This window comes from Chiloscyllium plagiosum, unplaced genomic scaffold (assembly GCF_037043375.1).
Source record: "Chiloscyllium plagiosum isolate Xiang-an unplaced genomic scaffold, Cpla_swu_hap1 HiC_scaffold_22, whole genome shotgun sequence".
Taxonomy (NCBI): domain Eukaryota; kingdom Metazoa; phylum Chordata; class Chondrichthyes; order Orectolobiformes; family Hemiscylliidae; genus Chiloscyllium; species Chiloscyllium plagiosum.
Window position 1 is genome coordinate 18,020,051 of NW_028270160.1, and position 288,358 is coordinate 18,308,408.

The 288,358-nt window shown below is 42.2% G+C and overlaps 3 protein-coding genes across 8 annotated transcripts in view; 1 reads left to right on the forward strand and 2 right to left on the reverse strand.

Moving 5' to 3' along the window:
- Positions 1-308: 308 nt before the first annotated feature.
- On the reverse strand, positions 309-86,831 carry pcgf6 (polycomb group ring finger 6). 4 transcript variants are annotated; one of them, XM_087998820.1, is made up of 10 exons: positions 86,640-86,831; positions 74,378-74,474; positions 73,483-73,579; positions 72,961-73,016; positions 71,669-71,728; positions 68,718-68,850; positions 49,187-49,214; positions 43,581-43,683; positions 30,184-30,266; positions 309-1,161 (listed from the first exon to the last, which is right to left on the reverse strand). In XM_087998820.1, exons 1-10 carry the CDS (start codon positions 86,814-86,816, stop codon positions 1,114-1,116), a joined length of 882 nt encoding a protein of 293 aa, XP_087854946.1. In that variant the 5' UTR covers positions 86,817-86,831; the 3' UTR covers positions 309-1,113. The 4 variants fall into 4 exon arrangements, with proteins under 4 accessions (XP_087854946.1, XP_087854945.1, XP_087854947.1 ...); XM_087998819.1 differs by having other exon boundaries at positions 74,378-74,477; XM_087998822.1 differs by lacking the exon at positions 309-1,161 and adding an exon at positions 20,976-23,569 and having other exon boundaries at positions 30,178-30,266; positions 74,378-74,477.
- Positions 86,832-90,681: 3,850 nt separating this feature from the next.
- On the reverse strand, positions 90,682-151,690 carry aldh18a1 (aldehyde dehydrogenase 18 family, member A1). 3 transcript variants are annotated; one of them, XR_006314957.2, is made up of 19 exons: positions 151,534-151,690; positions 150,733-150,833; positions 147,376-147,599; positions 137,993-138,142; positions 135,640-135,744; positions 135,332-135,484; positions 130,493-130,586; positions 128,290-128,414; positions 125,860-126,004; positions 125,278-125,351; positions 124,594-124,693; positions 122,519-122,739; positions 119,644-119,781; positions 114,843-115,038; positions 112,282-112,403; positions 111,657-111,843; positions 110,760-110,855; positions 105,122-105,379; positions 90,682-91,222 (listed from the first exon to the last, which is right to left on the reverse strand). XR_006314957.2 is itself a non-coding variant. In XM_043712873.2 (18 exons), the coding sequence occupies exons 2-18, from the start codon at positions 150,803-150,805 to the stop codon at positions 105,204-105,206; spliced, it is 2,376 nt and encodes a 791-aa protein (XP_043568808.1). In that variant the 5' UTR covers positions 150,806-150,833; positions 151,534-151,690; the 3' UTR covers positions 102,869-105,203. The 3 variants fall into 3 exon arrangements, 2 of the variants coding, with proteins under 2 accessions (XP_043568808.1, XP_043568807.1); XM_043712873.2 differs by lacking the exon at positions 90,682-91,222 and having other exon boundaries at positions 102,869-105,379; positions 130,493-130,583; XM_043712872.2 differs by lacking the exon at positions 90,682-91,222 and having other exon boundaries at positions 102,869-105,379.
- A 114,081-nt stretch (positions 151,691-265,771) lies between these two features.
- entpd1 (ectonucleoside triphosphate diphosphohydrolase 1) overlaps positions 265,772-288,358 on the forward strand; it is a 120,608-nt gene continuing 98,021 nt past the window's right edge. Inside the window, exon 1 of the mRNA XM_043712869.2 lies at positions 265,772-265,841. Within this exon, the coding sequence (XP_043568804.1) occupies positions 265,823-265,841 (19 nt within the window). The 5' untranslated portion in view covers positions 265,772-265,822. The remainder of the gene's footprint in view (positions 265,842-288,358) is intronic.

Consider the following 288,358-nt stretch of genomic DNA (forward strand, 5'->3'; position numbering starts at 1 on the left):
TGTTTGATGGAATCTTTGGTAACACTGAACCAGATTTTAACTGCATCTTGGCAGTGTTCATGCCTTCAACTGCCAAGCTGAGATCTGAAATTCCCTTGCTCAACCACTCTGCATTCTCCATCAATTTCCTCTTTTAAGACATTGCTCCCACTTTGATGTAGCTTTTGGTCATCTGCCCTAATTTCGCTTTGTGATATTCCTGTGAAGCACCTTGGTGCGTTCATTTCATAAAAGAAATGTTCAGGTCATTAAGAACTGGAACAATATCTGAAATTCTTAATTACACCAGAACACGTCAAAGCTTTCATTTAAAAATATATTTTTTTCATTTTTCTTATAGTAAACAACTTCATTCCATTTTTATTATTCAGCAAAAGATTTAACAAACTGGTGAAAAATATCTAAAAACTTTTCTGAACAGTTCAAAAAATGCAGAAGGTTCTCTAAACAAAGGCAAAAGGCCCTAGTGTTGATATCAGCTCCAGTCACTGCAAATAACTTGTGTTACTGCAGTCTCATTATCACCAATCTGTATCAGATGTGACATCACAGCAGGCAGTAAAAAGATATGACATCACAGTGGTCAATACTAGAACATCCCAGCAGTCAGTGATAACATGTGACATTATAATGGTCAGCAGTACTGTGTCACAGTTGGTCAAGAGGTGACATTACTATGGTTCTAAGTTAGTAGTGGTCAGTGCCAGGATCTAATATCACAGCTCGTTTCAATGAACAATGACACTGTGTGCAGTTAAAAGCTGTCTGATAATATTGGTGTCACATACAAATATTTTAAGTAACCTACAGTAGTGCAAGCTCAGCAGGATGCAAAACTACAGGCACATAAACAGCTGCAGAGTATGAACAGGAATACAAGGCTCAGCGAATAAGATTAAGGTAACCAACAGGATGTAATGTTTTGCCAAATTACAGTAGTGATCCCCAAGTGCCATTCTTTCAAAGCTGGCCCTGCAGACTCTAACCCCAGTGACTCTGGAACTGATCAGTGCAAATTCCAAGTAGACCACAGAACATGTGTTCCTTCCATTATGTTTGATGCCAAATCAACACCAGTCACATTACTGTTTGATAATGGGAGAGAATCCACCATCATTTCTGAGATCGCACGAGTCCATAGTGTAGAATGAGTAAACCATCCTGAAACATAGTAAAGACAAAAGGGTTATCCATTAAAAGGCTTTGTCCCGATTTCCCCTCCCCCATAGCAATGCCAATGAGCAATATTATAAAGATGCTTATCCTATCAGCTTGCAGCCCCTAGCCAGAAACAATCCCCTCACAGAAATCTACAATCAACAGAGCAAATATTATCTGTGCTAAAGTTAAAACAAATTCTCAATTAGTGCCTATATCTCTTTACATTGAAGAATAAGATGCAAAGGGGCAAGAATGTGTTGAGTCTCCAAATGATTACCATAAACTATAAATTAGAACAAAGAAGTTAACTATATCTTGGATAACAACTTGCATTTATAGATTGCCTTCACCTTAATAAATGCATTTAATACACTTCACAAGAGCAATGACCAATTTCTGACATGGTGCCATATTAGGACCAATGGTTAAAGAGGTAGGTTGTAAGGAATGTATTAAAGAAGGAAAGTGAGGTTGAGAGGACGGAATTCCAGAGCCAACGGAAATGGCAGTTGAAGGCATCACTATCAATGTTGAAAAAAAATTCAGGGATTCTCAGGATTAGAGAACTGCAGAGATTTCAGAGGATTGTGGGTGTAGAGTTCAGTGGTAGGAAGCTTAAAGCTAGGGAAAGATTTGAGAAGAAGGATGAACATTTTAAAATTGGAGTTGTTGTTTAACCATGTTCAGTGCAGGTCAGGAACGCAGAGGAGATGTGCACGTTGGGACATGGGCAGCACAAGTCCAGAAAACTTCAAAAGTTATGGCCACAGAATACAGGAAATCAGCAAAGGGCACTAGCATCATCAAGTCTAGTAATAATGATTGGGAGTTTCAGTCTTGACGATGGACTGAGGCAGAGTGAAGCTAGAGATGTGGAAAATGGCAATTTCAATGATGTCCCAGATATGTAGCTGGAAGTTCACCTTGTGGTTAAATCCCTTCCGTGTTGGACATCTCTATGATTCTAAGACATACACAGAGAGTGCAAACAGTCTGGTTCAGCCTCCAACAATTGCCAGGAAAAGGTAGTTTTTAGTGGTGAGAGAACAGAGAGAACAGAATTTCTATCTTCCCAAAGCTTAGCACAAGAAAGGATAGTTTTTAATCCACTGCAAAATGTAGAAGTTTCCAATATCGGGGGTTAAATCAGGTAAATATGACACTATTTTACACAAGCTCATGCTCAAAGTCTGAGAAGACAAGAGGTCGATTGAAACAATCTAACTAAACATTAGAGAAGATTCTGTAGTGATCTTAAGTGGAAGTCACACTGAAGAGTGAAAGCAAGAAATGAAAGGATTGGTGACAATCCAAAGGTGAGGAAATTTAGAACAGGACGAGAGAAACTGACACTCTCAAACACCAGATTCCTGTGGGGAATACTGGGACTCTGAGCAGAGCCAATAATGGCCTCAACCAATAAAAAAATGGTTAGAAAGGAGACACAATAGAGACAGAGACAGACAGAAATGCAGCAATGAGAGAGGATTCAATAATTAGTGAGGCTAATACTATCACAGTCCAGACCAGAAATCCCAAAGGCTTTGTTACATCCCAGGACAATATCAAATAAACATTGTGCAAGGGGAAGGAAAGCAATCAGTGATTGTGGTTCTTATTTACATAATATTCAGTTTAACATTCAGCATAATATGCAACTCCTCAAATACTGAAGCAGTCCAATTCCAATTGCAGCCAGACATGCACAATATTCAAGCTTGGGATGACAAGTGGCAAGTAACATTCATATCATCATAGCGTTAAGCAATGGCCATCTCCAACAAGAAGAATGTAATCATTGCCTCCTGACATTCAATGGCATTACCATCACTAAACACTCCCCCCGACTATCAACCTCCTAAGGGTTACCATTGATCAAGAATTTGATATTCATGAAACTATTGTGGCTACACAAGCAGGTCATAAACTGGGAATTCTGTAATAAATAACTCTCCAATCCTTTTACATTAACTACAGGGCAAAAGTCAGGAGTGTAGTATGACTGCAGTTCCAACAACATTCAGGAAGGGTGACACCATCCAAGATACAGCGGACTGTTTAATTGGCACCACATTCACCTCCTTCCCCTTAATGCACAGTGACAGTAGTTTGTACCTTCAACAAATGCCCTACAGCAACTGGTAAATTATCCTTCAACAGCACCTTCCAAAACTGCGACACCACCCAGAAGTACAAGGATAACAGATGAATGGGATCCCATTCCTGATGAAGGGCTAATGCCCAAAAAGTCAATTCTCCTGCTCCTTGGATGCTGCCTGACCTGCTGTGCTTTTCCAGCACTGTACTCTCACCTCTGATCTCCAGTCTTCACTTCCTCCTGAACGGGAATACTATCCAAGCTGTAAATGATCCTGTCTTGTAATTATATTGACATTCCTTCATTGACACTAGGTCCAAATCCTGAAACTCCCTGTCTAACAGCATTATGGGTATACATATATCACAGAGACAGCAATGGTTTAATGAATAATTAAGTATGAACAACAAATACTGGCCTTGCCTGTGAGACTCACAATCTACGAAAGAATAAATAAAATGTGGGGCAGAAAGGTCTGAAATCTTCTATGATAAGTGTAAGAGATTTAAAAAGGTTTCTGCACCAAAATTCTAATGCTGGAATTTTAGGATTACTTCCACATGTGCTACGTAGGGAAAGACATAGGTTTTGAGATGCCAACCATTGACTAAATGAGTGCTTTCAAGAATAATGATTGTATTTTGTTGAGGCTGACACCAGTTCTGCAAAGATAAATTACATAGTCATACAGTTAGCGAGTTTTGAGAAGATTTGTAGCTTAGGTTGAGGTTTTGGATATAGGTTTGCTCACTGAGCTGGAAGATTCATTTCCAGGCGTTTCGTTACCCTACTAGGTAACATCTTCAGTGGGCCTCAGGCGAAGCAATGCTGAAATAGAAAGCAGGAATTTTCAGCATTGCTTCGCCCGAGGCCCACTGAGGATGTTACCTAGTAGGGTAACAAAACGTCTGGAAATGAAGCTTCCAGCTCAGCGAGCAAACCTACATCCATAGTCATACAGTCATTGAGGTGTAAGCACGGGGACACACCCTTCCGTCCAACTTGTCCATGCTGAGCAGATATCCTAAATTAACCTTAGTTCCATTTGCCAGGATTTAGTCCATTTCCCTCTATTCATATAGCCATCCAGATGCCTTTTAAATGAAGTAATTATACCATCCTCCACCATTTCTTCAGGAAGCTCATTCCATACATGTACCACCCTCTGCGTGAAAAAGTTGCCCTTTAGGTCCCTTTTAAACTTTTCCCCTCGCACCTTAAACCTATGCCCTCTAGTTCTGGACTGCCCCACCCAGGGAAAAGACCTTGTCTATTTACCCTATCCATGCCCCTTGTGGTTTCATATATCTCTATAAGGTTAGCCCTCAGCCTCTGACGCTCCAGGGAAAACAGCCCCAGCCTATTCAGCCTCTCCCCATGGCTCAAACCCTCCAACCCTGGCAACATCCTTGTAAGTCTTTTTTGAACCTTTTTCAGTTTCACAACATCCTTCCAATCTAAAATAGAGCTATTGGCTGAACCCATGCTGTTGGCATCACACTGCATCGCAAATCAGCCAACTGAGCTAACTAATCCTCAGACATCTGACATATAACTGATATATGAGAAAATAATTAAAAATAAGAGGGGATGTGAGGTCTGGGAAAATAAAAGCAGCAGAATCAGCTAACAGACACGGAAACTATAAATGGGGATAATACTTATACAGAAGACCAGTTAACATGAAAAACAGGATATGGTAAAATAAGCTGACATGGATAGTACATGGTAAAAATAATAAAGCAAAGATATTAAAACAGTAGTAAAGGGAAATCGTTAAATAGTCAAAAATAAAAGATTAAAATGCAGTAAAACAACACAGGGTTCAAACATTGACTAGAATTTACAACAAATTTTCCACTTAATGGCATTAACAGAAATCTTCAATTAAGACAGGTTTGTAAAAGAAACATTGGGATAATATATATTTTGAGAGAGAAGGAAGGAGTTACAGTAATTAAACAGGGAGCATATTATGCAGGGAAGTTTACCATAGATAAAGAAAGGAACAGATAAAGTTAGTACGACTGGCACTCCAAAGCTACATTAGTCAGGGATATTAGTCTTCAAATTGGCAAATAATGGGACTGAAATGGAAAAGGAAGTCTTTAGCAGTCATATCAGAGAAATGGCAGCAGTAACAAAATATATTTGAATGATCTACTTATTGATTACAACAGACATGGAGTTAATACAGGAAAAGGGTTGAGGTGGTGTGATATCTACACAACTGAATGCAAGCATAAGAGGTACAGCTAGTAAGTGGGCAGCACGGTGTCACAGTGGTTAGCACTGCTGCCTCACAACGCCAGAGAGCCGGGTTCAATTCCTCAGGCGATTCTGTGTGGAGTTTGCACATTCTCCCCGTGTCTGCGTGGGTTTCCTCCGGGTGCTCCGGTTTCCTCCGAAAATTTCCAAAAATGTGCAGGTTAGGTGAATTGACCATGCTAAATTGCCCGTAGTGTTAGGTGAAGGGGCAAATGTAGGATAATGGGTCTGGGTGGGTTACGCTTCAGCGGGTCGGTGTGGACTTGTTGGCCCGAAGGGCCTGTTTCCACACTGTAAGTCATCTAATCTAATCTAATCTAAGTTTGCAGATGACACTAAAATTGGAGGGGTAGTGGACATCGAAGAAGGTTACCTCAGATTAGGATCTTGATCAGATGGGTCAATGGGCTGAGAAGTGGCAGATGGAGTTTAATTCAGATAAATGTGAGGTGCTGCGTTTTGAGAAAGCAAGTCTTAGCAGGACTTATACACTTAATGGTAAGGTCCAAGGGAGTGTTGCTGAACAAAGAGATCTTGGAGTGCAGGTTCATAGCTCCTCGAAAGTGGAGTCGTGGGTAGATAGGATAGTGAAGAAGGCGTTTGGTATGCTTTCCTTTATTGGTCAGAGTATTGAGTACAGGAGTTGGGACGTCATGTTGCGGCTGTACAGGACATTGCTTAAGCCACTGTTGGAATATTGCATGAAATTCTGGTCTCCTTCCTATGGGAAAGATGTTGTGAAACTTGAAAGGGTTCAGAAAAGATTTACAAGGATGTTGCCAGAGTTGGAGGATTTGAGCTATAGGGAGGGGCTGAACAGTCTAGGGCTGTTTTCCCTGGAGCGTTGGAGGCTGAGGGGTGACCTTATAGAGGTTTACAAAATTATGAGGGACATGGATAGGATAAATAGGCAAAGTCTTTTCCCTGGGGTCAGGGAGTCCAGAACTAGTGGGCATAGGTTTAGGTTGAGAGGGGAAAGATATAAAAGAGACCTAAGGGGCAACCTTTTCATGCAGAAGGTGGTACATGAATGGAATGAGCTGCCAGAGGAAGTGGTGGAGGCTGGTAAAATTGCAACATTTAAAAGGCATTTGGATGGGCATGTGAAAAGGAAGGGTTTGGAGGGATATGGGCCGGGTGCTGGCAGGTGGGACTAGCTTGGGTTGGGATATCTGGTCGGCATGGACAGGTTGGACCGAAGGGTCTGTTTCCATGCTGTACATCTCTATGACTATGACTAATTCCTTCATCAAGCAGTTCTCTACTCAGAATTGTACAGGATAATTAAAGAAAAATGCCTGCAAAAATAGAAAATAGGAGCAGGAGTAGGTCATTCAGCTCTTTGAGGCTGCTCCATCACTCATTATGATCATGGCTGATGTTCCAACTTGATAGTCTGTTCCAGCTTTTTTCCCACATCCTTTAATCCCTTCAGCACCAAGTGCTATATCCAATTCCTTTTGAAATCATACACTGTTTTGGCCTTGACTGCTTTCTGTGGTATCGAATTCTGCAGGCTGACCACTCTCTGGGTGAAGAAATTTCTCCTCACCTCATCCTAAATGGTTTATCTCGTGTTATTAGGCTGTGACCCCTGGGTCTGCACTCTCCTGCCTTTAGGAATATCCTTAGTACATTTATTCTTGCATTTAGTGCGTTCCTATAAGATCTTCCCCCAACCTTCTGAACTCCAGTTCAGAGTATAATCCTAAATGATTCAACCTCTTCTCACATATTAGTTCTGCCAACCCAGGAATCCTTGGCTATACTCCCTCAATAGCAAGAACATTCTTTCTCAGATAAGGAGACAATAACTATTCACAATACACTAGGTGTAGTCTCACCAAGGCCCTGTATAATTGCAGCAAGACAAACAAAGATACAAAGAACTTGTGTATTTAATTAAAAAGGGAAATACAGGTACAGGTACAGGTAATAATGAGTTGAGAAACCAGTTCAGATATGAAGAGCAATATCTTTGAGAGTCAAATATTTCTATTCCATTTGCTCAAACCCTGAAACACGTGTCTGTTACACCAGGTCTGTGTCAGGTGGTGAGCAAACCAACATAAAGAGAAAACATACGTGACCTCGCCTTTGCCAATCTACTAGTGTCCATGAGAGTATTAATAGACAATAACACGGGATAGCCTTGGTAGAGATAAACTCCCAGCTTCACACTGACAATACTGTTCATTTTGCTAAATTGGATAGATTCAGAACTGATCTAGCAGCTCAATCCAAGCATCCATTAGGCACAGTAGACCATCAGCAGTAGCAGAATTGAAAACCCCACGAGTTCTTGAATTTAGGAGGACAAGGGCAGCAGATGCATGGGAACACCACCACTTGCAAGTTCCCCTCTGTAAGGACTGCTTATATTTGAAAGACCCAAAATAGCCGAAGAAGTAACTAAAACAGAATTAAATGCCTGCTAATGCATTTAAGTGAAACATAATGGTACTTTTGAACAGGGCTACTCCAAGGTGAACAGGACGCCCTGTACAAATAACAAGCAGAGACAGTTCGATCAGGGCATATTCAAGGGCGGACAGTTTGAAAATCTGTAACAAACATTGAAGATGATAAAATTTTTGCAATGACAAACACAAATGCATTAAGGAGATTGTGGCTTGTAAAAATTTGAAGGATCAAACAAGTTCAGTAAACTACAACAAGTAATTGATTCCAGCCTTATTAATGAAAGGATGTTGTCAGACTAGGTGAACAGCGAGGTGAGAACAAGAGGTGTAAATCTCAGTCCATAAAACAATCAGCCTAACTCATCGTGCAGCTATGAAAATAATGGCTAAAGTTATTTTGTAGCAATCAGTTGTGACCTTGAAATTATTCACAATAAAAAGTGCTCACAATTCATAGAAGATAGAACAGTACAGCACAGTACAAGCCCTTTGGCCCCTGATGTCGTGCCAGCCTTTTATCCTACCCTAAGATCAGACTAACCTGCATAATCTTCATTTTACTATCATCCATGAGTCTATCCAAGATTCGCTTAAATGTCCCTAATGTAGCTGACTCTACTACCACCACTGGCAGTGCATTCCACGCACCCACCACCCTGCGTAAAGAACCTACCTCTGACATCTCCCTTAAACTTTGCTCCAATTACCTTAAAATTATGCCCCTTCGTGATAGACATTCTGCTCTTAGAAAAAGTCTCTGGCTATCCACTCTATTTATGCCTCTCAACATCTTGTAGACCTCAATCAAGTCACCTCTCATCCTTCTTCGCTCCAATGAGAAGTGCCCTCACTGCTTCAACCTTTCTTCATAAGTCATGCCCTTCAGTCCAGACAGCATTCTGGTAAGACTCTTCTGCACCCTTTCTAAAGCTTATCCATACTTCCTATAATGAGGTGACCAGAACTGAACACAATATTCCAAGTGTGGTCTAACCAGGGCTCTACAGAGTTACAGCATAACCTCGCAGCTCGTAAACTCAACCCCCCTGCTAAAGAAAGCCAACGCACAATATACTGCTTAACAAGCCTATCAACTTCGGTGGCAACTTTGAGGGATGTGTGGACATGGACCACAAGATCCCTCTGATCCTCCACACTGCCAAGAATCCTGTCTTTAACCCTGTATTCTGCATTCAAATTTGACCTTCTAAAGTGAATCACTTCATATTTTTCCAGGTTGAACTCCACCTTCCACTTTATCAACTTACTAACCCACCCTTCCACTTCCTCATCCAAGTCATTTATAAAAGTCACAAAGAGCAGAGGTCCCAAAATTGATCCCTGTGGAATAGCAGTAGTCACCGAGCTTCAGGCTGAATACTTTCCATCTACCACCACCCTCTGTCTTCTATCTAGACTTTCTGAATGAGCCTACCATGGGAAACCTTATCAAATGCCTTGCCAAAATCCATGTACACCATATCCACTGCTCTATCTTCATCAATGTATTTTGTCACATCCTCAAAAGAATCAAATAAGGTTTGTGAAGCATGACCTTCTCCTCACAAAGCCATGCTGACTATCTCTAATTAAAGTATGGTTTTTCAAGTAATCATAAATCCTGCCTCTCAGAATCCTCTCCAATATTTTGCCCACACTGACAAAAGACTGACTAGTCTGTAATTCCCAGGATTAGCCCCATTCCCTTTCCTTAACAATGGAATAACATTTGTCATCCTCCAATCATCTAGCACTACTCCATTAGACAGTGTGGACGCAAAGATCATCGCTAAAGGCGCAGCAATCGGACTCGGCAAGATGGCGGCGATTCTGTAGAACTGCTGTGGACAGCTCTGTCTAACAGCCAAGGCATACTGGTGTTTTTTGCCAAACCTGGCCAACCTATGTGGTGGAATTATTAGTTTAAAACCTTACAGAACACATATTTGTTAATATTTGAGAGGGGGAAGGATGCCAAAGGGAAAAAAGAGTGAGCAAGCAGCAGCAGGGAGAACACTCCCCTGTAGCACCTACCACACCAGAGACTGCAGCAGCAGCAGCAACCTCTCCTGAACCTCCTGGGGACCTGAGAGACTCACAGGAATTGGCTGCAGCGATGGAGAGACGTACTTTGAAAGTTGGGGCTGCAAATGAGGAGATCCGTGGGGAGATTCGGGCCCAGGTCCAACCTATTGCATCCACACTGCAAAAGCATGAGCAGGAGATCCAGGGCCTTGGGGAGAGGCTGGAGGAGGTGGAGGGTTGAACTAAGGCCTCAGAAGCTGTGATGGAGTCCTCATCCAGTCGGATCCAGGGGTGGAGCGAGAGGCACGGGCCTTGCGAGGCCATATCGACGATCTCGAAAATGGAGGTCGGAGGATAAATCTCCGAATTGTCGGGCTCCCTGAAGTTGAGGAAGGTGAGCAGCCAGTCAGCTTCTTTGAAAGCTGGCTGCCGAAGATTTTGGGCCTTCACATCGAGTCCAGCAAGCTGCAGATTGAAAGTGCTTATTGGGTTACAGTGCACAGGTCAGGGCGGGTGCAGCTGCCCCGCTCGGTCCTAGTGCACTTCCACTCATATAAGGACAGGTAAAAAGTCATCAAAGCTTCCAGATCACTGGGAAAAGATCCACGGGCACTGCTGCACAAGGGGTCAAAAATCATGTTTTTCCAGGATTTCTCTGCAGCTGTAATCCGAAAGAGGAAGTCCTTCGATGAAGTTAAAAAGAGGCTGAGGAACCTGGGCGTCCAGTACTCCATGAGATACCCCGCAGTGCTCCATTTCAGCCACGAGGACTCAGTTTATGCATTTGACTCAGTGGATAAAGCTAAAAACTTTGTACACATTTTAAAATAGATGGATTGGCCTGAAGAATACGGTTAATGCTTGTTCTCTTTTCTATCTTTCCCCATGTTTTCCCTTCCTTTTTTTAATTCCTTTCTTTCTCCCTAATAATTTCCTTTTTGGAAAGGGGGGAAAAGACCTTGGAATAACTTGTTCCTTTTTTTTTAATAACTGGATTTTCTGATGGGAAATTTTGTGGATGTTCTTTGTTGTCTCTCCCCTTTTTTTTGTATGTTCTGTTTCTCTTTTAGTCACAAGTAGGGGTGACATGAAGCCAGGGATGGGTGGAGTGCTCATCCTGACTTTGTCTTTTTTCTGTTGATTTAAGGATCATCTCCTTGTTTTTTTTTCTGGCCTAAGGCTGGGGCACAGTCCGGGTTTGAAAGAGCTGTGAAGAAGGGGATGGGTAGGGTGAATGCCCCCTATGGGCAGAAGGAAGAGGCTTCCATTCAAGGTTTTATAGTTGGTTTTCTTTGTAGTTTTTTGGTAGTAATAGTTGCTTATAGTTATGATAGAGTAGTTTTTGTATATATAGTTCTTCGACCCAAGAGTCTTTATTTACTTATGCTCGGTGCTTTGTAAGCAGGGTTCTCCCTCCGAGGGGTATGGCTAAGTGTCTTATTAAATGGTGCACATGGAACATTAAGGGAAGCCATTCGCCTGTTAAAAGGAAAAAGGGCTTTCTAGTCTTAAGAGGGAAAGGGTTGATGTCACTTTGTTGCAGGAAACCCATCTTGATGAAATTACATCAGGGTGGTTTTGACCAGGTATTCTTTTCATCCTTTACTACTAAAAGTAGGGGAGTGGTGGTACTTATCCAGAAAAATCTTCCGTTTACATTATTAGAGCAGGTGAAAGATGAGCAGGGATGGTTTGTGATATGCAAAGCCCTGATACATGGGGAGGAATATGGCATTTTAAATGTCTACTGTCCTCCGGCGCATCCCCTCAACTTTTTGATTAGTGTTTTCTCTAAGTTGAGTGCTTTTGGAACATGGCACATTATTATAGGGGGGATTTTAATTGTCTTTTGGATCTGAGAGTGGACAGGATGCCTTGTGGGCCCCCAAATATTTCTTCGCAGGCCAAGCAGGTGGTTGACTTATGCGAGGAGTTGGGTTGGTGGATATTTGGAGATGTCTTCACCCTACCAGCAGGGACTTCACCTTTTTTTCAAACCCACATAAATGTCACACGAGGATTGACCTCTTTCTGGCTCCCTCGGCCCTTCTGGATTCGATTATGGGTTGTAAAACTGGGAATATAGCTATCTCTGATCATGTGGCAGTATATTTGGAGGTTAAGGCCAATAATGAAGGGCTAGGTTTGTGGCACAGGCATTTGGACCCTCTTCTCCTTCAGGATTCCAAATTTGTGGAATACGTTTTGAAGGAATTTCAGGAATTCTCGACTATCAACTCAGGCATGGCTAGTAGTCCATCTATGCTATGGGAGACTGCTAAGGTCTTTGCTAGGGGATTGGCTATTTCCTATTCGGCTAGCCAGAAATGACAAAAGGAGGAACAGCAGCGTCTACTTGAGGCGCGGTTGAAAGCCGCGGAGGCGGCACATTTTGTGCGGCCTTTGGTGACTAAGCTACAGCGGATCATGGATCTCTGGGCTGCCTTGAATTCAATACTGACACAAAACGCAAAGAAAGAACTTGCTTTTGCTAGACAAAGGCTGTTCAAATATGGGGATAGGCCAGGGAAGTATTTAGCGTACCTGACTAGGAGAAAGTGTGCTCCCCAATCCATTACTGCAATCAGAGACAGCGACGGGGTCCTTACATATGATGCTAAAAAGATTAATGAGGCTTTTCGGAGCTTTTACTCCGAATTGTATCGGTCTGAATGTTGCGAGGACAAGAGGGCTAAAATGGAGATCTTTTTAAAGAACTTGGACCTCCCAGGGGTAACCTTGGAACAGGCCTCTCTCCTTAATGCCCCCTTGACAGTTCAGGAAATACAGGAGGCAGCTAGGCAGCTTCAGAGTGAGAAAGCGCCTGGCCAAGATGCTCTCCCGGGTGAGTTTTATAAGGAGTTTATAGGGATTCTGTCAGAGCCGATGTTGGAGATGTACAATCACTCCCATATGCATGAATGCCTACCACCATCTTTGAGAGAAGCTAATATTTCCTAAATTCTTAAGAAGGGGAAGATTCCTGAGGACTGTTCCTCATACAGGCCCATTTCTCTATTAAATTCAGATTTCAAGATTCTGTCCAAGATCCTGATACTGAGATTGGAAAAGGTGTTGCTCCATATTATTAAAGAGGGCCAGACAGGCTTTATAAGGGGCCTTAGGTCCTCTAATAATATTAGAAGGTTACTGAATAAGGTCCAAATTTGTCAGCAACGATCGATTCAGGGGTTGGTGATTTCCTTAGATACAGAGAAAGCATTTGACCGGCTGGAATGGCCGTATCTTTTTTATGTCCTAGAACAGTTTGGGTTTGGTGGAGTCTTTGCTAGGTGGGTGGTGGTTTTATATCACCACCCTCTGGCCGTGGTCATCACCAACGGGGTGAAGTCTGGGAATTTTAGGATTGGTAGGGGTAGTTGGCAAGGCTGCCCCCTCTCACTGTTATTGTTTATGTTGGTAATAGAGCCGCTGGCAGAGGCCATTGGTCAGAATGTCCACATAGCCGCTCAGAAGTGGGATCGCGGGCACACAAGATTACATTGTATGCGATGACGTCCTTTTGTTTTTGCCTCCGTACCCCATTTGATACAATGTATCATTTGGGGCTATTTCAGGATATAAGATTAACTTTGCTAAATCGGAGGCTATGCCTTTGGGGAACCTTAAGGATGTGCCAGAAGTTGAAGGTGGCCCTAAGTTCCCTTTGAAGTGGTCACAGGCAGGGTTCCGATACCTAGGCATTTTACCCCCAAGTTTGATCTGTTATTTCGGACTAACTTTGCTCACTTGCTCAACAATATTAGGCAAGATCTCCAGGGATGGGAGGTTCTTCCAATTTCATGACTGGGCCGAATATCTCTTATTTAGACGAATGTTCTTCCTCGTTTGCTTTATCCCATACGTATGCTCCCTATAATGTTTCCCAGGTCAATGCTGTGAAGCTTATCGGTGGTTTGGTTCCTTTGTCTGGCATCGTGAGCGGCCCCTCATCAAACTTACTAAATTGCAGTTGCCTCAAGGAGGGGGAGGAGTTGATTTCCCAGACATCCGGAAGTGTCAATTGAGTTCCCTGCTGTCCTTTGTCTGTGATTGGGTAGGTAACGATCCAAACTCAATATGGCTGGATATTGAGGCCTCCCTGGCAAAATGCCCTCTTATTAACCTGTTGTTCATGGATAAGATGAGGACAGTTATGGACCATTGCCGAAACCCCATTGTCATTAGTACAGTCAAGGCATGGAGGGCGATGTGTCAGAGTGAGGGTTGTTTATCCAAGACTTCACCACTTACACCAATAGTTGGCATGCCAGGGTTCCGACCAGGGATGATGGACTCAGGGTTCAAACTATGGGCAGCGAGAGGAGTTTCTAGTTTGGGAGACTTGTTTGAGGGGGAGGTTATGATGTCTTTTGAGCAACTGAGCCGCAAATACGGGCTGCCTAGCAGAGATCTTTTCCGTTTTTTTTCAGGTTGGGGATTTCATCCAAAAGAAGACTATGCTTCTCACTAAGCCCTATAAGCCCGATACAGAGAGGTTATTGCTGCGTTCCAAAAGCACCCTTTTGGTTAGTGCCCTCTATTGCCTGCTGGGTGGCAGGGCCTGGTAGGATATTAACCGGTTATGTGAGGTCTGGGAGCTAAAGCTAGGAGTGGAGATCTCTTCTGAAACATGAGAGAACATATGGGAGAATATTCAAAAGGCCTTAATCTGCAATAGGACATGCGCTACACAGTTAAATTTCTGCACAGGGCTCATCTGGCACCAAATCGTCTGGCGAAGTTTAAAAAAGGGGCATCTTCAGTGTGCCCCAAATGTAAACTAAGAGAAGGTACTCTTACCTATTGCTTCTGGACATACCACAGGCTTCGTGTTTATTGGAACGCTGTGGCAGGAGAGATTGGGAGGGTATTGAGGACTGAAGTCAAAGTAGACCCGATATCTTTCCTCTCAGATCTACCAAACTTACCATCTTTAGACGGGCATGGGAAGAAACTATTTAACAATCTTGCATACTGTGCACAGAAGAATATTCTGATGAATTGGGTGCCTGAGAACCCAGCAGCCTTGCTGGGAGGGCAGAAATTAATTATGGAGCACATTCCCTTGGACTTTTTTACAAACATGGTGCACCACACAACAGACCATTTTTATAAGACATGGCAGCCCTATGGAGTTTTTTGGATATAGATTTGTCAGTTATCTTAACTAGGGCGTTTGTTTAAACAGGATGGTTAGATTTGTCAAGCTCTGGGCCCTGGAGGGGTCTCCTGAGTTAATACAGGTATATATACAATGCTCCAGTTCCTTTGTTTGGGAGTTTTGCGCCAAGCATAGATGTTCTTTATTTTATGTTTTTTTTTGCTTTTCTTTCTTCTTTTGGTGTCACTTTGCACAGTGTTAGGGTTTGTTTTGTATTATAGGGTAGGTTAGTAGTCAGTAGACAGTGTTTTTTTCCTTTTTATTATACTGATATTTGTTATTGATTGTATTTTTCAATAATTTTATATGTTTGTAAAGTTAAAAAAAATTGCTAATAAATATATTTACAAAGAAAAGCGCAGCAATTTCTTCCCTCGCTTTCTGTAGTAACCTAGGGTATATCCTGTCTGGCCCAGGGGATTTATCTATCCTTATGATTTTCAAACTTTTCAGCACATCCTCCTTCCTAACATCAATCTATTCTAGCATATCAGTCTGTTTCATGCTATCCTCGAAATGTCAAGGTCCCTCTCAGTAGTGAATACTGAAACAAAATATTTATAGAGGACCTCCCCTACTTCTTCTGACTCCAGGAGCAAGTTCCCTCTACTATCCCTGATTGGCCCTACTCTCACTCTGGCCATCCTCTTGTTCAAAGTTTGTGAGAAGATTTGTAGCTCGGGTGCTAGTTGTTGTGGTTGTGTTCGCCGAGCTGGGAATTGGTGTTGCAGACATTTCGTCCCCTGTCTAGGTGACATCCTCAGTGCTTGGGAGCCTCCTGAGAAGCGCTTCTGTGCTCTTTCCTCCGGCATTTGTAGTGGTTTGAATCTGCCGCTTCTGGTTGTCAGTTCCAGCTGTCCGCTGCAGTGGTCGGTATAAGCACATCGACCTGGACCCAATATACCGACCACTGCAGCGGACAGCTGGAACTGACAACCGGAAGTGGCAGATTCAAACCACTACAAATCCGGAGGAAAGACCACAGATGCGCTTCACAGGAGGCTCCCAAGCACTGAGGATGTCACCTAGACAGGGGACGAAATGTCTGCAACACCAATTCCCAGCTCGGCGAACACAACCACAACATCCTCTTGTTCCACACATAAGTGTAGAATGCCTTCGGATTTTCCTTAATCCAACCCGCTTAAGCTTTTTAAGGCACCTTCCAGCTCTCTTAAGTTCATTCTTCAGCTCTTTCCTGGCTACCTTGTAACCCTCTAAAGCTCTGTCTCACCCTTACCTCCTCAACGTTAAGTAAACTTCCTTCTTCCTCTTGACTAGATGTTCCACATCCCTCTTCAACCTACCATCGCTTCCTTGCCTCAGTGGGACAACCTGTCCAGCATTATCAGCAAATGCTTCCTAACAACCTCCACATTTCTGTCAAGCAATTCTCTGAGAACATCTGCTCCTACTTTAGGCACCACAGTTCCTGCTTAATAGCACTGTAATTTCACCTCCCCCAATTAAATACTTTCCCATACTTTCTGCTCCTATCCCTCTCCACAAGTATAGTAAAGGTCAAGGAGTTGTGATCACTATCACTGAAATGTTCTCCCACTGAGCTCTGACACCTGACATGATTCGCTGCCGAGCACCAAATCCAATATGGCCTCACCTTTAGTCGGCCTATCTGCATATTGAGTCAGGAATCCTTCCTGGACACACATGACAAAAACTGCTCCATCTAAACTATTTGAAGTAAGAAGGTTTCAATCAATGTTAGGGAAGTTAAAGTCACCCATGACAACAATCCTGTTCCTTGTGCACCTTTTCAAAATCTGCCTCCAAATATTCTCCTCCATATCTGTGTTGCTATTAGAGGAGGATTGTGTAGAAAACTCCCAATAAAGTGACTGCAACTTTCCTGTTTCTGACTTCCACCCAGACTGACTCTGTCGACAAACCCTCCTCAACAACCTTCCTTTGTGCAGCTGTGAGACTATCCCTGATTAGCAATGCCACTCTTCCACCTCTTTTACCTCCTCCCCTATTCCTGTTGAAACATCTAAACCCTGGAACATCCAGCAACAATTTCTGCCCCTGTGATATCCAAGTCTCTACAATGGCCACAACATCATAATTCCAAGTACTGATCTAAGCTCTGAGTTCGCCACTGTTATTCCTAATACTCCTTGCATTAAAAAAACACTCCAACCCATCACACTAACTGCACCTTTGCCCTATCAAATGCCTATTCCTCCTCACAGACTCTCTGCATGTTGTATCTGGCTGTTCACTACCTACTCCATCCTCTGACCTGTTGCTCAGGTTCCCATCCCGCTGCCAATCTAGTTTAATCCCTCCCTAAGAGCTCGAGCAAAACTCAGGATATGGGTGCCCCTCCAGTTCAGGTGCAACCCGTCCTTCTTGTACAGGTCCCAGCTTCCCCATTAGCGAAAGAGTGCTAACAGCAGAAGTAGCAGTAAAATTTTAATCTTCTAGCAGGTCAAACCAACTATCTTTTGTATCTTTCACATATAATTAGAGAAAATATAACAGGAGTAATACAATTTGATAGAGATAGCAAAGGAGTACAAGGGGCAACAGAATTCAAGCAGTCCTTAGAGATAAGCAAGTCTGGGAATTATAGCCAGACCACTTTGATGTGTTCATCAGCAAACTGATTCTAAGCTGTATATTTTCAGAGGGTTAAACTTCTGTTTTTGTACATTCGCATGGAGATTCCTAAGCTTTGTCCTTGCTAAATAATGCCCAACCTGTCTCAAATGAGTTGTGTCTCTATGAGGCGGGCACTCCATTCTACACAATACAAAGCTCCTGTGAGGTTTACTCATTGTTTTGTTCATATAAGATGTGTTTGTGTATCTGTCAGATACATGTTTTAGCAGATCAACACCGTACTGCAAGATGTAACTTTTGCAGGATTGCAAATATCAAATATGATCTAAAAGTATTCAGTAAAGTTTTTCAAATCAGATAGTGACATTAGTTTACCGAATCTCCTGGCTAAATAAGAAAATAAGTTTACATTGCTTCATAGCTTGCATTGTTAGCCCCTAGGGCCTCTGATCTTTTCTCTCTCTGAGTTGTGTATTCAGAGCCTGAAAATTATCTCTCAGTTACTGTCTTGAGAAGTAAATGGATTACAGGAATGGGGAAAGAATCTGAACATTTCCTTAAAGCTGTTTTAATTCCATGTCACAACACCACCAAATGTTCAGTGGAATACCCAGTTTGCACATTTAAATAGCCAAAGATCAAGAAAAATAATCAGTCAGAGAGACAGAGAGAGACACACACACACACACATAGAGTGAGGAAGAGAAGTAGAGGAAAGAAGGTAAGATATAGGAGCAGAAATAGGTCATTCGGCCCATTGAGTCTGTTCCACCGTTCAATGAAATCATGGCTAATCCTCAACTTCGCTTTTCTGCCTTTCCCCAATTCTCGATTCGCACACATTAAAAAAAACTGTATACCTCAGCCCTGAATATATTTAACTACTTAGCCTCTACAGCCCTCTGCTCTAATGAATTCCACGGATTCCCTCTCCTCAAAGAAAACAATTCTTCTCAGCTCTGTATTAAACAAATGATGTTTTACTTTGAGATTATGCCCTCCGGTTCTAGACTTTCTAACAAGGGGAAGTAGCCTTTCAGCATCAACTTGTCATGTCTACTAATAATCTTATATGTTTCAATGAGGTTGCCTTTCACTCATCTAATCACTTGCTTTACCTGCATATTAACCTTTTGTGATACATCTATCGAGACAATCAGATTAGTCAGAGTTCTTCAATCTCTCTCCACTTAAATAAGATACTGCTTTCCTATTCTTCCTGCCAAAATGGAGAATTTCACATTTTCCCACATTACATTCCAATTGCCAAATTTTTGCATACTTACCTATCTGTATCTCTTTTCAGCTTCCTTATGTCTTCTTGACATTCTATCTTCCTACCTATCTTTATGCCATCAGCAAATTTAGCAATCCCATATTTGATCCCTTCATCCAAGCCATTGATATAAATTGTAAATAGATGCGGTCTCAGTATTGATCCCCGTGGCACCCTCCTCATTGTATCTTGCAAACCTAAATGGTGAATTCTTCTTAAATTTCTGTTTACTGCTAGCTATCAAATCCATACCAAAATATATGCCACAAGCTTTTATGCTGTGCAGTAACCTTTTATGTGGCACATTATCAAAGAGCTTCAGGAAATCTAATTACATCATGTCCCCAGGTTCCACTTTGTCCGTATGGTTTGTTACTTCCTCAAATAAATTAGTCAAGCACGAGTTCCCTTCACAAAACTTTGTTGACGCTACTGATTTCTTAAATGCCTCACGATTGTCTCTTTAATACCAGATTCCAACAATTTCCCTCAGACTGATATTAAACCAAACTGACCTATATTCTTCAGCTTTCTTCCTCCTTTCTTTCTTGAATATATTTTTCAATCTATTGGGAATCTCCAGTATTTAGGAAATTTTGGAAAAGGAGACAGAAGTTAGGAGTGTCAATATGAGAGAAAAATAACGCAAAGCTCAGCATTGTTTAGCAGCTGCCTGGTCTATCAGCCTTTCCTGATGCAAGTCAGCAGCGATTATGGTGTGATCTAAACTGAACTGTCACTACTGGCACTGAGTGACTCTTCTGCTGCTGCCAGTTCCCTGTCTGTTTATTCTCTAGGGTACAATTTTTTTCCAGAAGGAATCTTTCCTTAATGAGATTTTAACAAAATAAAGCCTCAGATGGAAAACAGGACTTATTATTGATTCATGTAATTGCGCCCTGACACTGAATTGATCAATAAGGTGACTGTGAATATGGGTATAATATGTGGCATGAAATCAGAAAATGGTGAGGGCTTGTGTTATCACTGATTACAGTGAAAACATCCAGAGACAGTGCAAGGTTTAAGCAGGGAGCAGACTAAGGGCCAAAGAACAAAATTGAGTAAATGTACCACTTGAGTGGAAGTTTCCATAGCAAATGAAAATCTAGGTTCCAGCATGTTTTGTCAGGGTATAACATACTAACCCAGTGTGGGCATGTTTGCCTCAGATAAAAACATGACCAATATTAGGTTAAGCTGTGTTTACTTCCATTGCAAAAACCAACAATATTTCCTTTATAGTTCAATAGCTTCAACGGTACAAATACACTACATGGGCCTGGCATAAGTTTAGCCATGTAAAATACCACATCCACCTTGGCTTTGTGACAAGATCAGAAAGGTTTTGAATCCAGCTGGATGTTGCTAACAGCAGGAGTTGGCAGTGAAGCACTCAATGAGCAGGTGGCTTTTATTTCACATTGTCAGGTTTGTCTGAACTCAGCCGTGGACTCCACGACAGTTGAGTACGTTGATCACTGATCAATTTTCTCCTAATGCAAGCCCATATTGAGAACTTGCCACTTCAAAACCAAACATATGCTTTTTGGCATTTTTTGTTCCATGGCAACACATTTATCAGAAAGCTAGTTTCTGTTCACACTGAAGATTAACACCATCCTGGAATACAGAAATCTTGGGCACTCACGGTCACTGGGGTACAGGTTCCACACACACACACACTGACTCTCACTGGGTGGGAGTCCTACATATACTGCTGGAAAAGCGCAGCAGGTCAGGCAGCATCCAAGGAACAGGAGAATCGACGTTTCGGGCACAAGCCCTTCTTCAGGAACCTGAAGAAGGGCTTATGCCCGAAATGTCGATTCTCCTGTTCCTTGGAAGCTGCCTGACCTGCTGCGCTTTTCCAGCAACACATTTTCAGCTCTGATCTCCAGCCCTCACTTTGTCCTACATATACTGACTATCAATGGAGTACGGGTCCCACACACGCACTGATTCGCACTGAGGGTACAGGTCATACACATACTGACTGACTTCTGAGGAGGGGTCACCAGACACGAAACGTTAACTCTGATTTCTCTTCACATATGTTGCCAGACCTGCTGAGCTTTTCCAGCAACTTCTGTTTTTGTTTCTGATTTACAGCATCTGCCATTCTTTCAGTTTTTACATACTGACTCTCACTAGGATACAGGTCCATACACACTGATTCTCAGTTGGGTACAGTTCCACCATACACAGGGTACCCCACTAGGGTATAGGTCGCACATAAACATACTGTAGCGATGGTCCCAAACACATACACTGAATCTTTCCAGTGTAAGGGTCCTAACACAGACAATGAGTTAAACTGGGGTCTAGGTTACACACAGAGTGACACTCATTGAGACATGAATCCAATACTACAAAGATCATATTTTGTTATTTTACTTTATTTTGATCTGTGGACTAAAATAGGAAAAGGATTGTTTTCAACCAAGTACTGTGAAACAAGTCCTGGACTTTTAAAAACAAATTATTGTAAATGATTGTGAGACATTAGCACAAAGTCAACAGGGATTTGCCTATCAGCTGCTTAAACTTCTGGGCAACTATGAGCAATTCCTGCAGGAACTTCCAAGTGGTTCTGCTGTTCATCTTTGGGAGTTCATCAATTCTCTGACTAAGTAGAAACTGGAAGATCTCTGCATTATTTCTACCAGTGTACTCTCACTGAATGTCGCTACTTTTTGGAGGCCTGTAAGCTACTCCCACAAGTGACTTCTTATTTTTGATATTTGCTATCTTTACCCCAACTAATTTTACATCTTGCTTTTCTGAACTAATATCATCCTTAATTAACAGAGCCATTCCAACACTAGCTCCTCGTCCTTACAGAATGCAATATTTACGAATATTCAGGCTCCCAATCTTGATAACCTTGCAAACATGTCTCTGAAATGGATATCAGGTTATGTATTTTTATTCAAGCTGACAATTCATTTCTTTAAGTCTGGTTTAACATGAAACAGTTGCCAGGGACAGGGGTAACAGCAATGTAAAAGGGACAAAGTTTGTTATGAGGTCTGGAGATGCTGCCCTTGGTCAGACAAGGAGTCTGACAAGATCTCAGTTTTCCTGCTCCAGTCATGACTCATTTGAGCAAAATACTTGCAGTATTTTCTAAGGTGGAAAATTAAATATTGATGAAAACAGCTCTGTCTGTGTAACTACACATAAATCCACAAGCCATAAAAGAAATCAGTCATGTGTTGAGACTAAGCTTCTTCTGTCTCCAGGGCTGGTATAATTTATGGAAGGTTCGATTCTCATTTCTGTACAGCCAATGTAATTCCACTATCTGAATACTATATATAAAGCTGTTATAAAATCCTATATCCAAATATTCGCTAACATAAATTCCTTTTCTCGGAAACCTGTGTGTGGGCATATGAAAAGACAGGAGCTGAGTATGTATTAGTGTGAAAGCATGCATGAGAGACTCACAGATGTAAGTGAGACAGAAAGTGACTGTCAGAAGCATCTAGGGGCAAACGAGAACATGAATTCAATTTCGTTAGCATACTGGCACAGAACAGCACACAGAAAGTCAACATGCATTTATATAATTGTGGAATAATTATCTTAAGCAAAGACTTGATTAAAATCAACGGATCCAAGTAAAGGGTGAGAGTATTAGAAAAAGTGACCAAACACTTTGTAAAGATAGATGGCTTTTGAGGGGAATCTCCAAGCTGAATAGGAAGATAGAGAGATGGAAAAGTTTAGGGAAACAAGTTTAGAGCTTAGATGGCTGAAGACATGGGTGCCAATTTTGAGCTAATGATTTGAGGTTGTAAAACAAGCCAGAATTGAAGGAATGTAGAGATGAGGGTTACAAAACTGTTAAAAATCATAAAGGTAAGAAAGGACAAAGCAATGAAAGGTTTAAATGAGGAAGAGTATTTAAATTTGAGGCACTGGGGAGCTTATATCTATCTAAGTCAACAAGCTCAGCGCAATGAGTGATGACACTTGGTTGCACATAGGATATGGGGAGCAGAGTTTTGTATAAAGTGAGGTTGGTCAGGAAATCACACAAATAAATGAGTCTGCCAAGGGCTGAAGTACAGTTGAAATGATTTATTACAATACTAAACGTAGGTGGCCTTTGTGATGGAGAAGGAATCAGTAGCTTAGCTTGCAATCAAGTAACATGTCATAACCATGAACAATTTGACACTGGCCAGGGAGTGAAAGGAGTAAATGGAAGTAAATCGGCTAAGTTTGGCCACCGCTGGGGGCAGATTATTATTTACCTATTGATATGTTGCCATGGCTTGCATATTATAGAAACATGATGTCTCTTGTAGGAAGAATCCTGATAGAAAAAAACAGGGGTGGAGGTGATCTTCACTGGACCATATACAATGTTTTGTCTATACCAGAGAATAGTTAGTGGTAAATGGCACTGTCTAAACTCTACTGATAGGCAGCAAACATTTGAAAATTGACTTTAACTATATGTAGCTTTGAGGGGAAATGATGATGATGTAAATGTGCCTTCTTATTTCCTCCTTTTCTCCCACAGCCATCATACCTTGAGATTCTAGAGGAGCCCCTTGCTGACAATGTGAGAAGTGTGAGAAACAGGTGAAAACTACAGGCTAAATGAATCACGGTAATGTTTCAACATCAGAATAAGAAATGCTTGTGACAAACTTGTAAATGGAAAGTAACGTTCCATTTTAAAATGAAGCTCTCGCTGTCTGTTCTTTTTACATTCAATGCTCCTGGATGCCTCTCCTCAACAGGCATTCAGGTTAACAACTATATAATAACAACCTGCATTTCTAGTAAAGCTCCAAGGTGCTTCACAGGCACATAAATCATACAAAGTCCAACACTTAAGCCATTTAAGGAGATATTATGACAGGTGATTAGGAGCTTAGTTAAAGAGGTAGGCCTTACAAAATGAAGGGAAAAGTCGAGCACTTTAGGGAGAAAATTCCACAGTTTAGGGTCCAGATGGCTGAAGGTCTGGCCTCCAATTAATGAATGGTATAAATGGAGATTTGAAAAAGGTCAGAATTGCTATTAGCCAGTGTTCTTTTGAGATGGTGGAGTGAAACAGTTTTTTTGCCTATAATAGTGACCTAGAACACAGGATCTTTCCCCAGTATATCCTGCAATAATTATTTTATTGTGAGGATGGGATTGCTGACAGGTTCCAGGCTTTACGTTTGCATCAATAAGCTTCTAAATAATATCCTATGTATAAATATATTCAAACATTGTCTGAAAGAGCTTTAATCACACAAGATAAGAAGCTATACAAAACACAGCCTCCTCCCACCTTTCTTCTGTGATGAAATGAGTTAAGTAGCCTCTGACCTTGCCGCAATGCTGCAAAAGCAGTGTCCTCCAGGGAGCAGTCAGTCTTTTCCCCCCCTTCATTTATCTTCCACCTCCCCCTGCAACTAACCCCACCTGTCTCTGAGTATGCAGTATTTTACTCATTTTATCATTGCACTAGCACTCCAGGGAAATGCTGACACAGCTTTCAGATTTTTCAGATGCATTCAAATAATCATTGCACCAGTGCTACTACAGGAGCAAAAGGAACAACTTTGATTATCTGAAGGAGGGGTTGCTACCTTTAAGTGTCACCCTTCTCTTAGTATGAACCACAACAACACCAATGACATGCATTTATAAAGCACCTTGAAAGCAACAGAATGATCCAAGATGCTTCAAGGGGTTTTTAATTTTGTTTTTTAGGGACACGGGCTTCACTGGCTGGGTTAACATTAATTGCACAGCCCTAATTATCCTTGAGAAGGTCGTTGTGAGCAGCATTATTGAAGCGATGCAATTTGTCTGATGTAGGAACAGCCACAGTGCTATTAAGGTAAGGAGTTCTAGGTTTCTGAACTAACGATAAAGAAGGTACGGTGATGTAGTTCCATTTCAGGAAGATGTATGATTTGGAGGGGAACTCACAGCTCTCATGCAATCTGCTGCCCCTGTCTTCGTAGAAATCACATGTTTAGAAGGTGCTGTTAAAGGAACATTCACGAGTTGTCACAGCGGATCTTACAGATTGTACAAACTGTTGCCACTGTGCACCAGTGTGAAGGAACAGAATGTTTAGAATGATAGATAGGGTATCTCTCAAACTGGCTGCTTTGTCCTGCACTCTCCCAGGGATGTGGAGAGTATTCTATCTCACTCCTGACTTGTATAATTGGTGGACAAGCTTTAGGGAGGTAGGAGGTGTATCAGTTGTCACGGAATTCCCAGCCACTGACTTGCTTTTGTAGCTAGCTACATTAGTTATACAGCTGGTCCAGTTCAATTTATGGTCACACCCAGGTTGTTGATAGTGGGGGATTCAACAATGATAAAGTCATTGAAGTTTAAGAGAAGATAGATTTTCTCTTGGATCTAGTAATTGATGGATGATACCAGGGACAAGGGGCTACAATCTCTGAAAAGGCTGAAGAAGTTGGAATAATTAATTATTTTGATAGACTAAATAAGGAAAAACTGTTCTTCCTGGCAGGAGGATATTCAAAAAAGAATGAGGGTGACATTAAGGAATTTTCTTTTTCTACAGCAACTTCTTCTGTTTTGGACTGTGCTGCTTGGAAGTGGAAAGAGAGTTAACACTACCATTCAAATGAGAATTGGATATAATTTTATAAATACTAAAAAGAGGAAAAATGCACAGGGCTGTGGGGAAAGGACAAGGCACTATACATAATTAGATAGCCCTTTCAAACAGTGGCACAGGCACAATGGTCCAAAATAGCTTATCGCAGGAGTGTTATCTAAGCAAAAATATATTGGCTTTGGAGGGAGTCAAAAGAAGGTTCAACAGGCTGATCCAGGGTAGGAAGGGAGTGTCATGCAGAAAGGTTAAAAAGGTTGGGCCTGTACTCATTGGATTTCAGAGAGAATGAGGTTCTTAGTGGACTTAGCGAGTAGACGTGGAAAGATTGTTTCCCCTCATTGTCGAGTCTGGGAGCAGTGGGCATTGAGGAAGGGGAACATTCAATGACACCTGGGTGTCCTTGTGCACCAGTTGCTGAAAGTAAGCATACAGGTGCAGTAGACAGTAAAGAAGGCGAACAGTATGCTGGCCTTTATAGTAAGAGGATTCAAGAAAAGGAATAAATATGTTTTGCTGCAATTATACATGGCATTGGTGAGGCTACATCAGGAAATACTGTGTGCAGTTTTGATCCCCTTATCTGAGGAAGAATGTTCTTTTGACAGAGATAGTGCAACAAAGGTTTAACAAATTGATTCCTAGGATGGCAGGACTGACATAACAGGACAGATTGTGTTGGTTAGGATTGTATTCACTGGAGTTTAGAAGAATAAAGGGGATTTCATAGAACCTATAAAATTCTAATGGGACTGATGGTTAGATTCAAGAAGGAGGTAGATATAGCTCTTAAGGATAAAGGGATCAAGGGATATTGGTGGGGGGAAGAAGGGGGTAAGGATGGGATGAGAGTACTGAGCTCAATAATCAGCCATGATTATATTAAATGGTGGAGCAGTCTCGATTATATTAAATGGTGGAAGAGCCTCCTCCTCCTCATAGCGTCTAGTGTCTATAATCTCAGAGCGAAGAGTGGCCCATTTAAGACAGAGATGAAGAGGAATTTCTTCTCTCAGAAGGTAGTGAATCTATGGAATTCTTAACCACAGAGCGCTATCAAAGCTGGGTCATTAAGTAGTTTATTCAAGGCTGAGATTGATTTTTTTTAAATCAGTAAGGGAATCAAGGGTTGTGCAGAAAAGGCAGAAAAGTGAAGTTGATGATTATCAGATCAACCACAAACTCATTAAATAGCGGAAAAGACTCAATGGACTGAATGACTGACTTATACTTCTATGTCTTAAAATCTTATGTTATTATTCTGTAATTCCAATCAAGATGAATTCTGACTTTACAAAACTGCACATAATTCAGTGGTACAGTCTAAAGAATAAGAATATAGCTCCAGTGTAAATAAGCAGCATATATGATTTCTCAGTTTAAACTGAGAGGTCACAGCCACACATAAACATAAAGCTAATTCTGTAAACTGACTATTGCCTCTACCCATCATGCAGGCACAGCAGAGCACTGACCGCTCACTAATCAGTGGAAAATACATTAAATACATTTTAAATTTATTAGGACCTGATACCTCAAGAGGCTGTTTCCTTGGTTACTGCACATGTGCAGCTGAGCTTTGGTGAGATCAGTCACAGGTCACACAGCAGGAGCATTCACTTAGTTACAGCATGACATTCACTGCCTACTCAGAATATATCCATCAAACTTACAATATCCCTTGAGAAGAAAGGAGCAGCAAATTGTAGCAAATGAAATTCTCCTTGGCAGCAACTAGTTGAAACCTCAAAGTTGGTTGTGCAATAGCTATCCAATGGGAAATAGATACCAATGGGGCTCCAAGCTAGCCTTCCTTGTAAAATTGCAATATAGACATTTTTGGCAGGGTACTAAAGGGGCCTTTTAGTTACAGTGAGTAAATTAATTATCTGACAATACAAGGTGACCTGACTACAGTCAGTTATTGACCATTGAATGGGATGTCAGCTGTGGCTTAGTGGATAGCATTCTCACCTGTGAATCAGGAGATTATGATCCAAATCCCACTCCAGAGGCCTGAGCATTAAAATCGAGGCTGATGTTTCATTACAGCATTAAAGGAGTCTTACACTATCAAACATAACATCTTGTCGATGAAACATTAATGTCCAGTCCACCCTCTTTGGCTGAGTTAAAATCTACTGCCACTATTTTGAAGAACAAGGAAGTTCACCCCAGTGATCCAGTCAATACTTATGCCTCGATCAACATCACAATATCAAATGATTTGGATATTATTACTTTGGGTTGAATCTTACCTTATTTGGCCAAGTGAGACTAGTGTTGAGTTTTTTTGGTGGGACTTCTACCATATGGCCTAGCAAACCTTCTTGCTGAACCTTAACAAACTTACCACATTAACTGCCTGTCACATCAGATTCCAGCCCCAAATTACCACGTGCTATTCCCCGAAGAACTCGCCACTCAGTGGATTGTGGCCAAAGGACTGGAACCCCCGATGCTCACGTCATCTTTGAAAGGCTACTGTGCAGCTGGACAAGCACTGGCATTCCAAAGCTGCTCTGCTCCGTCGAGGGCGGATTGTGAACATGCCGGGGAAGTAGAAGATGGCACATGATTCTCCTTAAGAGTTGTCAATGGAAGAACTGGCCCAGGCTGCTAGCACTCAAACAACTGTCAGAGGCAAGGCACCCGCTCAGCCCCAGGCAGGATCTTGTAGTTTCAGGGAAAGGATGAGCGAGAAATACAAAGCTGCACGGATGGACAAAACAGATAGAAAGTAAGTTGACTCCTGCTCCCAAGTTCCATCCTCCTCTGCCCATTCTGACCAGTGCTGGACACTATGATCAAGAAAAGAAATCCCAAAAGAACTGCAGATGCTGTAAAATCAGAAATAAAAACAGAAATTTCTGGAAAATCTCAGCAGATCTGGCAGCATCTGTGGACAGAAATCGGGTTGAGTGACATTTCCTTAGAACTTACTGCAGCTGGGAAAATAACAGTTTATACACCAAAGATAAAGCTCAAAGAGAGAGAAGAACTTTTGGACAGACAATAGAATGGGTAACAATCAGGTAGGATGGTGAATAGTTGTTAATGGGAACTGTTAATGGCTAACAACAGGCTATATAATGACAAAGCCTGGTGTGTGAGGATTGGAGTAAGGACATGGGAGAGCTCAAGCCCTAAAGTTATTGAACTTGATATCGAGTCTACTATCTGTGACTCCTTTGCCTAACTAGAATCTAACTTTCATCAAAAGTATTAAATGACTTTGCCTGCACTACCTTCTAAAGCAAAATTCCAAAGTTGCCCATCTGTGACAGAAACAAAATGCTCCCCATCTAGGTCCTAAAAGGGCAATCCCTAATTTTAAGACAGTGAACTCTAATTTTGGACTGACCCACTAGGGAAAATAACTTTTCCACATCAACATTGTCAAGATTTCTCAATTAAATCACTTCTCAATCTTCTAAACTCCAATGAAAACAAGTGTAGCCATATTCTTAAGAACAAACTCACTCACTCCAGTCATCAATCTAGCTGACCGCCTTTGAATTGCCTCCAACACATTTACATCCTTCCTTAAATAAGGAGACTAAAACTACACACAGTCTTGGAATTGTGATCTTACCAATGCCCTCAGTAGTGAAAACCGACCAAGGTATTTATATGGAACCCTATCTTCATCCTCTGGCTCCATGCACAAATCACTACTGTAGTCCTTAATGGCCCTACTCTTTCCCTTGTCATCCTTTTACTTTTAATGTACCTGGAAAAAAAATATTTTATTTTGCCTACCAGATGCTTTCATATCTCCTTTAAGCTCCTAATCTTTTTAAGTTTCTTCTAGTACATTTTATACTCCTGTACAGAGGACTGTTTTGAGCCCTCGGTATCTGCTATGAACCTGCCCTGTTAATCCAATGTTGTGTGTCCCTCGATATCCAATGCTCACAACATTTGATGGCCCCAGGCTTTTTCTTTATTAGGACATGTTGGTCTTGAATTCATTCCACTATTCTGAGACAGATTTGCCTGAAATATCTGCTCCCAACTCCCCCCCCCCCCTTAAATCATATCTGCTTTTACTAAAATCAAATCTCCCCCAAATTTCCATCTATCTACAGTAAAATCAAAGTTGGAATTATCTTTGAGCTACATTGTATGTACTCTGAGGAATTAATTGTACACAATATTTATTGTTTTGTGTTTAACCTCAAATTCAAGCCAGTTCTCATCTCATATACACACAGTGTTCCCAATTATATAATTCTCGGTCCTGTGTACACTCACTACCAACTATAATTCCATCCCGGTCTGCTTTCGTTATTGGGTACAATATTCTTCTCATTCACACTAATTGAACTAACTCACAACTAACCACTTTCTACTTACTGTTATAATACAATAAAACCCTCTCCATCGTTTTCTTTTTGCAGTGAATCCGAATACAATTTTTTCTCATGGCCCCAATAATGTTAAATCCCAAATCCCTTCTGATTGATTCACACATATTTGTTTCTGGTGATACGTTTTCACATTTTCTCCCAACTGCACAAACTTTCATTTGATATTCTGCGAAGAGAGGAGCCAAACACTAACCCGTATGCTGCTGTGGGTAACAGTGCTTCGAATGTGCCTCAAGGTCTGGTGATGTTCTAAGATCTTGTTTCCGCAGATGATATCTACCTGTCAAATCACACAAAAGATGACTTGTGGTTAAACATTTACTAACTCAATGTAAACCTGGAGAGGTGTAGTGTCTTTCTATTCAAGGGAATGGTGCACTTTACACAGAAGTAAAGTTTAACAACAGTGAGGAAATGAGAGGAATAAACATCCCAAATCAGCAGCTGCCCACCAAAACAAGTCACCTCACCATTACTGCACTAGCAAAATCAGTGACCATGTGCTTCCAACCCACTGACCCTTTGTACCATTTCAGCAAAACAATTGGACTATTCACCCGCACCAAAACCCATTGGTGTAACTCACTGCGCAGAGAACACTCCCAGAAGAGTTAATATAAATTTTCCCACAGAATATAAGTTCTTTCTGTTCAGCCCCCTTCTCCTCCCAACCGATCCTCTGTAATGCCCTGGGAACTAGATACATTCCGATCCTCCTCAAAATCAGCAGTTCTCTACTAGCTCGTCTACAGAACTGCAGACTACCCATTACTATGTACAGTGTGACCAGATCTTGTAATGGCTTTTGGAACTCAAATCAGATGCTGATCTTTTCTTCTCTATAAACATCACGTGTATTCCTCTTCAAATGTCTTGAAAGGCTCATTCAAGGTAATATTTGGTAAGGGATAGCATTGTGGACTGAGGGAGGATATTCCTGGGAATACATCCAGGGAAGTTATTTGGGTGGAACTGTGAAATAGGAAAGGGATGATCACCTTATTGGGGTTGTATTATAGACTCCCCAATAGTCAGCAGGAAATTGAGAAACAAATTTGTAAGGAGATCTCAGTTATCTGTAAGAATAATAGGGTGGTTATGGTAGGGGATTTTAACTTGCCAAAAGTAGACTGGGACTGCCATAGTGTGAAGGGTTTAGATGGAGAGGAATTTGTTAAGTGTGTACAAGAAAATTTTCTTGTGTGTGATTCAGTATATGGATGTACCTACTGGAGAAGGGGCGAAACTTGACCTACGTTTGGGAAATAAGGCAGGGCAAGTGACTGAGGTGTCAGTGGGGGAGCACTTTATGGCCAGTGACCATAATTCTATTAATTTTAAAATAGTGATGGAAAAGGATAGACTGGATCTAAAAGTTAAAGTTTAAATTGGAGGAAGGTCAATTTTAACGGTATACGGCAAAAGCTTTGAAAGGTTGCTTGGGGGTTTGCAGGTAAAGGATCGGCTTAAAAATGGGAAGCCTTCAAATATGAGATAACAAGAGTATGGAGACAGTATGTTCCTGTTTGGGTGAAAGGAAAAGCTGGTAGATGTAGGGAATGCTGGATGGTTGGAAAAATTGACGAAGAAAATGAACGAAGCATACGTCAGGCATAGACAGAGAGATCGAGTGAATCCTTGGAAGAGTAAAAAGGCAGTAGGAAAATACTTAAGAGGAAAATCAGGAGGGCAAAAAGGTGACATGAGATAGCTTTGGCAAACAGGGTTAAGGAAAATCCAAAAGGATTTTATAAATTTATTAAGGACAAAAGGGTAATCAGGGAGAGAATCGTGCCCCTCAAATATCAGCAAGGCAGCCTATGTGTGGAACCACAGGAGTTGGGAGAGATACTAAATGAGTATTTTGCATCAGTGTTTACTGTGAAGAATGTGGAAGATACAGAATGTGTGGAAATAGATTGTAACATCTTGAAAAATATCCATATTACAGACTAGGAGATACTGGATGTTTTAAAACGCATAAAAGTGGTTAACTTGTCAGGATCTGATCAGGTGTATCCTAGAACTCTGTGGGAAGCCAGGGAAGTGATTGCTGGACCCCTTGCTGAGATATTTATATCATCGATAGTCACAGGTGAGACACTGGAAGTCTGGAGGTTGGCTAACATAGAATATAGAATGTAGAACATTACAGAGCAGTACAGGCCCCCTTTAGCCCTCGATGTTGCATCGACCTGTGAAATTAATCTGATGCCCATCTAACCTTCACCGTTCCATTATTATCCATATTTATGTCCAATGCCCATTGAAATGCCCTTAAATTCAGCGAGTTTACTACGGTTGCAGGCAGGTCGTTCCACACCCCTACTACTGAGTAAAGAAACTACCCCGATATCTGTCCTAAATCTATCACCCCTCAATTTAAAGTTATGGCCCCTAATTTTAGCCTTTACCATCCGAGGAAAAGAGCTCTTACTGTCCATTCTATCTAACCTTCTGATTATCTTATACGTTTCGATTAAGTCACCTCTCAACCACCTTCTCTCCAATGAAAACAACCTCAGTTCCCTCAGCCTTTCCTTGTAACACCTTCCTTCCATATCAGGCAACATCGTAGTAAGTCTTCTCTGAACCCTTTCCAAAGCTTCCACATCCTCCCTATAATGCAGAACTGCAGGCAATACTCCAAAATGTGGCCTTACCAGTGTCTTGTACAGCTGAAGCATGACATTGTGGCTCCGAAACTTAATCCACCTATCAATAAACACCAACACTCCATATGCCTTCTTAACAACCCCATCAATCTGGGTGGCAATTTTCAGGGATTTGTGCACCTGGACACCGAGTTCTCTCTGTTCATCTACACTGCCAAGAATTTTACCATTAGCCCAGTACTCTGCATTCCTATTACTTCTTCTGAAGTGAACTACCTCACACTTTGCTGCATTAAACTCCATTTGCCACTTCTCAGCCCAGCTCTGCATCTTATCTATGTCCCTCTGTAACCAAAACATCCTTTGGCACTATCCACAACTCTTAGTGTCATCTACAAATTTACTAACCATCCTTCTACGCCACATCCAGATCATTTATAAAAATGACAAACAGCAGTGGCCCCAAAACAGATGCTTGCGGCACACCACTGGTAACTGAGATCCAGGATGAACATTTCCCATCAACCACCACCCTCTGCCTTCTTTCAGCGAGCCAATTTCTCATCCAAACCACTAAATCTGCTTCAATCCTGAAACTCCTGAATTTGTGCAATAGCTTACCGTGTGGAACCTTATCAAACGCCTGACTGAAATCCAGAAACACCACATCAACCGCTTTACCTTCATCCACCTGTTTTGTCAACTTCTCGAAGAACTCAATAATATTAGTGAGACACGGCCTACCATTCACAAAACCATGTTGACTATCCCTAATCAAACTATTCCTTTCCCGATAATTATAAAATCTATCTCTTATAACCTTTTCCAACACCTTACCCACAACCGAAGTAAGGTACACTGACCTATAATTACCAGGGTTGTCTTGACTCCCCTTCTTAAACTAGGGAACAACATTTGCTATCTTCCAGTCTTCTGGCACTACACATGTAGACAACGACGACATAAAGAATGAAGTCAAAGGCTCTGCAATCTCCTCCCTAGTTTTCCAGAGAATCCGAGGATAAATCCCATTCAGCTCCGAGGTCTTATCTATTTTTAGATCTTCCAAAATTGCTAAAACCTCCTCTTTGTCAACTTCAATCCCATATAATCTTGTAGCCTTTATCTCCATATTCTCACTAACATTGCCCTTTTCCAATGTGAATACTGACGAAAAGTATTCATTAAGTGCTTCCCCTATGTCCTCAGATTCCACACACAATTTTCCATTACTATCTTTGATTGGCCCTAATCTTACTCTAGTCATTACTTTATTCCTGATGTACCTATAGAAGGCCTTAGGGTTTTCCTTGATCCTATCCGCCAACAACTTCACATGTCCCCTCCTGGCTCTTCTTAGCCCTTTTTTGGCTAACCTATAACTCTCAACATGGTGCCACTATTTAAGAAAGGTGGTAAGAAAAAGCCAGGGAAATATAGATCAGTGAGCCTGACATCGGTGGTGGGCAAGTTGTTGGAGGGAATCCTGAGGAACAGGATTTACATGCATTTGGAAAGGCAAGGATTAGGGATAGACAATATAGCTTTCTGCGTGGGCAATCATGTCTCACAAACTTAACTGAGTTTTTTGAAGAAGTAAAAAGAGGATTGATGAAGTCAGAATGGTGACCGTGATTTATATGGACTTTGACAAGGTTCCTCATAGTAGAACTGGTTAGTAAGAACTCGAGGGCATAGGTTTTGGGTGAGAGGAGAAAGATTTAAAAGGGACCCAAGGGACAGAGGGTGGTGCGTGTATGGAATGAGCTGCCAGAGGAAGTGGTGGAGGCTGGTACAATTACAACATTTAAAAGGCATCTAGATGGGCGTATGAATAGAAGGGGTTTAGAGGGAAATGGCCAAAGTGCTGGTAAATGGGACTAGATTAAGTGAGGTTATCTGGTCGGCATAGATAGTTGGACTGAAGGGCTTGTTTCCATGCTGTACATCACTATCATTCTATCCCGGTTCTGAATTCCACTGGGAAAATGCATTCACAGATTGCAGCCCTGAATTCTGCTTTTTCCGAGGACATCACTTCACTGGTACAATTTGAAACTGCATGTTCAGTCATATCTACCAGAGCAGTCCCTCACAAATGGGGTTGACTTATTTGCAATTCAATTCCATGACCTCTGACATGGCTGATAAGTTTTATACACAATCTGCAGATTCTGTCACGTTTTGGAGATGCTGCTTGAAGGCTTGAGTGAATGGAATATTTGGAAGCTTATGTGCTCCAATCGATACCTCAATTTGTCCTTACATGTTCCCAATGTTCTCTCAACATGTGAAATGCTTTCTCAAATGGATCTTCTACATTTTGGTGAGCCACAGGCCCACAGTAAGCAGAGATTTCTGACCCCTTGAGGAGTGCTTTGAGGACATCACTGAGATGTTTCCTCTATCCTCCTGATGTAAGAACAATAAAACACATGTCCCTGCCTGGTGAAGCTGTATGATTGACATTGCCTGGGAGAGGATACGGTGCCAAATACTGGCTAGGGGCACATGGATTCAATTGAACCAACAGAGGTCTTTGCCGTGAGCAGCAAGTGAGCCAGAGCCGAAAGACTGGCTTTAGAAAAGCAACCCAAAATTGTCAGCTTGAAAGACAACCTATCAGGTCATTTTCAGTGACAGTCGTTGTGTTGCTGCTTCCAATCTTGAGTCAACATTGTGTTTCCAGTTTTTTGGTAAAATCCCACCAAAAAGGCACAAAGTTGCAAAGTTCAGTAGAAGCCGTTCTATTTGTAGCTGGCAGCAATTCTCAGTAGAGTGCTCTGGTGGAAAATCTGATTGAATAAACAATGAGATTCTGGAATCATTTTAAAGCTTTGGTAAATCAATTGATGAATCATAATGGGGAATAAGTAGCACACATAATTAAAGGGGAGGGTTAATAGACAACCGAGAAAAAAGGAGAAGCACTTGGCACATTATCTTGACCCTCGTGATTTAGCATCATTATGTTAAGCATTTTTGGCTTTGGAGAGAGCTCTGCCGTGATCACCTTTCTATCCACCGGGTTTGGAGAATTTTCTAATGCACAGATAACCTACAGCAGCCATCACACAGCACTGTAGAAGTCAGTTAACATACATATTTCGCTAAGCCGCATGGTGATATAGTGAGTACTTATTGTGGACACTTTGGCTCTTTCCGATCATTACAGCAGTATGGAAATGTTGCAAAGAGGAAACAGAAGGCTGATCCTCATTCGAAGGACTGATCTGCAGCAAATCTTGGGCTTTCCAATCTTGATGAAATAAACTGGTTGCATATTAGGTAACATTTGGAAGAATAATTGGGAAGATATACCTGGGACATTTCAAAATTAAATAGTAGAGGAATGTGGAAACAGTTCAAAAAGGAAAAGGCAACTTAACACTGATGTCATTTTACACAACGAAGAAACTTGTGGACCGGAAACATCAATGGAATATCAGAACTATTCAGGTTATCAACAGGGATTGTGAGTGTTACTTGGGTTGGGTCAAATGGTCTTACTCAGCATTCTGGTCATCATGCCATAGGAAGGATGTTATTAAACAGGGAAGGATGCAAAAAAGATTTACAAGGATGTTACCGAGACTGGAAGATTTGAATCATGAGGAAAGGCTGCATAGGCTGGGACTTTTTTCCCTGGAGTGTAGGAGTCTAAGGGGTGATCTTATAGAGATTTACAAAATTATGAGGGGCAAAGATAAGGTGGCTAACGGAGGTATTTTCCTCAGGTCTTTTCCTCAGGAGTCCAAAACTAGAAGGCATAGGTTTAAAGTGACAGGGGCATGATTTAAAAGGGACCTGAGGGTGGTGCATATATGGAATGAATTGTCAGAGGAAGTGGTAGAGGTGGACACAATTAAATCATTACAACATTTAAAAGACATTTGGTCAGGTACATGGATAGGAAAGGTTTAGAGGGATATGGACCAAACGCAGGCAAATGGGAGTAGTTAAGTTTCGGAAACTTGGTCAGCATGGACTGTTTCAGTCTATTATGACTCTATTATAGTGAATTATTTTGTACAACTTTCAGACCATTTCCCAGGACTGTCTATCCTCACCGTGCTTTACTTTCACTCAATTATTGGGTTTAATTTCAAAACAAATGTATTTTCAAGGAAGCTTTTGGTAACTTTAAGGCAGTTCTGAAAAAGCATTGACTCTACTTTCTCACCACAGATATTCCCAAACCTGCTGAGGTTCTCCATCAATTTCTGTTTTTGGTTCAGATTCCCACCATCTGCTTCATTTGCTTGCTCTAGATGGTTAGATAACGAAGTTAAACTTTACAGAGCTTGGTTTATTGTGGCATCTCTGTTTTTATTATTTTAAGGACTCCATTGTGCCCTGTCTAGCATCCAACTCCCAATCAAGGGCAGTGGGTGCACTCAGACTAACAGTCTCAAAGTCTGTCAGTGGGGCCCTCTCATTTGTTACTGTCAATCGAAGATGGCCTCTTCAAAGATCGGTCACTGAGACAGGGTCTTGCAATTTAAAGAGATGCATTGATCTGACATTCAGCAACTCCCTGCAACAGCTCTGTCCTCACCATTGTCTGGAACATTATGGTCAGCAAACAGTACTTCACAGAGTAATGAAATACAAATAAAGTAAAATCACAAAGGTACTAACTTTCCATTCCTAAACTAAAATAAGGAGCTTTTGTTTCTCAGGGTCCTGAGTCTTTGGAACTCTCTTCCTTAAAAGGCAGTCAGAGCAGTTATTTTTGAGGCACAGTTTAATATTTGTAAGCAAGGGGGTGTAATATTATCAGGGTAGGTGGTCATGTGAAATAATTAGATCAGATACTGATTGGCAGAACAGGTATCTCTATTGACCTGAACGAAGCCTGCTCCTTCTGCCAATTTGTATGTTCAAATTTAGGTTTGGAAGATACTGTTGAAGAAATCTTAATGAGTTACTGCAGTTCATTTTGTGGATGATCTACCTTCATGCCTTCACTGCAGGGACTGTCATTCAGTACCTGGATACTTCAGGACTCATTCTGACATGCTGTTAATTTGCATCTTTTTATGTATTAAATGATCATTTTTAAAAATCTTCACCACACTGGCAGATGCGGGAGTCCCTTGAGCATTTGAGTAACCTTCAGATGTGTGATTTATGTAAATAATTGCAAAGCAGCACAAGCCTGCAGATGAGGCAGCACTTAATCACTGAGGAAGATCGAAAGCTAATTATATAAACCAGTACATGTTTACTGGAGAGGCTGCAAATGGCACCTGGAGATTAGGTGGAGAGCTACTGAATAGATGTGGCTCCTGAATTATGTGAAACAAGGAGAGGGAGGCTACCTTCCTGAATTGGACAGAATTTGTCTATAAATAATAGAGGGAGAGAGAGAGGAAATAGACATTAAAATAAATGAGAAAGAGAAGATAAAGGAGAGAGAAAGAAAAAAGGAGAAATAAACAGAAAAATAATGGCAGAGGAAAAAATGACAAGAATGCAAAGAAATATACAGAAAAGGAGAAAGAAGAGAATGAGACAGAACAAGAAAGAAAAAAGAAACGAAAAAGGGCATGAAGAGAAAGATAATGGGGGAAAGATGGAGATGTATCAAAAAGGAGAGAGAAAAGAAATTAGAGAAAGAGAATGGAAAAATATCAAAAAAAATTAAAGTAAAAATGTTTGAAATAAACTGAGAGAGATGGAAGAAAATGTGAGAGAATAGAGAAAGAGAAACATCTAAAATAAATATTGCCTATATCACAACAAAGTCAAAAAGTGTGGCACTGGAAAAGCACAGCCGGTCAGCAGCATCCGAGGAGCAGCAGAGTCGACGTTTCGAGTATAAGCTCTTCATCAGGAATCCCTCTCCTGCTCCTCAGATGCTGCCTGACCAGCTGTGATTTTCCAGTGCCACACTTTTTTGACTCTGATCTCCAGCATCTGCAGTCCTCACTTTCTCCTAGTTGATCTATCACAACAAAGCCAAGTATCTCCTGGAGTGTGTACTCTCTGTATTGGTCTTTTTAAAAGTAGTCTCTTTGTCTGAAGCTCGTGGACCCTGAATAAATTCAAACTCCTGGGCAGCCTTCTCTTCCTCTCAGACCTTCATAAGGGACCCATCTGTCTTGTGTTTAGTGACAGAAGAAATAATGCAAACTGGAAAAGCTTGGTTTTATATGCAATTGCTTTCCAGAGCTGCTCCTCTGTCTTTGGTTTAATATAACTAAGAAAAATGGCACTGGGGTTAAACACACCATCTGATTCCTCTCTGCAACATACAGTAACAGAACAACAGCACTGGGGCATTATACAGCATCTATCCCCTCAGTGACAAAATCAATTGAACATGTAACATGAACCCCGCTTTTTGTTTCATCATATTACCCAACTCTATCACAAAACAAGGAGACTTGATTTTAGTTCTCCACCTTTTCACACTTGATGGAGTGTACCTAAAAAAATCTGAAATATCTTCTATGTACATATCATCCAATGTTCCATTAAGTTTTTTTCCCTATCAATCTTTGCCTAAATCCCTCTTCATCAAATTCAAGTTAGCTCATTTCCAGTTTAGAAGTTCTACTTTAGATTGTCCCTTGCTCATACTCATTACTAATCTAATCCGTTTGGTATGATCATTTCTGCCTCACAGACCCTTGGCTCACATCACTCCCCAGTCCTAGAAACAACAGTATCTTCTTTCTAGTTGGATGAAAAACATAGAATTATAGAATCATAGAATCCCTACTGGGTGAACAGGGCGATTCGGCCCATCAAGTCCACATCAACCCTCCAAACAGCACCCACGCAGACCCACCCCCTGACCCTCCCCATAACCCTTCATTTCTCATGGTTATATCACCTAACCGACACACCCTCTGGATGCCATTGGCAATTTAGCTTGCCCAATTCACCTAACCCGCACATCTTTGGACAATGGGAGGCAACTGGAGCACCCAGAAGAAACCCACACAGACACGAGAAGAACATTCCAACAGGTTTATTTGGAAGAACATTCCAACAGGTTTATTTGGAAGAACATTCTAACAGGTTTATTTGGAAGCACAAGCCTTTGGAGCGCTGCCCCTTTGTCAGGTAGCTAGTGGGGTAGGATCATAGGACACAGAATTTATAGTAAAAGATCAAAGTGTCATACAACTGATGCAATGTATTGAACAAACCTAGATTGCTGTTAAGTCTTCAATCAATTAGCATGGGAATGCAGGTTTCAAGTGATTAATATGTATATCCCTGAACTCCTTTCAAGTCACAGTCCCGTGATAACTTGAAGCTTTATAAAAACAAAGTGACATCTCAGAACTCAGCTCAGACTGCATTGAAGGTGTGAGGTTAGAATCTATCTGCATCCCAACCTTGAGTCAGACTGATTCTATTTCCAAAGTAGGAATTTATAAAATGTCACACGGACTGACTGCCTACAAATTGTATGGTTCTAAACAAAATAGAATGTATCTGCAAATGCATTCAACTTAAAGACTTAACAGCATTCTAAGTTTGTTCAATATATCACATCAGTTGTATGACACTTTGATCTTTTACTACAAATTCTGTGTCCTCTGATCCTGCCCCATAGCTACCTGACGAAGCAGCAGCGCTCCGAAAGATGTACTTCCAAATAAAACTGTTGGACTATAACCTGGTGTTGTTGTGTGATTTTTAACTTTGTCCACCTCAGTCCAAGACCGGCACCTCCTTCTTATACAGTTCACTTCTATCCCAGAAGAGATTCCAATGACCCAAAAATGTGAACCCTTCGCCCCTGCACCAGCTCCTCAGCCATATAAAGAACAAAGAACAAATAACAAAGAAAATTTACACCCAGGAACAGGTCATTCGGCCCTCCAAACCTGAGCCGATCCAAATCCACCATCTAAACCTGCCTGTTTCCACACTGTAAGTAATCTAATCTAACCTAATCTGTATTCCTCTGCTCCCAACCTACTCATACATCTATACAGACGCATCTTAAATGAATCTACCGTGCCTGCCTCTACTACCTCTGCTGGCAACGCGTTCCAGACACGTACCACCCTCTGTGTAAAGTACTTGCAGCGTGTATCCCCCTAAAACTTTTCACTTCTAACTTTGAAAGCGTGACCTCTCGTTATTGAATCCTTCACCCTGGGAAAAAGCTTATCTCTATCTACCTTGCCTATACCCTTCATGATTTTGTAGACCTTAATCAGGTCCCCCCCCTCAATCTCCTTTTTTCTAAAAAAAACAATCCTAACCTACTCAACCTCTCTTCATAGCTCGTACCTTCCATACCAGGCAACAGCCTCGTAAACCTTCTCTGCACCCTCTCCAAAGCGTCCACATCCTTTTGGTAATGTGGCAACCAAAATTGTACATAGTATTCTAAATGTGGTCGAACCAATGTCGTGTACAATTTTAACATGACCTGCCAGCTCTTATACTCAATACCCTGTCCGATGAAGGCAAGCATACCATATGCCTTCTTGATCATTCTATCCACCTGTGCAGCAACCTTCAGAGTACAGTGGACCAGAACTCCCAGATCTCTCTGCTCATCAACTTTTCTCAAGGCTCTTCTGTTTACTGTATAATTTGCTCTAGAATTAGACTTACCAAATGCATCACCTCACATTTGTCTGGACTGAACTCCATCTGCCACTTCTCCGCCCAACTCTCCAGTCTATCTATATTCTCCTGTATTCTTTGACAGTCCCCTATGCTTTTGCTACTCCACCGATCTTCGTGTCATCTACAAACTTGCTGGTCATACCAACAGTGCCCTCTTCCAGATCATTTATGTATATCACAAACAACAATGGCCCCAACACTGACCACTGTGAAACACCACCTTTCTCCATTTCGAGAAACTCCCTTCAACTACTACTCTCTGTCTCCTGTTGCTTAACCAGTTCTTTATCCACCTAGCTAGAACACCCTGCACACCATATAATTTCACTTTCTCCATTAGTTTACCATGGGAACCTTATCAAATACCTTGCTAAAGTCCATGTATATGACATCTACAGCCCCTCCTTCATCTAACAACTTGTTTGCTTCCTGAAAGACCTCCATTAAGTTGGTAAGGCACGATCTCCCCTGCACAAAACCATGTTGCCTATCACTAATAAGCCCATTGTTTTCCAAATATAAATAGATTTTCTCCCTCAGTGCCTTCTCCAGCAGCTTTCCCACCACTGATGTCAGGTTCACTGCTCTGTAGTTACCTGGAATATCCCTACAACATGAGCAACCTCCAGTCCTCCGGCACCTCACCTGTGTTTAAGGATGCTACAAAGATATCTGTCAGGGCCCCAGCTATTTCCTCTCTCGCCTCCCTCAGCAACCCGGGATAGATCCCATCCAGTCCTGGGGATTTGTCCACCTTAATATCCTTTAGCCTACCCAACACATCTTCCCTCCTTATGTCAATGTGATCTAGAGTAAATAAACTTCCATCTCTAATCTCAACATTCATCATGTCCCTCTCCTCAGTGAACACTGATGCAAAGTAATCATTAAGAATCTCACTCATTTTCGCAGGTTCGACACACAACCTTCCTTCCTTATCCTTTAGTGGACCAACCCTTTCTCTAGTTACCCTCTTGCTTTTTATATATGAATGAAAGGCCTTGGGATTCTACTTAATTCTGTTCACTAAAGTTATTTCAAGACCCCTTTTAGACCACTTGATTTCTCGTTTAAGATTGGTCCTGCTCTCCCAATATTCCTCCAAGGCCCGTTTGTTCTTAGCTGCCTGGACTTTATGTACATTTCCCTTGGCTAGTTGCACGATTTCTCCTGCCATCCACAGTTCACGAATCTTGCCTTTCCTATCCCTTGTTTTCAAAGGGACATGCCTATCCTGCACTATCTTTAAATGCCTCCCACATATTAAATGTGGTGTTCCCTTCAAATAGCTATGTCTAATCCACATTTCCCAGCTCTTGCCGAATTTTGATATAATTAGCCTTGGCCCAGTTTAGTACTCTTCCCTTAGGACCATTCTCACCTTTGTCTACAAGTATTCTAAAACTTACAGAATTGTGGTCACTATTCCGAAACAAATCCCCCACTGCAACTTCTACCACCTGGCCTAGCTCATTTCCCAACACCAGGTCCAATATGGCCCCTTCCCTTGTCGGATTACTGACATACTGATACACACACTCATACACACACTCTCTCATATACACACACACATATAGCCCCCCACACTCACATTCACGCACATACCCTCTCACAGGCTTATACTCCATCACACTCACACACAAACACACTTTATCAAGATTGCACACATGCAAACACACGCTCTCTCACGTGCACTCACACATGCATGTGCACACATGTACAAGTCTGTGGGGTAAATTTGAATTTGCAGAATTATATTTGCAGATACATTCTATTTTGCTCAAAAATGCATAATCGCTGCAGACAATCCATGTAATATTTTGTAAATTCCACTTTGGATATAGAACCAGTCTGACTCAAGATTGGGATACACATAGACCCTAAACTCACACCCTTAATGCATTGTCTGAGCTGAGATGTCTTTTTTTTATAAACCTTAAGTTAAATTGAGAATGTGACTGAAAAGAAGTTCTGGGATTTGCATATTAATGCATCGAAACCTGCAACCCATTCTAATGATTAAAGACTTAACAACAATCTAGGTTTATTCAATATATCATTTCAGTTGCATGATACTGTAATCTTTTGCTATAAATTCTGTGTCTTATGGTCCTGCTCCACAACTACCTGATGAAGATGCAGTGCTCCGAAAGCTAAAGCTTCCAAATAAATCTGTTGGACTATAACCTGGTGTTGTGTGATTTTTAATTTTATTTATTATTGTAATTCTTGTGAAGTACAAGAAACTGATCAGTGTTTTCTGTTAACTTTATTCCATCAGACAGGTAAATTGGGGATTTGCTTTTGTGGTGACCTAGGAGTAGTGGAGCTTGAGAACCAGTGCACTTTCCCAAGTTGGTCACAACACCTACCTGACAGATTGGGTCCAATTCCAGCTTCTTTCTAATGAACTTTTCAACATGTCGAATAGTTGCCTCCTCTGACACACGAATGTATTTCTTTTGCAGTGGCTGAATGAGAAACAGGTAATCAGCTTAGAAGTTAAAGGAGGCACAGATTTAAAAGGTAAAATAGCCACCTTCTGTTGGTATATAAATAGATGCCAGAAGCCCTCATTTCATACTTAACACACTGTTCAACACTAGGATTATGTATCCCCTCTAGAAATGCAGTAGCTTCCATGCAGAGCCTGCTGTACACTTGAGGCACATTAATGTATCTTCGTCTTGGACAGTGCTAAGTCAAAGCTAAGTCAAAAGTCACCCAATATACCCCTTACTTTTAGATTTGTGTAACACATAAATCCAACATGCTTCATGTATAGTGTTACCATTAAATGTCACTAGCATTTTGTTAAATTTTGCATATGATTATACTTATAAAACATAACAAAGACATTGAATTATCGAATATAAGAAATAGGAGAAGTAGGCCTTTCTGTCCCTCCAGCCCAATCTGTCATAATAATATAATCGTGGATTCAAATTTTACTGTCCTGTCCTGCCCTGCCCCCACCCATTCGCCATAAGTCTTGACTCCCTTCTGGATAAAAATTTGTCTAACTCAGCTTTCAATATCCTCAATGAACAGATTCCATTAGTCCATGGGAAATGAACGTCAAGGATTAAATCTAACACAGGAACCAGGATGTGGATTTCAGCATCATAATTGAGTGGTGTTGTCAAGGCCTTTCATTCCCCCCATACTTTCATTTTACATCAGGAGCTGAGGAGGACAGAGTTCTCAGTGATCAGCACTCCCCTTCACACTGTTCCTACATTGAGGAAAAGCATCTGGATAATAACTAGTCAGCATGCTGAAGGATTCATAAGTTCATTTTTTTTGGTATTATACAATGATTGGTGAACCCCAGATGCATCCCACATACAAGAATAAATAATCAAGTCATGAAACCATGAGAGTACACACCCTAATCTGCTGCAGTTTTAGAATAAATCTAAAAAGAAGTTACAAAATTGAACACAAGTGGAAATAAATGCACAAATGCATAGCCTTGGGCACGTTTGAAAATTTAACAGTTTTTAGTAAAGCACTTCTGTGAAGTATTGCAGAATTGGTGTCTTTGTCACTATATAGAAGTAGCAGTGAGCAGCAGGGAAGAGGGAGGTAGAAATCAGTGAATAATGAGAGGAAAAGTTAAAGAAAACTCCTTCCACCCACCCCAACCTCACAGTCCAAAGTATCTCTGTACATTGCTGATACTTTTTTATAGCTATTTCAATCCCACAGCCAGATTTTCAGCCTCATTCCTAGATAGTAGACAAATGCAAACAACTAAATAGTGAAAATAATACTGCTGTTTTGAATATCGGTATATTTGTGTCATTTTAAAATTGATGCAGGCAGTTCTGCAGGGTTCAGATTTGCCGCTGATTCAATTTGTTACTGATGAATTTTTCTGGTCAGTTTTTTTAATGATTATTGAACATAATTTCTCAATTCAAACAGACTTCAGCACAGTGAGAACCTACTTCAACATCTAAATTTTCTATTCCCCTCCTGCTCTCAATTACAGTAGAAGAATAAAAATAAAATGTCATTGCAAAATCACCAGCTTTGAGGATGTTACAGTAGGGTAAGGAGTCAGTCTATAATGGGGGAGAGAGATAGTGAGCCTACATGCGCCAGTTTGTCCATGATTTAGGGGCAATGTCATCAGCACATGATCTGCTGGCATATTTTATTTCTCCCAGAAATTCTTGGGATTCACATGACAGCAGCTGGATTACAGCAAGGAGGAACTGCAAGACCAGATTTTAATAACCTAATGGTTGTTTCAGGCATGACTGCAAGTACAGATGTGCGACACCACAAACAAACCTTATAGACAGATTGCAAAGGGCAGTGTGTTCCCCCATTATGATGCTGATTAAATTGACATTCTATCATTTTTGATGAATTAATAATACTGACAGTTCTAAAATTATACAATGGAGATTTAACTGTGTGGCTGTATGTAGACTATGCCCTTTGCACATTTGATCTATTATATAAACACCAAATCACAAAATAAATCCTATGCCTTGCAATGTAAATCCTAATTCGAGGTATAAACTCGCATCTTATGATAAAAACCCAATCTTTATGACATAAACCCCTCCCTGGGATATGAACTTCAAATTGCATTATGTGACAAATTCCCCTTTTGTTGTCTGTATTTGATCTGTGTACGATCCAGCAATCTGTGAATTGAAACATTCAGAGAACTGAGTGTTTCAATGGTTGCTTGCTCAGTACATCAAACCTGTTTAAGAACACTGGGATGGGCCTTGTTGCAAAATTTTCAACATGAATACACAAAACAGTTTAAGGATCACTGAGGAGCAGTCCACAATATACTAGCAGTTGGGGTAAACATTGCAGACATGGTGTGAGACAGAAACATATTAAGTTGAGAGTGGGGTGCTTGAAAAGCACAGGTCAGGCAGCATCCCAGGAGCAGGAGAATCGACATTTCAGGCATAAGCACTTCATCAGGAAGCCCTGAAGGTCTTAGGCCCGAAACGTCGATTCTCCTGCTCCTCGGATGCAGCCTGACCTGCTGTGCTCTTCCAGCATCCCATTCTCAATTCTGATCTCCAGCATCTGCTGTCCTCACTTTCACCTCCATATTAAGTTGCACTGCTATTTAGATGGACTGCCGAGTAGGGAATTAAACCGAGGTAGTTCTGTCTGTTGGGATTCAGGAAGAAGTCCCAGCAATAGGTGAACAGTTCGTGCCATTAATTGAATTGAATTTATTGTCAAGGTACAGTGAAAAGCTTTTCTTGCGAGCAATACAGGCAGATCACAGAGTTAAGTAACATAGATAAGTAAATAATAGATAGGTGGATTCTATAGATGGGAGGTTAGCCTCTGTGACTGTCTGTAACCGTCTCCAAACTTGAATGGTACAGTTGCCATACCAGGTAGAGATACATCCAGACAGAATGCTCTCGATGGCATACCTATAAAGGCTGTACCTTGGCAAGGGTATTTGTCGTCATGCCAAATTTCCTCAGCTGCCTGAGGAAGAAGAGACATTGTTGGGCCTTTGTAAGCAGTGCATTCGCATGAAGAGTCCAAGAAAGCTTGTTGGGAGTGACCACTCCCAGGAGCTTGACACTCTCCACTTGTTCCACCTCTGTGCTGTTAATGTGTAGTGGGCATGAGTAACATCCCGCTGAAAGTCAATAGTGAGTTCCTTAGTTTTGCTGGCATTGAGAGCTAGGAATTTCAGAGTGCACCATTTCTCCAGGCCTTTCACCTCCCATCTGTAGTATGTTTCATTGCCATCTGAGATTCGACCAACTATGGTGGTGTCATCAGTAAACTTGTAAATGGCATTAGTTGGTATTTGGCGATGCAGTCATGAGTATACATTGAGTACAGTAGGGGGCTGAGTATGCACCCTTGGGGGCTCCAGTGTTGAGTGTTAGTGAGGATGAAATATTGTCCCCAATCTTCACTGATTGTGGCCTGTGGTCAGGAAACTGAGGATCCAGTTGCAGAGAGTGGGGCTCAGTCTGAGATCACTAAGTTTAGTAATCAGATTCGAGGGGATAATAGTGTTGAAGGTTGAACTGTGGTCAATGAGTAAGATTCTTACATAGCTGTTATTGGTGTCAAGATGTTCTCGGGACAAGTGAAATGGCATCTGACATGGATCGGTTGGTCTGAAAGGCAAATTGGAGTGGGTCAAGAGGAGTGGGGAGGCTGGAGTTTATTATTGCCATGACCAGTCTTTCAAAGCACTTCATGACCACCGAAGTTAGGGTCACTGGGCGGCAGTCATTGAGACATGCTGCATGAGCCTCCTTAGGCACCTATAGAACTCAGGAAAGGGCACTAGGAGCTGCTGTGGTCACTGGGCAAGATTAGATAAATTGACTTGTTGGTAAAAAGTTGAATTATGCCTATAGGTATGTGCTGGAGAGCAGTTTCCAGATTCCAGGTAAGCACAGTCCCAGGAAAGGAAGAATTGACCAGAATGTAAGCAATCATCAAGGCAATTCTTGATGGAGCACCTATGAGGCAGTTTAAAACCAGATCACCAAAGTGAGGGATTGTAATCCCTTGTGTTCACAAGTTAAATGAGATTTCATGAGCTACCATCTCACTAAAGTCAGGGCTGGGGATTTGGGAGGGGGGGCGGGGAGGGGATGGGGAGGAGGTGGAGTTGCTAAGACAAATCATGGAATTTGTCTTGAGTGCATTTGCTAGTTGATCTGTTCTGTGGCAGTCTTTGAACACAGTCTGTTACCCTTGTTTTCTTCCTGTTTCTTCTGGGTGTTAGAATAGAAGTGATACCTATATTGTCTTCTGTACAGTTGTGGGCACATCATAGAAAAGATGTGAGTGCATTAGAGAGAGTGCAGAGGCAATGTATAAGAATGGTTCTAAGTATAAGAAACTTCAGTTATGAGGATAGATTGAAGAAGTTAGAGTAGATTAGATTCCCTACAGTGTGGAAACAGGCCCATCGGCCCAACAAGTCCACATTGACCCTCTGAAGAGTAACCCACCCAGACGCATTCTCCTACATTCACCCCTGACTAAAGCACCTAACACTACGGGCAATTTAGCATGGCCAATTCACCCAATCTGCACATCTTTGGACTGTGGGAGAAAACCAGAGCACCCGGAGGAAACCCACGCAGACACAGGAAGAATGTGCAAACTCCATATACATAGTTGCCCGAGGCAGGAATTGAACTTGGGTCCCTGGTGCTGTGACGCAGCAGAGCTGTTCTCCATCGAGAAAAGAAGGCTAAGAGGAGATTTGTTAGAGGTTTTCTAAAGCATGTTTGGGCTGAATCGTGTAGGCAGGGAGAATGTGTTCCCATTCATTAAAGGAACAAGAACTAGAAGACAATATAAATATCACTTGTATTCTAACACCCAGAATTAACACGAAGAAAACAAGAATTAGAGGGCATAGATTTGAAGTGATGTGCAAGAGAAGAAAGAGTAATGTTAGAAAAAACGTCTTCACTCATCCAGTAGTACATTCACTTCTGTTATCCAAGTCATTAATATACATTGTAAATAACTGTGGTCCCAGTACTGATCCCTGTGGCACTCCACTAGTAACAGGATGTTATCCTGAAACTGCTCCTTCATTCCACCTCTGATTTTCATCATTTAGTTCATCTACCATCCATGCTAATATACCATCCAAACATTATAGGCTCTTATCTTATTGAGCAGTTTTATGCACGAAGGCTTTTTGGAAATGCAAATATATCACATCTAGTTCCCCTTTATCAAGCCTGCTTGTTATCTCCTGAAAGAACTCTAGTAAATTTGTCAGGAATGATTTCCCCTTTAGGAAGCCAGGTTGACTCTGTTTGATTGTATTATGTATTTCTAAATACTCTGTTATTGTATTGTTTATAACAGAATTGAACGTTTTCCCAATGACTGATGTTAAGGTCTGACCTACAGTTGACTGTTTTTTTCGTCTCCTTCCCTTTAGTTCTGAATGAGTAATTTTGTTTACCACGCACTTACCTTGTAGTCACCAACTCCAAGATCAGCTCTGCAAAACAGAACAGCATCATTAACTTGTGTTGGTCTAGAAATGAGACCAGTATCTTCACCTCAGCTCAATCTAAACATTCCAGAAACTTACAGCAGCCTCAGGTTTCAGGTGGGACCCTTCATTAGTTACAGACTGTTTTCTTTGAGAAACCAAATTGAACATTCAACACTAAAGCTGCAATGGGTGAAAGAGCAGATGAGACAAAGCAGGAATCACTGATAAACAGATTGTCTGATCAATTACAGTGGCATTTTCTTTCTATTTTTTTGTAATTTTTAGGGCTCAGATATTACAGGAGGACAAATGGATTTTCCTTTTGAATTCATTAATGACCACTTATTTATACTTTTGATCGCAGGTTCAGCATCTTCTCCAAGACATTAAAGCTGAGAGTATTGCTGCCTATTTTAGCAGTTGAGGTTACAGGACCACTGAATGTTACAAAATAGAAAAAAAACATCCGTCGCATCAGATTAGTGATGGTGCCACACAGTCTAATCACACTCACCTACTCACTTCCCCATACAACATGGGCAAGTCAGTAGTCTACCCAGCACGTATGAATAAATAATTAAGTGTCAACAGAGCTTGTTAAAAATTTAATTGACCTCAGTAATATCCTGCCCATGCCATAATTTGATTGGTATGAACAGCGGGTTGCATGGAATGAGCCTCCCTTTTTTAAAAAGAATGATAGTAGGAATTGGAGGAGATACTATTTTCAAAGGCGATTCTTGCATATGTTGGCCAGACCCCTCAACCTCACCACCAGCTTCTCACCTACCCTGCAGAGATGAGGTCCACCAATTTCTTCTCCTTTGTCTGAGTAGACTTTAAAACATACCCTTGCACTGACCTCACTAAAGTGGCAAGTCCCTTCCCATCCTTTGCCACCAACCAATTGGTCAGCAGCTCCATAAGGTAGTACTTTCTCCCCAGTGCAATGGCTGCAGGACAGGCGTCTTCTGAGTCAGTTTGCTAGCCACTGAGTTTCTCTCCATGGAGGGGTTAGAGATGTTATGCTCTCAAGGCCACCCCTGTAAAAGTCTGCCCATTAACTCAGTTTCTTCCTCTATAGAACTGTTGAGTATTTACAGCCCACTCCTTTAGTTATAATACCATTGATTCAGTTTGACACTTTATCCCTATGTATTTATGCTGTCCCTTTATTGTCTGAGTATGTGCACACCAATCTGCTCCACTACTCCATCTCACTGCTTAAAGCACTTTTCCATTCCTTATACAGTCGGTTCTGATATAATATGATAGGTCCGTTCTCATGTGACATCGCGTTATAAGATAATCATGCAATAGCCACACCTTTTAAACTAATGGGGCCGGAATTGACTTATATGCAATACAGGTAAGGAAAATTCATATTCTACAAATAATGGTCTAAATTCTTCCATCACATTAAAGCCAATTCGCAGTGAAGAAACATGCATTATAGCAGAACCAACTGTATTGCTTCTGAAATGGTTTTGCACTTGTCTACATTGAAAGGTGCCAACCACACCCCTGGCACACACACCCCCACCCCAATGCAACTCTCTTGGAGAGGGATCTGGGAGTGCTAGTCGAGGATTCTCTAAAGATAAACATGCAGGTTGAGTCCGTGATTAAGAAACGAATGCAATGTTGTCATTTATCTCAAGAGGGTTGGAATATAAAAGCACTGTTGTGCTACTGAGACTTTATAAAGCTCTAGTTAGGCCCCATTTGGAGTACTGTGTCCAGTTTTGGTCCACACACCTCAGGAAGGACATACTGGCACTGGAGCCTGTCCAGCAGAGATTCACACGGATGATCCCTGGAATGGTAGGTCTAACATACGAGGAACGGCTGAGGATCCTGGGATTGTATTCATTGGAGTTTAGAAGATTAAGGGGAGATCTAATAGAAACTTACAAGACAATACATGGCTTGGAAAGGGTGGACGCTAGGAAATTGTTTCCATTAGGTGAGGAGACTAGGACCCGTGGACACAGCCTTAGAATTAGAGGGGGTAAATTCAGAACAGAAATGCGGAGACAGTTCTTCAGCCAGAGAGTGGTGGGCCTGTGGAATTCATTGCCGCAGAGTGCAGTGGAGGCCGGGATGCTAAATGTCTTCAAGGCAGAGATTGATAAATTCTTGATGTCACAAGGAATTAAGGGCTATGGGGAGAATGCAGGTAAGTGGAGTTGAAATGCCCATCAGCCATGATTGAATGGCGGAGTGAACTCGATGGGCCGAATGGCCTTACTTCCACTCCTATGTCTTATGGTCTTATCAATCAATCTTTTTCAACAGTCTTTCAATACTTAAGTTACCATTTGGTCCCAGCAACAGATTCCTTTATTAGCTTCTCAATTCAGAAAACAAGATTTACATAAATGGCTACTGCAATGTAGAATCATGATAATGGTCATATAACATGTGAAATGAAGAGACAGGTAGAAAAATGGGTAACAAGGTGGTTACAAAACAGATAGTAAGGAGTTAAACTCAGATTTATCAACTTGTGGAAAGTGGTGTGCCACCATACAAACCTACAAATTAGAAGCAGAAGTAGGCCACTCAGCCCCTTGAGGCCACAGTGAGGACTGCAGATGCTGGAGATCAGAGTCGAGAGTGTGGTGCTGGAAAAGCACAGCAGATCAAGCAGCACCCGAGGAGCAGGAGAATCGATGTTTCGGGCATAAGCCCTTTATCAGCCCCTTCAGCCTACTTCAGACTTCAATAAGACCTTAGCTGGTTTGATCACCCCACATTCTTGATTATCCTGATCACCTTTTACCTCCGTACTTATCAAAAATTTACCTACCTCTGCATTAAAATATTCAAAGAATCTGCTTTCACCACCTTTTGAGGGAGACTTCTTGAGACTCATGATGCTCTTTGAGAAAGATTTCTCCTTATTTTCGTCTTAAATGGGAAGCAACATATTATTAAGTGGTGACCCCCCCACCCCCACCCCCCCAGTTCTACGTTCTCCCATGAAGAAAAAATAACTTTCCCACATCCATCTGCCAAGATCCCTCAAGAACTGATATGTTTCAGTCATGTTGCCTCTTATTCTTCTAAACTCCAGCAGATACAAACCTAGCCTAGGCAACCTTTCCTCATCAAGACAATCTACCCATTCCAGGTAATAGTCTAGTAAACTCTCCCTAGTTTCTAACATACTTCCAACACATTTATATCCTTTCTTCAATAAGGAGACCGTTAGTGCATTTAGGATTGGCACTGGGACTACTATTGTTCTTTGTTTACACAATTGATTTGGAATCAAAGTATAATTTCAAAATTTGCTGACATTCTAGAGTGGAAGACAAAGGCAGATAATGTTGAAACGATTGGAAATCATCAGTGGAAAATGATAGAATTGACAGGTGAAAGGTCACTGAACTGAAACATGAATGCTGTTTCAAACTCCACAGATGACATCTGGGGTATTGAACATTTAATTTTTCCAGCATCCTCAGTATTTTGCTCTTTTAAGACAGAAGGATACCAGAAGTGTGTTTTTTTTTTAATTACAAAAGGGTTTTTAAAGAGTATGTGCACAAAAGATGTTTCACTTGCAGGCAAGTTAAGAACTAGAGAAACCATAAAGGCAAAATTCTCATCATTTAATTTGATAGGAAATTCAGGAGAAACATATTTATCAGAGGGTGGTGAGAAGGTGAGACTCACTACTTTAAGAAGTAGTTAAGATGAACATATAGATACATTTAACAAGAACATGGATAAACATATGTGGGAGGAAGGAATAACAGGATATGCTGACAGATGGGAGACATAACATTGAGCTGGAGTCCACAGAAGAATTACCACTTTCATGGGTGGTGGGAAAAAAAATTTAGGAGTGAAAAAAAATGCACTAACGATCTGGAATACTGTCTTAACTGGTGACATTCCAAATACAAAAAGAACACAAGACTAATAGAACTAAGGTACAGCTTCCAAATTCTCAACAGAAGAGAATATAAATAGTTACAGCCTGAGGGCTGAGTTAAACATCCTTAAAAACAGGAGCCAGTACCAAACCGTGGCACATTAGACTAGACTCAGCTGCGCCCAGAAGGCTGTGTAGGATTGAGTCACTTAAATCACAAGTCAACTTTAAACATTAAACCTGCAGCATCATCCAGTGTCAGCAAGGATTCTGTACTTGAAGAGCTTCACATCTCCTGACAAAAACTGCAGGCAATGAAAAGTTGTGACTTGCAGAACTACATTATTTGTATTTAAGAAAATCCATGTTGTTACTTGGGATATGGGGGCCAAATGTAATATTTCCAAATTTCTGATTACTGAAAGCTAGAAGAGAATGTCTGATGTAAGGAGTAATGCAAAGAGTCTTTGGGGAGATTTGAACAGACTGAGTGGGTAAGCTACAAAATTGTAGAAAAAATATTATGGGGAAAAGTGTGAGATCATCACACTAGAAAAAGATAGACAGGGAGACAGGGAAGTGTTGTTGTCCAAAAGGATCTAGGTTCCCCTGTACCTGAATGCTAGCATGTAGGGGCCACAAGCAATTAGGAAGGCAAATGATGTATTCGCTTTTATCAGCCAAAGAGTCATAGATCCATGATCATATTGAATGGCAGAGGAGGCTCAGGGGTTTGATTGGCCTAGTCTTCTATGAAAGATAATTTCAGTACAGAAATAAAGATGTCTTGCTCTAACAGCCTTGGTCAGACAGCAGCTGCAGAGTACTATTTACAGTTTTGGTCCCTTACCCTTATGCTTTCCTTAGAGGGAATGCAACAGAGATTCACTAGACTGAATCCTGGAATGGCAGGATTGTCTTATGACGAGAGATTGAGGAGAGTGGGCCTGTATTCTTTGGCATTTAGAAGAATGAGATGTAACTGCAGTGAAACCTTCAAAATTCTTAAAAGGATTGAAAAGGTCAATGCAGAAGGGGTATTTCAGCTGGCTGGGAAATAGTGTGGTCTAAAACAGTCTCAATATGAGAAGCAATCCATTTAGGATTTAGAGGAGAAGGAATTTCTTCATGCAGAAGATAGTGAATCTTTGGAATTTTCTACACCAGAGGGCTTTGGAAGCTCAGTGATTTGAGTGTGTTTAGGATAGTGGAAGATAGATGAATTTATAGGTATGAATGACATGAAAGGATATGTGGAAAACGCAGGAAAATATTAATGAAGTATATGACCTACAGTGGCGGAGAAGACTTGATGAGTTGAATGGCCTACTCCTGATCATATTTACTTTTATTTTCTGTTGCCATCCCTAATTGTCCTCAAACCAAGTGGCTTGCTAGTTTATTTCAGAAAGCAGTTAAGAGTCAACTATGTTGCTTTGTGGCCTGGAATTGTATGTAGGCCAAACCAGGGAATGACATTAGATTTCCTTCTCTGAAGGACATTAGTGAACCTGGCTTAATCACTGACAATTGATACCCATTTTCAACATTACCGAAACCAGCTTTCAAATCTTTTTTCTTAATTGAATTTAAATTCCACCAGTTGCCATGGTGGAAATAGAATCCAAGTCTCCCAGGACATTAGCCTGGGCCTCTGGATTACTAGTTCAGTGATATTACCATCAGATCACCATCGCCTTAGTAATTCTACCTGTACTGCAGAATCATCATTTTAGGCTTACAAACTGCAGAGATCACTAACTTCAGCACAAAACCCTCTCTCACCACCACACTATATACTGACCAACAAACACAAATTGACCAATAGCACAAATCTCCTTTCTCTCTTTCTCACCTCCTCACCAAAAACATTGAAAAAAATCTTTACTTCTGATCTCTCTACTATCACAGATGACAGTCTTCAGCCAACTTGTTTCACTCCACATGACAATAAGGAATAAATGGGCATGCTAGTTACAGTCACATTTCTGGGCTCCAACAATATCCCAACAAACCACTACCATCATATGTTCCAGAACTAATCATGGTCCCAGCTACAAGTTCCTGAGGGAGTGCAGTTAAGGTTTACAAAATTGATTCCTGGGATTGCAGAACTGATGTATGATGAGTGTTTAAGTCATTCAGGATTGTATTGACTGGAGCTTAGGAGAATGAGAAGGGAATTTCATAGAAATCTGCAACATTGTAACAGGACTAGACAGGTTAGAAAGACGTTCCCCATGGTGGGGGAATCTAAAACCAGGATCATAGTTTAAGCATAAAGGATAAACCTTTTAGGTCTGACATGAAGAGAATTTTTTCACCCAGAGTGTTGTGGGCCTGTGAACTCATATCACAGAAAGTGGTTAAGGCCAAAACATTATGTGTTTTCAAGTAGGAGGTAAATATAGCTCTTGTGGCTAAAGGGATCAATGGATATGGGGGAAGGGTGGGAACAGGGCTCAATGATCGGCCATGAGCTTATTGAATGGCGGAGCAGGCTTATGGGTGGAATGGGTATCCCTGCTCCTATCTTCTATGTTTACTAGAAGGGGATTGCAGCTATAAAAATAGGCTGATAAAGCTCAAATAATTCGAGAGAGCAAAAAATACAAAGGAGATTTGAAAACTGGTTCAAAGTTGTGAAGGATTTAGATAGGATTAAGTTAAAAGAAACTTTCCATTGACTATTTGATGGCCAGTGAACATAGATTTAAAGCAATTGGCAAAAGCATCAGTGGCAACATGAGAACATTTTCTGAACCAATTAAATAGTTAGGGTTTGGAGTTCACTGTCTGGCAGGTTGGAAATTTTCAAAAATTGAACGAGTATATGAAGATGTAAAAATGGCTATGGAGATATGGGAAAGCACAGGGTAGTGGGATTGGCTGGCTTGCTCTTTGAAAGAGCTGGTGCAGAGTGGATAGACTGAATGTACATTGATTAAACAAAAGATTTAATGAGGTCTGGAGCTGAGTGACTCCAGTGGGACCCTGGGCATCCAAAGCCTGCACTTTCTTACGAAAATGCGGTGTCAGGAATTGGACATAATTACTCCAGAAACACATAGCTTCAGCATAATTTCCTGAATTATTTACCCTTTTCTTCAACAAAAAGGCCTGTCTGGTTATTAACTGCTTTGTTAAGCAGTCCTGCAATCTTCAAACAATAATACACAAAATGTTCCAGGTCTCTTTTTGCATTCCTTTTGAAACTGTTAAATTGATAATCATAGAATCATAGAATCCCTACAATGTGGAAGCAGGTCATTCAGCCCATTGAGTCAATACTGACCCTCTGAAAAGTATCCCACCCAGATACAACCCCCTACCCTATCTCTGTAACCCTGCATATCTGTGGCTCATCCACCTAGCCTACATATCCTTGGACACCATGGGCAATTTAGCATTGCCACTCCACCTAACTTGCACATCTTTGGACTGTGGGAGGTAACTGGAGCACCCAGAGGAAACCCATGCAGACATGGGGAGAATGTGCAAACTACTGACTGTGAAAGGAAACTGGAGCACCCAGAGGAAACCCATGCAGACACAGTGAAAATTCGTCACCAACAGTTGCCTGAGAGTGGAATCAAACCTGGGTCACTTGCACTGTGAGGCAGCAGTGCTAACCACTGAGCCACCACGCCACCCGTTTGGTTTATGTTATCACTTCTCAATCGTCCCTCTGGAATATATCAGACCATATAAGCAATACCCACTGTGTTTATTTTATCTCAGCTTTAAAAGGCTCCTTCATTTTTTATTAACTCAAACCAAACTGTCTTTAAACCTTCAAGGACACTCTCTCTTCCTAGCACAGTAAAAATTCCTGAATCAAAACTATTACCCCCACTCTATTTATTTCCTTCCCTATATTTCCTAAAAACCTTGAATCCAAGAACATCAATTCTGACTCCACTATAGGTTTTATTGCCACTGCCGACCAGTCTCAGGAGCCGGACATTCACAATCTTAAAAGTTTCTATTCGGTCATCCCTCAACCTCCTGTGTTCCAGTGCAAACAAACCCAGTCTAACCAATCTTTCTTCTTAGCTAAAATCCCTCATAGCAGGCAACATCCTGGTACACCTTTTCTGTACCTGTGCAAAGTATCCACATCCTTCTGGACGTCTGGTGACCAGAACTGTATGCAATATTCCAAGTGTGGCCTAACTGAAGTTCTGTAAAGCTGCAGCATAACTTGTCTATCTTTATACTTTGTGACTGTAAAGCTGCTCCTTTTTTGTGGTATTTTCAGTGTCGCAGCTGATTTACTTGAATTCTAGGAGCAGTAGTTACTGTTTCATAACCTGTTGCATTGTTTTGGAACTTTGGTAAAAAAATCAAAATCATGGCACTTTAAAAAGGAGGAAGGGAGACAATGGCAGAGACCCCATGGGAAGTGATTCAAACCAGAAAGAAACTACACTGCTGTTTGACATGGCATATCTCTCTACCCCCTTGGCTCACAAGCCTCATTCCTGATGAAGGGCTTATGCCCAAAACATCGATTCTCCTGCTCCTTGGATACTGCTTGACCTGCTGTGCTTTTCCAGCACCACACTCTCAACTCTGACCTCCAGCATCTGCACTCCTTACTTTCTTCCTGTAATGAGGGTTACGTCAGGTTCCAAGCGATCGATTGTGTTAGGGGACTCTCTAGTCAAAGGCACAGACATACGTTTCTACAGCCAGCAGAAAAATCAGAATGGTGTGTTGCCTCCCTGGTATCAGGATTAAAGATATCTCAGGGAGGGTGCAGAATGCTCTCAAAGGGGAGAGGGCCCAGCAGGAGGTCATTGTACACAGGAAGGGAAAAGGATGAGATTCTAAAGGGAGAATATAGAAAGTTAGGCAGGAATTTAAAAAGGCAGTCCTCCAGGATGGTAGTATCTCGATTACTCCCAGTGCTACGAGCTAGTGAGGGTAGGAATAGGAGGATAAAGCAGATGAATGCATGGCTGAAGAACTGGTGTAGGGGAGAAGGGTTCACATTTTTGGATTATTGGAATCTCTTTTGGGGTAGAAGTGAACTGTATAAGAAGGATGGATTGCACCTGAATTGGAAGGGGACTAATATTTTGGCAGGGAGATTTGCTATAGGTGCTCGGGAGGATTTAAACTAGTAAGGTGAGATGGTGGGACCCAGGGAGATAGTGAAGAAAGAGATCAATCTGAGACTGGTACAGTTGGAAAAATAAGTGGGTCAAACAGTCAGGGCAGGCAGGAACAAAACAGAGAACAAGGTAGGACTGATAAATTAAACTGCATTTACTTCAATGCAAGAGGCCTTACAGGGAAGGCAGATGAACTCAGGGTATGGCTAGCAACATGGGACTGGGATAATATAGCAATTACAGAAATGTGGCTCAGGGATGGACAGGCCTGGCAGCTTAATGTTCGAGGATACAAATGGGGGGGAGGCGTTTTTGATAAGGGATAGCATTACTGCTGTACTTAGGGAGGATATTCCAGGGAATACATTCAGGGAAGTTACCTGGGTGGAACTGAGAAATAAGAAAAGGATGATCACCTTATTGGGATTGTATTATAGACTCCTAATATTCAACAGGAAATTGAGAAACAATTTGTAAGGAGACTTCATTTATCTGTAAGAATAACAAGGTGGTTATGGTAGGGGATTTTAATTTTCCAAACATAGACTGGGACTACCATAGTGTTGAGGGTTTAAATGGAGAGGAATTTGTTAAGTGTGTACAAGAAACTTTTCTGTTTCAGTATGTGGATGTACCTACTAAAGAAGGTGCAAACCTTGACCTACTCTTGGGAAATAAGGCAGGGTAGATGACTGAGGTGTCAGTGGGGGAGCACTTTGGAGCCAATGACCATAATTCTATTAGATTTAAAATAGTGACAGAAAAGGATAGACTGGATCTAAAAGATGAACTTCTAAACTTGTGGAAGCCTAATTTTAATGCTATTAGGCAAGAACTTTCAAAAGCTGATTTCCACAGGTAAAGGGATGTCTGGAAAATGGGAAGCTTTCAAAAATGAGATAACTAGAGCCCTGAGACAGTATTTTCCTGTTAGGGTAAAAGGAAAGGCTGGTAGTTGGAGGGAAAGCTGGATGACTGGACAAATTGAGGTTTTGGTTAAAAAGAAGGAAGCATATGTCAGGTATAGACAGGAGGGATCAAATGAATCCTTAGAAGAGTATAAAGGTAGTAGGAATATACACAAGAGGGTAAATAGGAGGGCAAAAAAGGGACATGCGATAGCTTTGATAAATACAGTTAAGGAGATTCCAAAGGGATTTTCTAAATACATTAAGGACAAAAGAGGAACTAAAGAGAGAATAGGGCCCCTCAAATACCAACAAGGCAGCCCATGTGTGGAGCCATAGGAAATGGGGCAGATACTAAATGAATATTTTGCATCAGGTTTACTGTGGAAAAGGACATGGAAGATACAGAATGTGGGGAAATAGATGGTGACAGCTTGAAAAAATGTCCATATTACAGAGGAGGTGGTGCTGGATGTCTTTAAATGTATAAAAGTGGATACATCCCCAGGACTGATCAGGTGTACCCTAGAACTCTGTGGGGAGCTAGGGAAGTGATTGCTGGGCCTCTGCTGAGATATTTATATCCGCCAAAAGTCACAGATGAGGTGCCTCAAGACTGGAGGTTGGCTAACATGGTGCCACTATTTAATAAAGGTGGTATGGAAAAGCCAGGGAACTATAGACCGGTAAGCCTGACATCAGTGGTGGGCAAGTTGTTGGACGGAATCCTGAGGGACAGGATGTACATGTATTTGGAAAGGCAAGGACTGATTAGGGATAGTCAACATGACTTTGCGTGTGGGAAATCATCGAGGAGAAAGTGAGGTCTGCAGATGCTGGAGATCAAAGTTGAAACTTTATTGCTGGAACAGCACAGCAGGTCAGGCAGCATCCAGGGAACAGGAGATTCGACGTTTCGGGCACAGGCCCTTCTTCAGGAATCCTGAAGAAGGGCCTGTGCCCGAAACGTCGAATCTCCTGTTTCCTGGATGCTGCCTGACCTGCTGTGCTGTTCCAGCAATAAAGTTTCAACAGTGTGGGAAATCATGTCTCACTAACTGTTTTTTGAAGAAGTAACAAAGAGGATTGATGAGGGCAGAGCGGGAGATGTGATTTATATGGACTTCAGCAAGGCGTTTCACAAGCTTCCTCATGGGAGACTGGTTTGCCATTTGGAAACAGAACTGGCTTAAAGGTAGAAGGCAGAGGGTGGTGGAGGAGGGTTGCTTTTCAGACTGGAGGCCTGTGACCAGTGGTGTGCTGCAAGGCACTGCTTTTTGTCAATTATATAAATGATTTGGATGCGAACATAGGAGGTATAGTTAGTAAGTTTGCAGATGACACCAAAATTGGAGATGAAGTGGACAGCGAAGAAGGGACCTTGAGTAGATGGGCCAATGGGCTGAGAAGTGGCAGATGGAGTCTAATTTAGATAAATGTGAGCTGCTGCACTTTTGAAAAGCAAATCAGAGTCATGGTAAAGTCCTGGGGAGTGTTGCTGAACCAAGAGACCTTGGAGTGCAGGTTCATAGTTCCTTGAAACTATAGTCACAGGTAGATAGGATAGTGAAGGTGTTTGGTATGCTTTCCTTTACTGGTCAGAGCCTTGAGTATAGAAGTTGGGAGGTCATGTTGCAGCTGTACAGGACATTGGTTGGGCCACTTTTGGAATACTGTGTGCACTTCTGGTTTCCTTCCTATCAGCAGGATGTCGTGAATTTGAAAGGGCTCAGAAGCAATTCACAAGGATATTGCCAGGGTTGGAGGATTTGAGCTGCAGGGAAAGATAGAATAGGCTGGGGCTATTTTCCCTGGAGCATCAGAGGCTGAGGAGAGACCCTATAGAGATTTAGAAAATCATGAGAGGCATGGGTAGGATACATTTTCTGAGGTGGGGGGGGTCCAGAACTAGAGGGCATAGATTTAGGGTGAGAGGGGAAAGATATAAAAGAGACCTAATGGATGTAGGCTTGCTCGCGAGGTGGAAGGTTCATTTTCAGACGTTTCATCACCATACTAGGTAACATCTTCAATGAGCTTCCGGACGAAGCACTGCTGGTGTTTCCTGATTTCTATTTATATGTTTTGGTTTCCTAGGGCTGGTGATGCAATTTCCTGTTGTGATGTCATTTCCGGTGGTGATGTCATTTCCTGCTCCTTTTCTCAGGGGGTGGTAAATGGGGTCCAATTCAATGTGTTTGTTGATAGAGTTCCAGTTGGAATGAATGCATCTAGGAATTCTCTTGCATGTCTCTGTCCTAGGATGGATGCGTTGTCCCAGTTGAAGTGGTGTCCTTCCTTATCTGTATGTCAGGATACTAGTGAGAGAGGATCATGTCGTTTTGTGGCTAGTTGATGTTCATGTATCCTGGTGGCTAGTTTTCTGCCTGTTTGTCCAATGTACTGCTTGTTACAGTCCTTGCATGGTATTTTGTAAATGACATTAGTTTTGCCTGTTGTCTGTATAGGTTCTTTCAAGTTCATTAGCTGCTGTTTTAGTGCGTTGTTGGGTTTGTGGGCTACCATGATGCCAAGGAGTCTGAGTAGTCTGGCAGTCATTTCTGAGATGTCTATGATGTAGGGGAGAGTGGCTAGGGTTTCTGGACGTGTTTTGTCTGCTTGTGCTCATTGGATAGTCATTCTTTTTGAATACACTGTATATGTGGATATCCATGATCCTATCACCAGGAAGGTAACACATCATCCTGGATTCTCGTTTGCTGGCACAGAAACGCCTATCTATTCCCCTGACCACTGAATCCCACTACATCATTTCTATGCCTATTTCTCCCTCCCTCTACAACAGAACCAATAATGGTGCCATGAATTTGGCTGCTGCTGTTATCCCCTCAGAGGCAATTACCCTCAACAGTATCCAAAATGGTATCTCTGTTTTGCAGGGGAATAACCACACAAGTTTCTTGCACCGCTGCTTAGCCCCCCTGCTCTGCCTGGTGGTCACCCATTCCATTCCTGCCTGTGGAGTCTGAGTCTGCAATGTGACCACCTCTCTATACATGCTATCCACGACATTCTCCGCCTTGCGAGTGTTCCACAGTATCCTCAGATGCTCTCCAACTCTGAAACTCGGGCTTCCAGAAGTTACAGCTGGAGGTATTTCTTGCACACATGAAGGTCCTAGGCACTGGAAATGTGCTCAGCTTTCCAGATCGAGCGAGAGGAGCAGACTACGATTTGGAGCTCTCCTGCCATGTCTTACCCCCACGGTGGCTCAGTGGCTAGCACTGCTGCCTCACAGCGCCAAGGACCCGGGTTCGATTCTCGCCTCAAGTGACTGTCTGTGTGGAGTTTGCACATTCTCCCCTTGTCTGTGTGTGTTTCCTCTGGGTGCTCCAGATTCCTCCCACAATCCAAAATGTGCAGTCAGGTGAACTAGCCGTGCTAAATTACCCATAGTGTTAGGTGTGTTAGTTAGGGATAAATATAGGGTAGGGGAATGGGTCTAGGTGGGTTACTCTTCAGAGAGTCAGTGTGGACTTGTTTGGCTGAAGGGTCTATTTCCATACTGTAGGGAAACTAATCTAATCTAAAAAAAACTTACAATGTTAAATCCTTTTACTACTAAGTTGAAGCTTCTGATGCTCTCTGCTCCAATAACAATTTCTCAAAAGTTACCTGCTACTCACCAACAAGAGTTTCCAGAAACGGTTTAGGCTCACACAGATGAGAATAAAACTATCTTGCTAAATTGCCTTGCTAAGGGTGTATTTGTGGGATGCTTCCTATGTTGGAATAGATGATGATTAGTAGTTATATCATATATTATCTTGTTAAGTATTTCCTTAGAATTAAGGTTATGTCAATTCTTCTTTTTTCTATATTTTAATTATGCTGTAAGAATAAAAATTGTGTTTTGCTTCAAGCCTAGTGGTGGACTAATCCAATCACACCTGGAACACAGTATCTCACACTTGCCTTTAAATAGATATAAAAGTTAGGGTATAAACTATCTCCTTACTATATTTTGGTGTAGGTTGTCTGAACTGGCCTCCAACAGTGTCGCTTGGTCAAACTCCTGCATTGGGGTCTACCTACAGCACATGGATGGCAACGGTTCAAGAAATTAGCTCACCACTACCTTCTCAAGGGCAACTAGATGAGCAATAAATGCTGGCCAGCCAGCAGCAAGCACATCCCACAAGTTAATTTAAAAAAAGTGAAGTTGAGACCACAACCAGACTAACCACAATCTTGTGGAATGGTGGAGCGGGTCCAAAGGGCTGAACGGCCTACTCCTGCTCCTAAATCACGTATCTCTCCACCACTGTACCAACTCCTGGAACCGTCTCCCTAATAGCGCCATCAATTTACGAACATCAGATGGACTGCCGCACATCAATTAGGGACAGGCAATAAATGTTGAGCTTGCTAGCAACGTGTACATCCAGAGAATAAGTAGCTTTCATGCTCTCCTTTCTTCTCCTCTTACCCTATGTAGTCTGATTGGAGTCTGAATCTAACATTCTATTAATCTTGGCCTCACATGGCTTGCTGTAGAACATCATTGGAGTTGGCTGCTACATTCAGTTCATGAACAACTGAGCAAACTGATTGATCTGTACAGGCAGTGCAATGGAACAACATGCAGCATGTGCACCCCAGGCACTTAAAAGCTGGCCAGCGAACAGTACAGACATGTCTATATCAAGGATGGAAATATTCAACATGATTAAAGGTCAAATCTGAAAGTCTTTTTTGTCAAATCTGAAAGTATTGCAGCGAGGCAATTATCAATAGACAAACACTCAAAACCTGTAGTTAGTGCTGGTTAAATTGAGTTCAAGACACAAACAACTCTCACGCCTTCACTGCCAAAGTAAAACAACTAAACCCTCACCACCTGCCCCCAACACCTCCCCCCTCCACATCCAGGTATAACTAAATTCTCACCCTCCCAAACCCAGGTACAACTAAAGCCTCACCCCCAATCCTGGCTACAATTGTTGCACGCAATAATACAGTCTCAAATCACATGATATGAGAACCTGATGGTGACAATGAAGCAATTACTCCAACATAGATAGTAGCTCATAATTTTGCATCATTCTAGAGTTTAGTCAGTATTGTGGCTACACAGTGTGTAACTAACATCTGTAGTGACTAGCATAAGGTCAGGACATTCAGACAAGACTTGCACCAGGATCCTGATACAGACCTGCAATGAAAAGGCCAACCATGCAAAAAAAAATCATATAATGATCCTGTAATTAACATCACCCAAAGGGTTCAACACATTTCTGTTTTCCAGAAAAATATCTAACTCTCAAAGCCTGTGGTCTCTGCAGCCACCCAGTGGGCACCAAGTATAACAGCACCCCAAAATCTGAACAAGGCATGACAATAAAGTCATCAAAATAATCAAGACATGATAAAGTTAGTACATCCAGATGAAAGAACTATGATCATGAGCTATAATGAATAAAAAAAGACACTTATGATTTTATGGAACATTTAACATGCTTCTAATTTCTGATATTTATTTGTCTTGGAGCAGGAAATCCACTTGCGACAATGTAACATGAATAGTGCCACTCAATATGGCTCCATCAGGAACACTAATTATCCTGAGAAGATCAAGCTGAGGCATCAGGGAGTCTGGTAACATGAGTCCTGATTAGACTCCACCCCCTCTTGAACCAACCCCAATACTACTCTCAAAATCATCCAAAGGACAAGCATTGAGCCAAATAAGAATTTAGAATGTACAATATTGCTGTTAAGGGAATATTATGGTGTAATAATAGTGTCCTGGATTCAGAGGTGTATAATAATATCTCATATGTTCATTTGAAAATATCTACAATATTGCTGTCTAATTTCTCAATGTAATATAAAATTCTGACATTAATATATAATTTTAAAGGAAGTATAGGAAGTCTAAAATCAGATATTAGACAGTGCCAGGTTGGAGGAAAGGCCATTTTGACCTAGTACACATAACCCTTCCAGATTGTTGCATTATCACAATGTAGCATCAAACTGCATTCTGAACAACCTAGATTACTAGCCCTTCTCAATGTTCCTTGCCCCAGGATAAAATAAACTCTCCCTAATATCAATTTGAAATTAAATCTAAATGGAATGTTGTCCGTTACTACAAATCAAACAGGAATATTCTGGGTTTCATGTATCTACTTTTTTGAATGCCCTGCCTTGTTTCTAGGTATTAATTACTGGAGATGCTAAAGAAGGTTGTACTGAGAGTTTTACTTCACAGCATCATACAATACTGTAAGCACAAGGCAGGAGCAGGTGAAATTACCCCTGAAAGCCCCTGTAAAATTCACTGATGGGGTAACTGAATATCAGAAAAGTTGCCCTCATAAGTTGAATGCAAGTGAGCAAAATGTGCCTTCTGACATTCAACTGCATTGAAAAGGCACACCGCAGTTGACTTATTGTACTTGGTAAAGTGTAGCCACTGCGTTCTTTTATTCTTTCATGGGATGTAGGTATCACTGGCAAAGCCAGAATTTTTGCCCATTCCTACCAGCCCTTAAACTAATTGACTTGTTGGGCCATTTCAAAAGGCAACTGAGAGTCAACAACATTGTTGTGGATGTCGAGGTCTCACCAGGTAAGGATAGCAGATTTCCTTCCTGAAAGGACTTTATTGACCCAGATGGGTTCTTTATGACAATCAATGATAGTTGTCACAGACACCATTACTGATGTAGTTAAATGAACTCAAGTTTCTCCAATTGCCACAGTCGTATTTTAACCTGTCTACAAAGCATTAACCTGAATTACTAAGTGAGTGAGATTAACATGATGTCACCATCACCCTCTTTACAGAATACAGTCAATGCCATTTTATGAATGATTTCAGGTGTCAGTAGTCTAAATTGCATGGCACATGGAGAATGACTGATGGAGGAAGGCTGGAGTAGAAGGTGCACAGGCCTAGAATTCAGACTAAGGAAGGCAGCTAACCTGAGAAGAGAGACAGACTTACAGGGAAAGGGTGGACTGAATTTCGAATGTAGAATGTATAATTAAGGAAGTCAGTGATGCCCTGCCTAGAGGAAGGTTGTACAGGATGTTGGTGAGGCCTCTTCTGGAATATTTATGCAGTTCTGGTTGCCCTATTACTGGAAGGATATTATTAAACTTGGGAGAGTTCGGAAAAGATTTGCCAGGATGTTGCCAGGAATGGAGGGTTTGAGTTAAAAAGATTGGCTGGAAAGACTGGGACTTTCTTTTCAGCAGAGTAGGAGTTTGAGGGGTGACCTTATAGACATTTAAAAAATCATTATGGACATACATAATGTGACTAGCATGGGCCTTTTCCCTAGAGTGGGGAAGTTCAATACTATTTTTAAAGTGAGAGGAGCAAGTTTTAAAAAGGTCATGAGGGGCAACTTTTTTTCACATATAGAGTAGTTTGTGCGTGGACTGAACTGCCAGAGGAAATGGTGAATGCAGGTACCGTTGCAACAGTTAAAGCACATTTGGATAAATACATGAATAGGAAACGTTTGGAGAGATTTGGGCCATATGCAGGCAAGTTTAATTTGGGAGTCGAGAGTGTGGTGCTGGAAAAGCACAGCAGGTCATGCTTTTCCAGCGCCACACTCTCAACTCTGATCTCCAGTATCTGCTGTCCTCACTTTCTCCAAGTTTAATTTGGGAACATGGTTAGGATGGCCTACTTGGACTGAAGGGTCTGTTTCCAGGCGGCATGACTCTATGGTTGGCTGGGTGCCTTTTGCTTATGGTGTGAAGATTTTTGACCTCAGACGATACCAAAACCTGGGAGGACTTTTTGCCCACCCTTGCCATAAGATTCACCAGCTACACATGTGTGCGTGTGTAATGAACTGCGAACAGTCCCATCACATGAGAGAAGCTGAATCACCCCCGAGTTCAAATGATGATCGGTTCCACGCGCAAATGCTGAACCTAGACTCCGTAATAAAAGATTCACAGCATGTATCAACAATGGTGACTAGGAGACTGTCTTCAACCGACATAAAAAACCCATTTGGTTCACTTACGTCCTTTCGTGAAAGAAATCCCTTAACCCAGTCTGCCATTACGTGACTCCAGACCTAAACACTGTGGCTGACTCTTAAATGCTCACCAAAATGGCCTAACAAGCACTCAGTTCAAGAACAGAAATGTTATGCTATCAATACCCACATCCCACAAGAGAAACACAACATAAATTTCTAAAACTTTTCAAGATTTCAGGATATTCCAAAGTACTTCACAGTCAATGAGGTATTTTCAAAATGTAGTCACTGGTGGAAATGTGCCAGTTAATTTGTATGCAAAAATGTCCAAAAACAGCATGTGATAATGTCAGGGACATTCATATTGTTGCTACTGAAAGAGAGCTCAATTTTGGCCAACATACTGCATAATCCTGTCCTTCAAATATATATTAATGATCTGGATGAAGGGACTGGGGGCATTCTAGTGAAGTTTGCCGATGATACAAAGTTAGGTGGTCAGGCAGGTAGTACTGAGGAAGTGGGGAGGCTGCAGAAGGATCTAGACAGTTTGGGAGAGTGGTCCAGGAAATGGCTGATGGAATTCAATGTGAGCAAATGCGAGGTCTTGCACTTTGGAAAAAAGAATACCACCATGGACTACTTTCTAAACGGTGAAAAAATTCGTAAAGCCAAAGTACAGAGGGATCTGGGAGTGCTAGTTGAGGATTCTCTAAAGGTAAACATGCAGGTTGAGTCCGTGATTAAGAAAACGAATGCAATGTTGTCATTTATCTCAAGAGGGTTGGAATATAAAAGCTCCGTTGTGCTACTGAGACTTTATAAAGCTCTGGTTAGGCCCCATTTGGAGTACTGTGTCCAGTTTTGGTCCCCACACCTCAGGAAGGACATACTGGCACTGGAGCCTGTCCAGCGGAGATTCACACGGATGATCCCTGGAATGGTAGGTCTAACATATGAGGAACGGCTGAGGATCCTGGGATTGTATTCATTGGAGTGGACGCTAGGAAATTGTTTCCGTTAGGTGAGGAGACTAGGACCCGTAGACACAGCCTTAGAATTAGAGGGGGTAAATTCAGAACAGAAATGTGGAGACATTTCTTCAGCCAGAGTGGTGGGCCTGTGGAATTCATTGCCACAGAGTGCAGTGGAGGCCGGGACGCTAAATGTCTTCAAGGCAGAAATTGATAAATTCTTGATGTCACAAGGAATTAAGGGCTACAGGGAGAATGCGGGTAAGTGGAGTTGAAATGCTCATCAGCCATGATTGAATGGCGGAGTGGACTCGATGGGCCGAATGGCCTTACTTCCGCTCCTATGTCTTATGGTCTTATGTAGTATCACAGCTCGCATATGTTCACCTGAGAGTTTAGACAAGACCAAAATTAGCACGTCAACTGAAACACAGTCACTCTAACAGCACAGTATGCCATTAGTACTGCATCCATCAACAGTATTAATCCTCTGACAGTACAGCTGTCTCTTAGTATCCACATGTTAGCCACTGAACTGAATGACCTGAATTATATATTTGGTTTAAAATGTCACAAGGATTTTCACATGTGAGTCACTTGAAGCTCTGGTTACTGTCTGCAAGTCAAGTTAATGTTACTTACCCAATAAATTCGAGCACCAATGAGATCTCGAGATGAGGCGATGATGGACTGTCCAGGGGAACCATGGGTAATGCCAGCTTCTTATCCAGCGATTGGATACGGCTCACTTTACCATTGCTGGGCACCTGGACAACTGTATAGCCACAGAATGACAGAAACCATCAATGGTTAAAGGTAGCTCATATGTAGAAACAGCCTGCCTTAAGTATAGCCAAAGGAAGGATTTTCAAACTCAATTTAATACTGAGCTGCAAAAGGACATATTAAGCAGATGACCAAAGGCTTCGTCAAAATTATCACTAGGTTTAGAGGAGGAATTCAAGAGGTTAGGGCCAAGGCAGCTGATGGTTGTCAATGACAGAACAATTAAAACTGTTCAAAAGACCAGAATTAGCGAAGCGCAGATATCCCAGAGAGTTGAGAGCTGGAAGAAATTACAGAGATAGCAGGAGTGAGAAAATGGAGAGATTTGAAAACCTGGATGGGAATGATAAAATTGAGGCACTGCTGGGCTGGGGCCAACATATGTCAGTGAGCAAAAATGTGATGAATGAACAGGATCTGGTGCAGAGATCAGCATGAGAACATAGGAAAAGTCAAGTCTCGCGGTAACAAAGGCATGGATCACATGTTGACAGCAGATGAGACAAAAACGATGAAATAGATGGTGTAAGGATGGAACTGAGACTCGTCAGCATACATATTTGTTTTTCAATGATGTTGCAGTGGAGCACCATTAAGGTCGAGGTCAAGATAGATCTTTGGGGAACAATAATGTACCAATGCAGAAGCAAGAAAACAGGCTGATGCAAGAGACCTTCTGGTTAGGTTTGGTTAGATAAGAATGAAATTAGGTAAAGGCATTCTCGATCCAGCAAGACACAGTCACACTGAAATTAACGGAATTAAATGGGGACATCAAGTGGATGCTTATCCTCCAATGAAATATTGTCAGTGTGATTAAAGAAACTTATATTTGTTGGCAACCATGAGCAAAATGTCCTAAGTTATGGAGAAGACATGACTTGGTCAATACTGGTCCCCTGTCCACACTCCCTACTCCAAATGTGGCCAAAGCATCAGTTACAGAATTTAGGAGAGGCACAAAAGCCATGTATTACTGGGTGAGATTCCATTACCTCATTTAAATGATACAGTATTCTTCCAAGCATCTGGCTGAAGGAGGAACATGTGAAAATCAAATATGGACTTGAGAGAAGAAATATAAACTAGAATTTAAGGTTGTCTGGTTTTTTTTAATTCAAACATGGAAATCTTCCTCCCTGTTACAGTCAACATTCAAATTCAGAGAGGTCAGGTTCAACCCTTCACCACACACTGGTTATTCTGGCACTTTCATAGCATCAACACCCATAAATCAATTGGGTTTGTCTGTTTACTAATTAGCGTCAACATGGTGACACAGCACAGAGCTGTACCCCACTGCCAAGCAAACACATACTGTTGTGTTCAAATTCATGCTGAACACCAAATCTTACCTATGATCACAAAAGCAATACATTATATTTCTTCATGGGATTGATGTATGATCTGTTATTTAGGGCATTGTTTGAAGCACAGCAGATTTACAAATATCAGTTACTACTGAAAATCAGATGCAGCCACTAATTTCTGAATAGATTTCATCACTATCACCATTTGGAAAAGATGACAAATTTGAGTCCCAAAGGAGCTCAGTCTTTGAGGGCTCTAGAAACTCTATTACACAGCAGGGTGCAGGGGCTACACCCTTCATAGTACCAACCCCAGCCCAAACAGCTGAGAAATTTGAAAGTCAAAAATAAAGTGTTTATTGCCAATGCAAAAGTGTCCATTGAGGTCCATCTGCACATGTGCAGTTGCACCTGCTCTGGAGGAATGAAATTCTGTTCATAGCATTCTCTGTGATAACACATCTCTAAATTTTCAATCAATGCGAAGTTGCCTCCGAAAATGGAGCTGACTCCTCAAACTGCACATATTCCATCCTGTAATAATTCCATTGTGGGTTGTTATCCTTTGGAGAATTATTATTCACAAAAAGACAAATTAGTTAACATTTCAGGAATCAAGAGAAAGACTGTTCCTGCTCACAGCAACAGCTATTTTCTTTTATATACATTCACAGGATGAGGGCATCGCTGGCTAGGCAGCATTTATTGCCCATCCCTAATTGCCCAGAGGATGGTTAACAGTCAACCACATTGTTGTGCTCTGGAGTCACATGTAGATCAGACCAGGTTAGGATGGCACTTTCCTTCCCTAAAGGACATCAGTGATCCAGATGGAATTTTCTGGCAATTTCCTAGTCATCATTTGTCTCTTAATTCTAGATTTCCTAATTTTTTATATTGAATTCAAATTCCACAATCGGCCATGGCAGAATTCGAACATGGGTCCCCAGAACATTATCTGGGTCTCTAGATTAACAATCCAGCGATAATACCATGAGGCCATTGCCTTCTAATGTGGTTAATTAAGGCCTGTGAAAATAACAAGAACAAATTTCAGTGCATAGCAAAGTCGGATGAGAGTTCTCAGTTTGGATTATAGGCCAGGAGGGACAAACGTAATTGTAGGAGATTTACTATATTGTCAGGTGCAACTCTCTTGCCTTTCATATTCATGGCCTGCAACGCTCATAAAACACAGACAGTGAAAGCTTCAGGTTTCTTTTGATGTACTCAGTGTCTATGCAGATGAAAGACAGAGATGTAGGACTAGGTGAAAGTTACCCGGGCTCTGAAATAATGAATCACTTCAACATGAGATATGTATCCATCAGCAAACAGGTCGCACTCCATATTTAGTGGTTCAGTTCTGGAGTTGTCATTTCACTCAACAATGACCCTGATTCAGCAGATGCCACACACAGAACACAGTACAAAAGTTCCACTCCAGAAGCCATAGAATAAAAATTTAGCACCTGAATCATAATCTTGAGAACTCACCTGGTCTGGGAACCGCAAGCCCTCTTTCTCGGTAGAAATCATGAAGTCGCTTATTTTCACCTGAGTACAAAGAAGTTCACATTACTCAGCAACAAAATATAGAAATGAGAGAATTTAACTTTTAAATAACTAAACCCTTCCAGTGACTGGTAAGGTGAGCAACCCGATTCAAATTATAAGAGTGAAGATTATAGGTTAAAAGCTCTGACTAGAAAATAGAGGGTAACTCACAATGTTCATCACACCCAACAGGAACATATAACTAAATTTAGAAGATTGACAGATCATCATCTTACTGAAATATATAAGATTCTGAGGCAGCCAAGAGTGTGTTTCTCCTCGTAATAGAATACACCGTTAAGGCGGCACAGTTTAAAAATAAGGGATCTCCCATTTAAGACTGATGTGAAGAGAAATTTTTCTCTCACAGAGTTGAAATTTGGAACTCTTTTTTTTCCCCCCAGCAAACTGTGGAGTCATACTCACTGAATGTATTCGACTTTTTTTTAATCTGCAAGGGACTGCAAAGTTATTGAGGTTAGACAAGCAGGAATGAGAAATAAGGTCACAATCAGATTGGCCATGATTTATTAAAAGGTAGTGTGGTTTAGAGGAGCCAAATGGCCTCCATCTGCCCCTATTTCTTATATCCTTATTGCCTTTTTTGTCCATTTCATCTGGATGGGGGTAGTGAGGATTAAAACCCAGTGTTAATTGCATCCAAGCCTGATGTGCATTGTGTGGGAGCAATGTAGAGTTTTCCTGTTTCTCTGTTTTGTGGGCGGCACGGTAGCACTGCTGCCTCACAGCGCCTGAGACCCAGGTTCAATTCCCGCCTCAGGCGACTGACTGTGTGGAGTTTGCACATTCTCCCCGTGTCTGCGTGGGTTTCCTCCGGGTGCTCCGGTTTCCTCCCACAATCCAAAGATGTGCAGGTCAGGTGAATTGACCATGTTAAATTGCCCGTAATGTTAGGTAAGGGGTAAATGTAGGGGTATGGGTGGGTTGCGCTTCGGCGGGTCGGTGTGGACTTGTTGGGCCGAAGGGCCTGTTTCCACACTGTAATGTAATCTAATCTAAAACACCTGTGAACCTCACTAGATACTAGCAAGCATCTTTACTGTTGAGTCAGGATATTTCTGTTTTGAATATGCAGCAAACTTGCTGAACTGGGAAACTGTTGCATCCATATGAACTCAGTAAAGTGGCTGGTAACATTCATTCTGCTGACTTTCAGGGAATAACATGCTAATGTGCTTGAAAACTTATTTAGTGTGATTACCATCACTTACTGCTTTCTAAGTTGGGCACGAGCTTGTAAACGATATCTTGTAGTTTTCTGTCCAGTCTGAAGAAATTAAAGAAAATAAAAAGAATCACACATTAATCAAAAAGGATTAAGTGGGTAAAACTGTAAGTTTGTTTAATGCTAGAATGTGTGAGTTCACCCACTCTAGATTTCAAAGTTAAATCGCATTACTTTCTGATTGGCGAGAATCTAGGAGCTATGGGAATCTTTAAAGACTTTGAATGATCAAGTGCTGAATTGCTAAAAGCTGGTACATAGTTATAAAAATTTATTTGAAAATAAAATAAAATGTTGGCCTTTATTTAAAGCAGCTGGAATAGAAAGGAGAGGAATGAATGCTTTACATATCAACAGCCTCAATCACAGCATAACGAAAATCAGACTGGTCATTATATAGGTAAAATCACTCGATCAATACTGAGGCTAAAAGGGTTACATGATTAGTTTGGATTACATTGGTTAAGTTTATATTCCTTTTCCTGCTCCCTGCCTCTCCCCTGCTCACCTTATGTTATACAACGGTTGTGTCTGATGGACAACAATGTTGCATTTCGGACAGCGGTTGCTGTGCTCAAAATGTTTCACAATACAGCTCTTACAGACTGCAGAAACAGAAGGAAGAAATTTCACAATGAAACAGGGTGCACTGAAAAGATTCTGATAGTCAAACAATCAAGTCAGTGACAGATACTGTCAGAAACATCGAGCACTTCCATTGCAGTTTCTAAATTGTGAAAACTGTTCTTGTCAGTAACCCTGAATTCTACAGGTGAGATAACAGAAACTATTACCATAGAAGGGGAATCATTACAGAGATGAATCATTCCGAAGTGAAGTCAGGGGAATAAAAATTTGGATCTCCCTCCTCCAAAAGGTGTGGATTCTGAGAATCAGTCAGACCATTTAAATGGAGACCAATTATTTCGGAAGAAAGTTGGCTGGACCTGAAACGTTAACTTTGCTTTCTCTCCATAGTTTTCCCAGCAATTTCTGCTTTTGTTTATGATTTCCAGCATCTGAAGATCTTTGTTTTTTTTTGTTATTTTCTTGTTTCGAGATAGATTGTTGTTGGGTAAAGATCAAGGTATGTGGAGTAACAGTGGGGAAATGAATTGAGGTACAGATCAATTATGATTGAACTGAATAACAGAATAGGCTTGTGAGACTAAAAGGCCTCTTGCTGTTCCTATCTGTGATCTTGCAGTGTTTTGGTAATTCATTGCTGCACTACCTATAGTAACTGCACAATATAATCACTCTAGGAAAGTGTTTTAATATGCATTTGAACAATGATACTATCCAACAAAGCAGTTTTATGTTGCACATTATTAGAAGCACAAAAACAGGTAAAACAATCAGTGATTGTTAAGTGACCATTTGTCTCATGCAATTATACTTACATGTGTGCAGACATTCTGTGATGGTGGTTGCATCAATAAAGTAGCCTCCACAGACAGGACACAGAATATATGGATTCACATCAGCTAGACAAATACTCTGCTGGAAAGAGATCAGGTCCTTTCAGTACGTTTCACTGGTAAAGGGATCTGTCATTATAATACATCTGCCCAGAACATCTGTTGCTTGACATAGGAAATAGGAACAGCAGTAGTCTATTCAGCCTGTCATGCCCACTCCACCATTCAAGAAGTTTATGATTGATCTTCTACCCCCAGCGCTGTCTTTAAAATCCAGAAATGTATCACTTTCATTCTTACCAAGCTCACCAGTTTAATCAGAAGAAAAGGAAACAGAAAACTAGAGGTGACACAGTAAGGCTACATGAGGTAGTCATTTATTGTAGTGTAAGCTGCTTTACATAAACTTGTTAATTTTTGAAATGTATATAAATGTCCATACCCATGGAGTACTTGAGAGGCTGAAAATCTATCTACTTTTGCCTTGTGTCATGCTGAATCTTGTTAGTGTTCTACTCAGGACCCAGCTTGTGTCCAGTTCTGGGCATGACACTTCAGGAAGGATGGTTCCAGGGATGACGGGGTGGTTTAGTTAAGAGGTTAAGTTAGAAAGGTTGGAAATAATCTCCTTGGAAGGAGATGAAGGAAATTTTGATAGATGCATATGGATACGATAGGCACAAAATAAATACTAAAATCTCTTCTCATAGCTGATCATAGAATGACTAGTGACTACAGATTTATGATTTTGGGCAAGAATGCAGAAGAAATGTGAGAAGGAACTTTTTATGCATCTTTGATCTTTTCCTTATAAATTCTGTGTCTAAGGTCCTTCTCTCTCACTAGCATCTGATGAAGCAGCAGTGCCCCAAAAGCTAGTGTTTTCAAATAAACCCGTTGGACTATAACCTGGCATCGTGTGAATTTTGACAAAGTATGAGGTTATACATTTTGGTAGCAAGAAAGCGGGCATATTTTCTCAATGGGGAAAGGTATTGGAAATCTGAAGCACAAAGGGACTTAGGAGTCCTGGTTTAGGATTCTCTTAAAGTTAATGAGCCAGTTCAGTAGGTGGTTAGGAAGGCAAATGCAATGTTGGCATTCATTTCAAGAGGGCTAGAAAACAACAGCACAGATGTACTGCTGAGGCCGTATAATGCTCTGGTCAGTCTGCATTTGGAATATTGTGAGCAGTTTTAGTTCCTGTATCTAAGGAAAGGTGTGCTGGTATTGGACGGTGTCCAGAGGAGGTTTACAAGAACGACACTAGGAATGAAAGGCTTGTCCTATGAGGAGAGGTTGAGGACTCTGGGTCTGCATACAATAGAATTTAGAAGGATGAAGGGGAATCTAATTGAAACTTACAGGATACTGAGAGGACTTGACATAGTGGATGTGAGGAAGATGTTTCCACTAGGAGGAGAGATTAGTACCTGGGGGCACAGCAGCCTCAGAGTGAAGGGGCAACCCTTTAGAACTGAGATGAGGAGGAATTTCTTCAGTCAGAGGACGGTGACATTGTGGAACTCATTGCTGCAAAACGTTGTGGAAGCTAAGTCTTTGAGCATAGTTAAGATGGAGATAGATAGGTTCTTGAGGTGCTCAAGGGTTGCAAGGAGAAGACAGGAAAATAGAGTTCAGAAACATATCAGCCATGATCAAATGGCGGAGCAGACTTGCTCAGTCAAATGGCCTAATTCTGCTCCTATTTCATACTGTGTAATCTCATCCATTATATATTTACATCTTCCACATTATATTTCATTGCCATGTTCTTAACCATTTTCTGAGCTTGCTTAAATCCCCTCAAAGCTTCTTTGTATCCTCCTTAAAACTCACATTCCCACTTGGTTTGTGCCAGCAGGAAATTTGAAAATATTATTTTTGGTCTCCATGTTTAAATGCAAATCAGATGCCTCAGTATTCCACTGTTAGGCAGTTTATTACATTAAGAGTGCTATATGACTGCACCTATTCCCAGCACTAGAAGCCTTGAGAACACTGAAATTGCACCAGGAACTGAGACATTTACCCCTTGTTTAGGCAGACCACCTGAATTTTTCTAGTAAACCTGCTCTCACTTCCAGCTGTTCAAGTTGCTAGGAAATCTTGCTGATGTTATCACAGATGCGTAGCTGCATCAGATTCTCCAAAATATGTCATTTAGTAATACAGAGGAACCACGATTATCTGAGTCTCAATTATCTGAAGGAGATCTCAAGGTCCCAATAGAAACATTACATCAAAGAGCTGTTTCAATCCTGATTGTGTCTTTTATTTACAGGTACAATGATTAAAAATGAATTCGGCTCACTGAAATGCTGCCAAGAATAGTCTTGGACAGTCCAGATACTGACTCTAAATGACCGATCTCCACGCCCCCCTCTCTGTACACACACTTTCCCTGCAGTTCTACACAGGGGTGTACCCTAAACCCGTGTGTGTGTGTGTGTGTGTGTGTGTGTGTGTGTGTGTGTGTGTGTGTGTGTGTGTGTGTGTGTGTGTGTGTGAGAGAGAGCGCGCGCTTTGGAGACTTACCCCATAAAGGCAGCAGTAGTCTTACTGTTGGTGTACAGTCCGGCTGCCCTGGTGGGGGTTCTCGCACACATTGTGCTTTTGCCTCGTCTGAACGGGGAGCAGACTTCACATAAAACTCCAATAATCAATTATCTGAATTCCTCTACAAAACACTGCCCCAGGTTAAATTAATAATTATGGCTTATATTTTAAGTTTAATCTAGAGACATATTTCAAAAAACATATAATCAAGGAAGAACCCACTCTACTCACTACTGCAGATTTTCTGTAGGCCACACTTAAAACAATTCACTTATCTGTTCCTGTTCTATGACTTCGCCCAAACAGTTCCTCCAAAATCAGTTGTGAATTTCACTGTTTGTTAATTTTCCCATGTCACATGGACACACTCCCATGTCCAGCGATACATGAATTCAAACAGCAAAGACAGTAATTGTGCAGGTTCACAGTGGTGTCAGTTTCTTTCTCTCTGTCTCCCCTGCACTGACCTCACCATGTGCTTCCTTTGTCTGTTCTCCTCCCTTTTAAAATTGCTGTTGTTTTGACTTTTTTTTTCCAAAGTTCCAAAACAATGCAACAGCACATGAAACAGTAATTGCTGCTCCTGGAATTCGAGGAAATCACCTCCAACACCTTAAATACCTCAAAAAAGGTGCAGCTCTTACAACCAGAAATTTTTTTCCGTTGAACAAAGAGAACTTGGAATGCAGGTTCATAGCTCCTTGAAAGTGGAGTCGCAGGTAGATAGGATAGTAAAGAAGGCGTTTGGTATGCTTTCCTTTATTGGTCAGAGTATTGAGTACAGGGGTTGGGAGGTCATGTTGCAGTTGTACAGGACATTGGTTAGGCCACTGTTGGAATATTGCGTGAAATTCTGGTCTCCTTCCTATCGGAAAGATGTTGTGAAACTTGAGAGGGCTCAGAAAGGATTTACAAGGGTGTTTCCAGGGTTGGAGGATTTGAGCTATAGGGACAAGCTGAACAGGCTGGGGCTGTTTTCCCTGGAGCGTAGGAGGCTGAGGGGTGACCTTACAGAGGTTTACAAAATTATGAGAGGCATGGATACGATAAATAGCCAAAGTCTTTTCCCTGGGTTGGGGAGTCCAGAACTAGGGGACATAGGTTTAGGGTGAGAGGGGAAAGATATAAAAGAGACCTAAGGGCCAACTTTTTCACACAGTGGTTGAAACGTGTATGGAATGAGCTGCCAGAGGAAGTGGTGGAGGCTGGTACAATTGCAACATTTAAAAGGCATTTGGATGGGTAAATGAATAGGAAGCGTTTGGAGGGATATGGGCCGGGTGCTGGCCGGTGGGACTAGATTGGGTTGGGATATCTGGTCGGCATGGATGGGTTGGACCAAAGGATCTGTTTCCGTGCTGTACATCTCTATGACTATGACTCTAACTATTCACAACTCTAAGCTCCCCTTTCTCTTAACAGCTTGTTATCTGCCTCCAAAAAAAAAATACATTGTTGCAATAAAAACCCGTATTAAAGTTACATCAACTTAATTGCACAACCACACAGCGGCTGTTGTCGTCGTCAGTGTCCATCTTCTTTCGGCTGAAGATCTCCCTGGGTTGTCTTATTTATTTTTACTGTGAACATGTTACATATGAAAAAGGTACTTTTGTCAGAGAGTGTTTTGCTGGCAGTTTACTCTGTTGATGGCAGCTGGTCTCTGTCTAACCTTCAAAATGCCTGCTTCTTTATACCCCAAACATCGGATCATCTCATGGGTTCAAGGTTGGGCAAAAACAATAAATTAAAACTCAATTGGGTTTTAGTATCCTGGGGCATAATTTAAACCGATCAGCTAAATTTGAATTGTTAAAACAGCAACCAAAAGTCAGGTATCCATTTCAAAGCTAAATGTTACGTTTAAAGTTTTCCAGTACACTCTGAGACTGCTAGCTAGTTATATGACAGGTGCTTGTAAGCTCTCAATACAAAACAGCATTCATTCTCTCTATAGTACATGCCTTCAACTTCATAACACAATAGAGTCATAAAGATGTACAGCATGGAAACAGACCCTTTGGTTCAACACGTCCATGCCGACCAGATATCCCAACCCAATCTAGTCCCACCGGCCAGCACCTGGCCCATATTCCTCCAAACCCTTCCTATTCAGATACCCATCCAAATTCCTCTTAAATGTTGCAATTATATCAGCCTCCACCACTTCCTCTGGTAGCTCATTCCATACATGCACACACTCTGTGTGAAAAAGTTGGCCCTTAGGTCTCTTTTATATTTTCCCCTCTTACTCTAAACCTATGCCCTCTAGTTCTGGACTCCCACAACCCAGGGAAAAAGACTTTGCTTATTCACCCTATCCATGTCCCTCATAATTTTGTAAACCTCTATAAGGTCACCCCTCAGCCTCCGACGCTCCAGAGAAAACAGCCCCAGCCTGTTCAGCCTCTCCCTCTAGCTCTAATCCTCCAACCCTGGCAACATCCTTGGAAATCTTTTCTGAACCCTTTCAAATTTCACAACATCTTTCCAATAGGAAGGAGACCAGAATTGCACGCAATATTCCAACAGTGGCCTAACCAATGTCCTTTACAGCTGCAACATAACCTCCCAACTCCTGTACTCAATACTCTGACCAATAAAGGAAAGCATATCAAACGCCTTCTTCACTATCCTATCTACCTGCGACTCCACTTTCAAGGAGCTATGAAGCTGCACTCTTTGTTCTCTTTGCTGAACAAAGTTCTCTTTGTTCAGCAACACACCCTCGGACCTTACCATTAAGTGTATAAGTCCTGCTAAGATTTCCCAAAATGCAGCACCTCGCATTTATCTGAATTAAACTCCATCTGCCCATTGGCCCATCTGGTCATGATCCTGTTGCACTCTGAGGTATCCCTCTTCGCTGTCCACTACACCTCCAATTTTGGTGTCATCTGCAAACTTACCAACTGTACCTCTTATGCTCACATCCAAATCATTTATGTAAATGACAAAATGTAGAGGACCCAGCACCGATCCTTGTGGCACTCCACTGGTCACAGGCCTCCAGTCTGTAAAACAACCCTCCACCACCACCCTCTGTCTTCTACCTTTGAGCCAGTTCTGTATCCAAATGGCTAGTTCTCCCTGTATTCCATGAGATCTAACCTTGCTAATCAGTCTCCCATGTGGAACCTTGTCGAACATCTTATTGAAGTCCATATAGATCACATCTACTGCTCTGCCCTCATCAATCTTCTTTGTTACTTCATCAAAAAACTCAATCAAGTTTGTGAGACATGATTTCCCACACACAAAGCCATGTTGGCTATCCTGAATCAGTCCTTGCCTTTCCAAATAAATGTACATCTTGTCCCTCAGGATTCCCTCCAACAACTTGCCCACCACCGAGGTCAGGCTCACTGGTCTACACCTGATCAGGTCCTGGGGATTTATCCATCTTTACCCGTTTCAAGACATCCAGCACTTCCTCCTCTGTAATCTGCATTTTGCAAGATGTCACCATCTATCTCCCTATATCTTCCATATCCTTTTCCACAGTAAATACTGATGCAAAATACTCATTTAGTATCGCCCCCCATTTTCTGCGGCTCCACACAAAGGCCGCCTTGCTGATCTTTGAGGGGCCGTATTCTCTCCCTAGTTACCCTTTTGTACTTAATATATTTGTAAAAACCCTATGGATTCTCCTTAATTCTATTTGCCAAAGCTATCTCATGTCCCCTTTTTGCCCTCCTGATTTCCCTCTTAAGTATACTCCTACTTCCTTTATACTCTAAGGGTTCACTCGATCCATCCTGTCTATACCTTACATATGCTTCCTTCTTTTTCTTAACCAAGCCCTCAATTTCTTTAGTCATCCAGCATTCCTTTACCTACAGCCTTTCCTTTCACCCTAACAGGAATATACTTTCTCTGGATTCTCGTTATCTCATTTCTGAAGGCTTCCCATTTTCCAGCTGTCCCTTTACCTGTGAACATCTGCCCCAAATCAGTTTTCGAAAGTTCTTGTCTAATAGCGTCAAAATTGGACTTTCTCCAATTTAGAACTTCAACTTTTAGATCTGGTCTATCCTTTTCCATCACTATTTTAAATCTAATAGAATTATGGTCGCTGGCCCCAAAGTACTCCCCCACCGACACCTCAGTCACCTGCCCTGTCTTATTTCCCAAGAGTAGGTCAAGTTTTGCACCTTCTCTAGTAGGTACATCCACATACTGAATCAGAAAATTGTCTTGTACACACTTAACAAATTCCTCTTCATCTTAACCTTTAACACTATAATCTGAGTGAAAACCACATCATCTGTTCCAAGGAGCGTAACCTCTGTAAATGTACTTCTTTCTAAGACTCATGGTACTTTCCTGGCCAGAGTGACTCCTCATTACTCTCCAGAGTACTAAATTTTAGAAATACCTATGATTATATTTAGAGTGTGATTATCACCTATTAAAGTCATGTGTCCAAAAAGTAAGTCACATTGATAACTTCTATTATTATTGTTAATAGGAATTCATATATAAACTGTTATGGTGTGATCAGCAAAGGCACGACAGCAGCATCTCACCATGGGTGGGAAAGTCAATCCAAGCAGGTTGGAAGCATGTGATCATTGATGCTGAGGAACTGTTTAAGGAGGGAGGATGTAATTAGTATATTAAAATGTCGTGGTTGTGGGTATGTTCGCTGAGCCAGGAAGTTGATTCGCAGACATTTCGTCTCCTGGCTGGGTGACATCTTCAGTGCTTTGGAGCCGCCTGTGAAGCGCTGCTGTACTGTGTCGTCTGGAATTTATTTGGTTCCAATCCTGCTGTTTCTGGTTGCCATTTTCCGGTAGTTCGTGGTAGTGACCGGTATATTGGGCCTAGATCTCTGTGTTTGTTGATGGAGTCTATGGATGAGTGCCATGCTTCTAGAAATTCTCTGGCTACCCTCTGTTTGGCTTGTCCTATGATTGTTGTGTTGTCCCAGTCGAATTTACGGTCCTCACCATCTGTGTGTATGGCTACAAGGTACAGCTGGTCATTGCATTTAGTGGCTAGTTGGTGTTCATGGATGTGGATTGCTAATTCTCTGCCTGTTCATCCTATACAATGTTGCATGCAGTCTTTGCATGGAATCTTGTAAATTACCTTAGCCTTGTACATGATGGTTATAGGGTCTTTTGTTCTGGTGAGTTGTTGTCTGAGCATGGTTGTCGGTTTATGGGCTGTCATGAATCCCAGTGGTCGGAGAAATCAGGGTGTGATTTCTGAGACATTTTTTATGCAAGGTAGTGTGGCTACTGAGTTGGTTGTGGCATGTCCATGTCGCATTGCTTGCCTGTTTGGCATCTGCGGATGAAATTGTGGGGATATCCTTTCTTGGCGAATACTCATCTTCTTCCCTTTGTAGGTGGGGAGTGCTGCAGTGTGTTGTAGTATCTTTGAACAGGGTCCTAATGCAGTTTCTCTTGTGTGTGTTTGAGGAGTTGCTGTTGTAGTTCAGGACTTGGTCAATATGTGTGGCTTTCCTGTACACTTTTGTGATGCATTCACCATTCTGTGTTCTTTCTACCATCACATCTAAGAATGCAAATTGATTGTTGCTTTCCTCCTGTCTCGTAAACCTGATCCCCGTGAGCATAGTGTTGATAATCCAGTGTGTGTTCATGATAATAAACCTCCCACCACCAAACCATCATCTCCCAGACCATCCATAACCTCATCACCTCAGGGGATACCTCATCCACCGTCTCCAACCTCATAGTCCCACAACCCCGCACCGCCCGTTTCTACCTCCTGCCCAAAATCCACAAACCTGACTGCTTCGGCCGACCCATTGTCTCAGCCTGCTCCTGCCCCACCGAACTCATCTCTGCATACCTCAATACGGTCCTGTCCCCCTTAGTCCAAGAACTCCCCACCTACGTTCGGGAGACCACCCACGCCTTCCACCTCCTCCATGATTTTCGCTTCCCCGGTCCCCAACGTCTTATCTTCACCATAGACATCCAGTCCCTGTACACCTCCATCCCCCATCACGAAGGACTCAAAGCCCTCCGCTTCTTCCTTTCCTGCCGTACCAACCAGTACCCTTCCACTGACACCCTCCTTCGACTGACTGAACTGGTCCTCACCCTGAACAACTGCTCTTTCCACTCCTTCCACTACCTCCAAACCAAAGGAGTAGCCATGGGCACCCGCATGGGCCCCAGCTATGCCTGCCTCTTCGTCGGATATGTGGAACAGTCCATCTTCCGCAGCTACACTGGCACCACCTCCCACCTTTTCCTCTGCTACATCGATTACTGTATCGGCGCTGCCTCGTGCTCCCACGAGGAGGTTCAACAGTTCATCCACTTTACCAACACCTTCCACCCCGACCTCAAATTCACCTGGATCATCTCAGACTCCTCCCTCCCCTTCCTCGACCTTTCCATTTCTATCTCGGACGACCGAATCAACACGGACATTTACTATAAACCGACGGACTCCCACAGCTACCTAGACTATACCTCCTCCCACCCTGCCCCCTGTAAAAACGCCATCCCATATTACCAATTCCTTCGTCTCCACTGCATCTGCTCCCAGGAGGACCAGTTCCAATACCGTACAACCCAGATGGCCTCCTTCTTCAAAGACCGCAATGTCCCCCCAGACGTGATCGTCGATGCCCTCCACCGCATCTCCTCCACTTCCCGCTCCTCCGCCCTTGAGCCCCGCCCCTCCAATCGCCACCAGACAGAACCCCACTGGTCCTCACCTACCACCCGACAAACCTCCATATACATCGTATCATCCGTCGTCATTTCCGCCACCTCCAAATGGACCCCACCACCAGGGATATATTTCCCTCCCCTCCCCTATCAGCGTTCCGAGTAGACCACTCCCTCCGTGACTCCCTCGTCAGGTCCACACCCCCTACCAAACCAACCTCCACTCCCGGCACCTTCCCCTGCAACCGCAAGAAATGCAAAACTTGCGCCCACACCTCCCCCCTTACTTCCCTCCAAGGCCCCAAGGGATCCTTCCATATCCACCACAAATTCACCTGCACCTGCACACACATCATTTACTGCATCCGCTGCACCCGATGTGGCCTCCTCTATATTGGGGAGACAGGCCGCCTACTTGCGGAACGTTTCAGAGAACACCTCTGGGACACCCGGACCAACCAACCCAACCACCCCGTGGCTCAACACTTCAACTCCCCCTCCCACTCCACCAAAGACATGCAGGTCCTTGGACTCCTCCATCGCCAGACCATAGCAACACGACGGTTGGAGGAAGAGCGCCTCATCTTCCGCCTAGGAACCCTCCAACCACAAGGGATGAACTCAGACTTCTCCAGTTTCCTCATTTCCCCTCCCCCCACTTTGTCTCAGTCAAATCCCTCGAACTCAGCACCGCCTTCCTAACCTGCAATCTTCTTCCTGACCTCTCCGCCCCCACCCACACTCCGGCCTACCACCCTCACCTTGATCGCATTTCCAACGCCCCTCCCCCAAGTCCCTCCTCCCTACCTTTTATCTTAGCCTGCTGGACACACTTTCCTCATTCTTGAAGAAGGGTTCATGCCCGAAACGTCGATTCTCCTGCTCCTTGGGTGCTGCCTGACCTGCTGCGCTTTTCCAGCAACACATTTTCAGCTCTGATCTCCAGCATCTGCAGTCCTCACTTTCCCCTCCAAGCCAAACTGTGGTCAGCCAGAGAGTTTCTAGAAGCATGGCACTCATCCACAGACTCCATCAACAAACACATAGACCTCGACCCAATATACCGGACACTATAACAAACGACTGGGATGGGCAACCGGAAGCAGCAGGAACGGAACCAAGTAAATTCTGGAAGACACAGTACAGGATGTTCCAAAGCGCTGAAGATATTACCTAGACAAGTGATGAAAACATCTGCAAATCAACATCCCAGCTCAGCTAACATACCCACACTACAACAACCGGCACCCAAGCTATAAATCTTTATGCAAACCTTGAATATATTAAAATCACATAATTTCCACTCGAAACAGTCATAGGACTTGAAACCAGAAATATAAAAACAAAAAAGACTTTTTTTTTGGCAAATAGAATTTAATCCTAAAAAGTATCAGGTGATTCATTTTGGCTGGACTAATAATATTGAATGGCAGAACCCTAGGAAGGCGAAAGTGGGTACCTCAGATGCTGGAGATTAGAGTCAAGGTTGGAGTAGTGCTGGAAAAGCACAGCAGGTCAAGTAGCATCCAAGGAGCAGGAAAATCAACATTTTGCCCTTCATCAGGAATGAGGCTGGGGACCTTCGGGGTGGAGAGATAAATGGGAGGGGGTGAGCCTGGGGGATGGTAGCTGAGAGGGCAATAGGTGGATGGAGGTGGAGTAAAGGTGATAGATCAGAGAGGAGGGTGGAGCAGATAGGTGGGAAGGAAGATAGACAGGTCATAAGGACTGTGCTGCTGAAGAGCTTCAGGTCAGAGGAGATGACCTGGGAGTTACAGTGAGAGAGACACTCACTGAGATCCTTGTAGAAAGAGGAAAACTTCTGCAAGGTAGGCATCATTGGAAGAGGATTCACAGTTAGGTTAAAATCATTTCGGCAAAAGTGGGTACTGCAGATACTGGAGATTAGAGTCAAGATTAAAGTAGTGCTGGAAAAGCACAGCAGGTCAGACAGCATCCAAGGAGCAGGAAAATTGACGTTTCAGGCAAAAGCCCTTCATCAGGAATGAGGCTGGGAGCCTTCCTTCCTCCCTATCCGCTCCACCCTTCTCTCAGACCTATCACCTTTACCCCACCTCCATCCACTTATCGCACTCACAGCTACCTTTCCCCAGCCCACCTCCCTCCCATTTATCTCTCCACCCCCAAGGCTCCCAGCCTCATTCCTGATGAAGGGCTTTTGCCCGAAACATCGATTTTCCTGCTTTTCGGATGCTGCCTGACCTGCTGTGCTTTTCCAGCACGACTCTAATCAGAACTACAGAGGATCAGGCAGACCTTGTGTGTACATCCATATATCCTTGCAGTCAAAATGACATGTAGATAAGATGATTTAAAAGGCATCTGGGTACTTTCTTTTATTAGTTAGGACACTAAATACAAGAACTAGGAGGTTATTATGGAACTGTGTAAAACCTTAGGTCACTGTCTGCAGTTATGGATAATACAATATAAGAAGGATGTGTTTGCATTAGACAAAGCACAGAAGAGAATCACCAGGACTGCTGACTGGGCTGAGTGAGCTGTGATGAGAGAGTTGACAGGCTGGAGTTATTTTCCATAAAGCAGAGAAGGCTGACAGAGATTTAATTAAGTATAGAGCTCTCTAGGGTCCAGACGGGGTAGACAAGGAGAAACTTTGCTCCTTATTTGAGGTAGTATAAGTCAGAAGTCACATGACACCTGGTTGTCGTCGCATTTGAAATCACAAGCTTCAGAGGCCAATGCAAAGACTGCTCTCCCTATGCCCCACCCCCTTCACCGTGGCCCCACCCACCTGCTGCTCGTGGGTCCTCATGCAGGGATGCGTGAGCGGCCTGCGCGTGCGCACTGCACTAACTCCTCCTGCGTCCCGCCAGCCCCTGCGCTCTTACCAAAACAGAGCCATAGTGGGAAAGTGCGGGAAACGCTAGACGCTGAGCAGAGCTCAATCGCCTGTTGATTCTGTCCACGGGCAGCTCCTTCGGTTCCCGGGACTTAGCCGACCACGCTCCCTCTCACATCCGCTTTTGAGCTCACTTTACCTCATCTTGTGCCACTTCTCCCTCAGATGGTTCATCCTCCTCCTGCCAGGACTCTCGCTCACTGTTTCCGGCTGAGCTACTTGGACTGTCAAATCGAGAGAATCCCCCGAAATCCATCTCTTCCTCATCAGATCTCGACATCGCCCCGCGCGCTACCTTCTCCGCATAGGCAACCATGGGCAGGATCTCTGCAAGTGCGCTTGCGCAAATCTCTTGCCTGCTTGGAGTTGTAGTCCTATCGCGCGGGACAGACTACAGCTCCCAGCAAACCCTAAGACGTAGAATAGTACTGCCCGTGTGTGTAGCTGACCAGAGACTACAATTCCCGGCATCCCTATGGACGAAAGCACCACCTGCTGGCACGTTTGTACATGAGTAGTTGAGTAGTCATTAGGTGCAGATATGCAACCTGCTGCTGCCTTACACATTGCTCCCAAAAATAACCCCAAACATTTATGTTCTGCAGAGAGATAAGATAGCTTGGGTTAATTTTCCTTAAAGAAGAGAAAACGGAGTGGGAAATATAACATGTACAAAGTGATTTCATTTGGACGAAGTTAAAAATCACACACCAGGTCATAGTCCAACAGGTTTAATTGGAAGCACACTAGCTTTCGGAGCGTCGCTCCTTCATCAGGTGATTGTAGAGGACACAATTGTAAGGCACAGAATTTATAGTAAAAGTTTACAGGATGATGTAACTGAAATTATACATTGAAAAATACCTTGCTTGTCTGTTGAGTCTTTCATCTGTTCGAATACCATGATAGTTTCACTTTCGTGTGTAAATCACAAAACTTTTTTTTAAAGTAGCATTTTCAGGTTAACTGTAACAATGGGTGTTAGCTAGACAATATGTTTAAGGTGTTAGCGCCCTGTGTTCTCTGTCTATGCCATGATGTTTAGATTGATTCTAATCCAAAAAGTGAGATAATGGAGTTTTACATTAATTCATACAGTTTTTGAGCAAAGTACAATGTAACACTGCAAGTACAAATTCACCCCACAAACGTATATGTATGCATGTGGGTCTTCGTGTCTATGTGTGAGTGTCTGTCTGGGATGGGGGTTGCGTGTGAGAGAGTGTATATGTGTGTGTATGTGAGTGTAAAGTTTCTTAAGTCTTTGAGTGGCTGCATGTGAGTGTGTGGGAGTGTGTCTCTGTCTGGGGTGGGGGGGGTTGTGAGTGTCTGTGAGAGAGAGTGTATACGTGTGCGTGAGTGTAGAGTGGTCTAAGTCTCTGAGAGGATGCATGTGTGAGTGTGTGTAAGGGTGTGCGTGTAGTGCAATGGTACGATGCTCAATTCATCGACCGCCAGTTCCGACGTGCCACAGCAAGGAACCGTAATGACCTCCTCAGGAGACAGACACGTGCTGCAACCGACAGGGTACCCTTCGTTGTTCAGGACGTCCCAGGAGCCGAAAAACGCCATTTTCTTCGTGACCTGCAACACACCATCAATGAGGATGAGCACCTCGCCAAGACCTTTCCCACAACTCCACTGCTTGCCTTTAAACAACCGCCAAACCTCAAACAGATCAACGTTCATAGCAAGCTGCCCGGCTCTCAGGACAACTCCATACAATCCTGTCACGGTAGGCGCTGCAAGACGTGTCAGAGTGTGGACATGGATACCACCATTACACGTGGGGACACCTCCCACCAAGAATGTGGCAGATACTCATGTGACTCAGCCAACGTTGTCCATCTTATATGTTGCAGGCATGGATGCCCTGAGGCATAGTACATTGGGGAAACCAAGCAAAGACTACGGCAACGGATGAATGGGCACCTCACAACAATCAAGACAGGAGTGTTCCCTTCCAGTTGGGGAACACTTCAACGGTCCAGGACATTCTACCTCGGACCTTCGGGTGACCATCCTCTAAGGTGGACTTCGGGACAGGCAGCAGCGAAAAGTGGTCAAGCAGAGGCTGATGGCTCGGTTCCATACCCATAGGGAGGGCCTCAACCGGGACCTTGGGTTCATGTCACACTACAGGTGACCGCCATTACACTATACACACACATACACATATACACAGACACTTACAGACACACACACTCTTACAGACACACACACTCCCACACTCAGATGCATCCTCTCAGAGACTTAGACCACTCTAACTCATGCACACGTATACACTCTCTCTCACAGACACTCACAACCCCCCCACTCCAGACAGAGACACACTCCCACACTCTCACATGCAGCCACTCACAGACTTAAGACACTCTACACTCACATACATACACATATACACTCTCTCACACTCAACCCCCATCCCAGACAGACACTCACACAGATCACAAAGACCCACATGCATACATATACATATACGTTTGTGGGGTGAATTTGTACTTGCAGCATTATATTGTACTTTGCTCAAAAACTGCATGAATTCATGTAAAACTCTTATCTCACTTTTTAGATTAGAATCAATCTAAACATCATGGCACAGACAGAGAACACAGGGGGCTAACACTTTCAACATATTGTCTAGCTAACACCAATTGTTACAGTTAACCCGAAAATGCAACTTCTAAAAAACAGTTTTGTGATTTACACACGAAAGAAGTGAAACTATCATGGTATTCGAGCAGATGAAAGACTCAACACACAAACAAGGTATTTTTCAATGTATAATTTCAGTTGCATCACCCTGTAAACTTTTACTATAAATTTTGTGCTTTACAATTGTGTCCTCCACAATCACCTGATGAAGAAGCGACGCTCCGAAAGCTAGTGTGCTTCCAATTTAAACCTGTTGGACTATAACTTGGTGTTGTGTGATTTTTAACTTTGTACACCCCAGTCCAACACCGGCATCTCCACATCATTTCATTTGGAGGCAGTTCAAAGAAGGCTCACTTGCAGGATCCCTGATATTGAGGGATTAGTGCGAAGGTTCAAAAGGTTGGGACTCATTGGAATTTAGAAGAATGAGAGGTGACCTAATTTGAGATATTTGGATTCAGAGGCTTGACAGGGGAAATATTGAGAGGGTGGTTCTCCTCATGCAAGAGGCGAAAGTGAGCACTGCAGATGCTGGAGATTAGAGTTGAGAGTGTGGTGCTGGAAGTGCACAGCAGGTCAGGCAGCATCCGAAGAGCAAGAAAATTGATCTTTTGGGCAAAAGCCCTTCAGTGTATTCCTGATGAAGTGCTTTTGCCTGAAATGTTGATTTTCCTGCTCCTCGGATGTTGCCTGACCTACTGTGCTCTTCCAGCACCACATTCTTAACTCCTCATGGAAGAATATAGGACCAGAGGGCACTTAGTCTTAGAATGCAGGGGCATCAATTTAAGAATGAGATGAAGAACAATTTTTTTTCTGAGGTTTGAGAGTCTTTGGTTTCCTTGCTGCAGAGAGCTGTGGGAACAGCAAAGTCATTGTGTATATTTAAGACTGATATAGATGCATAGATTCTTGATCAGTAAGGAAATTAAGCGTTATGGGGAAGATGCAGGAATGTGGACGTGAAGAATGTTGAATCAGCCATGATCGTTTTGAATGGTTGAGCAAACTCAAGGAGCTGAATGGCCTGCTCCTGTTCTTATTTCTTACGGTCTTATGAAGGGAATAGATAAGAAGAATCGTTATCCCCGAGTAGAAGAGCAAATAACCATGGAGTACAGATTTAAGGGTAAGGGGCTGGAGATTTATAGCAGTTTTGAAGAATACGTTTTGCACCCAGAAGAACCCATTGCCTAAAATGGTAATAGAAAAAGGAACTCTCAAGACATTAAAGAGCACTTGAAATGCCATAGTGTACAAGACTATGTGCTAATTGTTTGGAAATTAGATTTAAATAGATTGATGTTTAATGACAGCTGTGATTCAATGGGCAAAAGGGTATTTTTCAATGCTGTAAAAATCTCTGTCAGAATGCTTGCCTTTATTAGTCACAGCATTGAATGGTAGAGGAGTTGGGAGGTCATGTTGTGGCAGTACAGGACATTGGTTCAGCCACTTTTGGAATACTGCATATAATTCTGCTCCCCCATCCTTTGGAAAGGATACTGTGAGACTTGAAATGGTACAGTAAAGATTTTTAATAGAATAGAATAGTCATTGTTGTCACATACACACCTCGGTGCCATCTTAAGTACAGTGTACCGAGGTACAGATATTTTATATGTTGAGTTAAAAAAAAGTATAGGTAAACATGGGAATAGAGTTTAAAATGTCCTGAATAATAATAAAAACTATAAAGTATTTAATTTCTAGAAATTCTAGTCCTTTTCCAACATGGGTCCATGCCTACTGGCTTCTGCACATGAGGCAACACTGTCTCCATGCACTGGTCTCCATCCAGGACTCAGCCCACACTCAATCTGCTCCTGCTTCATTGCTCATCCCATGCATTCTGCTGCTGCTCTTGCTCCGGCCCATACTTGCTGTGCCCTCTGCTCCAGGACTTGACTTGCGACTCAACTTGGCCTGCAAATCAGCCCGCGCTTGCTCAGCTGCTGCTGCAGGACTTGGCCTGAGCACTCTGCTCCCACCTGGGCTCTGGTTGCAACACGTCTCCTTTGACTCCATTCTCTGGTTAAAATTTGCGGCGGGTAGAAAAAAAGACTGCAAAAAGGAGAGAAAAATTAAAAAGGAACTGGCAAACGGAGGACGTCCGACTGGAGCATCCTACTCTGCTTCCATCTTGACTACTATTTAGAAGTATGTTGCCAGAATTAGAGAATTTGAGCTATCGGACAAGTTGAATAGGCTGGGGCTATTTTCACTGGTATGTCAGAGGCTGAGAGGTGACCTTACAGAAGTTTATAAAATCATGAGGGGCATGGATAGGATAAATAGACAAAGTATTTTCCCCAGGGTGGGGAAACTAGAGGGCATAGGTTAAACAAAAAAACTAGAAGCGGGAGTAGGCCATCTGGCTCTTTGGGCTTGCTCCACATTCAATAAGATCATGGCTGATCTTTTCGTGGACTCAGCTCCACTTACCTGCCCTTTCGCCATATCCCTTAAATCCTTTGTTGTTCGTAAAGAAACTCTATCTTCGCTTTAAAAACATTTACTGAAGCAGCATCAATTACTTCACTGGGCAAGGAATTCCACAGATTTACAACCCTCTGGGTGACTGAGTTCCTTTTCAATTCAGTCCTAAATCTCCTCCCTCTAATCTTGAGGCTATGCCCTCTTGTCTCAGTTTCACCTGCCAGTGGAAACATCCTCTCTACTTCTATTTTATCTACTCCCTTCATAATTTTAAATGTTTCTACAAGATCCCACACCATTCTTTTGAATTCCAATGAATATAATCCCAATCTACTCAGTCTCTCCTCAGAAGCCAACCCCCTCAACTCAGAATCAAGCCAGTAAACCTCCTCTGCACCCCTTCCAGTGCCAGTTCGTCCTTTCTCAAGTAAGGAGACCAAAACTGCTCGCAGTACTCCAGGTGTGGCCTCACCAGCACCCTGTACAGCTGCAACATAACCTCCCTGCTTTTAAACTCAATCCCATTAGCAAGTGAACGAGAATTTGGGCGGCATGGTGGCACAGTGGTTAGCACTGCTGCCTCAAAGTGCCAGAGACCCGGGTTCAATTCCCACCTCAGGCGACTGACTGTGTAGAGTTTGCACATTCTCCCTGTATCTGCGTGGGTTTCCTCCCACAGTCCAAAGATGTGCAGGTAAGGTGAATTGGCCATGCTAAATTGCCCGTAGTGTTAGGTAAGGGGTAAATGTATGGGTGGGTTGCGCTTCGGCGGGTTGGTGTGGACTTGTTGGGCCGAAGGGCCTGTTTCCACACTGTAATGTAATGTAATCTAAAAAATCCCATTTGCCTTCCTCATTGTTTGTTGCACCTGCAGACCAACCCTCTGTGGTTTGTGCACAAGGGCACCCAGGTCCCTCTGTATAGCAGCATGCTGCAACTTTTTACTATTCAAATAATAGTCCTTTTTACTGTTATTCATACCAAAATGGATGACTTTATATTTATTAACATTGTATTCCATCTGCCAGACCTTTGCTCACTCACTTTAAGTATCTATGTTCTTCTGCAAAGTTTCGCAGTCCTCTGCACACTTTGCTCTGCCACTCATCTTAGTATCACCTGCAAACTTTGACAAACAACACGTCCCCAACTCCAAATCATCTGTATAAATTGTGAATAATTTTGGTCCCAAAACTGATCCCTGAAGCGCACCACTAGTTACTGATTGCCAGCCAGAATGGCACTCATTTATCCCCACTCTTTGCTTCCTGTTAGTCAACCAATCCTCTACCCATGCTAATATTTTACACGTAACACCATTCATCTTTATCTTGAGCAGCATCTTGTCGAAGGCCTTTTGGAAATCTGGGTACATCACATCCACTGGGTCCCTGTTGTCCGCCTTGCTTGTAATGTCTTCACAGAATTCCAAAAGATTTGTTAAGCATGACCTGCCCTTCATGAAGGAGAAAGTGAGGTCTGCAGATGCTGGAGATCAAAGTTGAAACTTTATTGCTGGAACAGCACAGCAGGTCAGGCAGCATCCAGGGAACAGGAGATTCGACGTTTCGGGCACAGGCCCTTCTTCAGGCTCATTCCTGAAGAAGGGCCTGTGCCCGAAACGTCGAATCTCCTGTTCCTGGATGCTGCCTGACCTGCTGTGCTGTTCCAGCAATAAAGTTTCAACTGCCCTTCATGAACCCATGCTGTGTCTGCCCAACAGGACAGTTTCTAGCAAGATGCCTTGCTTTTTTTTAATGACAGACTCAAGCATCTTCCCCACTACAGAGGTTAAGCTAACCAGTCTATAATTCACCATCTTTTGTCTACCACCCTTTTTAAATAGTGGCATCATATTTACTGGAAAATTACTACCAGTGTACTTGCAATTTCTCCCACCATCTCTTTTCATACCCTGGGATGCATTCCATCAGCGCCATGAGATTTGTCTATTCTTAGCTCCCTTAGCTTGCCAACCCTACTACTTCCATAATTATTATTGTTTCCAGGTCCTCATTTACCTTCGTCTCTTTGTTATTTACTGGCATGATATTTGTGTCCTCCACTGTAAAAACCAATACAAAATACCTGTTCAATGCCTCGGCCATTTCATCATATCCCACAATGAAATACCCCTTTTCATCTTCTAAAGGACCATTTTCTTTAGCCACTCTTTTTCATTTTATATCTTTATAGAAACATTTGCTATCTGTCTTTATATTCTGCGCTAGTTTTTCTCATGTTCTATCGTACTTTTCTTTATAGCTCTTTTTGTGGCTTTCTGTTGACCTTTAAAAGTTTTCCCAATCTTCTAGTTTCATGTGATCTTGGCCACTTTGTCTGCTTTCTCTTTCAATTTGATAGCCTTCCTTATTTCCTCAGACCCCATGGCAGATTACCCCTTTTCTTACGGTTTTTCCTTTTCACTGGAAGATACTTTTGCTGAGCACTTTGAAAAATTGCTTTGAAAGTCCACCACTGCTCGTCAATTGTCCCACATTAAAATCTTTGTTTCCAGTCTACTTTAGCCAAGTCCTCCCTCATTCTATTGTAGTCTCCCTTGTTTAAGCACAGGACCCTAGTATTGGATTTTATCTTCACACTCTCCACCTGTATTCTAAATTCAACCATATTGTGGTCACTCCTTCCAAGAGGATTCCTAACTATGGAGGTCATTAATTATTCCTGTCTCATTACACAGGACCAGATCTAGGATAGCTTGTTGCCTCATTGGTTCCATTACATACTGTTCAAGAAAACTATCATGGATACAGTCAACAAACTCCTCCTCAAGACTACCATGACTGCTAGTTTGACCAATCAACATATAGATTTAAATCCCCCATGATAATTGCCATACCATTTTTACAGACATTAGTTATTTCTTTGTTTATTGCCTGGCCCAAAGTGTTGTTATTAATGTGATGGCCTATAGGCGACGCCTATCAGTGACTTTTTCTTCTTAGAATTTCTAATTTCCACCCAAATGGATTCAACCTTATTCTCCATAGAACCAAATCATCTCTCAGGACCTCCCTGATGTCATCCTTGAATATCAGAGCTACACAACTTCCCTTGCCTTCCTGTCTGTCCTTCCGAATAGTCCGATACCCCTGGATATTTAACTCCTAGTCGTGACCATCCTGTAACCAATTCTCCATAATGGCTACTAAATCACATTCATTTGCGATGATTTGTGCCGTTAACTCATCTATCTTGTTACGAATGCTACAAGCATTCACATAAAGTGCCCTTATGCTAGCTTTCTTACCGTCATGATTTCCAAAATCTCTAACAATACCTCCTGAGTTATTCTTCCTTTTTACTTCTTTTATAGTCTGCCTTGTACTTAAACCTGTTATGGACTAGGCCAGACCACTCAAAACATTCTTAAGCAGGCAGCACAGACCATAACTTTGCAATTTGTTTTGGTAAGTGTACAGTGAAAATTACCCGGAGTATGTTAGCAAAGTTGACTACCAGATTTTAAAACAGACAAAAATTTATTCACAAAATTACACACTGAAACACAACAGAATAAAGAACCCTTATCAGTCTTTCCAATCTAGACTTAATTATGCTGTTTCGAATATACACAACAGTCCCAATAAGCAAACCCCTTAAACATAGTAAAAATGAAACAAAGGCTTACAGGTTAAGTTAGAAGGGCAGATGAAATGAGTTTGGCAGCCTTTCTTCACACAGTCCACAACTGAACTCCCTAACTATTTCTGGACTGAACTGCTCAGCTTACCTTCAGTTTCCATGACTGGACACTCCCCTTTCATTATACAGATCACTTCTAAACATAAATGCTTTGGCCTGAAGTCTCACCTGTTTATGTATAAACAGAATGGCCTGTCAATAACCTTTTATCTCTGAACCAAACTCAGCAGTTTTAGAGCCTGGAGTGGTTTATGACCCTTCTGAAGAAAAAACAATGACACAGTATCCTTGAGAAAAGGAACAGCTTTTAGAAAAAGGACCACTTTGTGACAAACCCTCTTGCACACATGCTATCCTGCTGCTTACCTTTTTATTTACCACTATACTTCCTGTTGTTTTCCCTTCCCCCCCCCCGCCCCCACCAATTCACTAGTTTAAATGCCTAGTGACCATCCTATTTATCCTTTTCGCTAGAACACTCTCTTAGCCACATGTTTACTTCCCTAATTTTCTTATCCCTCAGCCAATTTGCATGTGGCTCAGGTAGTAATTGGGAGATTATGACTCTCGAAGATCTGTTCCTTAAGTTAATTCCCAATGCTTGATAATCCCCAAACAGGTCCTCCATCCTAGCCTTGCCTATGTTGTTTGTCCCAATGTGGACCACAATAACTGGATCCTCCCCCTCCCATTCCAATATCCTTTCAAGTCGGTCAGAGATGTCCTGCACCCTGGCACTGGGCAGACAACACACCATGTGGGACTCCCAATCCGGCTTGCAAAAGATACTATTTATCCCCTTAGTTATAGAATCCCCTATAACTACCATTTGTCTTTTAAAGGTGAGAGGGAAAGGATTTAAAAGAACCTAAGGGGCAACTTTTTCAGGCAGAGTGTGGTACATGTATGGAATGAGCTGCCAGAGGAAGTGGTAGAGGCTGGCACAATTACAACATTTAAAAGGCATCTGGATGGGTATAAGAATAGAAAGGGTTTAAAGAGATATGGGCCAAATGAAGTGCAGGTGCATTGATTTGAAGCCGAAGGTAAATGGTCTTTCTGGAGAAAATATGGGTCAGTAGTTTAACTTTGAGTCAAGTAAACCACACTGCAATCTCCTGGAAATCCTATGTTTAGCAAACTTTAAGAATCTATTGCATTTTTCCAGATGTTGGTTCTCATGTGTTTTGTGCTAAATTATCAGATTCCTGATGTGACATTCAGTACTAGATGTGGAGAAATTTCCCCAATTACATTTCGGTAATTTTGTTCCATCCCTGCCCAAACTCCATGCCTAAATTGTTGACTCCATCATGTCCATCCCTGGCAACAGAGACTAAGTCAATTTGTTCACAACCTTTCTATCATATTTGACTCCAATATAAACTTTCAACGTGTCATTGCGAAGACAACCTTGTAAACTATAGCATTTTAAGTGTTTCCACTTCTGCCTCAGATCATCTGCTACTGATTCCCTTGTTGGTGGCTTTGTTACCTCTGGACTCGATTATTCCAAAACATTCCTGGCTGATTTCCCACATTCTACCCTCTGCAAATTTGGGGTATTCAAAAATTGTATTTTAACTCCCATTCCCCTGTCATCTGTGTTCTCTGACCTAAATTGGCTCCTAAAAAGCAAAATCTTGATTTTAAAATTCTCATACTTGTTTTCAAATCTGTCCATGACCTTGCCCCGAACTCCTTTAACCCTCAATTCCTAGAGATTACTGTGCTTCTCCAATTCTGATCACTTATGAATGCCCAATTATAATCATTCATTCAATTACCTGTCTCCAATTCTTTCCCTAATCAAAGATCACTTCTAGGGCAACAATTATTTAAACACATATTAAAGATTAATGATTTGAATAATGGAATTCAATGTGCTTGTACCAAGTTTGCAAAGGAACAATAAATAGGGATAGCACGGTGGCTCAGTGGTTAGCACAGCTGCCTCACGGTACCAGGGACTTGGGTTTGATTTCAACCTCGGGCGACTGTCTGCGTGAAGTTTGCATATTCTCCCTGTGTCTGCATGGGTTTCCTCCCACAATCCAAAGATATGCATGTTAGGTGAATTGGCGATGCTAAATTGTCCATAGTGTTCAGAAATGTGTAGGTTAGATGCATTAGTCAGGAGTAAATGTAGGATAATAGGGTAGGGGAATCGGTCTGGATGGGTTACCTTTTAGAGGATCAGTGTAGACTTATTGGGCTGAAGGGCCTGTTTCTACACTGTAGTGATTCTAAGTAGTGTGGATGACACATTGGCTCCACAGAGGGACATAGACAGTTAAGTGAGTGGCAAAGCTTGGCTGATGGGATATAATCTGTGACGGAGTTGAAAATTAGGGAGGTTTTGCTAAATTTTTACAAGGCACTGGTCAAACCATACCTGGATTACTGCAATCAGTTTTGGTCCCCTTATCTAGGGAAAGATATACTGGCATTGTAGGCAGTCCAGAGAACGTTCACATGTTCGCATGAGGAAATGTTGAGGAGTTTGGGCTTGTACAAATTGGAGTTTAGATTAGATTAGATTACTTACAGTGTGGAAACAGGCCCTTCGGCCCAACAAGTCCACACCGACCCGCCGAAGCGCAACCCACCCATACCTCTACATGTACCCGTTTTTACCTAACACTACAGACAACTTAGCATGGCCAATTCACCTGACCTGCACATCTTTGGACTGTGGGAGGAAACCGGAGCACCCGGAGAAAACCCACACAGACACGGGGAGAATGTGCAAACTCCACACAGTCAGTCAGTCGCCTGAGTCGGGAATTGAACCCGGGTCTCTGGCGCTGTGAGACAGCAGTGCTAACCACTGTGCCACCGTGCCGCCCACTAGTTTAGAAGAATGAGAAGAGCTTGTTAGGAGGCATAACAGGGCAGGTGCAGAGAGGTTGCTTCCTCTTGTGGGGCAGTCTAGGACTTTAAGGAATAATCTCACAGTTATAGGTTACCCATTTAAGACTTGAGACAAGGATTATTTTCTCTCTCATAGATTGCAATCCGTGGAATTCTTTATCACAGAGTGTAGTTGAGCCTAGATTGTTAAGTATATTCAAGGGGAAGATTAAAAATGTTTATCATTAAAGAAATCAAAGGTAATGAGGATAAAGAAGGAAAGTGGATTTGAGGAATATCAGATCAACCATGATCTCATTGAATAGCTGAGCAGACTCAATAGGGCATATGGCCTACATATGCTCTTACATCTTGTTGACTTACAGTTAATCCCTTCTCCTTCTCCCCCTCCCATTATCTGCCTTGAGAGACTTATTAAAATCTAGCTCTTCAACCAAATATTTCATTATCAGGCTTGGGATCATGTTTTATTTTATAATACTCATGTGAAGCACTTTTGAGATATTTCATTATGTAAAATGTAACATTTAATATTTATATAAGTTGTTGTTGCCAGTTGTCTAGCCAGTTCTTAGTTCACTTTAGGAAAACCTAATGGTTTCAAAATATACCTAATCGAAAGCACTGCCCAATGGTATATTCCAGTTTCATTTTCAAAATGATAACATATTGCAGAATTGTAGACCACTAAAAATGTGCCGATTAATTTTGATGCAATGAGGGCAATTGGATAAGTACTCAACAGAGAACAGAACGGTAGTGATATTTTGAAGACGAGGGAAGTGGGACTAACCAGATTGTTCAACATTGTGTCATTGTAGATTTGATGGGTCAAATGTACATCTACTGTGCTGCTCCATTTTATGAATCCATTTTTGTTAGATCGTGCTACAATTACATTTTAAAACAATGTGAGACATCAGAGACTGAGAATTCTGAGACCAGTAACTCACCTCCTGATTTCCAAAGCCTGACTATCATCTGAAAGTCACAAGTCAAGAGTGTAATGGAATACTTCCCATTTTTCTGGATGAGTGCAGTTCTCATAACACTCAAGAAGCTGAACATCACCCAGACCCATCCCTAAACAGTCATCCCTCTACCACTGACACCCAGTAGCAGCAATTGGTACTACCTTCAAGATGCACTCATCCAGAATTTATAAACTGCACCAAGGATTAGGAAAGTCAATGTTTTAAGCCCAAAATGTCAATTTTCCTGCTCCTCGGATGCTGTCTGACCAGATGTGCTTTTCCAGCTTCAGATCTAATGACTCTGGCTTTCAGCATCTGCAGGCCTTACTGTGTACAAGTTATAAACAGCACTTTTAAACCTGTGACCACTTACAGCTAGGAGGACAAGGGTAGCAAGTACATGGGAACACAGCCAGCTGCAAATTCCCCTTCAAGCCACACACTGTTCTGATCTGGAACTATATTGTCATTTCTTCGTTGTTGCTAGGTCAAATCTTGCAACTCTAATAACACATGGATGTACCTAATAACACCAGAAGGAACAGTTCAAGATATCAGATTACCATCACTTTTTCCAAATCAGTTAGAGACAGGTGTAGACACATCTACATCCTAAGACAGAATAAAAACGTGACCAAGTACGTCAACAATGTGTAAAAACAACATACTCATTATTTCACCATTCTGGAAGGTGACTCAGTGAAAGTAAATCTTTCAGTTTCTCATAAACATGTTTACTGAAAGGAGAACAGAGGAATAGACTGACTGAAGCACAAACAGGTCTTGCAACTTTTATGGATAGAGCTTGCTGCTTCTTCCTACTTTGCCTTCTGTGCAATGGAAAGCCTTGGGATTTCTGCATATAGACATCGATATAATACTTTTCCTATTTTATTCTGATGCCACCATTAAGGGTTGATCTCACTTTGAAGGCAAATTCTGAAAGTGAATGTAATCCATGGGCAATGGAGGCCTATCATAGAACATAGAAAAGTACAGCACAAAACAGGCCCTTTGGCCCACGATGTTGTGCCGAGGGTTAATCCTAATGAAAAATATAGTAACTTAACCTACGCACCCCTCAACTCACTACTCTCCATGTGCATGTCCAGCAGTCGCCTTAAATGTCCCCAATGACTCTGCTAAACTTATCTTTCTGCCACATTGACTCTCCTATCGTATGTGGAAGGCAAATAGACTGTGTTATTTACAGTAAGAGGAATATAAATTCAATGAAGTTTTGAATAGATTAGATCTGTATCCATTGGAGCAGATTTAAAGTAGAGGAGGCACTTTTAATAAAAAGTAAGATTCTGAAGGGGTTTAACAGGTTAGATGCAGTGAGGATATTTGCCTTTGTATGAGAGACTGTAACTAGGGGCAGTTTAAATTTAAGGAGTGTTCCAATTGAGACATAGGAGGAGAAATGATTTCTTCAGAGAATCATGGGTTTGCAGAATCCTCTGAAAAAATCATTTATTTGTGGACCAAAGCATCATTGGAATACAATCAGGGCTGACTTCTCTATTGACAAAGGAGTCAAATAGCAAAGGGGTAGACAGGAAAGTGAAGCTAAGCCACAATAAGACATGGTTTTATCAGATGGTGCAGAATACCAGAAGGATTTAACAGACTACTCCAGCTTCTTAGTCATATTTTGATGGAAATTTATAGTATTGTTTGGGAATTTGGTTCTACACAGAGGTAAATTCTATTGATTTTCAGGTGTGTGCAGGTGACTTGTTTTGCAAGACTCATAAACCAGTACTTCTTTTAGCAAAGTTCAAAACAATTTCAAACAAAGCCTGTGACATAAGTTAAATGATTCACCATCTTGAGATAATTGCTACTTATTGCTGACGTAAATTTTTAATGACCCACAAAAAACAAACAGATGGGCTAGGGTCATAAGTAGGTTGTCATCAGAAGATTGATCCCAGCAGGAGGACATTGTTTAGTTTGTCAAAAGCTTCAGGCCATCAGAGCTGGAAAGAAGTCTTATGTTGTTTCACAAGTTCAAGCAGAGAGGACTGAAACAAAACTGTTTTTTTAATCCCAGGCCAAGACAAAGATTCATCTCATATCAGTAAAGGATGTTGTTGCAAAAAGTTGATTCTTCCTATTTTTCTATTTATAATCAGACCTTAAATTATTTTTTCATATTATATGTGTAAACTTTGTCTTTTTTTCTTCTGTATAATAAACTGATGTTCTTTTGTTAAAATAATTTTGGTAGTCACATGCCAATATGGTCAGCAGCTACCGAAGCAACCAAAGTGCAAAAACAAAATTATAGTCTATCAAACAAAGTTCCATGCTGGAACTTGACTTGTTCAGTATGAGCTACAGCTGGAATCATAACATGATGGCCTCTGGGCTTATTCAAAATATATCTAAAATGTTTTCCTACTTGGTGAATTATTTAAAATATTTTTTTAAAATCAAATTAATTTCTTGATTCGTTTTGAATTTACTTTTTCATGAATTACCATTTATGTCCTTGGTCTAAATATCAGTGGCTTATGTCCTAACTTGGACCAATTCACCCAAGACTCCTGGGCTCTCAGAGTTAAGTTTGCTTCCAGTCTGATGTCTTGATTTAAAAGTAGTCTTAAACATTCATATTCAGGCCTTCCCCATTCGGTTTCAAAGCACACCGACCTAATCCCGACACATTCATTTCTGGTCTCTTCTGCTTCCCTATTCCCTCTGCTCCACCATTGACAACTGTGACATGACCCTTAAACTCAAATCACTTACCTGATTGCTCAGTACCTCTCACCCCTTTAGATAGTATCATAGAATAGGTAAATTAGAAACTATTATACGGGTCTGGAGCAAGTGGGGCTTGAACCCAGGTAGGGACACTACTTCTTGGGAAACCACAGAAATGATACAGCACAAAAGATGACAGTTTGGCCCATCTTATCTGTGCCAACCCAAAGACACTCAGATGCCCTTTCAAATCCTATCTTCCTGCACATGGCACATAACCCTGCTGAAAGCTGCAGGGCTAAGGTGCAGATCATAATTGCAATACAAGGATCCTCTTCCACTCATTATTTTTGTGTTTCTTTTCAAGATTTAAAAGTGGTATCACTCACAACCAAAGGCTTTTTTCACTACCAAATCATCTGTGGCAATTTTCACCCATTAATCATCACCATTAAATCATCCATGTCTCCAAAGCCCATTCAGAGCAACACTCTCCCACCCTTTATCTTTCAAAGTCAGCTTTAAGTTGGAAACCAACTTAAAGATATTGAAGATTTGAACTTAAGATCATATGGGCAGTGCGGTAGCACAGTGGTTAGCACTGCTGCCTCACAGCGCCAGAGACCTGGGTTCAATTCCTGCCTCAGGCAACTGTGTGTGGAGTTTGCACATGCTCCCAATGTCTGCGTGGGTTTCCTCTGGGTGCTCCGGTTTCCTCCCACAGTCCAAAGATGTACAGGTTAGGTGAATTGGCCATCCTAAATTGCCCGTAATGTTAGGTAAAGGGGTAAAATGTAGGGGAATGAGTCTGGGTGGGTTGCTCTTCGGAGACTTGTTGGGCCCAGGGGCCTGTTTCCTAACATTCCTTTAAAACTTTAATAAAAAGCTTTATCTGTCTCAATACCTCCCTCTGATTTGGTGTTAACTTTTGTTTGATGGAGCTCTTATGAGGTACCTTGGGGCATTTTACTACTTTACAAGTGCTATATATAACATATGTTGACTTTGTATTCCAACACTGATTAAACAGGTACAACTGCTCCACATTTATTGAAAACTTTATTCTATAACAAATACAAAATATTTCAAGACAATTTATTGTCTCTGTAAACAGAGTGATAACCACACTATCTGAAACTCTCATAACTATTGCTAAAAGCACCAAAAATCTGTACATGACCAAGAGGGAGAATGCAACAGACTTTAAAGTCACTTTTTTGGGGCTTTTGGCTGGTTTAGCTGGATAATTTATTTGCAATTTGATGGATAGTTCCTTAAAACTGGTGCAGGATCCTTAGTGCCATGTTCTGATGCACTGTAATTGCTCAGGTCGTTATTCAACCCTAAATGCACTTTTACAAAATGAAAACTTGGCAAAAGAAACTATGGTCTCACACCTACAAATTACATAAATCTTCCAAAATCCAGTAAAAAAAAAGTTTCTAAAAACATCCATGAGACACTGGATTGCTAATTCCGCATGTGACACGTGTGACTATAAAAGAATTGATTTTCACTTTGGATCCAATTCAAGAGCAAACTATACAGTAAATAGAAAAGTCCTGGGGAAAATTGATGTACAAAGAGATCTGGGTGTTCAGGTCTATTGGAGGTTTAGAAAGTGAATAGTTCTCCAGGGTCAGTAACTTGGTCACAAAGAAGTTTCACAGCTACAATCTGCACTTGAGTCCGGCTCTAAGGCCATTCATCCTGCAAGTACTTTCCCAGTGCAAGATATGTCTACTGGACCTTAAAGGAATGTGAATTTTGATTAACACCCAAATGTAATGATATCCTGTCCAGAATCCTTCACTACTGTAACACATTTGTCTCCAGTCTATGTTGGAAAAACTGTTTGGATCTTGACTTTTCCCATGTTTTGTTTATTCTCTCCCAAGCCCAGGTTCACTGACTTCTCCTGCCAAATAAATGCATATCCTTACCGATCCCTCATTCACTATTTGCCCTATATTACTTTCTCTCAGTCTAGACAATCTTAAATGAGATTCTGCTCACATCAATTTAGGTGGTCACGACTTGACAGTCTATTCAGTTTCACTGTAATGTGGCATTCTCAGAGCTTTGCACCAAAGTCTTGTCAAAGGGCCTATGTTGTGTTTCCCAAAAGGTAACATGATGATAAGAAATAGCAGAAGTAGGCTCTATAGCTCGAGTGTGCTGCAACATTCAAATCATCATGGATGACTTTGTGCCTCAAGACCATTTTCCCTGCCTATTCCTGATCCATCTTGCTCAAAAATCTATTGATCTGTGCTGAATATGCTTAATGACTTGCAATCTATGAATGCTCAGACAGAACTTTCACCTCATCTTGGTTCTAAATGACCACATCCTTATCCTGAGAATGTGGCATCTAGTTCTGTTTCCGAGTTGGAGACTCCAAATTCTCAGCATCCATGCCTCCATTAATGTGATGACATCTTCATTTATACAGACCAGAGAATATAGATCCATTCTACTCAACCTGTCCTCAAGATAATCCTTAGATGTAGAATCAATCTCCCGTAGCTCTTCTCTAAGGAAGATATTGGTCCTTAGGTAGGGAGCCCTCTAAGAAAGGCAAAATACTGCAACAGCTGTTTTTGTCTCAACATTCCATTCATCTTCCTAACTGCTAGCTATAACAGAATGTTAAGCTTTTTGTGATTTGTGTGCAAGGAGCTGAAACCTTTCTCAACACTACCACTGTTGTAGCAATGCACTTGTAGGCTTGTGCCCCTTCACCATACGGTGTTACATCTGCACTTATTTGACCTCAAAATTCCCAACTTTCTACTGGACTGGGGTCACAAATGAAGCAAAGCCCATTCAAATGATACGACATACCCACCAATGGCAACATTGTCAGGGAAAGTGGACTACATGGAAGCAACTTTAAAAAGTCAAGTGATAACTTATTGACATCAGTGTGATAAGTGAGCCCCATTCACAATGTGTTTGGAAGGCGTGCCTGTAATGACAGCAATCTGATTGATGTTATTTTGTGTTTCTCTTCAATACTCACCTTCACACTTTTGTTGAAGAGTAATTGGGGGTTTGAACTGGTAACATCTGTTTGTTAAGACTTGTCCTGGATATTGTTTCATCAAACAATAATTAATTCACTTGTCACTTCAAAAAAGCTACCTAAGCTAACAAGTACCATTTTAAGCATCAGAATGGAGTATTTAGAGAAAGGGGCAGCAACAGGTACAAAAACAACCTCCGAAATGGACCTCAAATGAAAGAGGTGTATGAAAACTTTGCTACACAGATATTTATAAATATAGCTTACTAATAAAGCTGGAAAGCAATGATGGACAGTCACAGAACATTCCTGAGGATAAATGTCTGTGATACTTTCATTGTGAAAGTGTTTATGTTCTTTGGGGTACAGGTATGTTTTCATGTATGTAGCTCATGCTGCCTTGCTCCGCAAAGTCAGACACTGTCTGGCCCTCTCCACGGAGCAGCCATTTAGTGGTCAGCAGCCCCTCCAATCCTACTGGCCCACGGGCATGGATACGAGACGTACTGATTCCAACCTCTGCACCTGAAAAACAAAAAACATAGTTTTGGACAAGAAGAGTTTGATGTCTTCTGAGTAAGAGCGGATGCTTGGTGGTACAGAAGCTAATGCTGAAAAGCAGATACACGATTGATATTTTTTATTTTAAAACTCATCAAGACCAAGATACAGGGAAGCAGACTTGGAGGAGAAAGACCAATTTATACAGTATGAGAAAATGCAACCGACTGGATGGACCTTCTTAGGCTTGGAAATGCAAGACGTTAACTGTCAACCTTAGTTCTCAGACCAGCAGATAGCCTCTGAATGGCCAGAGTGTTGCTTAGGGAATGCAGCAACGATTGACAGTCTCCATGGTCCCTTTTCCAATGATAAAGGGTGTAAGTATACACAAGTTTTGCCTATAAAACTGGAAACTGTGTTAAGTATACGTACTTTCAAGTATATGTAATGCATTACACAGCAAACCTTACTGACAATCTTAAATTGGTTTCCAAATCATTTGGCAAATGAAGTCTAATAGGAAAATTACATCTAATGCTGGACACAGCATTATGAAGTTTACAAGCACAAGTTGGTTGAAAACAATTTGTACACTGCCTGCTATGGTCAGTTGGGCTCAGAGTGATGCATTTCCACATGCTAGAAACTACCATCATTGAACAGATGTGTTAATGTCAATAAATGGAATTTGTACATTCATTATAGCTACTTTGACTGGGAAGGAAGTCGTGAAGATTGCCAATCTCTGCTACATTCAGCATAGCAACACCAAGACCAATCAGAGGCTATCTGCATGCTTGGAGAACTAAGACTGCTGCATTTCCATACCAATGATGGCCTAACTGATCAGTTCTCTCTTCTCATTGTATAAACTGATCTTCCTTTATCAAGTCTGGTTTCTTGCATCCTAGTCCTGATGAGCGCAAGACAAAAAGCTTTGATTTTGTGCATCCTTTTGGCAAAAACTGAAGTGTTATGTGAACACCGATCCCTTCGAGAAGTTAGTAGTTGTACAATGCACTGCCTGCCTGTACTAAACTGGCCTAAACAGGAGCCTCACAACTGCCTTCCTCATCACTACTTGGTGTTCCTGCTTGCAGGGACAGGAACGGATAGCACTGTGACAGCTCTTATACTCAGATAACCAGTGGGCGTTCACAGCAAGTTCAGTCATGAAGATATTCAGAAACTGGAAGCAAAGCTCAGCAGGGAATCAACTCCTTCAGAAGGAAAGAAAGATAGTGGAAATATGTAGACCTTCTAGTTAGTATCAACTGAGAACATGTTGGGAAGTTTTCCACTCAAATATTATGGAAGGAAACTCTAACATTCTGAAATAATTATCGACAGATATAGTGAGTAAAAAGTACATACCCATTTGTCATTCAACAAAATGAATTGGCAACAAGCTCCAAATGCAACTATTGGCCACATCTGATAGCAATGCATCACAGCAGTTACAAAACGAACAACATGCTCATACTACAGGTGCAGAAATATTGAATGAAAAAAGGAAAGAAAAAAAAAAGGAAGGAGAGGGGAGAAAGGGAAGAAGGAGAGGGGAGAAAGGGAAGAAGGAGAGGGGAGAAAGGGAAGAAGGAGAGGGGAGAAAGGGAAGAAGGAGAGGGGAGAAAGGGAAGAAGGAGAGGGGAGAAAGGGAAGAAGGAGAGGGGAGAAAGGGAAGAAGGAGAGGGGAGAAAGGGAAGAAGGAGAGGGGAGAAAGGGAAGAAGGAGAGGGGAGAAAGGGAAGAAGGAGAGGGGAGAAAGGGAAGAAGGAGAGGGGAGAAAGGGAAGAAGGAGAGGGGAGAAAGGGAAGAAGGAGAGGGGAGAAAGGGAAGAAGGAGAGGGGAGAAAGGGAAGAAGGAGAGGGGAGAAAGGGAAGAAGGAGAGGGGAGAAAGGGAAGAAGGAGAGGGGAGAAAGGGAAGAAGGAGAGGGGAGAAAGGGAAGAAGGAGAGGGGAGAAAGGGAAGAAGGAGAGGGGAGAAAGGGAAGAAGGAGAGGGGAGAAAGGGAAGAAGGAGAGGGGAGAAAGGGAAGAAGGAGAGGGGAGAAAGGGAAGAAGGAGAGGGGAGAAAGGGAAGAAGGAGAGGGGAGAAAGGGAAGAAGGAGAGGGGAGAAAGGGAAGAAGGAGAGGGGAGAAAGGGAAGAAGGAGAGGGGAGAAAGGGAAGAAGGAGAGGGGAGAAAGGGAAGAAGGAGAGGGGAGAAAGGGAAGAAGGAGAGGGGAGAAAGGGAAGAAGGAGAGGGGAGAAAGGGAAGAAGGAGAGGGGAGAAAGGGAAGAAGGAGAGGGGAGAAAGGGAAGAAGGAGAGGGGAGAAAGGGAAGAAGGAGAGGGGAGAAAGGGAAGAAGGAGAGGGGAGAAAGGGAAGAAGGAGAGGGGAGAAAGGGAAGAAGGAGAGGGGAGAAAGGGAAGAAGGAGAGGGGAGAAAGGGAAGAAGGAGAGGGGAGAAAGGGAAGAAGGAGAGGGGAGAAAGGGAAGAAGGAGAGGGGAGAAAGGGAAGAAGGAGAGGGGAGAAAGGGAAGAAGGAGAGGGGAGAAAGGGAAGAAGGAGAGGGGAGAAAGGGAAGAAGGAGAGGGGAGAAAGGGAAGAAGGAGAGGGGAGAAAGGGAAGAAGGAGAGGGGAGAAAGGGAAGAAGGAGAGGGGAGAAAGGGAAGAAGGAGAGGGGAGAAAGGGAAGAAGGAGAGGGGAGAAAGGGAAGAAGGAGAGGGGAGAAAGGGAAGAAGGAGAGGGGAGAAAGGGAAGAAGGAGAGGGGAGAAAGGGAAGAAGGAGAGGGGAGAAAGGGAAGAAGGAGAGGGGAGAAAGGGAAGAAGGAGAGGGGAGAAAGGGAAGAAGGAGAGGGGAGAAAGGGAAGAAGGAGAGGGGAGAAAGGGAAGAAGGAGAGGGGAGAAAGGGAAGAAGGAGAGGGGAGAAAGGGAAGAAGGAGAGGGGAGAAAGGGAAGAAGGAGAGGGGAGAAAGGGAAGAAGGAGAGGGGAGAAAGGGAAGAAGGAGAGGGGAGAAAGGGAAGAAGGAGAGGGGAGAAAGGGAAGAAGGAGAGGGGAGAAAGGGAAGAAGGAGAGGGGAGAAAGGGAAGAAGGAGAGGGGAGAAAGGGAAGAAGGAGAGGGGAGAAAGGGAAGAAGGAGAGGGGAGAAAGGGAAGGAAGAAAGAGAGGGGAGAAAGGGAAGGAAGAAAGAGAAGAGAAGAGGAGAGAGAGGAGAGAAAAAAAGAAAGGAAAGGAAAGGAAAGGAAAAAGGAAAGGAAAGGAAAAGAAAAAAGAAAAGAGAAAGAAAATAAAGAGAAAGAAAAAGAAAGAGAAAGAGAAAGAGAAGAAGAGAGAGAAAGGAGAGAAAAGAGAAAGAAAAAGGTGGCAGCCACTCCAGAGCTCAGATGTCTCCTATAATCAGAAATATAAATACAAAAACAAAAAAAAAAAGGTGTTGGGAAATTCAGAGAAACAGTTAACGCAAGTCCAAAATGAACACTTTAGTTCCAAAGAACAGTTACGTTGAACTTAATGGATGTTTCTCCATAGATGCTACCAAACTTGTTGACTTGTGTGTTTTTATTTCAGATTTACAACATCTAAAATAACTGTCTTACTCCCCTTTATCAGATCAGGTTGCCTCTCACCAATCCTTTGGATTCAGGAATAGTGTTTCAATCACTCCAGGCAAAGTGCATTCTGAGTGTAAAATCTCTTAAAATGGTATGTCTGGAATTGAATTCGTAGTGTTGTGGATGTGTTACTGTTTTAATAATATCATATCCTGCTTGTATAAATTTGATATTTTAAAAGTACTGAAAAAAGATTCAACCAGAAAAGTGATCATTAAGCAGTCAGCTTTTGTACAAATCCAACTGGTTCACCTTTGAACATTAAGGAATTACCTGCTGTCACTACCTTGTTTGGGCCTACATGTTACTACAGTCTCACATTAACATGGATTCAGAAATAAGGCAACTAAGGATGCCTAATAAATTTTATCTTTGCCAGCAATACTGTGGGAAAAGGTCTGCCACCCTGCCTACCTATAGTAGGCCCACACAGAACATAGGAAAGCAAACATGGCCAAACTATACCAGAAACACCCAGAATGTCTCAGCAGTGACCAAGCAGGCTGACTAGTGAAACCAGACAGAACTATAGTCACTCGCAGACAAAGGATGACACTTCCCAAAACACACTAACAATACCTGGTCAACAGAGCTGTGCCAAAGCCCAGAGGGCAGTCTCATAACAGCAATACCAAAGCCACACAAAGAACAGGTCAGACGCAAAAGGCACCAAAAGACAGGAACAATGGAAGCACCTTACTGTTCCAAAAGAGACAGACATTCTCACCTACCTGCCAAGACAGCTGGAATCTTCTGATCCCATCAAGAACTCATTGATACGGTCAGGATGTTACATTGTGTCGACAATCAGGACATACATTCGATAACTTTTTCGTTTATCATTGGTGACTGGATTACTTAATTTCCAAATACATTTTATCTATCCCCATTTTAATTAACCTTATTGTACAAGATTCTTATAAAACCTGGCTTCATCCTCAGCTTGGGGGAAGAGAATTCTCAGCTATCTGGACAGACTGTGCTGTTTCAGCTTAGTCGATTTCTTTTCCGCGATATCGCCATACTAATAAACTGTTTGTTAACTTCACTTCGAACTGTGCTTTGTGATCTCTAATTTGTTGGGCTAATTTCTCCGACAAACACTCATGTTCCAAGAACTAATTTTAAAAAGGATCCCATGAAATAATGATAATAACAAACCACTGTACTGTACCCTTGAAAAAGGAGTTGGGGTATCAACGTGACAATTCAGGACATCCGAGATAGTTATAGACCACAAAAGGTATAAGACAGGCTGATCAAGCACTGTCCATTTCCATGGAAATAAGGCTTGAGAAATTAATACTATGGAAGCACTAAAAAGGAGGGCTTGGATTTCTTTCAGAGTCCTGATCAACATTCTTCATTCTAACACTACATCAAACATGAGAACAAATGATCATTTCATGTATTGCTATTTGTGGAATTTTGTTGTGCAAAATTGCTGTCACTTTGGGACAAAATCCAAAGATCAGAATCTAAATTGCAGAAAGAAAAATATATTTACATTGCAATGTTGAGCTTTCTGTAACATCAATACTATTCTGCAGTTATGCTTCAGCATTATGATTGCATAAACAGTGATAAGTAAATATTGAGTTAACTTATTGTTGATGCTAAAGGAAAATGCTCTCAAAGACCAGGAAAACCCCCTCGTTCAGTGTTATGGATAGGGAGGGTCTTTCTTTAATGTTGGCTCTGTGCTGCTCTAGAACATCTGTTTACATTATGTGTAACACATAGGGGTAACAATAACCTGGCTTCACCCTAATATCCAAACATAAATCTATATAATTTAGTGCAGCTTACCAAGTCCAAATCGATATCCATCAGAGAATCGAGTGCTTGCATTCCAGAAGACACAAGCACTGTCAACATGCTGCATGAAGTATTCAGCTGTCTCCTCTAAAATACAAAAACTTGCAATCATAAATTCAGCTCAGCTCAAAGCCAGCCTATACTGTAAACTGGTCCAAATCTGATTGCAGCTCTAGGAGGGGTTAGAAATGTTCCACTGCTAAATTCATTTCTGTATTATCGTTGGAACACAAAATTAAGCACTATCCAAACATTTCAACATTAAATATATTAAAAAAAAAATTAACTTGAAACCAAGTTATAACATGTATTCAAATCAATCAGATTGGTCAAGGCAGGGGTATGAGCAATTTGGATGGGATGCCATAGGATTGTCAGATTATTGAGTGAATGAAGAGAGTGAAAAGAAGAGAGCTGTTGCTGGAGAGAAAGGTCTGCATCCAGGGTATCAAGTTTGTTTCATTCCACAAGCTATTGATGCTGCCCAGTTTGACTCGCTTCCCCTTACGGTTATATCAGTTCTGGTTTACAGGGTTCCTGCTCCTCCCCTCATCCCAGCAGATAGTAGTCCTCTCATTAGTGAACATTCTTGTATTTTCAATTGCTAGTTCCTCTATGTTCTGATTCTGTTAAAGTGCTCATTTGCTTTTCAAAGTTTCAGTCCTGATGTACAGCTTAGGGTCAGCATGGACAGGTTGGACCAGAGGGTCTGTTTCCATGCTGTACATCTCTATGACTCTACTGATTAACAGTTCTCTCCAAAAGAAGCCATCTGACATGTTGCAACCTTTAATATTATCCAGTTCTCTTTCAAGAATCTAATGCTTGCTGATTTAGTTTTAGGGAAGAGGAACATGGACAATATCAGTATAAAGTGATGACACCTACCATTCTCTGTAATAATTGCATCCGTGTGAGAACTGCTATATTTATGTATGTGTCCAATTGCATCCTGCACATTGTCCACAACTTCAATGCAGCACTCCAGGTCTCCGTACTCTGTGCGAAGGGACTTCACTTCTGAAGGGCTGAAAGTCAAGTATGATGCAAACTTGGGCCCAGCATGAATTTTCACCTGAAAATACAAAACATTGCTAATCGTGACACACTGACATCATTGAGGATCTTATACAGCACAAACCCTGATCAAAGGAAGAAAATTCATTTCCAGGCATAATCAGATTAAGCACAGCAAGTTCAGGATTTGTAACGTAGGGCGTAAAGGGGTATCTCAGCAACTAACGGCTGATTCCTTCTCAGAATTTGTCCTATTTCCTCCAGCTTACCAAATAAATTATCTATGTGTTACAGATCCAGGATTGGCAGTACCTGTTCTAAAGCCAATCTTAGTGACTATTTTTCAGCTAAAACCCATTCATAGCTGACTGAGTTTTGGAGTGCACCGCAGTAGAATCCAGGCCTGTCCTTATTGAATGCCCATGTGAATAGAATGCCTGTCCCTGTCTCATTTCTACAGCTCTGAGGACTTGTAAACGAAACACAATGTCCTTACCTGTTCTACTCTCAGCATGTCAATAATCTGGTCAAAGAATGGTGTCCTCAGCAAGTCTCTATGGATTAACAATGTCTCCATAGCATTACATGCTGCAGGGTAATCACATTTGGAATCTCGAACTGAAAATAGAAACTGGTTTTATTAAATATTTGATACAAAAACAGAGTTAACATTTTGAGTCTAGTATGACTCTTGTACAGAATTGAGCTGACAAAATTTTCAATGTTGAATTAATTTAGCAATTTAAAAAATAGATGCAGCAAAAAAAAAACATCAGCAGTGGAGCTTCCTCAATAGGAGGCAGGTATGGACTCGGATTCTCTAGAGTCTGAATGTCTTACTGACCCGTTATCAATGTTCACACAAGTGAGCAATCTGGACAGACATATGATGCTAATTTGCACAGTCCCATATAATTTGGCATCAGCTATGGCTCAGTGGATACCACTCTCCCTGAGCAAGTTATGGGATCTACTTCTGCTCCAGAGTTAAACACTAGAGCACATAAGGGAATGCAGAGTGTTGGGGTGTTAAGCTAAAGTTCTGTTTGCTTTCAGTTGAAAGAAAGAATACCAAATAACAATTTGGAAGAATAGGGGAGTTACCCCTGGTATTCTGGCCAACAATTATCTCTCAACATAGTTAAAAAGAGACTCTTTGACCATTATCACAATGCTGTTTGTGGAAACTTGCTTGAAGCTGCACATCTAACATCAATATTTACACGTTAAAAGTATTTCATTGGCTATAAATGCTAATCTCTGTCTGTGAAACTCCCCTCCTGCTTCTTCTATCAATTTGAGATAATTGTTAATACCAGCTCTCTTTCCTGACTCCCATATTAGCTGAAATTGGTACTGGTTCTCTGTCCTCTAAATCTGGCAGCATCACCCTTCTGCACACACAAAAAAATGGATTCCCCATCCTTGTAAACCTTATCTCTATCTTCTCTTCTATCTTCTATCTTCTCTATCTTATGGGCGGCACGGTGGCACAGTGGTTAGCACTGCTGCCTCACAGCGCCTGAGACCTGGGTTCAATTCCCGCCTCAGGCGACTGACTGTGTGGAGTTTGCACGTTCTCCCCGTGTCTGCGTGGGTTTCCTCCGGGTGCTCCGGTTTCCTCCCACAGTCTAAAAGATGTGCAGGGTCAGGTGAATTGGCCATGCTAAATTGCCTGTAGTGTTAGGTAAGGGGTAAATGTAGGGGTATGGGTGGGTTTCGCTTCGGCGGGTCGGTGTGGACTTGTTGGGCCGAAGGGCCTGTTTCTACACTGTAATGTAATGTAATCTAATCTAATCTAATCTAATTTCTAAAATTTCTTCAAAATCTTAAAATGTGTTGTCACCTCCCAAATCTCTTCCAGAACTCCAGGTTTGAATTCCTCAAATTAAGTTTCTGCCTTTGCTACAGTGCATATGCAGCTGTTTTCAGATTGACAAACGACATCTTATTTGATTGCAAAAGGTAGCTGCACTCTGCTTGTCTTTCTATACCCTCAGTCTCACAATTCTTGTTCAATGTCACTCCACCACTGTACAACTGGTTGGGAGAGCTCTCATTTCCTTCCATTCTTACCTACCCAGTCATAGCCAGAGACCAACTGAAATGGCTTATCTTCCCGAGCTCTTTCAGTTACCTTTAGTATCTCTCAAGGATTTATCTTGGCCCCCTCCGCTGGCTCTCTTCATGCTGCCAATTGGTGGCATCATCCAAAAGCAGCACTAGTTTTCACAGTAAACTCTGGAAACACTGTTGTACAACACATTCCTCTATCCTCCCACTGGTTCTAAATTATCAGCGTACTTATCTGACATTCAATAGTTGATAAACAGAAACCTCTTCAAATTAAATATTAGGAAGACAAACCACAAGCTCTGCTCCCAGCTCCATTCCTCTCCCTAGTAACTGTTTTGCGGCCGAAACAAACGTCTTGTACCAGGGTGTCATATTTGATCCCTGTGTTAGCTTCCAATTCCTACACTCACCATTATGATTATCATTATTTTCTCTGTAACACCAACTGACTTCTATGCCTCAACTCAAACATTTGCTGAAACCCCAATTATTTTCTTTAACTACTCCAATGCACTCCTAGTCAGCCTCCCATCTTCCACTTTTTGTAAATTTAAAGACATCCAAACTTCCCTATCTGATCCTGAACCATTGAAATTCTCCTCTTTCTCCTCCTTAAATCATACCTCTGTCAAAATGTCTGGTCATCTGCCTTACTATCTCTTGATGTGACTCGGGTCAGATTTTATTTGATAACAATGGGACTTATTAAGTAGGCATAAAAATGAAGTTATTGTAAATATACTGGAATTCTGAAGAACCTTATAAACAGAAGTCTGCCGTTGACTTGCCAGTCTATGTAGCCAACAACCTTCCACCAATGTATTCATAGACTTAGCCTTTGAGCCTCTGGGTGACAAAGTAGACTTCATGTGGAAGCATGGCGGAATGCAGACAAACTCAAATCTGTGTTAATTGACCAGGACTGTCAATATTTAGGATAAGCCAGTTTACCAGCCCGGCTCTATTCCAGTCCAGACTTACCAATCTTGATGGCCTTTTCTATATTAGCATCAGAATCCACATACACATGACAAATCCCCTCACTGTGCCCAAGGACTGGAATGCCTTTGGATGCTTTTTGAATGTCTCGTACCAACTGAGAGGAGCCTCGAGGGATGATTAGATCAATGAGTTTGTTGAGTCTACAGAGATCTTCTACTTCCTCTCGAGTGCTTACCTGAAACATAAAAATCAACCCTTTGAAGAAATGCCAGAAGTCAATAACTAACCTATCGATCTATTAATTACATGGCAATGTTCTGCACAGAAATATTGACACATCAAATATGCTCCAGACCTTCTCTTCATGCGTTATCAGATCTATTCCCACAATTTCCCTCATGCCCTGAATCTTTTGATGTCCCACCTCATCTAATCTCAGTCTCCCCTCACTGCCCACACTCTAATATTCAGCCCAGTCTAATCAGACTTTCCTCTCACAGCACTTTAATATCCCAAGTCAAATACTTAAATTTTCAAGCAACTGTATAATTTTCTTTTAAAACATTCTTAGCCACGGCTTCAATGCTCATGACAGAGTTCTACACAAGAGTCATAGAGATGTACAGCATGGAAACAGACCCTTCGGTCCAACCTGTCCATGCTGACCAGATATCCCAACCCAATCTAGTCCCATCTGCCAGTACCCCTCCAAATCCTTCCTATTCATATACCCATCCAAATGCCTCTTAAAATGTTGCAATTGTACCAGCCTCCACCACATCCTCTGGCAGCTCATTCTATACAGCCTCTGCGTGAAAAGGTTGCCCCTTCGGTCTCTTTCCCCTCTCACCCTAAACCTATGTCCTCTAGTTCTGAACTCCCTGACCCCAGGGAAGAGACTTTGCCTATTTATCCTATCCTTGCCCCTCATAATTTTGTAAACTTCTATAAGGTCACCCCTCAGCCTCCGACGCTCCAGGGAAAACAGCGCTACCCTTTCAACCTCTCCCTATAGCTCAAATCCTCCAACTCTGGCAACATCCTTGGAAATCGTTTCTGAACCCTTTCAAGTTTCACAACATCTTTCCCATAGGAAGGAGACCAGAATTGCACGCAATATTCCAACAGTGGCCTAACCAATGTCCTGTACAGCCGCAACATGACCTAACAACTCCTGTACTCAATATTCTGACCAATAAAGGAAAGCATACCAAACGCCTTCTTCACTATCCTATCTACCTGCGGCTCCACTTTCAAGGAGCTATGAACCTGCACTCCAAGGTCTCTTTGTTCAGCAACACTCCCTAGGACCTTACCATTTAGCAGGACTTATACACCTAAGATTTGCTTTCCCAAAATGCAGCACCTCGCATTTATCTGAATTAAACTCCATCTGCCATTTCTCAGCCCATTGGCCCATCTGGTCAAGATCCTGTTGTAATCTAAAGGTAACCTTCTTTGCTGTCCACTACACCTCCAATTTTGGTGTCATCTGCAAACTTACTAACTGTACCTCTTATGCTCGCATCCAAATCATTTATGTAAATGACAAAAAGCACCGATCCTTGTTGCACTCCACTGGTCACAGGCCTCCAGTCTGTAAAACAACTCTCCACCACCACCCAGTCTTCTACGTTTGAGCCAGTTCTGTATCCAAATGGCTAGTTCTCCCTGTATTCGATGAGATCTAACCTTGCTAATCAATCTCCCATGGGGAACCTTGTCGAACGCCTTACTGAAGTCCATATAGATCACACCTACTGCTCTGCCCTCAATCTTTTGTTACTTCATCAAAAAAACTCAATCAAGTTTGTGAGACATGATTTCCCACATACAAAGCTATGTTGACTATCCCTAATCAGTTCTTGCCTTTCCAAATACATGTACGTCCTGTTCCTCAGGATTCCCTCCAACAACTTGCCCACCACGGGAGGTCAGGCTCACTGGTCTATAGTTCCCTGGCTTGTCTTTACCGCCTTTCTTAAACAGTGGCACCACATTTGCCAACCTCCAGTCTTCCAGCACCTCACCTGTGACTATCGATGGTACAAATATCTCAGCAAGAGGCCCAGCAATCACTGCTTCCCACAGAGTTCTCGGGTACACCTGATCAGGTCCTGGGGAATTATCCACCTTTAACTGTTTCAAGACATCCTGCACTTGCTCCTCTGTAATCTGGATATTTTGCAAGATGTCACCATCTATTTCCCTACAGTCTATCCTTTTCCACAGTAAATTCTGATGCAAAATATTCATTTAGTACCTCCCCCATTTTCTGTGGCTCCACACAAAGGCCGCCTTGCTGATCTTTGAGGGGCCCTATTCTCTCCCTAGTTACCCTTTTGTCCTTAATATATTTGTAAAAGCCCAATGGATTCTCCTTAATTCTATTTGCCAAAGCTATCTCATGTCCCCTTTTCGCCCTCCTGATTTCCCTCTTAAGTATACTCCTACTGCCTTTATACTCTAAGGATTCACTCTATCTATCCTGTCTGTACCTGACATATGCTTCCTTCTTTTTCTTAACCAAACCCTCAATTTCTTTAGTCATCCAGCATTCCCTATACCTACCAGCCTTCCCTTTCACCCTGACAGGAATATACTTTCTCTGGATTCTTGTTATCTCATTTCTGAAGGCTTCCCATTTTCCAGCTGTCCCTTTCCCTGTGAAAATCTGCCTCCAAATCAGCTTTCGAAAGTTCTTGCCTAATACTGTCAAAATTGGCCTTTCTCCAATTTAGAACTTCAACTTTTGGATCTGGTCTATCCTTTTCCATCACTATTTTAAAACGAATAGAATTATGGTCACTGGCCCCAAAGTGCTCCCCCACTGACACCTCAGTCACTTGCCCTGCCTTACTTCCCCAAGAGTAGGTCAAGTTTTGCACCTTCTCTAGTAGGTGCATCCACATACTGAATCAGAAAATTGTCGTATACACACTTAAGAAATTCCTCGCCATCTAAACCTTTAACACTGTGGCAATCCCAGTCGATGTTTGGAAAGTTAAAATCCCCTACCATAACTACTATTATTCTTACAGATAGCGGAGATCTCCTTACAAGTTTGTTTCTCAATTTCCCTCTGACTATTAGGGGGTCTATAATACAATCCCAATAAGGTGATCATCCCTTTCTTATTTCTCAGTTCCACCCAAATAACCTCCCTGGATGTATTTCCGGGAATATCCTCCCTTAGCACAGCTGTATTGCTTTTCCCTCATCAAAAATGCCACTCTCCCTCCTCTCTTGCCTGCCTTTCTATCCTTCCTGTAGCATTTGCATCATGGAACATTAAGCTGCCAGTCCTGCCCACCCCTGAGCCATGTTTCTGTAATTGCCATGATATCCCAGTCCCATGTTCCTAACCATGCCCTGAGTTCATCTGCCTTCCCTGTTAGGCTCCTTGAATTGAAATAAATGCAGTTTAACTTATTAGTCCTACCTTGTCCCTGCCTGCCCTGACTGTTTGACTCACTTCTGTTCTCAGCTGTACCAGTCTTAGATTGATCTTTTTCCTCACTATCTCCTTGGGTCCCACCCTCCCCCACTACTACCTTACTATTTAAATCCTCCCAAGCAATTCTAGCAAATTTCCCTGTCCCCTTCCAATTTAGGTGCATTCCGTCCTTCTTGTACAGGTCACTTCTACCCCAAGAGAGATTCCAATGATCCAAAAATGTGAATCCTTCTCCCATACACCAGCTCCTCAGCCATGCATTCATCTGCTCTATCCTCCAATTCCTGCCTTCACTAGCTCATAGCACCGGGAGTAATCCAGATATTACTACCCTTGAGGACTTCCTTTTTAAATTTCTGCCCAACTCTCTAATCTCCCTTCAGAATCTCAACCTTTTCCCTTCCTATATCGTTGGTTCCAATGTGGACAATGACCTCTTGCTGGGTCCTCTCCCCCATGAGAACATTCTGCATCCTTGAGCCTGGCACCAGGGAAGCAACACACCATTATGCTTTTTCTCTGCTGGCCACAGAAACGTCTGTCTGTACCTCGGACTACAGAATCCCCTAACACAATTGATCTCTTGAAAGCAGACGTACCCCTTGTTGTATTCGAGCCAGTCTCAATACTAGAAACTTGGCTGTACATGCTATGTTCCCCTGAGAATCCATCACCCCCTACATTTTCCAAAACAGCATACCTGTTTGAAATGGTTATATCCACAAAAGACTCCTGCCCTAGGTGCTTACCACTCTTACCCTTCCTGGAGTTAACCCATCTATGACTGTATCGGAGACATTTCCCCCCCCACTTCCTATAACTGCCACCCATCACATACTGTTGCTGTTGCAAATTCTTCATCGCTTCCATCTGTCTCTCCAACCAATCCACTCTGATAAGATTCGCATCCAATACATTCTATAGTCTAACACACAAACATTTCCCCTAAAAGATCCCTATTTTGAGATTATTTTCAATTCATGCTGTACTGTAACCTACAAATCTCAGTCTCCTTCTTGATCTCAATCTGACTTTCAAACCCACATCACAAGACAGACCACGAACTTCCATCTGTATTACTTATCTCAACTGAAACCATTATCCTGCCATTGCTATTTCCAAACACAATATTCCAAAGTCCTCCTGTCTGGTCTTCCATATTGCATTTTCAATACAATTTTAGATTATCTAAAACTCTGCTGCCCAAATCCTAATTTACCCCAGGTTCTGTATCAATTACCTCTGTTCTCACTGATCTATAATGGCCGATAATCAAGCACCATCTCGAACTAAAGTCGGAGTTCCTAAACACAACAGCATGAATCCCTTACTCAGTAACATAGTCAGTTTGTCACTAAACTAAAAACTTGAATCAGCACCTACCAAATGAACTGCGTCCTTGACACCATGCATGGAAAGTGCTTCCTGTGTCAAATGGTGCAGAATGTGGTTGCTGAGAGTCGCTTCTTTCCCTCCTTTCAATAACAGGCCATTTCCACTTGCTATTGCCAGTGCAGAAACCTATAAAATGGAAACAAATAACAGTATTTTTGATTCAATTAGGATTCCATATTCTGCTATACAGAACTTACAAATTAACCGGTTCCCAATAAGAATAAAGCAAATTTGCTCAGTTTATTAAAATGTTTTAATTGGAACCTGTTTATTGTACACTACCCACATTCTAAAAAGGGAAGCAGCCCAGCCCTGTTCTAGTACAGAGTAAGTGGCTTGGAATCAAAATCATTAGGGGTGTGGGTACAGTAGATAAGGAATAACTGTTTCCGCTTGAGAGGATCAAGAACCAGAGGAACAGATTTGAAGTGTTTTACAAAAGAAGGAAATGAGAGATAAGAAAAAAACTTTTTCACACAATAAGTAGTTAAGGTCTGGAATGCATTGCCTGTTAACTATGGTGAAGGCTGATTCAACTGAGGCATTCAAGAGGACATCAGGCAATCATTTAAATAGAAACCATAGTTATGGAGAGAAGGCAGGATCTTGACAGCATGTCAAAATACTCAAAGTCAGCACAGATATGGTGGGTGAATGTCCTCCTTCTGCATCATAACGATTCTTTGATTCTATAAATGTACCACAACTTTAAAATTCCTAAACAATGAAAGCTTTTATGTTCCGTGGCAGCCACAGAACTTAGTGTATTTTCAAAATTTCCTAAATACCATTTGGCTAATTAACAAGCCAACTATATTTCAAAAGTCACTTGCTGGGTGCAAAGGACCCGGAGATATGCTGAGATGCAATATAAATTTAAAGTTTTCTCTTAATTCTTTTATTCTTCAGTATTAAGTTCCAATCATACAGAACAATCCTTGCTGTTCTAATGTACTTCAGATGGCCAGACTGCACATATTTTATCAAATGAAGTCTTATCAATCCCTACCCTACAACCTCTGATCTGTTGTCTATTTCTCCCTATATAAGGCCCCTCAGGCCTGCTCCACTATTCAAGATGATCATGACTGATCTGTTTGTGTTTTACAATCAACATTCCCATCTCTGATAGCCCTTGATTCCCTGCCTAAGAATCTATCCACATCTGTGTTAAAAAAAAATTCAAATATTCTGAGGCAGAAAAATCCAAAAAATTGCACAAATTTTTAAGATAAAAATCTCATCTCTGTCCAGATTCCTAATTTTAAAACAGTGTCCCCTAGTTCTGGACTCACCCACAAGAGAAAACAATGTTACATCCTGCCAAGGATGTATACTCATTAATGTGTACTGCTTTCTGCCAAACAGCCAATCTTCTATCCATGTTCATGTTAATTCTGACAGCATGAGCTTTTGTTTTCTGCAATAACCTTTCAAACTTCTTGAAACCAATTTATCTAATAGTTCTTAGTTATCCACAGCCTGCTATTTGCTACTGGAAAAAATCTTTCAAATACAAAAATTGCAAAGCTAAAGTGTTGTCTAACCATTATTTCTGGGACATCAAAATCTGTCAAGTTTGGATACATCGCACAAGGAGAAAGTGAGGTCTGCAGATGCTGGAGATCAAAGTTGAAACTTTATTGCTGGAACAGCACAGCAGGTCAGGCAGCATCCAGGGAACAGGAGATTCGACGTTTCGGGCACAGGCCCTTCTTCAGGAATCTAAATGACTGAGATGATTCCTGAAGAAGGGCCTGTGCCCGAAACGTCGAATCTCCTGTTCCCTGGATGCTGCCTGACCTGCTGTGCTGTTCCAGCAATAAAGTTTCAACCTGGATACATCGCACAACTTTACAGTTCAATGGATGCCATTCAGCCAGTTTGTGTCTGTGCTATGTAAATACATTACTTCACATTCTCCCCATTTTTCAGGTTCAACGTTAGAAATGCAATGACCTGTATATTTTGACATCCTTGCTCCAATAAACTTACTTGTAAAGGAAACTGGTCATAACCGCTCTCATTTTCAGTGATAATTTTAAAATTATGACCCTTCATCACTCTACCCCTCCACCCTCAGTTCTTCCCTATTTCCATTGCATTATCTTTATAGTTTTTAAAAAACTATGAAGAATCTCCACTGAGCCTTCTCTATTCCAGTGGAAATAGTCTCAATACCTCAGGCCTCTCATCACTATTATCAGTGACCTTTGGAATGGCTGAGTGGCACTCCAGCTCTTAGTTTCTACATTTCTAAATGACTGAGATGAGAAAATATTTCTTCAAAGAGTGGTTAGTGTGGAATTTGTTACCATCAAAAGTTGTGGAGTCCAGGTCACTGAGTGTATTCAAGAAAGAGACTGATAAGCTTTTAGATATTAAAAACATTAAAAGGAGAATGGAGAGAAAAAAAAGAGAGAATATGACATTGAGATAAAGGATCAGCCATGATCATGTGAACAACAAAGCAGGCTTGAAGGGCCAAATGGCCTATGCCTGCTCCAAGGTTCAATGAATCATTCTGGTCAATCTATTGTGTTCACTCTCTATGATGTTAATTTCCATTCTGTAATGGAGTGTCCAGAAACTGCTTAAAGTGGCTGAAATAACCATGCTATGAGAATCACTTAATTTTTCTGACTTGATTTTGGGATGAGGATGATAACAAAAAGATTGGCATTTATCACCTTTGTTTACAAGGTATTGTACACAATCCACCAGTGTAATCTTCCACTTTGGCCCTTTAGGACTTCAACTTTCCTGTTCAATATTCTTTTACCTTAGTTCGACTACTCTATACGATTCTAATCTGAGCCATTTTCTGTCATCCTCATGCATTTCATACAATGTTGCTTTTCACCTGGGGAAGACAGTCTGGACGAGATTCAAAAATCACTAACAGGACACCAATGGGAACAGTTATTTGCTCCAGGTCCAGTCCTTTTGCAACTCTGGTTCTCCTGATTAGCCGGCCCACACTGTCCTGAGTGGATGCTGCAATCTGATGGAGACCGATGGCCAGGCTATTTAACTTTGCTGTTGTGAGGGACAACCGCTTTAACAGTGGTTGTGAAAGTCGACCTGCTCCAGAGAAAGATAAAAGATGCATAGAAATCACTTGTCATTATACTTCCCATCAATATCTCTGACATCCAGTGTTTACAAGCAAAAACAGGAATTGCTGGAAAAGCACAGATCGAGCAGCATCTGTCGAGAGAAATCAGAGCTAACATTTCACATCGAGTAACCCTTCCTCAGAACTGATGGTAGCTAGGAAAATGTTAGTTTGTATGTAGAGGATGGGGTGTGGGAAGGGGGTAAGGAGTAAACAAGAGAGAGAAGAACAGTTGGACAGAAAAGGAGTTGATAACAATCTGGCCAGGAGGGTGAACAGCTATTAATGGGGTCTGTTAGTGGCTGACAATGTGATAAGAAGGCCTGGTGTGAGAGGGTTGGAGTGGGGGCATGGGAGAGCTCAAGCCCTAAAGTTGTTGAACTCGATAGAATCCAGAAGGTTGCAGGGTCCCCAAGCAGAAAACGAGGTGCTGTCCTTCCAGCTTGCGCTGAGCTTCTTTGGAAGCTTTTTGTGGACAGGTTTTCTGTGAAATGGTCACCCAATCTACGTCTTGGTTCCCAATGTTGAGGAGACCACATTGTGAGCAGCAAATGTAGTAGATTAGATTGTGAAGTGCAGACAAAGTGCTGTTTCAGATGGAAGTAGGTGCATTTGAGTCCTTGGAGATGGAAAGGGAGCAATTAAATTCTCCCATGTCCTGAACCCAATCCCCACACACCAAGCCTCGTTATCATGCAATCTGCTATTACACAATCCATTGGGGACTGTCAGTGGCTAACAGTCTCCATTAACAGCTATTCACCCTCCTAGCCAGATCGTTATCCACTTCTTGTCAAACTGTTCTTCTCTTTCTTTGGGTTCAACACCCACTTATCATTTACTCTTTACTCCCTCCCTTCTGCATATCAACGAACATTTTCATAGCTACCATCAGTTCTGAGGAAGGGTCATCGGATCTGAAACATTAACTGATTTCTCTGTATGGATACTGCCAGACCTGCTGAGCATTTCCAGCAATTTCTCTTTTTGCTTGATTTACAGCATCCACAGTTCTTTTGTTTTTTACCCAGTTATTACAAGTTTGGTTTGGCAAGGAATCAATTAGCTGCAACAAGTACTCAGTGTGGTTGTCCTGGTAGCTCTCTGATCATCTGACTATGAAATAATAGCGAATTTGGAGTTTAATGGACTATAAAAACATTGCTATAGATTGGCACAAAATGGAAGCATACATTATAAAGAATGCTTAATTTTATATCATGATTGCATGAGTTAAATATGGCTTTGTACTGAAATAAATGCAATGTTGGAGGTCTGAAATAAAAACAAGTGCTGGAGAAATTCAGCAGGTTTAGCAGCATCTGTGGAGAGAGAAAGAGAATTAATATTTGGAGTTCAATATTCCTCTTCTTTGGGTTTCACCACTTGCTTAACACTTTGTTTTTATTACAGGTTAGTATTGTAATGATCGTAGAATTCAGAAACAAGTGTGGTCACAATGGATTTCATTCTATGAAATGGTCCGAACAATCATTAGGCGTTGGTCTCATGTCACTGCTTACACAGTTGACTAGTTTAGGCAATGCAAACAAAAAGGCCAAGGACAACACAAATGACAATTTTATATGCTAGACAGCATTAGGATGATGAAAACAAATCGCCTGGATTCTTTTTACACCTTGTGATATATAGAATGACAGATATACCAGGGCTGCTTTTGTCCCCTAGCCTTCCACAAAAAACATCTCTCTGGGCATTGGACAGCTCAAACATGTCTGACCTATAAATAAAATTTATAACATGCAACAACCTTTATAAATCACAGATAATAAGGCCAAAAATAAGATCTTTGCTCTGACCCAAGGTCACTGCTTTCTCCATGTCTTTTTCGTTGGCTTTCAGGATTTCATCTCGATGGTCTGTCAGGAGATCAGCCAGCCGGTGAATAATATCAGCCCTCTGCAAAGAGACAAAGACATCAAAACACATACAACATAAAACAAAAAGGCCATTAAGCACAGGATTTTATCTTTGACCATATGCCCCAGCTACCATACATGCATTCCACTACCCACAAGGAAAGGCCCTCAATCTGGTCATACAGTCAAGGTGGGGAGACACAGGAGTCAAATGATTTCAAAATAACACTGTACTCTTTTACTGTATATCTCTACGCACTATCCCGGAGACTGGTGTGAATGGGATCCGTGCCAGATTTAAACCTGTACTCACTCCACACCCTGAAGGAATTATAGCTTTGACTCCCATAACCAGTATTAATTTCTAACCAAAAAAAATTCACTCAGCTGAAGATACAACAGACTTCATATTGTGACATGTTGTGAGACAATGGAAGAGAGAGAATGGAGTAAAATGGTAAGAGGGAATAAAAAAGAAATGCAAAATCCCCAATGGGAACAATTTTAACATAATTAATAGGTTTATAAAAAGCAGAATGTTGACCATAAACTTCAAGAAATCAGAACTTCTACTCTTGATAAGTACCACAGATTGCAAACTAAAGGATTCAATTAGTCACTAACTTGATCTGGCTGTAGCGAAGCCATGACTCGTCCATCAGTCCTTGCCATTTCTGCTTGTTGTTCAATAGTGGGGCCTACCAGAGATCAGAGAGCACATTTACTAATCCTATCTGAAGTTTAATAAATTAAACATCTTATAAGTCAGTAACAGCACAATGTATTACACAGTAGCAAAAAACTGCATCTTAAACCACTATTTGAAAAGCAGCCCAGAGTACTAACAGTGCCCTAGACATATTTATCTCAACAGTATATTTCAACACTAGAACATGGCAATATTTAAAAAAAGTTTACTTCATTAACTTTGGGGATGTCTTGAGGGTGTGAAACGAATAATGGAAATACAAATCCGTTTTTTCCCCCGCAGTAACATTCCTCTTGCCTGTAGCTATGGTTATTAATGTAACATCTACTGTCAGAGTGTGATAATTTTATTACTTAAAGTGTAATGTATATTTGTCTATTTTCTAATTTGTTACTTTCTATATTTATATTCTTTGTTTAAATCTATAATTCAGTAGTCAATCCAGTATTAATACTTGAGAAAGGTGATCTATTTATAACAAATCACTTTGCACCCACCTGCAGGTTTGACCTCAGAGAAGAAAGTTCCAATTTTCTTTCCCTCGACAATGTCATTGATTACATGGCCAGTTACTTTTGGGTGGGTCCCACTTGCTATGACCACAGATGTTCCTCCTTGGAGAGCCCAAAGTGCTGCTTTCACCTATAACACACAGATGTCACATGATGTACAACAGGTACTGTACTTTAGGATGTTCCTGTAAACCATGCAAGCAGGTTACAGATTACAGCTTCTAACCCAAGTTGGTATCAATTATATCAGAGGACAGCTGGATTTTTAAGTATCTTCCAGACTGGCTATCATTCACTCATACATCTATCCCAATCTTGCTTTACATCCCCAGGGGCCAGATCAAAGTAAATCCCTTATACTTTACAGAAAACCTGACTGAGCAGCATCCAGTTTTCAGCCTGCAGACTAACGAGAAAATAAAGGTATAAAAAGGTATACAGTGGAGGAACAAAGATTTTCTTTTAAAAAAAAAATCACAAAATCATTCCCTCAGCTTTCAGACAGTCGGTGATTTCGGAAACAAAGTCAAAATTACGTCCTATCCAATAAGCAAACTGCCCTCTAATTATTCTGAACGTCAATCTACAGCAGTGACAGGTTAGGAGTTTATCTGTAGAGCAGATCCAACAACACTATGCGTACGATCTCCTGAAAAGGAGACTGAACATCCATCTGAAATTAAAGAGCATTTCAAATATCTTGCTTTAAGTTCTGCTGGGGTGCTTGGTTGCAGTCTCCAGCTTCCAGCACTATGCCAGTAATTGCGATCTGTGCTCCAGACAACAGCATATTATGAACTGAGTTTATGATTTTATTATTTCCCAGAACACCTAAATTCACTCGAAATGCATCAAAGGGTATCTCCATGGGCAGCTCTAAAACGCTTCTGTAGATTCCCATCACAGATCCAACGCAAACAATTCGATAGTTCCAAAAAGAAAGAAAATGCTGAATATCATTGCAGTACATTGCAGGCTACAAGATTGAGCACATTATAAACACTGGGGGAAAAAAACTGAAACATTGAATGTTCACCATATGTCTTGACTTCCATTTAAATCATTTATCCGTGTTATAATCCAATGTGACTTTATTACTTAACAACTCAGATTCCAGCAAAAACCTGATTTGATAGATTATATATTGTTTTGTTTTAGTTCTAATAAAAGGGGTCTCTTGCTGACGTGCAAATACAGAATGCTGCAAATTTTGCTTCAATCATAAAACAGATGTTTATTAACAAAAGAAATGAGGATAAAAATTAAACAAACTAAACTTAACTATCTGCTTATAATGAAAATTCAAAGCATTTTAAACTCTCAGTAAAAACAATCATATTAATCTCAAGATACTCCTTTGTAAATACTGTTTTTGTTTGAAGTTTGTACAGTAAGCAAAACACATTCCTCATCCAGTAACAAACCTTGAAGAGTACCTAAAAACACACTTGTATGGTACTCACACTAGAATTTCAGTCTCTAAAATTCAGGAGGTTTAAGTCACTTGTGATGTTAACTCAGACAGAAGCTACAGATAGTTCATCCTGGAGTTATTATTAGAATTAGAATTCCTACTGTGTGGAAACAGGCCCTTCAGCTCAACAAGTCCACAACGACCCTGCGAAGAGTTTCCCACCCAGATCCATTTCCCTGCATTTACTCCTGACTCATGCACCTAACCTACACGTCCCTGAACACACTATGGGCAATTTAGCACGGCCAATTCACCTAACCTGCACATCTTTGTATTGGGAGAGGAAACTGGAGCACCCAGATGAAACCCACGCAGACATGAGGAGAATGTCTGTGTGGAGTTTGCACAGTGGTCAGAGGCTGGAATCGAACCCGGGTACCTGGTGCTGGGAGGCAGCAATGAGCCACTATTCCGCCCCTTATTATACATCAGAGCTTAAATATAATCAGCTTTTAGTGAGCTCTTCAGGGTTTTTATCCCAATACTTCTGATCTGGGACAAATACTCACTCTTTACTCCAAGGTAATCTTGTTTCACTACATTGTTCCCTTCCCAGGAACACTGGTCTGTACACCATCTTCATTCAAGGACGTCACAAGACTGCCAAACACAAAGTAATACTTTCTAAAAACTCTAAGCTATGGGTCTTGACACTTGGGGGAAAAAAAATCCAGAAATCTCAAACAAACCTTGAAGCCTTAATACTTATCCTGCTGGGTTGCAAAACAAACAAAGATAAACAAAAATCCATTAGTGGTGGACATAAACCCATTAATTCTAAAGCTAGGCCACAAAAACAGTTTTAATTAACATCACCATGGCTACAGAAATACTTACAAGTTAATTAACTTCAGACACATAGAAAACCCACATTAAAATTCAAAGTTACAATAAATGTTTTTTTAAAAACAAATCACAAATGGTCACAGCCTTTCTCCAACCTTTGCCTCCATGCCTCCAAGGCCCACCCTGGATTTTGTGCCAAATGTGATAGACTGCTGGTCTCCAGGATAAAATGTATCAATAAGCTTAGCATCATCCAATCCAGGTGGACTATCAAAAAGACCTGAAACAAAGAAACAGTATTTTACTCAAAACATAATTCAGATACAAATGATCCACAACCTAAATAATTACAGAAGCGAGTGAATAGGAGTGTGAAATTTCAACATTCAAATCTTTCCATAATCGTGTTGCTCTCTGGCTATGTAACCTCCTGCTGTTCTACAAGCCAGAGATTTCTGCTTTACTCCATTCGAGACAGCTTTGGATCCCCGATTTTCTTAACTCCATCCTTGGTAATTGGCCCTTTAAGCTACTTAGGCCCTAAGCTTTAAAATTTCTTCCCTAAACTTCTCCAGCTCTCTCCTGCCATTCAACACATTACTTAAATCCTCCAATTCTGACCTAGCCTTTGGTCACCTTCTTCTAATATATTTTTATCTGGCAAGATATCAATTTTATGATGTGTCTTGGACTTTTTGCCACTTTACATGTGCTATATAGTAAACTATTTCCAATCTCTATAACGTCAGTTACTCTGACAGTAACTAACCTCTATCCTTTGAATAAACATACCAGATGGTTACTATATCAACCTCTCGACTCACTAAACATGACCACCACATCAGCAGATTAAAAAACACAACTAAAAAAGACCAAAGACACACCCAGGCTTTGCTAAATTACATAAAATTACAATTTTTAAAACACCCAGCCCTGCTGATCTGACTGTTTGATCTAACAGATCAGCAATTTCATTTCAATCAAACTCCACAATAAAAAAAAGAGTTTGCTGTATGAGTTTCAAGATGCCAATTATAGCAATTTGCAAGTCTCAAAGGCAACTTAAGAAAAAGATGGCCCTTCCAGCTTCCTGATGACTGGACTCCACATCACTCATAACTGTGGCAAGTGATCTCATCCTCTATTCTCATTAATTTCATCCCCTAACTTTTAGGCAGGTACAGTTCTACCACATGAGTAGCTTGCATCCTCTGGCTGTTGTTCAATAGTGAATCTTCATGGGCCATTCTGACAGTCTTCCTGACAACAGAGAATAGGAGAGCACAATATACAATCCAACTTCATCAGTCACCTACAAATAACATTTGGACTAGGAACCCTGACTTATCTTCCCTTCCTAATCAAAATAATTGGAAAGGCTCAGTTCACTAAAATTAAATTCAACCTTTCATTGTGTCACACAGGAGATTACTAAACAAATGATTTGCATTTATGTGATGCCTATCACAACCAATGGATTGCCAAATAACTTTACATCCAATTAAGCATTTTTGGATGTGTCATTACTGTTCTAATTATGTTAATTCATTCATGGGATGAAAGTATTGTTAATTGGGTCACTAATATATGACTCATCCCACGCTTGAGGGGACAGTTAAGCATTAAACATGTTTCAATGGCTCGAGAGTAACATGTAGGCCAGGCCAGATAAGATGACTAATGTCCTTTTGGGAAGGAAATCTGTGAACCAGATGGGTTTATACAACAATCAATGGTTGCCATTAGACAGGCTCGATAGGCAAAATGATCTACTCCTGTTTCTATTACTATGAAATATTATGAAAATTCTAAATTTGAATTAAATTCAAAATTTCAAAAATTCACTAAGATAATAAAAATTCATGTACCAGGATAACTTCCCTGTTCTTCAAAATAGTATCATGGCATTTTTTTTTAAAATGTCTACCTGAGAGGGTAGATATAGTCTAAATTGTTGTCAGTAGTTGCATGGGCTGTTGACACAAGGTTACTTGTAAGAGAGGTAGAGTACAGCCAGGGGAAAAGCCTTCAATTGATTTACAACTTTGAACGAGAGGTTGCTCATACCCTTTGTTCTCAACATTTTATAGTAATCCCATGTATACAGCACCTTTCTTGTAACTCTTTAACCACCAAATATAGTCTGTTTCCAATCCGATGTGTTGTAATGTGAAGGACCTCTTTAAAGTCGCATCCTAATGAGCTAATCCAATATAGATTGTGAACTTCCTGGTCCACTGCTTGCCTGCTGTAGTTACTGAGTCCAATGACAGTGTCCGAGAATGGTATTACTGACAGACTACACAAAATACAGGAAATGCTAAGCTAAACTGAGGTTTTGCTAGAGCTCTCACTCACCTTCCACATCAGAAAGGACAATCAGCATATCTGCTCTCATCTCCACTGCAAGTCTTGCTGCCAGACTATCATTGTCCTTGATACTGATTACCTGCTGGAAATCAAAACACAGAATGAAGAATGCCCTCTATAAAATAAACCAAGCTGAAGCTCACAGAAACAATCTTAAGCTTAAAGAGAAACTTAATTGGATACAAACTTTACTTGAAGGTCAGAGACAGAGGGTGGTGATGGAGGGTTGTTTTTTGGATTGGGCCAGTGGCGTGCCACAAGGATCAGTGCTGGGTGTATTGCTTTTCATCATTTATATAAATGATTTGAATGTGAATATAGGGTGTATGGTAAGTAAGTATGGTATTCCAGATGACACCAGAATAGATGGTACAGTGAGAAAATCTTCTTCACTGTGCAGAGTACAACACGACCTGGGTCTGATGAGAAGTGGCAGATGGAGTTTAATTCAGGTAAATGCAAAGTGTTGCATTTTGTTAAGGCAAACCAGGGCAGGACTTATAGACTTAATGGGAGGGCCTGGAGAGTGTTGCCAAATAAAGAGACCTAGGAGTCCAAGTGCATAGTTCCTTGAAAGTGAAGTCGCCAGCAGACAGGGTGATGCTTCTTTGGTCAGAACATTGAGTATTAGAGTTGAGATGTCATGTTGCATCTATACAGGACATTGGTGAGGCCATTTTTAGAATACTGTAGACAATTCTTGCTGCCCTTCTCTGGGAGGGTGAGTTTTTCTTAACATTAGAATATCATATGTGGCAGCCTCTTCCCAAATTAGATAAATGGTACCCATCTTGCCTTGTCAATTGGTTCCTTTCTTGGGGATATTAATAAGAAGGGCTTATGCCCGAAACGTCGATTCTCCTGTTCCCTGGATGCTGCCTGACCTGCTGCGCTTTTCCAGCAACACATTTTCAGCTCTGATCTCCAGCATCTGCAGTCCTCACTTTCTCCTCCTATTAATAAGAGCCAACTTTGTGTACAATTACCAAACCTCAGCATTTGTAGATTGGTTAGTGGCACCTTGTTCCCAGGTTGAGTTTCCACTCAAAGGGACAAAATAAACTTCCTTCTACATCCCAGCACTTTTCACACACTTCACAAGAAGGACATAGCATTATTGAGGAAGACAGCCAAATTCACTTCATGTCGATGTAGTAGTGAGAATCGGAAATCTGGATTTAGGCTGTTGTCAGGAGCAATCATTTAATGCATGCTTTTACTAAACTACAAAATGGCTTTTTAATGCATGTAACATAAAATAACATAACAAAATGGCTTCTAGGAGAAATGGCATCTAACACTTCTAAAAACTGCCTTCCTGAACTAATTGAAAGAGATTAACAAACAATGCCCTGTTCATAATATGAATTAACTAAGCAAGATAGAACATTATTAAAGTATTCAAATTGGCCTTGGAAACCAGGTGACAAGAGATAAAGACGCAAAAACTGGTTCGTTCCCAGGAGGTATCATTGGCTTAATTTTAGGTCTATTTGTCACAGGGATTGAGATCTTCAGTAGCAGCATCCAGGAAAAACTTACCCAAATATAGCACAGCCTTGGCTGGTAACAACAGTTAAAGGGAATAAGCTGAACAAATTAAGTACATTTGCTGTAATAATCGCCTCATCTCACTGCAGAGTTTCTTGCTCATGCGATGAACAAACGACCAGCTTGACAGGTAGCTGGAGAGCCAGTGAACGTGATATATTTGGATTTCCAGAAGGCCTTGACAAGGTGTCGGACAGAAGGCTGCTAAGAAAGATTAGGACTCCAGGTAACAGGGGCAAGGTACGGCATTTATATAGGATATGGCTGATAGCCAGAAGGCAGAGAGTAAGTATATAGGGACCTTTTTCAGGATGGCAGCAGTGACTATCAGAGTTCTGCAAGGGTCAATGTTAGGACTACTACCATTCATGTTGTACATCAAAAGGTCCAGACAAAGAAACTGATGACATTGTGTCATCTGTAAACCTAATGACAATGATAGCGGGAGGGATGGGTTGTGTTAGGGAAGCGGGGAGGCTGGGGAAAGGATTTGAATAGGCTTAGAGTGGGCAAAGAAGTGGCAGATGGAAAACAAATGTGGCAAACTGTGAGGTTATGCACTTTGATAAAAAAGAACAGGGGTATAGCCTACTTTCTAAACGGGAAAAGGTTTTAGAAATCTGAAGGGCAAAGGGACTTGGTAGTCCTAGTTCAGGATTCTCTTAAGGTTAACATGCAGGTTTCAATGTGCAGTTAGGAAGGAAAATTTAATATTCGAATTTATTTCAGAAGGGCTAGAATACTAGAGACAGATGTACTGCTGAGGCTGTATAACGCTTTGGTCAGATTGCATCTGGAATATCGTGAGCAGTTTTTAAGCCCCGTATCTAAGGAATAACATGCTGGCTTGGTGGGGTGGGGGGAGGGTTCAAAAGAGGTTTACACAAATGATCATGGGATGATGGGCTTGCCATAAGGAGTGGTTCAGGACACTGGCCCTGTACTCTGAGCTTAAAAGGATGAGGGGGAATCTGATTGAAACGGAGAGAGGCCTGGATAAGGTGGACATGGTGAAGAGGTTTCTCCTCGACTCAGGGACACGCTAGAACACTAAAGAATTGAAAACAATATAGCCTTGTTAAAGAAAGATTGTAAGGACAAACCCAGGAATTACAGCTCAGTGAGCTTAACGTCCGAGGTGGGGAAGCTTCTAGAGAAAATTATTCAGGATAGAATTAGTGGTCACATGAAAAAAGTTGGTTTGATTACAGAGAGTCAACATGGATTTCTGAAGAGGAATTTGTACTTGATTAAACTGAGAGGTACAGATAGAGTTAATAACAGATGTCTTTCCTCGAGGATGGGGGATTTCAACACAAGAGACACATTTTAGGGTGAGAGGAGAGAGATTTAAAAAAAAAAGATAATTTTGTTTTACACAGTGGTTCACATGTGGAACGAACTTCCTGAGGAAGTGGTGGATGAGGATGCAAATACTACTTTAAGACATTTGGATAGATCCACGAATAGGAAAGATGGAGGGATATGGGCCAGGAGCAGACAGGTAGAACTAGTTTATTTTGGGCTTATGTTCGGCATGGGCTGGTTGGACTGAAGGGTCTGTTTCCATGCTTTATAACTCTATGCTGCAGTTTCTTTTTAAAGAAGAAGTCAAAGGCTCAGTGAGAATAATACTCTTGATGTGGCACAGACTTCCAGAAGGAATTTCCTACAACACAACACTGAAAACACGTGAGGAACATTATAGGCCATGGAATAAAAGGGACTGTAGCAACATGGATACAAAATTGGTCGAGCGAGAGGAAAGAAAGAGCAATGATCAAAATTTTTTGGGCTGCAGGAAGGTTTGCATGGAGGCTCCCCAGGGATTGGTACTGGAATTCTTGCTTTCTTTAATATATATTAATGATGTAGATCTTGGTATGCAGGGGACAATTTCAAAGTTTGCAAATGACATGGGATTTACAAGAATTGAAGCTGTGAAGGGGACAGTGCAGAACTCCAAAAGAGGACACAGACAAGTTGGTGAAGTGGGCAGACAGATGGCAGATGAGGCTCAATGCAGAGAAAAAAAAAGTGTGGTGTGATACACCTTGGGAGGAACAATATTGAAAGACAATATAAAATAGGTGTAGAAGTCTAAAGGTGGTACAGAAGCATAGGGATCTGGGTACGTAGGTGCACAGATCACTAAAGGTGGCAGGAGAGGTGGAGAGAGAAGTTAATAAAACCAAGTGTACAATGTTACTATATAAATATGGACATAGGGTACAAGACCAAGGAGGAGATGCTGGCTAGAACTTAGCTAGAGTGCTGTGCACAGTTATGGGTGCCACATTATAGAAAGCATGTGAATGTATTGGAGGCAGTCCAGGAGCAATTTATAGAAATGATGAGAAACTTCACTTCTGGAATCAGATTGAAAAATTAGGAACTGTTCTCTTTAGAGAGAATGTGGCTAAGAGGTTTTCAAAATCATAAGTTGGAAGAATTGGTTGAGAATACTCATTTCAGCTTGAGCAAAAAAGGAACATGAATTAGAGGGCACAAGTTTAAAGTGATCTGTAAAAGGAGCAAGTGTGATGCAAGAAAATCTTTTTCACACAGCATGTAGTTAGGGTATTGTGTACACCACCTGGAAGCATGGTGGAGGCAACTTCAAGTGAGACACTGAAGAGAGCATTTGATGATTACGTACAGAAATAATATGCATTTGTATTGGGAAAAGCAGGAGATTAGTTAGTGCCAATGATACACATTTGAAAAAAAATGGTGCAGACACAAATGGGCCAAACAGCCATCTTCAGCACCAAAACACTTGTGATTATGTTAGGTTTTTCTCCTTTTCAACTTAAAAGGAGTATTTTGGGATTAATACAATTATATTTTTAGTGTGAATTTAAAAATCTTGGAATTAGCATCATAGAAAAAAAAAGCTATCAACCTATTTATCTTCATTTTGTTTGTTCATAAACATCTATTTTATTTGCTTAAGCAAAATCTCCAGTATTGTGTGCTTATGTTTCAGCAAAACACTTCATTAAAACCAAAACAAATCAAAATGATCTATCAGGCCCCAGGTTTCAGTCTGGAATCAGTTGTCCAGGACTAATATCAAGTGGGATCATGACAATGCCTCTCTAATCAAGCTTTTGATCACTTTTTCTGATCTTTCTTGATGTAAAGCGCAGTGCCTTGGGACATTTTACTATGTTAAAAGAATCTATATAAATCAAAACAATTATTAGTGTTTTAAGCAGGGCTGCCACCTTAAACTATTCCAATTAGATATTCAGGATTCTGTGATGCACCTACCCCCTGCAAGTCACTGTTTGGTTCAGGAGGGGGAACAACAGCATCATTGGTGTTGATAATTGGAACGATATTCATCCGGAGAAGCTCATGAAGTGTACTGCTTAAGTTTCGTCGCTTTTGCTCATCATGGAAATCCAAGTTTGTTACAAGAATCTGGAAACGAACAGAAGAGCATGTTAATTGCAATTTTTCATATTCAAAACTCAGTCATTTACAAAAGCGAATCCAAATTTACAAACTATTGAAGAGTGACCCAGTTATAACACAAGAACAATTTCAGGAAATGCAGGGACAAATCAGTGACCGACCTGAGCAGCACAAATGCTGTACTGTGTGAACATGGCTTCATACAAAGCCATCAAGCCACTCTGTCCAGCCGCAGCACAGGCACGGGCTTCCAGCACAGGAACTGTCTGTAAAGTGGAAATGAAATCATTCACATACATAATATTAAAGAAATAACATGGAGTAGGCTGTTTGATTCAATTGATGAGTCGGTGTTTTCATTTATTTCCCACACATAGAACATCCTGATCCCATGTACAGTATCCATTTTCCTCGATTTAATTTTGATAGGTCACCCCTCCAAATTCTTAATGCTGACCTTTGTTTGCTTCAAACAGTTCTTCCAGTTATACATTCCAGTCTCAATAATCTTTGTGCAAGAAAAAGTTATCTTCCTGAATCTCTTGTATTTTATCTTAATCTCCTATAATTTTCAATTGGTAGCCTGTTTATACTATATATTTCTATCCTCTAAAACACATTAAACATGAGCATTGCTGAAAAAAAATTTGTTGAAGCTTTTCAGCTTTTACTCATCATGACAATTGCAAGATCATTAACTTAAGGGGAAAACCAAAATTTATACTGTGTCTGAAGAGTCCGCTGCTTGGTTGGTGAGTGGATTCTGAGGGTAGAAAACATTGACCTGGGAAAACTCAAGGAATTCAGGCAAATTATTGATCTTGTTAGGAATCAGGAGACAGAAGAGTCAGGATAATAGACAGGGGGTGTCCCACAAGCATCATTGTTGGTGTCTCAACAATACACTATTAATAACTTAGATACATGGAGAGAACATTATATATCCAAAATTTATCAATGACAAAGATAGGCAGCAGTGTAACCATTGTAGATGAAAGGATAAAATGATTTAAAAGGTTATGGAGGAGTTAAATTAAAGGGCAAACTGTGGCAAAGAGATTTCAATGAAGGCAAAATGAGGTCATCCACGACAGTTTTAAAGTGATCAAGTTGAGTACCGGTACTTTCTAAAAAGAAATGATAAAAACAGTCACGTTCCAAAGACACTTGGAGGTTCAGTTGCACAGATCATTAAAAAGCAGGGACAGAAAATAATGAAAGCAGCCAATAGAATGCTAGCCTTTATATTTAGAATTTGGAATACAAAAGGAGTCGAGATTATGCTTCCTTTTTACAAAACCTTGGTTAAACTCCATCTGGAGTTACTGTATACAGTTCTGGGTACAATTTTAGGAGGGATACATTGGTTTGGGAAGTGGTGCACCATAGAGCTAAAAACTTTTCAGAAAGAATTTCGGAAGCACTTCTTCACATTAATAGTCAAAGCTTGGAATTTCTTTTGAAATAAGAACTGATGCTAGATTAATTGCAATTTCAAAGCAATTAAGATTTTTTTGTTAGCCAATGCATTAAAGTATTGAGCAAAGATAAGCATAGTCATTTGGGAAACAGGTCAACTACAATCTCATTAATAGGCTAAAAGGTCTCTTGCTACTCCAATGTTGGTGATACATTGATAGGACAAATTGTTGCTATCCATACTTAACTTATGAATGACAAGGGCTTAGATTGCAACTAAGTAGACATTCTGGAGGAAAATGCACAGAAGGGAATATATTCACTACCTACAGCATAAATCATCATAATTCTATGATGATACAAAAGGAGACGATTTTAAAAATGTTTTAATTTTCTAAAAAAATTCAAACTGAGTGACATGGAGATGAAGAGACAGCAGAGGAGGGTCTGAAAGGGCTAAGTGCAGAAAAAAATGATATCGAAGAAACTGGCTTGGGTCTAGAGTGGCAGCAAAACTGTACGTGGACAGAAATTTTGAACAGGGTTACACAAGCATGGGAGAGATTTGGTTTGTTGTAAACATAAGACAGTTGCTTACTAACCATCATTCTGTGTCTTGGGCCCAGTTTCCAATCCATGTGGCTCCATACATTTTAACAGGGAACCAGAAATTACTTAGTGAAACACCCCTACCTATTCTCGCCTTGATTTAGCAGGATCCAAATACAATCTCTGGGTTCTCCCGTTTTGATTGTCTCTTTCATTCATCCTGGTGCAGTGATATGAACTCCTTATTTCTTGCCACTCCCAGCTGTGGGACATGGCCTTGTTCTTATTGCTCAATTTCTTTTCAATGCTGACACAAAAGTATGTACATTGTATTTCATGTTCCTCTGGAAGAATAGTAGATACTAGGTGTGTGAGAGACAGTCTAAAGGGAGGCCAGGTTGAATTTTAAGATTCTACTCATGTTTCACAAAACTGTGGTAAGCTGGAGAACAAAATGAAAGCTAAACTGTTTGACAGAAATGAACATAGCTAATAACATTTGCCACATAAAGTTGTTTTGAATTGTAACATTTTCCAGAGGCTCACCATGTCTTTCAGCTGGTTTTGACCTGAGTGCAGGGCCTGTCGCACACTCTGGGAAAGCAAGATTTCATGTCGAAGGCGTTGTTTGCCAAAAGCCACAGCTCCACTTGTTACAATCATCATCTCCCGACCTTGGTTCTGCAGGATTGATACCTTAAAGGAGCAACCCCAAAATTACAAAGTTATTCCTAAATAAGCATATAATTTACTGACATTCTAGTCGCTCACATGATGAGAAGAATGGCAGCTGAGCAAATATAGGCAAGAAGCAAAAGAAATCAGATTCTCGCTGTCAAGTTAAGTTCTCCCCTTCAGGTGACGGGTTGCGTATGTTACCTTAAGCAATTGGCATATATTTGTATCTCATTAATACAACACTCCACTGGAATCAACTTCACCTTCCCAATTAATTTCTACCCAATTGAAAAATTTAATGCATCAGAAACCTGACAGCAAAAAATATGCATCTACCTAGTGAGTTGTATTAATTCTTCCAACCAGGTTAAGTACTTGCTTCTTTGTACTCATAGCAATACAGCTTTAAATGAGGCTCACACTATAGAACTTTTTCAGACCATGTGTTCAAGTGGAGGAAGACAGCACGTCTCCCCTGGGGTATCCCCATGCCTAACTAGCACAGAGCAAATAGATGACTGTGCTCAAGGGCAGGCTTTAATGCACACGATAATTAGGGGCAGCATTTGAGTAAAGTGCATTCAACTCCACAGGCAGTGAAGTGGAAGATAGATAGGCAGGGCAAGGACGTGTGAGTCAGTCTGGAGTGTCGAGAGCTATATCCATGCTGAGTCCCATTCAAGTCTGGGGCTCATTCTGGGGGCAGTGAAGCACAGGGAATGGTTACAGGAATGTGGCGCCATTAAGTGTTGTATTCAGGAATTTGGAAAGGTGAAAGGTAGGGAGCATACAGTCTCACAGGGGAACATCAGGCTGCAGGTGGGTTCAATCGGGGAGCATAAGGCTCACTATGCCAGAAGTACCTCAATGTTTAGGTCCCCAAGGGAAGTTTAGAAACTTCAATGGCAAAAATGATTGGCAGTAAACTGACGATGGGGGATGTTCCAGGGCAACATGGATGGCAAACAGTGACGATGGAACAGAATGAGGGGAAGATGGTGGGTCGAGGAGAAAGTGAGGTCTGCAGATGCTGGAGATCAAAGTTGAAACTTTATTGCTGGAACAGCACAGCAGGTCAGGCAGCATCCAGGGAACAGGAGATTCGACGTTTCGGGCACAGGCCCGTCACCAATCTCTTAATACTGAAACTCTCTGCACAATAATCCAAGTATAAATGCTCTACCCAAAGGGAGAGCAGATTTAATTTGGGACAGCAGAGATACATATTGCATCTTTGGCCAACCAAATGGGTTCCATGCAAATCATAAGTCATGGTTTAGACAATCAGACATAGCTGCCTTCTGGTGAGACATCAGCAATGTTTAACAATATTCATTCCATCAAATTCCAATGAGATGGAAGGTACATTTTCAATTGATCACCACTTCATAATCTCTCAGTATGCAGTAAGCAAACCAACAAGTGAGGAAATGCAATCTAGAAACTGCCCCCATTAATGACAGCCAATCAACATAAGCACTGCATGTTTTGGAAGCCCAGTTGATTTCACTGCCACATAGGGGAAGCGTGGCACGATCCGAGGTCTAGGGAGGGAATATTGCTGGCAGCACCATTATTCAACAGCAGGGTTAGAAGTTTCTTTTCCAATGTCCTTGAAATCTGAAATGCAGCGTCTGGAAGAATAGTGGAGGCTGGTTCAACTGAGACATCAAAGAGGAAACTGGATGCTATTTAAATAGAAACAACATGCAAGGTTAGTGGAAAAAAGCAAAAATTTGGTACGAAGTTAAACTGCTTAGAGAGCTGTTGCAGACAAATAGGTTGAATGGTTCATTCTGTTAATTGAAACATTTTGTGTGTTGCCATTAATCATACTCAGATGCCTCTATTCCTACAGTCTTGTAAAATGTTAGGATCCCACATGGCACCAACTCAATGATTACACATTCTCAAGGAGGTGCAAAAACGCTAATGCTTCTCTATTACCCACTCGACCAAGATCTCGAAAAGGTGTGATTTGCCAATCCTGATGAAGGGCTTTTGCCCAAAATGTCAATTTTCCTGCTCCTCAGACGCTGCCTGACCTGCTGTGCTTTTCCAGCACCACTCTAATCTCGACTGCGGTTTCCAGCATCTGCAGTCCCCACTTTTGCCAACACTCATTGTAAGTCCTTTTCAGTGTTCAAGCTGTGAAGGTTTCTGCCTTCCAACAAATTTGTGATTGGCTCCCAGATTGCTGAACAGTTTGTAGGTGTGAATGTTTGGACAGAAACCATTGGACTTTTTGAAAAGGAAGGAACTGTCAGTTGTACAGCACCCAAACTGACCCTTTGGGCAAACTTGTCTATGCTGACCAGATACCCTGCATTAATTTAGTCCTATTTGCAGCATCCTTTTTCTCTGCAGTAAAAAAAAAACACACCTCAAGCCTGAAGAAAGGCAATTTATTTCCTTTGTCAGTTGTTGTCAATTCTTAACCAATAAGTCAGAAACTTCGTAAGTGTGAACCAGTCATTCTGTGCAAGTAAAAGTACTGAGGAAGGAAGATTAAAGGATCAGCAAGTCCAATCAGGCAAAAGGATTATCTGAGTAAACCTTGTGGACAGGGACTACCAAAGTGCCTTTCCAGTCTTTTCCCTCCGCCTATAATACCCATTTTTTGAGTGTCTGCATAGGTATGCAAAAATAGTATTGTGACCATTAAGAGTTTAGGTTAGTGGTTCATTTTTTTTTTTTAAAACTTGTATTGTATATTAGAAAGTCTAGTTACACATTAAGCAGAGAAACCTGGTCCATGTTGTCCGCCAATCTGTGTCTAAAGGACAGGTAAATTGGAGAACTTTACACAGGTATACTTTTTACATGATTCTGGGAATAGTTTGATTTGCAGTGTGCCAACCCAGTGAGCCCTAAGACAGGGGTGTTATAATCAAAGTTTGTAAATTCTAAGTGGTCTTGACAAGGAGGACAACGGGTGGGGGGTGTAGAACCATTGCCTAATTTTGAAACCGGGCCATTGTCCTTTTAGGACAGAGATAAGGAAAATTGTTTCCTCAGAATTTGAGAGATTTTTCAGAAGAGGCAAAAGGCAGAGTCTAACTATTTTTAAAGGCAGAGATGGATAGATTCTTGTGTGGGAATGGAATCTATGGTTAGACAGTAGATGGGAATGTGGAATTTGAAACACAAACAGATCAATGTGACCTTATTGAATAGTAGATCAGGCTCAAGGGGCTAAACAGCTTATATCTGCTCCTAGTTCATGCATTTATAAACACTTGCTACAGCGAAACATTCAAAGATTGTCCAAGAGAATGGCAATACCTTATTGTAAAAGGAAAGGATGCTGCATTGCTTTTACTTCAGACTACAGTAAACCTTAGAACAGTAAAGGTAAATATATATTTACATGCATAAGGTTTCTATACATTAAGGAAGTACCAATGCAGTGCCCTCAAAAGGATTTCTTCCTCCTTTGCCTGTCACTACCTCTAAGTGAGGGCTGACATCCAGAGCTGGGATGGCCTGATCGCGGTGAAAACTTTAACAGGCATCCTTTGTAGGTTCTGGTGAAAGTCTCCTGCATAGATGTAGGGGCAGCCTCCTTCAGTCTGAACTGCTACAGCCAATGAGGTCAGTAGCACAGGTGACGTGGATGGGGAGGGCACTTTTGAAGTCTCACGAAGGCATTTTTGTTACTCCCCTATTTGGCAACACCAGCCATTCCCTTCAGAAGAAAGGGTCAGCTGGAGTGAAGTCAAGGAGCTGCATTCTTTTCTTGCCTTGCCAGTGATGTTGAGCTCCCATGATGAGTGATAGGAATAAAGATTCAAGCCCATTCACTAGTATGTTCCATTGCAACTGTGCCTAGATGATAGCGACCCTTTCCATGGAGGCAGCCAAGAGCTTACATGCCATAGCCATCACAGTAGACAGGAGATGGATGGACTCTTCCATTTTTTCAATCACAGTCTGGTAGTAAGGGCTTTTGGCATCCTTGCGTAATGTTCCCCTGCCTGTTTTGACATTTTGACCATGTCACTTACAGCTGAGTACAGAGGTACATCTTTTGCAAGGATGTGGAAAGAAGGTAAGCAGGTGTCTGGGTACGGGCAGCTCTGAGTATTGGGAGCTTCTTACATCATTGAGTGCAGACATGTCAGTGATGTACTCACCAGATCATGTCCCAGAGTCTAACCTAGATAGGATACCAGGGAGTGGCAATTTCTGTGCTGGTGGAGGGTGCATGTGAACAGTCTGCTGATGCACACTGAATGGTCAGCCTGTAATCTCTTACATTTTGCTACGTGTTGACAGTTTATAGCCAAAGACAGATTTAGTTGCTGAAGTTGAGAATCAAAGAGAGTAGTTGCATATCTGAGAACAGCAAGGAACAATGTTCTTCACTACCTTCTGCCACACCCATCTCTCCATCTTCGCAGAACTATACTTGGTCCTCACCCACTAGCTGGGCCATGTGTGAAGGCTTAGAGATCAGGAACCCCTGCACCACGGCGGGGGGACACTTACTTTTCCATTTGCACCAACTTATCCTGTAGTGAGAGAAACAGAAGGATTGAGTGATGGAACCCTGCGTGAGCACTTGAAAGTTTACAGACTTGCCAGTGGTGAGCAACATTTTTCTTCCGCACGAATCCCAAAAAAGGTCTACATACAGGAGAAACCTCCAGAACTGAAAAGGTGATGCTGCAAAAGGCATCAGCACATCAATCACCACGCTCAGACTCTTGTAGTAGCTGTGTGCGCAGTATACAGAGCACGTTGGTGGCAAGTAAGAAGGAGGCTCAGTGCCAAAGAGTATTAGAAGGTCCGTAGCATAGATTAGTGTGAGCCCTTCATGCACGTGATGGCGAAGTGGGTATACTTATGTGACACGGCTGTACAGCGATTAAACTGAACAATGCCCCGAGTGTATGAGACTGCAGTGAGAAGATTGTGGCACCTGCACTAGAAGAGCGCAGAAGACTGTTCATGGTCTTCCTGCATTGCGTCCCTCTTCACAGATTCAGCACTTACCTCAGCGCAGACTACAGAGGAACCTTGGTTATCTGAATATTGGATTATCCAAAGGAGCTCTCGTGGTCCCGATAGAAACATTACATCAAAGACGTGATCCAATAGTGATCGTGTCTTTTGTTTACAGTGATTCAAAGGGCACCGTCTCCAAATGACTGACCGTGTGTATGTGTGTGCGCGCTATTTGGAGACATACCCCACAACGGCAGTAGCAGCAGCAGTCTTGTTGTTGGTGTCCAGTCCAGTTGGCTTCGAGAGGGGGCAGAGGGCGGTGTTGGACAGGATTGGGGGGTGGCGGGGGGGGTTGGAGAACTCTCGTGCACGCTGTGTGCTGCCGCAGTCTCCTGAATGGGGAGCAGACTTTAAGAACTCTGAGCCGCAGAGGAAAGACATTTAAAATCGATTAACCGAATAATCGATTATCCGAACAAATTAGTGCCTGCCTATCTTTCTGGCTCTGTTGGTTGGAGCACAGTTTTCAGACAGGAATCCATGAAGCAAGGACCCAACTTCTGACAGTTTACAGACATCTTCCTCAGGAGGCTTAGGAAATTCAGTATGTCCAGAGGGACCCTCAGCAACCTTTACATACATATCATTGAAAGCATTCTATCTGGATGCATAACAACCTGGTACGGCAACTGCTGTGCCCAGCACCGTAAAAAACTTCCTGATCCGCCTGTACGGGGGTAGGGGCAAAACAAAAACTTTTTACTGCACTTAGGTACATGTGACTACAATAAATAAACCAAACCAACCATCGTCAGGAAGGTGGGAGCAATGACCACAGGCTATTGTGGAGCTCTGAGCTTGCAGAAAGTGATAAGACTTGGCAATTTTCAACACTGTCCATTGGATGCCAACGGTGTAGCCATACTATAGATGTAACTGCTTCCAGTAAGATAGATAGTGATGGAGTTGGGCTCCTGAGCCGGAAATTCATCTGTTCCTCTTTTCTTTTACTTACCTCTTGTTGAAGAGCTTGGTTGTGGTGAGTGTATCGGTGGCAAGTGAGCCCAGCGCAGACTTGAAGTGAGCCCAGCATTTTTGTATCAACAAGGCTGTCCTAGCATTGTCTGACACCTGTGGTGGGGAGGCGTGTTTGGGTTTCCTGTGACATCTGCGTCTAGTGCAGGTTTATGGAGTTGGCAGTGGAAGCAAGTTTGGACCCAGTACAAGACATGGCAGCATCTGCTGCATTGGCAAGGTAAGCCTGAAAGCAGACCCATGGTGGCGGAGTCGGTTTTGGATCGATATGATATCCCGCAGCATTGGCGAGGCCCAGCAAGGACGCAGTGGCAGAAGCGGAAGCAAGATGATGCTAAAGACTGGCGACACTTGTTCCAGCAGCAGCAGTGCAGCAAAGGCACCTCATGGCTGGCCACCAGGTCCATGACCCATGATGGAGCAGTTAACAAGAAGGACTATAAAGCTGAAAACTATTTGTTTTAGTTTATTTTTCTGTGTTTTAAGATGGCGCCTGAGTGATGACCTTGCACAACTTTTCACTGTATTTTGTAACAAATAGACATGTCAATAAATAAATGATAAATAAACAAACTACTGGAATAGTTTGGCTTCGAATTCACAAGTTCGGGAGAATGCATCTTCATTATTATTGCTCGAGTGCTGTCAGGGCCCATAGCCTCTGTAGTATCCAGCATCTCTAGCCATTTCTTGGTATTGTACCAAGTGCATTCATCATTCATGCCACCTCAGAGCTTTCCTTGTCCATATTTGACCTCATGCCATGAGACCTGATGGGTTCTGGAATTCAATGCTGAGCCCACCAGAGTAACACTCTCCACACTATATACCACAGAACTGCCACCTCTACTCAGTCTGGCCTGCCCACTGCATAGGATATACCCAGGGATGGTGATGTTGTTGTCTGGGACATCAGAAATTAAGATTCCATGAGTAAGACAGAACCTTAGGAAAAGCAATGGCCTAGTGGTATTATCACTAGACTGTTAATCCAGAGACCCAGATAATGTTCGGAGGACCTGGGTTCAAACTCTGCCTTTGCAGACAGTGGAATTTGAGTTCAATAAATATCTGGAATTAAGAGTCTCATGATGACTATGAATCCATTGCTGATTGTTGGAAAAGAAAAACCCATCTGGCTCAGAAAAGGAAATTGCCATCCTTATAGGGTCTGGCCTACATGCGACTCCACACCTGCAGTAATGTGGTTGACTCTGAACTGCACTCTGGGCAATAAACGCTGGCCTAGTGACACCCTCATTTTGTGAATGAACGTTTTTTAAAAAAAAAGAGACTCAGCGAGCTTTAACTAGTCTGTGAGACAGCTCTCCCAATTTTGGCACTAGATCCAAATGTTAGTAAGGCGGACTGTGCAGAACCTCGGCTGTAGCGAGGTTTGAGAAGATTTGTAGCTCAGGTTGAGGTTTTGGATATAGGTTTGCTCGCTGAACTGGAAGGTTCATTTCCAGACATTTCGTTACCCTACTAGGTAACATCTTCAGTGAGCCTCAGGCGAAGCAATGCTGAAAATTCCTGCTTTCTATTTATATGTTTGGGTTTCTTTGGGCTCGTGATGTCATTCCCGGTGAAGTCACTTACTGTTCCTTTTCTCAGGGGATAGTAGATGGGGTCTAACTTGATGTGTTTGTTGATTAGAGTTCCGGTTGGAATGCCATGCTTCTAGGAATTCTTGTGCGTGTCTTTGTTTGGCTTGTCCTAGGATGGATGAGTTGTCCCAGTCCAAGTGGTGTCCTTCCTCATCCGTCTGTGAGGATATTAGTGAGAGAGGGTCATGTCTTTTTGTGGCTAGTTGGTGTTCATGTATCCTGGTGGCAGGTTTTCTGCCCGTTTGTCCAATGTAGTGTTGTTACAGTTTTTGCATGGTATTTTGTAAATGACATTAGTTTTACTTGTTGTCTGTATAGGGTATTTCAAGTTAATTAGCTGCTGTTTTAGTGTGTTGGTGGGTTTGTGGACTCCCGTAATGCCAAGGGGTCTGCGTAGTCTGGCAGTCATTTCCAAGATGTCTTTGGTGTAGGGGAGAGTGGACGTGTTTTGTCTGCCTGTTTGGGTTTGTTGCTGAGAAATCGGCAGACTGTATTCAAAAAGAATGGGTTCTCAATGAATACCTGGTAAAGGTGATTTTCCTCTGCTCTATGTAGTTCCTCTGTGCTGCAGTGAGTGTTGGCTCGTTGAAATAATGTTCGGATGCAGCTTCGTTTGTGGGTGTTGGGATGATTGCTTCCGTAGTTCAATATTTGGTCTGTGTTATTTTCCTGTAGACTCTGGTTTGAATTTCCCCATTGGCTGTTCGCTCTTCTGTGACAACAAATTGGCTGTTTGTTGTTGTTTCCCACCACTTTAGTGAATTTTATGCCAGTAAGAGTATTATTGATGGTCTTGAAGGTTTCCTCTAATTTGTTTCATCATTTCAACTAGCCAACACACACTGCAGCACAGAGGAACTACACAGAGCAGAGGAAAATCACCTTTACCATGTATTCAAAAAGAACGGGTACCCAATGAACATAGTCCACTGATTTCTCAGCAACAAACCCAAACAAGCAGACAGAACAAACCAGCTCAGAACAAACCTACATCCAAAATCAATAGGGCTGTGTTTGCCATTGTCATTTCCAGTGCTTTAGGCAATGCCAGTTTGCACGTTTGATTTCATTCATTTTTTTGAAGCTTTCTAGTAGTTGATACAACTTAGTAACTTGCTGGTCATCAGAAGATAACTGAAAATTAAACATATCAGTATAGGCCAGACAAAGTAAGGACAAGTAGCTTCCTTCCCTCAAGGAAGTTAGTAAACCAGATGGCTTTTTAACAATATTCCACAATAGTTTCACGATTATCATTAGACTAGAATTCAGCATTTTTATTGAATTCAAACTCTAATATCTGCTGTGGTGGCATTCAAACCCAGGACTCCAGAACACTTTCTGGGTCGCTGGATTAGTAGCCCAGCAACAATTCCAAAATGGCTTCCAAAGAGTAGGTTTTAGGAAGAGTCTTAATTTAAAACAAAACTAGAGAGGTCAAGTTTACCCTCTAAAATGTTATTCTGCAGCATCTGTTACCAATTCCCATACCCTCTGGATAATAGTTAGAGGTACTGGCCCTCAGTCATCTACATAAGCATTGCCTAACCTTGGAACCAGCAGCAAAAGCTTCTCTTTAAGCGTTTTGAAATTAGGAGTTCTCTTACAGAACATTCATAGATTAAACAGAATTCGCTGGTCCTATTAGAGTGATCTCACCTGCTCAACAATGGAAGCAAGCCGACCAAGAGCAAGGCCGCACTCATCACCTCGTGTCACCACTGCACTACCAAGCTTTACCACGATGCGCTTGGCTTGTTTCAGTTCACTCCGGTGGGCAAATGGTTTCCCTGGAGTGCGCCTTGGGGGAACAGTGAGAAATGGAACATTGCTCCAGTGTCGAGCAAGTTGTTTAATGGATGCTGGTCTAGAAATTGGCCAACCTTCAGAAAAGAGAGAGAGAAAACTCAGATCATAACCTGGAAATAGTAATGCAGAAACAAAACCAAAAAAACTTTGAAGAATGAATATTTGTGAAATATTGCGAAGGTTAAGGCTAACTCCTATTGCTATAACATTAGAACTACTATCAGAAATGAATTTTAATAACTAAAAAGAGAAGGGAAACCAAACCTTTTACCTAGGCCTCATTTGGCCTTCGGAGCAAAGAAATTACTCAACTGGAACCATCACAACATTTCCCTTTTCAGAAACTTACTGTATATTTGTAGAAGTTTCTGTTTTTATTAGTTTTATTTCCTTGTTTGAGAACATTTTATTCGTCTGGATGTAGGCTTGCTTACTGAGCTGGAAGGTTTGTTTTCAGACATTTCATCACCAGACTAGGTAACATCATCAGTGAGCCTCCGGATGAAGCACTGGTGACATGGCCCGCTTTCTATTTATATGTTTAGAAAACTAAACACAAACAGAAAGCAGGCCATGCCACCAGCGCTTCATCTGGAGGCTCACTGATGACATTACATAGTCTGGTGACAAAACACCCAAAAATGAACCTTCCAGCTCAGCAAGCAAACCTACATCCAGAACCTCAAATCTGAGCCACAAATCTTCGCAAAACTCAATAATTTTATTAGTCAGCAACTTAGAAAACTATTAATTAATGCATTATGTGCTTCAACTCAAAGTGAAGTTGGAGTACAGGTTAAAAAAAAACTGAAAACAGGGACACAGATTACTGCAGATGATGAGTTCGAGTATACATCACTACCTCTCACTCATTTATCCACAAACGCAAACTTGAAACACAACATATGTGGAGTACTGTGGTTACTGAACAGCAGACTTCAGTTTCAAAAATGATCTGAAAAAGCTTCTTTTAGGAGCTGGATTCAAAATAATAACCATCTGTCAGGTTTACAAAAATGTTTAAGAAGGGGTTGGCATCCTAGGACTTGGGCATTTCATGGCTCAGGAAGTGGCCCTTGAAACATTTTAAAAATGTATTTATTTAAGACCCTGAAGTTAACAGAGAGGGAGGTTTCATACAAATATAAATAAAACAAATAAAAACAAGTAGTTCTAGAAACAGTAGTTATTTCAATTTCTGAAGAAAATAAATGACACCTTATTGTCTTGAATGCAGACTGTCTGTGGGCATTTCAAGATGACTTTCACCCATCGGCTAGACTAGATTTAACAATTGCCTGACCTTATCGTGACCTTTTTGAAAGATGCAAAGTTCTTTTCAGACTTCAAAAGGGGAAAAACATTTGACTGGGAGGGCAGTGGGGAGCATGGGGAGATGATCAGCAATCAATGCACGCAGAGTCTCTCTCTACCCCACAGGGCTGTGGAAGCTCAGTCACTTAGTATGTTCAAGAAAAACATTGATAGATTTCTAAATATTAAAGACAACAAGGGATATGAGAATGCCATTTTCCTGCACTTTTGGATAGAAGATAAACAACTCAACCTCGAGCCCTGTGATCAGTGGTGTGCCACAAGGATCAGTGCTGGGTTTACTGCTTTTCATCATTTATATAAATGATTTAGATGTGAACATAGGATATACAGTTAGTAAGTTTGCAGATAACACCAAAATTGGAGGTGTAGTGGACAATGAAGAAGGTTACCTCAGTAAAACGGGATCTTGATCAGATGGGCCAAGGAGTGTCAGATGGAGTTTAATTTAGATAAATGCAAGGTGCTGCATCTTTGAAAGACAAATCAAGGCAGGACTTAGATATACTCAATGGTAAGATCCTGGGGAGTGTTGCTGAACAAAGAGGCCTTGGAGTGCAGGTTCACAATTCCTTGAAAGTGAAATCACAGGTAAATAAGATAGTGAAGGTGTTTGATATGCTTTCCTTTATTGGTCAGTGCATTCAGTATAGGAGTTGGGGGGTCATGTTACAGCTGTACAGGACATTGGTTGGGCCACTTTTGGAATAGTATGCATGATTCTGGTCTCCCTCCTATAGGAAGATGTGAGAAACCTTAAAAGGGTTCAGAAAAGATTTACAAGGATGTTGCCAGAGTGGGAGGATGAGAGCTATCAGGAGAGGCTGAACAGGCTGGCACGGTTTTCCCTGGAGCATTGGAGGCTGAGGGGTGACCTTCGAGGTTTGTAAAGTCATGAGGAGCATGGACAGGGAAAATAGGCAAGGTCTTTTTCCTGGGGTCCAGGACTAGAGGGCATAGGTCTAGCATGAGGAGGAAAAGTTTAAAAGTGACCTAAGGGGCAATTTTTGCAATAGATGATGGTGCATAAAGAGCTGCCAGAGGAAGTAGAGGAGGCTGGTACAATTCCAAACATTTAAAAATATAGTTATATGAATAGGAAGGGTTTATGAGTCAAGTGCTGGCAAATAGAACTAAATGAATTTGGCATATCTGGCTGGCATGGACGAGTTGGACCGAAGGGTCTGTTTCCATGCTGTACAACTCTATAACACTATGATCTCCTTGAATGACTAAGTAACTCAACAGAGGAACATGAGCAGGCCATTTCGCATGAAGAAATATTGGCATGTTGCTAATTATAAATCCATTCACCAGGTTTTTATTAATATTTCTACATGGTTGCATTGACTTATTTTGTACAGCCAAGCATCACAAATAGGATCAGGCTTCACATTCACTTTGATGAATAACTCAAAGTAAGTAATCTCCATAAAACAAGGTCTACAAGATGCATTGCAGACATTTACCCAGTTTCCTCATGCAGCACTTCCCAAACTCTCAATCACAACCATCTAGAAAGGACAGGGACAACAGATCCATCGGAATATCACCACTTGCAAGTTCTCCTCCAAATCACACATTATCCTGACTTAAGAAATATATTGCTGTTTCTATAGTGTTGTTAATTCAAAGGTCTAGCATCAAAAATTGCTCCTGAACAACATTGTGGGAATACCTATCCCAAATGGACTGCAGCAGTTCAAAAACACCTTCTTCAATGCAAATAGGTATAACCTAGACAGCAACCCTAAAATGTTTAAAAATTCTAATACCACTCAATCTGGATCCTACTGAGCACCAAGTCAAATTGCATTTTCCAAGTATCAGGTCCAAAAACATAACAAAACTTTTAAACTATTAAATGCTTACATTTAGTTGCTCGAGAGCCTATTTTAGGCAGGCCAGAGTTGAAGTGGTGGATCAAACTAGTTTTCCACAGCATGATGAGGAGTGGGCACCAACTTCAATATCTACAATACAATAAAAACAGTGCATAAGCACAAATATTCAACAGTAAAGTGTTCCATACAGTACAATTACAGTAAATGTATTAAACAAACTAAATGCCCAATTTTAATATTTCTAATGACAATAACTTTTCTGCAAATAGTTGTGGTAAATCAAAGACAGAGTATTTAAGGTGAATTTGTAAACAATTGAACCAGCTCCGACTTGCTAAGAGTGGGGAGGGAGATATAAAGATGGACAAAATTTCAAATATCTCAAAGACTTCACTTTAGGAGTATATGAGACATGCAATAAGATTAAGATAGTAAACCTAAATAATACTTTCAGTTACATCATGTTGAAAAGTCTCACGCTCAGAGGTAAATTTTAGTGAGGTATAATAATCAGATAGATGAAGGGTTATTATCTCATCTTACTTAACAATCAGCTAATTGCCATGTTGGTGAGACAGTAGGGTTAATATTTAGTAGTGAGGACATCAAACAGGCCAATCAACATTCCTCATTTTGCAATGTGTACAATGTTTTAAATATTATACAGCTATAACTTTAAAGAACATTATTTCACACAAACATTTATTGAGTTTTAAGGATGAACCTGTGCTCTTTTCCTTCACCTGAAATACATAAGAGTTACTATAAATTAGAAAGGCTTTTAATTGATTGATATCAACATGTTTAAAAGCAATTCTACATCACTTACCACAGTTTTTCTCCAATGGCGATGTGACTAAAATGAACAGAATCCAGCTCACAACTTTCTTACACTGAATTTCACTACAGCTGTTTGATAAAGTGTTTTTTTTTAGACGAATGCTGAACAGGCATTCAATGAAGTAGATACAAAGTGACACCTCCGGGTGTGAGCAGCCTATCAGACTGTGCTTCCTGTGTATCAAGTGGAAGTGATTTCTGAGTCCGCCCACTGCCCAGTCAGCAGCTGATGAAATCGAGAACGGAGTTGCAATAATGGCCACGTGGGCTTCTTTTTTTTTAAAAAAAGGCAGCTAGTAGAGTTCATCAATTGTTGGTTTTAAAGACTTTCATTTCTTCAGTTTCACACTGTGTAAATTGATCTTTTCTCATGTACAAAACACGAGAGAAAAATATCAGGTAATAAGAGTCACAGAAATTGACAGATGTCCACAGATTCAGGAAAGAATGAAATCCTCTGAGTAAAACGACAGCTCGATAAAATATTGTAAGAATTTCCAAACTCCTCACTTAATGAGTGCTAGTTTTTTTTTACATATAAAGCACTTGTAACAATGTTGCTGCAAAGTCCAATCTTTTCCTATTCAAAAAGATCAAAACAGGAAAGTCAGATTAGTATGAGACAAAACTGCAGATGCTTCAGGTCTGAAACATAAACAGAAAGCACTGGAGAAACTCAGCAGGTTCGGCAGCATCTGAACAGAGGAAAATGGCTAACGTACGGTCCAGTGATACTTGGTTGGAACTGAAAGCAGCTGGCTATTGGGAATAAGTAGTAACCCTAAATAGTATTTTCAGATACATCATGGTGAAAAGTCACAGTATCAAAGGTAAGTTTCATAGAGATGTAATCCTCAGATAGGTGAAGTATTATTATCTAACCTTACTTAACATTCAGCTAATTTCCACATTGATGAGATGACAGAGTTAATATTTAGTAGGGACATCAAACAGCATTCCTCATCTTGCAATGTGTACAAAACTGCTTTAACTGGCACCTTATCAATCGGTACACTTGATAAACTGGCAAAAACAGCAATACAGCAATCTACTGTGATGTACAATTAGCAGGCAACTGGAAGTGTGGCATCATTTTCATAGACAGCAGAGATGTTCCGCAAAGTGGTCAACCAGTCAAAGTAGAAAAGAACACAATGTGAGCAGTCAATACAGTGGACTAGATTGAGTGAAAGTCTAGGTAAATTGTTATTTCATCTGGAAGATGCCTTGGATAGTGAGGAGGGAGGAGGTAAGCAGGCAGGTGTTGTACCTTCTGCATTTGCATGCAAATGTGCTGTGGTGATATGAGGGGTTGTTGGAAGTACAGGAGGCGTGGGCCAGGATGTGTCGGAGGGGACAGTTCCTACTGAATGCTGGCAAGAGAGAGGAGGAGAATATGTGTTTGGTGGTGGCATCTTGCTGGAGGTGATGGAAATGGTACTTATGATCTTTTGGCTGCAGAGGCTGGTGGAATGGAAAATGAGGACAAAGTGACCCTATCATTGTTATGGGAGAATAGGGAAGGGGTGAAGGCAGAAGTGTGGGAAATGACTTAAAACTCTTTCAAACAGAATAGTGAGGAATCCCAGGTTGAGGGAAAAGGTAGACATGTCTGAGGCTTCTGCTCTGCAGAGAGTGGTATTGTTAGAACATGTGTGACAGAGAAACAGGGAGAATGGAATGGGGCCCTTTCAGGAAGCAGGGTGTGAGGATATATGGTCAAGATAACTGTGGGAGTTGGTGTGTTTGTAATGGATGTCGGTGGCCTGACTATCCATTCGAAATGGAAACAGAGATGTCAAGTAAAGGGAGAAATCAGAGATGAACCAGGTGAAGGTGAGAGAAGGATGGAAATTAGAAACACAATTGGTAAATTTGTCCAGTTCCAGACGAGGGAAGGAAGCAGCTCCAATTATGTCATTGATGTACCTGTGCAAGTGTCATGGTACCTTGAAGTAGAGTTGTCTCTATCTGGGTGCTATCTCCATGTATTTGCTTCACAGCAATGCTCCCCCTCACCACCACCCGCCACCCCAAAAAAAGCATAAAAACTCCATTGCTGCTTTCAATTCTGACTGGACTCAAAATGTTATCTCTTTTTTCTCTCCACAGATGCTGCCAGAACTGCAGCACTTTCTGTTTTTGTTAAAGATAGATTGATTATTGGTGTGGTTCTTTCTCATTTCAATTACAGATATGAGAAGCAGAATCCGAACCATTCTCAAATTTCTGCTAGATTTTCCCATTTGGTTATTCAATTTACAATCTATGGTTCTGACAAAATTCTGAAAAAGTTAACCTTTTTTTTACAAATACTAACCGACATGCACATTTTCAGCACACATTTTATATTTGTTTCTTTCATATTTGAAATTTACTTCTATTTAAAATCTGTAGATGGCACCCAAGCTCCAATATTCCTTTAAATTGTTGAAATGCTCCACGTACCCATATTCCAGCCCACTGCATTACCAGCTTTCAACTGGAATCTGTTTCATTACCATCTTATAACATGCAGGTTGTGATTTCTCAAAATTTCTTAAATAATTTCATAAAACTCCTTCGGGCATAATAAAACATCCTAAGATCCTGAAAATGAATGTTGGTAAACAAAAGTAATTTGTCAATGAGCTGAAGGAGGAAGGATTAGGACAAACCAAGAGAGAGAGATCTCAATGGGTAATAGAATGGAAGAGTTACAAAGAGGGGAATGTACAGCAAGGAAGCCATGGAGATTTAAACATGAGGATGAGAAGTTTTAAATCAAGAGTTGTAAATGAAGAGCCAATGTAGATCTGCAAGCAGAGGGATAATATGCTTATTGTTTAGGGCATCTAGGATTGAAAGCTGGCCAGATCACAGGAATAGACAAGTCTGGGAATGATAGGTCTTTTTAGCAACAGATGAACTACAGGACACTGGTGACTTATGTTTTCTTAGCTTTGTTGGCAAACCAGCATTTATTGTTCATCTCTAATATACATTGAAAGGGTGTTCATGTGCAATGTTATTGAATCATTGAAGATGGTTTCAAATATTTCAGTCATATCTTTTGCATTGATGTGCTGGAGGCTAACTCAGCATGGAATATTTGTAGACATCCTCTTCCAGTCTGTTATTTAATATTTTCATGCCAGGTGTGGTGGGACAGTAGAGTTTTAATGTCATCCATTTTATGTGGGATTGTTTAGCTCTGTCACATGCTGCTTTCACTGTTTAGAATATAAGAAATAAGAGTATGATTGGGCCATTTGGTTCATCAAACCTGCCCTGCCACACAAGTTCTGTCTGATCTGCACCGAGACTGAACTCCACTTTCCTGCCAGCTCATCATAGCCCTCAATTCCCTGATAATTCAAAAACCCTTTAAATACTTTCAGTGATCTACCATCCACAACTCCTTGGAATAGGGATTTACATACATTCATTGCCCCCTGGAAGAAGAGATTCCTTTACATCTCAATTTTAAAGTGATCGTTCCCTTATTCTTTAACAATGTCGGCTTGGTCGAGTCATAGAGTAACACAGCACAGAAACAAACCCTTCAGTCCAACTTGTCTGCACCAACCAGACACCCTAATCTAACCCATTTGCCAGCATTTGGCCCATTTCCCTCTAAACCCTTTTAAACCGTATACCCAAGGGAAAATTAAACAAGGAAGACAGATGAGAATAGTTAGAATGACAAGTTTAGATTGGGAAAGATGAGTTCAATGACCCTGCCTCCAGAACTTGCTATTTTATTCCTGAACCAGCTTATAAATTCTGATGAGGTCCCAGAGTTGAAAATCAGCCTGAGCGTGAAATGGAGCCTCAGCCTGTCCTAATCCAGGCATCTTCTGTCACAATCTCTGCTGAAGTGACCATCAAACATCATGTACATCCCCACGCTGTCGGCCCACAGTCCATAATTTTGGAACTCCTGCTCTGTAGTGTTTTTACACATAATTTTCCTGTATACTTGCTCCTCTATATTGTTCTTACTAGCTGGTGTCTGGAAAATTCCTGCAATGCACAAAAGTAAGACACTCATCCTTTATGCTGCTGCTGTTTAGGAAGCTATTCAAGTATTCCCACTTGCTGGTGCTTCCCCTTCAAATGCTTATCCAAGTATGACAAGATCACGAGACTTGGGAGTAGAAGTAGGGCCATTCGGCCTATTGAGTTTGCTTGGCCATTCAATGAGATCATGGCTGATCTGATAACCCTCTATCTTCCTGCCTTTTCCCATAAGCCTGGAATATCTGATTAGAAATCTATCTCAACCTTGAATATACCAAATGTCCCAACCTTGATAGCCCTCTGCAGTAAAGAATTCTTCACATTCCATTATCCTCAGAAAGAAAAAAATCCTTGACATTTTTGTCTTGAATGGGCTCAAAGGTATAATGCCTCCTGATCCTAGACTGCCCCACAAGGGAAGACAACGTTTCCATATCCTCCCTGCCAAGCTTCCCAAGAATCAAAACATAGAAATAGCAGTAAGAGGCTGCCATTCAGCCATTTAAGCCTATTCGAGTGAATCGACAATGCACTCCATTCTATCCTTCCTCAGACATGGTGCCCAGAACTGACCATATTTCGTCCAGATAGAGCCTAATTCTCCAATTGTTTCACAGTCTTATGTAAGTAGTGTGGATCTATGGGAATATGTTTGGCTCTAGTTCCTGGAATAATCTTGCAAACAATAAATAGTGAAAAAATACTTCACCACAAAAAGGAGATGCTACTGAGATTTAATTTCGACTATGTAGGCAAATAAGTCATTTCCATAATTTATTTGACCTTTTTAATAACCCAAGTGCACATTGAAGTGAGCGTGGTGTAACTTTTTTTTTGTGTTCATGCTTTGGATGTGGGTGTTAATGGCTAGGCCTTTGTTTGTGGCCTGTCCCTAATTTCCCTGGAAATGGTGGTGGTGAGCTATCTTCATGAATCGCTGTAGTCCAGGTGGTGTAGATACACCCACAGCGCTGCTGAGTAACAAGTTCCAGGAAACTGTGCGGTCATGTACTTTGCTAGGAAGTATGGACACATGGTCTATTTTCTAAATGGGGAGAAAATTCAGAAGCCTAATGTGCAAAGAGACTTGGGAGTTCTAGTCCAGGATTATCTCAAGGTAAGCTTGCAGGTTGAGTCAGTAGTTAGGAAGGCAAATGCAATGATGGCATTTAGTTTGAGAGGATTTGAATATAAAAGCAGGGATATACTTCTGAGGCTCTATAAGTTTCTGATCAGACCATATTTGGAGAATTGTGTGCAGTTTTGGGCCCCATATCTCAGGAAGGGTGTATTGGCCCTGGAGTGTGTTCAGGGAGATTCAAGAGAATGGTCCCAGGAATGAAAATCTTAACATATGACTAATCTGTGAGGACTCTGGCTGTATATTTGATGGGGTTTAGAAGGATAGGGGGTGGGTGGGCTATAATTGAAACTTACAGAAATAGCCTGGACAGAGTAGATGTTGGGAAGATATTTCCATTGGTAGGAAAGACTAGGACGCAAGGGTACAGCCTTAGAATAAAGGGAAGATCTTCTATAATAGAGATAAGGAGAAACTTCTTCAGCCAGAGAGTGGTGATCTGTGGAATTCATTGCCACATAAGGCTGTGGAGGTCAGGTCATTGAGGATATTTAAAACTGAGATAGATAGATTCTTGTGTCTCAAGGGGATCAAGGGTTATGGGGAGAAAGTGGGAGAACGGGATTGAGAAATGTATCAGCAATGATTGGATGGCAGTGCAGACTCACTGGGCTGAATGGCCTAATTTCTGCTCCTATGTCTTATGGTCTGTTTTGACCCTGTGACAGTAAAGAAATGACGAAATATTTCCAAGTCAGGATAGTGAATGGTTTGGAGGGGAACTTGCATTTGTTTGTATTCCCATGTATATCTGCTGCCTTTGTCCTTCTGGATGGCAGAGGTCAAGGGCTTTGACATTGCTATCTAAAGGGCCTTAATGAGTTAATGGAGTCAGTTCTGGTTGCCCTGCTATAGGAAGGATATTATTAAATTGGAGAGGTTTCAGAGAAGATTTACAAGGATGTTGCCGGGACTGAGTTTTAAGGTGAGGCTGGATTGGGTAGGACCTTTTTCACTGAAGCGTAAAACGTTGAGGAGTGACCTTATATATGTTTATACAATCATGAGGGGCAGAGATAAGGTGAATAGCAAAGGTCTTTCCCTAGGGTAGTGAATTTCAAAACTAGAGGGCATATTTTTAAGGGGAGAGGAGAAAGATTTAAAAGGGACTTGAGGGGCAACTTTTGCATATCGAAGGTGCTTTGTATGTGGAATGAACTGTCAGAGGAAGTGGTAGATGCAGTACAGCTACAACATTTAAAAGGCAATTGAGCAGATATATGAATAGGAAAGGTTTAGAGGAACATGGCCCAAATGCAGGCAAATGGGACTAGTTAGTGAAACATAATTGATGGTATAGTGAGCAGTGAAGAAAATTATCTAAAATTACAAAGTGATCTTGATTGAGTCAATGGGCTGAAGGATAGCACATTGAGTAGCACATAGACAGACCTTGGGGTTTGGTACACAATTCTTTGTGTAGACAGGGTGGTTAAGAAGGTTTTTAGCACATTTGCCTTCATTGCTCTGACCTTTCAGTAAAGGAATTGGGACAGCATGTTGAAGTTGTACAGGATGTTGGTGTGTACTGCATCCCATTCTGGTTGCCCTGTTATAGCAAAGGCATTACGTTGGAGTGAGTTCAAAAAGGATATACCAGGATGTTGCCAGGAATGGAAAGTTTGAGTTATAAGGGGAGAGTGGGACTTTTTTCACTGGGGCGAGGTTGAGGGGTGACCTTATAGAGGTTTATAAATTCATGTGGGGTATAGGTAAGGTGAATGGCAGGTGTCTTTTCTCTAGGGTAGGGAATTTAAAGACTAGAGAGCATATGTTTAAGGTGAAAGAAGAAAGATTTTAAAAAGACATGAGATCCAACTTTTTTTTTACACACAATGGTTCATATGTGGATTAACTTCCAGAGGAAATGGTGGATGCATTGATTGGACTGGAGGTCTGATTCCATGCTGTATGACTCTATAAACCTCTTTGTTTCAATAAGGTCACTTTTTATTCCTCTAAACTCCAATGAACACAAGATCAACTGACTCAACTTCTCCTCATGAGAAAATCCGTCCACATCCAGAATCAACCCAATGTTAATATATTTTTCTTTAGATAAGGGAACCAAAACTGTTCAGAGTTCCAGCTGTGATCTGACTAGTATCTGTTATAGTTTTAGCAGGACTTCTCTATTGTTACATTCCATTCCCCCATTATCCATAAATTTGAATGCTAGCCTTTTGTGTCTCATAGCTGAAAATGTGTTGCTGGAAAAGCGCAGCAGGTCAGGCAGCATCCAGGGAACAGGAGAATCGACGTTTCGGGCATAAGCCCTTCTTCAGGAATGAGCCATTCCTGAAGAAGGGCTTATGCCCGAAATGTCGATTCTCCTGTTCCCTGGATGCTGCCTGACCTGCTCCGCTTTTCCAGCAACACATTTTCAGCTCTGATTGCCAGCATCTGCAGACTTCACTTTCTCCTCCTTTTGTGTCTCATATACAGGGACCCCCCAAAATTCCCTATTTTGCAGTCATTCTCCCTTAGTTCTCCTATTCTGCCTATCAAAGTACATTTTCTCAGTTTTCCCACATTATACTTCATTTGCCAATTTTTTACTCACTCAGTTAACCTGTCTACATACTTCTGTGGATTCTCTGTGTCATCCTTGCTGCTCGCCTTCCTATCTATTTTTGTACTGTCTAAAAACTGACGATAGTGCATTCACTGCTCTTATCCAAGTCATTAATTATTGCAAATTATTATGGCCCCAGCAACAATCCCTGTGGCACACTAATTAGAGATTTCCATCTGGAAAAGGTTCCCATTATGTCAACTTTGTCTTCTATATAGCTCCATGCTAACAGATGACCCCCAACAATGAACTCTTACCTTCTTAAGTCACCTGATGTACATTATCAAATGCTTTCTGGACATCCAAATATTTTACATCAAATGGTTCCCTTTTTGTTTGACCTACTAGTTAACTTCTCAAAGAACTGCACTAACTTTGTCAGGCATGACTACCTCAGTGAAGCCATGCTGACTCTGCTTGATTGGTTTTCTTTTGTATTTCTAAATGCTGTTCTATCACATGCTTCATATCAGATTCTAACATTTTCTCAATGATTGATGTTGAACTAACTCAAGTTAGTATTTTATTGCCTCTCTGCCTTTTTGAATAAAAGAGTTACTTTGGCAGTATTCCAATTGTCCTGGGATTCTGATGATTACTAACAGTCCATACACTACATCTTTAGCTACTTCCTTTAAAATCCAAGAATGCAAGCCATCATGTCCAGGGTTTCATTAGCCTTTAGCCCGATTATAAGGTCGTAAGACATAGAAGTAGTAGGGCATTCAGTCCGTTCACTCTGCTGTCATTCAATGAGGTCATGGCTGATCTGATAAACCTCAACTTCACATTACTCCATTTTCTCATAACACTTGATTCCTTTCTGATTAAAAAGCTATCTTAGCCTTGAACATAGATTTTGACTCAGTCTCAAAAGCCCTCTCTGGTAAAGAATTCCAGATTCATAACCTTCAATTTTCCTTACAACCTTGACTTGAATGATAGTTATTATGTTTATTTCCTCCTTCCTTGATTATTTACTAAGATGGAATGCTATTAGTGTCTTGGCCGTGAACTGATGCTAAGTGCTTATTCAAGTCCTCTGTCATTTCTGCAGCTTTGTTCTTGAAAGGGCCTATGTTTAATTTGGCCACTCTTCAATTTTAGAAAGAAGGTCTTATTGTCTGTTTTTATATTACTGGCGAGATTGCCCTTATAGATTATTTTCTCCTTTTTTAGGGTCATCTTTTGTTGGTTTCAAATATTCCCAATCTTCTGGTGTACCACTAATCTTTGCCACTTTGCATTATTTTTCTTTCAAATTGCTACTGTCATTAACTTATTTGGTTAACCACGGTCAGTTTACCCCCTTCCCAGACTCCTTATTCCGAATTCAGATATATCTTTGTTGTAAGCCATGAGCTATTTCATTAAATGTCGACTATTGTTACTCAAACATCCTTTCTGATAAATTCCTTTCCCAGTCTACTCCAGCCACCACTTTGTAAATATCCTTCAGTTAAGTTTAGCAGTTATTTCCAACCCAAGTTTCTCACCTTCAAATTGAGTGCTAATGCTATTTCTATGGTCACTGTCCTCTAGGGGATCAGTTATTCTGAGATCATTTATTAAAGCTGCTGCATTATGCATTATCAGATCCAAAATAGTCTGAACCCATTTTGGATCTACAACATATTGTTCTAGGAAATTGTCCTGAAAATACTCTAAAAACTTTTCATTGTGGCTAGCTTCGGCAATTTGATTTCCCAAACAACATTAAGATTAAAGTCAGTCATCGTTAATGTATTGCCTTTTCTATATACCCTCTTGATTTATTCTGTAGAATTGGAGGATTTTATAGACTATTTGCAGCAGTGACTTCTTCCCTTTGTTAGTTCTTACCTTCATCCATATGGATTCTATGTCATCTAATCATAGATCATTTTTTATTGTCATACCTATTCCATCTCGTAGTAAACAAGCTATCCCAATACTCTTCCCTTCCTGCCTGTCCTTTCAAAAAGTCATGTACCCCTGTTTATTGAGGGACAACTTTGATCTCCTTGTAATCACATCTCCTTAATGGCTGGAAGATTATACCCATTAAACTCTATTTGTGCCATTAATCAATTTATTTTATTCTGAATACAAGGGCATTTAAGTTAACAGCCATTAATTTTGCCTCTTTACCATTTTATCCCCTCCAAAATGGTGGCAGAGTAGAATACTCCAGCCGAAGCTCGTCCACTCCGTCCATTGCTTTTCTTTTTTTATCTCTAAGGCGTCTTTTTTTTTCTCTTCTGTCTTTTTCCTCATCTGCCAGTGGCCTGGAGGGAAGATGGGGCAGCCAACAGCCCGGGCGGCCAGCTGGCATGAAGCAAAGCAGAGATGGTGCCAGCAGGCCCAGAGCTGGGTGGCCAGTGGGCCTGGAGCAAAGCGGGGATGACAGTCAGCAAAGCTGATTGCAGCCAATGTTCCGAAGGAGGGGGGCCAGCAGAGACAGTTGCCAGTGGGCCCAGAATGGGAGAGACCTGAAGCAAAGATGCTCATTGGGAACCGGCGGAGCCCAGTCAGACCACATGGAAGCTCTTATAGAAAGACTGTAATGTCTGTCTTTTTAGCTTTTATTTCTTTTCTTCCTAATTTATTCTATGTCTATCTGTAATGTAGTATAACCTTTTTCTTTACTTTCTCTATTTTTTGTACCCAAGATGGCACAGTGTGTTGGCGATACTGTACACTTTTCACTGTACTCTTTTTTTGTAACTTGAGTGCACGTGACAATAAACCTAATTGACTGTATTTGTTTTTTATATGTTTTTAATAAATTCTACCTATTCCTGTCCCAGTCTCAGTATTATTGTCAAAACAATTGTCCTGGAACACCATTGTACTCTTTTGGTTTCTAAGCCAATATATTCCCCTCCTGAACACGCTCATCCACAATTTTGGATCATTGGGATCTCTTCTGGAGCAGAGGCGACCTGTACAACAAGGACAGGTTGCACCTGAACTGGAGAGGGACTAATATCCTGGTGGGGAAATTTGCTAGAGCTACTCAGGAGAGTTTAAAGTAGACTGGCAGGGGTTGGAACCCTAAACAATCAGACAAAACAGAAATTTGAGGTTAATGCAGATGCTAAAGAGAGCAAGTTAAATAGACCAAGCAGGCAAGAGCAGGACAACGAATGAGGGAAGGCTGATGAACTGGCAGTTAGGGCAGTCATATGTTCCTCCTCGGGATGTGGGGGCTCAAGGAAACTTCTATTGTCCCTGATGACTACACCTGTGGGAACTGCAACCAGCTGCAGCTCCTGGGAGAAAATGTCAGGAAGCTAGAGATGGATGCACTCAGGATCATCAGAGGTGCTGCGTGCTTCATAGATAAGAGTTTTAGTGAGGTGGTCACACCTAAGGTGCAGGCAGAGAGTAGCTGGGTAGCCACCAGGAAAGGCAAAGGGAGTATGCAGAGAGTGCAGGATTCACCTGTGGCCATCCCCTTGAAAACAAGCATACCATTTTGGATACTGTTGAGAGGAAAGCAGCAATAGCCAGGTTGATGGCACTATGACTTGCTGTGTGGCACAGGAGGAAAGGATAAAGGTAAACAGGATCTTAGTGATAGAAGACTCAATAGTTAGGGATACAGATAGGAGATGCTGTGGCTGCAAACGGGAATCCAGGACAGTGTGTTGCCTCCCAGGTGCCAGGGATCAGGATGTCTCAGAGCAGCTGCAAAACGTTCTCAAGTGAGAGGGTGAGCAGCCAGAAATCATTGTGGATGTTGGAACAAATTACATAGGTAGAAATAGGGATGAGGTCCTGCAGTGATTATAGAGAGCTAGGAAAAAGTTAAAAACTAGGACCTTATTGGTGATAATCTTTGGATTATTTCCAAGATTAAGTAGCTTTTCCTTGTAGATATTTTGTTAAACCAGTTGAGGCCTGTGGATAGGTCACTTGGGGAGGTGGAGAGACACGCGGCGGTTGGAAAGGTGGGAATTTCGAAAATTAATGGTCTCGCGGAGGCGGGGGCAAACGCCAGAGCGGGGAGAGTTTCCTAAACGTATCGATGGGTGAGAGAACTTGATAGAGAGGATTCAGATTAGATTTCAGGATGTGAGGGTACCGGGTGAGGGAAGGGGTTGGTTTGATGGTACAGGCTTGCTGGGCTAGTGAGGGATGAGAGTAACCACCTTTTAGAGAGCACCTAGGGATGGGAATGAGTGCTGGCTCAGCTAGTACACTGAATGAATAGAAAAATAATTCATTTCAGTCTGTCAGTTTTACCTTCTGGGTGAAAATATATTTCCTCAATTTCTGGATTTACAGTGCCAGGAACACCCTAGGAAAGGCTACCTTCCTTGACTGAAGCTTGCTGGCAACTATGCCAAGTTTTCTGGCTGTATGTCTATGCTAAACGGCACAGTTCGACAGCAGTAACAGGAGCCTGGTATCCCTGGCAGAGGTAGCACAGCGCAAAAGACAAGGGTGTGGTGATGAGCTGCTTTCTTGAACCACTGCAGCTCATACGCTGTAGGTTGACCCATAAAAGCACTGGGGGGGGGGGGGGGGGGGAGTACCAGAATTTGGACTAAGGACAATGAAGGAACAAGATTATATTTCGAAGTCAGAATGGTGAGTGGTTTGGAAAGAAACATACAAGTTCTCAGATACTTATCGCCCTTGTGCTTGTGGATAGAAGTGGTCATGGGTTTGGAAGTTACTGTCTAAGAATCTTTCATTAATTTCTGCAGTGTATCACATAAATCGTACACATTGCTGCTACTAAGTGTCAGTGGTGGACAGTGTGGATGCTTGTGAATGTGGTGCCAATCAAGTGAGTTGCTTTGTCCTGGATGGTGTCAAGCTTCTTGAATGTTGTTGGAGGTGCACCCATCCAGGCAACTCAGGAGTTTTCCATCACACTCCTGACTTGTGCCTTGTAGATAGTGAATGGGCTTTGGGGAGTCATGAGGTGAATTATTTGCCATAGAATTCCTAGCCTCTGACCTGCCTCTGCTCATGTGGCGAGTCCAGCTGAATGTTTGATCAATGGTAACCCAAAGATGTTGATAATGGGTAATAGTTAGCGATGGTAGCACCATTGAATGTCAAGGGAAAATGGTTAGATTGTCTCTTATTGGAGATGGTCATTGCCTGGCATTTGTATGGCATGAGGTTACTTGCCACATGTAAGCCCAAGTCTGGATATTGTCCAGATCTTGTTGCATTTGAAGATGGACTGCTTCGGTATCTGAGGAGTTGCAAATGGTGCTGAACATTTTTCAGTTATTGGCAAACATCTTACGATGGAGGGAAGGTCATTGATGAAGCAGCTAGGGATGGTTTGGCTGAGATCAAGACCCTGAAGAACTCCTGTAGCGATGTCCTGGGGTTGAGATGTCTGACCTCCAACAACACCTATTATTTTCCTATGTCTGAAGAATGATTTCACCTAGAGAGTTTGCCCCTGATATCCATTGATTCCAGTTTTGTTAGGGCTCCTTGTGCCATGCTAGGTTGAATGCAGCCTTGATATCAAGAGCTATCATTCCAACCCCACCTCTGGAATTTAGTTCTTTTGTCTGTGAATGAACCAAGGCTGTAATGAAGTCAGGAGCTGGGTGGCCCTGATAGAACTCAATCTGTGCATTACTGAGCAGGTTATTAATTAAAGCACTTTGAGAGCACTGTTGATGACACCTTTTAACACTTTACTGATGATCGAGAGGTGGCTGACCGGGTTGGATTTGTCCTGCTTTTTGTGCACAGGTCATACTTGAGCAATCTTCCATGTCGTTGGATAGATGCTAGTGTTGAACTGTACTGGAAGAGTTTGTGTAAAGGAGCAGGAAGTTCTGGAACAGATTGGTAAAGATTTCCTCAGGGAAATGCACCACAGAAAGGTGGAGGTTGTTTAGGGAGAATTTGCTGAGTGCTGGATAAGTGAGTTTGAGAAGATTTGTAGCTAAGGTTGAGGTTCTGGATATAGGTTTGCTCGCTGAGCTGGAAGGTTCGTTTCTAGACATTTCGTCACCCTACTAGGTTTTGTCTTCAGTGGGCCTCAGGCGAAGCACTGTACATGATTCCTGCTTTCTGTTTATATGTTTGTGTTTCTTTGGGTTTGGGCTGTCATTTCCTGTAGTGATGTCATTTCCTGTTTTTTTCTCAGGGGTGGTAGATGGGGTCTAACCCGATGTGTTTGTTGATAGAGTTCTGGTTGGAAAGCCATGCTTCTAGGAATTCTCATGCATGCCTCTGTTTGGCTTGCCCTAAGTTGGATGTGTTGTCTCAGTCAAAGTGGTGTCCTTCCTTACCTTTATGTGAGGATACTAGTGAGCGAGGGTCATGTCCTTTTGTGGCTAGTTGGTATTGGTGTATCCTTGTGGTTAGTTTTCTGCCTGTTTGTCCAATGTAGTGATTGTTACAGTTCTTGCACAATATTTTGTAAAGGACATTAGTTTTGCTTGGTGTCTGTATCGAGTCTTTCAAGTTCATTAGCTGCTGTTTTAGTGTGTTGGTGGGTTTGTGGGCTACCATGATGCCAAGAGGTCTGAGTGGTCTGGCAGTCATTTCCAAGATGTCTTTGATGTAGGGGAGAGTGGCTAGGGCTTCTGGACGTGTTTTGTCTGCTTATTTGGGTTTGTTGCTGAGAAAATGGCGGATTGTGTTCATTGGGTACCCATTCTTTTTGAATACCAGGTATAGGTGATTTTCCTCTGCTCTGCGTAGTTCCTCTGCAGTGTGTGTTGGCTCATTGAAATAATGTTCTGATGCAGCTTCGTTTATGGATGTTGGGATGATTGCTTCTGTAGCAGAAAACTAGCCACCAGGATACCAAGGTTGTGAGCAAACCAACATCCAGTGCTGGATAAGTTTGTCCTACTGAGGCAAGGAAGGGTTGGTAAGGTGAAGGAACCTTGGATGACAAGGGATATGGAACATCTAGTCAAGAGGAAGAAGGAAGCTTACTTAAGGTTGAGGAGGCAAGGATCAGACAGGGGTCTAGAGGATTACAAGGTAGCCAGGAAGGATGTGCAAACTCCACACAGACACCCTAGGCTGGAATCAAACCTGGGACCCTGGTGCTCTGAGGCAGCAGTGCTAACCACTGAGCCACGTGCCACCCCAAAGGGGATAGTCCTGGAAATTACAGACCAGTCAGTGGTGGGCACATTATTGGAGAGGATTCTGAGAGATATGATTTATAATTACTTAGAAAACCATAGTTTGATTAGAGATAGCATGGCTTTGTGAGGGGGAGGTCATGCCTCACAAGCCTTTTGAATTGTTTGAGGATGTAACAAAACACATTGATGAAGGTAGAGCAGTGGATATGGTGTACATGGATTTTAACAAGGCGTTTGATAAGATTTCCATGATAGGCTCATTCAGAAAGTAAGGAGGCATGGGATACAGGGAAATGTGTCCGTCTGGATATAAATTGGCTGGCCCATAGAAGACAGAGGGTGGTAGTTGATGGAAAATATTCAGCCTGGAGCTCTGTTCTGGGTCCTCTGCTTGGACAAGGAAGTGGAAAGGTGGATTAGTAGGTTTGCTGTTGACACAAAGGTTGATGGAGTTATGGATAGTGTGGAGGACTGTTGTAGGTTGCAACGGGCCATTGACAAGGTGCAGAGTTGGGCTGAGAAATGGCAGATGGAGTTCAACCTAGAAAAGTGTGAAGTGATTCATTTTGGAAGGTTGAATTTGAATGCAGAATACTGGGTTAAAGTCAGGATTCTTGGCAGTGTGGAGGAACAGAGGGATCTTGTGGTCCATGTCCATAGATCCCACAAAGTTGTCACCCAAGTTGATAGTTGAAACTTTATTGCTGGAACAGCACAGCAGGTCAGGCAGCATCCAGGGAACAGGAGATTCGACGTTTCGGGCACAGGCCCTTCTTCAGGAATGAGCAGAGAGTGTTCAGCAGGAGAAGATAAAAGGTAGGGAGGAGGGACTTGGAGGAGGGGCGTTGGAAATGTGATAGGTGGAAAGAGGTCAAGGTGAGGGTGATAGGTCGGAGTAGGATGGAGGCGGAGAGGTCAAGAAGAAGACTGCAGGTCAGGAAGGCGGTGCCGGGCTGGAGGGATCCGGCTGAGACAAGGTGGGGGGAGGGGGGATGAAGAAACTGGTGAAGTCCAAGTTCATCCCCTGCGGTTGGAGGGTTCCCAGTCGGAAGATAAGACGCTCCTCCTCCGACCGTCGGGTTGTTGTGGTTTGGCGGTGGATGAGTCCAATGACCTGCATATCCTCGGTGGAGTGGGAGGGGGAGTTGAAATGCTGTGCTACAGGTTGGTTGGGTTGGTTCGTCCGGGTGGCCCAGAGGTGCTCTCTGAATCGCTCCGCAAGTAGGCGGCCTGTCTCCCCAATATACAGGAGGCCACACCGGCTGCAGCGGATGCAGTAGATGATGTGGGTGGAGGTGCAGGTGAATCTGTGGCGGATATGGAAGTTTCCTTTGGGGCCTTGGAGAGAAGTGAGGGGGGAGGTGTGGGCGCAAGTGTTGCACCTCCTGCGGTTGCAAGGGAAGGTGCCGGGAGTGGAGGTTGGGTTGGTGGGGGGTATGGATCTGACAAGGGAGTCGCGGAGGGAGTGGTCTCTGCGGAAAGCTGATAGGGGAGGGGAGGGAAATATATCCTTGGTGCTGGGGTCTGTTTGGAGGTGGCGGAAGTGACGGCGGATGATGCGCTGTACATGGAGATTGGTGGGGTGGTAGGTGAGGACCAGTGGGGTTCTGTCCTGGTGGCGGTTGGAGGGGCGGGGCTCAAGGGCGGAGGAGCGGGAAGTGGAGGAGATGCGGTGGAGGGCACCGTCGACCACGTCGGGGGGGAAATTGCGGTCCTTGAAGAAGGAGGCCATCTGTGTTGTACGTATTTTGAACTGGTCCTCCTGGGAGCAGATGCGGCGGAGACGAAGGAATTGGGAGAATGGGATGGCGTTTTTACAGGTGGCAGGATGGGAGGAGGTGTAGTCCAGGTAGCTGTGGGAGTCGGTTGGTTTGTAGTAGATGTCCGTGTTGATTCGGTCGCCTGAGATAGAAACAGAAAGGTCTAGGAAGGGGAGGGAGGAGTCCGAGACTGTCCAGGTGAATTTGAGGTTGGGGTGGAAGGTGTTAGTGTAGTGGATGAACTGTTCAACCTCCTCGTGGGAGCACGAGGTAGCGCCGATACAGTCATCAATGTAGCGAAGGAAAAGATGGGGGGTGGGGCCAGTGTAGTTGCGGAAGATGGATTGTTCCACATACCCTACGAAGAGGCAGGCATAGCTTGGGCCCATGCGGGTGCCCATGGCTACTCCTTTTGTTTGGAGAAAGTGGGAGGATTGGAAAGAAAAGTTGTTCAGGGTGAGGACCAGCTTCCACCGACACCCTCCTTCGACTGACCGAACTGGTCCTCACCCTGAACAACTTTTCTTTCCAATCCTCCCACTTTCTCCAAACAAAAGGAGTAGCCATGGGCACCTGCATGGGCCCCAGCTATGCCTGCCTCTTCGTAGGGTATGTGGAACAATCCATCTTCCGCAACTACACTGGCCCCACCCCCCATCTTTTCCTTCGCTACATTGATGACTGTATCGGCGCTACCTCGTGCTCCCACGAGGAGGTTGAACAGTTCATCCACTACACTAACACCTTCCACCCCGACCTCAAATTCACCTGGACAGTCTCGGACTCCTCCCTCCCCTTCCTAGACCTTTCTGTTTCTATCTCAGGCGACCGAATCAACACGGACATCTACTACAAACCAACCGACTCCCACAGCTACCTGGACTACACCTCCTCCCATCCTGCCCCCTGTAAAAACGCCATCCCATTCTCCCAATTCCTTCGTCTCCGCCGCATCTGCTCCCAGGAGGACCAGTTCAAAATACGTACAACACAGATGGCCTCCTTCTTCAAGGACCGCAATTTCCCCCCCGACGTGGTCGACGGTGCCCTCCACCGCATCTCCTCCACTTCCCGCTCCTCCGCCCTTGAGCCCCGCCCCTCCAACCGCCACCAGGACAGAACCCCACTGGTCCTCACCTACCACCCCACCAATCTCCATGTACAGCGCATCATCCGCCGTCACTTCCGCCACCTCCAAACAGACCCCAGCACCAAGGATATATTTCCCTCCCCTCCCCTATCAGCTTTCCGTAGAGACCACTCCCTCCGCGACTCCCTTGTCAGATCCACACCCCCCACCGACCCAACCTCCACTCCCGGCACCTTCCCTTGCAACCGCAGGAGGTGCAACACTTGCGCCCACACCTCCCCCCTCACTTCTCTCCAAGGCCCCAAAGGAAACTTCCATATCCGCCACAGATTCACCTGCACCTCCACCCACATCATCTACTGCATCCGCTGCAGCCGGTGTGGCCTCCTGTATATTGGGGAGACAGGCCGCCTACTTGCGGAGCGATTCAGAGAGCACCTCTGGGCCACCCGGACGAACCAACCCAACCAACCTGTAGCACAGCATTTCAACTCCCCCTCCCACTCCACCGAGGATATGCAGGTCATTGGACTCATCCACCGCCAAACCACAACAACCCGACGGTCGGAGGAGGAGCGTCTTATCTTCCGACTGGGAACCCTCCAACCGCAGGGGATGAACTTGGACTTCACCAGTTTCTTCATCCCCCATCCCCCCACCTTGTCTCAGCCGGATCCCTCCAGCCCGGCACCGCCTTCCTGACCTGCAGTCTTCTTCTTGACCTCTCCGCCTCCATCCTACTCCGACCTATTACCCTCACCTTGACCTCTTTCCACCTATCTCATTTCCAACGCCCCTCCTCCAAGTCCCTCCTCCCTACCTTTTATCTTCTCCTGCTGAACACTCTCTGCTCATTCCTGAAGAAGGGCCTGTGCCCGAAACGTCGAATCTCCTGTTCCCTGGATGCTGCCTGACCTGCTGTGCTGTTCCAGCAATAAAGTTTCAACTTTGATCTCCAGCATCTGCAGACCTCACTTTCTCACCCAAGTTGATAGGGTTGTTAAGAAGGTGTATGGTGTGTTGGCTCTCATTAGCAGGGGGATTGAGTTTAAGAGTCACGAGGTTGTGCTGCAGCTGTATATCGCCCTGGTTAGACCACACTTGGAATATTGTGTTCAGTTCTGGTTGCCTAATTATAGGAAGGATGTGGAAACTTTAGAAAGGGTACAGAGTAAATTTACCAGGATGCTACCTGGACTGGAGGGCATGTCTTATGAAGTAGGGTTGAGGGAGCGAGGGCTTTTCTCATTGGAGCAAAGAAGGATGAGAGGTTACTTGATAGAGATGGAGATACAGTGAATAGTCAGAGACTTTTTCCCAAAGCAGAAATGGCTGTCACAAGGGGACATAATTTTAAGGTGTTTGGAGGAAGGTTTAGGGGAAATGTCAGAGATAGGTTCTTTACACAGAGAGTGGTGGGTGCGTGGAATGCACTGCCAGCGTTGGTAGTAGAGTCAGATACATTAGGAACATTTAAGCAACTCTTGGATAGCCACATGGATGATAGTAAACTGAAGGTATGTAGGTTAGTTTGATCTTAGAGTAAGATAAAAGATCGGCACAACATTAAGAGCTGAAGGGCCTGTATTGTGCTGTACTATTCTATCTTCTTTGAGGTAAAGTATGTTTTTCTTGTTGATGGCCTCACCACTTACCACAGATCTTCAGTACAATTGCTGGAATGTTGCCAGGACACGATCCAGTGCGTAAAACCTATTTTTGATATTACATGGTGTGAATCAATTTGGCTGAAGTCTGATATGTTTTATGCTGAGGACCACTAGAAGGGGCCAAGATGGATCATTCTGTTAGTACTCCTGCTGATGATTGCTGCAAATGCTTCAGCCTTATCTTTTGCACTGATTTGTTGGGCTCTTCCATCATTGAGGATGGGGATATTTGTGGAGTTGTCTCCTTCAGTGAGTTGTTTATCTGTCCATCACCATTCAAGTGATGTTATGGCGTGACTGCAGAGCTTAGATCTGATCTATTGTGGGATTGCTTATCTCTGTCTATAACATGCCGTCTGGCATGCAAGGAGTCCTATTTGGTAGCTGCACCAGATAGACACCTCATTTTTAGATATGCCTGTTAATGATCCTTGCATGCCTGCCTCACTCTCCATTCAATCTGGGTTGATCCGCCAACTTGATAGTAACGGTTGAGTGGGCTATGCCAGGCCATTAGGTTGTGCTGGAGTCCAATTCTGCTTTGTTGATGGTCCATCACAACTCATGGATGCCCAGTTTTGAGTTGCTAGATCTGTTTGAAGTCTGTCCCATTTAGCAAACATGGTGGAGGATATTCTCAGTGTGAAGGCAGACTGTGCAGTGGTCACTTTTACCAATGTTGCCATGGTCAGGTGCACCTGCAGCTGGCAGATTGGTAAAAATTAGGTCAAGTATGTTTGTCCTGTGATTCACTCACTACTTGTTACAGAGCCAATCGAGTAGCTATGTCCTTTAGGACCTGATCAGCTTGATTAGTAATTCTGCTGCCATGCCACTGTTGGTGGTGGACATTGAAATTCCCAACCCAAAAATTGGGAGAGCTGTCTTACAGATTAGTCATAATCAATACTTAACAAATTATGCCTTATAGACAATGTCACAGACACTACTATCAGCATCCCTGAATATGTCCTGTCGCAATGGCAGGACAGACCCAACAGTGGTGGCTACACAATGAGTGTGATGCTGGAAAAGCACAGCAGGTCAGGCAGCATCCGAGGAGCATAGGCGTTTCAGGCAAAAGCTCAAATGCCCTGATGAAGGGCTCTTGCCCGAAATGTCAATTCTCCTGCTCCTCGGATGCTGCCTGACCTGCTGTGCTTTTCCAGCAACACACTCTCGGCTCTGTATCTGCCATTGCCTTTTCCAGGGCCTAGGTTGATTCCAGGTGGTCCGTTCAGTTACTTTCCATTGTTGAGAGTCTTTGTAATGATTGATACAATTGAGTGACTTGCTAGGTCACTTTGGCAGGCAGTTGAGAATGACCACAGTGCTGTGGGTCTGGAGTCAGTCATAATAAGCCAGGCTAAGTAAGGTGAGGATAACAGATTTCCTTGCCTGAAAGAAATTAGTGAGCCAGATGAATTTTTTTTCCTGACAAATAGCAATAATTTCAAGGTCATCAGTAGATTCTTAATTCCAGACTTTTCAATTGAATTCAAATTCCACCATCTGCCTTGGCAGGATTCGAACCTGGGTCCCCAGAACATTAGTTGAGTTTCTGGATTATTGCCCAATGATAATACCAGTAGGCTGTTGCCACCCCATTGCTGATCTCTCTCTCTGTCTCCCGCTGAGAGACAGTGGAATTCTGGGACTGGAGATTATTCTGTATTCTGTATACATGATGACATCACTTCCTTCTGATCTGTCATCTGTAGTTAAGTGACATCTCTAGTTGTATGTAGATGTCACAGTTGCAATGATATTCCAGTTCAGTCACATTTACTCTATACAATTGAGATAGTAACTGGTTGACCCAGGTACCATGTTATCATGTGGGCTGACTTTTATTCAGTGCGTTGAATATTTGCCATCTGACACACTCTCCAATGCTTAGTACTAGCAATGACTTGGCAGTATTATCAAAGCAATATTTGGTTTTCCATCATTTCACTTTGCTTTGTCACTCTCACAAATTACTAATTCTAGCTTCAGTAATGTTTTGCTATTGGCAGAGTAATTTGGGCGCAACATGACATTAGTCTTTAGACTTGACTACTTTCTGTGCTTTCAGTAGGTGTGTTTCTGTACTCAAAGATTAATTTGTAGAAGTCTGTGCTGAATTTCTTTATGATTACTTCAGCATTTTTCACTGATGCCGCAACCATTCCATTTGACTGGGGATAGATTAGAGATAATGTATGATATTGAATTTCACAATCTTTTTATGACAAATGCCGAAATAATGCCGAAAGGAGACTCAAAATTGGAACTTTTCTCTTTTTGACATCTGAACTATGGCACAAGAAACATACTGGAAAAAAGAGACACCATTTTATTTGGAATGACTGGTTGGGCTGTTGTAATAACTCAGGAAGTCTGACTGGAAACGAACATCATTTATTGTTTGGCACAAAATAGTGCCACTACTCGTGGCATACAAAGGCTAGTGCAAGCCTGGGACAGACAGTTCTGCAGACTCATCTCTTTATCTTCTTTTATATCTAGATAAACTCTTACACACAACTGCGTAGTTTTTTTACCCTGTCACCAAACCGCCACCAGTAAATCATCTGTGTCTCCAACTGACTAACTTACGTGCAAAACCTGTTAACAGCAATGCAGACTGTCAGAGTTGAGAAAGAGGTGGAGATGTGGGAAGGAACTAAATCAAAATGGAATTAGAAAGGAAGATAAAGTACTGTAGCCCCTGTTGTGCCTACCTCTTTCCTTAAAACTAATATATGATTCATGAATTTCACTGCCCCACAAAGTAAACAGTTGGGTTAGGAATCCGTGAACCACCGCAATCTGTGGTTAAGTGGGACTGCTGCTTGGGAAACAATCCACTCCAGATCTCCAATGGAAAATAAGAGGACTGTGTACAAAGTCCACTCCCACTTGGAATCCCTGCTGGCCAACAGTAAGTAAGCATGCCAAGGGGTGGCTGGATGGCAGATGAAACAATCTTTATCAAGAGCCTGAAGAATGATGTTTCATTTGGGCTGAAGCAGTAGTGCCTACACTGGCAGTGGAGTGACTGATCCCTGCCACACATGGCATTAGTATTGACATCATCATTTCACTTTGAGCCACAGTCTGCCTCTCAGAAATTGATAAAAATAAAACTGAATTGCCCCTTGGCAGCTACACAGTCCTTAGGGCATAATAAGTACCAGTAACAGTCCAAAGGGCCTCCAGGCAGCAACAGCCCAGGGGCCTTCAAGCAGCAACCTCAGCAACAACAGTCTAAGGGGCCTCCAGGCAGCACACAACTCCCACTCAGACCAGCCAACAGCACTAATGTTAGCTTCAGGCTCTGTACTAGCTCTAGACCCACCCTCCTAATGTCCTCCTTCTCCACTCAACAGCAGCTGGAGCAGTGGCCACTGCTGGAATTACAAGCACCAAACCAAGAAACCCTGGGAAAGATGGACTTTTGGAGTGTAATGTCAAAGGAAGCCTGACTAGGAATGAACATCATTTATTGTTGAACACAAAACAGCCACTATTTGTAGCATACAAAGGCTAGTCCCAACCCATGCAAACAGTTTTGGAGACGCATCTCTAGGTCTGCTTTCATTTTTTAATTATCAGAATTTACCACACACAATCAACTGGCTTACCAATTACCAGATTACTGGACTTTTTTGTTTTTAACTATTAATCGCCACCAGTAAATCATTTGTGTAACCAATTAGAAATTTAAATGCAAAGCCCATTATGGACAATACAATTCATCAAAGTGAGGGAGGGGAAGGGAGAGTGGAAAGGGACTAAATCTGAATGGACTTGGAATGGGGAATAAAGCACTGTATCCCCTGCACTGCCCATCTCTCTTGAAAGCTGTCAATACCATTGATGGACACCATATACTCCCTCCCCAACGACACCCAAGCATGAATATAACTACAGAAGAGGAGCAGGTATAACCCTGTCAACAGCCCACTTCCTGTGTCTGTTAAAGGCCAGACCTGGGAGCAGACCCATGAGGAAGTCCTCCCATTTTCCCACACCTCTCTGCCTGAATGCCCTTCAATCAAGAAGTAAGGCTGCAACCAAAAGCACATAAAAGATTTTTCAAATAATTAAAATGCAGGTGCAATTGCCCACAACCAATATACGCATAGTCCACAGACCTCATCTGGATCTGCTTTATTTTTAAAAAATCAACCTTTTAAGAGTTGTTATTACACACCTAAGGAGCAAATGGGACTTGAACCTAGGTCTTTTAGTCCAGACGTAGGTGCACTATCACTGTACCAATGGAGCCCCGTACATCTGCTTTATCTTATTTTTCTTTTTTATACCAGCAGCACTGCTGCCTCACAGTGCCAGGGACCCAGGTTCGATTCCAGCCTCGGGCGACTGTCTGTGTGGAGTTTGCACATTCTCCCTGTGTCTGCATGGGTTTCCTCCAGGTGCTCCGGTTTCCTCCGACAGTCCAAAGATGTGCAGGTCAGCTGAATTGGCCATGCTAAATTGCCAAGTGAGGGGTAAATATAGGGTAGGGAAATGGGTCTGTGCAGGTTACTCTTCGGAGGGTCGGTATGGATTTGTTGGGCTGAAGGACCTGTTTCCATAATTTTTGAAAGATTTCTTAAAGTACTATTATGCACGACTGAGTGGGTCTGCCTGATCTTTTTTTTAATGACACTACCTTTACACTACAAGAACCCTAATTCTGCATTCTTTTGTCAGACAAAAGTAGTAACCAGATATTTTGAGATGACATCCCCAGAGGAGGTGGGACTTGGTTCTGAGCTTCCTGGTTGAGAGGTGGGAACACTACCACAGTGCCACAAGAGCTCTGTGGATCTGCTATATGTTTTTTCTTCTTTTATTGTACCAAGAAGTGCTATCACACACAACTGAGTCGGTCTGCTCCAATTTCTCTTTTTCTACCCCGAAGTGTTTTCACACAACTAAGTGACATTCCCACCATGAAATTCACTGTGACTTCTTGTTTAGCAATTTTTGAAAAACTACTAACCACCACCACCAGTAAAAACACTCATGTAGTGTGTCTGCTTTTTCTAATCAACATGTTCAGAGATGATATCAAACACCTCAAGCAGGTAGGACTTGAACCTAGGCCTCCCGATCTAGGGATACTATCACTGTGCCACAAGACCTTATACTCAATGAACTCCACAGGGAGATTAATTAGTAATTCCCCATAGGCCTTGTAAGCATTATCACAGCTAGAATTGGCATGGAGACCAGAACAATAAACTGTCAATGTTAATTCTTAGACCAAGCAGGGAAGATTATGATTGGTCAAGGTATTGTCATTGGGATGCAGCAGAATTTGGCGTTTTCATTGCGTTTTTTTTTAAATAGTTGCAACATATACAGATTCCTTTCACCTGCATGAAACAAGGTCCTGAATATTTAGACTCCTGTCCTGCATACAGCCTACAATGGTACTGGAATTTATATATCACATGATTTATTTATGTGGTAGGCATAACATTTTGACTTGATAATAACATCCTATTAGTGAAGACAATAATTTGTGGATTTACTGCATAGAAGCAGCATTAGTTAGCTTCACCTGTTCAAAGTTTTGAGATTTCCACAGCAATCTGAGGGTGATTGGATACTGCTCAGGGTCAGAAATGGTAGATATAAGTTATTTTGCGAGTTTTTGCAATGTACGATGAATGATGATTTGAGAATGGTATCCCTATTACATAGGACAGCTTTATAAGCCCATAATACATTGGATCAGAAGTAGGGCCATTCAGCCCATCGAGTCTGCTCTGCCATTCAATGAAGCCGTGACTAATCTGATAATTCTAAACTCCACTTTCCTGTCTTTTCCCTAGAAGGTTTGACTCCTTTACTGATTAAAAATTGATCTATCTCAGCCTGAAAGTACTTAACTCAACTTTAACAGCTCTGTGTTAAGAATTTTACAAATTCACTACCCTGTGAAAGAAAAAATCCCCCCCATTTCTGTCTTAAATATGCAATCCCTCATTCTGAGATTACGTCCTTTGAGACTCTCCCACACGATGAAACTATCTTTCCACGTCTACCCTATCAAGTACATTAATAATCTTGTATGTTTCAATAGGTCATGTTCACTCTTCTGAATTCCAACCTCTCCTCATGATATGGAGTAATCAGCCTAGTGAACTGTCTTTGAACTACCTCCAATGCAGTGTATCTTTCCTTAGATAATGGGCTTAAAATATTCACAGTATTCCAACTGTGGTCTGACTAGTGCCATGTATAGTTTCTGCAAAATCTCCCTACTTTTATTTTTCCATTCCCTTTGAAATGAAGGCCAATATTCACTTTGTCTTCCCTATTATCCATTGAACTTGAATGACAACATTTATGAGTTGAAACTTTATTGCTGGAACAGCACAGCAGGTCAGGCAGCATCCAGGGAACAGGAGATTCGACGTTTCGGGCACAGGCCCTTCTTCAGGAATGAGCAGAGAGTGTTCAGCAGGAGAAGATAAAAGGTAGGGAGGAGGGACTTGGAGGAGGGGAGTTGGAAATGTGATAGGTGGAAAGAGGTCAAGGTGAGGGTGATAGGTCGGAGTAGGATGGAGGCGGAGAGGTCAAGAAGAAGACTGCAGGTCAGGAAGGCGGTGCCGGGCTGGAGGGATCCGGCTGAGACAAGGTGGGGGGAGGGGGGATGAAGAAACTGGTGAAGTCCAAGTTCATCCCCTGCGGTTGGAGGGTTCCCAGTCGGAAGATAAGACGCTCCTCCTCCGACCGTCGGGTTGTTGTGGTTTGGCGGTGGATGAGTCCAATGACCTGCATATCCTCGGTGGAGTGGGAGGGGGAGTTGAAATGCTGTGCCACAGGTTGGTTGGGTTGGTTCGTCCGGGTGGCCCAGAGGTGCTCTCTGAATCGCTCCGCAAGTAGGCGGCCTGTCTCCCCAATATAGAGGAGGCCACACCGGCTGCAGCGGATGCAGTAGATGATGTGGGTGGAGGTGCAGGTGAATCTGTGGCGGATATGGAAGTTTCCCTTGGGGCCTTGGAGAGAAGTGAGGGGGGAGGTGTGGGCGCAAGTGTTGCACCTCCTGCGGTTGCAAGGGAAGGTGCCGGGAGTGGTGGTTGGGTCGGTGGGGGGTGTGGATCTGACAAGGGAGTCGCGGAGGGAGTGGTCTCTACGGAAAGCTAATAGGGGAGGGGAGGGAAATATATCCTTGGTGCTGGGGTCTGTTTGGAGGTGGCGGAAGTGGCGGCGGATGATGCGCTGTACATGGAGATTGGTGGGGTGGTAGGTGAGGACCAGTGGGGTTCTGTCCTGGTGGCGGTTGGAGGGGCGGGGCTCAAGGGCGGAGGAGCGGGAAGTGGAGGAGATGCGGTGGAGGGCACCGTCGACCACGTCGGGGGGGAAATTGCGGTCCTTGAAGAAGTAGGCCATCTGTGTTGTACGTATTTTGAACTGGTCCTCCTGGGAGCAGATGCGGCGGAGACGAAGGAATTGGGAGAATGGGATGGCGTTTTTACAGGGGGCAGGATGGGAGGAGGTGTAGTCCAGGTAGCTGTGGGAGTCGGTAGGTTTGTAGTAGACTACAAACCTACCGACTCCCACAGCTACCTGGACTACACCTCCTCCCATCCTGCCCCCTGTAAAAACGCCATCCCATTCTCCCAATTCCTTCGTCTCCGCCGCATCTGCTCCCAGGAGGACCAGTTCAAAATACGTACAACACAGATGGCCTCCTTCTTCAAGGACCGCAATTTCCCCCCCGACGTGGTCGACGGTGCCCTCCACCGCATCTCCTCCACTTCCCGCTCCTCCGCCCTTGAGCCCCGCCCCTCCAACCGCCACCAGGACAGAACCCCACTGGTCCTCACCTACCACCCCACCAATCTCCATGTACAGCGCATCATCCGCCGCCACTTCCGCCACCTCCAAACAGACCCCAGCACCAAGGATATATTTCCCTCCCCTCCCCTATCAGCTTTCCGTAGAGACCACTCCCTCCGCGACTCCCTTGTCAGATCCACACCCCCCACCGACCCAACCACCACTCCCGGCACCTTCCCTTGCAACCGCAGGAGGTGCAACACTTGCGCCCACACCTCCCCCCTCACTTCTCTCCAAGGCCCCAAGGGAAACTTCCATATCCGCCACAGATTCACCTGCACCTCCACCCACATCATCTACTGCATCCGCTGCAGCCGGTGTGGCCTCCTCTATATTGGGGAGACAGGCCGCCTACTTGCGGAGCGATTCAGAGAGCACCTCTGGGCCACCCGGACGAACCAACCTGTGGCACAGCATTTCAACTCCCCCTCCCACTCCACCGAGGATATGCAGGTCATTGGACTCATCCACCGCCAAACCACAACAACCCGACGGTCAGAGGAGGAGCGTCTTATCTTCCGACTGGGAACCCTCCAACCGCAGGGGATGAACTTGGACTTCACCAGTTTCTTCATCCCCCCTCCCCCCACCTTGTCTCAGCCGGATCCCTCCAGCCCGGCACCGCCTTCCTGACCTGCAGTCTTCTTCTTGACCTCTCCGCCTCCATCCTACTCCGACCTATCACCCTCACCTTGACCTCTTTCCACCTATCACATTTCCAACTCCCCTCCTCCAAGTCCCTCCTCCCTACCTTTTATCTTCTCCTGCTGAACACTCTCTGCTCATTCCTGAAGAAGGGCCTGTGCCCGAAACGTCGAATCTCCTGTTCCCTGGATGCTGCCTGACCTGCTGTGCTGTTCCAGCAATAAAGTTTCAACTTTGATCTCCAGCATCTGCAGACCTCACTTTCTCCTGACAACATTTATGATTCTTGGACAAGGACTCCTAAATCCCTCTGCTCCATGGCTTTCTGCAATCATTCTCCATTGAAATAATATTCAGTTCCTCTATTCTTACTGCCAAAGTGAACTTATATTTTCCACATTATATTCCATCTTCCAATTTTTTTGTTCAATCACTTAACTGTCTGTATCCCTCTGCAGACTCTTTGTGTCAACATCACCACATGCCAATTTTGTGTCATCCACAAACTTGAATGTATATTCAGTTACGTCATCAAAGTCACTCATATATATTGTAAGCAGTTGTGGCCCCTGTGCTGATCCCTGTGCACATTACTTTTGTGTGGCATGTTCTTTCAATGGCACAGGTTGCCATCCTGAAAATGCTTCCCTTATCCTTACACTGTTCTCCATTAGTTAGTCAATTCTCTATTCATAGAGAATTCTCTATTCATGATCGAATACTACTTCCAACACCATGATCTTATTAAGTAGACTAATGTGTCGTCCCTTATCGAATGCAAGTAAAGTAAAATTGATTTTGTGAGGAGAATTAGGACATTCAATCTTTTGAGTCTGCTCTTCCATTTATTGATCAGAAAGCCCTCGACTCCACTTTCCTTCCATTTTTCCATAACCCTTAATTCTCTAAATAATTAAACATCAAATATATTTAACACCTGAGCCTCGACAGCCTTATGTGGTAAAGAATTCCACAGATTCACCACTCTCTGATAGAAGAAATTCCTCAGCATCCCTGTTTTATATGGCTGAACCTTTATTCTGAGATTATACCCTCTGGTCCTGGACTCTCTCAAAAGTGAAAATAATCTCTTACATCTCGTCTGAGTGTAAGAGTTCCAACAGTGAGCATAGGCTTTCTATAGATAGTCATTAATAAACCATCTTCCAATTTCTGAACTAATATATTGACTAAGGGAAACTCATTTGATTACTTCATTTGAATGGTAAATTTGAATGTAGGATGGAGTTTATTAAGATGTATAAAGCAATTCTTCAATGTGGCTGTGGATTGATATACTGCAAATGTGTCATTTTTGTTATTCATTCATAGAATGTGGGTGTTTCTGGTGAGACTTGCATTTATTGCCCATCCCTAATTGCCAGAGAGCAGTTAAGAGTCAACCATATTGCTGTGGGTCTGGAGTCACATGTAGGCCAGACCAGGTAAGGAAAGCAGTTTCTTTCCCTGAAGGACATTAATGAACCTGAAGGATTTTTCCCAACAATTCACATCAGTTTCATGTGGTGATCATTAGACTGTTAATCCCAGAATTTTAATTGAATCCAAATTCTAACATCTGCATGGTAGGATTTGAATCCAGGTTCCCAAATCATTACAAGGGTCTTTAGATTAATAATCTAATGATAGCACTACAAGGCTATTGCATTCCCGATCATCTACACATTGGAAGTCTGCAAGGGTTAGGAGGTAGTGATCTTTCTATTGAAGACACAACTCTGATGGTAACCAATAAAAATATTAGCAAGATCTGGACCTACAAGGGATTCCATGGTTCAAACGTGATAGTTCAAACAATAATTCCAGTGAAGTATTGTTGTTTAATAATATTGGATTTGAATCAATCAGGTTACCCTTTGTGGAAATGGACCTTCATAAAGCAGCTGTGACAAAATCAGCAACTATAGTTGAAGGGAAGTTGTAAGGAAATGCATCTGAAAACAGATGTATGGTAAAATCCTGTCTAGTTTATGCCTTAGGGATTACTTTATTGAAGCAGGAAAGCTAGCGCATTTATGTGAGTTAGAATTGCAGGATGAATTCAATGGCTGTAATCCAAGGTCACTGACCTTGGAGCCAAGCTAAAGGAATTCACTGTGTCACCATATATAGTTGATTTATTTTTAGTTTCAAATGAAGATTTGGATATAGATATTAGTGTGTGATGTGGTCTGTGATTTATATGTATTTTTAATAGCATTCATATCAAGGTTGGATTTTTGAACTTTGAATTAGTAACATGTAGTTCCTGTGTGTGTTTGAAGAATTAATGATTAACTTTTATGTATTGCTGTGGTCATAGAGGCTATTTTTAAAAACATCTTGAGAGAATAGCTTTCAGACTTAATGGATTCTTATTGTATTTGGAGGATTTATGTCAGAGAGAGGTAAACAATTGTCTATCAAGGTTTGTGATAGAAAGTGCTGGAATTTTTTTAACCTTATGGGAAACACTCAGCTTGGGAAAGAAATGTTTTTGGTTTTCAATTTGGAGTAATTCTGCAGAAGCCCTAGGATGAAGATTGATGAATAAAGCAGTGCTCCTGAGAAGTGGAGAAGATGGTAGTCTCAGGCCCTAAAGAACATTTTAACTTTTCCTGGAATTTTCAAACACCTATCAGATTTTTAGATTAGATTGCTTACAGATTAGATTGCTTACAGTGTGGAAACAGGCCCTTCGGCCCAACAAGTCCACACCGACCCGCCAAAGCGCGCCCACCCAGACCCATTCCCCTACATTTACCCCTGCACCTAACACTACAGGCAATTTAGCGTGGCCAATTCACCTAACCTGTACATTTTTGGACTGTGGGAGGAAACCGGAGCACCCGGAGGAAACCCACGCAGACACGGGGAGAATGTGCAAACTCCACACAGTCGGTCGCCTGAGGCGGGAATTGAACCCGGGTCTCTGGCGCTGTGAGGCAGCAGTGCTAACCACTGTGCCACCGTGCCGCCCATTTTCTAGAATGGGAATTGCAGTGATAATTACCTTAAATGTATTGAGGTATTAGAAAGATTTTGTCAAGGGGTGCTTTTGGATACCGTAAAAGGGTGTTTTTGAGATCTGTGAAGGAATGTTTTAGGATTAATGGGATTATGTTTCCTTTTGGATTTTTCAAAATCTTTAAAGACGTAAAGGATGGCATGGTGTCTCTGTGGTTAGCACTGTCTCATGGTGCCAGGGACTTGGGCTCAATTCCAGCCTGTGTGAAGTTTGCACATTCTCCCCATGTCTGCGTGCTTTTTGGCAGAATGCTGGGGTTTCCTCCCACAGTCAAAAGATATGCATGTTATGGATTGGCCATGCTAAATGTGTCTAGGGATCTGCAGGCTACATGGATTGGCTATGGTAAATGTGGGATTACAAGAATAGGTTGAGGGCAGGATCAGGTTGAGATGCTCTTCAGAAGGTCAATGGAAGCTCGACAGGCCGAATGGCCTCTTTTTGCACTGTTGGGCTTCTATGTTTCTAGTGTATTCACCAAAGATCCTTAAATCCACCCCATCATTTCCATCTAGAAAGGCAAGGCCAGCAGATACATGGGAACAGCACCACCTGCAAGTATATCTCCAAACCAGTCACCATCCTGACTTGGAAATATACCACCATTCTTTCACTGTCACTGAATCAAAATCATTGAATTCCCTACCTCAGGGTATGTAGACTGCTGTGGTTCAAATAGCAGCTCACCACATCGTCTCAAGGGCAACTAGGGATGGGCAATAAATGCTGGCTAACCAACAATGCTGACATCCCATGAGTGAAAAAAGAAACGTTTGGTCTATTCTATTTTATCTCATTTTTTAGCTTAATTAACTTTAGTCTTTTTATTAAGACCAAATCTGTAACCTTGCATGCTTATGTTTCAGTGAGAGACCACCTCATTAATATCAAAACAAAGCAAAATATGATCTGTCAAGCCAGGTTTTAGTGTTGAATCTGACATGTCCAATAATAACATCACCAGGTTGCCCAGTTATAGGAAGGATATTATTAAGATGGAGAGGGTTCAGAAGAGATTTACAAGGATGTTGCTGGGTATGGAAGGTTTAGGAGTTGTAAAGAAAGGCTGGATAGGCTGCTACCTTTTTCACTCGAGTGTAGGAGTTGAAAGATGCCCTTATAAAAATTTATAAAATTATTAGGGGTATTGATAGGGTTAATGGTAGGTATCTTTTCCTTAGGATTGGGGATTTCAAGACAAGGGGCACATTTTTAAGGTGAGATGAGGGAGATTTAAAAAAGACATGAGGAGCAAATATTTTAGAGAGTGGTTTGCGTGTGATATGAACTTCCATGAGACATAGGAGCGGCATTTAGGCCATTCAGCCCAGCAAGTCTGCTCCACCATTTAATCATGGCTGATATATTACACAACTCCATTCTCCCGCTTTTTTCCCATAACTCTTGATACTCAAGAGCTTCTATCTGTCTCAGTCTTAAATATATTCAGTGACCTAGTCTCCACAGCCTTCTGTGGCAACGAATTCCATAGATTCACTCTCTTTGACTGAAGAAGTTTCTCCTTACCTCCTTACCTCCTTTCCAAATGGAGGCTGTGCCCTTGGGCCCTCATCTTTCATACCAATGGAAACATCATACCAACAACTACTCTGTTCAGGCCATTAAGTACTCTGTATGTTTCAATTATATCCCTCCTCATCTTCTAAACTCCATCGAGTATAAACCCAGAACCCTCAAATGTTCCTCTTATGTTAAGTTTTTCATTCCTGGGACCATTCTCATGAACTTCTTCTGAACGTACTCCAGGATCAGTACATCCTTCCTGAGATATGGGGCCCAAAACTGCATACAATACTCCAAATATGGTCTGACCAGAGCATTAGGGAGCCTCAGAAGTATATCCTTGCTTTTATGTTCAAGTCCTGTCAAAATAAATACCATCATTGCATTTGCCTTCCTAACTACTGACTCAATCTGCAAGTTTACATTAAGAGAATCCTGGACTAGAACTCCCAAGTCTCTTTGCACTTCAGACTTCTGAGCTTTCTCCCAATTTAGAAAATAGTCTATACTTCTATTCTTCCTCCCAAACTACCCCCCCCCCCTGTGGGGGAGAGGTCACTATACACCCCCCCCTTGTGGGGGAGGGGTCACTATACACCCTCCCCCCCCCCCCCCCCGTGGGGGAGGGGTCACTATACACCCTCCTTGTGAGGGGGGGGGGGTCACTAAACACCCCCCCCCTGTGGGGGAGGGGTCACTGTACACCCCCCCTGTGAGGGAGGGGTCACTACACTCCCCCTGTGGGGGAGGGGTCACTATACACTCCCCCCTGTGGGGGAGGGGTCACTATACACCGCCCCTGTGGGGGAGGGGTTACTATACACCCCCCCTGTGGGGGAGGGGTTACTATACACCCCCCTGTGGGGGAGGGGTCACTATACACCCCCCTGTGGGGGAGGGGTTACTATACACCCTCCTTGTGAGGGGGGGGGTCACTAAACACCCCCCCCCTGTGGGGGAGGGGTCACTATACACCCCCCCTGTGAGGGAGGGGTCACTACACTCCCCCTGTGGGGGAGGGGTCACTATACACTCCCCCCTGTGGGGGAGGGGTCACTATACACCCCCCCTGTGGGGGAGGGGTTACTATACATCCCCCTGTGGGGGAGGGGTCACTATACGCCCCCCCCCTGTGGGGGAGGGGTCACTATACCCCCACCCCCATGGGGGAGGGGTCACTATACCCCCCCCCCATGGGGGAGGGGTCACTATACACCTTCCCACACTGTACTCCAACAGCCACTTCTTTGCCTGCTCTCCTAACCTGTCCAAATCCTTCTGCAGCTTCCCTGTCTCCTCAACGCTACCTGTCCCACCTGGGTACATCTTTGTAACATCTGCAAACCTAGCCAAAATACCCTCAGTTCCTTCATCTAGATCGTTAATGTAAAAAACAAAAGGTTGTGGTCCCAACACTGGGCCTTGTGGAACACCACTTGTCACTGGCTGCCATCCATATAAGGACTCTATTATCCCCATTCTCTGCTTTCTGCCAAAAAGTCAAGCTTTTATCCATGCTAGCATCTTGCCTCAAACACCATGGACCTTAATCTTACTCAGTAGCCTCCTGTGTGACACCTTGTCAAAGGCCTTCATGAAGTCCAGGTGGATAACATCCATTGGCTCTCCTTGGTCTAACCTTTGAGGTTACTTCCTCAAAGAATTCTAGCAAATTTGTCAGGCATGACCTCCTTTTGATTAAACCTTGCTGACTTTGCTGTATTTTACCATACACTTCCAATTATTCAGAAATCTCATCCTTCACAATGGACTCCAGGATCTTACCATGATCAAGGTTATGTTAATCAATCTTTAAGTTTCTGTCTTTTGCCTTACTCCCTTTTTAAATTTCCTGAGGAAGTGTTCAATGTGGGCACAATTACAACATTTAAAAGACACTTAGATAAGTACATGAATAGGAAGGTTTATAGGTATGTGGGCCCGGAGCAGGCAGGTGGGACTTATTTAGTTTGGGATTATGTTCCGCATGGACTGATTAGATGGAAGCATCTGTTTCCATGCTCAATGACTCTATAGTAAGTGTTATTTTCCTGGTTTAATGTTAGTTTTGTTGGAGTAAGAACTTGGATGCATAGGTCTATTAGAATTTCCTGTTTCTGAGAAATACCTTTTGTAAGAAAATTTAAAACTTGCAAATGAGATTGTTTAGATGGCATTTATTAATTCAAACATCCAATCAAAATTTTTTTTAACGCTGCTGGTGAAGGTAGTGTGATAGAAAACATGTTGTCCAAAATGTAAGCATAATGGAGTAAGTTAAACATTTGAGAGAAAAATAATAAAAAATCGATTGAATTTTGTTATGGAATGAATGAGGAAGAATGGATGTAAACCACATGTTTTCTGGTCTATGTGTCATATACCTTGTGATGAAGAAAAGATTTGAAAAGATGTTTCATGTCATATAAGGAGACATGTAAAGCATACTTTTGTTTGGAGTCTTAAGTAAAATGGGAGAACATCTTGCTTTAATCCAAGGATACTGTAAGAAGATGTTTGCAGTTAAAAGCAAGTGACTGGAGTACTTTATGAGTTTTAAGTATCTCGAAGCACTGAGAGTGCGTGTGTGTGTTCTGTGTTCCGCTCCTCTACACTACCCTCGTGACTCAAAATTGACAATATAGTATTTTTCACTATCAAGGGTGTAAAAATGTTTTACAGTCACGAAATTGAGGAGGAACAAATGCACCAGCAAGCCCACAACCATTGGCAACCTCCAACAACTACCAAACAGCCTTCATATGAAGAAACTGCAACACAAGCTCCCCCTCAGAATGCAGAGAAGATACAGGAGGCTCAAAGTCCATTGTCCTTGATGCCACTTCGAAGTATACCACTGCAGGGTAATATTACAATTTCAGGAGATAATATGCTCATGGGCACAAATTTGGTAGTTCCATTTGGGAGTGTGTCTCTTGGAATAGACGTTAAGCCAAAGCCCTACATTTCTTCCCAGATGGATGGATGATATTCAAGGAAATGCAGGATCATTCTCCCCAGTGGTCTGGCAAATGTTTATCAATATTGTAAAATCATGATATATGTCACTTCAAGGGTGGAATTCTCCAAACCCCTAAATGACAGGGCAACAATGATAAGTCCGTTAGGAAAATCAGAAAAATCGATTCTCAACATCAAGGAAAAAAGTTGGAGTTTCCACCTGAGGTTTGAATGGCAAGACAAGGATTTCGCTAGTGAGTGGTGAAAGGCCTGTTTGCGTGTATTTACAAGGTAAAAACAATGACTGCAGATGCTGGAAATCAGATTCTGGATCAGTGGTGCTGGAAGAGCACAGCAATTCAGGCAGCATCCGACGAGCAGCAAAATCGACGTTTCGGGCAAAGACCAAACCACAGCAAGGGTTAACATCACTGGCCACACAGCAATGAAGATGCAGAGAAGTTGAGGAGGAACAAATGCACCAATATCACCTCAGCATGATGAATTAGCGCTGCATCAGAGAAGACTTAATTGACACCCACTTCCAATGGATCTGATTTGGGTGAAGTCTTCATTCATTGTCTGTAAATTTATTGTTGCACAAAAGGTAATCAGTGATGAAGGGCTTTTGCCCAAAACGTCGATTTTGCTGCTCGTCGGATGCTGCCTGAATTGCTGTGCTCTTCCAGCACCAGTGATCCAGAATGCATGTATTTACATTTCATTACTACTTGTTCTCATCTAAATCATATGAAGTTTGCTATTTTCCTAAATGGCAGAGAAAAACTAGATAGCAACAATAGTGACATGAAGGTCAGAGCAAAATCTGGTGGCTCCAACATGCTACTCTGAGTCTCCATTTTGGCCAGCCATCTCCAACACCTTGTGCACACTTCATGGGCAGCGACTGCTGGCATACTCCATCCACGGTGGTTGGCAATGGACATGCAGCGGCCTCATAACACCATTGCTTATCTGCAACTCACTTAGAATATCTTTTAGTGCTGCACTTTGGAACACCCCAACACCTTTCACCATGTCATTTCAAATTGCTGGTAGTCATCTCTGTGATGCAGAAGTAACAATAGGCAACCTTACAAATATCACCTGCAGGCCACAGTTTACAAAGGCCTCATATGTTGTATAGGGCAGGGAGCTGATTTCCTCTCACCTTGAGCTATTTATCAACATGCTGCTATGTGCAATGCTCCCATTCTTGGGTAATGCTGGGGGAGGTGGTGGGGGAGGGGGGGGGAGGGGGCAAGAGTTCGATAATTCTACCACATTTACAATTTCCAACTATATTTGTGTGACATAGCATTTCCAGTATACATCAGAATGATGTCCACAATGCCAAAAGTTCATGTACATTCATTCCATGGTCCTGCTTGGAGGAGTCCTTCATGTTCCACTGTGCTAAGGTCTGTTCTAAACTGTCATTTATGTCTGATGCAAAAGCTGACTGCTTACATTAAAAGAACCTGTCCTGTTTTTGATATTCCCCACACATATTCATTGAAACCCTCACCAACGGACCAAACCACAGCAAGAGTTAACATCACTGGCCACACAGCAATGAAGATGCAGAGAAGTTGAGGAGGAACAAATGCACCAATATCACCTCAGCATGATGAATTAGCGCTGCATCAGAGAAGACTTAATTGACACCCACTTCCAATGGATCTGATTTGGGTGAAGTCTTCATTCATTGTCTGTAAATTTATTGTTGCGCAAAAGGTAATCAGTTCTTAGTTATTCCCAAATGTAAATGCACTTATTTTTGTTTGAGCTACATTTTCCTTGTCACTGAATGACATGGACAATAATGAGACTGTGAAAATATGGCAAGTTTAGAAAAAATTAGATTTGCGATAAAAATTGAATAGAATAGAATTAGATTTGATTTAAAAATGTCTGATTTTGCACGAAAGTTTGAACTGCAACTTGGGAATCTAGCTAGTAAGCAATGAGAGGCCTATTTACACGAATTTACACGTCATTAGTACTTAATCTCACCTCATTAATTTGCAGTTTCCTATTCTCCCTCACGCAGGAAAGAAACGAGATGGTAGTAATTTCCAACATGAAAGTTAGAGGAGCTGTCTAGTTCATCCTAATTGCTGTTTGCTCTTCTGGGCCTCTGTTTTGTACAGCAGTCACCAGCAGTACAGGTTATTTTCCATTGGCAGCGACTACTTTCATCCCTGTTCACGGAGATTGGATTGGACATGCATAAACCTCACCATATCCTAATAATACATGTTCGGTTCACTTATAATAGTGATCTACTTCAACATTGCATTTTGGAGTACACCAGTACCTTTCATTGTAATGCTGCTATAAAACACTTTGCATACAGAGGTATGAACCCATCTCATGGTATGGAGCAGTTTCCATTTCAGTGTTCCTTGCTTGCTATCTTTACATTTGTTCACTTTTTGTCGACTTGGATACTTCCAGCATCTTTGCTTTGCTTTGCCTTACCTTTTTAAACTTTGCTGCTTATTCAGAACTTACAGACTCACAGACCTTCTGTCTTGTTTCTCCTTTTATTGCAGACACAAAGCATGTCATGATTGTCAGCAGTGATCAGTCAAGGGGATGGAAATGTTCCTGTATGGCACTGTGCTACATCAATGTTATACCTATAACATGTGCCAGCAACTTGTGTGACAAACACACTGCATGTGCTCAACCAAATGGCAATATCTAAGGGAGTAGTCCTCAGTTAGGTCAAGGGAGACTGCCTTAAGTCAAGGAGGGGCCCTGGCATAATAAGTAAAGGGCATCATCCAAAATCAACTCAGTGACTTGGACATGTTCAATCAGCTGCTTGGGCAAACCAGGGTCAGAGGGTCTGAGAGGTATGGGCCACAGTTAGATCTACAGGTGCAGGTCTGGGAAGTTGCCGTAGATCAATCAGGGTGGTAAGCAGAGTTCAGTCAGGTCTCTGGTCAGGGATCAGTCGGAGATGTCTGTCCAAGTCAGTAAGGGGGTGAGACACAGTCAGACCAGGTAATCTATTCACTGAAAGTCAAGATCAATCAAGGCCAAAGTCAGTGATAGCCCTACAGACTAAGACAGATTCAGAATCCAACAAAGAAGGACTAAAAAGATGAAGGCGGAGAATATAAACAATGAGGACAAACTAGCGAAGAATATAAAAACTTCTATAAATATATAAAATGGAAGAGAGAGATCAAAGTAAACAAACTCCTTACAAAAGAATCTGGGGTGAGATTTTGGGAAACAAGGAAGTGATAGAGGAGTTAAACAGATATTTTGCATCAGTCTATGGTAGAGGATACTTTGAACATCTCATTAATACTAAAGAATAAAAGAGAAAGAATTAAGTACCATCATCCTCACTAAAGAAGTAGTTTGAGATGAAGTAATGGGGCTAAAGGCAGATAGGTCCTCTGGCCCTGATGGCTTGCATCTTAGAATCCTAAATGAGGTAGCTACAAAGATAGTTGATGTATTGGTAGTCTTTTTCCCAAAAATCACTGGATTGTGGAGAAGTACCAGAAGATTGGAAGACTGCTAAAATGACACCCCTTTTCTAAAATGGAAGGAGGCTAAACGTGGTTAACTGTAGGCTGATTAATCTAACATCTATTATTGGAAAAATTTTGGAATCAATTATTAATGAAGTGATAGCAGAATATTTGGAAAATCATACTCAAATCAAGCAGTCAGCACAGCTTCATGAAAGGGAAATCATGTCTGACTAATTTATTAGAGATTTTTGAGAAAGACACAACCAGAATGGAGAGAGGGGAGCCAGTACATATGTTATATTTGGACCTCCAGAAGACATCCAACAAGGTACCAAACAAAAGGTTAAGTCATAAGCACCCACAGGTTGAAAGTTGTATATTGGCACGAATTGAGACTTGGCTCATGGGGAGGAAACAGTGAGTCGGGATAGGTGCTCTTTTTCAGGTTGATGAACTGTCACTAGTTGGGTTTCATAAGGATCAGTACTGGGACCACAACTGTTAACAGTATATATGAATAACTTGGAGGTAGGAAGTGAAATATAGTCAAATTTGCAGACGACACAAAAAATGATGGAAAGGCAGATTGTGAGAGGGATACAAATAGATAGGTTAAGAAGGGAATAAAAAGTTGGCAAATGGAATATAATGTGGGAAAATGCAAAGTTGTTCATATTTGGAAGGGAGAACAAAATAACAGTTTGTTTTTAATGGAGAAAAACTGCAGAAAGCAACACAAAGAGACTTCAGGGATCTTGTGCATGAAGCACAGAAAGCTAGCACACAGATGCATTCGGTGAGTAGGAAAGCAAATGGAATGTTGATCCTTATTTCTAGAATGTTGGAATATAAGAGTAGGGATATCTTACTGCAACAGTATGAAGTGCTAGTACTGGTGAAACCACATCTGGAGTACTGTGAGCAGTTTTGATCCCTTTGTTTAAAGAAAGATGTTTCATTGGAGACAGTTCAAAGCAGGTTCCCTCGGGTGATCCCTGTTATGGAGGAGTTGTCTTTTGAACAAAAGCTCAACCAGTTGGGACTCTACTCGTTGAAGTTTAGAAGAAAGAAACCTGATCTCACTGAAACATACAGGATTCTTAAGAGGCTTGACAGAATAAATGCTGAAAAAATGTTTCTCCTCATGGGACAGTAAGACTAGAGGATATGGACTCAGAATAAAGGGGCCAGTTTAAGACTGAGATGATGATGAATATCTTGTCTTGAAGGGTTGTGAGTTTTTGGAACTCCTTGCGACAGGGAGGCAGAGTCCTTGTATATATTTAAGGTTAAAATAGATAAATTCTTAATCAGTAGGGGAGTCAAAATTATTGGCAAAGGGCAGGAAAGTGGGCATGAGGAATGTCAGATCATCCATGATCTAATTGAATGGTGGAGCAGATGGAAGGGACTAAATGGCTTACTCTTGTTCCTATTTCTTATGGTTTTCAGGGGCCACTTGTTGTGGTGGGGCACAGGGAAAGTCAAGTGTGGGGATTGGAGGCAGCATGCTGGACAGCAAATGGTAAATAATTGTGAAAGAGAGGGCAACTCAACATATGGAGATGGGAGTCAAAGCACAGCAGGGCAAGGGGACCTATGGGAGTCATTGGTGTACACTACCACCTTCACTTTGATGGAGAGCACAGCATGCCTGGCATAGCTAAGCTGTATGCCTACGTCTCAGAATAAAGTAGGAAGATGAGCAGTTAAACAGACTGGTTGGGTGAGAAGGTGGGGAACATTAGGCCATTTATGTTGTCAAGGAGTGCAAGGAAAATGGGAACATGAGGTTTTGGGATTTACCTAGGCCGAAAGACCAAGCCTGTGACATAATCCATGAAGCACATTTGTGTTACCTTCCATTCATATCCAAATTGCAAATAGAGTCATAGAGTCATAGAGATGTACAGCATGGAAACACACCCTGTGGTCCAACCCGTCCATGCCAACCAGATATCCCAACCCAATCTAGTTCCACCTGCCAGCACCCGGCCCATATCCCTCCAAACCCTTTCTATTCATATACCCATCCAAATGCCTCTTAAATGTTGCAATTGTACCAGCCTCCACCACATCCTCTGGCAGCTCATTCCATACACGTACCACCCTCTGCGTGAAAAAGTTGCCCCTTAGGTCTCTTTTATATCTTTCCCCTCTCACCCTAAACCTATGCTCTCTAGTTCTGAACTCTCCAACCCCAGGGAAAAGACTTTGCTATTTATCCTATCCATGCCCCTCATAATTTTGTAAACCTCTATAAGGTCACCCCTCAGCCTCCGACGCTCCAGGGAAAACAGCCCCAGCCTGTTCAGCCTCTCCCTGTAGCTCAGATCCTCCAACCTTAGCAACATCCTTGTAAATCTTTTCTGAACCCTTTCAAGTTTCACAACATCTTTCCCATAGGAAGGAGACCAGAATTGCACGCAATATTCCAACAGTGGCCTAACCAATGTCCTGTACAGCCGCAACATGACCTCCCAACTCCTGTACTCAGTACTCTGACCAATAAAGGAAAGCATACTAAACGCCTTCTTCGCTATCCTATGTACCTGCGACTCCACTTTCAAGGAGCTATGAACCTGCACTCCAAGGTCTCTTTGTTCAGCAACACTCCCTAGGACCTTACCATTAAGGTGTATAAGTCCTGCTAAGATTTGCTTTCCCAAAATGCAGCACCTCTCAGTTATCTGAATTAAACTCCATCTGCCACTTCTCAGCCCATTGACCCATCTGGTCAAGATCCTGTTGTAAACTGAGGTAACCCTTTTCACTGTCCACTACACCTCCAATTTTGGTGTCATCTGCAAACTTACTAACTGTACCTCTTATGCTCGCATCCAAATCGTTTATGTAAATGACAAAAAGTAGAGGGCCCAGCACCTATCCTTGTGGCACTCCACTGGTCACAGGCCTCCAGTCTGAAAAACAACCCTCCACCACCACCCTCTGTCTTCTACCTTTGAGCCAGTTCTGTATCCAAATGGCTAGTTCTCCCTGTATTCCATGAGATCTAACTTTGCTCATCAGTCTCCCATGGGGAACCTTGTCGAACGCCTTACTGAAGTCCATATAGATCACATCTACTGATCTGCCCTCATCAATCTTCTTTGTTACTTCTTCAAAAAACTCAATCAAGTTTGTGAGACATGATTTCCCACGCACAAAGCCATGTTGACTATCCCGAATCAGTCCTTGCCTTTCCAAATACATGTACATCCTGTCCCTCAGGATTCCCTCCAACAACTTGCCCACCACCGAGGTCAGGCTCACTGGTCTATAGTTCCCTGGCTTGTCCTTACCACCCTTCTTAAACAGTGGCACCACGTTTGCCAACCTCCAGTCTTCCGGCACCTCACCTGTGACTATCGATGATACAAATATCTCAGCAAGAGGCCCAGCAATCACTTCTCTAGTTTCCCACAGAGTTCTCGGGTACACCTGATCAGGTCCTGGGGATTTATCCACCTTTAACCATTTCAAAACATCCAGCACTTCCTCCTCCGTAACCTGGACATTTTGCAAGAATTCACCATCTATTTTGCAAGATGTCACAGTCTATATCTTCCATATCCTTTTCCACAGTAAATACTGATGCAAAATATTCATTTAGTATCTCCCCCCTTTTCTGTGGCTCCGCACAAAGGCCGCCTTGCTGATCTTTGAGGGGCCCTATTCTCTCCCTAGTTACCCTTTTGTACTTAATATATTTATAAAAACCCTTTGAATTTTCCTTAATTCTATTTGCCAAAGCTATCTAATGTCCCCGTTTTGCCCTCCTGATTTCCCCCTTAAGTATACCCCTACTTTCTTTATACTCTTCTAAGGATTCACTCCATCTATCCTGTCTGTACCTGACATATGCTTCCTTCTTTTTCTTAACTAAACCCTCAATTTCTTTAGTCATCCAGCATTCCCTATACCTACCAGCCTTCGCTTTCACCCTGACAGGAATATACTTTCTCTGGATTCTTGTTATCTCATTTCTGAAGGCTTCCCATTTTCTAGCCGTCCCTTTCCCTGCGAACATCTGCCTCCAAATCAGCTTTTGAAAGTTCTTGCCTAATACCATCAAAATTGGCCTTTCTCCAATTTAGAAATTCAACTTTTAGATCTGGTCTATCCTTTTCCATCACTATTTTAAAACGAATAGAATTATGGTCACTGGCCCCAAAGTATTCCCCCACTGACAGCTTAGTCACCTGCCCTGCCTTATTTCCCAAGAGTAAGTCAAGTTTTGCACCTTCTCTAGTAGGTACATCCACATACTGAATCAGAAAATTGTCTTGTACACATTTAAGAAATTCCTCTCCATCTAAACTTTTAACAGTATGGCAGTCCCAGTTGATGTTTGGAAAGTTAAAATCCCCTACCATAACCACCCTATTATTCTTACAGATAGCTGAGACCTCCTTACAAGTTTGTTTCTCAATTTCCCTCTGACTATTGGGGGGTCTATAATACATTCCCAATAATGTGATCATCCCTTTCTTATTTCTCAGTTCCACCCAAATAACTTCCCTGGATGTATTTCCGGGAATATCCTCCCTTAGCACAGCTGTAATGCTATCCCTTATCAAAAATGCCACTCCCCCTCCTCTTTTGCCTCCCTTTCTATCCTTCCTGTAGCATTTGTATCCTGGAACATTCAGCTGCCAGTTCTGCCCATCCCTGAGCCATGTTTCTGTAATTGCTATGATATCCTAGTCCCATGTTCCTAACCATGCCCTGAGTTCATCTGCCTTCCCTGTTAGGCCCCTTGAATTGAAATAAATGCAGTTTAACTTATAAGTCCTACCTTGTCCCTGCCTGCCCTGACTGTTTGACTCATTTCTGTTCTCAGCTGTACCCGTCTCAAATCGATCTCTTTCCTTACTATCTCCCTGGGTCCCACCGCGCCCCCCCCCCTCCCCCCCACCTTACTAGTGTAAATGCTCCCAAGCAGTTCTAGCAAATTTCCCTGCCAGTTTATTAGTCCCCTTCCAATTTAGGTGCAATCTGTCCTTCTTGTACAGGTCATTTCTACCCCAAAAGAGATTCCAGTGATCCAAAAATGTGAATCCTTCTCCCATACACCAGCTCCTCAGCCATGCATTCATCTGCTCTATCCTCCTATTCCTGCCCTCACTAGCTTGAAGCACCGGGAGTAATCCAGATATTACTACCCTTGAGGACCTCCTGTTTAAAATTCTACCTAACTCTCTGTAACCTCCCTTCAGAGTCTCAACCTTTTCCCTTCCTATGTCGTTGGTTCCAATGTGTACAATGACCTCTTGCTGACCCCTCTCCCCCGTGAGAACATTCTGCACCCTCTCTGAGACATCCTTGATCCTGGCACCAGGGAAACAACACACCATTCTGCTTTTTCTCTGCTGGCCACAGAAATGTCTGTCTGTACCTTGGATTACAGAATCCCCTAACACAATTGATCTCTTGGAAGCCGACATACCCCTCATTGCATTAGAGCCAGTCTCCATACCAGAAACTTGGCTGTTCGTGCTCCATTCCCCTGAGAATCCATCACCCCCTACATTTTCCAAAACAGCATACCTGTTTGAAATGGGTATATCCACAAAAGACCCCTGCTCTAGCTGCCTACCTCTCTTACCCTTCCTGGAGTTAACCCATCTATGTGACTGTATCTGAGACTTTCCCCCCTTCCTATGACTGCCATCCATCACACACTGTTGCTGTTGCAAATTCCTCATCGCTTCTATTTGTCTGTCCAACCGATCCACTCGATCTGATAAGATTTGCATCCAACAGCATTTTTGGCAGATATAATCCGCAGTAACCCTTAAACTCTCTTTAAACTCCCACATCTGACAAGAAGTACAAAGCACTGCAAAGGCCATTTTTGTTCCTTCACAATCTACAGACTCAGAAAATAACACCATCTTATTCCTCTACAAACACTGCACCAGGTTAAATTAATAGCTATGGCTTATATTTTAAGTTTAATCAAGAGACTTATCTCCAAAAACATATAATCAAGAAAGAATCCACTGTACCCACCACTGCAGCCTTTCTATTGGACAGACTTAAAAATGTGCAATTAAAATGAAAATTGCTGTCACCACACCCAGATTTGAATACTTTTTTTCTCTGAGGGTAGGAACTCCACTTTGGTGCAATGTTAGGCCTGTCAAAGGACAATAGAATTAAATGGACACCAACAAATACATGGAAGGACATTTCATATCACAAAATATAGTGTGTGGACATTAAGTATTGACCTAGGATCATAGAATCCCCACAGTGTGGAAACAGGCCATTCGGTCCAAAAAGTCCACACTGAATCACTGAAGAGCATTCTGTCCAGACTCCTCCCCCTACCCTATCCCTGTAACCCTGCAATTCCCATAGCTAATGCACCTAATCTTATACATCCCTGGAGGCTATAGGCAGTTTAGCATGGCCAATCCACCTAACCTGCATATCTTTGGACTGTGGGAGAAAACTGAACACCCAGAGGAAACAAACCCATGCAGAAGCAGGGAGAATGTACATACTCCACACAGACAGTTGCTTGAGGCTGGAATGGAACCTGGGTTGATTAAAATTCTTGGCTGCAAACATATCTCATCAGAATGACTACATCATTCGTCATTACAAATGAATCCTATTCATGACAGTGAGGCACAAACAATGTCTTGCAGCGTGGAAAGATTCCCACTAGTTGCCAAGTCACCTTACAAGGCCGCATATCCTGCATATGATGCAGATGTTATTTACTTCACCTTGAATCATAAAACATCCACACAATTATCCTTTATGAAATGTTGACTTTCTTAGGTACTGCAGGGTTGAAGCTGGTAGGAGAGGTCAGCCTTGTTTCTGTCATATTGACAAATTACTAGTGTATGTGTGTCAAAAGATTTGAGCAAAAGACATCTGAATCAGAACAGCGATGTGCAACATCAATGTACAGGCAACACAATGACCTCTTTGTGAGGGATTTTATGTCCTAATATTTGAAGGTAAGATATTATTTGTGTGTTGCAACTGCTGAATGATCACATTACTGAGGAGCTGCCTTGTTTCTGATATTGCCCACATAGACACAATGGAATGATCACCAATGGATCCAGCTACAAAAGCAAATGTCTCTATAGCAAGTGCTGTACTAAGTGCTGCTACATGAATGAATAAGGAACATGTGTACTACAAGCCAAGGGCTAACATAAACTTCAAAAGGATGTGGAGCCAATCTGTACTGCAGAGCTTGCAGCCATAGATGCCCTCATGCTGTGGAGAAGAGACAGGAGAGCTGTAAGTCCTTGCCTTTCTTGGAATCCTGTGGCGTGGTGACACTATGTCTGTAGATGACGGAAACAATATCGTTTAAGTGCAATGCAACACCTTCCACTGGGAGCACTGAAGGCCGTATGATAGCTCTTCCACATCATGTTTCCATGCATGCTTTGTATTAGTACTGTCCAGACAGAGGATGCCACATGATCCTCAGAATCTCTGTTCAGGACAACTGAATGCATCAAGGCTGTGGAATGGATAATGAAAATCTGTGAGAGCTGTAATATTGTAAGAACATAAAGAAATTCTTCAGACAGAACAATTCCTTCAGTAGTGTTGCAACACAGGTAGGACTTCTTTGTGATCTTCATTCAATGGATCTGTGTTACGTGAAGCCATCTTTCACTGACTGAAAATGCTTTGATCCTGTTGAATCAGCATTCTCTATATTATCCTAATTTCAAGTGTAGCTTAACAGTTGACCTTTCTATGCTGTTTATGTTTAATAAAAAGTAAGCTTCAAATGGATGGAAGCCTTCACAACATCCAGTGCTCTCTCATTCAATCATGACAAAGTTTCATTTTGTATGGGTGCTATGGAAAGAATAATTATCTCTTACGTAGGTCCGAACATTGTGTGGTACTAAGGATGACTAGCCTCTGTACCTTTATTCTTATAGTTGCAGCTAAAATGACATTTGCTCACCTAACTAATGATGAAAAGTGAGCATATATTTACAAATGTATTAGTGTTTTACAATGAAGAGTCACCCATGTCACCCATGTACCCTCACGAGGTCTTTTTTTTCTTTCCACGACATTTAGGTGTATCCCAGTCTGGAGTTGGGAACCTGCCCTATAATGGAACTTGTTGGCCTTGGAGTTTTGTGCATATGCAGTTTATAGCTGAGTGTCTGGCCCAGAAGTAGGTTCATCTCTTGATCTCGAACTCCCAATTTTCTCTACTTCAACCACTCCAGCTTTTCCAGTGATGCTACTTTTCATTTCAAAAGCATACTTTATTCATAAAAGTCCACTTATAAGTATGTACAAATATTCCAAATCCGTTCCATGCAGTCTTTACAGAGAAAAGGAAACTGAAACTGAACAAAACATTGGAATTTTGACATTTCTCACAGTTTCTCTACAATTTTAAAAAAACAAAGATGTTTTCCACTTGTTCTGGAAACTATTTATGTTCATTTTGAGGCACCAAGAGGGACTGACAATTGAATGGACCCTCATCACACTTTGTTGTCATTCTTTGTTTCTTCCCACCAAGCAGGGCACCCTTCCCTGAATGCTTCACCATGACGTTGACTGCAAGGACACTCTTCCCAGACTGCTGCAAAGTGATACTGACTGGAAAGGCACCCTTCCTAAAGGTACAGAGGCTAGTCACCCTTAGTGCCACACAATGTTCGAACCACATGAGAGATAGATATCCTTTCCATTGCACCCATACAAAATGAAACATTGTCATGATTGAATGAGAGAGCATTGGATGTTAAGAAGACTTCCATCCATTTGAAGTTCATTTGTCCTGAACAGAGATTATGAAGATCTTATGACATCCCCTGTCTGGACAGCACGAGTACAAAGTAGAGTAAAGTGGGAGTTCAAGATAAAGAGGGTAAACTTACATCTAGGCCAGTCAGCATATCCCTGACATCGACTGCGAGAACACCCTTGCCAGACTTCATATATTTATTGTTAGAAAGTGATCACAACAAGACCTAAATCTGCAATCTCCTGTTTGACATCAAAGTCAGATAATTTATCCATTAGACATATTAAGTAATAAGTAATAATGAGGGTAACAATGAGTGATAATCCACACTAATAGACCTCATGCTGCTCAGTCGCGAAAATCTAGTCTTAATATCAGGGGCTTAGTTGGAAAGTGTGGCTTGATGATCTCAATGTTGAGAAAGACCGTCCTTGACTTCTCATGCAATTCTTCCAAGTTTCTCACCATAACCGACATTATTTTGAGCCTGGGAAAGTTACATCCCTAGATTCAGTAGCTTAAATTGCCACTGAGTGACTGATTTAGAACAACTTCCATGCAAAAAATTCACATAAGCAACAATGTGATAATGAACTGATGTGACAAGACTCTGTCTTTAAGTGGTGTGCTCTGTCTTGTTCGTCTTGCGGAAGGATGGTGTCACAGTGGTACCAAAATGTCCCCTTCAATCAAGTAGTTGGTAAACAGCTTTGAATTCTCCCTGGGTGTTTTTTAAACAAAATAATCATGGATCGACAGAGTTCAGGCTGACATAGACCGAGGAAGGTTTTTAGTTTTGCTTTTAGTTTGTTGAAGATTTATGCTGGCTGCTAGGGTGAAGTCCACACAATGAGGCTTCCTCTTAAAAATCAAAAAGGACAGAACGTTTCTTTCTTCTGGATTGCAGAGGCAGGACATGAGAATCACAACTGTTTCACCAAATTGCATTTTTGCCAAAGGGTATGCTTACGGGATACTGCCTATCTTAGAACAGTTAATGTTTAGCTGTGAAATAATACATTATCTTGTTAGGTAATTCAACAGAATAAAGTTAAGGCAATTTTCTTTTGGTATTTTAACTGTGTTGTAAGAATAAAGCCTTGTTTGATTAAAGCCTTGTGGGGAACCAACCAAGTTTCATCTTGAACACAGCACCTTACACTTGCCTTTAATAAACATAGAAGTTAGGATAATGGCTATCTCCAGACTTCTAGTCTGGTCCATAACAAATTGGGGACTCTTGTCCAGGATTGAAATCTCTAATTCCACGATTATTGGACTCAGATACAGTGAGTGGTGAGTGTTGGAGTTCTCTTTTTGGGTGTTGCATTCAGTTGGTTTACATAGGGACAGCCTTGTGTACTAACGGCTCTTTCAGAAGCTAAGAGTTTCCTGGGTGTATAAGCAGTTCCTTGGGGTGTTTTACAGAAGGTGTGAAAGGCAGGGCTTTTGGAATTGGTGGACAAGCTGAAGTTGGGGTTGCCTGTATCCATGAGGATCGGCAAGATAATTGCAGCAATAGCTCAGCATTTACAACTGCCAGAAATGCATTTGAAATCATTGTAAATGGCAAAAATTCAATTGAAAATGAAGCAGCCTGAATTAGAGGCAAAAGAAAAAGAGGCAAAAGCAAAAGAGAGATAGAGACAATTGCAGTGGAATAAATAGCAAAACAATTAAAATAGCTTGAAAATGAAAAGGAAATAAAATAATTTGAATTGCCGTTAAAGCAGAAGAAAGATATAAAGAGGGAGAAAGAGAGGGAGTTTGAATGTTGGAAATTGGCACTGAAAAGTGAAAGTCAACTCAAACTAGTGGAGGTACAAGTAAAAGGTGGGAGTAGTGATGAGACAGTGATGAAAAGCAAATCCATGATAGCCCAAAGGTCATGTAAAGGTCACATTTTTTTGACTTTTTTTTAAGATTAAATGTATCGAGTCAACATGGATACTGCTTTTGAGGAGCCGAAATTAATATACAACAAGTTATGGTTATTCCACAAGTACTACAGGGTAACAGAACTTAGCTGAGTTGCAGACAAAGGGACATTGTTCCCTGACTCTGACCTGATGCAATTTAAACTTTTGCGCAAAATTCTTCCATTTCCCTCATCTATTGTGGTCTTAGTTTTTCAAACTAGCATTTTAAGCTTTCATTTCTGATTTTAAAAAAAGTTATCAGCCATTTGACTGTCAGTCTCACTGATCTTTGTAGCCGTGAAAAATTATCAACTGTTGCAAGGTGGCTATAGTGAAGTAAATGCATAGCCTATCATATAGGATATGTTGGTGTGATAAACTTTGTATCACACTAATTATACTAATTATAGTGCTCCTTCAATAATGAACTTAAGAAATTTGTAACATTGGTGTGAATTATGCATCAAAACACATAATAGCATGAAAAAATATTATTTTCCTCATCATAACATTTATGCACAGAATAATACCTTGACTCACAAATGTTGATCTGTTATCTGTGAAGATTTAGGTTGACCTTTACAAGAGACATAGGGAGAATTCAAGACTTTTTGGCCAAATATAGGGGGTCAACTTTTACATGAGACCAACATTTACTCAAATATGTAGGGTATGCCCAAGCGTTGCCATGGTTCCACGAGAAGGATGTAGAAGCCTTTTTCGTTTCATTAGAGAGAGTGGCTAGACAAATGAAATGGACACTGACCATGTGGGCGTTGTTGATTCAAACAAGTTGGTAGGTAGAGCTAGTAAGGTGTTTGCATCACTATCAGAGGAGGTATCTGGGCAGTATGATGAGGTGAAAAAAGCAATCTTAAGGCCTAAGAACTAGTGCCAGAAGTCTATAGACAACATTTTAGAAATGGAAAGAAGGAGCCTGGTCAAATGTATATATTTCCCAATATTGACTGGGAATACTTTAGTTCAAGTAGTTTAGATAGGATAGTATTGTTCAATGTGTGCAGGAGGCTTTTCTGACACAGTACGTAGACAGGCCAACAAGGGGCGATGCCATATTGGATTTGGTACTGGGGAATGAACCCAACCAGGTGTTAGATTTGGAGGTAGGTGAGCACTTCGGCAATAGTAACCACAATTCGGTTATGTTTACAACAGCAATGGGCAGGAATAGGTAAATACTGCAGGGAAAGAGGTATAACTGGGGGAAAGACAATTATGATGCGATGAGGCAAGATTTAGGATGCAGGGGATAGACACACTTGAAATGTGGAGCTTATTCAAGGAATAGCTACTGCAGGTCCTTGATAAGCATATACCTATCAGGCAGGGAGATAGTTGTTGAGAGAGGGAGCCATGGTTTACTAGAGAAGTTGAAACTCTTGTCAAGATGAAGAAGAAGGCTTATATGAGGATGACACGTGAAGGTTCAGTTAGGGGGCTTGAGAGTTATAAGCTAGCAGAAAAGATCTAAAGAGAGGGCTAAGAAAGAGCCAGGAGGGAACATGAGAAGTTATTGGTGGATAGGATCAAGTAAAACCCTAAGGCCTTCTATAGGTATATCAGGAATAAAAGAATGACTAGGGTAACATTAGGGCCAATCAAAGATAGCAGTGGGAAGTTGTGTGTGGAATCTGAGGACATGGGGAAGCACTTAATGAATACTATTCATCAGTATTCACATTAGAAAAGAGCAATGTTAGTGAGAATAAGGAGCTATAGGCTACTAGATTAGATGGGATTACAGTTAAGAAAGAGGAGATGTTAACAATTTTGGAAGATCTGAAAATAGATAAGACCCTGGGGCCGGATGGGATTTATCCTCAGATTCTCTGGGAAGCTAGGGAGGAGATTGCATGGCCTTTGGTTTTGATCTTTATGTCATCATTGTCAACAGGAATCGTGCCAGAGACTGGAGGATAGCAAATGTTGTTCCCTTGTTTAAGAAGAGGAGTCGAGACAATTATAGACCAGTGAGCCTTACTTCGGTTGTGGGTAAGGTGTTGGAAAAGGCTATAAGAGATAGATTTTATAATTATCTGGAAAGGAATAATTTGATTAGGGATAGTCAGCATGGTTTTGTGAAGCGTAAGTCATGCCTCACTAACTTATTGAGTTCTTCAAGAAGTTGACAAAACAGGTGGATGAAGGTAAAGCAGTTGATGTGGTGTTTATGGAATTCAGTTAGGCGTTTGATAAGGTTCCACACGGTAGGCTATTGTGCAAAATACGGAGTTTTGGGATTGAAGATGACTTAGTGGTTTGGATCAGAAATTGGCTCGCTGAAAGAAGACAGAGGGTGGTGGTTGATGGGAAATGTTCATCCTGGAGCTCACTTATCAGTGGTGTGCCGCAAGCATCTGTTTTTGGGCCACTGCTCTTTGTCATTTTTATAAATGATCTGGTTGTGGCGTAGAAGGATGGGTTAGTAAACTTGCAGAAGACACTAAGGTAGACAGAGTTGTGGATAGTGCTGAAGGATGTTGTGGGTTACAGAGGGACATAGATAAGATGCAGAGCTGGGCTGAGAACTGGCAAACAGAGTTTAATGCGGAGAAGTGTGAGGTAGTTCACTTCGGAAGAAGTAACAAGAATGCAGAGTACTGGGTTAATGGTAAAATTCTTGGCAGCGTAGATGAACAGAGAGATCTCGGTGTCCAGGTGCATAAATCCCTGAAAGTTGTCACCCAGATTGATCGGATTGTTAAGAAGGCATGTGGTGTGCTGGCGTTTATTGGTAGGGGGTCTGAGTTTCGGAGCCACTCGGTTGTGCTTCAGCTATGCAAGACACTGGTAAGGCCGTATCTGGAGTATTCTGTACAGTTCTGGTCACTGCATTATAGGAAGGACATGGAAGCTTTGGAAAGGGTTCCGAGTAGATTTACTAGGATGTTGCCTGGTCTAGAAGGAAGGTCTTACAAGGAAAGGCTGAGGAAACTGAGGCTGTTTTCATTGGAGAGAAGAAGGTTGAGAGGTGACTTAATCGAGACGTATAAAATAATCAGAGGGTTAGATAGGGTAGACAGTGAGAGTCTTTTTCCTTGGACGGTGAAGGTTAACACGAGGGGACATAGCTTTAAATTGAGGGGTGATACATTTAGGACAGATATCAGGGGTAATTGTTTTACTCAGAGAGTAGTAGGAGCTTGGAACGGCCTGCCTGCCCCCTGACGTTAAGGGCATTTAAAGAGGCATTGGACAGACATTTGGATAATAATGGATTGGTGTAGGTTAGATGGGCATCAGATTAATTTCACAGGTTGGCACATCAAGGGCCAAAGTGCCTGTACTGTGCTGTAACATTTTATGTTCTGTATAGAATTTGAAAGGATCAAAGTACCTGTCATAAGTGGATCAGGGCATTGAAAATAGATCTGACTTATGACACTTTAAGAGAGACTGTTCTTTTGGAAGAGTTCAAAAATTCACTTTCTAATGTAAAGAGAACTCATATGGAAGAGCAAAGTTAAAGCTGCAAGTTAAGCAGCAAAAATGGCAGATGATAATGAGTTGGTTCATGAATCAAAGTTTAGCTTCTGACATCAATTTCAATCAATGTGGGATAGAAATTGAGGAAAAGAGAAATCCTCAGGTGGTAAGGGAAGAGGAGATCTCATTGAAGATAGTAAAAATAGTTTACCACAGATTAGAAGAGAAACCCATGAGGGTGAAGAGAAGTATCAAAACTCAGGTATTTTCATTCCAGTAAAGTAGGGTACATGAAGTCACAGTGTCGGAGGTTTTAAAACAGCACTGGGAAGAAGGGTGTGGAAAAACAGGAGAAGCCAGTGGGATTTGTTAAAGTGGTAAAGGAAAGCACTGTTAAAACGAAAGCATTTACAGCCTGGTTAGGGGTTGGCTGGTTGGTAGGAAAGTGCCAGAGAGAATAGAATCCCTACAGTGGAGAAAGAGGCCATTTGGCTCATCAAGTCTTCACTGACTCTCCAAACAGCATCTCACTCAGATCCCATAACCTTGCATTTACCATAGCGAACCCTCCTAGCCTACACATCCCTGTACAATACAGGGCAATTTGACAAAGCTAATCCACTCAACCTGCATATCTTCGGACTGTGGAAGGAAATCAGAACACCCAGAGGAAACCCATGCAGATACAGGGAGAATATGCAAACTCCACACAGATAGTCACCCAAGGCTGGAATCAAACCTTGGTCTCTGGTGCTGTGAGGCAGCAGTGCTAACTACCAAGCCACCGTGGCACTGAAGATCTCTTTAAAGAATTTATTGATTTGGGTATGGTTTACTCATGTATGCCAATGGAGTAAGTAAAGAAATTAAGATTTTAAGAGATATGGGAGCAAATCAGTCTTTTATGGTGAGGTGAGGAGGTATATAATTCAGAAGGAGTTTTGCCAGAAAAAGGTGGTAATATGTGGAATTCATAGTCAGAAGAGATCCAACATTTGTAGTTTTGCTAGTGGGGATGAAGTGGGAGATAGCAGGGTGACACTAGGCACACAGGTACACAAGATGGCCGCTGAGCTATGAGTTGGCCACTTGACACACAAGATAGCCGCCGGACCACAATATGGAGAGAGACAGCAGAGCAAACATAGATATTGCCTGGGGCCACCAGAATGCCAGCATAATGTGCTCACAACCTAGTTGATTAGTTTAAGGCAGGTGGGGGAGAGAATATATATGAGTACCAGATACTGCCCGCCGAAGTATCTGGGTCTAGCCAACATCTTTGATAGAAATGCTAACAATTTAATACGGACTCAAGTGGTAATAGCCAGGGCTGCAGTAACCATCCCTTTCAGGAAGAGCGATTACTACAGCAATGGACTTCCGCGCAGATGCTGAAACTGACAATGTCTGCACTGAAACTGACAACAACCGCACTGAAATTAACAAAGGCTGCGCTGGAATTGACAATGACTGCACAAAAACTATCCATGATTCTGTAATGTTTACAATAAACAAACTATGTTACAGAAACAATAACCTCATCTGACCTATTATATTACAAAATGTGGAAAAGTATTTTGACATACTGCAGTTGAGAGAAGACTTGCAGCTGACCACTGTGTTGTTGATGTCTTTGTCTCCCCGGAGCTCCGGTATTTCCTTGTACAATAAACTCTGTCATTGAACCCTGACTCTGACTCAGAGGCTGGTGATTTCCCCCATAACAGAGATAAAATGTTAGTATAGGTTTAGGGTAGGAAGACAAAAGGAGATTGTGTTCCTTGTTACAACTCAAACTGAAGAGCCTAATCCAAAATATTCTGAATTTGACATTCCTCACCTTAAATTGGGCAATGAAGAAGTTCTGAGAAATTGGAATAAATTATTCAGTTACCTTCCAGAGAAAAAATAAAATGGCCCTTAGTAGAGTGATATGCTCTTCATGTCAGATGAAGGAGTTTAGGAAGAGTTTATGTGTTACAGAGGATTATATCTGCAATAAATGCCGTTGGTTGTGAATCCTATTGGATAGGATGGATCGGTTGGAGCAACCGTTAAAGGTAATAATGAATTTACAAGAGCAAGGGGATGTGATGGATGGCAGTTATAGGAAGGGAGAAAAGTTTCAGATACAGTGACATAGATGGGTTAACTCCAGGAAAGGTAAGAGAGGTAGGCAGGTAGTGCAGGAGCCTTCTGTGGCTATCCCCATTTCAAACAAGTATGCTGTTTTGCAAAATGTAGGGGGTGATGGACTCTCAGGCAAATGTAGTACGAACAGCTAACTTTCTGGTATAGAGACTGGCTCTAATGCAATGAGGGGGTACGTCAAGTTCCAAGAGATCGATTGTGTTAAGGGACTGTCTAGTCTGAGGCACAGACAGACATTTCTGTGGCCAGCAGCGAAAAATCAGAATGGTGTGTTGCCTCCCTGGTGCTCGGATCAAGGATGTCTCAGAGTGGGTGCAGAATGTTCTCAAGGGGGAAGAGGGCCCAGCAGGAGGTCATTGTACACGTTGGAACTAACGACATAGGAAGAGAAAAGGACGAGATTCTGAAGGGACAATATAGAGACTCCAGCAGGAATTTAAAAAGGAGGTCCTCGAGAATAGTAATATCAGGATTACACCCAGTGCTGCGAGCTAGTGAGGTTAGGAATAGGAGGATAGAGCAGATGAATGCTTGACTGAAGAGCTGGTGAATGAGAGAAAGATTCACATTTTTGGAGCATTGGAATCTATTCTCCGTAGAAGTGACCTGTACAAGAAGGACGGATTGCACCTGAATTGGAAGGGGACTGATATACTGGCAGGGAGATTTGCTGGAGCTGCTCGGGAGGATTTAAACTAGTAAGGTGGGGGGGAGATTGGAGCCAGGGAGTTAGTAAGGAAAGAGATCAACCTGAGACTGTTGAGAAAAGAAGCAAGTCAACCAGTCAGGGCATGCAGGGACAAAGCAGAGAACAGGATAGGACTGATAAATTAAACTGCATTTTTTTCAATGCAAGAGGCCTAACAGAGAAGGCAGATGATCTCATGGCATGGTTAGGAACATGGGACAAGATATCATAGCAATTACAGAAATATAGCTTAAGGATGGACAGGACTGGTAGCTTAATGTTCCAGGATACAAATGCTACATGAAGAAAAGAAAAGGAGGCAAGAGAGGAGGGGGAGTGGAATTTTTGATAATGGATAGAATTATGGCTGTACTGAGGGAGAATATTCCTGGAAATACATCCAGGGAAGTTATTTGGGTGGAACTGAGAAATAAGAAAAGGATGATCACCTTACTGGGATTGTACTATAAACTCCCTAATAGTTAGTGGGAAATTGAGAAACAAATTTCTCAGGAGATTTCAGTTATCTGTAAGAAGAAGATGGTGGTTATGGGAGGGGATTTTAACTTTCCAAACATAGACTGGGATTGCCATGGTGTTAAGGATTTAGATGGAGAGGATTATTTAAAATGTGTACAAGAAAAGTTTCTGATTCAGTATGTGGATGTTCCTACTAGAGGAGGTGCAAAACTTGACATATTCTTGGAAAATAAGGCAGGGCAGGTGACTGAGGTATCAGTGGGGGAGCACTTTGGGGCCAGCGACCATAATTCTATCAGTTTTAAAATAGAGGTGGAAAAGGATAGACCAGATCTAAAAATTGAAGTTCTAAATTGGAGAAAGGCTAATTTTGACGGTATTAGGCAAGAATTTTCAAAAGCTGATTGAGTGCAGATGTTCGCAGGTAAAGGGACAGCTGGAAAATGGGAAGCCTTCAGAAATGAGGAAACAAGAATCCAGAGAAAGTATATCCCTGTTAGGGTGAAAGGGAAGGCTGGTAGGTATAGAGAATGCTGGATGACTAAAGAAATTGAGGGCTTGGTTAAGAAAAAGAAGGAAGCATATGTCAGGTATAGACAAGATAGAAATCAAATGAACCCTTAGAAGAGTATAAAAGCAGTAGGAGGACACTTAAGAAAGAAATCAAGAGGGCAAAATGGGACATGAGATAGCTTTGGCAAATAGGGTTAAGGAGAATTCAAAGTGCTTTTACAAATACATTTGACCAAAAGGGTAACAAGTGAGAAAATAGGGCCCCTCAAAGATCAGAGCTGAAAAATGTGTTGCTGGAAAAGCGCAGCAGGTCAGCTAGCATCCAAGGAGCAGGAGAATCGACGTTTCGGGCATAAGCCCTTCTTCAGGAGAAAGTCATGGAAGATATAGAATGTAAGGAAATAGATGGTGACATCTTGAAAAATGTCCATACTACAGAGGAGGAAGTGCAGATGTCTTGAAACTTATAAAAGTGGATAAATCCCCAGGGCTTGATTAGGTGTACCCTGGAACTATGTGGGAAGCTAGAGAAGGAATTGCTGGGCCCCTTGCTGACATATTTGTATCATCAATAGTCATAGGTGAGGTGACGGAAATTGCAGGTTGGCTAAGCTGGTGCCACTATTTAAGAAAGTTGGTAAGGATAAGCCAGGGAACTATAGACTGGTAAGCCTGACGTTAGTGGTGGGCATCAGTGAGGGACAGGATGTCTATGCATTTGGAAAGGCAAGGACCGATTAGTGATAGTCAACATGACTTTGTGCATGGGAAATCAGGTCTCACAAACTTGATTGAGTTTTTGAAGATGTAATTCAGAGGATTGATGAGGGAAGAGTCGTACACGTGATATATGTGGACTTCAGTGAGGCATTTGACAAGGTTCCCCGTGGGAGACTGGTTAGCAAGGTTAGATCACATGGAATAGAGAGAGAACAAGCCATGTGGATGCAGAACTGGCTCGAAGGTTGAAGACTGAGGGTGGTGGTGGAGGGTTATTTTTCAGACTGGAGGTCTGTGACCAGTGGAGTGCCACAAGGATCGGTGCTGGATCCACTATCTTTCATCAATTATATAAATGATTTGGATCTATGCATAAGAAGTAGAGTTAATAAATTTGCAGATGACACCAAAATTGGAGGTGTAGTGGACAGCAAAGAAAGTTACCTCTTGATTACAACAGTATCTTGATCAGATGAGCCAGTGGACTGAGCAGCGGCAGATGGAGTTTAATTTGGATAAACACGAGGTGCTGCATTTTGGAAAAACAAATTTTAGCAGGACTTACACTTAATGTAAGGTCCCAGGAAGTGTTGCTGAACAAAGAGACCTTGGAATGCAGGTTCATAGCTCCTTGAAAGTGGAGTCGCAGGTAGATGGAATAGTGAAGAAAGCATTTAGTATGTTTTCCTTTATTGGTCAGAGTATTGAGTACAGGATTTGGGAGGTCATGTTGCAGCTGTACAGAACATTGGTTAGGCCATTGTTGGAATATTGCGTGCAATTCTGGTCTTCTTCCTATTGGAAGGATGTGGTGAAATTTGAAAGGGTTCAGAAATGATTTACAAGGATGTTGCCAGGGTTGGAGGATTTGAGCTATAGAGAGAAATAGAATAGGCTGGGGCTGTTTTCCCTGGAGCATCGGATGCTGATGGGTGACCTTATAGAGGTTTATAAAATAATGAGGGGCATGGATAGGATAAATAAACAAAGTCTTTTCCCTGGGATGGAGGAGTCCAGAACTAGAGGGCATAGGTTTAGGGTGAGTAGGGAAAGATATAAAAGAGACATAAGGAGCAACCTTTTCACAGAGTTTGGAACGTGTATGGAATAAGCTGCCAGAGGAAGTGGTGCAGGCTAGTACAATTGCAATATTTAAAAGGCATTTGGATGGGTATATGAATAGGAAGGACTTGGAGGGATATGGGCCGGGTGCTGGCAAGTGGGACTAGATTGGGTTGGGTTAGCTCGTCAGCATGGACGAGTTGGACCGAAGGTCTGTTTCTGTGCTGTCCATCTCTTGGACTCCATGGCGTTGGTGAGACATGGAAAACAGGAGCCAGTGTAGACCATTCAGCTCTTCAAGCCAGCTGCACCATTCAGTTTGATTATGGCTGAATAGCCAATTTAGTGCCCTCTTTCTGCTTTCTCTCCAAACCATTTAACCATTTCAGGCCTAAGAATGATCTCAAATACCTTGTTGAAAACACTTAATGTTTTGGCATCAACCACTTTCTGTGGCAGAGAATTCCACAAACTCACCATTCTATGGGTGAAGAAATTTTTCCTTTTCACAATCCTAAATTGTCCAACCCATATTCTTAGACTGAGATCCCCAGTTTACATCATTGGGAACATCCTTCCTGCAGTTACCCTGACTAATTTTGTTAAAAATCACACAACACCAGGTTATAGTCGAACAGGTTTAATTGGAAGCACACTAACTTTTGGAGCGACGCTCCTTCATCAGGTAGTAGTGGAGGGCTTAATCCTAACACACAGAATTTATAGCAAACATTTACAGTGTGATATAACTGAAATTATACATTGAAAAATTGATTGTCTGTTAAGCCTTTCATTTGTTAGAATACAGTGATAGTTTCACTTCTTTCATGTGTAAATCACAAAACCTTTTTTTAAAAAATGTTGCATTCTCGGGTTAGCTGTTAACAATGGTGATAGCTAGACAATATGTTGAAGGTGTTAGCCCCCTGTGTTCTCTGTCTATGCCATGATGTTTAAATTGATTCTAATCTAAAAAGTGAGATAACGGAGTTTTACATAAATTCATGCAGTTTTTGAGCTCAGAGTTCTACATGAATGCATGCAGTTTTTGAGCAAAGTAAAATGTAACCCTGCAAGTACAAATTCAACCCACAAAATATATGTGTGCATGTGGGTCTTTGTCTGTCTATGTGTGTGTGTCTGTCTGGGTTGGGGGTTGTGAGTGTGAGAAAGTGTATGTGTGTGTGTGGTGAGTGCAGAGTGTCTTAAGTCTGTGAGGGGGTGCATGTGTGAGTGTGGGAGTGTGTGTGTCTGTAAGAGTGTGTGTGGGTGTCTGTGTGTGCGCTTCTGTGTGTATGTGTGTCCGCGTGTATGTGTGTATAGGTGTGTGAGAGTGTGTGTATGCAGGAGTATCTGTGTGTGTGTATAGTGCAATGGTGGTCACCTGTAATGTGACATGAACCCAAGGTCACGGTTGAGGCCCTCCCTATGGGTACCGAACTTAACCATCAGCCTCTGCTCGGCCACTTTCCTCTGCTGCCTGTCCTGAAGTCCACCTTGGAGGATGGTCACCCAAAGGTCCGAGGCTGAACGCCCTGGACCACTGAAGGGTTCCCCAACTGGGAGGGAACACTCCTGTCTGTTGATTGTTGTGTGGTGCCCATTCATCCGTTATTGTAACCTTTGCTCGGTTTCCCCAGTGTACCATGCCTCCGGGCATCCTTGCCTGCAACGTATAAGATAGACAACGTTGGCTGAGTCACATGACTACCTGCCATATACAAAGTTCGGTACCCATAGGGAGGGCCTCAACCGTGACCTTGGGTTCATGTCACATTACAGGTGACCACCATTGCACTATACACACACACACAGATACTCCTACACACACACACTCTCACACGCATACAGGCACTCCTATACACACATACACAGATGCACACACAGACACCCACACACACCCTTACAGACACACAAACTCCCACACTCACACATGCACCCCCTTACAGACTTAAGACACTCTGCACTCACTACACACACACATACACTTTCTCACACTCACAACCCCCAACCCAGACAGACATACACACACAGACAGACAAAGACCCACATGCACACATATATTTTGTGGGGTGAATTTGTACTTTCAGGATTACATTGTACTTTGCTCAAAAACTGCATGCATTCATGTAGAACTCTGAACTCAAAAACTGCATGAATTTATGTAAAACTCTGTTATCTCACTTTTTAGATTAGAATCAATCTAAACATCATGGCATAGACAAAGAACACAGGGGGCCAACACCTTCAACATATTGTCTAGCTATCACCATTGTTAACAGCTAACCCGAGAATGCAACATTTTTTAAAAAAATGTTTTGTGATTTACACATGAAAGAAGTGAAACTATCACTGTATTCTAACAAATGAAAGGCTTAACAGACAATCAATTTTTCAATGTATAACTTCAGTTACATCCCATTGTAAATTTTTGCCATAAATTCTGTGTTACGATCGAGCCCTCCACTACTACCTGATGAAGGAGCGTCGCTCTGAAAGCTAGTGTGCTTCCAATTAAACCTGTTGGACTATAACCTGGTGTTGTGTGATTTTTAACTTTGTACACCCCAATCCAACACTGGCATCTCCAAATCATAATTTTGTTAGAAGTTATTGGTTTCTATGAGCTGCTCCTCATTTTTCCAAATTCAAATGAACATAAACCTACCTGATCCAGTCTTTTCTCATGTCAGTTGTGAATAGCTAGTCCAAGCACTGATCCCTACAGCACCCCACCAGTCACTGGCTCCTACTCAGAAAAGGACCTGTTTATTCCTACATTTTGTTTCCTGTCTGTCAAACAGTTCTCTGTTGATATCAGTATACTACATTAAATTCATGTGCTTTAGTTTGACATGCTAATCCTTTATGTTTGAAAACCTGAAAGCCAGAGTAAATCACATCCACTGGCTCCCTCTTATCAACTCTATTAGCTACATCCTCAAAAGATTTCTATGGATTCGTCAAGCATGATTTCACTTTCATGAATCACGCTGAGTCTGTTCAATGCTATCACTCTTCCATGTGCTCTGCATTTAATTGTTTTATATAGATTCCAGCATTTTTCTTACTACTCATGTCAGGCTAAATGGTCTGTAATTCCTTAAATTATATCTACTGCCTTCCTTAATTAATACGCTAAAATTAGCTACCCTCTAATCCATTGGAACTGTTCCAGAGTCTGTGGAATCTCGAAAGATGGCCACCAATGCATCCATTATTTCTAGGGTCACTACTTTAAGTGCTCTTGTATGTAGAATATCAGGCCCTAGAGAGTTATTGACCTTTAATCCCATCAATTTCTCCAGCACCATTTCTCTACAAATACTGATTTCCTTCACTTCTACCCTCTCACTAGACCATATGTTTTCCCAACATTTTGGGACCTCCTTTATTATTAGTGTCCTCCTTTGTGAAGACAGGACCAAAATATGTATTTAATTGTTCTTCCATTCTATTATTCCCCATTATAACCAGTAGCAACCAACATTTGTCTTCACTTTTCTTTTTCTCTGCACAATATCTATCGAAGTTTTGACAATCACTTTGTATGTTCCTCACACACTTACTTATGTATGCTATTTTCCCTTCTTAATCAATTCCTTTGCTGAAATCTAAACTGCTTCCAGCGCTCAGTTTACCTGCGTTTTTGGCCAAATTGTATGCCACTTCCTTGAGTCTAATATTAGTCTAATTTCCTTTGTTAGCCATAGTCGTGCCACTTTTCCCATTTTATTTTCGTGTCAGACACAAGTCAACAATTTTTATCCTTCTTCCATGCACTCTTTAAATGCTTGCCATTGCCTCTCCACCATCATCCCTTTAAGTAGCATTCCATAATTTATTGCAGCCAACCTGCGCCTCATACAGGATTCAGGAAACTAATCTCAGAATCAGCTACATCTTAATGAAAGCCCCAAAGGGCTTTGCATAGTTAGATTGCCAATTATTTCTTTCTCATTACACAATACCCAGTCTAGGGAGGCCTGTTCTTGAGTTGGTTCCTGAGCATGCAATCAGAAAATTTCCAGCTTTCTTTATTTATACTTTGTCCTATAATGAGACAATTCTTCAGGGGTGAATAGACAACTCCCACTCATGACCTTTACCTCTTGCTACTTCTTATTTCCATGTATACAATTCCACATCATGACCTCGTGTACCTATATCACTACTCATCACCGCACTGTTATCTTTCTTTATTAACAACTACCCCACCTCTTTTTCTTCTAAGGCTATTCTTTTAGAACATTGAAACCCTTGAATATTGAGTTCCTAGTCTTAGTCACCTGCAACCATGCCTCTGTATTAGTTATCAACTCATAATTGTTTACTCCTATTCATGCTATGAAAGCATCTATCTTTTTACAAAGGCTAAATGCACTCAGATAAAGCGCCTTAAGCATCGAATTTTTACTATCATTAACAAGGACATAAATTACTGAAGAAACTCAGTAGGTGTGACAGCACCTGCAAAGAGAAGTCAGAGTTAATATTTTGAGTCCAGTGACCTTTTGTTTCAGAAACAAAAACAGGTTGCAGGAAAAGCTGAGCAGATCTGGCAACATGTGTCAAGAGAAACTAGTTAATATTTCAGGTCTGGTGACCCTTCTTCCAAATTGTTTTGTTCCAGGCTTCCAGTATCTGCAATTTTCTTTATTTTATTTAATTATTATTGCATTGGTTCTAACTTCTGCTGATATTTTTTACCCCTTCCTGTCACACTTGAGTTATTATTTGCCTCTTCATTAGCTGAACCTTTGCTGTCTTGTTTCTTTTTGAGTGTTTAAACTTCCCCTAAGTTGAACTGCTCTTTCCCCTAAGTAGATTAAAGACCATCTACAACACTAGCTGTACGATTCACCATGACATTCATCACATCTCAGCTTTGTCATTTAAAAAAAAGGAACTCAGCCTTTCTTCGTTAGTCTCAATTCACATTTTTGTTACTATTTTTGTAAAATAGAAACAGAGAGCACTGGAAATGCTCAGCAAGTCTGTCAATGTTTATGGAGAGAGAAACAGACTTAATGTCTTAGGTTGATTATGACTCTTTTTCAGAACTGCAAGCAAGTAGAAATGTGAAGCAAAAACAGAACTTGCTGGTGAAACGCAATAGATCTGGCAGCATTTGTGGACATTTCAAGTCCAATGACCTTTCATCAGAACTGATTGTAGCTGGGAATGAATGGTATCCATGCTGAAAATGGGGCATGATGGAGGGGTAAAGGAGTGAGAGAACTGGCAAAGATGGAGCCCAGAGAGAGAACAATAGTTAGGGAGAAAGATAATGAGGACTAATTGTAGGTAAAAACGGATTGGTTGTGCCTGAAGGCAGTCCACTTCGTGACAAGGCCTGGAGTGTAGGTGTGGGTAAAGTATATGGAAGAGATTCAGATTCTAAAATTATGGAACACGATATTGAGTGCTGAAGGCTGGTGAGTCCCCAAGCAGAAAATGAGATGATGTTCCTCCAGTTTCTGCTTAGCCTTGCTGGAGTGCTATAGCAGATTGAGGCAGAACTGTTGGACAGGGAACAAGGTGGTGAGTGAAGTGGCAGGCAATTGGAAGCTCAGTGTAATTTTTGCAAGCAGAATATAGGTGTTCCACAAAGCAATCATCCAGTCAGCATTTCATCTCACTAATATAGATGAGACTGCATTGTGAGTAATGCTTCACCGGGAAAGTGCATCTGGGCCTTGGATGGTGAAAAGGGAGGATATGAACAAGCAAGCATTACACCTTCTGCGACTGCATGGGAAGGTGTCATAGAGGTGTGGGAGGTATTGGGAGTGGAGGAAGAGTGTACCAGGGTGTCCTGGAAGGAATGATCCCTGAGAAATGCTGACAAGGAATGGGAGGCAAATATGTGTCATTGTGTTGGAGGTGGCAGAAATGGCATCTTACGATTTTTTGGATGTGGATGCTGGTGAAGTGGATAGTGAGGACCAGGAGGATCCTACTCATGTTGTAACAGGGAAGAGAAGGCATGAGGACAAAAATGTGGGAAATGGCTAAGAGCCATGTCAACTATAGTGGCTGGGAATCCTCAGTTGAGTAAAAAGATGGACATTTCTGAAACCGCCCTCTGTGGAAGGTGGTATCATCAGAACAGATTAGACAGAGATGGACAAATTGGGAAAATGGAATGATACCTTTACAGGAAGCAGGGTGTGAGGATGTATAGTCCAGATAACAATGGGATTTGTAGTGGATTGGTGGCTTTGTAGTGGATATTGGTGGCCAGACTATCTGCAAAGGTCGGAACAGAGATATTGAGGAAGGAAAAGGAGGAGTCAGAGATAGACCAGGTGAAGCCATGTGAAAGGATTGGAAGTCCATGATGAAAAAAAGGGGGCTAGAGCCACAATCTGGAAATTCTGAAACTGCTGTAAAGTGTCAGAGGAATCATAAATTTAATCAGGAAGGGACTGAAGAAGGGGAGAAAAAAATCAAGTCAAGACAGGAACAGATAAACTCTGTGGGGCTGGAACAGGCAGAAACAAGGGGTCTGCCTGTGCAGTCCTGCTTGTAGATTCTGGCAAGAAGGTAGAAGCAGGTGATTGGTGGACTATGAGATTGGAGGCTGTGTGGGGAGATCCCCATATAAAATGAGATTAACGAGCATTGTGGGACACAATAACTTGATGTCTAATGGGGTCTATTCCATGGAAGATAGGAGAAGGTATCTGACACTCAGCCTCCACAATGTAGAGGTTGGTACGCCAGATAACAGCATCACCTTGTCGGCAGGTTTGATTATGGCAGAAGTGTGATGAGATCAGTGCTGTTGAAGGAGGAATGAAAGTTAAAAGGGAAGTCTAAAGATAGACTATAGGAGAGATTAAATGACAAAGCTGTCATGGGAAGAAAAGATAATGGGAATGCTGATAGTACAATAGAAGGCTAAAGAATTTTACCAAAGTGAGTGTAAATGGAACAATAACAAAACCAGGAACGACGAGACTCAAACTGGCAAATGCCAAATAAACAGAATGAAAAGAGGTCAGCAGTTACAGTCTGAAATTACTAAAGTCAGTGTTGCATCTAGAAAGCTGTAAGGTGTCTCAGTAGAAGACCAAGGTGTTGTTTCTCAATCTTGCTTTGAGCTTGATTGGAACATTGCAACAAGCCAAGGATAGAAGTGAAGCATGAGAACAAAGTGGTAAATTCAAATGGCAAGCAACCAGAAGCTCAAGGTCATGTTTGTGGAAATGAATGAAAGTGTTCTGAAAATCCTATTATCCTGAAGAAAGTGGAGAAATAGGGAGATTTGTATGACTTGATAATAGACCTTTAAAAGTGAATTAAAAAGTCATATGAGGTAAATGGGTTTCTAGATTTTGGTTTTGACACATCAGTTTGCGTTTATGGGACATCTTTAAAACCAGAAAATAACTCCATCACAAGATGTAAAATTAGTTTGGTTGGTGATATGAATAGTGGGATGGAGAAGTCACTTGTGGGAGTGATCTGCAAGACACCCAACAGTGGTCACAATGTAAGAAGTGTAAAAAAGAAATATTGGGTTCCTGTGATAAAGGACTCGCAATAATCAAGGACTGAAGGTCTCATGTCTGAATGCATGCGGTATAAGGAATAAGATAAATGAGCTTGTGGCACAGATCAAAAGTAGCAGGTGTGACATGATGGGTGGCACGGAGATGTGGCTGCAAGGGGATCAGGACTGGGAGCTGAATACTCAAGGATATATACATCCTTTTGAAAAGATAGCCAGATCAGCAGGGGTTGCCTTATTAGTAAGAAATGAAATTAAATCAATAGTAAGAAGCAAAGTAGGGTCAAATGTTTTAGAATCTGTGCGGGTAGAATTGAGGAACTGCAAAGGTGAAGAAAACCATTATTCTTGGAATTATGCACAGGGTAAAAACAATGACTGCAGATGCTGGAAGCCAGATTCTGGGTTAGAGTGGTGCTGGAAAAGTACAGCATTCAGGCAGCATCCGAGGAGCAGGGAAATTGACGTTTTGGGCAAAAGCCCTTCATCAGGAAAGAGCTTGGAATTATGCACAGGCCTCCAAATAGTAGTCAGGAGCTGGGGTGCAAGATATACCAAGACATAGAAAAGATGTGAAGGAAAGGCAAAGTTACAGTGATCATGGAGGTTTCAATACACAGGTGGACTGGCAAAATCAGGTTGGTAGTAGTTGGTAGCAAGAAAAGGAATCTGTGGAATGTCTCTGAGATGGCCTTTTGGAGCAGCTTGTAATGGAGCCCATTAGGAAGCGGGCAATACTGGAATTAGTGTTGAGGAATGAGGCAGACTTGGTAAGGGAGCTTGAGATGAAGGAATCTTTAGGAGGCAGTGATCATGATGTGATTGAATTTACTCTGCAATTTGAGAGGCAGAAGATAGAATCAGGTGTAATGGTATTACAGCTGAATAAAGACAATTACAGAGGCATGAGAGAGGAACTGGGTAAAATTGACTAGGAGAGGAGCCTAGCAGGAAAGACAGTGGAATAACAATGGCAGGAGTTTCTGGGAGTAATTCAGGAGACACAGTAGAGATTCATCCTGAGGAAAAATAAGCATGGTACAGGGAGGATGAGGCAATCATGGCTGATTAGGAAAGTCAGGGATAGCAAAAAAGCAAAAGAGAAAGTACATAATGTAGTGAAGGTTAGTGGGAAACCAGAGGATTGGGAAGTTTACAAAGAGGACAACGAAAAAAGAAATAAGGAGGGAGAAGATTAAATATGAGGGTAAGCTACCCTGTAATATAAAAGACAACTGGAAGAGTTTTTCTTGATATATAAGGGGAAAAAGAGAGGCTAAAGTGGACATTGGACCGCTGGAAAATAATGCTGGAGAGACAGTAATGGAGAATAAGGAAATTGCTGAGAAACTGAATAATTACTTCGTGTCAGTCTTCACAGTGGAAGGCACAAGTAGTATCCCAAAAATTCAAAAGAGTGAGGGGGCACAGCTGAAGATGGTGGCCATTATCAAGGAGAAGGTGCTAGAAAAACTGAATGGCCTGAAGGTGGATAAATGACCTGAACCAGTTGGACTACACCCCAGAGTTCTAAGGGACATAGAGGTAGTGGAGGCGTTAGTAGTAATCTTTCAGGACGTGACATCCCAGTTTAGATTAGATTACTTACAGTGTAGAAACAGGCCCTTTGGCCCAACAAGTCCACACCAATCCTCCGAAGAGCAACCCACCCAGACCCATTCCCCTACATTTACTCCTTCACCTAACATTATGGGCAATTTAACATGGCCAATTCACCTAACCTGCACATCGTTCGACTGTGGTTGTCGACCGGAGCACCCAGAGGAAACCCACGCAGACACGGGGAGAATGTGCAAACTCCACACAGACAGTTGCCCGAGGCGAGAATTGAACCCGGGTCTCTGGTGCTGTGAGACAGCAGTGCTAACCACTGTGCCACCATGCCACCCCTAAACAGGTTCACTGCATTAGGTTAGATTAGATTCCCTACAGTGTGAAAACAGGCCCTTCAGCCCAACAAGTCCACACCAACCCTCTGAAGATCAACCCACCCAGACCCATTCCCCTATATTTTACCCCTGCACCTAACACTACAGGCAATTTAGCATGGCCAATTCACCTGACCTGCACATCTTTCGATTGTGGGAGGAAACCGGAGCACCTAGAGGAAACCCATGCAGACAATGGGAGAATGTGCAAACTCCACACAGTTTCCCAAGGCGGGAATTGAACCCAGGTCCCTGGAGCTGTGAGACAGCAGTGCTAACCACTGAGCCACCATGCTGCCCAAAAGGGTGTAAGGCAAAAGATGGAAAATTATAGACTGATTAGCCTAACCTCGGTCGTGGGTAAGATCCTGGAATCCATTGTGAAGGAAGAGATTTCTGAATACTTGGAAGTATAGTGAAATCAGGCAAAGTCAACATGGATTCATTTAAAGGAGGTCATGCCTGACAAATCTGCTAGAATTCTCACAGTGGCTCAGTGGTTAGCACTGCTGTCTCACAGCTCCAGGGACCTGGGTTCAATTCCCGCTTCGGTAAACTGTCTGTGGGAGTTTGCACATTCTCCCAGTGTCTGCATGGGTTTCCTCCAGGTGCTCCGGTTTCCTCCCACAGTCAAAAGATGTGCAGGTTAGGTGAATTGGCCATGATAAATTACCTGTAGTGTTAGGTGCAGGGGTAAAATATAGGGGAATGGGTCTGGGTGGGTTGCTCTTCGGAGGGTCGGTGTGGACTTGTTGGGCCAAAGGGCCTGTTTCCACACTATAGGGAATCTAATCTAATCTAGCGCAGTGAACCTGTTTAGGGGTGGCACAGTAGCACAGTGGTTAGCATCTCTATGACCCTAGGTGATTTGAATGTGAACTTAGGAGGTATAGTTAGTAAGTTTGCTGTTGACACCAAAATTGGAGGTGTAGTGGACAGCGAAGAAGGTTACCTCAGATTACAATGGGATCTTGATAGATGGGCTAATGGGCTGAGGAGTGGCAGATGGAGTTTAATTTAGATGAATGTAAGGTGTTGCATTTTGGGAAAGCAAACCTTAGCGGGACTTATACACTTTAGGTAAGGTCCTAGGGAGTGTTGCTGAACAAAGTGACCTTGGAGTGCAGGTTCATTGCTCATTGAAAGTAGAGTTGCAGGTAGATAGTGAAGAAGGTGTTTGGTATGCTTTCCTTTATTGGTCAGAGCATTTAGTATAGGTGTTAGGAGGTCATGTTACGACTGTACAGGATGTTGGTTATGCCACTTTTGGAGTATTGCATGCAATTCTGGTCTCATTCCTATCGGAAGGATGTTGTGAAACTTGAAAGGGTTCAGAAACGATTTACAAGGATGTTGCCAGGGTTGGAGGATTCGACCCATAGCTTTGGGGGAAGTTGAATAGGCTGGGGCTGTTTTCTCTGGAGCGTTGGAGGTTGAAGGGTGACTTATAGAGGTTTATAAAATCATGAGGGGCATGGATAGGGTCAATAGACAAGGTGTTTTCCCTGGGGTGGGGGAGTCCAGAACTAGAGGGCGCAGGTTTCAGGTGAGAGGGGAAAGGTATAAAAGAGACCTAAGGGGCAACTGTTTCTCACAGAAAGTGGTGCGTGTACGGAATGAGCTGCCAAAGGAAGTAGTGGAGGCTGGTACAATTATAATATTTAAAAGGCATCTGGATGGGTAAATGAATAGGAAGGGTTTGGAATGATTTGGTCTGGGTGCTGGCAAGTGGGACTAGATTGGGTTGGGATATCTAGTCGGCATGCAAAAGTTAGACCTAAGTGTCTTTTTCCATGTTGTACATTTCTATGACTCCACAACTCTAGGTAACAAGCAGGTTAGATGAAGGAGAGCTGACGGATATTATCTACCTGGTCTTCATGAAGGCTTTTGACAAGGTGCCGCACAGGAAACTACTGAGTAAGATAAGGACCTATGGTATCAGAGGCAAGGTGCTAACATGGATAGAGGCTTGGCTGTTTGGCAGAAAGCAGAGAGTGGAGATAAAAGGGTCTTTCTTGGGATGGTAGCCGGCGACACGTGGTGTTCCGCACGGTCATTTTGGGATCACAACTTTCCACTTTATACATGAATGATCTAGATGAAGGAACTGAGGGCGTTCTGGCTACGTTTGCAGACAATCCAAAGATAGGCAGAAGGACAGGTAGCATTGAGGAAGTGAGGACGCTAGAGAAGGATTTGACCAATTTAGAAGAGTGAGCAAAGAAATGATTGATGGAGCACAACTTGGGAAAGAGTGAGGTCATGCACTTTGGTAGGAAGAAAAGAGGAGTGGACAATTTTCTAAATGGGGAGAAGATTCAGAAGTCTGAAGTGCAAAGAGATTTGGAAGTTCTAGACTAGAATACTCTCAAGTAGTTAGGAAGGCAAATGCAATGATGGCATTTATTTTGAGAAGACTTGATATACTTCTGAGGCTCTACAAGGGTCTGGTCAGATCACATTTGGAGTATTGTGCTCAGTTTTTGGATCCATAGCTCAGGAAGGATGTACTGGCCCTGGAGCGTGTTCAGAGAAGGTTCACGAGAATAGTCCCAGGAAAGAAAAGCTTAACACATGAGTAACATTTGAGGACTCTAGGTTTATACTCGATGGTTTATAGAAGGATGAGGGGGTATCTAACTGAAACATACAGTGTACTAAATGGTCTGTACAGAGCAGATTAGATTAGATTAATTAGATTAGATTACTTACAGTGTGGAAACAGGCCCTTCGGCCCAACAAGTCGACACTGCTCCGCCGAAGCGCAACCCACCCATACCCCTACATTTACCCCTTACCTAACACTAGGGGCAATTTAGCATGGTCAATTCACCTAACCTGCACATCTTTGGACTGTGGGAGGAAACCGGAGCACCCGGAGGAAACCCACGCAGACACTGGGAGAATGTGCAAACTCCACAGAGGCGGGAATTGAACCCAGGTCTCTGGCGCTGTGAGGCAGCAGTGCTAACCACTGTGCCACCGTGCCGCCCAAATGTGGGAAGATGTTTCCATTGATAGGAGAGACTAGGACTCGAGGGCACAGCCTTAGAGTAAAGGGAAGACTTTTCAGAATGGAGATAAGGAGAAACATCTTTATCCAGAGAGGGTGAATTATGGAAGACATTGCCACAGAAGACTGAGAAGGTCAGGTCATTGAGTATATTTAAGACTGAGATAGATAGGTTCTTTAGTATCGTGGAGATCAGGGAAAAAGCAGGAGAATGGGGTTGAGAAACATATCAGCCATGATTGAATGGTGGAGCAGATTCGATGGGCTGAATGGCCTAATTTCTGCTCGTGTCTTATGGTGTTATGATTTTAATCGGCTTATAAACAGGAAGAATCAGATTGACCACAATAACATCAAAGATTCCTCAATTTTATCAAGAGTTCATGGAATCCTTTCAAGATAGTTTCTTACAACAGCATGTTCCTAAACTGATCAGCAAGTAGGTCAAACTAAACTTTGTGTTGTGAGGAGTTATACAGGCAGAATCGTAAAGTCATACAGTGTGGAAACAGACCCTTCCGAGCAACCAGTCCATGCTGAACATAATCCCAAACTACGCACCTGCTTGATCCTGGCCCATGTCTCTTCAAGCCTTTCCTATTCATGTACCTATCCAAATGTTTTTTAAACGTTGTAACTGTACCTGCATCTATGCAATGTTCCTTCTACATGCGAACTACCTTCTGTTTAAAACATTTGCCTCTCGTGTGTTTTTTAAAATCTCTCTCCTCTCATCTTAAAAATGTGCCCGAGTTTTGAAATCCCCCATTCTAGGGAAAAGACAATTACCATTAACTCTAACTGATACCTCTCATTATTCTATAAACTTCTATCTGGTCGCCTGTCAACCTCCTTTGCTCCAGGGAAAAAGTTCCAGCTTATCCAGCCCTTCTCTAGAGCTCAATGTTCCATGTCCAACAACATCCTGGTAAATCTCTTTTGAATCCTCTCCAGTTTAATGAAATCCTTCCTATAACTGGGTAACCAAAACTGGACACAGTATTACCTCAGATTACAACAGGATCTTGACCAGATGGGCCAATGGGCTGAGAAGTGGCAGATGGAGTTTAATTCAAATAAATGCAAGGCGCTGCATTTTGGGAAAGCAAATCTTAGCAGGACTTATACACTTAATGGTAAGGTCCTAGGGAGTGTTGCTGAACAAAGAGACCTTGGAGTGCAGGTTCATAGCTCCTTGAAAGTGGAGTCACAACTAGATAGGATAGTGAAGAAGGCATTTAGTATGCTTTCTTTTATTGGTCAGAGTATTGTGTACAGGAGTTGGGAGGTCATGTTGTGGCTGTACAGGACACTGGTTAGACCACTGTTGGAATATTGCGTGCAATTCTGGTCTCCTTCCTATGGGAAAGATGTTGTGAAACTTGAAAGGGTTCAGAAAAGGTTTACAAGGATGTTGCCAGGGTTGGAGGATTTAAGCTATAGGGAGAGGCTTAACAGGCTGGGGCTGTTAACATTTCAGAGTTAACTTTTCAGGTCCAGTGGACAAATTTGCCAAATTTCTTTGAGGATATTACAAGCAAAGATGATAACGGGGAACAGGTAGGTGCATTGTGTTTGGATTTCTTGAAGGCTTCCAATTAGGTCATAAAAGACAGGAGCTCATGGTATGGGGTAATGCTTTAGCATCAATTTTGAGTCTTCTTCAGATTGTAAAGACGTAACTAGTGGAGTGTCACAAGAATCAGTCATACAGCCTCAATTATATGCTATTTAAATTAGTGACTTAGATGAAGGGGCAGAACGCAATGTATCCAAATTTGCTGACAATACAAAAGAGGTTGAATGGCATGTTGTAATGAGGACATCAGGAATCTTTAAGGTGAGATAGACTGTTTTAGTGAGTGGAAAAAACTTGGCAGGTGGAGTTTATTATAGGTTATATAGTTTAGTGGGCAGAATCAAAAAGCTGACTATTACCTAAAGTGGAGAGAGAGAAACACCACAAAAATCCAGCACAAAACAGCATACCGTCTAATTTTCAATCTGGCTCCAAGATTTGTGCATGGCAGTCACTTCCAGAATTGGTGTGCTGATACTGAGCACTGTTTGCAGAACCTTGGAGCGGCTGTTCGCCCATTATCATGCATCTTAGCAGGAATGTTGTTGCAGAGGGATCTGGGTGTTTTTATGTGTGAAACACAAAATGTGAGCATGCAGATGCAGCAGTTAATTAAGAAGACAAATTGAATTTTGCCTTTATTGTAAGGTGGTTGGAGTTTAAAAATAGCATAGTCTTGTTACAACTATACAAGGTGCTAATGAGGCCATATTTGCAGTACCATGTGCAGTTTTGGTCCCCATATTTAAGAAAGGATATAATGGTTTTGGACATAGTTGAAAAGAATTTCACTAAGCTAATGCCTTATATGAATGGGATTGACCTATCAAGGACGATTAATTAGGTTAGACTTTTATTCACTATTGTTCGGATGAATGAAGGGTCAGCTTATAGAAATGTACAAGTTTCTGGGGGTTTTGACAAGTCAGATGTTGAGAAGATGTTTCGACTAATGAGGGAATTTCATACTGTGGAATATTGTCACAGCATAAGGGAACACTTATTTGAAACTGTTATGTGAAGGAGTTTCTTTTCCCAGTGTATGTCTGGAATTCTCTGCCCTAACAAGTTGTAGAGGTAAGATCACTGAACATTTTTAGGGAGAAAGTTGGTGGATGCTTGAAATATCAGGGAGTTGATAGCAATGCTGAGCTGGGCAGGAAAGAAGAGTTCAGCCTGGGGCAGATCTATGATTATCTTGTTGAATGGCAAGGCAGTCTTGAGGGGCTGAGTGGCCTACTTCTGTTCCTATTTCTTACGTGAGGACTCTCTGAAAGTGTTTGACAGGGTAGACAGAAAGCAAATGTTTCCACGTAAAGAGAAACGCAGCATCTGGGAACATCAATATCAGATAGTCACCAAGAAATCAAATACAAAACCTCTTTACCTGGAGAGTGATGAGAATTCGGAACTCATTAACACAAGCAGTAGTGCAGACAATAAGTAACAATGCATGCAAGGGGAGGTTAGACAGGCTTACGGGGGAGAAGGCATCATTCTTCCTTGTCAAACAGTGACAAGAGTTTGACAAGGAAGAATGGGTGGGAGCCTGAGTGACACACAATGACTATTGTGGATTGATTTCGCCAAATGGCTCATTTCTGTGTTCCATATTCTGCATAATTCTATAGAATTTACATTAATTCAGTACCACCTGCACTGCATTATGATGGGTGAAAACCAGCAGGAGTAGTGCATTTATGAAGGAGAAATCATGTTTGACATAACTAGCAGATTAGATGAGGGACAACTAGCGGATGTGGTGTATTTGGATTTTCAGAAAGCTTTGGAGAAGTCCCACATAAGAAATATTGTGCAAAATCAAACAGAATTTGAGAATTTGTTGGCAGACAGGAAACTGAATGTAGGGAAAAAAAAAAGAGTCTTTTCTTTTGTGGAAGGAGATAACAAGGCAGGTACCACAGAGATCAGTACTTCATACTCAGCTATTCACAATTTATGTCAATGATTTGCATGAGACAATCAAATGTCATACTTCCAAGTTTGCTGACAAAACAAAACTAAATGGAATTGTGAGTGGTGAGAGGATATAAATAGGACTTACGCAGACAAAGACAAGTTGAATGAGAGAGTAAATGCATGGCAGATGCAGTATAATGTGGATATGTAAAGTTGTCCACTTTGAAGAAAAAAACAGATTGGCAGAGCATTATTTAAATATTTACAGATTGGGAAATGTTGACATACAAAGGGTTGTGTGTATTTGTATAGCAATTACTGGGAGCTGGCATGCAGGCACACAAGCAGTTAGGAAGGCAATTACTAGGTCAGTCTTTATTGAAAGAGGAAAGAACTAAGAAGTCTTACTACAGATGTACAGGGCTTCGGTGAGGCCTCACAGGAGTATTGCACACAGTTTTAATCTCCTTACCTAAGAAAATATATACTTGATATAGAGAATGTAGCAAAGGTTCACCAGACTGTTCTCTGGAATGGTAGTTTTATCATATGAGGAGAAATTGTGTTGACTGGCCTCGACCTCTTTAAGAACGAAGATAATTCAAAAGATATATTTGACTTGTCTTCATTAATGAAGGGTCAATGTGGATTCTGAGTTAAGTAAGCAAACACAGATAGCACACACTGAAGCTGAGGCTGATGTGTTTTAGAGAGCTATTGTATTCAAAAAGCAGAGTTCTGATGAGAAAGTGGAAACACTCTCATTGACCTGCAGATGAAGAATGGGTGGTTGCTCATCAAATCGTGATATCATCCTGATACTGTAGAGATATCCTTTAATAGGATACGTAGGAATAAGCAAAACACAGGTATTTTGCTTGGTCAAAAATAGGTTGTGCAATTTAGTAAAATACCATATATATGCCACATAATAGCAAAACCTCAACATGTAATCCAGACCTTTGATACCTATATCAGTCTTTGAAGATTCACTCAGTCGAGTCTTATTAGATTGTATAGGATCATTACCAAAATTGAAATCAGGACAACAGTATATTCTTACAATTATGGCTATGGCAAGTCCTTTTCCTAAAGGTGTTCCTTTAGGGCCATTAAAGCTGAGGTAAAAGTGGAAAAGTGAACAGAGTTTTTACTCATTATGGACTATCAGTTGAATATAATTTGATCAAGGTTCTAACTTTATTTCTAAAATTTTTCCAAGATACCATCAGACTCTCAAAATTATGACTAAGTCATGCTATCATGAATTGCCCTGGGATTGAGACAACAGATTATCTTTCTTACTGCTTGCCACCATAGATTCCCAAAATGAATCAACTGGGTTTAGTACATTTAGATCAATCTGTTATCATGACATCACATTAAAATTGATTAAGGAAAAGTTCTTAAGACAAAGACAAATTCTCGATTTTGGATTATGTAAGGTATCAAAGAAACATTTGCTAGTTTCACAGACAAAAATAAACGAATGGACTTACATTCTACAACTTGAATGTTTTATGTAGGAAATGAAAAATTGGAATTGTTGTCTTTGTAAGGTGAACCAGACAGGTACATGGTTGGAATAGGAAAGGAGGGATATGGACCAAATGTAGGGAAATGGGACTTGTTTAAATTGTGAAAACTGGACAGCATGGGCAAGTTGGGCCTGTTCCATGCTGTAGATCTCTATAGCTCTGAAAGCAAAATTCATACAGGTTGTTTGAAGGCTTAGTAAAGTGTACAATCTGATAGATATTCCTGATTGTAGGAAGAAGTAGTTCTGCAATGTATGTCAAAATAATATCATCATAGGGAGGAGGATAAGGAGAAGCACGTGTGTCAGGTGGTAAGAGTAATAGAGGATGTCAGAGACAAAAGGATTGAGACAGAAGAGGAGGTAGAAAGTTCTCAAAATGGACTTTGTACATGTAAGGTTTGTGAAGGTTTGTAGCTCAGGTTGAGGTTTATGGTGTAGGTTTGCTCGCTGAGCTGTAGGTTTGATATCCAGACGTTTCATTACCTCGCAAGGTAACATCATCAGTGGTGACCTCCAAGTGAAGCGAAGCTGTTGTCTCCTGCTTTCTATTTATATGTTTTTCCTGGATAGGGTTCCTGGGGTTTGAGGTGATGTCATTTCCTGTTCGTTTTCTGAGGGGTTGATAGATGGTATCTAGATGTATGTGTTTGTTTATGGCATTGTGGTTGGAGTGCCAGGCCTCTGGGAATTCTCTGGCATGTTTTTGCTTAGCCTGTCCCAGGATAGATGTGTTGTCCCAGTCGAAATGGTGGGGTTTTTTCCCTCCATGTGTAGGGCTACAAGGGAGAGAGAGTCGTGTCTTTTTGTGGCTAGCTGGTGTTCGTGTATCCTGGTGACTAACTTTCTTCTTGTTTGTCCTACGTAGTGTTTGTGGCAGTCCTTGCATGGAATTTTGTAGATGACGTTGGTTTTGTCAATGGGTTGTACTGGGTTGTACTGAGTCCCATGGGATCTCTGCTATCAGGATTCATAGCAGAGGCGGTAATGCAAAGACTAGAACAAACAGCCCTACCAACCACCAAACCAAAAATCTGGGTCCGCTATGTAGATGACACCTTTGTCATCACAAAATGAAACAAGATACAAGAGACATTTAACATCATCAACAACACCCTCACAGGCATAAAGTTCACCAAAGAGGAAGAACCCGACAATAAATTCACATTCCTGGACGTCACAGTCGAAAGAAAGGACAACGGAGAACTACAAACCTGCGTATACAGAAAACCAACAAACACTGACCAAATACTTAACTACACCAGCAACCATCCCAACACACACAAACAAAGCCGTATCAGAACACTATTCCAACGAGCCACCTCACACTGCGGCACAGACGAACTTCGGAAAACAGAGGAGAACCACGTACACAACATATTTAAGAAGAACGGATACTCAAAAAAATACAGTCCGCACATTCCTCAAGAACAAACCACGACAAGCAGACCGAACACAGCCAGAAACCCGAACCACCTTACCATACATCAAAGAAGTTTCAGACATGACAGCCAGACTACTAAGACCCCTTGGAATCCTAGTAGCACACAAACCCACCAACACTCTCAAACAAAAAACTAACAAACTTAATAGACCCAATACAACCCATGGACAAAACCAACAAAGGATATCTGCTGATACCTACATGACAGACCACAACAGGAAGACACAACATGTCTGGACACACTGGCCACACTGCCATACATTATTAACATAGCAGAAATGACTACCAGGCTACTCTGACCCCTGGGTATCATGGTTTCCCACAAAGCAACAACCACACGATAACAGCTACTAACAATTATAAAGAATCCCATACTCACAACCAACAGGACTAACCATTAAAGACTGCCAAAATCACTACATAGGGCAAACAGGAAGGAAATTAGTCACCAGGGTACACGAACACCAACTAGCCGCCAAGAGACATGACCAGCTATCACTTGTACCCATGCACATGGACAATGAAGGGCACCAATTCAACTGTGATAATGTATCCCTAGGACAAGCCAAACAGAGACATGCATGGGAACTCATGGAAGTCTGGCACTCAACCTGAAACTCCATTCACAAACATGTAGAGTTGGACCCCATACACCAACTGCTAAGAAACAGAACCAACAACAAAGCCAGAAATGACACCACCAACCCCAACAGACCCAGACACACAAATAGCAAGTGGGACAGAATGCTAACACTTCACCGGAGGTGCACTGCTGATGTTACCTAGCATGGTGACAAAACATCTGTGAACAAACTTACCTGCTCAGCGAGCAAGTCAGCAATCTCATCCACAACCTGAGCTACAAATCTTCTTGAATACTCTGAATAGAGTAACAAATGGGAACAGCATGCAAGGCAATTAAAAGACTTATTTTAATGATTGCAGTCAGCTGGCTTAGGAATAAACTTTGCCGAAAGTGAATGTGCAAAAGCAAGAAGAGGTACTGATTTAATGATAATATCACTGAGCTAGTGATCTAGAATTCTAACCTAATGTTTTGAGGATGTGGCTTTAAATCCCACTGCAGTCGGTAGTGAAATTTGAATTCAATAAAAATCTGAAATCAAAAGCTAGTCGAATGACAACCATATGACCTAGGTTGGTTATTGTTAAAAACCCATCTAGATAGCTGCTTACTTAGTCTGGCCTACATGTAAGTCAGGCAGCGTCAAAGGAACAGGAGAATCGACGTTTCGGGCATAAGCCCTTCTTCAGGAATGAGGAGGGTGTGCCAAGCAGGCTAAGATAAAAGGTAGGGAGAAGGGACTTGGGGGAAGGGGTGCTGGGAATACGATAGGTGGAAGGAGGTTAAGGTGAGGGTGATAGGCCGGAGAGGGGGTGGAGGCGGAGAGGTCGGGAAGAAGACTGCAGGTCAAGAAGGCGGTGCTGAGTCTGAGGTTTGGGACTAAGAAAAGGTGGGGAGAGGGGAAATGAGAAAGCTGGAGAAATCTGCATTCATCCCTTGTGGTTGGAGGGTTACTAGCTGGAAGATGAGGCGCTCTTCCTCCAGGCGTCGTGTTGCCATGGTCTGGCGATGGAGGAGGCCAAGGACCTGCATGTCCTTGGCGGAGTGGGAGGGGGAGTTAAAGTGTTCAGCCACGGGGCGGTTGGGTTGGTTGGTGTGGGTGTCCCAGAGGTGTTCTCTGAAACATTCCGCAAGTAGGCGGCCGATCTCTGCCCCGTGCCTAACTCCGCCCCATGCCTAACCACACCCCCACACCTAACCCCGCCCCCACTCCCAGCTCCAGTCCCACACCAGGTCCGAGCTCCCAGCCCTGCCATATTTTCACTATCCCTCCAGACCTCCCCCTCTCTGAGGATGAAATGATTCGTCCTCAGCCGAGGCCTCACCTTCATCCCCCTATGCTTCCGGATTAACGAATTCAACATGCGGCGAGACTTTGAGCATTTCTTCCGCTGCCTTCGTCTCCGCGCCTACTTCTTCAACCAGGACTCCTGCCCACCCTCTGACGACCCCTTCTCCCGCCTCCAACACACCCCATGCACCTGGACATCCCGTGCTGGCCTCTTACCCGCCCTCGATCTCTTCATAGCCAACTACCGCCGCGACATTGACCGCCTCAACCTGTCCACCCCTCTCACCCACTCCAACCTCTCACCCTCGCAATGTGCAGCCCTCCACTCCCTCCGCTTCAAACCCAACCTCACTCTCAAACCAGCAGACAAGGGAGGCGCGGTGGTAGTTTGGCGCAACGATCTTTATATTGCTGAGGCTAAATGCCAGCTCGCGGACACCTCCTCCTACTGCCCCCTTGACCATGACCCCACCTCCCACCACCAAACCATCATCTCCCAGACCATCCGTAACCTCATCACCTGAGGGGATCTCCCATCCACCGCCTCCAACCTTATAGTCCCACAACCCCGCACCGCCCGTTTCTACCTCCTGCTCAAAATCCACAAACCTGACTGCCCCGGCCGACCTATTGTCTCAGCCTGCTCCTGGGCTGAAAATGGGCTGAGAATCGACGTTTCGGGCATGAGCCCTTCTCCTGCTCCTTGGATGCTGCCTGACCTGCTGCGCTTTTCCAGCAACACATTTTCAGCTTTGATCTCCAGCATCTGCAGTCCTCACTTTCTCCTCAGTCTGCTCCTGCCCCACCTGTCATTTCTGCATACCTTGACACGGTCCTGTCCCCCTTAGTCCAAGAACTCCCCACCTACATTCAGGACACCACCCACGCCCTGCGCCTCCTCCATGATTTTCGCTTCCCCGGCCTCCAATGCCTTATCTTCACAATGGACATCCAGTCCCTATACACCTCCATCCCCCATCACGAAGGCCTCAAAGCCCTCCACTTCTTCCTTTCCCGACGAACCAACCAGTACCTTTCCACTGACACCCTCCTTCGACTGACTGAACTGGTCCTCACTCTGAACAACGTCTCTTTCCAATCCTCCCACTTCCTCCAAACCAAAGGAGTAGCCATGGGCACCGCATGGGCCCCAGCTATGCCTGCCTCTTCGTCGGATATGTGGAACAGTCCATCTTCCGCAGCTACATTGGCACCACCCCCCACCTTTTCCTCTGCTTCATCGATGACTGTATTGGCGCTACCTCGTGCTCCCACGAGGAGGTTGAACAGTTCATCCACGTTACTAACACCTTCCACCCCGACCTCAAATTTATCTGGACCGTCTCAGACTCCTCCCTCCCCTTCCAAGACCTCTCCATTTCTATCTCGGACGACCGACTCAACACGGACATTTACTATAAACCGACTGACTCCCACAGCTACCTAGATTACACCTCCTCCCACCCTTCCCCCTGTAAAAACGCCATCCCATATTCCCAATTCCTTTGCCTTCGCCGCATCTGCTCCCAGGAGGACCAGTTCCAATACTGAACAACCCAGATGGCCTCCTTCTTCAAAGACCGCAATTTCCCCTCAGACGTGGTTGACGATGCTCTCCACCGCATCTCCTCCACTTCCCGCTCCTCCGCCCTTGAACCCTGCCTCTCCAATCGCCACCAGGACAGAACCCCACTGGTCCTCACCTACCACCCCACCAACCTCCGGATACATCGTATCATCCTTCATCATTTCTGCCACCTCCAAACAGACCCCACCACCAAGGATATATTTCCCTCCCCACCCCTATCAGCATTCCGGAAAGACCACTCCCTCCGCGACTCCCTCATCAGGTCCACACCCACCACCAACCCAACCTCCACTCCCGGCACTTTCCCCTGCAACCGCAAGAAATGCAAAATTTGCGCCCACACCTCCCCCCTCACTTCCCTCCAAGGCCCCAAGGGATACTTCCATATCCGTCACAAATCCACCTGCACCTCTACACACATCATTTACTGCATCCGCTGCACCCAATGTTGCCCCCTATACATTGGGGAGACAGGCCGCCGACTTGCGGAACGTTTCAGAGAACAATTCTGGAACACCTGCACCCACCAACCCAACCCCCCCGTGGCTGAACACTTTAACTCCCCCTCCCACTCCGCCAAGGACATGCAGGTCCTTGGCCTCCTCCAAAGCCAGACCATGGCAACACGACGCCTGGAGGAAGAGTGTCTCATCTTCCGCCTAGGAACCCTCCAACCACAAGGGATAAATGCAGATTTCTAGCTTTCTCATTTCCCCTCGCCCAACCCTCAGACTCAGCACCGCCTTCTTGACCTGCAATTTTCTTCCCAACCTCTCCACCCCCACGCCCTCTCCAGCCTATCACCCTCACCTTAACGTCCTTCCACCTATCATATTCCCAGCGCCCCTCCCCCAAGTCCCTTCTCCCTACCTTTTATCTTAGCCTGCTTGGCACACCCTCCTCATTCCTGAAGAAGGGCTTATGCCCGAAATGTCGATTCTCCTGTTCCTTTGATGCTGCCTGACCTGCTGCGCTTTTCCAGCAACACATTCTTAAGCTCTGGTCTCCAGCATCTGCAGTTCTTACTTTCTCCTGGCCTACATGTAACTCTAGATCTATAGTAATTGATTGATTCTTAATTGCTCTCTGGGCAACTTAGGGACAAGCAATAAATGCTAGGCTAGCCAGTGACGTCCACATTCCATAAGCAATTTTTTTTAAAGTAACTTACATAGGATAAGGTCAAGTTTTGCCAAGAATAGCAATAGTGAATGCTCCAATAGAATTCCCTGTTGATTTTTCAACATTGTAACAAAGAAACATGAGTCTGTACAGACCATAATCCAATGGCATTCATTAAAAAATTCAAAGCTTACATGCAAGATTTTTCAAATGAAGTCTGTTGTTTCAACCATTTAATGTGCAGATTATTAACATTTCTGGAAAGCATAATACAATTGCAGGTGCATTGTTCTAAGTGTAAAATGTTGGCAGACGTTAAAGTTTTGAGAAATGCTAAAAGATTGTGGAGGGGTGTTGGACGGAGGGGAGACAAAGGATAATGTTCCATGCTTTGTTGTTTATGTCATATATCCAGTGATGAAATACATTTTTGAAATGCTGTTTCATCTCCTACAAGGAACCGCATTTTAATTTTTTTTTATTTTGGATTTTGAAATAAAATGGGTTAAGGACTGCAGAAGGAGTTGCTGCACTTTTATAAGAACTATAATCCATTGTGTGATTTTTCACGCTGTGAGTGTATTATTGAAGTGATCTTTGTCCAGTGATACATTGTTTGGTTTATGAAATCGGGAGTAGTTGTGGATGCCAGGAGTCGTCAACATGCCAACTACTCTCTGATTTGCTCCTGGACAGGTGAACCACTTCTGTGTTTACAATATATAGAAGAGATTTTCTAATCTGCAGAAAAATCAATGGCTCTCTCCTTATCTCAAGAGAAGTAACCTGGAAGATAGTCAATTATTCTCTTTCACCAATTGCTGTAAGCTGTTGTCTCTACTCAGAAACTGAAATACTTTACAGTTAGTGTGCCAACTGCCCTGTGCCTTTCTCAAAGAATGAAAAGAATCTGGAAATAAGGAAATCAGGGGAAAGAAGGTCTTGAGAAGGAAAAGGGCCACTGTGGACTGATGCTATTGAATTATGTCTCCCCACAGATTTTCCTGCACCCATAACACCCATGTTTGCTTATTTGTCTTTGTGTGTAGGAGTTTAAGAAGAGAGTTAGAGCTTCGATTAATAGAGTTAAATGTTGATAATTCATATGTTGTTTTCCTCTGATTAAAATTGATTTATTTGCAACAAATAGCAGTTCTTGTTAAGTACAGAATCCTCGTTCGTGTTTTCGGTTAACCAGAATCCTTTGCAGACCTACATTGGGGATCTTGAATACTTTAACTATATCTTTAACTTTTGTGACAACTCCTGGGATAGTAAGGTGCAAGTACCAGCATTCCGAGTGGGTAGTGGAAAATTAAAAAGTTTATCCTTCTCAATAACCCAAAACACACTCACAAATACATACGTTCAAAGACACTAGATGAAGGATGCAAAATAAATTTCCACAAAAGGTGTTAGAGATTTGACACTCTCTTCCCAAGCAGTAATTAATGCTCAATCAGTTGTTAATTTTAAACTTGAGATAGTTTTTTTTGTTAAACCGAAGTTTTAAGGAATATGAGCCAAACACAAGTCATGTATGTGAGTTAGGCCAAGATCAGCTTTGATCTCATTGAATGGCAGAACAGGCTTGAGGGGCTGAATGGCCTCATCCTGTCCTTATGTTCTACGCTGAGGTTGACACTTTTATAAAATACAGGCCAATGGTTTTCGTCCTTGACAAAGATGATCAGGTTTGGAATGTTCACCTCGTCTTTTGGTCCAGCACTCTGATACTTTTGGACAGGTCACCAATTATATGTACTTGTCTCCAAAGTCTTGGCAGATACAGCTTACCTAGGAAATACATTTACTCTTTTAGTACTCTTCTAGAAGAACAAATAGATTTCAACCTGAACTGGACACGAGGGTCTTTTCAGAAGCAGGAGAAATTAGATCTTTCCTCATAAGCAAAGATGATTCTCGATAGGAGTGAGAGAGGCAGGGTAGTTGTCATGGGGGACTTCAACTATCCAAATATTGACTGGGATCACCACAGTACGAGTACTATAGATGGGTCAGTTTTTGTCCAGTGTGTGCAGGAGGCCTACAAGGGGTGAAGCCACTTTAGATTTAGTACTGGGTAATAAGCCTGGCCAGGTGTTAGATTTGGAAGTAGGTGAGCACTTTGGAGACAGCGATCACAATTCTGTCAGGTTTACTTTAGTGATGGAAAGGGATAGGTGTACTCCACCGAGCAAGAGTTACAGCTGGGGGAAGGGAAATTGCAATGCAATTAGGAAAGATTTAGGAAGCGTAGAATGGGGAAGGAAACTGCAGGGGATGAGCATATTAGAAATGTGGAGCTTATTCAAGGAAAAGCTCCTGTGTGTCCTAGATAAATATGTACCTGTCAGGCAGGGAGGAAGATATAGAATGTTTGAGCCGTGGTTTACTAAGGAAGTGGAATCCCTGGTCAAGAAGAAGAAGGCAGCTTATGTTAGGACAAAATGTAAAAACTCAGTTAGGGCGCTTGAGGGTTACAAGGAAGTCAGGAAAGACCTAAAAAGAGAGCTCAGAGGAGCTAGGAGGAGACATGAGAAGTTGTTGGCGTATAGGATCAGGGTTAACCCTAAGGCTTTCCATAGGTATGTCAGGAATAAAAGAATGACGAGAGTTAAATTAGGGCTAATCAAGGATAATAGTGTGAAGTTGTGTGTGGAGTCAGAGGAGATAGGGGAAGCACTAAATAAATATTTTTCGACAGTGTTCACAATAGAAAATGAAAATGTTGGCGAGGAAGATACAAAGATACTTGCATCTAGACTAGAAGAGATTGAGGTTCACAAGGAAGAGGTATTAGAAATACTGCAGAGTGTGAAAATAGACAAGACCCCTGTGCCAGATGGGATCTATCCTAGGATCCTCTAGGAGGCAAGGGAAGAGATTGCTGAGCCTTTGGCATTGTTCTTCAAATCATCATTGTCTACAGGAATAGTGCCTGAGGACTGGAGGATAGCAAATGTGGTTCCCTTGTTCAAAAAGGGTAGTAGAGACAACCCTGGTAATTACAGACCAGTGAGTCTCACTTCAGTTGTTGGTAAAGTGTTGGAAAAGGTTATCAGAGAGAGGATTTATAACCATCTAGAAAAGAATAATCTGATCAGGGACAGTCAGCACGGTTTTGTGAAGGGGAGGTCGTGCCTAACGAATCTTATTGACTTTTTTGACAAAGTGACCAAACAGGTAGATGAGAGTAAACCAGTTGATGTGGTGTATATGGATTTCAGCAAGGTGTTCGATAAGGTTCCCCATAGTAGGCTATTATACAAAATGCAGAGGAATGGGATTGTGGGAGACATAGCAGTTTGGATCAGTAATTGGCTTGCTGAAAGAAAACAGAGGGTTGTAGTTGATGGAACATGTTCATCTTGGTGACCAGTTACTAACGGCGTACCGCAAGGGTCGGTGTTGGATCCACTGCTGTTCGTGATTTTTATAAATGCCCTGGATGAGGGCTTAGAAGGGTGGGTTAGTAAATTTGCGGACGACACTAAGGTCGGTGGAGTTGTGGATAGTGACGAAGGATGTAGTAGGTTGCAGAGAGACATAGATAGGATGCAGAGCTGGGCTGAGAGGTGGCAAATGGAGTTTAATGTAGATAAGTGAGAGGTGGTACACTTTGGATGGAGTAATCGGAATGCAAAGTACTGGGCTAATGGTAAGATTCTTGGGAGTGCAGATGAGCAGAGAGATCTCGGTGTCCATGTACACAGATCCCTGAAAGTTGCCACCCAGATTGACAGGGTTGTTAAGAAGGCATACAGTGTTTTGGCCTTTATTAATAGAGGGATTGAGTTCCAGAACCAGGAGGTTATGTTGCAGCTGTACAAAGCTCTGGTCCAGCAACACTTGGAGTATTGTGTACAGTTCTGGTCACCGCATTATAAGAAGGATGTAGAAGCTTTGGAAAGGGTGCAGAGGAGATTTACTAGGATGTTGCATGGTATGGAAGGAATGTCTTACGATGAAAGGCTGAGGGCCTTGAGGCTGTTCTCGTTAGAGAGAAGAAGGTTGAGAGGTGACTTAATAGAGACATACAAGATAATCAGAGGGTTAGATAGGGTGGACAGGGAGAGCCTTTTTCCAGGTATGGGGACGGCAAACACGAGGGGACACAACTTTAAAATGAGGGGAGATAGGTATAAGACAGATGTCAGAGGTAGTTTCTGTACTCAGAGAGTAGTAAGGGTATGAAATGCTTTGCCTGGAACGGTAGTAGATTTGCCAAGTTTAAGTGCATTTAAGTCGTCATTGGACGGGCATATAGACGTACATGGAATAGTGTAGGTGGGATGGGCTTCAGATTAGTATGGCAGGGCGGTGCAACATCGAGGGCCGAAGGGCCTGTACTGCGCTGTAATGTTCTATGTTCTATGTTCTATGTTCTAAGCTTTTCTCCTTTAATTGAAAATCCGAACAAACTGAAAGCCAAAATGTTTGAATAGCCCCAGCAGGGCATCCAGCAAAGCAAAATGTTATTGCTCGTCAAATGATTTCAAGGAAACCTTGTTAAAAAAAAATCTCCAATTTCCACGGAGACCTTTTAATGATACCTTTCGAAGAAACCAATCCAGGTTTCTCCACAAAACTTGAAATAAATCTATTTACCAAAAACCCTTCTAAACTTAATTCCCCAAATGAAGTATTAATTATGAAGTGTCTTCATAGCACAATACCGGACTGCTGCTTGACTAGCCTTTAGGACAACTTTCCTAACTTTGTCACTAGTCCCAGATGTTAAATACAAAGACTGTTGGGTTAATTGGACAAAGTGTTATGTCCTGATTTGAAGGAGGCACACTTATGGTGCAGTAGTAGTGCCCCTAACACTAAGTCAGGAGGTCAAGGTTTTAATCTCACCTGTTCCTGAGGCATGTAATAACTTCTCTAAATGGGTTGATTAGGAATAATTTGATGCTTATATGTATCTGATCAGTTAGTTCAGTAGTCATTTGTTTCTTTCTAATTGCCCATTATTTAGCTGCTTTTAAAAGTAGTTAAGAATCAACCAATTTTCTTTGGGACAAAAGTCAAATATAGATTCAGTCTGGGTATGTTTCCTTCCCTAAAGGACACTATTAAGTCATTGAGTTCTAAATGACAGTTGGGACTTTGCATCTGTGTATTTTGTGGGATAAGGGATAAATTCAGCTTCTCCCTGCAAATGGCTAATCAGTCAAAAGCTGGGAATTAAGTGAGAATAAACAACTCATTGTGGGTAGGGGGTCAAGAATTGTTTTGTTTTTACAGTTGTTAGGTAGCATGCATTCTTGTGGTTAATTGTTTTATGATGAAAGTTGAAGTACATGTCTTGCAATTTTTAAAGGGAACTGAAAGTTCCTCATTTGGACTTGACTCACAAGAAACACAGCCTTCCTTGGTGACTGCTTTACTGAAATGTTTCAGGCACAGCTGGTCCCCATTCACATGTTGTGATTAATAGGTCTGGTAATGACAGATCAGCAGTTCCACAACAGAACAACAATAACCTGTATGCATTTAATGTGAATAAATCAAGTAATTCCACGAGTGATCATTAAACAAGATTTTACAATGATACGCAAGGAGATAGTAAAAGAGGTGACCAAAAGCTCGATCAAAGACATAGAATTACATTAAAGTATGAAAGAGAAATATTGAACTGGAGATTTTTGAGGAGGAAACTTCAGAGTTTAGAGGTCAGGCAGCCAAAAACATGGCTGCTAATGGTGGAGGGTTTAAAATCAGGATGCTCAAGCAGGGCATCACAAAAGATATCACAAAAGATTAGAGAAGATCACGGAAGGGACCGGGAACCTTGAAAACAAGGCTGACAAAATTTACCTTTGAGACATTGGCTCAGGTGAGGTAATGAAGGTCAGAAAGCATGAGCAGGGAAGGAGTAATAGGATGAAGTATGAGTTAAGACATAGGTAACAGAGTTTTACATTACCTTCATTTTATGGAGGGCAGAATGTGGGAGAGCTGGAATGTGAGCATTACAACAGTAAAATCTGGAGGTAACAAAGGGGTGAATGAGGGTTTCAGCAGCAGATAACTTAAACCAGGCAGTTACAAGGATGAAAGTGGGTGATCTTTATAATGCTGCAGATGTGTGGTCTGAAGTTCATTTCAGGGATGAATATAAGTTTGTGAAAAAGTCTGTTTCAGCCTTCAACAGTTGCCAAAGAAATGAATGGAATTAGTGGTGATAGAATGGCATTTGTGGTGCAGACAGAAGTCTTCCCAACATTTAGCTGGAGGAAACATTTTCACCTGCACTGCTGGGTGTTGGACAAGCAGTTCAATAATTTAGTTGTAGACAAATATACCAATTGGGAGCAGGAGTGGGCTGTTCAGCCCTTGAGTCAGGTCCATAACTTGAAAAGATCATAGCTGTTCTGATTGTGATCTGTTATAAAGTTGAAGGTGTGTACTGTACCTTTTAAGAGTGAGTGAAAGCTATTTTGCACTGAGCTTGCAAGTACTTGTCATGTGACTGACTGGCAGTCTGGGTGTACTGGAAAACTGAAAATATGTAACATTTGGCTGTTTTTGCAACAGTTCAAATTTAGCCAATCTGTTTAAATTTTGCCCCTGAATACTAAAATCCAATCCAATTTGAATTTGTTTTTGTCAACCTTAAGCCAATAAGACGATCTAATGTTTGGGGTATAAAGAAGCAGGTATTTTGACGAGTTAGCCAGAGAGCATGATCAATTACCATTGTCAGAGTAACTGCTAGCAAAACACTCTCTAGCAAAGATACCTTTCTCATATAAAGCACCTTTGCAGCAAAAGACTGAAGATGACTTGGATATCTACAGCCAGAGGAAGGAGGACACCAGAGATGACTGTCGCTGTCTGGTTTTGCATATTAAGTTGATGTAATTTTAATAGGGGCTTTTATTGGAACAATATTGTTATAGAGTGGGAGGTAGATCACAAACCTTTGAGAAAAGAGACTTAGAGTTGTAAATAGTTGTTGTTTAATGTTCATTTCTGGAGTTAAAGAATAAACTGATGTTTTTTTTTAAATAGTGGCAGTTGGGAGTTCTCTGCCACTCATTTTAACAGATTATGAGGCATGGTGAGCTTTTCTGTGTGTTTGGTTTAATTAGCAGAAGGGTTCATCACCCTGTTGTAACACCTCTACTTTCCAACTTGTGTACTTTTCAAGGCCACTGGGAATGGACAATATATGCTGGACAGCCATTAAAGCCCATATCCTGTGAATGATTTTTTTAAAAATGCTTTTGACTCCCTTGTCAATTCCAATAATTGCAACTGTTGAAGCTTTGGAGTTGGGAGAGAAGGGGCCTGAGATGGACAGCAATACTTGAAAGAGTTCTCCAATCTAGTCCAACAGTGCTTTTAGAACAGACTGACTGTGTTCCTTTTAAGTTTTGAGAAGTGAAGTTCATAACCTGCCCCCATGTTTGCACGTTTTAATCATTTCAGAGAAGATTGGGACATTAGCATTATTGCTGAATAAGATGTGTTGTATTTTAATGCATTCTTTATTGTGTGTTCATGTGATTTTCCACTTTCTAATCTGTTTGTAGGACATGGCTTAAGATGCAAGCACAGATGTCCCTCCCTTCCGTTGACTCTGAAGGGGATTAGCTCAAATTTCTCTCAACAGTTATAACTGAGAACTGTGTAATTACACTTAAGTGCTTTAAAATTGCCAATTATTTTGATCCAGGACCAATGATAGGCAGATGTCCAAGCTTATTGAAAATGTTTTTGGTATTATTACTCATTAGCAGATATGTGTGACAAAGATTAGCTTGCCATTCTATTCTAGGTGAAAGAAGACAGGTTTACGGGTAACTCTACAACAGAGAGTGGTAGGGTTATGTATACAACCCAGGAAGATTTGGATGGTGGTCATGTTAATTCCTGGTTATTTGGCAACCCTTGAGGAGACCAGGTTGACCCTGATCTTCCATCTGAATCTGTTCATTATTCTGGTATCCATGTTTTTCTTAGGCTAAAAATTCATCGGGAGGATTTCCTTACATGCTGTTCCTCCTTGTGTACATGTTGCCATTCACCATCTCCATGGTAGATAGATCTTATGACTTGTAAGCAGTTGTCAAATTAAGCTACAGCCTCAAATACCATAGACCATAAGAGCAGAAATTAGTCCATTTTGCCCATCGTGTCTGTTCTGCCATTCAGTCATAGCTGATAGGTTTTTCAACCCCATTTTCCCACTTTCTCTCCATAATCTTTGATCCCTCTGGCAATCAAGAATTTTTCTATCTGTCTTAAATATAATCAATGACTTGGCCTTCATAGCCCTCTGGCATTCCATAGATTCACCAATCTTTGGCAAAAAAAAAGTTTCTCCTTATCTCCATACTAAAGAGTCTTTCCTTTACTCTGGGAATGCTAATGGCCAACATGAGTGCAGCTAGTGAATGGTCTCTTGTACTTTTATGAACTGAGTGATGGCACTGATATCTGTTGGTCCTTCTACCTAATTGTCATTATCAGTGGAGAAATGGATGAAATCATTGGATTAATAGAATAGGACATTAGTCATCCCCTCTATGCACCTGTATGTGGTAGCTAGTGAGATATGTTGTCCAATGTACTCTGAAAGCAACCATTGGCAAAGACATTTGATTCATCAGTAGCTCTGAGAACCACTGGCATGGGGTGCCCACAAAAACCACATAGGTGCTCATCTTGATGCACAATTCAATATTCCTTGGCCACCATTTTCCCCAGGACATCTTGAGACATCTGGCATTACCTCTCAGACATCTGTTTCAAGTTGGTTCTTGTTAAAGATGGAGGAGAAAGTGAGGTCTGGAGATCAGAGATGGAAATGTGTTGCTGGAAAAGCGCAGCAGGTCAGGCAGCATCTAGGGAACAGGAGAATCGACGTTTCGGGCATTAGCCCTTTCCTGAAGAAGGGCTAATGCCCGAAACGTCGATTCTCCTGTTCCCTAGATGCTGCCTGACCTGCTGCGCTTTTCCAGCAACACATTTCCATCTCTTGTTAAAGATGCCATTGATACAACAGTCCCTGTCATTGGTGGTTTCTTTTCTTAGATGGCTACATTCTGACCAGCCACAAATCTCATCCAGAGCCTTAATAATCAATGAGTTTAAATGAGTTAATTGGTCAATTGTGCTTGCCCATAACTCCACCCACCCAACATGACCCATCTTTACTTCAATCAATGTAGTAGCATATTGTGAAGCATCATTTATTGTGAGCTCCTCAAAATGCTGCACGTGAACTTTTAAACCTGTTCCTGTATCTTCCAACTTACTCACGTCAATCTCAGGCTTGTCCACATCCCCATTGATCCACCCAACATAATCTTGCGTCTTTTCTCTGGACCCCTTCAATCTCCCCTGGCACCATAGATTTTGATATCCCTTCTTAGCCCCCTTGTGCCCATTGAGATGCACACTCTGACCCTAACCACCACCCTCTCTAATTTGTTTCATGTTTTGAGAAGATTTGTCGCTCAGGTTGAGGTTCTGGATGTAGGTTTGCTAACTGAGCTAGAAGGTTCATGTTTCCACCTGCTCTTGTGCCCTGTCCTATGAGACCATTCACACTGGTGTGCTCCCCTAACAAATCCTGCACCCCCTGCGATGGTTTCTCATCTCTCCTGCCAGCCAGCATTCTCAATTTAATGACAGGACCGTAATCTTTACAGAAAACAACTTTTAGATCCTTTATTCATAATTTATTTCATTTCCCCTGCCTGCAACCATCTTATTATCCATCCATAATACCATCAGATCCAAGACGCTTGGCCTTTCTCTCCTCTGCAGCTTCCCCACTGAAACTCTATCCTCTTTCCTCCCTTCCTTTTTTTTTCTTCCTCCCTTCCTTCTTCCCTCCCTCTAGATTCCCTGATCCCCAGCTTTTCAACACTCAGCCCCTCTGACTAGCTATTACCAGTCCTGAACCTTGATGCACGTTGCAATTTCCGTGACTCCTTCACTTGTACTTTGGAGTTCAACAAGAAAAAACATTGAACTGAGACACAACAATGCAAAGGCAAGTGGTTCACACCAGCTTCAAACAAACATGAGTCAGAACCCTTTAAGATTCTTTGTATCTTGAAGACACAGTGTAGTTGAAATAAGTTTCATGCTAATTAATATTCATGAAATGTAAGTGCATTACAAGTAGAAGCTAACAACAGGCTGATGTAATGTTTAATACATTACAAAAACACCATTGACTTAAACACAGGAGTATCAAAGTTATGGCTCCTGTCTAAATCATTCCACCCATACAGTACTTTTCCTGCTCTTGCAGGTTGCAATAAACCCATCCCTCTTGAGTTCAAATCCCTGACAGTAGTCATAGCGTCTGGAATAAAGAGCAAATAGAAAGTTACCATGAGGGAACAGCAAGCAATTAGGACGGCAAATAGAATTGTAGATATATTACAAAGGCATTGAGGTGTTAGAGCAAATAAGACTGATTACATTGTAGGTGATTAAAATACTTGGTGAGGCTACAACTGAGAGTATTGTGTACAGTTCTAGTTACCTTGCCAGGTGTTAGATATACTTTCCCTAGGGTACAAAGTTAAAAATCACACAACACTAGGTTATAGTCCAACAGGTTTAATTGGAAACACACTAGCTTTCGGAGCGACACTCCTTCATCAGGTGATTGTCCTGATGAATCACCTGATGAAGGAGCGTCGCTCCGAAAGCTAGTGTGCTTCCAATTAAACCTATTGGACTATAACCTAGTGTTGTGTGATTTTTAACTTTGTAGACCCCAGTCCAACACTGGCATCTCCGAATCATTCCCTAGGGTAGAGAGCAATGAAGGTCTTGTAGATTGATTCTTAAAATGACAGGATTGTCTTATCAGGAGAGACTGAGTAGATTAGGCCTACATTTCTTCGAAGAATTAAGGTGTGATTTATTTGAAATATATAAACTTCTTAAGGGGCTTGGCATTGTCATATTGAGATATTTGGGCTTGAGAATCTAGCAATGAACTCAGAATATAGGGTCAGCCATTTAGATCCAGGCAGAAGAGAAATTAATGAAGCACACAGATTTTTACTAGCAGAAGCACAGAGTGCAAGAGCAATGAGTAATGCGCAACCTACATAAGATACTTGTTGACCTCAGCTGGTGTATTGTGTACATTTCTGAGTACCACATTTTAGGAAAGATGTGAACACATTGGAGGGAGCGCAGAAGAGTTTTATGAGAGAGGTTTCAGGAATGAGTAACTTTAATTATGAAGATAGATTAGAGAAAATCAAACAGTTTTCCTTGGAGACGAGAAGGTAAAAGGTAGATTTGATTGACGTTTTCAAAATTATGATAGTTTGGACAGTTTGTTGATACATTTCCGAAGTAATGATTAATTTTTAATTTTCACCTAGAAACCAGCACTTTAAATTGGAAATCCCTAACTGTGGGAAGTTGATTCCTTCCTAATGTGCTGGATCCATAATGTTTGGGTGTAGGTCACAGTTGTGCCTCAGCATCTAACTTTTTTAAATGGATTTAGTCATTAGTCAAGAAGCTGATATACATCATTAAGGCACACACGATTGGATACTAGTTGGTCTGGGACATCATAGGAATGGGACTACTCATATCTATGGCATTTCTATTGCTGAATTCAGCACCAACAAAATAGAGAAAATATCTTGGATTAATATAGAACAAGAAATTCCAATTAATTGGAACCTATGATTGTAAAGAAAAGTTTCTTCAAGGTATCCTATCAAGGTGAATCACAGTACCATTCTATTCCAATGCTAATCTTTATCTTTACTCTTCTGAAGATATTGTCATAGAATCCCTCCAGTGTGGAAACAGGCCATTTGGCCCAACAAGGCCATACTGACTCTCCAAAGAACATCCCACCTGGTCTCACACCCCTATCCTATCACTGTAACCGTGCATTTCCCATGGCCAATCCACCTAATCTGCACATCTTTAGACTTAGAGGTAAAAATGGAGCAAACTCATGCAAACTCTGGGAGAAAGTGCAAACTCCACACAAACAGATTCCAGAGGCTGGAACTGAACCTAGGTCCCTGGTGATGTGAGGCAGCAGTGCTAACCACCATGTTACCCCATTCTGCCCATGTCTGCTTACCAGGGCGCAACTCAGCACACACTCATGTCTGTATTGAACAACACAATATACGTCTCTCTTTTACTGTCATTCTTTACATGCATGATTTGTTAAAATTGGCTGAAATACTAAGTTGACCTGTGATATGCCTATTGTAACCAAATGAGCAGGTCAGAGAATGGGGCTTTTGCATTGACTATGTCCACAATGCCATCCAACATTATACTCAAAAAAAGTCTTGGCTCCGGACTTAGTGTGGCAATGGATGTGAATTGTGTGACTAAGTGCTCGTGTGTTGATGTGTGTCAAGAAAATGTTTAAAAGTATAAAACAAAGAAAATATTGTCTCTCAGAAACCTGGAGTTCTGATAAAAGTCGGCATAATGGATATTGACCAGACTCTGAACTTCCTGCTTTTTTAAGCAGGGAACTATTTACTGCAAACTGACTGTTGAAAACAAATCAGCTGTTCAACTGGCAGCACAAACACCAGAAATGAGTGCACGCCTTCTCTGAGCCTGTATTTATATTTTGTTAGAATACTGACATAGAATGATACAGTACGGTAGAAGCTGTACAGGCAATCATATCTGTGTCGGCTTTTTGAAGGAGTTTTCAATTAGTCACACTCCCTTTGATATCTCAGGACCAGCCTTGGATTCGGCTCTCTGTGTAGCAGATAAATATTTAGGGCTAACTTTCAGTCAGCGTCCACATATTGATGACACTAACGTTTGATTAAAAAGCAGAAGAAATGGATGAAATTCAGATAAGACATTGAACATAATTTACAAAATTAAAAGTGTAACATAGTGGTTTGGATCAGAATTGCTTAGGAGGTGGGAGACAAAAGCATATGAACATAGAGCAGGTGCAGTGCAATTGAGCCCTTGTGTCTACTTTGCCGTTCAATAAAATCATGGCTGACTAAAAATTAATGGATATGTTGCGGCTATACAGTATATTGGTTAGCTACTTCTGGAATACATTTGATATGCTTTCCTTTATTGGTCAGACTATTGAGCACAGGAGTTGGGAGGTCATGTTGCAGCTGTGCAGGACATTGGTTAGGCCACTGTTGGAATATTGCGTGCAATTCTGGCCTCCCTCCTACCAGGAGGATGTTGTGAAGCTTGGAAGGGTTCAGAAAAGATTTACGAGGATGTTGCCAGGGCTGGAGGATTTGAGCTAAAGGGAGAGGCTGAATAGGCTAGGGCTGTTTTCCCTGAAGCGTCGGGGGGGCTGAGGAGTGACCTTATAGAGGTTTATAAAATCATGAGGGGCATGGATAAGGTGAATAGACAAAGTCTTTTCCTTGGAGTGGGGGAGTCCAGAACTAGAGGGCATAGGTTAAGGTGAGAAGAGAGAATTAAAAGGGCAACTTCTTCATGCATGTATGGAATGAGCTGCCAGAGGAAGTGATGGAGGCTGGTATAATTATAAGATTTAAAAGCTTTTTAGATGGGTATATGAATACAAAGGGTTTAGAGGGATATGGGTCAAGTGCTGGCGAATGGGACTAGATTAATTTAGATGATCTCGTCAGCATGGACGAGTTGGACTGAAGGGTCTGTTTCCATGCTGTATATCTCCATGACTCTGTGTGCATCCAAATTGGGAAGATGTGTTGGAACATACCTCAGGGATGTGCATGGAATACAGCTTCTAAATTGGGGATCACAAGTTGAAATTCTGGGGTATCAAGCTCTCAGGCAGCATTGTCTGGTCCTCTTACCCCTGCTGTCATGAGTCTTTTTCATGGTAAAACCAATTAATTCACAAAAGTCCTTTATGGGTGAAAGGTTTCCTTCTTTGTCTGATATGCCAAATGTCCCATTTGGATTTCCCTCTGAATTAACCACTCAGTTGTACAATACTCTGTTAGAGCAACAACATAAAATGGTATTGAACTTCACAGCCGATGAACAGGCCATTCAACTCAACAGATCTGTTCAGGTATTCATGCTCTCATTGGTCCTCCCAATAAATGTTTTCATTTCATCCCTTCTTCACACCCCAATCTAGTTTTTTTCCTGAAATGGATCAACACCATTTACCACCATTATTTGTCATACCAAGTTCCACAATTTCACTACTCTGGGTGAAGGAGTTTGTCTTTGAGTTCCACATTGTTTTTATTAGTGATTATTTTAAATTTATGTCATCCAGTTTTGGTCTAGGAAGTTAGGAACAGGAGTAAGCCATCCAGCCTCTCAAACCTGTTCCACCATTCAATGGGCTCATGGCTGATCTCCCCCAGAAGTGGAAACATCTTATACTCATAGAATCTAATGTACAGAATAAGGCTATTTAGTCTACTGAAGCTGTGTCAGCTACTTGAAACCACTATCTTCTCCATTTCTACCCCTTTAAATCTTCTCAAAATGTACAAAGACCTTGAATAGATCTCCTCTCAGTTGTCACTTTTCATGAGAAGAAAGCTACAATCTGTTCAGACATTTTAGGGATGGCCAGTCAATGCAAACTTTACACACATTCCAAGAAGGAATAAAACAATTGCCCAATTTTTTTTCTTATTGTAATATTGTACATTGTACCTAATTAAAGTCCATCTGGCATGGTTCCACTGGTTAATATTTTACTGATACTGAACTGTGTGCAGTTTTCCAAAATGTCAGTTCGATTGAGTGTTGCCATAATAAACCAATAAATAAGGTTAGAGGGTAAGGAGTTAGAAGACTAGTCATAGAGTCACAGAGATGTGCAGCACGGAAACATACCTTTCAGTCCAACTTGTCCATGCCGACCAAATATCCTAACCTAATCTAGTCCCACATTCCAGCACCCAGCCCATATCCCTCCAAACACTTCCTATTCATATACCATCCAGATGCCTTTTAAATATTGCAATTTTACCAGCCTCCACCACTTCCTCTGGCAGCTCATTCCATGCACTTACTACCCTCTGTGTCCTACGTAGTGTTTGTGGCAGTCCTTGGCAATCTACAAAATTCCATGCAAGGACTACGTAGGACAAACATGAAGAAAGTTAGTCACCAGGATACACGAACACCAGCTGGCCACAAAAAGACACGACCCTCTCTCCCTCGTAGCCCTACATACGGATGAAAAAAAACCCACCATTTCGACTGGGACAACACATCTATCCTGGGACAGGCTAAGCAAAGACATGCCAGAGAATTCCTAGAGGCCTGGCACTCCAACCACAACGCCATAAACAAACGCATAGATCTAGATGCCATCTATCAACCCCTCAGAAAATGAACAGGAAATGACATCACCACAAACCCCAGGAACCCCATCCAGGAGAAAGATATAAATAAAAAGCAGGAGACAACAGCTTTGCTTTACTTGGAGGTCATCACTGATGATGTTACCGAGCCAGGTAATGTAGGTCTGGATATCAAACCTACAGCTCAGCGAGCAAACCTACACCCTAAACCTCAACCTGAGCGACAAATCTTCACAAACCTTACACCATTAAGTGTATAAGTCCTGCTAAGGTTTGCTTTCCCAAAATGCAGCACCTCATATTTATCTAAATTAAACTCCATCTGCCACTTCTCAGCGCATTGACCCATCTGATCATGATCCCGTTGTAATCTGAGGTAACCTTCTTTGCTGTCAACTAACCTCCAATTTTTGGTGTCATCTGCAATCTTACTAACTATACTTCTTATGCTCGCATCCAAATCATTTATATAAATGACAAAAAGTAGTGGACCCAGCACCTATCCTTGTGGCACTCCACTGTTCACAGGCCTCCAGTCTGAAAAACAACCCTCTACCACCACTCTCTGTCTTCTACCTTCGAGCCAGTTCTGTATCCAAATGGCTAGTGCTTCCTTTATTCCGTGAGATCTAACCTTGCTAACCAGTCTCCCATGGGGAACGTTGTTGAACGCCTTACTGAAGTTTGGCAGAATGGATTGCATGCTGGCTTCAAAAGAAAGAACAGAGAATGAGAGCGAAGGGTACAGTTTTCATAGAATCCCTACGGTGTCTATGCAGGCCAGTGGGTCCATCAAATCCACACTGCCCCATCCAAACCTACCCTCCATTACCCTGTCCCTGTAATCCTGCATTTTCCATAGCTAATCCACCTACCCTGCACATCTTTGGATCGTGGGAGAAAACCAGACCACCCAGAGGAAACCCACACAGAGACAGGGAGAATGTGCAACTTCCATACAGATGGTCACCTGAGGGTGGAATCGAGCCCAGGTCCTTGGTTTTGTGAGACAATATTGCTAACCAATGAGCTACTCTGCCACCCATTCCATTTGAGTTTTGGTTGCCTTACCATAGGAAGGTTATTATTGCCATAATGGACGTGCAACAATATTCACTAGATGTATTCTTGGGATGGCAGGACTATCTGATGAAGAGAGATTTCATAAACTGAGCCTGTATTCTCTGCATTCTTTTGGAGACCGAGATGTGATCTCATTGAAACCAACAAAATATTTCAAGGGATAGATAGGCTAGCTGCAAGTAAACTGTTTCCCTTGGTATGGAAGTCTAGAGCCAGAGAACACAATTTAAAAATAATAAGAATGAGATGAAGAGAAAATGTTTTACTCAGAGGGTTGAGGAACTTTGGAATCCTCTACCTGAGAGAGCTATACCACAGCAAGTCAGGTAAAATCCACAGAGAGAGACAGCAAGCTAACATTTCAAGTTGAGATGACTCCTCATCAGATTCCAGTGAATCACATCGCAAACTGGAGGAACAACATCTCATCTTCAGAGTAGGTACCTTATAGCCTTCTGGACTTAATATTTATTTCAACACCTTCAAACTGTGAACTAACTCCCATTTCTTCCCTTTCTTTTAGCTTTACTTGTTAGATTCCCTGTCACCCCTCTCTCTCCTCCATCCACTCCAATGGGATTGTCTGTTCTTTCAAATCTGTAGTTAAACATACCATTATTCTGCCATTCTCACATTCTGTTCACTTAATCTGAACTATCAAGATCTTTTCTCCCCCAGCACTCTCTAACTCACCAACCCCCCCACCTCAACTCTAGTATAAATGCTACCCCCTTCACAGCACTTCAGCTCCGATAAAGAATTACCTAGACTCAAAACGTTAGTTTACTGTCTCTCCATGGATGCTGCCTGACCCACTGTGATCTCCAGGATTTGTTGTTTTCAGAACAGATTCCAGCATCAGCAGTAATTTGCTTCTGCACATCAGCCCTGTGTCTGCTTTATATTTTTGTATCCAAAAATACTATCACACACAACTGAACATCTTTTTCCCATCACCAAATCACCATGATTTTTTTTTTTAAACTACTAAGCAACACCAGTAAATCACCAGGTTACCCAATGAGATATTTACATGCAAACCCCTTTTTGGACAATGTAAGCCATCACAATTGAGGGAGAGGAAGAAGAGCAGGAAAGTCCGAAACCAAAATAGAATTGGAAGGGTAGCTGTGTCTGCTTTATAAAGGACTCGAGTGCTGAGTTCCAAATGGGCAGGCTATCGGCTGTTATCAAGGAAACTCATACTCAACGAGCTAGATGAGGAGATGGGTTAGTGATTCTCCATGGGCTTTTTAAATGTTATCAAATCCCTCCAAGTCTGAGAATTACCACTTGCTTCTTTGACGATGCAGCCTCTAGCGTCACTGTGCCCATGGCCCAATTCCTGTTGTTATCCAGGTCTGGTCATGGTGCCTTTTTTGGGCTTTTTGTTTTAATAAATTCAATCTTGCTGCCTGAGTTTGGGAAAGTAAGACCAAGCCTAATCTTAAAGTGTCAGCCAATCAATAGTTTTGCCAAGGCTACTTCTGTTGTCACATGTGGCATTGGCCTATATTTGAAAAGAACATGTAAGATTGTTGTGGTTCCGTTCGCCGAGCTGGGAATTTGTGTTCCAGACGTTTCGTCCCCTGTCTAGGTGACATCCTCAGTGCTCAGGAGCCTCCTGTGAAACGCTTCTGCGATGTTTCCTCCGGCATTTATAGTGGTTTGTCTCTGCCGCTTCCGGTTGTCAGTTCCAGCTGTCCGCCGCAGTGACTGGTATATTGGGTCCAGTTCGACGTGTTTGTTGATAGAATCTGTGGATGAGTGCCATGACTCTAGGAATTCCCTGGCTGTTCTCTGTTTGGCTTGTCCTATAATAGTAGTATTGTCCCAGTCAAACTCATGTCGCTTGTCATCCGCGTGTGCGGCTACTAAGGATAGCTGGTCGTGTCATTTCGTGGTTAGTTGGTGTTTTTTTTTCTTTTTTTTTCCCCGAGTGGCCAGTGACAAGCAGTGCCCTTCACAAAAGGCAATGCTGTGTGATCAAACAGTGAAGGGGAGGACAGGGATTAAATCAAAATAGAGTTGGAGGCGGAAAATTTCCTGTTTTTTTTTTATGTTGAGTGTGTGCAGGTGTGAGACACAGTGAGAGACAAGGTGTACGAATCTTTATTCGATTTCCACCACCAGGAAGATAGGAAACACCCGAGTGGCCAGTGACAAGCACTGCCCTTCACAAAAGGGCAATGCTGTGTGATCAAAAAGTGAAGGGGAGGGCAGGGACTAAATCAAAATAGAGTTGGAGGGGGAAATGATGCACTCCATTCCCTGCGGTGCCCACCTCTCCCTGAACAACTCCAGGGTATTGGTGGACACCGCGTGCTCCTTCTCCAACGACATCCGGGCTCTAACGTAACCGCGGAAGAGGGGCAGGCAGTCGGCCCTAACGACCCCCTCCACGGTCCGCTGCCTGGACCTGTTAATGGCCAGTTTGGCCAGGCCCAGGAGCAGACCCACAAGGAGGTCTTCAGACCTGCCCTCCATCCTCCGTACCGGGTGCCCGAAGATCAGGAGCGTGGGACTGAAGTGCAACCAAAAGCAGAGGAGGAGGTTTTTCAGAAAATCAAAAAGGGAGTGCAAACGCCCACACCCAATATACACGTGGTCCACAGACTCCACAGCACCACAGAACAAGCAGTTGGGCTGGGAGTCCGTAAACCACCGCAATCTGCGGTTGCAGGGGACCGCTGCGTGCAGCACCCTCCACCCCAGATCCCCGAGAGAAAGGGGGAATACTCCCACATAGAGAGCCCTCTAGGTTAGTTGGTGTTCATGGATATGGATCGTTAGCTGTCTTCCTGTTTGTCCTATGTAGTGTCTTATGCAGTCCTTGCATGGGATTTTGTACACCACGTTGGTTTTGCTTATGCTGGGTATTGGGTCCTTTGTCCTGGTGAGTTGTTGTCTGAGAGTGGCTGTTGGTTTGTGTGCTGTTATGAGTCCTAGTGGTCGTAGTAGTCTGGCTGTCAGTTCAGAAATGTTCTTGATGTATGGTAATGTGGCCAGTCCTTTGGGTTGTAGCATGTCCTCATTCCGTTGTCTTTCCCTTAGGCATCTGTTGATGAAATTGCAGGGGTATCCGTTTTTGGCGAATACTTTGTAGAGGTGTTCTTCTTTCTCTTTTTGCAGTTCAGGTGTGCTGCAGTGTGTTGTGGCCCTTTTGAACAGTGTCTTGATGCAACTTCTTTTGTGTGTGTTGGGGTGGCTGCTTTCGTAGCTCAAGACTTGGTCTGTGTGTGTGGCTTTCCTATATACCTTTGTGGTGAATTCTCCGTTCGGTGTTCTCTGTACCATCACGTCTAGGAGTGGGAGTTGGTTGTCCTTTTCTTCCTCTCTAGTGAATCGAATTCCTGTGAGTGTGGAGTTGATGATCCGGTGTGTGTTTTCTATTTCTGTGTTTTTAATGATTACAAAGATGTCATCCACATATCTGACCCATATCTGAATTTGCGGTAAGACTGTTTGTTCTAATCTTTGCATTACAGCTTCTGCTATGAGTCCAGAGATGGGTGAGCCCATGGGTGTGCCGTTGATTTGTTCATATATTTGGTTGTTGAATGTGAGATTTCCAAAGACCCTGTAGTTGCTTTCTCATGCTATTTTTGAATACTTGGACCACCCTCCCAGACTGTTTGAAGATTGGTAGTAGGATGAATGTGGATGTACCTTAGCCTTTTTATCATCATAAATGTTTGAAACTCCCCACTGATAAATGGGGTCCAATTGTCTGTTCCAAGGACCGCAGGTATACCATATGTGCTAAAGGATTGGTGGAGTTTTTCCATGGAGTTGCAAGAGGTATTAGAGGCCATTTTGGTGCACATCGAACCATTTCAAAAGATATTGATAAGAATTAAGAATGTAGGACACATAAATAGCACTGCGAAATCTGTTTGTACTCACACCCAGGGTTCTCCTTGGCCTTTTACATGGATGCATTGAGGCTGCTGGTGTGGCCTTCTGGTTTTCCTGGCATGTTTTGCACCGCTTGACCAGGTTTTCAATATCCAAGTCTATGCTAGGCTACCAAATATTAATTCATGTGAGCATTTTCATTTTAGAAATTCCTTGGTGGCATTTGTATCATCCTTGAAGTATTGGTCACTAGCTTGGATGTCGGACAACTAACCAAGCTCTCCACAAGATAATGTCATTTTCTATTCTCAATCCTGATTTTTTGAGGTATAGAGTTTCAACTCTTCCATAGGAATATCTTTGTGATCCACCATTTACTGAAGATTTGTGCTGCAGAACTTGCCACTCCCCTAGCCAAGCTGTTCCAGTACAGTTACAACATCGGCATATACCCAGCAGTGTGGAAAATTGACCAGATGTGATGGACCAGGCCAAACACCCTCAAAACATTTCAAGAAGGTAGCCCAGACCCTAAGCTTTCTCATTGTTTTAAGCAGGTGAAAGGGGGTATTTCAGGAGTGATGCAGCTGGCCCAACCACTTGGTTTTAAACTAAACAGAATTTATTTATACACAAACAAAACAGAAGAGAATATAGAATAACATAACTTATCAGAAAACTCAGTCGAATCTATCACAAGTTAATGATGCTGATTCAAATACTTACAACATTCCATAAACTCCCCCTGGCAAAAAAAGTAATATCAAACACAGGTTCTTACAGGAGAGAGATTGCAGGATCAACATGGAACTGTTTGTCTGGGTCCAGCAGCTTCTCTGGGTTCCCAGCTAAGACTTGACCAGCAGTTGCAAAACAGTCAGACTGCTAAAGCCAAACCAAGTCAGAAAAATGCTGAGCTGGGAGAACTGGCCACTCCCCTTTCATTGAACAAGTGATTTTTTAAATGTAAAAGCTTCTTCAAACCCAGACGTTTCAGAACCTCTGCCTTAACGATCCTTCTAAAAAAATAACCAAGGACAGTATAACCTTGCTGAAGGAGCAGCCCCTCATCATCACATAGGTATTGCCTGTGCATAAAAAGCAGGACAAATCCAACCCAGACAATTAGCAGTCTACTCTCAATCATCAGTAAAGTGATGGAAGATGTTATTAATTGTCCTGCCAAGTAGCACCTGCTCAGTGACACCCAATTTGGGTTCCGCCAGGGCCACTCAGTTCCTGATTTCATTGTAGCCTTGGTTCAAACATGGACAAAAGAACTGAATTCAAGAGGTGAGCTGAGAGTGACAGCCCTTGACATCAAGGTTGTATTCAACCAAGTGTGGCATCACGGAGCCCTAGCAAAACTGAAATCAAATGATATCAGTGGGCAAACTCTCCAGTGGTTGGGGTCTTGACTAACACATAGGTAGATGGTCATGGTTGTTGGAGGTCAGTCATCCCAACTCCAGGACATCTCTGCAGGAGTTGCTCAGGGTAGTGTTCTAGGCCCAACCATCTTCAGCTGCTTCATCAATGACCTTGCCTTCATCATAAGGTCAGAAGTAGGCTGATTGCATAATGTTCAGCACCATTCGAGATTCCTCAAACTGAAGCAGTCATGTTCAAACGCAACAACATCTGGATAATATCCAGGCTTGGGCTGGTAAGAGGCAAGTTTAATTTGCACCACACAATGCCAGGCTATGACCATCGCCAATATGAGACAATCTAACCACAGTTAGATTGGGTGACAAGGGATGTGGAGCATCTAGTCAAGAGGAAGAAAGAAGCTGACTTAAGGTTGAGGAATCAAGGATCAGACAGGACTTTAGAGGGTTACATGGTAGCCAGGAAGGAACTGAAGAATGGACTTAGGAGCGCTAGAAGGGGACATGAGAAAGCTTTAGCAGATAGGATTAAGTAAATCCCCAAGGCATTTTACACTTATGTGAGGAACAAGAGAATGGCCAGAGTGATGGCCAGGCTGATCAGGGATAGTGGAAGGAACTTGCGCCTGCAGTCAGAGGATGTAGGGAGGTCTTCAATGAATACTTTGCTTCAGTATTCACTACTGAGAAGGACCTTGACATTTCTGAGGACAGCGTGAAACAGTCTGATATGTTTGAACAGGTTGATGTCAAGATGGAGGATGTGCTGAAAATTTTGAAAGACGTAACAATACATAAATCCCCTGGGCCAGACGGGATATACCCTAGGTTACTAAAGGGTGCCGTGCCTTTGGTGATGGCCTTCACATCCTCACTGTCTACCGGAGTAGTGCCAGATGATTGGAGGGTGGCAAATGTTATTCCCTTGTTCAAGAAAGGGAATAGGGATAATCGTGGGATTTGCACACCAGTCGGTCTTTGGTGGGCAAAGTATTGGAAATGATTCTGAGAGACAGGATTTATGATCACTTGGAAAAGCATTGTTTGATTAGAGATAGTCATCAAGGCTTTGTAAGGGGCAGGTCATGCCTCACAAACCTTTTTTGAATTATTTGAGAATGTGACAAAACACATTGATAAAGGTAGAGCTGTGGATGTGGTGGACATGGATTTTAGCAAGGTGTTTGATATAGTCCCCATGGTAGGCACATTCAGAAAGTAAGCAGGCATGGGATACAGGGAGATCTAGCTGTCTGAATACAGAATTGGCTGGCCCATAGAAGACAGAGGGGGATGGTAGATGGAAAATTTCAGCCTGGAGCTTGGTGACCAATGGTGTTCTGCAGGGATCGGTTCTGGGACCTCTGCTGTTTGTGATTTGTATAACTGACTTGGGTGAGGAAGTGGAAAGGTGGGTTAGTAAGTTTGCTGATGACATGAAAGTTGGTGGAGTTATGGATAGTGTGGAGGGCTGTTGTAGGTTACAACGGGACATTGACAGGATGCAGAATTGGGCTGATAAGTGGCAGATGGAGTTCAACCTGGAAAAGTATGAAGTGATTCACTTTGGAAGGTCGAATTTGAATGCAGAATACAGGGTTAAAGGCAGGATCCTTGGCAGTGTAAAGGGACAAAGGGATCTTGGGGTCCATGTGGATAGATCCCTCAACGATGCCACCCAATTTGATAGGGTTGTTAAGAAGGTGTATGGTGTGTTGGCTTTCATTTGTAGGGGGATTGAGTTTAAGAGCTGCCAGGTTATGCTGCAGCTCTATAGAGCCCTGGTTAGACCACACTTGGAATGTTGTGTTCAGTTCTGGTCACCTTATTACAGAAATGATGTGGAAGCTTTAGGGAGGGTGCAGAGGAGATTTACCAGGATGCTGTCTGGAATAGAGGGCATGTCTTATGAAGAAAGGTTGAGGGAGCTAGGGCTTTTCTCATTGGAGCAAAGAAGGATGAGAGGTGACTTGATAGAGATGTACAAGATGATGAAGGGCATAGGTAGAGTGGATAGCCAGAGACTTTTTCCCATGGTGGAAATGTCTATCACGGCAGATTAAGGTGATTAGAGGAAGGGTGGGGGAAATGTCAGAGGTAGGTTCTTTACGCAGAGAGTGGTGGGTGTGTGGAATGCACTGCCAGCAGTGGTGGTAGAGTGAGATACATTAGGGGCATTTAAGCAACTCTTTGATAGGCAGATGGAAGATGTACAATGAAGGGCATATAGGTTAATCTGATCTTAGAGTAGGGTGAAAGAACAGCACAACATCGAGGGCCGAAGGGCCTATATTGTGCTGTACTGTTGTATGTTCTATGTTCCTCTCTAAGCCACTCACAATCCTGACTTGGAAATATCGCCATTCCTTCAGTGCCAGTGGGTCAAAATCCTGGAATTCACACAGATCATCCGTATCCATTTTAAACCCATGTTACCAATCCTCACAGATTTTCTGTGGCCAATCCCTTCTCAAAAGATTTGGACCTGGCCCTTGTACCACCATTAGAGGAGTTGAACTGTCTGTGGTCCATGTTTAATTGGGGTTACAATGGTCCCAATAGTATGTAAGGGCTTCCTAGTGTGTCTGACAAATGTGGTCTTGATGTCTCACAGGCTTTCAGGCAAGGTGGCCCAATGGAGTTACCTGAATACTTTTTTTCTATCAATAAATACAGCAGCACCTGTGCCTGCCACTATGTCTAGGAAGTGGCCATTTACCTGTAGTTTTATCTTAATTAGGGCCACTTTGGGAGCAATGATGCAATTTGGCTGTATCAATTCTTCATCCTCAGGCTGATTTATTTGCAAAGCCCTGTCTTGAAGTGGCTTCACCCTTTGGCCTGGGTGGTATGCACTTCACGTATTTCAGTCATCTCATTTGGGACAAATTCAATTCCATAAATGTGGCATTAATATTTTTGCTCCTCACTATATTCTGGAAAAAGCTTCCCAACCTGGATTCTTGCAGCCTCCGACTGCAATCACCCTTCCTTGGCAACAAACAGGAGCTGCAAATATTATCCGCAGGGGACTTGGCTCTGCAGTTCAAGGGTCACCCAAGGTTGAAGACTCTACTGCCTATAACCCACCATACCTCCTGAGCCTCTTTTTCCATGTTTTCACAGGAAAGGGCAGTTCTATGATTTTCTGGAGGTCCAGATCTGGATCAAGCAGTAGCTTTCTATGAGTCACAATATTATTAATTCCACAAGCTAAGCAATCCCTTAATGTTGCCTGAAGTGCTGACCTGTACTCAGTGTTCTGCCAATTTCTGCAATCTCATCAAGAATTCAGTAACTGGTTCCTCAGGAAGTCTATTTGCCATGCTAAACCTGTAACACTGCAATGGAACAGATGTTTTGGGGTCATGTTACTATATCTATCAGTCTATCAAAGATTTTGACTCCAGAGTTGCTGGGTAGCTTAATCTCTTTGTGAGACTGCAAGTCCAGCCCCTACAAGCGATCAGGAGAATAACTTTCTGTCAATGATTTCCTCCTATCCCGTCTGCCTGACCAAAGTATTGCATTCCTTTGGAGTATTGGGATCAATCCTCCACATCCACATCGTAAGTTTCCAGTTTTCCAAATAGCAGCATTTTTAATATTTCCCTGTCATAGTCTAATTGGGTTCATTGAAAGGCAAGGCTGTCCAAAACTTTTTTTGATGCTCTTTGCTAATACAATAACTCAGGAAACCTGACTGAAAAGGGAGCCTTATTTATTGATGAATACAAAATAGAGCTATTCATCATGGCTTACAAAGGCTAGTTCTTGCCCAGGACAGACAATTCTGCAGACCCATCCCTGGTCTGCTATTTTTAATACTTCAGAAGTGCTCTTACTACTGCACAGTTGTTTTCCCACCAGAAAATCACTATGAATTTTTTTTTGTTTTTGACTGTTAAATGTCACCTTTGTTAGGGTTAGGGTAAATCACCCGAGTAGCCTGTAATGATTGTAACCAGGTCACCCAGGTGGATGTCACAGAATGTGAGTTCCCCAATTGGGGTTGTTAATCCGGTCCAGTCAGGGAACCCTGGCTGACAGATATAAACAGGAGTGTCAGAAGTTTTGTTCATTCTGAGGGCTGACTCTGAGGAAGTCTGACCAGTGTCAAGTACCATGCATGCGTAAATAAAGGGTGACTTGGTGATGGGATACCAGCCTCTGTGGAGTTATTTCATAGCTAACTAGATATTTTAGATCTGCTTTCTTTTCATTAGATATTCATAAGTGCTCTTGCATGCAGTTTCTTCCCATCACCAAACCACCGTGACTTTCTTTTTGTCTTTAACTGTAGCCAACTGGATATTTACATGCAAAGCTTGTTAAGGGCAATGCAAACTATCAGAACGTGAGTGGGAGATAGTGAAAGGGAAAGGAGCTAAATCAAAATGGAGTTGGATGGGAAGATAAAACATTGTACCCCTTGCGGTGCCCATCTTTCTTTAAAGGCATGGAGAGCTTGATGGTACCTCGTGCTCCCTCTCCAAGGACACCCATGAACATAGCAGCAAGAGAGAGACAGCTGGGTCGGCTTTAGATATTTTTCTGACTCATTCTCAGTGATGTTATTACACAGCTCTGGAACAAATGGTACTTGAACGCCTGTGTCTGCTTTTATTTCCTACTTTTCTTCTTTTTGTTTTTTTCTTTTCTGTACATTTTTCTTTTTATGCCTTTTTTTATATATCTGGAGATGCTCTCACACACATCCAAATGTTTTTCCCACCAGCACCTGTAAATTGCCCATGCAACCAATTGGATATTTACATGCAAAGCCCATTAATGGCAATGCAAACTGTCAAAGTGAGGAGGGAATAGGGAGAGAAAGAAGGGGCTCAATTAAAATGGAGTTGGAGAGGGAAGTGAAGCACTGTATCCTTCGCAATGCCCATCTCTCTCTCTCTCTAAATGTATCCTGGGTCTACTTTACGATATTTTCTAATCAGCTACCTCAGAGATGTTACCGCACACCTCTGGAGTAGGCTCCTGGCTCATAGATAGGGACACTACCACTGCATCACAACAGCCTTTGTGCTGGTCTGCTTTATTAAATTTATTATTTTTAAATTTAATCTATTTATGTAATCAACTTGTTCAGAGGTGTTATTGCACCGCTCTAGAGCAGGTGGGACTTCAACTCAGACCTCTTGGCTCAGAGGTAGGGACACTACCACTGTACCACAAGAGCTGTTCTGGTTGTCTGCTTTTTCAAATTAAATCTATTTTTTCTAATCAACCTATTCAGAGATGTTATTACACACCTCTAGAACAGGTAGGACTTGAATCCAGGCATCTTGGTCCAGGGGTAGTGACACTATCACTGCATTAAAAAAGGCCTCCAAGGCATCTGCTTCTCAAAAAAAAACAATTTTCTAATCAATCTGTTCAGAGATATTATTACACACTTCTTGAGCCCAGGCTTCTTGGCCTGGACATAGATGTTACCACTACACAGGGCTCAGGTAATGAGTTCCAGCTGGTCAGTCTATTGGCTATTACCAAGGCACTTCAATGAGTTCCATGTGGGCCTTTGAGGGGTTATCACATCTGTCTAGTCCTCCTTGAATACATTCAATGCTTTGGTCTAACTGACTTCTGTGTCAGAGAATTCCACAAGCTCACCACTCTCTGCATGAAGATAGTTCTCTTCATCTCAATTTTAATGTATGTCATGGAGTCATGGAGTAATACAACATGTAAACAGGCCCTTCAGCCCAAACTGTTCCATGCTGACCACGATGCCAACTCAGCTGGTTCCAAATGCCCGCGTTTGGTCCATATCCCTCTGAGCCCATCCCATACATGTACCTATCCAAATGTTTTTTTTAAATGTTGCAATTGGACCCACCTTAATTACTTTCTCTGGCGGCCCATTCCAAATACAAACCATTCTCTGCATGAAGAAGTTGCCCCTCAGGTCCTTCTTAAATCTTTCACCTCTCACTTTAAACCCATGCCCTCTAGTTTTCAATTCCCCCATCCCTGGGAAAAAGACTATATGCATTCACCCTCTCTATGCCCCTCATGATTTGATACATCACAATAAGGTCACTCCTCTTTCTCCTATGTTCCAAGTCCTGCCTTAGCCAACGTTCACCCGATGACTCAGGCCTACAAGTTCTGGCAACATCCTTGTAAATCTTCTTTGCACTCTTTTCAGTTTAACTATGTCTTTTTTATAACAGGGTGTCTAAAACTGTACACAATACCCTAAGTGCAGCCTCACTAATGACTTATACAACTGTAACATAATGCACCATCTTGTATACTCAAAGCCTCGACTGATGTAGGTCAGCATGCTAAATGCCTTCTTCACCAGCCTGTCTACCTGATACGCTGCTTTCAAAGAACTATGTACTTGTACGCCCAGGTCCCTCTGTCCCACAACACAACCTCACCATTTACTGTATAAGTCCTACCTTGGTTTGACTTTCCAAAGTGCAACACCTCACATTTGTCTATATTGAATTGCATTTGTCAATTCCCCATTTGATTAAGTCCCCCTGTAATTTTTGACAATGATACCTCCTAATTTTGTAGCATCTGCAAACTTACTAATCATGCCTTGTACGTTCCCATCCAGATAACTTAATGTAAATAACAAATAAGAAAAGTCCCAACACTGACCTCTGTGGCACACCATTGAGTCAATTTTGAATCCAATTAACTAGCTCTCCCTGGATCCCATGTGACATGTATCCTTAGACTGTGATCCCTGGGTCTGGGCTCCCGATTCATCAGTGATGTCCTTCCTGCATTTACCCTATTTCTGTTCGAATCTTAAAAGTTTGTATCAGATTCCTCATACTTCTAAACTCCAGTGAATGTGGTCCTAGCCAACCCTGCCTTCATTCACACATTAGGCCTGCCATTCAGGGAATTAGTATGGTAAACTGTTGTTGCACTCTCTAGATAACCAGAACATCCTTCCTCAGATAAGGAGATCAAATCTGCACACAGTACTCCAGATGTGGGCTCACGACTGCCCTGTACAATTGCACCTTACAATCTGGGAGAAAGTGAGGACTGCAGATGCTGAAGATCATAGTCGAGAGTGTGGTGCTGGAAAAGCACAGCAGGTCAGACAGCATCCGAGGAGCAGCAGAATCGACGTTTCGGGCATAAGCCCTTCATCAGGAAACCTCTCCCACCATGCCAGGTCCTAGGCCTCCTCCACACCAAACTGTAGCCATCCGACACATGGGAAGAATGCCTCATTTTCCGCCTTGGCACCCTCCAACCATACGGGATCAATGTAGATTTCACCAGTTTCCTCATTTCCCTAAACCCCACCTTATCCTAGATTCAACCTTCCAACTCAGCAGCACCCTCTTGAACTGTTGTACCTGTCCATCTTCCTTACTGCTCCACCCTCCTCTCGGACCTATAACCTTCACGCCTACCTTCATCTACCTATCGCATTCCTAGCTACCTCCCTCCCGAAGCCCACAGCAACCACGCCCTCCCCCTCCCCCCAAAGGATACAGACCTTTAGAAAATAGGTGACAGGTTAGGGAACACAGCTTTAAATTGAGGGGTGATAAATATAAGACAGATGTCAGAGGTAATTTCTTTACTCAGAGAGTGGTCGGGGTGTGTAACAAATTGCCTGTAACAGTAGTAAACTCGCCAACTTTAAGGGCATTTAATTAGTCATTAGATAAACATATGGATGAAAATGGAATAGTGTAGGATAGATGGGCTTCAGATTGGTTCCACAGGTCGGAGCAGCATTGAGGGCCGAAGGGCCTGTACTGCACTGTAATGCTCTATGTTATATAGCTTAGATAGAGGATCTGGATCAGCACAGGCTTGAAGAGCCGAAGGGCCTTTTCCTGTGCTGTAATTTTCTTTGTTCTTTGAGACAGAACCCAGTAAAGGAGGGAGATCAGATGGCTCAGACAGTTTGGCCCTCAGTGGTTGTAGTGAACTGTACAAACAGATTGTTTACCGGAGAAGGACATCTGTGGACTCATGAATGCATTTATGGGTGGCTACATGGGAAATGCTACACATGTCCCCACTTGTGATTTGAAAGGAGCCAGTGCCAAAGGAGTTCAATCCTGCTATGATCTACAAACACCACTGGCACAGAACTCTCTCTCAAATCGCTCAGGTATAACTCTCTGTTGCAGAGGTGATTTATGAAGACAGTTGAGCAAAAATGCATGCTTGTTGTTGCTCAGTCATCTTCAAGTAGTGTGATGCCTTCAAAGACTCACTCAAGGTACACTACTAGATTGGGTTGGGATATCTGGTCGGCATGGACGGGTTGGACCAAAGGGTCTGTTTCCATGCTGTACATCTCTATGACTCTATGCTTGATGGGGCTGAAAATCTGAATTCCCTTCCTTATGCACTGCATGTTCCTCGACATCTGAAGTTTCCTGAACCTCAGGTGTCTGCTACTGTTGTGCTTGTGTGATGAATGTTTGTAATATAATCTTACCGTTATTTGCAAACCTGGGTTCAGAGGTGGGCAGGAACTGAACCTAGCAACAAGATGTCCTATAAAGGTAATCAAATACAAATTTGGAGAAAGAGAAACACTCATACAGAAGTTCAGTGAGTGTGAAAGTTTCTTTCAGACTTCTACATATGCAGCAGTTCAGTTTAGCAGTCTCCAGATAGTCCTGGGAGGAGGAATACATCTTGATGAGTTCCTCAGGCAGAAGGTTGTGGAAGAGGAGTTTAAGGAAATCATATTAAGGAATATGCAAGTTGTTTGTTTAAAGGTTTCATGAAGAGACTTTAACCAAAGAAGCCAGTATTGAGGGAATGTAGGTGTTTGCTGGAATGTACAGCTGTGCCAGCTGAACAGGGAACTTTAAAATGGAAGCAGGGTTACCCTTCACTGAGGTTTGAGTATCCATAATATTGCTATTGAGGGTACAATAGTCGAATGTTTATTTCTGATATTCACAATATGACCATTTCAACTAGTTCTTTCTTCTCTAACCTATACTCCTCTATTCCTCTCTCCTTCATAGGTCTTTTCCTTTCCTCTGGTATCCTTCTGTCAGGCTTCAATCTCTCCCAGAAGAAAGTGAGGACTGCTGACGCTAGAGATCAGAGTCAAGAGTGTGTCACTGGAAAAGCACAGCAGGTCAGGCAGCATCCGAAGAGCAGGAGAATTGATGTTTCTGACATAAACCCTTCTTTTCCTGTTCCTTGGATGCTGCCTGACCTGCTGTGCTTTTCCAGCATCACACTCCTGACTTCAACCTCTCCCAGCACTGTTGCTCTTTTCACTATTTCCCTTGACCTTCCTGAGTTTCCCTCCTGATCCCACAACCTGTTCTCCTCCCTATGCCCAGCCTTATACTGACACTGGCCCTTATTCAATTCAGCTGCTCCTTAACCAACACCAGCACACCTCATTTTACCATTTTGTTCCCCACTCTCAAATACAACTCCCACTTTTTTTTGTCCTCCTGGCCTCTGTCACTTGACTGTCCTCCCTCCCTCTCAGTTGCCTACCATCATTCTCTAGATCCTTTTGCAGGCCAAACAGCTACACCTTAAGGTTAACTACCTGCCATAACGTCTCACCTTTACCTACAACTTTTCTTTTAAGTACCTTTTGTGTTTAACCCCTCATGCCTGCCCCTGGTCAGGATTGCTGGCTTCAGCTAGTGCCTAACTTGGATGCTTGGCCTGGACGGGATACACACCTAACATTGTTAACAATAGAAAAAATGGCCTGCAAATCTGGTTGTGAATGAGGCTCATCCTGTATTAGTTGGATCTGGGACCTTTTTAGTATTTTTACCCAGTTCACTTTTGCGGTTGTGTCCTCAGACCATTGTAATTGCCCTTATTTAAGACTCTCGTCAGAGGAAAGTGGGGGATAAACCTGGATAGCAGTTTGAAAGTTGTTGAATTAATGTTGAAACTTTATTGCTGGAACAGCACAGCAGGTCAGGCAGCATCCAGGGAACAGGAGATTCGACGTTTCGGGCACAGGCCCTTCTTCAGGAATTCCTGAAGAAGGGCCTGTGCCCAAAACGTCGAATCTCCTGTTCCCTGGATGCTGCCTGACCTGCTGTGCTGTTCCAGCAATAAAGTTTCAACTTTGATCTCCAGCATCTGCAGACCTCACTTTCTCCTCGTTGAATTAATTTGCCCCATGTTAATATCTGGTAACAGAGGAGCAAATAATTGGTGTAGAAGAAAGGGAACATGCTTGTGTATGAAGAAAGGGAACATGCTTGTGTATGAAGACCTTTTATTGTAGTTCAAACAGATGTTCCAGACTAGAAATTTGTTTGGATTCAGATATCAAACATCCGCAGGATTTTGTTATTGTATTCCTCTGCCGGTGTTTGGAAAAAAAACCCAGAAAGGCTGAGGAAGTGTTCGTTCGTTTATCCTTGTAAAAAGAATGGAATTCATTTCGCCCTGTTCAGCCTGAGAGGTTTATCAGATCTGTGACTCCTCCCACTGTTGTAAAAAGCAGTCCCCGAGTTGGCAGAAAGCAGACAAACGGAACCCTCTGGAGTTAGAGAGCGGTACAAAGCGCTGAGATGGTTGGAGCACGGCAAGGTAGGGGGAAATCTGTCCAAACTTAGCCACTGAAAGGAAGAAAGCAAATCATTGAGAAGGTGGCGGGCAGGGGTAAAACTGAAAGTGACCAAAGTCATTGTTAGTCTGTTGCATGGACTGGAGGTGCCGGTGTTGGACTGGGGTGGAAATCTTTTTTGCAGGGAGGGTATGGAGTTGCTAGTGATGGATTAAATCCGGGAAAATTCAAAGATGTTTTAGAATGAATTGTACCTCGTGATTTCAGACTGCCGCCTAGCATTTGTCTCACAAGCGTCACTTAAAGCAAATAAATGAAATGTTTTGAAAAAACCTACTGCGGACATCAGCTGAACACTTGGACTAAGCCATCGTTCATTTTACTGTAAAATCCTTAAATGCAAATTCACTGAGACTAGCCAGGCTAATGGCTCACAATATAGGAATTCTATGCAGATGCAGCCTGTGCCTCTGAGATAAGCTTGTACAGGGTGTTACGCAGGCCGGTATATGGGCTCTCACTGTATGTGTCGCAGTCGCAGTCTTGAAATGACAATTACCACCTCAGCGACATCTTTTGCTAACACGGCCATACAAACAGACCTAAAAGGAGCGAGACCCAAGTTTGTGTGACAGGCACTGTCTGAACCTGCCTTGTCATTGTTAAGTTTCAGTCTGCAAAAGCCTACAGACTGAACCGTTTCTAGTCAGGCTGCTTACTAGTTAAACAGGAGTTTCCTCTAAATAAACATTTGGATAAACAAAATCCTTGCCTTTGACCCCACGTCACAAACTCCCTTGCCCAGCCGTGGACTGAATTGCCATCCTTTGAGGTGGAACCGGACTGTTTCTCACCTTTGGGGTTATTATATCCACCTATTTCCGCTTCTTGTGATAATCGGCTGGTCTACCGCTGAACCCCTCGCTTGTGCCTTTGTTGTCTCAAGACTCCACTATGTCACTTCTCTGAGAAACGAACTGACCGGTTCTGTTCACCGAAAACTTTATATAAGCCAAAACTCTCATGCTTGTTACCTAACTTGCGACAAACCCGTTTGCCTCTCGCCCCACCTTGCTGACCGACAGTTAAATAATAGCTTGAAACTTCATATCTCTTCGCCCCCCCACCCGACCTTACCCTACCCGTGCAGGTCCATCTGCTAAATCTCCACACATCTGAATATCACACTGATACTGAGAAAATCTGTTGCAGGAAGGAGCTCTGGGAATGGATGAAAGGAACATAATTCTGGGTCTCGGGGTCTGTCCAAGAGATGAAAGATAAAAGCAGAAATATGTAATTCATTCCCTTAAGCCAGTCCTATAAGAACATTAGTTGATTAAGAGCTGATTGTTGCCTCATTCCTCTTTCCTGTTCCCCTTGCCCTGTCGATTAAAAATCTGCTCAGCCTGTCTAACTCAGCCTTGATTACTAGAAAAGTGAATTCCTGGTTCTTGTGACCTTTTTAAGGAGAAATTCTTCCTCCTCTCTGTTTTAAGTAGAAGTCCCCCTTTTTAACCACTCCCTAGCAATAGACTCCCCTGAAGTGTGCCAAGCCCACTTATTAGAATATTTTATGTTTCAATAAGATTATGTTTCATTCTTCTAAACTCCGATAAGTCTAGGCCCAATTTGCTCAATATCTCTAGAAAAAGGGTGGCAGGTTGGCTCAGTGGCTAGCACTGCTGCCTCACAGCATCAGAGAACGGGGTTCGATTCTAGCCTCGGGCAACTGTCTGTGTGGAGTTTGCACATTCTCCCTGTGACTGTGTGGGTTTCCTCTGGGTGCTCAAGGTTCCTCCCACAATCCAAAGATGTGCAGGTTAGGTGAATTGCCTGTAGTGTTCGGTGCATTAGTCAGGGGTAGATTTAGGACAAGGAATAGGTCTGGATGGGTTACTCTTCAGAGGGTTGGTGTGGGTTTGTTGGGCTGAAGGGCCTGTTTCCATACTGTAGGGAAATCTAATCAAAAACCCATCCCCTCATTATAGGAATTGAACCTTGCCTCCAGTGGAAGCATATACATTATAGAGTCACAGATGTATAGCATGGAAACAGATCCTTTGCTGAAAATGTGTTGCTGGAAAAGCGCAGCAGGTCAGGCAGCATCCAAGGAGCAGGAGAATCGACGTTTCGGGCATGAGCCCTTCTTCAGGATGGTCAATTTCATTCATGCTGACCAGATATCCTAAACGAATCTAGTCCCATTCGCCAGCACTTGGCCCATATCCCTCCAAACCCTTCCTATTCATATACCCATCCAAATGCCTTTTAAATATTGTAATTGCCTCAGCTCCACCACTTCCGCTGGCAGCTCATTCCATACACACACCACCTTTTGTGCGAAAAAGTTGCCTCCTAGATTCTTTTTAAATCTTTCCCCTCTCACCCTAAATCTATGCCCTCTGGTTCTGGACTTCCCCACCCCAAGGAAAAGACTTTGTCTATTAATCTTATCCATGCCCCTCATGATTTTATAAACTTCGGTAAGGTCACCCTTCAGCCTCCAACGCTCCAGGGAAAACACCCCCAGCCTATTCAGCTTCTCTTATAGCTCAAATCCTCCAACCCTGGCAACATCTTTGTAAATCTTTTCTGAACCCTTTCAGGTTGCACAACATCTTTCCAATAGGAAGGAGACCAGAATTATACGCAATACTCCAAAAGTGGCCTAACCAATGTCCTGGACAGCCGCAACATGACCTCCCAACTGCTATACTCAATACTCTGACCAATAAAGGAAAGCATACCAAATGCCGCCTTCACTATCTTATCAACCTGCAATTCCACTTTCAAGGAGCTATGAACCTGCACTCCAAGGTCTCTTTGTTCAGCAACACTCCCTAAGGCCTGACCATTAAGTGTGTAAGACCTGCTCTGATTTGCCTCTCCAAAATGCAGCACCTCACATTTAAATTAAACTCCATCTGCCACTCCTCAGTCCACTGGTCCATCTGATCAAGAACCTGTTGCACTCTTAAGCAATCTTTTTCGCTGCCCACTACACCTCCAAGTTTGGTGTCCTCTGCAGGCTTATGAACTACATCTCCAATGTTCACATCCAAATCATTTATGTAAATGACGAAAAGTAGTGGCACACCACTGGTCACAGGTCTCCAGTCTGAAAAGCAACCCTCCACCATCACCCTCTGTCATAAGAACATATGAACTAGGAGCAGGAGTTGGCCATCTGGCCTTTTGAGCCTGCTCTGCCATTCAATAAGATCATGATTGACCTTTTTCATGGCCTCAGCTCCACTTACCCGACCTCTCACCGTAACCCTTAATTCCATTATTGTTCAAAGAAATCTATCTTAACTTTAAAAACATTTACTGAAGTAGCATCAACTACTTCATTGGGCAGGTAATTCCATAGACTTTCAACCCTCTGGGTGAAGAAGATCTTTCTCAATTCTGTTCTGTCTTCTGCCTTCAAGCCAGTTCTGTCTTCAAATAGCTAGTTCTTCCTATATTCCATGTAATCTAACCTTGCTAACCATTCTGCCACAAGGAACCTTGTTGAATATCTTAATGAAGTCCATATAGATCATGAACACTGCTCTTCCCTCATCAATCCTATTCATTACTTATTCAAAAGCTAACCCAAGTTAATTAGGCATGATTTCCCATGCACAAAACCAAGTTGACTATCCATATTCACTTCTTGCCTATCCAAATACATGTAAATCCTGTCCCTTGGGATTCCCTCCAGGAATTTGTTCACCATTGATGTCAGATTCACCAGTCAATAGTTCCCTGGCCTTTCCTTACCACCTTTCCTAAATAATGGCACCACATTAGCCAACTTCCAGTCTTCTCGCATATTACCTGTGATTATCAGTGATACAGATATCTCAGCAAGAGGCTCAGCAATCACTTCCATAGTTTCCCACAGATTTTGAGGATACACTTGATCAGGTCCTGGAGATTTAGCCACCTTTATGCGTTTTAAGACACCTAGCACCTCCTCCTCTGTATGTGGACCTTTTTCAATCATTATTTCCATTGTGTAATTATTTTAATGTGAATTTTCTTTGTGTAATTATCTTTGCTTATCAGTGCAGCTCCAAATTATCATGTTTATTAAACACACATTAGAACCTCCTTTACTCTATCACATCAAATATCACTGAGTATTCATGGTAATAATTAGCTGCAAAGCGAAGCTCTAAAAATGTGTTTTGAACTATTTTGGAATTGTTGAGGAGTATTGGGTTTTAGCTTATAGCCCAGTTCTAGTGATGATTCCCAGTCCAGAGGACCTAGTTAAATGCTCAAAGTTTGGATCAGAGTTGGGGCACAGTTAATGGTATTGCCAGTCTTATTTGATTGCTCTAATTTTTTGGCCATAATTCCCTTCACACTAGCTAAAGCATTGTACATGGACTCCAGTGGAAGATGAAATAGTAACTTGGGGTTTGGTGAAGACATTAGCTACCTAAGAACAACAACAACAACTTACATTTGTATAGCAGTTTTAAATGCACTTCACAGAAGAAATCAGATTAAAATTGACATTTGAGGAGATTGAATTGTGGAGGAAGTTACCAGCAAATGTGACTTTTGTAATGTAACTTGTGTACAGAAACATATAACGTTTTAATTACAAAAGAAGCATTTTCGAGTTCTTGGGCAATAGTCTTATCGATAAATGTTCATACAGAGTGCGCATTCCGAGTCAGGGACTTTCTTTTGAAATGTCCAAATGCTAAGTAATCGTCTATCAGAAGTTTCGGCATCTCGGACTATTCCTGTGGAATCAGTTGCATTAGGACTTCCATTTGATCTTGATGTGCAAATCCAGTCCATACCACTGCAGTGATCATCCCATCAAAAGATCTGGGCCAATGATCTTAAGTCCCACAGTCAGGGACCCTTAGCTTATGACTCTGTTTCTGACCCTCAGTTTGTGTCTCCATTTCTGACCCTCAGTATGTGAATCTATTACTGATTCTTGGTCTGAGTCTCTGTTTTCGACTCTCAGCCTGTGTCCCCTTACTCACCCTCAGTTTGTGTCTCTGTTTCTGACCCTTGGCCTGTCCCATTACTGAGCCTTGACAATGATCTCTTGCTATAACTTTCCAATCTGTAAAACAATTTTCCATATATGCTGAAAGTTTGCAGAATTTCCTGTTCAATTCTAAATGTCCAATGTCAGTAATACATTTGAATACATTTTTTGCTGTTCTCTTTCTATTTCTTCTACTAGGGTGTCCAGGCTGCATTTGTCTAATGCCATCTATGAATTAAACATAATTTATCACTTTTGTTTAGAATTACCCTATATAAAAAGCACAAAATTTAATTTGTTCTTTGATTCTTTCTACCTGCTCCATCTATTAAAGACCTCTTAGCACATCCTGAGAACTCACTGTTAAAGTCTTGGCATTTATTTTCATTGGCAAAACACATAACTTTTCACAAATTTCAATTTATTTATTGAAACATGCATGCTTTAAAAAATTCATTGTGAGTCCCTCTGACTAACTTTTGCCTTATCTAATGATGACTAATTGCACCCATTATCATAAAACATTTGTGAATGTGTCAGAAAATTTGTCACTTTTGTACGTATGTCAGTGTGGTTTTGAGCTGTGACCATTATATAGTGTTTGAATGAGACATTTGCAGTTTGTGGTTCCTGTGCATTCTTTGAATGTTTTGTACTTGGTGATCATTACTGACAGTGCAGTACTTAATAGTTGAAGACACATTAATTAACTATTTAATATCGTAAGAAACAGATCAGATGGTCATCAATGTCCATGAAATATCTGATCTTCGTAATGACATGATTCTAAGACATTAAGCATTTTGGACCAGATCCCTATACAGTAGTTTGTTGGAGAAAGTGAGGGCTGCAGATGCTGGAGAGTCGGAGTCAACCTTCCTGATGAAGGGCTTATGCCCGAAATGTCGACTCTCCTGCTCCTCGGATACTGCCTGACCTGCTGTGCTTTTTCAGCACCACACTTTTTGATCCTATAGTTTGTTGCCTTCTCCATTATAATATGTTTGAAATCTGGGCCTTGATCTTCCAGTCTTTAGGCAATGGGAGACCCAATCTACCCCAGAAGATACCAACTGGCAACTGCAGAATTCTCAATGCAATTCTATGTGGGAATTCCCCAGAAAGTTTAAACTTCCAATGGGCAAATACCCTGCAACAACACTTAGCCCTTACCAAACTAGCAATGATATTTGACTCGAGAAACCATGTTATGATGGTAGCAAGTAGCCAATGAAAACTAATGTTGACAGCTGGTTAGTGCCAACTCTTCGATATTAAAGGCTGAAAAGATGACAGCTGTAGTGACAGCTGTGAAGACGTCTTTTTCTATCTGCCATTCCTCTTCATCTACCTGGGTTAGAACTGAAATTATAACTACAACTAAGATGAAAATGCTGCAACCTGTGCTGATGCAAGCATGTCAACAAGAAGTACCTGCAACACAGCTTAGAGAGGCCAGATGGGCAGTGTATATGGTCAATTTGACATAGCAAGTGGACACTATCAGATAAGCTGAAGTTTTTACTTCCATCCAAGTGATTATACCCCAAAAATGTATGGACAATATGCATGAACTGCAGTGTTTAGTAAAGGTACAAATGCAAATATAACCTCTTTAGGTATTTTCTATGCGATTTACTCAGCAAACTGGAATAATGCTCTCCGTACAATCAGGTAATTACTTCCAATGGGTCTGACATCTCTTGCACTCTATGACTTGAATATCCATATATTCCCTTGGGATGGATGCCCAAAGCATTTATTTGATTGAAACAGCAGGACCAACAATTATTAGTCTACCAGCATGCACAAGTTTAATTACTATTACAAACGATGAAATAACTAATCCACCAGTTGCACCACCAAAAATTCCAGATCTCAACATCAAGTATATCCATCACCTACCTGACTGGCCTATATCCAGGTTCGATACTATCAGCAACTTTAAAGGTGATATAGCATTACAACTGAGTGATGATGCTGATCCCACTATCAACCCTTCTCATAAGTGCAGCCTCACATTCAAGGAAAGCTCAAATTGGAATTGGGTTCCTTGGTACAAAATAATAGCATTTCAAAAGCTGAGCATCATACCGATTGGTGCAATTCTACTACTTGAAGAAATATGGCATTCTGCATGTATGTTTAGATGCAAGGCAAACTAAATATTGAATTTAAGGAAAAATGTCCTACACTGGAAGAGCTTAATCTTAAATTCTCAGGAGCCAAATATTTTTTTCAAGTTTGATGTTAAGAATGAAAATTGTCCTTACATCTTTCATGGAGTCATAAGAACTGACAATTGTAGGAACACTTTCATTTGGATTATCCATCAGATGGAATATATTCCAACCACATTTGGATATATCATTGCAAATCTACCAGGTTGTCTCCGTATCACACTCAATTCTCAGAAGGACTAAACATGAACATGGCATAAGCCTCCTTCTGTTCATGTCAGTGACAGGGATATATGGTCTGTTTTCAACAACAAAAATGTCAGATAACATAAGCCAAATCAACTTCTTTGAGTGGTACCAGACCTGATGCCAGCAAACTAGAGAGAATATGGAAAATGCCTATACCACAAACAAAGCTGATTTACAGAAATGTCTCGGGTTTTTCAACTGTCTAACTAAATGCTTTGAAATTTGCCATCAAAACTTCTCCTCTTCACGAGCTTCTCTGCAAAAATACATTAAACATTTGACAGGAAGACCGCCAACATGTTCTCCAATGTCTCAAAAATGCTTTATCACCCAGTCAGCATGTTCTTTAATATTATAATCCCCCTAGACTCACCACGTTGGAAGTAATGCATCCCAGAATGGTCTCTGAACAATTCCATTTCATGATGACAAGCCTATTGCATTTGGTCCTAAGGGCCTTAGCACAGCTCAGGCAAACTACTTCAAAACTGGGAAAAAAAAATCTTGCTGTAGTTTTCAGGAGACAGCAGTTGCACATTTATCTATTCAGCAAGTATATAATTGTTCTTGTCAATCAGACATTATTGGAAATGATCTGTAGAAAATCAGAAGTGCATTTCCTCAACTCCAGCAATTACTTCTGAAATACAGCGCAAGCCAGGCTTCCAAATAACTTTCTGATGCTGCTAGTTAACTGCCAAATCCTACTACGAACCAAGGTATTTCCACAGACTTAAAAGTGGATGTTATTGAATCTGAATTATAAGATAACACTAACATTGACCTCGTTCATTTGGCCTCAGACAAGCAGAGCAGTTTCAGTAGGCTGTATCAGATAACAGTCAGCTGCAACAGCTCAAGAAAATCATCATCAGCAGGAGACACAAAGATATCCAACAGGTCACAGCAAACACATTCTGTATGGCCAATCAAATATAGACTAGGATTTACAAAGAATGTAATCTTCAAAGGCAAGCAGGTCAAAATTCCAAAAGTTCTATATCAAGATATGGTAGACCATGTTCATCCCCCCCCCACCCCCAAGGGAGTTACGTTCCAGGATCTACCGTGGAAGCCCAAAAACGCAGATAGGAGCAAACCCATTCATATCAATAGGAAAAGTACCTCCCTGGCAGCCTCCTGGTTCTGGAACATTCCATATAATATGTTCCATCCACAGGAAACATTTCTGTGGTTATGGGGTTGCCCTGTACATTCTGGTGAGTGACTATTCCACCAAATTCTCTTGTGTGCAATAAAGCAAACTTATTGTTCGTCATGTTCAGTATGATTGATGTACTCAACAGATTGTGTTTGATAATGATCTACAGTACACTAGTGCATCCTTCCAAGACATGTAAGAAATGGCCTATTAATGTTTCTCTCCCTACCCTTAATGGAATTATCTTACAGAATGCACTGTTCTTGTAGTAAAATTCAGGATAACCAAATGTAAAGTGAATTACTGAGATATTCGGATCGCTTTGCAAAATCAACATTCTACTCCTCAAGGTTACAGTTTCCCCTCCCTGCAGCTCTCTTGTTTGGAAGATATATCTACAAAATGTTCATCCCACACTCTCACCACTCAACCACATGTGCACGGTACTTTTTTTAAAAATTCACCTTAGGACATGTGGGCATTATTGGTGAGGCTAGCATTTATTGTCCATCCCAAATTGTTTTTGAATTGAGTGGCCTGCTGAGAGCAGTTATGAGTCAACTGCATTTCTGTGGGTCTGGAGTCACACATAGGCTGGACCCAATAAGAATGGCAAATTTCCTTCTCCAAAGAACCCTTGTAAACGAAAAGGGATTTTAATAACAATCAGCAATAGTCACATGATTTTCATTTAACTGTGGATTTTTATTGAATTCAAATTTCACCATTTCTCATGGTGGGATTTGAACCCATGTCCTCGGAATCTTAACCTGGGATTCTGGATTACTAGTCCAGTGATATTACCACTAAATTAACACCTTGGGAAGAAAGGTGAAATGGGTACAACAGCATGAAGACGATTATCCAAACTTGAAGCAGGCCAAGCCATCAGAGTTCATACAGATTTGTGGGAAGATACTATGCTATTGTGTCTAGCCTAGGTCTTATTACATTGCAATGGACAATGGTGAAGTCCTGCAAAAATTAGACAACAAATCTCAACTGCATAGTATTAATCACCCATCACATAGTATGTCAACTCAAAGACTGGAAATATCATACTAGTCATCAAACAGACCCACTTACAAGGTCATTAAAGCTCTAGTAGACAATAAGCAGCAATTATCTGACCAGGTAGCTTGCTGAGACATTTAGTTTAGGTTACATGATTTATTTCAGAAGGGCTGTCTTTTAGCTCACTGTTTCCAATGGCATTCCAAACGATTCTTCAAAAAAAAATGAGAACTTCACAGCACCATTTATCTCCACTTTAGAATTCCCAAATAATAAAAAAAGTGACCATGCAAGTTGTTAGGGTGGTAAAGAAAGCATATAGCATACTTGTCTTTTTGGCTTGGGGAGGTGAGTACAAGAGTCAGAATGTCATGTTGCAGCTTTATAAGCCTTTTGTTTGGCCACACTTGGAGTGTTGCATTCAATTACTATGTTACAGGAAGGATATGGAGGCTTTGAAGAGGATGCAGAAGAGGTTTACCAGAATGCTGCCTGGATTAGCAAATATGAGCTATTAGGAGAGGCTGACGGGAGATTTCATATGTCTATAAAATTATGAGATGCATAGATAGGGTTGATAGTAAGAATCTTTTCCCAGAGTTTAAGTGTCTAATCCTAGGGGTGTGCGTTTTAAGGTGAGAAGGGGCAAGTTCAAAGGAGATGTGAGGAGCAAGTTTTTAAAGGGTTGTGGGAGTCTAGAACATGCTGTCAGGAGTGGTGATAGCAAATATGATAGGAATGTTTAAGGGACTTTTTAGATCAGTATATGAATATATAAAGAATGGAGGAATATAGACCGAGGACAGGCACAAGGGATTAGTTTAATTTGGTGTCATGTTCAACACAACATCGTGGGCCGAAGGGCCCATTTCTGTGCTGTATTGTTTGATGTTCTATGTAATAATAATATGGACCTATCTTTGATAACAGACAGCACACCACAGACTGAGTCTACTCAGCCATGTTTTGATAATTATATAAGGACTAGATACCGTCATCTTATACATTCACCAAAACTTTAGCTAAACATTCCGAGGGTGGACTGTGAGGAGGTTGTAGAGATGCTTCAATGTGGTTTAGACAAGTTGAGTGAGTGGGGAAATGCATGGCAGATGAAGTATGATGATGTTAAATATGAAGTTAAACATTTTTGGTCATAAAATCAAAAAAGCTGATTATTATCTGAATGCCAGGGGAAAGGGGAAGTTGCAACAAGACCTGAATATTCTTGTAAGTCAGTCACTGAAAGGAAGCATGCAGGTGCAGCAGATGGTGAAGAAGGCAAATGATATGTTCGCCCTCATTATGAGAAGGTTCAAGTACAGGAGCAGTGATGTCTTGCTGCAATTGTACAAGACCTTGGTGAAGCTACACAGAGTATTGTGTGCAGTTTTGCTCTCTTTATCTGAAGAAGGGAAGTTTGGCTCTGGAGGGACTGCAATGAAGGTTTACCAGACAGATCAGTCCTGTGATCTCCGGAATCAATGAAGATAAACTTAATCAGTTAGGTTTATATTAACTTGAATGTAGAAAAAAGGGGTGTGGGATCCTGTAGAAACCTATAAATTCTAACAGGACTCGACTGTGCAAACACAAGAAGGATATTGCCAATTACCTGGGAATCCAGAACTAGAAGTAACTATGATCGGAATGTTTAAGGGACTTTTTAGATCAGTATATGAATATATAAAGAATGGAGGAATATAGATTCCTCCATTCTAAGGTTATGGGATAGGCCATTTAGAATTGAGACAAGGAGGAATTTCTCCACCTGTAGAGTGACAAGCCTGTGGAATTATCTGCCACAGAAAGATTTGAAGTGGCAAACATGGAATGTTGTCAAGAATGAATTGGATATAGGTCTTAAGACTAAAGGAATCAAAAGTATGGGGAGAAAGCAGGAACAAGGTGCAGTTGGATGATCAAGTGTAATTATTTTGAATGGTGGAGCAGGCTCAAAGGGCTGAATGGCCTACACCTTTTTTCTATTTTTTTATGTTTCTATAATGTATAAGGATGCACATAACTATGTATTTCTCAGAAAAGCATTTCCATTCTTAAAAGGGAAAAGGGAGGATGTTACATTATGGCACAAATTCCAGTCCAGACAGGCAGAGTGCTTTTAAGAAAGTTAGATGACAGTCCGCTATGTGCATATAATGTACATTAAATTGATAAGAATAGAACTCAGTCTATTCATGCATCTAGCAAAGTAAACAATTAGTGTTAATAAACTTCAAGGTAGTTGTCTCAAAAATGTTTGTGGGATATATTATGTGAGCTTGTATACAGGGCAACAATAGGCTACAGCACACTGGAAATGCTGTTTGATTCAAGCAATTACATCAGCTAGCTACTTTGACAGCCTGCCCACTACCCTGGCGAGGTGGAGAAATGTTCACATGCTGGGCCCACAACCCAGGAATTGATAGTTTGAATCCATCCTTTTTGGCTTTCTTGGTTAAGATTCAGTATTCTCACCACCATGTCCCATGTTTTGATTCCCAGTCAGGAAATGGAAATCTGATGCAATGATTCTATGGCATAGTGGTTATCAAATTCTCCTCACCTATGAAAGATTTGAAACCAGAAAGAAATTAGGGTCTTTACACAATCACAGAAGTGTTACAATACAAAAGGAAGCCATTCAGCTCATCATGCCTGCACTGACTCACTAAATGAGCATCATTGCCAAATGTTAATCTTCTGTTTTTTTCCTGACACCTTTACACATTATTTTTATCCAAATATTATTCAATGCCCTGTTGAGTATCTCGATTGAATCTGCTTCCAACACACTTCCAGGCAGTTGATTCTATACCTGAATCACTCGCTGAATCAAATAAGTTTTTCCTGTCTTTACCCTTATTGTTGCCTGTCACTTTCAATCTATGTCCTCGTGTTCTTGTTCCTTTTCTGAGGAATGGTTCCTCCCCATCATTCTCATTTCCTGTCTGGAATTCAGCTCTTTCGTCTATGCTTAAAGCAAGAATGTAATGAGGTCTGAATTTGAGTGGCTCTGGCGGACCCCAAACGGGGCATCATTGAGCAGGTTATTGCTGATTTTAGATAGAGGTGGTAGGAGTCTAGAATGTGCTGCTAGGAGTGGTGGTGGTAGCAAATATGATAGGAATGTTTAAGGGACTTTTAGATAAGTGTATGAATATGCAAAGAATGGAGGAATATAGAACAAGGGCAGGCAGAAGGGATCAGCTTAATTTAGCATCATATTCATCACAACATCGTGGACCGAAGGGCCAGTTTCTGTGCTGTATTGTTCGATGTTCTGCTTGATAGCACTGTTGATGGCCTCTTCCATCACTTTACTGATGATCAAGAGTCGACTAATGGGGTAGTTATTGGCTGGATTGGAGTTGTCCTGCTTTTTGTGTGCAATTTTCCACATTATCAGGTAGATATTGTAACTACTGGAAGAGCTTGGCTAGGGGAGAGGCATATTCTGGAACAGTAAAGTCTTCAGTACCATTGCGTAATGTTGTCAGGTCCCATAGCCTTTGCACTATCCAGTGCCTCCAACTATTTCTTGATATCACATGGAGTGAATTGAATTGGTTAAAGACTGGTAGCTGTGATGCTGGGAATCATTGGAGGAGACCGAAATGGATCATCCACTCTGCGCGTCTGGCCGAAGATTGCTGCAAATGCTTCAACCTTGTCTTTTGCACTGATTTGTCGGGCTCTTCCATCATGGAGGATGGGGATATTTGTGGAGCTTCCTGTTATGGACCAGACCCCCTCAAAATTTAAGTAACTTAGACCTTAACGTTTTCTTATTTTAAAGACAGATGTGAAGTGGATATTCCAGCTGGTCAAACCAGTCAGCTTTAAGCAAAACAGAATTTATTTAATCACTACTGTTGAAACGTGAACAAAAGTGGGCGGCACGGTGGCACAGTGGTTAGCACTACTGCCTCACAGCGCCAGAGACCCGGGTTCAATTCCCATCTCAGGCGACTGACTGACTGTGTGGAGTTTGCACATTCTCCCCGTGTCTGCGTGGGTTTCCTCCGGGTGCCTCAGATTTCCTTCCGCAGTCCAAAAACGTACAAGTCAGGTGAATTGGCCATGTTAAATTGCCCGTAGTGTTAGGGACAGGGGTAAATGTAGGGGAATATGTCTGGGTGGGTTGCGCTTCGGTGGGTCTGTGTGGACTTGTTGGGCTGAAGGGCCTGTTTCCACAATAAGTAATCTTAAAAACAGAATTCAGAATAACTTAACTATTAGAAAACCTAACTGACTCAATACAGCAACTTAACCAAGGAACTGTTTCAATTCCTGTAACATCCCATAAACACACTCCCTTGGCAAAAGGTAAATTCAAACAGTGGCAGGAGAGATTTTAGAGAAAAAGGGTCAGTCAAGAATCATTTGCTGAGCTGGATACTTTTCTCTGGACTGCAGCTTCTGACAACTAAACCAAACTCGAAAAAAAATCTGAACTAGGAGAATTGGGCACTCCCCTACCATTGTTAAACTAGGATTTTTCCAGACATTTTGGCACCTCTGCCTTTATGACCTTCTCCTACTTTTTAAAAAAAAAACCCAAGGACAAAATAACCTTGTTAAAGTGACAGCATCATCACATTCCTCCTTCAGTAAGTCGTTTAATTGTTTACCACCATTCATGGCAGGTTGTGGCAGGATAGCAAAGCTTAGGCTGTGGGATCACTTCATCCCTGGAAACATTCTTGTAAATCTCTTCTGCACTCTCCAATGTGTTCACTTCCTCCCTATTATGTGGTGCCCAGAATTATATGTAGTACTTCAGCTGAGGTCTAACAAGGGCATAGGTTTAAGGTAAGAGGGGAACGATTTAAAAGGGATCTGAGGGGCAATGTTTTAACACAGTGGGTAGTGCAAATATGGAACAAGCTGCCAGAAGAAGCCGTAGAGGTGTTGATGTGGTACCAGTCAAGTGGGCTGCTTTGTCCTAGATGGTGTCAAGCATCTTGTGTTGCTGGAGCTGCACCCATCCAGGCCACTGGGGAATATTCCATTATACTCCTGACTTGTGTGTTTTAGATGGTGGGCAGGCTTAGGGAGTCAGGAGGTGGTTACACATTGCAGTATTCCTAGCATCTGACCTGCCTTTGTAGGCATTGTATCGATATGGAGAGTCAAGTTTAGTTTCTGATTAACGGTGATTGTTAGGATATTGATAAGGGGGAATTCGGTGATGACAATCCCGTTGAATGTCAAGGAGAGGTGGTTAGATTGTCTCTCATTTGAGATGGTCATTGCCCCACACTTGTAGCACTAGTGTTACTTGCCACTTTTCAGCACAAGTCTGGATATTATTGAAGTCTTGTCACATTTGGACAGGGGCTGCTTTAGTATCTGAGGATTGTGAATGGTGGTGAATATTATGGAATCATTGAGCATACCCATTTCTGATCTTATGATGGAACAAAGTCCTTGATAAAGCAAGCCAAAGATGGTTTGGTCTAGGACACTACCCTGAAGAACTCCTGTAGTGATGTCCTGGGGCCGAGATTACTGACCTCCAACAACTACAAAGTTTTGTTTGTGACACATATGACTCCAACTAGCGGTGACTTAGCTCCCTGATTCCTATTGACTCCAGTTTTGCTAGGGCTGCTTGATGCCACACTTGGTCAAATGCGACCTTGATGCCATGGGCTGTCACATACACCTCATCTCTGGAATTCAGCTCTTTTGTCCATGTTGGAATCAAGGATATAATGAGGTCAGGAGCTAAGTTGCCCTGAATAGAACCCAAACCTGGTGCTGCTTGATAGTTCTGTGATGACCTCTTCCATCACTTTACTGACGATCAAGAATAGACTGATGGACTGGTAATTGGCAAGGTTGGATTTATCCTGCTTTTTGTATACAGGACAAACCTGGACAATTTTCCATGTTGTCAGGCAGATGTCATGTTGTAGCTTTACTGGCACAGCTTAGGCAGAAGTCTAGCAATTCCTGGAGCACACATCTTCAGTACTGTTGCAGGAATGTTGTCAGGGCCCGTAGCCTTTGCATTATGCAGAACCTCCAACCGTTTCTTGACATCACATGGGGTGAATTGAATTGGCAGACAGCTGGCTTCTGCAATGCTGGGATATCTCGAGGAGGCCAACCTGACCAATTTGCCATATATCTGGCCACTCGACCAACTCAACAATATCCTTCTGGAGTTCTATACTGGCTGCCTCACATTTTACAGTTTTTTTTCAAGTTTTTTGCATTCGTCTGCAATCTTTGAAGTTGCTTCCTGCACACCAAGTCTAAATTGTTAGCATATTTCAGGAAAATCAAGTTTCCTTTAGTGATTTCTGGGAACCCCACTACAAGTCCTTCTCCAGCCTGAAAAATATCCATTGACCGTTACTTTCTGTGTCCTTTCGCTCAGCCAACTTTGTATTAAATACTTTCTGTATATCCAAGTACACTACATCCACAGCATTATCTTCATCAAGTGTTTTTGTTATCGCTTCAAAAAATTCCAGCAAGTTAATTAAATATGATTTTTCCCTTTAGGAATCTGTGCTGGCTCTTCCTAATCAACCCATCCTTTTTCATGTAATTACCAATTCTGTCCGGAATGATTGTCTCTCAAAACAATTAAAGTTAAACTCTCTGATCTATAATTGTTGGGATTATCATTATAGTTTTCTTGAACAAGATCATAATGGTTGCAATTTTCCAGATTTTGGGCACCTCCCACAAGTGCGGGTAAGACCAAAAAATTGCAGACAGTGCAGGAGCCATTTGTTTTCATCATTTTCCATTTTCATTTCCTTCAGGAACCTTGGATTCCTCCCACTCAGTCCCAGAGCCTTGTCAATTTTAAGTACCAACAGTCTACCCAACACTTGTGCCCTACCAATTTTGAACCCTTCCAGTAACTGAATTCCCTCCTCTGTCACCATGGCTTAGGTAGCATCTCTATTTTTGGTAAAGACAGACTTTATGTTGATTACCAGTCTTTTCTCATAATTCCTCTTTGCTTCCCTTATTTGCCTTTTTCACCATGATTTGAACCTTTGATACTTCTCCTGGTACTCGGGTCTGTATTTGCCCCACTGAAGTCCGCACTCTGCCAGCTGATTTTTCTCATTCTGGATTATGGCATGTCATTCCCTGACATTATTCTGAACTTTACAATACAATGATTATTGTTTCCTAAATGTACCTCCACTGACACTTGATCCATCTCCTTTCCAAGAACTAGGTCCAACAGTGCATTTTTCCTGTTCAACATACTGCTGTAAAAAGCTTTCCTGCATGCAATCCAGGAATATTTGCCCTCACTGCCCTGTACAATACAAATATCACACTCTATGCTTGGGAAATTGAAGACTCACATTATAAATACTCAAGAAGTTTGGCATCCCTGCAGATTTGCTCTTCTACATCTTTTCCACTAGTTAGTGGTCCACACGTAGCAATGAGAGAAAACAAGGACTGCCTGATGCTGGAAATCAGAGTCGAGAGTGCGGCGCTGCAAAAGCACAGCAGTTCGGGCAGTATCTGTGGAGCAGGAGAGTCAACATTTCAGGCATGAAGGGCTTGGAGCATCGATGTTTTGAGCATAAGCCCTTCATGCCTGAAATGTGACTCTCCTGCTCCACAAATACTGCCTGGCCTGCTGTGCTTTTCCAGAGCTATGTAATTGTACCATTTTTGTTCTCTTAGTTCCAGTGAAACTGATTCTGTGATGGACCCTCTAAGACATCCTCTTTCTCCAGCATTGCAGTGCCATCCTTAACTAAATACTGCCACTTTTCCTCCTTTTCTTCCTTTTTTAAATTTTTCTGAATACCTTGGACTGGGAATATTTAATATTCTTTAGTTTTGCCTTTCCTTGAGCCAGGTGTCTGTTATCACCATGACGTCAAAATTCCACTTGACAGTTTACGCCTATACCTCTCCAATCTTACTAGCTGGATTCCATGCAGTCACGTACAAGCATTGTACTACTGAGTTTCACTTTATTTTTTCCATCTTTCTCTGACTTCACCTACCAACCTGCTATTGTTTGTACTGGTGTCAGTTGCATCTTCATTAGTTCCAACACTCCTGCCAAGTTACTTTGAAGTCTTCCCAATGGAATTGGAAAAATGTCTTGCAAGGAATTCAGTCCCAGCTCTGTTCAGGTGCAACCTGTCTGGCTTGTATAGATGCCATCTTCTCCAGAACCAGTGCTGGTTTGAGGAACCAAAAGCCCTCCCTCTTGCATCATCTTTCCAGTCACACGTTATTTTGCCTTATCTCCCTGTTTCTGTACTCACTTCCAGATAGCATTGAGAATATTCTGAGGTTACTTTATCTAAAGTCCTGCTTGCTAACTTTCTACTTTGCTCCTTAAATTCTGATGACAGAATTTCCTACCTAAGTCATTGGGGCCAACATGGACCATGACCTCTGGCTGTTCACTCTTTCCCCCAAAAGGATGTTGTTTAGTGACCATCCGGACCCTTACGCCAGGGAGGTAAAATACCATCCTAGATTCAAGTTGGCCACAGAAGTGTTTGTCTGTTACTGTAATGAATGAATTTTCTATCACTGTTGCCTCTCCTTTCTTTTTCTTCCTCTCCTGTATAGCTGAACTTGTCATGCCACAGACATCGCTCTGACTGCATTCTCCTGAGCACAGCACCCTCATCAGTTATCAAGATGGAAAAGCGATTTGAGAGCAGAATGAGAGGGACTACCTGCCTGCTTCTCTTGGACATGCCTGGCGACCAGCAACTCCTTGATTCCTCCAGACACTCTAGTTTTGGTGTGACCAGCTCTCTGAATATGCTATCCACATAACTCTCAACCTCCAGGATGTGTCTCAGTGACTCCAGGCATTGTTCAAGCTCTGAAACTCCGAGCTCTAATTTCTGCAGCTGGAAGCACTTCCTGCACATATGGTCATCTCGGACCCTGACTTCCGAAATACCAGAGGCCACACTTTCTACTTAAATGATCTGTGCAGCCAGGCCTTAAACTTAAAATCACATAGTCTTAAACTTAGTTCCCTTATGCTAACTTTTCTGTTTCTCTTATCCAACTTTGTTTACATTTATTACTTTTTTATATTGGCTTTGCTTTCAATTATTTCTGTAGTTTCTCATTTAATCTCTTCTTCCAAAAATACACATGTTTGATTTTGTTTACACATCTGCAGTCCTCCGAAGCTGCAGCCGTTAAACTGTGCATCCTGTCTTCCTGCTGTGTTGAAGGTAAAGCACTGGGTCCCTCATCTTGGGCCTCAGTATATCCTCCCTAACATACCCTCTATATGTATGTTCAACATAACAAAAATGTCAGTTTTCACATGTATGCCAAACTACCTCAGCACCACCCCTTTTGATTCCTCAACTAAATTATTGGTATAGGGTAAAAACAATGACTGCAGATGCTGGAAACCAGATTCTGGATTAGTGGTGCTAGAAGAGCGCAGCAGTTCAGGCAGCATCCAAGGAGCTTCTGCTTAAATAAGGACTGGATCAGCAGAAATTTCCATCAGTTAAATACAAGAAGATTATAGCTGCTGTTTTTGGTCGCTACTCCAAAGCCTTCTTACTGGTCCAGCAGGTCTGGCGGCATCTATAAAGAGAAATCAGAGTTAACATTTTGGGTCTGGTAACCCTTTCTCTGAGGGAGGGTCACCGGACCCCGAAATGTTAACTGAATTTTCTTCTTTGCCACCAGACCTGCTGAGCATTTCCAGCATGTCTGTGTTTTTGTTTCTGATTTACGGTATCCACAGTTCTTTCAGTCTTTATATTGGTCATTGATTGCATCTTTCTCCCTGGCAAGAGCTTGAGATGAAGCCACTCTGTTCTCAGCCCTGACATGTTTGACCCTGAGACATTTTAGTATATTGAAAGCGTTAAATAAATGTTGGGATGGTGGGGGAATGTTGTAAGGCACTCCATAGGAGAATCTGTGGCTGTGTCTTTAGCTTTGTGTCAAAGAGATGTGGATAAGGAATAAATTAATGAGATTTCATGGGCTACTGGCTCAGCTCTGGGAGTCTGCCTTTATGGATTTGAAAACCCTTTAAAGCAATCAGAGGCCACTCTGCTGCTAGTAGTATCCCCACATGTTCCCAATTTAGTTAGTTAGTGGGCTGCCTGCTGCTGCTGCTTAATACTCCCCTGCATCTGGCAAAACTGGCTTGGGCAGACAACACCATCATAGCCAACCTGCAGCACCATTTTCAAAATATTTCCTTCTCTCCTGCCACCAAATCTACCTCTGTGCAATCGATCAGGTCAATGGCTATTCATCATAATGGAGTTCATGTCCTGGAACATTAATTCTTTCTTTCTGCACAAGTATGCAGGACTTGCTGAGAATTTCCTGTCTCCACTTTTGTTACTTAATATGTTATAGGGACCAATAAAAGGGATTTAAACTTGGGAGCAGGTGGTATGTTAGAGGTACTAAATTATTACTTTACGTATGTCTCTACCAAGAAAAGGATGCTGCCAAACTCACAGTGGAAGACTACATCATTCAAACACCAGCTAGGCTGAAAATTGACAGAAGAGGAAATATCAGAAAGAATGGACAGACATATGGCTGATAATCACCATGACTGGGTCAGATGCATCTGAGGATACTGAGGGATATAGGGTTGAGAATTATGGAGGCAGTGGTCGTAATCTTGCAAATACCATGAGGTGCAGGAGTGATATCAGAGAACTGGAGACTTGCAAATGTAACAAGTTTGTTCAGAAATAAGGATAAGCAAGCAACAGGCCAGCCAAGTTAATGTCAGTGGTAAGAAAGCTTTACAAACAATGGACTGAATCCTATCAAGGTCTGAATGATTTAAACTATGGTGAGAAGTGTGACAGAATTGGGTGACAAGTGCGTTGCTGCTCATCTCAGCTGGGAGGAACCTGCACAATTTGTTTTTATGCTTTTTACAAGTGGAGTGTTAAGATTCTTGCTGAGCAGTGGTGAGTTGCCAACTGCCTGACATTGGTTGTTAAAACACTTCTAACAGCCCAACTCTCCTCATTAATATTCAGCCTCCTTTCTTGCCTAATTTGCTTAAGAGGCTCAGCATCAAGAAAATTTGAAATGGAAACTAGAGTGGATACTTGGTGAATTCAGCTCATTGCTTGCTTTGGACAAACTCCATGTTGGAAACTAGGCACCACATTTCAGGACATTCTCCATGAGCACTGGCATCTTGCACCCCATGTCCACAAGCATTTGACATTCAGCGTGTATCAGCCTCTAACAACTCTGATTCACTTACAGTGCTCCTGTGCATTTCCATGCTACATCATGGGCTGCACCAGCAAATGATATTATAATACTACTGGAAGAATACTGAGCACTTTGGGCCATACACCCAGCTCATGGACTGGACTAGGATGTCACATCAGGTTATTCTCTTGCCTCATTGGCTCTCATTCACCTACCTGGTGCTCACACCATCCCTTCCTTTTTGTGCCTTGCCTTTCATTTTTGTGCTTCACCCCTTTAACCAGAGATAGTATGTTATATTACCAAGCCAGAGGATCAAGCCGGCTCAATAAAGAACGCAACAGTAATAAGTGTACCTGAAAATGAGGTGTCAACCTGGTGAAGCTACAAAACAGCATTACTTGGATGCCAAATGCTGTAAACAGTAGATGATAGACAGAGCTAAGCAATTCCATATTCAAAGGGTCATATTTAAACTCTGCAGTCCTACTACATATGGTAATGGACAATTAAACAAACTTAATGGAGGAGTATACGCAAACTTGTCCATCTGCAATAGTGGAGGAATAGCCATGCTGGTGTGGTCTGCAGATACAATCACTTGATTGGCACCACATTCAACAATCACTTCCTTCAGACTGATATGCAATAGCAGCAGTGTGTACCATCTACAAAATACAGTGCAGCAGACTAAATTTAACGTTGAGGATTGTGATATGATATATTTTGGTAGGAACAGCAAGGCAAGATAATATAGAATAAATAGCACAAGTTGAAATGGGGTGCAGGAGCAGAGGAACCTAGATTCCTATGTGTACAAATCATTAAAGATGGCAAAAAAGAATTAAGTGTCTTTTTCTTTTATTGATATGTTCTTGGGCGGTGGACATCACTGGCTAGGCCAGCATTTGTTGCTGTTGCCTAATTGCTCTTGACAAGGTGGAGCACCCACAGTGCTTTTGGAAAGAATTCCATGGCTATGACACAGTGACAGTGAGAAGCAGCGATTATAGTTTCACATTAAGATGCTCTGCATTTACTTCAAAATCATGCTGTTTTCATTTGTTGTCTCTCTACTAATCAACATCCAGCTCCAATAAGAGAGAATCTTACCATCTCCCCTTGACATTAAAGGCACTACCAAGATTGAATCCCCCAGAAACAACATTCTGGGGTTTTCCATTGACCGAAAACTCAACTGGACTAGTCATATAAAAACTGTGGCTCCAAGAGCAGGTCAAAGACTAGGAATTCTGTGGTGAGTAACTTCACCTCCTGTCTCCCCTGATCTTGTTTCTTTTATCTATAAGGCACAAGTCAGGAGTATAAAGGAATATTCTCCAGTTGCCTGGATAAGTGCAAGACCATCAACTCAAGAAGCTCAACGTCATCCAGGATAAAGCAGCTGCATTGATTGGAACCCATTCGCCTTGGAGAAGTGTTCCTAAACATCTGCCTTTGTCTTTCTGTGGGTTAGAGGTCATATGTTTGAAAGAGCCTTGAAGAGTTGGTTCACACTGTGATCATTCTGCATCTGTGGTGAAGGAAGTGACTGTTGAAGGTGGTGGATGTGGTGCCAATCAAGTGATGATTATTATCTCACTTATTGGAGGTGGTCATTGTTTGCAGAGAAAGTATAACTTAAAGGGTATGATTCTAAAGTTGGTGCAGGAACAGAGGAATTTGGGTACATTTGTAATGGAATCAAGAAAGAATGGATAT

Bases quoted from the DNA above. Each gene is read 5' to 3' on its own strand.
- pcgf6 (XM_087998822.1), bottom strand. From the start codon at position 86,816: ATGGTTGCCTATGCGGAGAAGGTAGCGCGCGGGGCGATGTCGAGATCT. The intron at 49,215-68,717 runs GTAAGTAACATT...TCTGTTTTGCAG, and splicing joins TTGGTGCTCGAATTTATTGG to AGCTGATCTTGGAGTTGGTG. The intron at 43,684-49,186 runs GTAAGTGCGTGG...TTTCTCATTCAG, and splicing joins TTGGAGTTGGTGACTACAAG to CCACTGCAAAAGAAATACAT.
- aldh18a1 (XM_043712872.2), bottom strand. From the start codon at position 150,805: ATGCTGTGGAAAACTAGTTTGATCCACCACTTCAACTCTGGCCTGCCT. The intron at 124,694-125,277 runs GTTAGTGACTAA...GTCTCTTTGCAG, and splicing joins CTTCGCTACAGCCAGATCAA to AGGGCTGATATTATTCACCG. The intron at 110,856-111,656 runs GTAGGTGTCATC...TTTGTATTTTAG, and splicing joins TGCAATTATTACAGAGAATG to AGGAGACAGCTGAATACTTC.